The 243,793-nt window shown below is 39.3% G+C and overlaps 3 protein-coding genes and 78 non-coding genes across 83 annotated transcripts in view; 43 read left to right on the forward strand and 38 right to left on the reverse strand.

Annotated features, from left to right (window-relative positions):
- slc8a4a (solute carrier family 8 member 4a) overlaps nt 1-97,673 on the forward strand; it is a 125,052-nt gene extending 27,379 nt beyond the window's left edge. For both annotated transcript variants that reach the window (XM_056447095.1, XM_056447096.1), the window contains 7 exons: nt 18,514-19,891; nt 22,597-23,111; nt 81,039-81,145; nt 83,134-83,258; nt 87,093-87,192; nt 91,094-91,366; nt 96,210-97,673. In XM_056447095.1, the coding sequence (XP_056303070.1) occupies nt 18,572-19,891; nt 22,597-23,111; nt 81,039-81,145; nt 83,134-83,258; nt 87,093-87,192; nt 91,094-91,366; nt 96,210-96,589 (2,820 nt within the window). In that variant the 5' untranslated portion in view covers nt 18,514-18,571 and the 3' untranslated portion in view covers nt 96,590-97,673. The remainder of the gene's footprint in view (nt 1-18,513; nt 19,892-22,596; nt 23,112-81,038; nt 81,146-83,133; nt 83,259-87,092; nt 87,193-91,093; nt 91,367-96,209) is intronic.
- Nucleotides 97,674-121,942: 24,269 nt separating this feature from the next.
- On the reverse strand, nt 121,943-122,015 carry trnaa-agc (transfer RNA alanine (anticodon AGC)). The gene has a single exon. It is a non-coding gene; the product is annotated as a tRNA-Ala (tRNA).
- Nucleotides 122,016-122,808: 793 nt separating this feature from the next.
- On the reverse strand, nt 122,809-122,881 carry trnaa-agc (transfer RNA alanine (anticodon AGC)). Its single transcript has one exon. It is a non-coding gene; the product is annotated as a tRNA-Ala (tRNA).
- A 314-nt stretch (nt 122,882-123,195) lies between these two features.
- trnaq-cug (transfer RNA glutamine (anticodon CUG)) lies at nt 123,196-123,267 on the forward strand. The gene has a single exon. It is a non-coding gene; the product is annotated as a tRNA-Gln (tRNA).
- Nucleotides 123,268-124,379: 1,112 nt separating this feature from the next.
- Nucleotides 124,380-124,452, forward strand: trnaf-gaa (transfer RNA phenylalanine (anticodon GAA)). The gene has a single exon. It is a non-coding gene; the product is annotated as a tRNA-Phe (tRNA).
- A 1,239-nt stretch (nt 124,453-125,691) lies between these two features.
- trnaa-agc (transfer RNA alanine (anticodon AGC)) lies at nt 125,692-125,764 on the reverse strand. Its single transcript has one exon. It is a non-coding gene; the product is annotated as a tRNA-Ala (tRNA).
- Nucleotides 125,765-126,560: 796 nt separating this feature from the next.
- On the reverse strand, nt 126,561-126,633 carry trnaa-ugc (transfer RNA alanine (anticodon UGC)). The gene has a single exon. It is a non-coding gene; the product is annotated as a tRNA-Ala (tRNA).
- Nucleotides 126,634-128,298: 1,665 nt separating this feature from the next.
- Nucleotides 128,299-128,371, reverse strand: trnaa-agc (transfer RNA alanine (anticodon AGC)). The gene has a single exon. It is a non-coding gene; the product is annotated as a tRNA-Ala (tRNA).
- Nucleotides 128,372-128,990: 619 nt separating this feature from the next.
- On the forward strand, nt 128,991-129,063 carry trnaf-gaa (transfer RNA phenylalanine (anticodon GAA)). Its single transcript has one exon. It is a non-coding gene; the product is annotated as a tRNA-Phe (tRNA).
- A 1,239-nt stretch (nt 129,064-130,302) lies between these two features.
- On the reverse strand, nt 130,303-130,375 carry trnaa-agc (transfer RNA alanine (anticodon AGC)). The gene has a single exon. It is a non-coding gene; the product is annotated as a tRNA-Ala (tRNA).
- A 798-nt stretch (nt 130,376-131,173) lies between these two features.
- On the reverse strand, nt 131,174-131,246 carry trnaa-agc (transfer RNA alanine (anticodon AGC)). The gene has a single exon. It is a non-coding gene; the product is annotated as a tRNA-Ala (tRNA).
- Nucleotides 131,247-132,043: 797 nt separating this feature from the next.
- Nucleotides 132,044-132,116, reverse strand: trnaa-ugc (transfer RNA alanine (anticodon UGC)). The gene has a single exon. It is a non-coding gene; the product is annotated as a tRNA-Ala (tRNA).
- A 1,882-nt stretch (nt 132,117-133,998) lies between these two features.
- On the forward strand, nt 133,999-134,071 carry trnaf-gaa (transfer RNA phenylalanine (anticodon GAA)). The gene has a single exon. It is a non-coding gene; the product is annotated as a tRNA-Phe (tRNA).
- Nucleotides 134,072-135,310: 1,239 nt separating this feature from the next.
- Nucleotides 135,311-135,383, reverse strand: trnaa-agc (transfer RNA alanine (anticodon AGC)). Its single transcript has one exon. It is a non-coding gene; the product is annotated as a tRNA-Ala (tRNA).
- Nucleotides 135,384-136,003: 620 nt separating this feature from the next.
- On the forward strand, nt 136,004-136,076 carry trnaf-gaa (transfer RNA phenylalanine (anticodon GAA)). The gene has a single exon. It is a non-coding gene; the product is annotated as a tRNA-Phe (tRNA).
- Nucleotides 136,077-137,315: 1,239 nt separating this feature from the next.
- Nucleotides 137,316-137,388, reverse strand: trnaa-agc (transfer RNA alanine (anticodon AGC)). Its single transcript has one exon. It is a non-coding gene; the product is annotated as a tRNA-Ala (tRNA).
- Nucleotides 137,389-138,185: 797 nt separating this feature from the next.
- Nucleotides 138,186-138,258, reverse strand: trnaa-agc (transfer RNA alanine (anticodon AGC)). Its single transcript has one exon. It is a non-coding gene; the product is annotated as a tRNA-Ala (tRNA).
- Nucleotides 138,259-138,878: 620 nt separating this feature from the next.
- Nucleotides 138,879-138,951, forward strand: trnaf-gaa (transfer RNA phenylalanine (anticodon GAA)). Its single transcript has one exon. It is a non-coding gene; the product is annotated as a tRNA-Phe (tRNA).
- A 1,239-nt stretch (nt 138,952-140,190) lies between these two features.
- On the reverse strand, nt 140,191-140,263 carry trnaa-agc (transfer RNA alanine (anticodon AGC)). Its single transcript has one exon. It is a non-coding gene; the product is annotated as a tRNA-Ala (tRNA).
- A 796-nt stretch (nt 140,264-141,059) lies between these two features.
- trnaa-agc (transfer RNA alanine (anticodon AGC)) lies at nt 141,060-141,132 on the reverse strand. The gene has a single exon. It is a non-coding gene; the product is annotated as a tRNA-Ala (tRNA).
- An 801-nt stretch (nt 141,133-141,933) lies between these two features.
- Nucleotides 141,934-142,006, reverse strand: trnaa-agc (transfer RNA alanine (anticodon AGC)). The gene has a single exon. It is a non-coding gene; the product is annotated as a tRNA-Ala (tRNA).
- A 7,095-nt stretch (nt 142,007-149,101) lies between these two features.
- On the forward strand, nt 149,102-149,174 carry trnaf-gaa (transfer RNA phenylalanine (anticodon GAA)). Its single transcript has one exon. It is a non-coding gene; the product is annotated as a tRNA-Phe (tRNA).
- Nucleotides 149,175-151,283: 2,109 nt separating this feature from the next.
- Nucleotides 151,284-151,356, reverse strand: trnaa-ugc (transfer RNA alanine (anticodon UGC)). The gene has a single exon. It is a non-coding gene; the product is annotated as a tRNA-Ala (tRNA).
- Nucleotides 151,357-151,670: 314 nt separating this feature from the next.
- On the forward strand, nt 151,671-151,742 carry trnaq-cug (transfer RNA glutamine (anticodon CUG)). Its single transcript has one exon. It is a non-coding gene; the product is annotated as a tRNA-Gln (tRNA).
- A 1,669-nt stretch (nt 151,743-153,411) lies between these two features.
- trnaq-cug (transfer RNA glutamine (anticodon CUG)) lies at nt 153,412-153,483 on the forward strand. The gene has a single exon. It is a non-coding gene; the product is annotated as a tRNA-Gln (tRNA).
- Nucleotides 153,484-153,902: 419 nt separating this feature from the next.
- Nucleotides 153,903-153,975, reverse strand: trnaa-agc (transfer RNA alanine (anticodon AGC)). Its single transcript has one exon. It is a non-coding gene; the product is annotated as a tRNA-Ala (tRNA).
- Nucleotides 153,976-154,289: 314 nt separating this feature from the next.
- Nucleotides 154,290-154,361, forward strand: trnaq-cug (transfer RNA glutamine (anticodon CUG)). Its single transcript has one exon. It is a non-coding gene; the product is annotated as a tRNA-Gln (tRNA).
- A 410-nt stretch (nt 154,362-154,771) lies between these two features.
- trnaa-agc (transfer RNA alanine (anticodon AGC)) lies at nt 154,772-154,844 on the reverse strand. Its single transcript has one exon. It is a non-coding gene; the product is annotated as a tRNA-Ala (tRNA).
- Nucleotides 154,845-155,158: 314 nt separating this feature from the next.
- Nucleotides 155,159-155,230, forward strand: trnaq-cug (transfer RNA glutamine (anticodon CUG)). The gene has a single exon. It is a non-coding gene; the product is annotated as a tRNA-Gln (tRNA).
- An 806-nt stretch (nt 155,231-156,036) lies between these two features.
- Nucleotides 156,037-156,108, forward strand: trnaq-cug (transfer RNA glutamine (anticodon CUG)). Its single transcript has one exon. It is a non-coding gene; the product is annotated as a tRNA-Gln (tRNA).
- Nucleotides 156,109-156,760: 652 nt separating this feature from the next.
- On the reverse strand, nt 156,761-156,833 carry trnaa-agc (transfer RNA alanine (anticodon AGC)). Its single transcript has one exon. It is a non-coding gene; the product is annotated as a tRNA-Ala (tRNA).
- A 314-nt stretch (nt 156,834-157,147) lies between these two features.
- On the forward strand, nt 157,148-157,219 carry trnaq-cug (transfer RNA glutamine (anticodon CUG)). The gene has a single exon. It is a non-coding gene; the product is annotated as a tRNA-Gln (tRNA).
- A 410-nt stretch (nt 157,220-157,629) lies between these two features.
- Nucleotides 157,630-157,702, reverse strand: trnaa-agc (transfer RNA alanine (anticodon AGC)). Its single transcript has one exon. It is a non-coding gene; the product is annotated as a tRNA-Ala (tRNA).
- Nucleotides 157,703-158,016: 314 nt separating this feature from the next.
- Nucleotides 158,017-158,088, forward strand: trnaq-cug (transfer RNA glutamine (anticodon CUG)). Its single transcript has one exon. It is a non-coding gene; the product is annotated as a tRNA-Gln (tRNA).
- A 526-nt stretch (nt 158,089-158,614) lies between these two features.
- trnaa-agc (transfer RNA alanine (anticodon AGC)) lies at nt 158,615-158,687 on the reverse strand. Its single transcript has one exon. It is a non-coding gene; the product is annotated as a tRNA-Ala (tRNA).
- A 798-nt stretch (nt 158,688-159,485) lies between these two features.
- trnaa-agc (transfer RNA alanine (anticodon AGC)) lies at nt 159,486-159,558 on the reverse strand. The gene has a single exon. It is a non-coding gene; the product is annotated as a tRNA-Ala (tRNA).
- A 618-nt stretch (nt 159,559-160,176) lies between these two features.
- trnaf-gaa (transfer RNA phenylalanine (anticodon GAA)) lies at nt 160,177-160,249 on the forward strand. The gene has a single exon. It is a non-coding gene; the product is annotated as a tRNA-Phe (tRNA).
- Nucleotides 160,250-161,491: 1,242 nt separating this feature from the next.
- Nucleotides 161,492-161,564, reverse strand: trnaa-agc (transfer RNA alanine (anticodon AGC)). The gene has a single exon. It is a non-coding gene; the product is annotated as a tRNA-Ala (tRNA).
- A 798-nt stretch (nt 161,565-162,362) lies between these two features.
- On the reverse strand, nt 162,363-162,435 carry trnaa-ugc (transfer RNA alanine (anticodon UGC)). The gene has a single exon. It is a non-coding gene; the product is annotated as a tRNA-Ala (tRNA).
- Nucleotides 162,436-164,103: 1,668 nt separating this feature from the next.
- trnaa-ugc (transfer RNA alanine (anticodon UGC)) lies at nt 164,104-164,176 on the reverse strand. The gene has a single exon. It is a non-coding gene; the product is annotated as a tRNA-Ala (tRNA).
- A 619-nt stretch (nt 164,177-164,795) lies between these two features.
- Nucleotides 164,796-164,868, forward strand: trnaf-gaa (transfer RNA phenylalanine (anticodon GAA)). The gene has a single exon. It is a non-coding gene; the product is annotated as a tRNA-Phe (tRNA).
- Nucleotides 164,869-166,108: 1,240 nt separating this feature from the next.
- On the reverse strand, nt 166,109-166,181 carry trnaa-agc (transfer RNA alanine (anticodon AGC)). Its single transcript has one exon. It is a non-coding gene; the product is annotated as a tRNA-Ala (tRNA).
- Nucleotides 166,182-166,472: 291 nt separating this feature from the next.
- On the forward strand, nt 166,473-166,544 carry trnaq-cug (transfer RNA glutamine (anticodon CUG)). The gene has a single exon. It is a non-coding gene; the product is annotated as a tRNA-Gln (tRNA).
- Nucleotides 166,545-168,688: 2,144 nt separating this feature from the next.
- trnaa-agc (transfer RNA alanine (anticodon AGC)) lies at nt 168,689-168,761 on the reverse strand. Its single transcript has one exon. It is a non-coding gene; the product is annotated as a tRNA-Ala (tRNA).
- Nucleotides 168,762-169,156: 395 nt separating this feature from the next.
- Nucleotides 169,157-169,228, forward strand: trnaq-cug (transfer RNA glutamine (anticodon CUG)). Its single transcript has one exon. It is a non-coding gene; the product is annotated as a tRNA-Gln (tRNA).
- Nucleotides 169,229-170,026: 798 nt separating this feature from the next.
- trnaq-cug (transfer RNA glutamine (anticodon CUG)) lies at nt 170,027-170,098 on the forward strand. Its single transcript has one exon. It is a non-coding gene; the product is annotated as a tRNA-Gln (tRNA).
- Nucleotides 170,099-170,894: 796 nt separating this feature from the next.
- On the forward strand, nt 170,895-170,966 carry trnaq-cug (transfer RNA glutamine (anticodon CUG)). Its single transcript has one exon. It is a non-coding gene; the product is annotated as a tRNA-Gln (tRNA).
- Nucleotides 170,967-171,618: 652 nt separating this feature from the next.
- trnaa-agc (transfer RNA alanine (anticodon AGC)) lies at nt 171,619-171,691 on the reverse strand. Its single transcript has one exon. It is a non-coding gene; the product is annotated as a tRNA-Ala (tRNA).
- Nucleotides 171,692-172,005: 314 nt separating this feature from the next.
- On the forward strand, nt 172,006-172,077 carry trnaq-cug (transfer RNA glutamine (anticodon CUG)). The gene has a single exon. It is a non-coding gene; the product is annotated as a tRNA-Gln (tRNA).
- A 411-nt stretch (nt 172,078-172,488) lies between these two features.
- trnaa-agc (transfer RNA alanine (anticodon AGC)) lies at nt 172,489-172,561 on the reverse strand. The gene has a single exon. It is a non-coding gene; the product is annotated as a tRNA-Ala (tRNA).
- A 314-nt stretch (nt 172,562-172,875) lies between these two features.
- trnaq-cug (transfer RNA glutamine (anticodon CUG)) lies at nt 172,876-172,947 on the forward strand. The gene has a single exon. It is a non-coding gene; the product is annotated as a tRNA-Gln (tRNA).
- Nucleotides 172,948-174,232: 1,285 nt separating this feature from the next.
- trnaa-agc (transfer RNA alanine (anticodon AGC)) lies at nt 174,233-174,305 on the reverse strand. The gene has a single exon. It is a non-coding gene; the product is annotated as a tRNA-Ala (tRNA).
- A 314-nt stretch (nt 174,306-174,619) lies between these two features.
- Nucleotides 174,620-174,691, forward strand: trnaq-cug (transfer RNA glutamine (anticodon CUG)). Its single transcript has one exon. It is a non-coding gene; the product is annotated as a tRNA-Gln (tRNA).
- A 410-nt stretch (nt 174,692-175,101) lies between these two features.
- Nucleotides 175,102-175,174, reverse strand: trnaa-agc (transfer RNA alanine (anticodon AGC)). The gene has a single exon. It is a non-coding gene; the product is annotated as a tRNA-Ala (tRNA).
- Nucleotides 175,175-176,358: 1,184 nt separating this feature from the next.
- On the forward strand, nt 176,359-176,430 carry trnaq-cug (transfer RNA glutamine (anticodon CUG)). Its single transcript has one exon. It is a non-coding gene; the product is annotated as a tRNA-Gln (tRNA).
- A 419-nt stretch (nt 176,431-176,849) lies between these two features.
- On the reverse strand, nt 176,850-176,922 carry trnaa-agc (transfer RNA alanine (anticodon AGC)). The gene has a single exon. It is a non-coding gene; the product is annotated as a tRNA-Ala (tRNA).
- Nucleotides 176,923-177,236: 314 nt separating this feature from the next.
- Nucleotides 177,237-177,308, forward strand: trnaq-cug (transfer RNA glutamine (anticodon CUG)). The gene has a single exon. It is a non-coding gene; the product is annotated as a tRNA-Gln (tRNA).
- A 418-nt stretch (nt 177,309-177,726) lies between these two features.
- trnaa-agc (transfer RNA alanine (anticodon AGC)) lies at nt 177,727-177,799 on the reverse strand. The gene has a single exon. It is a non-coding gene; the product is annotated as a tRNA-Ala (tRNA).
- Nucleotides 177,800-178,113: 314 nt separating this feature from the next.
- On the forward strand, nt 178,114-178,185 carry trnaq-cug (transfer RNA glutamine (anticodon CUG)). The gene has a single exon. It is a non-coding gene; the product is annotated as a tRNA-Gln (tRNA).
- A 418-nt stretch (nt 178,186-178,603) lies between these two features.
- Nucleotides 178,604-178,676, reverse strand: trnaa-agc (transfer RNA alanine (anticodon AGC)). Its single transcript has one exon. It is a non-coding gene; the product is annotated as a tRNA-Ala (tRNA).
- A 314-nt stretch (nt 178,677-178,990) lies between these two features.
- trnaq-cug (transfer RNA glutamine (anticodon CUG)) lies at nt 178,991-179,062 on the forward strand. Its single transcript has one exon. It is a non-coding gene; the product is annotated as a tRNA-Gln (tRNA).
- Nucleotides 179,063-180,101: 1,039 nt separating this feature from the next.
- On the forward strand, nt 180,102-180,173 carry trnaq-cug (transfer RNA glutamine (anticodon CUG)). The gene has a single exon. It is a non-coding gene; the product is annotated as a tRNA-Gln (tRNA).
- Nucleotides 180,174-181,213: 1,040 nt separating this feature from the next.
- trnaq-cug (transfer RNA glutamine (anticodon CUG)) lies at nt 181,214-181,285 on the forward strand. The gene has a single exon. It is a non-coding gene; the product is annotated as a tRNA-Gln (tRNA).
- A 653-nt stretch (nt 181,286-181,938) lies between these two features.
- trnaa-agc (transfer RNA alanine (anticodon AGC)) lies at nt 181,939-182,011 on the reverse strand. Its single transcript has one exon. It is a non-coding gene; the product is annotated as a tRNA-Ala (tRNA).
- A 796-nt stretch (nt 182,012-182,807) lies between these two features.
- Nucleotides 182,808-182,880, reverse strand: trnaa-agc (transfer RNA alanine (anticodon AGC)). Its single transcript has one exon. It is a non-coding gene; the product is annotated as a tRNA-Ala (tRNA).
- Nucleotides 182,881-183,194: 314 nt separating this feature from the next.
- On the forward strand, nt 183,195-183,266 carry trnaq-cug (transfer RNA glutamine (anticodon CUG)). Its single transcript has one exon. It is a non-coding gene; the product is annotated as a tRNA-Gln (tRNA).
- Nucleotides 183,267-187,337: 4,071 nt separating this feature from the next.
- trnaq-cug (transfer RNA glutamine (anticodon CUG)) lies at nt 187,338-187,409 on the forward strand. The gene has a single exon. It is a non-coding gene; the product is annotated as a tRNA-Gln (tRNA).
- Nucleotides 187,410-188,185: 776 nt separating this feature from the next.
- Nucleotides 188,186-188,257, forward strand: trnaq-cug (transfer RNA glutamine (anticodon CUG)). The gene has a single exon. It is a non-coding gene; the product is annotated as a tRNA-Gln (tRNA).
- Nucleotides 188,258-189,917: 1,660 nt separating this feature from the next.
- Nucleotides 189,918-189,989, forward strand: trnaq-cug (transfer RNA glutamine (anticodon CUG)). Its single transcript has one exon. It is a non-coding gene; the product is annotated as a tRNA-Gln (tRNA).
- Nucleotides 189,990-192,139: 2,150 nt separating this feature from the next.
- On the reverse strand, nt 192,140-192,212 carry trnaa-agc (transfer RNA alanine (anticodon AGC)). The gene has a single exon. It is a non-coding gene; the product is annotated as a tRNA-Ala (tRNA).
- A 1,363-nt stretch (nt 192,213-193,575) lies between these two features.
- trnai-aau (transfer RNA isoleucine (anticodon AAU)) lies at nt 193,576-193,649 on the forward strand. The gene has a single exon. It is a non-coding gene; the product is annotated as a tRNA-Ile (tRNA).
- A 79-nt stretch (nt 193,650-193,728) lies between these two features.
- Nucleotides 193,729-193,801, forward strand: trnaf-gaa (transfer RNA phenylalanine (anticodon GAA)). The gene has a single exon. It is a non-coding gene; the product is annotated as a tRNA-Phe (tRNA).
- Nucleotides 193,802-195,895: 2,094 nt separating this feature from the next.
- On the reverse strand, nt 195,896-195,968 carry trnaa-agc (transfer RNA alanine (anticodon AGC)). Its single transcript has one exon. It is a non-coding gene; the product is annotated as a tRNA-Ala (tRNA).
- A 1,359-nt stretch (nt 195,969-197,327) lies between these two features.
- Nucleotides 197,328-197,401, forward strand: trnai-aau (transfer RNA isoleucine (anticodon AAU)). Its single transcript has one exon. It is a non-coding gene; the product is annotated as a tRNA-Ile (tRNA).
- Nucleotides 197,402-197,480: 79 nt separating this feature from the next.
- Nucleotides 197,481-197,553, forward strand: trnaf-gaa (transfer RNA phenylalanine (anticodon GAA)). Its single transcript has one exon. It is a non-coding gene; the product is annotated as a tRNA-Phe (tRNA).
- Nucleotides 197,554-202,841: 5,288 nt separating this feature from the next.
- trnaq-cug (transfer RNA glutamine (anticodon CUG)) lies at nt 202,842-202,913 on the forward strand. Its single transcript has one exon. It is a non-coding gene; the product is annotated as a tRNA-Gln (tRNA).
- Nucleotides 202,914-203,022: 109 nt separating this feature from the next.
- trnai-aau (transfer RNA isoleucine (anticodon AAU)) lies at nt 203,023-203,096 on the forward strand. The gene has a single exon. It is a non-coding gene; the product is annotated as a tRNA-Ile (tRNA).
- A 2,396-nt stretch (nt 203,097-205,492) lies between these two features.
- Nucleotides 205,493-205,566, forward strand: trnai-aau (transfer RNA isoleucine (anticodon AAU)). The gene has a single exon. It is a non-coding gene; the product is annotated as a tRNA-Ile (tRNA).
- Nucleotides 205,567-205,654: 88 nt separating this feature from the next.
- trnaf-gaa (transfer RNA phenylalanine (anticodon GAA)) lies at nt 205,655-205,727 on the forward strand. Its single transcript has one exon. It is a non-coding gene; the product is annotated as a tRNA-Phe (tRNA).
- Nucleotides 205,728-224,824: 19,097 nt separating this feature from the next.
- Nucleotides 224,825-238,365, forward strand: ppp1r14ba (protein phosphatase 1, regulatory (inhibitor) subunit 14Ba). Of its 2 annotated transcripts, none has more exons than XM_056446462.1 (5): nt 224,825-224,986; nt 225,109-225,317; nt 231,538-231,621; nt 231,904-231,936; nt 237,746-238,365. In XM_056446462.1, exons 2-5 carry the CDS (start codon nt 225,126-225,128, stop codon nt 237,827-237,829), a joined length of 393 nt encoding a protein of 130 aa, XP_056302437.1. In that variant the 5' UTR covers nt 224,825-224,986; nt 225,109-225,125; the 3' UTR covers nt 237,830-238,365. The 2 variants fall into 2 exon arrangements, with proteins under 2 accessions (XP_056302437.1, XP_056302438.1); XM_056446463.1 differs by having other exon boundaries at nt 225,121-225,317.
- A 313-nt stretch (nt 238,366-238,678) lies between these two features.
- Nucleotides 238,679-242,920, reverse strand: fkbp2 (FKBP prolyl isomerase 2). Its single transcript, XM_056446461.1, has 6 exons — nt 242,845-242,920; nt 242,282-242,444; nt 242,079-242,191; nt 240,221-240,267; nt 240,091-240,126; nt 238,679-239,071 (listed from the first exon to the last, which is right to left on the reverse strand). Exons 2-6 carry the CDS (start codon nt 242,438-242,440, stop codon nt 239,010-239,012), a joined length of 417 nt encoding a protein of 138 aa, XP_056302436.1. The 5' UTR covers nt 242,441-242,444; nt 242,845-242,920; the 3' UTR covers nt 238,679-239,009.
- Between the last annotated feature and the right edge of the window lie 873 nt (nt 242,921-243,793).

The raw sequence follows: 243,793 nt of genomic DNA on the forward strand, positions 1-243,793 counted from the left end.
TTTTTTTTTAAATACATTTCAGTTGAAGAGCACCTATGATGAAAATCATCTTTTGGAAGCTGTTTGGACAGAACTATGTGTAGGTATAGTGTATCCACAGTCATATTAGAGTGATAGAAACACAATAAGTCTCTTTTAAATTACCTGACGTTAAAATAGGATCCAAATCCCTCTTAAGGTATTTGTAGGGCCCACCGCAACGTGACGTAGGAGTGCGGTTTCCCCACCATCCAAATTGCTTGACAGCAGCGTATTAACATGTCTCCGTAGTAATGCGTATAATCATATCAACAAGACAGGACGTGCGCAAACCAACTGGGATAAAAAGATCTGTTCAGCTCTCTGTGATCATCAATCATCATCAAATGTGATCAAGTATGAGTTTTACAGGTTTAAAACGTTTTTAAAACAGTATGTAAGAACAATTATAAAAGAAGACGCGTCAATCCTGGTTTGTGGACGTTAAATCAGGTTTATTTTGTACATTAACATAACGGATATCCATACAGCAGTCAAAAAAGTTAAACGCATGCGCTGTGTGAGTGTGTGCGTGAACTTTGTAACGACATTGTGCGTGACTCATCGTTCTTATCGGCTCATTAACTCCACAACAAATACATCAAATAATCATTGAAAAAGTTATATTTCTCACAAAAGTTACGTGAGATCTGCTTCCTTCATGTCTGTCACTGTGCTGTTTATCTGACGCAGCCAAGTCGGAGATTGGTATATATTTGCTATTCAAATTCAAACTACACTGAAACAAATTATCCATTGGATGATGATGATGGATACTACATTTTTGGGGCTGAATGGGCTGAATGGGCTGAATTTATATGGGCTGAATTTAAACAAACAAATTACATTGGAAATTATGTTAGTTTGTTTGTTTAAATTCAGCCCATATAAATGATTTGCAACCACTTACCTTTATAAAATTGAGTAAATCTAATGAATAGTTGTTTTTCAGTGTATAATTTCTGAACAATGCTAACCTTCAGAAGAATGTATTTTTTCCATTGTTACATAAGTGCACTTAATTATATTCATATTTGCCTCCACATAAATTATATTTTCATGACATCATGATATTGGCTACTTTATTACTGTCCAGAGGAATCCATGTCATCCTTATGCGATAAGAAAGATGGATTGGGAATACAGGATGTCCCTGATCCGCCCTCAACTAGTCAAACAGGCACTCGCTTAACGATGAAATATGACACCAGTGACATTAAAACATCCTTAGAAGAGCCATGCTTAATTTCTCGCCAATTACGGCATGCCCTGTCGAGAGAGCGTGAAAGGGCCTGCAACGTATAAGAGAAGAGGAAAAGATGAAAGAGGAAAGAGCGGAAATGAAAGACTTTCACAGGCCTGATGGTGGAGTCATGGGCAGTAATGATGACGAACAAGCAGTGGTTGTGTTGTTAAACATCGAGCTGACCTGCTGCTTTTCTCAGTTTGTCTCCTAATTGGGTCTGGTGCTCTAGTGAGGCAGAGATTCTCCATGCTGGGCTCTGTGTCTGTGTGTGTGTCGTGCTCTCTCACACCTCTCTGAAGTACAACATGACCGCCTGCCGCCACTGGCCCTAATTGATCATCATTGTTATGTCTTTGTTATGGCTGCACACACTGGCATTTGAGACTTGGCATTTTGAGGAAACACATTATTTCTTTCGTAATTTGGTCCTGCAGCTTTAAATCACACCAGAAAAGACTTCATTCTTGTTGGATGAAGCCTCAAACTGCACTGTAGGCTGTCTTAAAAGGTTTGAATGAGGAGCCTAATGATTCACTGTTGTCTGGTTTGTATAAGCTTAACCCTGCCTCACTTTTGCTAGTGTTACAGTGTTCATTTATGAATTCAAATCAAAGGATTTTTGGAGGGAGATTCCTGTAAGGAGGCTAAATTAAGACGGTGGGATGTCTGGTAAATATTGACTGCAGTGGAATGAAAAGGAGGGGGAAAGAGGGACAAATATTGACCGATCTGTTAATAATCATCTCACACTGAGAAAAATAGTTCAGGTCTTTATGTCTGCGACCTGCCAACATCACGTCCTGCCTAAATAAGCAAGAAGAATAAAAAGGAATTTATAGAATATTGAAGACTGTATTTTTCTTAAAGGGACAGAGAGATTTTTGGGGGTCTTTAATATACTTTGTGGGCGTCACAGTGGCGCAGTGGGTACCACGATCACGTGGGTTTCCTCCGGGTGCTCCGGTTTCCCCCACAGTCCAAAGGCATGTGGTACAGGTGTATTGTATAAACTAAATTGGGTTGTTGGGTTGCGGCTGGGAGGGCATTCCCTGTGTAAGCTGGATAAGTTGGTAGTTCATTCCGCAGTGGCAACCCCTGATTAATCAAGCTAAGCCAAAAAGAAAATGAATGAATGAATGAATGAATAATATACTTTGTATTAAGATGAGCTGATTCTGTGAATTTGTGACACTCTTAATGACTTCTAAACATAAAAAGCAGTTTTTCTTCAATGGTTTACTGCTATGATGGAAAAAAGCACGTTTACATGTAGATCACAGAAAAAGAAAGAAATATTTGAATAATTAATGATGTGGATTTTTCAGATGATCACTTTACAATTATGATTTGTTACTTAAGATTCAAGAAAACTTGTAAGTTTTAATGCTGAAAATAATTGCGAAAATAATAAAATAATAAAAACATGTCTAAAGGTGCCGTCGAAATGAAATTTTCCCCAGATGCTGGTAACACCCAAAGAAATCCATATATGCAAAGAAAACAAACTTAATTAGTTGTGCATAATAAAAAGAAATAATGCAGAGAAAAAGTATTGAACACATGAAGAAAGGGAGGTGTAGAAAGGCAGTGAAAGCCCAGACAGCAGCTGAAATCTCTCAGTAGTTCTTCAGCAACTCTCTGTCCTTCGTCATTGTGAAGTAATATTAACTGCTTCAGTCCAACATCTACATTGTCAGGATGATGAAGATGAAACCAGAGTGGACATTTCAGTAAGACAATGATCCAAAACACAGCCAAGAAAACTCTCAAATGCTGTAGAATGGCCTAGCCAATCACCTGACTTGAATCCAATATAAAATACAAATTAAAGCTCAGATTTGACAGACGAGACTAGGGCTGTGCGATTAATCAAAATTGAATCGCAATTGCAGTTTGAAGCATTGCGATTAGCTAATTGCAAGAGGCTGTAATATGAAATATATATGTATTATTTAATTTCCCCCACCCAAACAAATGTGTGACTGCCATCTGTGTCTTACTAGCCAATGGAGTAAGCACACTTTCGTTCTGTCCAATCAAATGTTCACAAGCAAACTATGCGGAACGCCCCCATTAAAAAAACTAAAATAAAAAACAGGAAAGCACGGACAAATGGGATAATGGCGTCTGCTGCTTCAGAAGCATTATTAGACAAATTAATATAACAAAAAACAGGACATCAGTAATATGGGAATATTTTGATTTCAAAGTCACAGACATCGAACAAAAGCAGGTAGTTATTAAGAGCTGGTGCAGAATTCTTGCCTCGACTTACAGATTATTGAGCTGAAGCTTGACTACAAAGTTAAATTGCAAATCAAATCGCAATCGCAATATCGGTTGGATATTTTGGATATAGATGAGAACCACAGAACCATCAAGATTTTTACACTCTGTTAAAGTCTGTGAAAAACTCACACCTGAGCAATTCATGTGACTTCATCCAACATATGAGAGGTGTCTTTAAGCTGCCATCACCAAAAAAGCCTTTTATGTAAAGTATTAAATATGTTTCAGTAGTTCAGTACTTTCTCCTTGTGTCATTTCATAGTTATTAAACATAAATCATTTTCAGATTTGTTTATTTTGTTTTATTTTTGTTTATATTGTTTAGGTTTTTACCAAAATCTGGTTCAATTTCAACAGCTCCTTTAGAAATATTAATCCCAGGAAAAAAAGATGATGTGTTCAATACTTATTTTCCCCGCTGTATATTTCTACAAACTTCTGAATGGTCGTATTGCCTGGCTTTTTCATGTATTTGATCCTGTCTCTTCATTATTGCTTCTTAGGAGCAGTGCAATAGTAATAAAATGATAGGCTGGAGACAGGTGAAATAAGAAAGGATTAATGGGAAAGCTGTGAGAATCAAAAGCTATGCATTTCTTTGGGGCATACAGAGTGGATGGGGAATCCATCAAAGCTGATGTTTTGACGTTGCTTGATTGGAGACTAAAGACAGTTTTAACATCCTGTTCCATCTTAACTAACATTGCGTTCAAACTTTTTGCATCTGTAATTTCTTTGTTCCAGTTTCAAGCATCTTGTATCTTCTTTCCATTTCGACACTCTTGCCTTGTTACCCGTCAGTCTACCTGCCATTTTCTCCTATTAAAACTAAACCGCCTTTCTCTCCTTTTCTCCTGACATTCTTGTATTCAGGGGGATGAACCTGTCCTCTCCTCCTTTAAAGTAAAACCCGCTTTTACTCTCCGGGCGAAGGGGCTAAAAGCATTCATATTTTACCACCACTAAAAGCCTTAAGTGAGATTAAGGATTTAACAATCTTCTAAGATCACTCAGCATACTTAAAACAATTCTATTGGTTACATAAATTTGATCTTTTATAAATGTGTGCTGTTTTGCCTTAGCGGACGCACTTACCCCAGTCAGGCATTACAGGAGGATTTGTGTTATTGTACAAAACTACTTAGGGCTGACATTGATATGGCTTTTTTAAAGGAAATGTACAACAAAAAACTCTATGCTGAGAAAATTTGTTTAGAAAAGACATAGATGATATGAATGTAATGGTATTTACAAGTATGACAATACAAATAGGCTGCCATAAGCACTTAAAGTACAAATGAAATCAAAACTAACCATATGATTTTGTTAGTGCACATTGCCAGTTTTGTCGTGAACAACTCATCTGTGCATGATATTAAGAAATAATGTCTAATCTTTCATTGAAATCTGAAAAAATGCACTTCCTGTTTTTATTCCAAGTTAAATTGTAAGATTACGATCCGACGCAGTGGCGCAGTAGGTAGTGCTGTCGCCTTTCAGCAAGAAGGTTGCTGGTTCGAACCTTGGCTGGGTCAGTTGGCATTTCTGTGTGGAGTTTGCTTGTTCTCCCCGCATTTGCTTGGGTGCTCTGGTTTCGCCCACAATCCAAAGACATGCGGTACAGGTGAATTGGGTAAGCTAAATTGTCCGTAGTGTATGTGTGTGAATAAGTGTGGATGGATGTTTCCCAGTGATGGGTTGCAGCTGGAAGGGCATCTGCTGTGTAAAGCATATGCTGGATAAGTTGGCAGTTCATTCCGCTGTGGTGACCCCAGTTTAATAAAGGGACTAAGCAGAAAAGAAAATGAAAGGATTACGTAAATCTTAGAAATTGGCGTGGGTAATATATTTAACCATGCTGTTCCAGCATTCAGTTTTGACAACAAACAGAAATGGTGTGGTGTCTGTTAGGTTGTAATAACTTTCCCCAAAGCCCTGTCCTGATCTTTCTGAATAAAAAGCCTACTTTACTACATCCAATCATCTTGCAGTGGGAAAAACAAGCCACGTCCATTGTTTTCTCATTTTATATTCTGTTTATCTAGGAACACAATCAGTGTTGTCACTGATCAATGTAAAAAAATAAGTTGTTGCCTTACTTAGTTCCTTTTTTTCATGGTAAGTAATGTGTTACGTTACTTTGAGTTACTTTTGCGTTCATTTTTCAGACCTGGGTGAGGCTTTCACAAATTGTACGTTTTTTTTTCTTCTTTTTTTTTTAACAGATGAGCTCTGCAATTAACAACACACAGTATTAGCTTCATTTACCTTAAAAAAAAAACACATCAAAAATTAATGTAGGATAATATTATCTTCTCAGAACTCTCTGATCCCAGAACTATACTCGTCATATATACAGATTAATAAAAATTTAAAGCAAAGTGTTTGCTACTTTTGTAGTTAAAAAGTAAGATCACTTTCCAATCATATAATCCTATTTTCCTTTTCTTCAATGTGTTCAAAATAATGAGAATATTTTCATCACAGAAATGTAAGGCTCTGCCATCTTCCTTTCTGTCTGTTCCTGTATTCTCTCATTGTGTGTGGGTTTCAAGGTGACTATGATCATTTTAATACAGCAATTGATTTTTTAAAAGTGAAAAGTAACCTGCATTACATAAAACAAAACAAAAAACAACTCCGATATTATTACTTAATTTTTAAAGTAATATTATTGTGTAACGCGCGTTACTTGTAATACTTTACCCCCAGCACTGGTCACAATAAGGAAAAAAAATGGTTGCAGCTTTCACTTCATGTGAACTTTAGCAACATAGTTTTCTGACTCTTCAGCTTTCTATGAGCAGCACTATCACACACATGATGCTTATACAGTATAGTTTATTAGTTAGAACATACAATACAGTTAATAGATTTCATGACTTAATAATCACCAGCATTTTCTCACTCTATTTACTGATTCAAATCAATGTTTATTTCTAATTATATACTGTGCGTTGCTAATTTCTGAATATTAATAATGCTTTTATTATTTATTCATGCTTAATTTAAAATGTAACTTGAAATGTTAAAAATAACTGCATATTATTTGTGGGGATTTTCAGTAGGTGTGTCAGAAGATTGCGAAAAGTGATTTATTCATTGAATAATCAACACAACCAATTCATTCAAACTAGTGACATAGCCCCAAAATAGCAGAGACACAGAATAATTTTTTAAGCTATAGCCTAGTCTTAATAAAAACTGTTTTTCTAAACTTGATTGACATCTACTTCCATTCAGGGCTTATAAGCCAGATCTGGAGCCAGCACCTCATCTGGCTTGTTCAGGCTAACACGAGCACGTAGGCGCGTTAACTGGAAATCTGCCATCAATTTGGTTTTAGCAGCGACAACAAATCTGAAGACTGCCAGTAATTTTGACGCATTAGATTTTGTAGTAAGCTAGGCCTAATTTTATTAGAGTTATAAAATAATTATTCTAATAACATAGTACACTTGACACAACAGAACATTTTTGAATAGTTTGATATCTCATTAATATTGAAATCATTCAAACAATCAAGTGCACTTTTGGGCTGGAAATTAGCATGATGACATTCTGCTAAGAGGCAGTCTCAAGTTAACACACTTTATAATGTTCATGTGTTTTGGTTTTAAAGATGATCAGACGGCAATGTCAAGTTTGCAGTGCTATAAATGAAATGCTGTTAAAATTCTGATGTTTATTTGTTTATTGAATCTATAACGCATAATGTTTGTTTGTTTATTTGTTTTTTGTGTCAAAAAGCATGTCAGACTCACTGTTGTGCTGGTGGTCTGAATATCAGAGATTAATTGAGGTTGAATCCCAGCTGTGCTGACATTCAGTAGAGCAGTAGTCTTGTGAAAGTTATATTGATAAACCATAAGCTCAGACACCCTGATGAGCTTGTTTAGTCATTTATAACTGTCCGCAAGTGTATGTATATGTGTGTTCAAAGTAAATGTGCAAACAGAGCATCAGGGCAGATGTATTGCTAGAGCTGTGTTGTTGTGATGGAAATTGGCCTAGAGAGAAAGTCACTGGTGGATTCGCCAGTAGAGCAGATCATAGACGCCAGAAAATGAAACACTGCATTTTTAGATCAGACTGAGCCACACACACTCAAAACAACATTCTGACAGATGTCTTTGCGATGGTGCAGACTGTAACATGTACATTTAATGAGATCTTTTTTTGCCAAGAACTATTAGTTGGCTCGAAATTTTTCTGTGATCATCTGATATGTGCCGTTTTATTTGGAAAATCTAAACAGAAACTATTAATTTTCTTTCCTTTGAAAAAAAAAATATCATGCATTTGTTTATTAATATTTCATTTGTTAGTTCTAGCTGCTTGTCCAGTATAGCCAGTATACTCATTTTGACAACTTGTATGAATTCATATGGTGCAATGGAAGGAAATCCCACCACAGCAAACTTAATGCATTTAGGCATGTAGATGTGGTCAAGATGAAGTTCTGTTGAAGTCAAACTGAGCATCAGAATTGGAAAGAACAATGATTTAAAATCCATGTAAACTTGAAGTTGCTGAGACGTTCTTTCAGTGTGTTGATGTACTTCCAACTGAAACGGAATATTGAGAAGGGACAGGGCTTTCATTTTGCGCATCGTTTCCTCATAGCAAACTAATGGTAAGAGAGGGTATTAATATGCAGTTCCTATGGAAGCCCTCAGCTTGATGTTAACAGAAGAACCGCCACTCCAAAAGCGCAGTCAAATGGTTAGACTTTCATTGAAGATTACCAAAACAAACATTTTTTTCAGACTTGCATGGATTAATTATTAATTTTATATATATACTGTATATACATATATATATATATATATATATATATATATATAGAGAGAGAGAGAGAGAGAGAGAGAGAGAGAGAGAGAGAGAGAGAGAGAGAGAGAGAGAGAGAGAGAGAGAGAGAGAGAGAGAGCTAATTAATCAAAGAAACATTGACTTTCGTCGTTTATTTGCCTACTTTCATTTAAAATTTGGGTGGGGTGTATCATAGATGGGTGGTGCCCATCATAGATCAAATATTATGATCATCACTAAACTGTTTAAATGACAATATACGTTCTTACACATATTTGAGATTCGGAATATCAGATATTTCACAATTAGAGTCATACATTAAACTCATGAATTCTAAATAAGTCACATTAAAAAAAACTCACAGGAAGGGTCAGCAAGAGCATATGAAACTTGCGTGTGGAAGGGTTAAACATCTGTGGGCACCAGCATCAAAACAAAACTCGTAACCTTGATTATACATTCATCTCTTGCAGTGTCAGAGTCTCTCTACATTATCATGCTATCATACGTGCTCTCTCCCTCTACATGTGCACAAATCCTCCAGGCCATCAACAGTGGCTCATCCTGGGTTGTGTGTTCCCTTTCCCCAGGCTTGCTCATATAACTGAGGGCTTTGTAGTTCTGCACACCACTCCATTTGCCTTGTGCCCCACCGCCAGCCGTGCTGCTATGCAATAGTTCTCTGCATATGCCAATGAGTACAATGAGCCTCTTGATTGATGTGTCCATCAATCGTAGATCCCCCCCAACACTCTCCCTGCAGGACCGCATCCATGCTGCGCTCAGATCTGCTCTGTCTCTCCAATCGCATGTTCTGCAAAAACTTCATTTGCTTGCTTGCTTGCTCCGTCATGGGAAATTAATAAGACACAGTCCAAATGGTGTGCGCGATAAGCCATCAACCCTTGATGGGCACTATTGGCTGAGAGCTCACTCTGAATGGCTCAGGGAACAGCCTCACTGCTATTTTTAGGCCTGGCATCGTGTGTGGCAATAGTGGGGGAGCGCTCTTGATGCCAAGTGCATGATTTGTGCCCAGGGAAGTGGCAGGATGGGTGAACACGCTAATGTCATCAAAGCGTTAAGAGAGCGATGAGAAGGGTCGCATAATGTTTTGGAGGGCCTGTCTAAATGGATTAATCACATGATATGCAGATGAATGAATCGCAGTTAATCATTTAATGTCAATGTTTGCAGAAAAAAGGCTTTAAGTGGAGAGGATTAGACAATGTTATATTGTTGTGGTAGCATTAATGATACACAGTATACTGATTTATGAACTGGAGGTCTATGAAGATGATTGAGATGCAAGAATTGTTTATTTTATTTTCCAAGGCAATCACACTATGCAAATTCATTTTTTAAAAAGTTGTTGGAAAGTTAATGTGCTCTAGATTAGCGGGTTTGCATATTAAGATGCCTCATTGTCATTCTCGTGCCATAGACTCCCCATCCCAAAATGTAAAAAGGCACTTACTATATATTGTAGGTTATATTAAGAGCTGTCACTGGGAAAATATCTTTTAAAAAGGTGCACGTTTGTACTAAAATGGTCCATATTGGTATCTTAAAGCCATGTATTAGTATCTAAATTTTACATTTTAGTATCTCATAAGTGCAAAAGTATAACTTTTGAAAAGGTACTGCCCCAATGATTGCTCTCATAGCTTCATTTCTGATAGTGTGTGAAAAATCTAAACTGTAAAAAACAGGTTCTTCAGTGGTTCTTTGAGATGGTTGGGGTGCTACATAGCACTTCTACTGCGAAAAGAACCTTTAAAACACCATGATCGTTCTTCAGTGGTTCTTCACTTATTCTTTGGGGGAAATTAAGGTGCTATATAACACCAGCGACAATACAAAGAAATATAGTAATAAAAATTAGAGCCCTTAAGAGCCAATAACCTTTTGGATTTTATATATATATATATATATATATATATATATATATATATATATATATATATATATATATATATATATATATATATATATATATATATATATATATATATATATAGTTGAAGTCAGAATTATTAGCCCCACTTTGATTTTTGATTTTTATTTAAATTAATACCTAAATGATGTTTAACAAAGCAAGGAAATTTTCACAGAAAGTCTTAAAGTCTTATTTGTTTTATTTCGGCGAGAATTAAAGCAGTTAAAAATTAAACATAAACATAAAAACATTTTATGTATATAAATTATGAATCAATGTGCAATTAAAGTTTTTTCATGCAAGTTAGTAAACTGAGACTGATCAGTTCAATGTTTAGATGGTTTAATCCAGTGTTTCCCAACCCTGTTCCAGAAGGCACATCAACAGTACACATTTTCAATGTCTACCTAATCAAACACACCTGAATCACCTAATTAGAACATAAGAAGAGACTCCAAAACCTGAAGGTAATTAGTCAGGTAAGGGAGACATCCAAAATATGTACTGTTGGTGTGCCTCCTGGAAATGGGTTGGGAAACACTGGTTTAATCATTAAAAACAACTAATGGCAAAAATTGGTGGCGTATATGAGTTTTGCCATCTTTGCCTTTCTATTCGTGGACAGGCTATTGCGACAAACCTCGAGTGATGGTTAATTTTTCAAAAGGAGAAGTCCACCATTTGCTAGAAACATATATGTCCCTACATGTATAGCACATGGATGTCCCATATATGTCCGAAGCATATATGTCCCCTACATGGATGGCAGATATATGCCCCATAAATGTCAGAAGCTTATATGTCCCCTACGTGTATAGCACAAATATGTCCCATATATGACAGTAACATAAATGTCCCATATATGTAAGAAACATATATGTCCCATATATGCCAAAAACATATATGTCCCCTACATGTATAGCACATATATGTCCCATATATGTCAGAAACATATATATCCCCTACATGTATAGCTTATGTATGCCCCATATATGTCAGAAGCATATATGTCCCCTACATGAATACAACATATATGTCCACATATATGCCAGAAACATAAATGTCCCATATATGTAAGAAACATACATGTCCCCTAGATTAATAGCACATATATGTCCCATATTTGTCAGAAACATATAAGTCCCATATATGTGAAAACATAAATGTCCTCTACATGTATAGCACATATATGCCCCATATAGGTCAGAAGCATATATGTCCACATACATGCCAGAAACATATATGTCCCATACATGCCAGAAACATATATGTCCCATATATTACAGTACATATATTTATATAGCGCATTTATTGTGTATGGCCATACACCCAAAGCACTTCACAATCATGAGGGGGGTCTCTCCACACCACCACTAGTTTGTAGCATCCACTTGGATGATGGGACGGCAGCCACAGGACAAAATGTCCCATATATATCAGAAACATATATGTCCTCTACATGTTTAGCACATATATGTCCCATATACAGCTGAGGTCTGAATTATGAGCCCCCCTGTTTATTTTTTCCCCAGTTTCTGTTTAACGGAGAGAAGATTTCTAAACATAATAGTTTTAATAACTCATTTCTAATCACTGATTAATTTGATCTTTGCCATGATGACAGTAAATAATATTTACTAGATATTTTTCAAGACACTTCTATACAGCTTAAATTGACATTTAAAGGCGTAACTAGGTTAATTAGGTTAATTAGGCAGGTTAGGGTAATTACACAAGTTTTTGTATAATGATGGTTTGTTCTGTAGACTATCGAAAAAAAATAGCTTAAAGGGGCTAAAAATTTTGACCTTAAAATTGTTTTTAAAAAGATGTAAAACTCCTTTTATTCTAGCTGAAATAAATTAAATAAGACTTTCTCCAGAAGAAAAAAATATTTTCAGACATACTGTGAAAATTTCCTTGCTCTGTTAAACATAATTTGGGAAATATTGAAAAGAGAAAAAAAAATTAAAAGGGGGCTAATAATTTTGACTTCAACTGTATATGTCCCATATATGCCAGTAACATATATGTCCCCTACATGCATAGCACCTAAATGTCCACATATATGTCACAAACATATATGTCCCGTGTATATCAGGAACATGTATGTGCCATATTCCATTCAATTCAATTCAAGTTTATTTGTATAGTGCTTTTTTACAATAATTATTGTATCAAAATAGCTTTACAAAAAGTTATTATATACAAACATTGTTAACCTGCAATCTTCTAGCATATAGAAGATGGCATGCTAAATGAAGTTTATTAAGTGTGTGTGTTGTCCTGGATGTCCTCGATGGTTGGCATCAGGGGCCGCAGTAAAAATCACCAGTGACCCAGTAAATGCTTTGAGATATGATTTACTTTGCAAGTGTGTTTATTAAAAGTGGTAATCTCAGAATAAAGATGTGATTCTCTGTGTGCAGCCAAACCAACACTGGTGAAATCAACATAGTTTAATCAAACTGAACATGTGCGCAGGAAAAACTTATCCGCGCGCCTCACACAGCACTCCTGCTTGACGCTGATGCACCGAAAAAGTAGCCGCTCCGCTCATGTGTTGTGAAATCAGCGTAACAGTCTTTTATATGTGTCAGCATGCAGTGAGTTTTGCAAGTCGACAAAATAAAGTTTAAATAACATGATGGTGATTTAATTTAGACTAAGCATGGCTCCTGATAGATTCTTTGTATGAAGCAGAAAGGAGGGATGATGAGTCAGGGAGGTAAGACTTAAGCCCAATCCCAATTCTAATTTTGTTCCCTTTGGTCTTTAAAACCGAGTGTGAAGGGGAAGGGCTTCAAAATGTACCCCTAAGAAATGGGACTCCACTACAGCACATGCACACGTCATCATATGTCATCGCGATCTCATGCTTCATATGAGATCAGATGATCATGAATGCTGTAGTTATTCCAGTTGTGCTATTTTTTTGGTATTTATCTTTAAGAAATCACTGAAGGCATATATTATGTTATTATAACGATCTAATGTGGAAAAAAGATCGTAACTGTACTGTGCAATTAACACAGTGACCATATTCATCTATGTATACACACAGACAAAGACATAAAGACTTTTCTGACAGGGTATTCGAGTGTCATCGAGTGACAGAATGTTGTGGGACTGCAGTACAGGAGTTATTATTATGAAATATAGGTAGCGAAATTTAGCAGTTTTTATTTTAGCGTTTTTTTTTAAAGCATAATGGTAAAACACGAATTCGGTTATGAATATATTAAAACATATGTTTGTTTGTTGTAATAATGACAAAAATTACAAAATCTCCTGACTTTGGGGTGCAGCTACAGTATACTGCCTTTGTGGCTGGTGTATTCTGGGAAATTTTCCTACTTGGTTTCGAGTGTGGTCCTGCAAAACCTCAGTTCGAAGGGCTACCACTTCCCTTTAGGCCTACGCCTTCAAACTAAAGAGAATTGGGACAAGGGGAAGGGCTAAGGGGTGGAATTGGGATTGGGCCTTAATAAACTTAATTCTCGGCCATGAGTCGACAACACAAAAAACATATTTTTTTTTGTATTCTATAGAATTGTCTGTAGAATTTCATTCGAATTAAATTATTATTCATGCAAAACATTTATTAAATGATCTTAGCATCACTCCATTTGTGTCTTCACATTGTTTTCCAGTTACATTTAGGATGAATATATATATTTTTGGATTGTTTGGATTTTTTTATTGTTATTTGCATATTATTTATTTAAATATTATTTAATGATATCTTTGATTATTTTGTAATTATTCAAATGTTTTGTTATCATGCTCCTTTTATTATTTTTTATTTATTATGTAAAATTTGTATACCCTTTTTTTTTTCTCCAAGCATTTCTATGGACCTCTTGTTCAAGGCTGAGTTTGAAAACCCCCTGCTCTAAATCTATGTTTAAAAGTATGAGCGCAATCTTATAAGCCTTCATAGGTATTTGTACATAGTGTTTATATTTTTGTTTGCTTGAATATGCTTTGAAGCATAAAATAATAATGATGATGGCAATGATGATGTTAACGATAATAATATTAACAACAACAACAACTACCATAACAATAATAATAGCAATAACAAGAAATAATAATAAATTAAAATATGTGTGCATTTCAGAACCATGATAATAATTTAATATATATGTAAATACTCTAAAACTATTAAAATACTCTTTTAAAAAATCAGTGAAAGTTTTAAAAGTTTTGGGAAAAGGGCTTGCATTTGTTTGATCAAAAATGTAAATAATTATTTATTTTTTGTTAATAGCCCTAAACTAACACATTAATTTGACAGCCCTAGTATTATTCATGCATGAATGCGTCATGTGTATCTGCAATGATTCACACTTATTATGACATTCCACGTGTCAAACTGAGGTCTGACCTTCCCTATACACATAAACTAAGAAAGGTTATACCCTATCACATTATTGACCGGCAGTTGACCTATACTTGAAGTGACAGCTCTGCCATCATCACACATCCATGTAGTGGAACATGATCTCATATTTCTTCGCAGATCCACACAGCTAGAGATACCAGTGTGTGTGTGCATGTGTGTGCATGTGTGTTCATGTGTGTGACTTAGTCAACAGGCCAAATGCAGCAGTCACGCATGTGTGATTCCAGCTCTTATATAAACTTGTCTCTACAGGGATTCTTGAAGAGAGGGTGGGATGTGCTCTACTGACTGTCACCATTGCACATTTGTACCATTTGTTTAGAGACAGAGTTAATGTGAAACACTGACGTGAAAAAAAAATGATTTATTGGCAGGGTTTACAATATTGCATAATTGCATTACTGTATGAATAGGCAGAGCGTTAAAAAAAAGAAAGAAAAGGGAGAGAAAATGAAATAAAAGAAAATCAATCTTATATTTTTCTGTCATCTCTTTGTCAAAGCAAAGAGTGTGTGTGCTGATGCCTTTGACAACAATTATTCAGATGATTTATAGATTGTTTTTCAAGGATCTGTGTCATCTTAGTTTGCTTTGTCAGTGTAAAGTTTACTGACCAGAAGGCTCTTTTTGGTTTTGGTTGTTTTGTTTCTTGCATGTTCCATTAAAGTGCGATGTGTCCTTGAATTAGGTGTTTCCTGAAGCTCTTTTATGGAAATAGTTTTTAATTGTGTGTCTGTCCAGTTCTTGTCCATTCGCATATGTTGCAACACAGGCTCATTGTGAATATGTTCCCCCATATACATTTCTGGGGAGCACGAATTATGTAGCCATATGCCATTATGAAGCCACGGAGTGGTATGATGCCGGCTATGGCTCCTGTAAGAAGCCATCGCTAATAAGAAGGTAAAACAAAAACAAAAGGCAAAAAATGAAATAAAATAAAAATAGTAAATAACAGGGTGAGAACGTGGTAAGATCTGAAAACATGGTAAAAATCAGGCGGCTGTTCTTTTTCTGGATTGCTTTTGAAAACACTATCGGTTGGGTTAGGGAAGGGGGTGGATTGGGGGCACCAGTTGGTCGGTCAGTCAGTCAGTCAGTCAGTCAGTCAGTCAGTCAGTCAGTCAGTCAGTCAGTCGATAGTGGCCTCTGGTGAACAGAAGGAGCGAATGTCATTCGCGAGAGAAATTTGACATCTCAAAAAGCGTACACAGCGGCCTCTGATGAATTTGCGCAAACAAAAATGGAAAAAAATGTACCTCTTGGGATGTATTTGGCACTCTCCAGAAATGTATACAGGGGCACGCATCCATTATGAGCCTGGGTTGCATATGCTTGTGTTCACAACTCCAGTGGTCAGCATAAGCCTCTTCCCAAAATAAATGAATATTTGTATTCACAAGGACACTTTACATTGATTAATAATGACAGTAATTACATTTATGCTTCACAAGATTTGCTATTTCAAACAAATGATGTTCCTTTCGATTAATCAAAAGTCTTGAAAAAAAGTGATGTGGTTTACACAAAAATATTAAGTAGCGCAGCAAATTATGATATTGTCAATGGCACACAAAACCAGCATTTTATATTCTATCCATTGATCCATAATTATTGATTATAATAATAATACATACCAACAACACTGGGGCACCAATTCAGCACTTTGAAATAGGGCTGCATGTTATTGGAAATAATAATTTTTTTATTCTGCGATATGTATTGCGATAAAAATACAATTTCACTAGATGGGTCGAATGACTATTTGGAAAGAATTTAGAATTTTAGATTAATTGCGATGATTCTGTAGGGAAGTGTATATGCATAAAATATAAGAAACATTTATCTATAAGCATAGATAAATTCAATAAAGAAAAAGATACAAACTAAATAAACAGAGGTTTATTGTTTTTTGAGAAGTCAAGTATTCAGGTATGTAGTAATTGAATAATCAAATGTAAAATAATACTGCATAGTGTTCGTTTTATAAACAATTCAATAGAATTTATTGTTATTATTTATTGTTTATTTATTGTTATTATTGTTATTTGTCAACGTAACAAACAGTACAATTTCTTAGGCCTGAATTCTTTCAAAACCCTCACAGTCACAGGCCTCAAAAACACTTGCAAAATGATCAATTATAATCCAGACTCAACATTGTGTATACTTGCGATGTGACTATTGCGAATGATCACATTGCGATATCGATGCTGAAACGATGTATTGTCAGCCCTACTTTGAAATGGTTTCTTAAGGATTATCTGATACTGAAATTATAATGAATTTTAAAGGATGCTGAAAATTTAAACAATGTGATCACAATAATAAATTTAGATAGCTAGCTAAATTTAGCTATCTAGCTAAATTTAAATCTAGCTAGTTATGCACTTTCAAATAGACCAAACTTTCAAATAGTTTGCCCAATACTGAAGTGAATACATTTGGCCGGCAACTAGCTCTCTGCAACTCTCACATGGTCACCTGCTAAAGCTAAGCAGGCCTGTGCCTGGTCAGTACCTGAATGGGAGACCACATGGGAAAGCTAGTTTGCTGCTGGAAGTGGTGTTAGTGAGGCCAGCAGGGGCTGCTCAACTTGCAGCCTGTGTGAGTCCTAACGCCCCATTATAGTGAAGGGGACTCTATACTGCTCAGTGAGCACAGTCTTTTGAATGAGACGTTAAACCGAGGTTCTGACTCTCTGTGGTTGTTCAAAATCCCAGAATGTCCTTCGAAAAATTGCTATCCTGGCCAAAGTTTTCCCACTGTCCTCTGTCCATCATGGCCTCCTAACCATCCCCATATCCTAATTGGCTTCATCACTCTGTCTCCTCTCCACCAATCAGCTGGTTTGTGGTCTGGCGCAATATGGCTGCTGTTGTGTCATCCAGGTGGATGCTGCACATTGGTGGTGGATGAGGAGATTCCCCCCAATTTGTAAAGCGCTTTGAGTGTCTAGAAAAGTGCTATATAAATGTAAGGAATTATTACTATTATTATTTATACTGTGGATATACCATTCAAGGATGGTGGTTTAAAAAATATTGGCTTTCTTAACTTCCAGTTTGTTTTCATGTAATATGGTATGTTTATGATACGGTATGTTTGAGTTCATAATAATGATAATAACATAGATCTCTGTAGGACTCTAAACAGCTTATGCAGGATCGAATCTTTGTCTTATTTTCCCTTTGTCAATAAAGCCATCGATTAATTTTTTGCTAGGTGTTAATTAATGTATGGTGGGTCTATATATGATGATCATAGTTACAGTAGCCTTGATCACAGGAAGAGTGCATGTTGATAACTTTACAGCCCTTTCACATTCTCCTTTAATGCTGCATTTCAATATTTAAAATGAACCAAATATTATTTGAATACTGAGACCTTTGAAAATGGCTCCAATATACTATTGTGGATTATTTGATCAAGCAGGCCAGCAACTTTCATTTCACTCTTGCCCTTGAAACAGATCTGACATACAGTATGTGACTAAGCTGTAATGAAAGACTGAATGAAAACATTACAAAATGGAGGAGGTCTCATTACTACATTAGATCAATTGTTGCATTTATCCTTTCTTGTTATGCAGTCATATTGTTTATGAATTGCCCAGCTATTGCACTCTAAGCCCTCTAAGAGTTCACCATGATGCAAGCTGTCAGAAACTCAATTTCGTAACCTCATTCTGTCTAAACTTTACCTGGTGCATTTGTAGCAATGAAGCTTCTTAATATGATTACTGAAATTTCTATTTTATATTACTATCTAATATTTCTATCATCTTTGTGTGTGTTTCAGAGGGTTATTGATCGTCAACTCTGCGACTGGTGGACAAGGTTACCTCCACACAGCCACCATGTTTCATCTGCGCCTTCCGTCATCCTCGTTTTCCTCCTTCACACCATGCCTTTCTTCAATCCTCCTTCTGATCTTCCTCTCAGGCCTCGCTCATCTCTCTCATGCTAGCGGTGACGCGTCCCACAGCAGCCCGGGAAACTGTTCAGGAGAGGACAGCTGCTCTGAAGGAGTCGTCCTGCCCATCTGGAACCCCCAAAACCCCTCGGTGGGCGACAAGGTGGCACGTGCCATCGTCTACTTCGTGGCCCTCATCTACATGTTTCTGGGCATGTCCATCATCGCAGACCGCTTCATGTCATCCATCGAAGTCATTACCTCTCAAGAGAAGGAGATCACAATCAAGAAACCCAATGGCGAGACCACTACAGCCACCGTTCGCATTTGGAACGAGACTGTATCCAACTTGACCCTCATGGCTTTGGGATCATCGGCTCCCGAAATCCTATTATCCGTGATAGAAGTTTGCGGACACAAGTTCGAAGCTGGTCACTTGGGCCCGAGTACAATCGTTGGAAGCGCTGCCTTCAACATGTTCATCATCATCGCCCTCTGTGTTTACGTCGTCCCAGATGGGGAAGTCCGCAAAATCAAGCACCTGAGGGTCTTCTTTGTGACGGCAGCCTGGAGTATCTTTGCCTACATTTGGCTCTACTTGATCCTGTCGGTCTTTTCTCCTGGTGTGGTGGAAGTTTGGGAGGCCGTTCTGACGTTCCTGTTCTTTCCGCTCTGCGTGGTTCAGGCTTGGATCGCCGACCGCCGCTTGCTGTTTTACAAATACGTCCACAAACGTTACCGCACTGACAAGAACCGAGGCATAATCATCGAGACAGAAGGGGACGGGATGTTCACCAAGATGGACATGGAGATGGACGGCCAAGGCGCCAATTCCCACCATAAGGAGGCACTGGATGGGATGCTGGCCGGTGTGGAGGAAGGAGGAGGCGGAGGAGAAGAAGAAGAGGCCAGAAGAGAAATGGCTCGAACTCTGAAGGATCTGAAGCAGAGACACCCGGAGAAAGACATGGAGCAGCTGATCGAGATGGCCAATTATCAAGTGCTGGTGCAGCAGCAGAAGAGTCGAGCTTTCTATCGCATCCAAGCCACTCGGATGATGATCGGAGCTGGGAACATCCTAAAAAAGCATGCAGCAGACCAGGCTAGGAAGGTGGTGAGCTGCCATGAGGCCAATCCCCAGGAGGAGGACCCTCACACCATCTATCTGGAGTTTGAGCCCTCACATTACCAGTGCTTCGAGAACTGCGGCTCCTTGAAGCTCTCCGTGACCCGGCATGGTGGAGATAGTGGCTGCACCGTCAAGGTAATGATTCCTCTATCTTTACACAACAGAGCTGTGATTACACTGCTGTGATTGTACTTTAATTATATGGATATGATATCATTCAGAGGCCAGAAACCTACACATGTCCCAGCGGCGAAGATGTGCTCTTAGAGCTATTTTAAATAATTGCCGTGCTTAGGAGACAAGCAGCTTAATGACAATGTTTTAATAGACTTCAGATTAGCGGATTTTATTATTTGAACCTTTTGGCTGTGAAGTTCACCAGGGGAAATTAGATTATTTAAGCAGTTATTGTATTAATATTTGATAAGAACTTGATAACATCTATTGCGTTTTATCCATAATTATAATAATAAAATATAAATTGGGTCACTTTATTTTATGTTACAATTCTCACTAATAACACACCATTAACTATGACTTTTGTAAACTGCAAATTTTCTGCTTATTAATAGTTATTAATATAGTAGTTGGGTTTAGGTATTAAGCAGATGGCGGATTATACATTGACGATTGGGGGGGTCAAGTTTTTCGATTATGTTCGACAATATGCCTCATTGAACAAAATTTATATATTTGATTCAGTTATATCTGATATATTAATCAAACTGGTTTTCAGTGTTTTGAGGGATATTGAGTGGTTCTCAATGACATTCGAGATTTTAAATAAACGGTGACAGGTTTGCATTTTGGATGACCATGAAAGATTGCATATATTTTTTATTTCACTGTTCAACTTCAATGTGTGAGCCAGTGTATATTAAAATACAAACTATGCGTCTAGTTTTACTGACACCTACAAATGCCTGTTTTACAAGAAACATGTTTTGTGAACACTCACACTTTCTGTTGGTGCTCTTGATTTGCCGCTGAATTAATATTTTTAGGAGTAAACATTCACAATGGTATGAACCATTATAGGGTTGGTCGAATGTATATTTAAGTTATCTATTATTTGAATTATTAATAGTGTTTAAGATACTATTAAAACTATTTCCTATATTAAAGGGCCATACATCTTGTTTTGATATCCTTCAGGGGCAGATCATGCGTTAATTAAGAGGGTTATTCGCACCCTGATATTTCTGTAGGTAGGATTTCGAATGTAGAATATTATCATGCAGAATGTTTTTTTAAGTAATTTATTTAAGTTTTTTTAAGTAAAGGTTACTTGAACTAAATTGTTTAAAGGCATCCTATTTTACCCCTTTTTCAAGATGTAAGATTAGACTTTGGTGTCTCCAGAATATGAGAACGTGTCTGTAAAGTTTTAGCTCAAAATACCCATCAGATAATTTATTAAAGGCTCCAGAATATGCCAATTTTGGTGTCTGAATACATTGTAGCTGTTTTTGTAGCCTGTGGCTTTAAATGCAAATGAGCTGCTTCTGCTCATCCACCGTTCCCATGTGCGTGTCTGCTTCTCATGCATTATATTCGATAAACAGTCATTAGTGATAGACATGGATGAAGCTGAAATACAGCTCATTAGTCAAACATACCAAGTAAGTTTATTCCATGTATTTGTGGTGAAGCTTATTCAAGCCTTTCTGAAATAATGAGTCTCACACAAATGCCATTTGCAGTACACACACACACACGCATCAATTGGTAAATGTATAATTGGTGATTATAGTGGTTAAGAATTACATAGCAATTTTACTGTCTTTATTACAAACATGCTCTGTTTTTAAAACGTTTTAAACTTGTAAAACTTATAAAAACTACAGAGAGTTGGAACAGATATTTTAATCAAAGTTTCTTTGCAAAACAATGTTCTGTGGACATGTGTATACAGTATATCACACCTGCCAACATTTGTCTGTGAAATGGGTGGGTTGGGGGTGTTGTGGCGGCAGTCTTTGTCAACACAGTTGAGAACCGGGTTAGTAACTGTACTGTGGTGTTAGAAACTGTACTATGGACCGGGTTTCGGATGGTCGCTGCGATCTAATACTATACCAAAGTTGGCAACCCGGGTGTGTTACAGAATTTACCATAAAGCTGAGGACTGGGGGCAGGGTGAATTACGTGAGTTTTGTGGGAGAAATAACAAAATGGGAGGGTGCCGGGAGATAGGTCTGAAATACATGTTGGCAGGTATGGTATACATATTACTATAGAACCATGATACCTGTCAATCAATTTGGTGGGCGGGGAAGACCGCACTCCTTCCTCACATTGCGATGGGCCTCAAAATCACTGGGATTTGGGTCTGATTTTAATGCCAGGTAACTAAAAAAAAGAGACCTAATGTGTTTATATCACTCCAATATGATAGTGGCCACGCTATGCATAAACACAGTTCTGTCCAAACAGCTAACAAAAGGTGATTTTCATCACACAGTAGGTGCCCTTTAAGTCAAGTCCAGTTTTGATATAATAAAATAATAAATTTGTTACAATGATCATATTAATAACTCGAATACCTCAGTAATTAGTAATTCGATTTTGCACATAATAATTTTTGTAATAGTACAAGTTTTTATTGTATAAAAATCATAATAATAATATTATTATTATTATAGTTGTTGTTAATAATTATAATAATCAAAATCCCAATAACACTACATGATAAATACAACACATTTAAATTAAATTTTTAGTATTATACAGTATTGGATTTTCCACACATACACTTATTTTACCTTTTCAGAATACATAAACAGCATTGGTTCCTCACATTTGCTCTGTATGACAGCAGACACTGTTCCTGTATGCAGGTTGACTATCGCACAGAGGATGGCACCGCTAACGCCGGATCCGATTACGAATTCGCAGAGGGCACTCTGGTCTTTAAACCGGGAGAGACGGTGAAGGAGCTCACAGTTGGCGTGATTGATGATGACATATTCGAGGAAGATGAGCATTTCTACGTTCACCTCAGCAACCCTCGAGTCGTCCACCGTGCAGAAGTCTCCATCCTCGACCCCAATGCGGTGTCGCCGGGGAACAGCATCATAGGCTCCAGCCACGTTCCTCCAAAAGCCGCCCTGGGAAATGCTCACACTGCCACAGTGACCATTTATGATGACGACCACGCGGGGATCTTCACGTTTGAGAGCAACTCGACAAGAGTGAGCGAGAGCGTGGGAATCATGCAGGTGAAGGTCCATAGGACGTCTGGAGCGAGGGGCAAGGTGGCAGTCCCGTACCACACTACTGAGGGCACTGCCAAAGCTGGAGAAGACTATGATGAGGTGGCCGGCAAACTGGAGTTCCTCAACGATGAGACCATGTGAGTTGAATATTCTTCATTACTTGATTGTATTCTGGTAATGGAGACAATATGCTCTTTGTCACCGCCGGCACTGATGAAAGGAGATGTTTGTAGAGAGCAGATGTTTGTGTGCAAGATTGAATCAAGCTATTAAAAGTTTAGCTGCATCCCAGTTTGCGTACTTCCAAACTCTAAAAGTTGATGAGTTGTTTTAATTCAAATTTGAGTCAAATATGGAAATAACCGTCGGCGCAACAGGCTTGTGGTTAGCGCACTGGCATATGGTGCAGTAGCACTTCAGGGCGTCCCGAGTTCGAATCCTGGCTTGAGGATATTTCCCGTCCCTACCCCCTCTCTCTCTCCCACTTCACTTCTTGTCTGAAATACTGTCCTGTCCACTTAATAAAGACAAAAAAAAAAATAAATGGGCATAACCAACTGATGGGTTTATCCAGAGATGTTAATAGTCAAAACAACACAACACTTTCATTTCATTTTAAAGTGCATACATCAGTAGAGATCACATAAATGCAAGCTTTTAACAATAAAACAAACTATTTGGTCTTCACTGTGGTGTTTTGACATGTACTGAAAAAAAATCAGGTGAAAATTCACATATGGGACGCTGTATATGAACAGTAGGTGCCCATTATATCCACAATTTCAAATCAACCTGGATTGATTGAAATGGTGCAAATGGATGGACTAATTACATAATTAACAACTTCCCCACTTGTACCACCCACTCTCTGCATCCTTTTTAAAATGACTCGAATTTATGATACGTGTGTGAGATGGGTTTTAGCAGCCACTTAGCTCAGTTCAATTAAAATCCAGACACAATTATTTAACATGCCGTTTTCACAGAGCATCTGTTGATTAATGGCTTCAGAAAGTAAATATTAATATTTTCAGTCATTCATTCATTTTCTTTCGTCTTAGTCTCTATTTCAGAGGTTGCCACAGCGGAATGAACCGCCAACTATTCCAGCTTATGTTTTTTTTTTTAAGTAGTGGATGTCCTTCCAGCCAACACACACACACACGCGCACACACACACACACACACACACACACACACACACACACACACACTCACACCCTATAGTGCATGTCTTTGGACTGTGGGGGAAATCGGAGCACCCGGAGGAAACCCACGCCAACACGGGGAGAACATGGAAACTCGAGCCAGCAACCTTCTTGCTGTGAGGCGACAGTGCTAACCACTGAGTCGTCATGTCGTCCTTTAATAATATTTTATTATTCATTAATTTGTAACTATTCAAATCTGTGTAGCATTTTCATAGATTTACTGTAGTTATGATTTATTTATTTATTATTTAATTTAATTAAATTTTTAATTTAATTAAATTTATTATTATTTACTGTATTTGTAAGAAAATACAAAATCTATAAATGCTGTAGATTGGATTTAATAAATATTAGCGTAAATGTCAATATAAAATATCTGAAAATATAAAAAATAATAATATTAGATGCTTTGTGATAGTGTAAGCTAAATTGGGTTTCGTTAAAGGTACTATAAAGGGTGTCAAGGTGGCGCAGTGGGTAGCACAATCACCTCACAGCAAGAAGGTTGCTGGTTCGAGCCCCGGCTGGGTCAGTTGGCATTTCTGTGTGGAGTTTGCATGCTTTTCCCATGTTGGCGTGGGTTTCCTCCGGGTGCTCCGGTTTTGCCCACAAGTGCAGAGACATGTTCAATAGGTTAATTGAATAAGCTAAATTGGTCGTAGTGTATGTGTGTGAATGTAAGATGGTATGGGTGTTTCCCAGTTTTGGGTTGAGACATTTGCTGGATAAGTTGGCAGATCATTCCTCTGTAGACACACTCACACCCACACCCTATAGTGCATGTCTTTGGACTTGTGGAGGAAACCGGAGCTTCCGAAGAAAACCTGTGAGGCGACAGCGCTACCCACTGGGCCACAGTGTCGTCCCTGCGTGTATATCAATTAAGAAAAATGTATATAAGCATTTCAGTATCTGCTTATTAATTTTACTTTTCTCTTTCGTTGAATGAGTTCAGGTAGTGCCTCTGTCCTGCTGCGCTTTAGCAAAATTCAGCATCACAAGCAAAATGACCGCCTTGTGACAAACATACACTCAAAATATATATAGTTTTTGGTCGTTCAAACTACTTATTTAAAATAAGCTGAAACAACACATTTCTTGAGATTTCATTGGGACAACTTAATTTTGTTATGTTCAATCCACATAAATTTGTTAAAAGTTGTGTCAAGTTAACTTAATCAATATGTGTTGGGACAACATGAATTGTGTGGAACCCTGCATTTTTTACAGTGTATATCGACCAATCAGAGAGGTTGTCAAGGCAGAATTTCAAGCGTAACTAATCATTTTAAACAGAGACATAGTGAATCGTTTAAAGAAATTAAAATGTTAGGTTTTGATGCCAAAACTTGGTATTTTAAGTGATGTCAAGTTATATAACTTAAAATCTTTAGTAATGTCAAGAGCTGGGTTTACAGTGCACTTACATGCACTACAGCCAATTTAGTTTATTCAGTTCACCTATAGCGCATGTCTTTGGACTGTGGGGGAAACCGGTGCACCTGGAAATGCAAACACGGGGAGAACAAACGCCACACACAAATGCCAACTGACCCAGCCAGGACTCAAACCAGTGACCTTCTTGCTGTGAGGTGACAGTGCTAATCACTGAGCCACCTTGTCACCTGTTTTTCGCAAACCTGTAACAAAAGTTTTTTCCAAACAACTAAAATTTTTCCCAAACCTGTAATAAAAACCTGCATACTGTCAATGACTAATCTGGATGCGCCCTTATCTCATATTTCAATTGTAGCCTGTATACACCTGCTTCTTTGATTTATTTATTTTTTGATAGTTAAAGTAAGATGATGTTCCCTGATGACCCGTTTTGATCAGAGTTTACCTGGATTACAGGCTCTGGCACTAAAAAAAGTAACACTGGTAGATAAGAGCTAGGCAGAAAGAAATCTATAATTCTCACATGAAAGCAGATTGAACATAGGATAAAGTTGAGGAGACGTGTGAAGTCTGGAAGAAAGCCAGCGAGGGGGAGTTGCAGAACGATAAAGCTGCTGAGTTTTCTCTCAGTCCTGGAAATCGATACTGACCCGCACATCAAGCACATTTCACTGCTGCAGATCTGAGGTGAGCAGGTCAGCTGTAGAAAAGAACATGCTGGCAGCGCAGAGAGAAAGAGAGAAGCAATCGTTGTAAACTGATTGTCAGGTTGTAGGTAAACAAATAGGCGTTGGGGTGAATGTTGCCTTGTGAGTCATGGCTGGACTGCGCTGACATGTGGAGAAAACCAAGTATTAGATGATGGAGAAGTTCCAAATATAAATGGCACGTCCATTCAAACTGACATATTGACGTGCCACTTCAGATCTTTAAGCCAAGTGGATGTCGAATTCGACTTTCTAAAAAAGAAAGAGTTTTTTAGACTGAAATTCCAGACCTAGTTTTTTTCTGAACCAAGAATACCTTTCATTAAATTTCAATAATATAAACTATTTTGGAAATTCTATTTGAATTCACAGATATCCAAAATCTGAAAGAGATCAAATATTTAATAAAGTTTTTGATGATGCTTCATAAATAGTGTACTGAAACTTAAAGTGATGTGCTACTTTATTGTTTATGATTTAGAATTAATTATGTTATTTTGTGTTTTATTTTATTAATGGGTGTAACAGATCACGGTTGATCGTGATTCATATGGATCACAACCCATGATTCCGAACACATGTGACCCGCGGATTAATAATTTTTTTTTTTTACTGGTACATTAATCCTAAATTTGTAACGATCAAAGAGAGATCGCCTCTCGCATCATTCAAATCCCATGTCAGAATCAGAATCAGTTTTATTGCCAAGTGTGCTTCACACACACAAGGAATTAGTTTTGGCTACAGAAGCTTCCAGTGTACATAAAGTGACAAGTGACAACACAAAATAAATATGAAAGAAAATTTTTTTTTATAAACATTAGTTAGTCAAGAAACCGCATCTGTTTAATGTTTATCTTTTTTTTTTCACATTTATTTTGTGTTGTCACTTGTATGAAAGCATTTAGGTTTTCCTGTAAAATATAATGATGACGGAAGAAGTTGTGGTAGGTTATTCGGGATGTGGTGGGTTTTATTAAAGATAAAACTTGTTTATCCTTTATCAGTGCATTCAGTGTAAGCTGCATGATTAATCGTTAAAAGATCGAGATCTTAACACCCACGCAACATAAATTATAAATTATTGTAATTTGCATATGTTTATTAATCCTTCGAATCACTGCATTCAATCTGAAAATGCAAAAATCAAGAAAGAGATTCAGTCTTTAGTCTTTTGAGTTAGTTATGAAGTTACAAACAGTCCAATTACACAGAAGTACTGGGATAATAGTACATAATTTAGATATAATCACTAATGCTTATGGTAAAGATCAAAATCACCATCATATGCGTTTAACAACGCTCAAAAATAAAAGTTGTAGGCAGCAATTGCATTATTTAACCAATAGGTGGCGACAACCAGCCATCAAACATATGCCACTGAATAATTCTTCAATACATCTAGCGATGAATCATGAAGTTTAATGAGTGAATTACATGAATCACTTATTAATAATAAGACTAAAAATAAATATGGGTTGTACAAATTATAATGTTAGATTATAATGTTAGTCTACATTTAGCGTCATGAGCAACAATAGCAGAAACAGTAAATTTTTCACAGTACTGAATATTGTACTGTTTATTCAGCGGATTATTTCTTTATTTTATTTTTAATAACATAACTGGTTCTCAGTTCTGTTTGTTGAAACCAAAAGTTTCTTGCAGGGCTGTTTTGTAATAAATGAAAAGCAATTTATATTTGTCTGATCCGAAAAATGGTTCTATCTGTTACTAAAAACAATTATGTGATGCGAACCAAGAGATTTGTTCTGTTACTCCTAATTTTATATTTATGGTTTGAGTTTGTTGGATGAATTAACCCAGCAGACACACAATGTTATAAGATGTTAATGATAGGTTAGATTTAGGTCACCAGCATGTAAAGATAGTGTTATTTTGATGTCCAATACCGATGTGAAATGACGTTGATATTTTGTTGATTTTAGGTTGTGATGGAAAGTGACCAAAATCTAACTTCAAGCCAACATCTTAAACAAACGTCATATTGACGTCAAATTCAGAAACTTATTCGTCAGGTATGGCAACCAAAATACAACGTCTTATAGACGTCATAGTGGTAACGTCCACACAACTTCAAGCTGAAACATCATTAGACGTTAATATTTGATTGTTTTTAGATTATATTGGTTGCATTATAGTATTGGACGTTAAGCAAAGCACGCTAGGCACGGAATGCTAGGTGAAACATGTCAACAAGTCAATGGTACACAGATTTCCCCATTTATGACTTTTAGCTCCTGGTTTAAGGGAGAATAAGGTATTCATGATTTATTTAATTTGTTTGAGATTATTATATTTTTTTGTTGATTGTTGGTTTAGTGTTTCAACTTTCGAGATTCATTTGCTTTGTTTGTTTGTTTTTTCTCTAGTTCCTACTGTGGTTCATGATACTATATTGTGTAATGGTTCTTAGGAATGTGAGCAATAGATGAATCGTGAATTAATTGCTGACCTTTTTTTTTTTACTAGCATGCTAGATATAGACCATTTTGAGGGATGTAAACAAAAACAATGGTCCCAACGTATTTCCTGTTTTACATTTTTTATTTCTAGAGCTTCCAAGAATCCAAAAAGAATTTATAAATTTTATACATGCCTTTAGTGGAGATTTTCTAATTTCCTAACTGGCTTTGCTGAATAGAAAGTATAAGACTCTTAAGATGTATAGATTTAGGTAGTCAGGTGACATTTTAGAATATAAATGGTTTCTCTGTGTGCAGTTTAAAATGTTTGCATCAAAGGTTTATTTATATATGTACATGTATTGGAATTTAATAGCAAGTCAAGCAAAATAAAAAATAACACTCACTACAACAGTCAGTCTCCCCTCTGCCATGTTTAAAGTTTATGGCCCGTCCAACTCTGTACCTCAAATATCCAAATTATCTCCCAGTTTCCCAGTCGTAAATACTACTTTAGAGGCCGTTCAATAGAATTTAAAGGCAGCAATAAACAGGCTTGAAATGCTCAAGAATGTAAACCAAATGCACTCGTATTTCAGGTAAAAAGTTTTTTTTAAAAACAGGATTACTCGGGTCAAAACACACTCACAGATGTTTTTGAAGGAATAGTAGACCTAAAAATGAAGAATTGCTGTAATGTCAGGCAGTATAATACATTGTAAAAAAACATTCTGGGTTCCACACAATTGATTTGTGTTGAGTCAACATGAAGGAATTAAGTTATTAACTTATGGGTTTACAAATTTAGCTGGATTGAACATAAATTAATGAAGTTTCCCCCTAAACAACTTAAGAATTGCGTAATTTCAGCTCATTTTAAATACATACAGTGCCTATAGAAAATCCTCATTCTAAATAACTTTTCTAGCCTTTGAAATGTTTTTGTAGCTTTCTCCTATATTTTATTTTTGAAAGCAGGCTGTAATGTGAGTAAAGGTATAGTTTTCCACAGGGTGTAAGGATTTTCTATAGGCACTGTAGTTTGAACAAACAGCAAACATCAATTTTTTGAGTGTATGTAGATGAGGAACAAAGATTTTTAATTCCTAAAATGCAAGTGCTTTTGAGATTTCAAAACAAACAAATATCAGCACACATTCATGCAAAACTAAATCAAAGTCCCTTTAAGGCAACTTCACTCGATGGCTATCTTTAAAACACCTCTCGGGCAGTATGCTTGGGCGTTCTGTCTGAATGGGGAAACATGAAATTCTCCAAAATTGTTTGCCAAGCTACATATTTGGAATCATCAATAAAATTAAACAACCGTCTAATAATATTCGTTTCTAAACGTTTGAATCAAACAAAATCTGCATTTTTTCAGGTTGACCAACCTAATGTGCATGCGCACTCTAAAGGAACGAGATCACGACACTAACCTCATTTATGGCCGTGTTACAGGTTATCATCCTTTGAATAATGCTTTGTCAGATCGCGCTGGTCTTCTGCAGTAATTCACAACTTGGTCTTGATGGCGAAGCTCCTCCAGAAATGAAAGTCCCTTCTTGTTTAGAAGTTTGTTGGGTGTTTAAGTAGTTGCTGCTGCCATGTGATTGCGTTTGACAGAACGGACTGCACCTCAGGTTCGTTTCATACAGCAGTGTTTCCCAACCCTGTTCCTGAAGGCACACCAACAGTACACATTTTCAACCTCTCCCTAATCAAACACACCTGAATCAACTCATCAGAACATCAGAAGAGACTCCAAAACCTGAAGTTAATGGGTCAGAAAAGGGAGACATCCAAAATATGTACTGTTGGTGTGCCTCCAGGAACAGGGTTGGGAAACACTGTCATACAGATAACAAAACAAAAAACTTTTGTTTTCATGTGTAGTAAGTTCATGTAAAGATAGAGATTTGAAGCTTTATGTTATATTTCTTATGTCTGTGAAGCAAGTATTCGCTGAGATTCCAGTGTTTGTTGACCACAAAACCTGTCACACGTCTGGTCTTCTTCTTCAGAGAATCGTCAGTCTATAGGGATTGATTGGCTCCTGAACTAGTAGGCTGGGCTGGATTCGCCATATCGACCATTACACTTTTCCCCATTCAAAACTATACGAGTGACACGTCTTGTGTATTCTATAGTCTTTGACTAAATTTAATACTTTTGGCTCCTGATGATACATTAATGTCTTATGAAGCAAAACTATCGATCCGTGCCAGATACTGAGTATTATTTACTACATTAATAATGGTCACGTTCCAGGCTGTCATAAACATGCTCAGGATTGCCTTCTGAGGTTGTGGATGAAATGTAATAACGTTGTAAATAATGTTTAACAGATCAGTCGTTTCGTATTGTAAGACATCAGTATGTCATCAGGAGCCGTGGGTATTCATTTGGTTTTGCGTGTTTATCGACTTTGCCACTGACTTGCATTTTATGAATCACCAAGGGGCACGATTACAGCTAAATATATCCTTTAATGCTCTTCTTTAATGTTTGCGATTGCATGCTAATTTGATTTATTTATATACTTATTTTGAGCTTATCTTCCAGAAGGCAGAAAGTGAGTCAGGACTGCCGCTGGCTTTTCCCCCTCCGAAACAATATAATGCCTCTGATTTGTAAGATTGGACTGGGAACGTTCTGACATGATAGAAGGGGAGCACAATGAATGAAAAATGAGAGCAGGGACGGATGGAGGCATCGATCGATGTTATTAGTTGAAAAGTGAGCAGCCAAATAAAGAGAAGTATAATAGTGAGCAAGGCATCATGGGATGGACAGAATTAAACCATGATGTGATGATAAAGCACAAGCTATATAATTCACAGAGGACAGAGAAAGAGAGAAGAGGTGAGAGGCAGGTGTGTGGGCTGAAAGAAAGGTAGAACGAGGGAGGCATAAAGAGATGAGGGTGATTTGTTTGAACAGTTCACTCATACTGTTTCTGCGTGTTGGGCAACTAGAGAGGATTGCAGAAGTCAAGCATCATGTGGGAGTTTGTGTGTGTGTGTTTGCATGAAATGTGTCATACTGAATGTATTGTCTATGACAGAAAGAGCTGACCTGTGTGAGTGTATGCTGATTTTGAAGGGTGTGTGTAAGTATTTTTGGAGGTGGGTGAATGACTGTGTGCTGCAGATGAGGTTTCTGGTAAGTGTTGGAAACTGAGAACAGGAACTAAAAATAAATGGTATCAAATGATTAGGGAAACACACATTTTAAAACATTTTACAGTGCAATTTTGTAAAAGAAGTCAACTTTGTCTCATGTGTACAAAAACAAGTGCTTATGTGAAAAGCTGACATTAGGTGCATGCATATTACATGTTTAATCTATAGGCATAGCAATCGGCAGAAGGGTGCAAATAATACATTGACGATTATGGCGGGGGGTTTGTTTTACTTTACTTTTAGGCTATATGAAGATACAAACAGCTGTTTTACAAGAGAAGTATCTTGTGAACACTTGCAATGTCTATCGGTCCTCTAGATTTGGAGTGTGTTTCCGAAAACCCTCATTAGCTAACTAAGGTCGCAAGTTAAATGGATTAAATTAATTTCTTTCATCAAAATTCTACACACAATACCCTAATGACAATGTGAAAAAAGATTTTTTGAAATTGTAGCAAATTTATAAAAAAAACAAACGTGAAAACTCACATGTACAGAGGTATTCGCAGCCTTTGCTCAATACTTTGTTGATGCACTTTTGGCAGCAATAACAGCCTCAAGTCTTTTTGAATATGATGCCTCAAGCTTGGCACACCTGTCTTTGGGAATTTTTGCCCATTCCTCTTTGCAGTACCACTCAAGCTCTATCAGGTTGGATGGGAAGCGACGGTGTACAGCCATTTTCAGATCTCTCCGAAGATGGTCAATAAAATTTAGGTCTGGGCTCTGGCTGGGCCGCTCAAGGACATTCACAGAGTTGTTGTGAAGCCACTCCATTGATATTTTGGTGGTGTGCTTTGGGTCATTGTCCTGCTGGAAGATGAACCGTCGCCCTAGTCTGAGGTCAAGAGCACTCTGTAGCAGGTTTTCATTCAGGATGTCTCTGTACATTGCTGCATTCATCTTTCCCTCTATCCTTACTAGTCTTCCAGTTCTTGCTACTGAAAAACATCCCCACAGGATGATGCTGCCACCACCATGCTTCATGGCATTATCCTGGTGATGAGCTGTACCTGGTTTTCTCCAAACGTAACGCCTGGCATTCATGCCATCAGATCAGAGAATTTAGTTTCTTATTGTCTGAGAGTCCTTCAGATGCCTTTTGGAAAATTCCAGGTGGGGAGTGGCTTCCGTCTGGCCACTCTACAATACAGGCCTGATTGGTGGATTGCTGCATTTTCCTTCTGTGGTCTCATGTGGTCAGTAAAAACAGAATGTACCTGAGCTCAATCTAGAGCTATACGTTAATATTTTTGGTGTTCACTTTCTTTAATAAGATTTGATGTATGAAGGATGAAAGGCAACTTGTGCTCTACGTGATTTACATAAATGTTTAATAAATATTTATGAATTTTAACATGTCTTTCACTGTAAATGTAGCAACTGAAACTTAATGTAGTCTGCATCCTGGCCAGTGTTTTAATTTCTGTTGTTCTGCCAACAGATCTATTGTATAAGGGCAACTGTTTTGATGGCGTTTGACAGTTTCATATAGATAATATGAGAATGAGTGCATTTGTCTAACCTAATATGGTCTCCTCACTGCAGTAAACTTTCTGCGTGCTTCTTTTTTTGATTGCCGTCTGTCATTTTTAATTCCACCTTTGATAGAGTGTTGCAGAATATTACTACAAAAAAGCAAACCCACAAAACAAGTAAGCTTGATATGGAATAGCAAACCCCAAACTTAAGCTTCCTTCTTCATTTATCCATTAATTTTTCTTCGGCTTAGTCCCTTTATTCATCAGGGGCCACCATAGCGGAAGGAACCGCCAACTTGTCCAGCATATGTTTTACACAGTGGATGCCCTTCCAGCTGCAACCAAGTACTGGGAAACATTCATACACTCTGATTCACACACACACTTATACACTATGGCCAATTTAGTTTATTCAATTCACCTGTACCGCATGTCTTTGGACTGTGGGGGAAACCGGAGCACCCGGAGGAAACCCACACGAACACGGGAAAAACATGCAAACTCCACACAGAAATGCCAACTGACACAGTAGGGACTCGAACTAGTGACCTTCTTGCTGTGAGGCGAAAGTGCTAACCACTGAGCCACCGTGTCACCCTCTTCATTTTTCATTCAAGCCCAAATGATTTAATTAATGCTGTCAATATAAAAAAAAAGTCCAATGACACAACGCTTATAATAAGTATATCTATAAAACACGCATGATTGCATGATTCACTTAAACCAAGCAGTTAGATTTGTTTGTTTGGACTATGCCTTAATAGATGAGACTTCTTTTCATTATTTACAGATAATTTATGTCATTTCAACAATGCACCTGTAAATGAGTCAAGGAAAATGATTTATATTTATTACACTGGGTTTTAAGCTCTGGGGTGGCCCGGTAGATCTGCCCCTGTGTGTATTGACATGCATAAATTCTAAAACAAGAGTGTTAGGCTACAGGAGTGCATATGCACAGGCATGTAATGTTTTAATAGAGTGACATTAACTACTGGCCTGGCATGCAAAATGCCAGTAGTTTGTAGTTTTTTCTTGTGATGTGTGAACAGGCATCCTTTTTTATAAACATCATTTTCAAGGAAAATCTTTTTCTTTATTCACCTGCTTATTTTTAAATACATTTATAGATCTGAATGATCCATCAATGCATTCTTCATGTTTTTGTTCATTTTTCTTGTAATACTTAATTTAAAAAATCACTGGTGTCAAAATCTTTAGAATCAGAATCAGAATCAGAATCGGTTTTATTGCCAAGTGTGCTTCACACACACAAGGAATTTGTTTTGGCTACAGAAGCTTCCAGTGTACATAAAGTGACATGTGACAACACAAAATAATCTGAAAAAATAAAATAATAATAATAAAAAATGATGAACATTAAACAGATGCGGTTAGTGAAGAAACCTGGATGTTGAGTTGTATGTACAGATTGTTATAAATATGTGGGTTACAAGGTGCTGTGTACAAGTGCGAATGTAGAAAGTATTGCATTGTATATTGATATAAGGTGCTGTGTACAAGTGCGTATGAGAAGGTATTGCACATATTTATTGCACAGTAGGGGAATATTTATTTTATAGTCCAATTATTCAGTCCACGTTTATTTATTTACTTATTTATTTAATTGACATGGACATCCCAATTACACTGGACAACCAAATGCATTTGTTTAAGTGTTTTAGCAGACTTGACTATTCTCAACACCTGTCCACGGGGGGCTTGACATAATATGAAAACAAAATAGATACACAACATTATAATTCTTTACATAAATTTGCTGTAAGTTTGACAAACTAATAATAGACTAATTGGGTAAAAATTGCTGTTTTGTTTTTAACCACTTTTTAAGTACACTAATAAAAACATTTATATAACTTTCTAATTTTAGGCTAACACTTAAATCATTCCACATTTTGGTTCAATTAACAGAGAAAACATATTGACCAAAAGAGGTCTTACACTTTGGTACAAGACAGTCACCTTTAGCAGTTGCTCGTGTAACTCTGTTAAACACTCTTCAACACTCAACAATGTCAACACTCTTTCTTACAATCGTTTGCAAGGCCACACTCAGGTGTACTTCCATCCAAACAACTGCTGCATGGAAAAACAACACATTTTACTATTATCTAAATCTTAATATGGATGGAGAGATCCATCTCAAATGTAGATTATTGTAGCTCAATTGCAACCATTTTAGCTGGAGTTTGTGTAACCCAAAACTAGGGCCGGACAGAATCTGCATTTTTTTGTTATTTCTGCACAGATTTTTGTAAAGCATCGGTGGATTCATGAGAAATGATTTTAGGAGTATCATAACTAAAAACTTAATCTATGAAATAAAATAAAAAATGTTTCATTATTTAATAATTTAATGTTTACAGTGCAAATCCAATTAGATCCAGCTATTTGGTAAACAAAGCAAGTCTCTCATAAAATATATCTACTAAAAGACAGAAAATATTACTTTATAAACTGTATTGTAAATAAATCATATGAACATTTTCATATTAGTCAATAATACTACTGAAATTAATTTAAAAACTGAATAAATATACAGTGCTTAGCATAATTGAGTTATTAAACAGATATATTTATTAGAAAAATATTTTAGTCACCAAACATATTTAGAAATTGAAAGATAATACAATTAAATTCAAGCTAAATATTGCAAAAACAAATTACAACCTACAAAATTTTTTTCAATTTTTTGCTTCTCTTGATTTTTCATAATTTGTATTTAATATTTTTCTATAACATATACATTTGGGTGTACTTGTTTTTGGACCGTTATTGTAAGTTATTTTGTTAGATAAGCTCCAGACTTGGCTTCAGTACTGACTAATCTAATGTATTTGCACAAATATAATATTGTATAGCTTCCTATTAAAAATCTTAAATATGCTGAGCACTATAAATTTACACAAGAAAATAAATAGACTCAATGATGGGCTAAAAATCTGTGGATTTCTGTGTGTGCAGATTCCATGTGGGCCTACACATAACCTTTGGTCATAAATAGTATAAATCTGTACGATTGTATCAATCATTAATGGAATTTTCAAGAAATCCTAATTATTCAGTGGATCAAGAACAAGGGTCGTTAAATTCCTTCCCATCTCTGGCTCAGTGTGAGTGTGATCACTCATGAGAGCGTGTTGGAGGTGGTGTGGAATTGTGTAGAGTGTGTCTGTGGGTGGATGACTGAATCTGACTCCAGATACGAGTCTCTTTGTTGCTACATATATATATTTCACTCGCTTGCTTTCATGTTCAGCGCATCTTTGCTCACTTGTGAGCTCAAATGTATACGAGCGTCAGATTTTAGTGGCATTTCTCATTGCGTTTGCCTGTATGCATTTGCATATGTGCATATAAGTGTGCTTGTCAGTGGATTTCTGCTGACCAAACAGCTGAACCGCCTCTGCCAAACAGCACAACAGAAGCTTAACACTTATTCCCACTGCAGTCACAGTTTCAGAGCTGACAACCGACAACAGCAGACCAGAGGATTCTGGGTGCATGTGTGTGTGTATATGTGTGTGCAAGATTGTGAGATAATAAGGATCTGTGGTTGAAATCTGGGTGTCTATTCATTCTTATTTTAGATAAATGACATATAAACACTTCCAGCAACCTGCGCAGTGATTGCGGGATGATCCGCTCGCCCTCTCCCCCGCACCCACTGTATGTTTATATGACTGCTTGTGTTATTTTCCTGTTTGTTCTTCTATTCTCATATAAAGATGGGAATCCGTGCCAAGGAAAATTGAGTTGAAGCGGTGTGAAGTGGGCTATGAGTGCGCTTATGTAAGCAGCACTGCTCTCAGAACAGGCAGGAAACATGCACACGGCGGAGGCTTACATGATGATCTGTGTGAGTAAAGAAAAGAGCGAATCGATACGAGCGGGATCCGCCGGCTCGGGGAGTTTGTGGGGTGTGACGAATCGATAGTGACCCAGCCTTCTGACACAAACAATCTGCATGCTAAACATCCCTGCTGATTATGATATGAGGGAAAGCTTTCAGATTCGATTTAAACACTGCGATGTGTCACGACAAATCACTTGGTGTGCTGAAATTGAAATTTAATTGAATCTCGTCTATGTAGTAAAATCATTTTGTTGTTGAAGACGAGTGGAGATATTTATTTTAATGTCAATGCTACTCTTTTTCGATGCAACGAACGTGGAAAACAAATAATTCATTCCTTTCCTTCGGCTTAGTCTCTAATTCAGAGGTCGTCACAGCAGAATAAACAGCCAACTATTCCAGCATATGTTTTATGAAGCGGATGCCCTTCCAGCCACAACCCAGTACTGGGAAACACCCATACACACACTCATAAACTACAGGCTTTTTTAGTTTATTCAGTTCACCTGTACCCACATGTCTTTGGACTGTCGGGGAAACCGGAGCACCTGGAAGAAAGTCACGCCAACACTGGGAGAACATGCAAACTCCACACAGAAATGCCAACTGGTCCAGCCGGGACTCAAACCACCAACCTTCTTGCTGTAAGATAACAGTGCTAACCACTGAGCCACCATGACGCCTGTAAAATTCCGAAATTTTGATACGCCAAACGTTTGAAAAAAGCGCATAATCTGTATTTTCTATGAATATTATAATTAATAATAATAATTTATAATAATGTTTCATCAGTTAACTTTAGTTAACTATTTGAATATTTGTTTGCATGATAAAAAACAGCAACAAAAAATCATTAGTTAACGATATTAGTCGGAATGGACCTGTGAAGCGTTTATTAATCTCCCCTAATTTCAACATTTAATAGTTCTTTATTGTAGTCAGAAGTTGTATCTGCTAAATAAGGTATAATGTACTTCTAGCATAAACAATGCCAGACATGACCCACAACCTGACGCGAAGGAGAGGTTATCTGAGAATAACCAGCCTGATCTCACGAGGAAATGTAATTTTTTTTCGTCAGCTAGTGGCTAATTCATACAAACTCATATGAGTTCAATCGTATGAAAATGTACAATTTTAAAAAGGAGGCGGGGCACCCAACGTCATTCCTAAACCCAATGGTCATTATGGGATATGCAAATCATACTAAATTGTACAAATGAGATCTGAATTAGCCACTTAAAAACGCTTTATTGGAGTGAGTTCTGGATCTGTGGGGGCCATTTGAGTACAGTGAACTCATTGTCATGTTCAAGAAACCAGTCGATGATTTGTGCTTTATGAAATGGTGGGTTATCCTGCTGGAAGCAACCATCAGATGATGGGTACACTGTAGTCATGAAATGATGGACATGGCCAGCAACAATACTCAGGTAGGCTGTGGCATTGACACAATGCTCAATTGGTTCTAATGGGCCCAAAGTGAGCCAAGCAAATATCCCCCACACCATTACACCACCAGCAGCAGCCTGAACTGTTGATAGAAGGCAGAACGGCTCCATGCTTTCATGTTGTTGCTGCCAAATTCTAACCCTTCCATCCGAATGTCGTAGCAGAAATAAAGACTCATCAGACCAAGAAAAATTTTTACAATCTTCTATTGTCCAATTTTGGTGAGCCTGTGCAAATTGTAGTCTCAGTTTCCTGTTCTTAACTGACAGGAGTGGCACCCAGTGTGGTCTTCTGCTGTAGCCCATCCGCCACAAGGTTTGAAGTGTTGTGCATTCAGAGATGCTCTTCTGCATATCTCGGTTGTAATTAGAGTGGTTATTTGAGTTACTGTTGCCTTTCAATCAGCTCGAACCAATCTGGCCATACTCCCACAGAAGTGCCGCTCACTGGATGTTTTCTCTTTTTCGTACCATTCTCTGTTAACCGTAGAGATGGTTGTGTGTGAAAATCCCAGTAGATCAGCAGTTTCTGAAATACTCAGACCAGCCTGTCTGGCACCAACAAACAGGCTTCATTCAAAGTCACTTAAATCATCTTTCTTCCCCATTCTGATGCTCGGTTTGAGCTGCAGCAGATCGTCTTGACCATGTCTACATGCCTAAATGCATTGAGTTGCTGCCATGTGGTTGGCTGATTAGAAATTCGCGTTAACAAGCAGTTGGAAAGGTGTACCTAATAAAGTGGCCGGTGAGTCGATAACTCACTAAGATTTAATAACGTATACTGTTTGTTGTTAGTTCATCTTAATGCATCAGCTAACGTTAACTAATGGAACCCTGTAAAGTGTTACCTTATTGCTATAATTAATTATTGTAAAATAAAATTGTATTAAATTAAGAACGCTTAAAGGGATAGTTCACCCAGAAATGAAAAATAGCTCATAATTTACTCTCTCTCTTGTGGTTTAAAACCTTTATGAGTTTCTTTCTCCTGATGAACACAAAAGAAGATATTTAGAAAAATGCTGGTTGCTAGGACACCTTGACTTCCATTGTAGGAAAAAAATGTCTACTGTATATGGAAGTCAATGTGTCCTAGCAACCAGCATTCTTCTAAATATCTTCTTTTGTGTTCAACAGAAGAAAGAAACTCAAATAGATTTTGAACAAGTAAATGTTGAGTAAATATTGATAAAAGTTATAAAATATGGTAAAAATGTATCAAAAGTGATCTATTTCAATTTTTATTTTGCTTTAATCACAAAGAACTGCTGTTTGTAGACTTTCTCATAATCACAGAATCCTTTTAAATAATTTCCTCATAAATAAGCAGCACAGCGATATTTGACAATATTACTTACATTCTCATAATTCTGTAAGGCTACAGTGTCATTTTTGCAATATTATGATAACACTTAACCTCGTGTGAACACAATACTTTGGTCAAAGTAATACGATTAAGCTCTTAATTGCAGTATCCATAATCACATTATACTATGTGGCGTATGGTTTTACTCACAATAAACAGACATGCTAACACTTTAATCCCATTATTACAGCTCTGACCGAAGTACACACAAGCATTGATGTGCAAAGATGCCATGCGTTATAGCCTCATGCATCATGTGGTGTGGAAGACTGAAGCAATGATGCTGAAAGTTCAAGTAATCATGAAGATCTCAAACATTTGAATCGTAATATACTGTACTTCATGCTATCAATTAATATACTTACAGTTGATGTCAGAATTATTAGCCCTCCTGAATTATTAGCCCCCCAGTATACCCCAACCCCCATTTCTGTTTAATGGAGAGAAGATTTTTTCATATTTCTAATCGTAATAGTTTTAATAACTCATTTCTTAATAGCTGATTTATTTTATCTTTGCCATGATGACAGTAAATAATATTTTACTAGATATTTTCCAAGACACTAGTATTCAGCATAAAATAATATTTAAAGGCTTAACTAGGTTAATTAGGCAATTTATGGTAATTGGGCATATCGCTGTATTACTATGGTTTATTCTGTAGACCAGAAGTTCTCAACTTTGGTGGCCTTGAGGGGCAAATATCGACCACATGAGATACAGGGAGCCACTTATACACTCGAATCACGGGTCAGTATGTACCTTGGTTTTGGCATCACGGTTTGGTACTGGTACGATACAACATAATAATAAATCTCCAGTACTTGCCTTTTCTGTTTATTTTGAACAGGCAGAAATGTTTTGTCACATTCAGCTACAGAGCTGTAGAGCTTCTTATAATGCAACAATACAAAATAAACCCACTAATTAAAAATAAAACTATAATCAGGAAACTAATTAGGAATTTATAGTTCAAAAATTAATCTCATTCCTCTCCTACATCAGCAGGAAAACAATAATTATGTATTAAATTTAAGATTCAGTAAACTTCAAAACTGAACATTCAGCACAGTGTCCATCCGTGCAGCAGATCCAGCTGTGCACTATTATGTGTGTGTGTGTGTGTAGAGAACTTACTGACTTATGAGCTCACATGACAATATCTTATATTTCCATTGTTTACGGACGCATGTGACCATTATACACTTGAGTCTTTTGCAGCACTGTATTTTTAAAAGCCATGTGAAGATGAACCGATTTCAACTTAAATCCACAGGCGCACTCATTTGTCACACAATCTGTCAGTTTCAGAGAAGTGGACCAATCAGAAGAACTCGGATGTCAGACTAGTAATACACATTTCTGTTTACACGTAGCTGTCATGATACCGGGAATAAATAGCAGAATCTCTATTGAGCACTGCTGTTTCACGTTTTCTGAAGTTTTCTGATGTTTTCTTTGTGAATGTATTTTGTATTTGTCGAGAGGGCACACTGTAAAAAAAGTCAGTACAACAACAACAACAAAAAAAAAACGTAATCCGTATTTCCTTTCCCTTTTTCTTGTTCACTCAACTTTTGAAAACATCAGCTGCACTGACCTGAAATTATTTGTCAGTAATACAAAAAAACATAAAGTTGGGTTAATATAAGATTATTAGTTTTCTGGAGAGGTGAACTACTCTGTAACAAAACTTTTATAAGTTGTGCCTAGTGAACATTTTTTGTTTGTTGACCTGGAATGTCTGAACTTGAGTGAACAAAAAAAACAAAACATTTATTTTCTTTCGTTTTTTCTCATGTACTCTCATTTTTTTTTTTCACCTTTAATTGACAGGACAGTAGAGAGTATAGACACGAAAGCGTGGGGAGAGGAGAGAGGGAAGGATCGACAAAGGACCTCAAGGCAGGAATCGAACTCTGGTCGTTGTGAACAAGTGCCATGTGTGGACACACTAACCACTACACTATTGGCACCAACGTGTACTCAACTTTTAATAACATCAGTTGCACTGACCTAAAATGTCTGAAGTTGAGTAAACCAAAAAACTTTTGTGGAAATTGGTACTAAGAAATAATACATTATCAGAACAAACAGACATAGTTCAATAGAAAAAAAACAGGAAGACATGCTTCACATGTGAAGCTTTCATTTATTCATTTTCAACCGCTTTTCTGGGACTGGGTCGCGGGGGCAGCGGGCTTAAGAGAGAACCCCAGACTTCCCTCTCCCCAGACACTTCCTCCAGCTCCTCCAAGGGGATCCCGTGGCGTTCCCAGGCCAGCCAAGAGACATAGTCGAGGCCTCCTCCTGGTGGGACATGTCTGGAACACCTCCCTAGGTAGTCGTCCAGGAAGCACCTGAAACAGATGCCTGAGTCACCTCAGCTGACTTCTCTACTCCGAGCTCCTCCTGGGTGACAGAGCTCCTCACTCTATCCATAAGGGTGTGCCCTGCCATCCTGCGAAAGAAACTCATTTCGGCCGCTTGTATCCGAGATCTTGTTCTTTCAGTCATGTCCCAAAGCTCATGACCATAGGTGAGAGTAGATTGACCGGTAAATCAAGAGCTTTGCGTTTCGGCTCATTGCTGCTGCCGCTGCACCAATCCACCTGTCAATCTCACGTTCCATCCTTCCCTCACTCATGAACAAAACCCCAAGATACTTGAGGTGCTGATTCTCATCCCAGCTGTTTCACACTCGGCAGCAAACTGCCCCAGTGCATGCTGAAGGTCCATGTTCGATGAAGCCAACAGAACAACATCGTCTGCGAATAAATATTAATTTATTGTTTTTTGTTCACTGAACTTCAGACATTTATGTCACTGATGTTTTCAAAAGATGAGTACATGTCGGCGCCTATGGTGTAGTGGTTAGTGCGTCAACACATGGCACTCTGATGTTTATGACGACCCGAGTTTGATTCCTACCTTGAGGTCCTGCTGATCCTTCCCCTCTCTCCTCTCCCCACACTTTCCTGTCTATACTCTCTACTGCCCTGTCAATTAAAGAGGAAAAAATAAATAAAAAATTGGAGTACTTGAGAAAAAATGAATGGAAATAAATGTTTTTTTTGTTCACTTAACTTTAGACATTCCAGTTCTGCAGACAAAAATGTTCAGTTGACACAACTTATAAAAGTTTTGTTACAGAGTAGTTAACTCTTCAGAAAACTAATAATCTTATATTAACCCAACTAAATGTTTGTTGTATTACTGACAAATAATTTCAGGTCAGTGCAGCTGATGTTTTCTAAAGTTGAGTGAACAAGAAAAAGTCAAAGAAAATAAAGATTATGTTTTTTTGTTGAACTGACTTACATTTTTTTACAGTGCATGTGAACCAAACCATGACCATCGTATTGTGACGGTTCGGGATGGATACATGTATCGCTACAGCCCTAGTGCTTCACTATATGCTGCACTATATGTAGCAACATGACAGCTGACCACGGAGATGTGGGTCACATTTTAAAGAGCAACGTTCCGCCTGTTGAGAACCTTGGCTGAAGACAATTGAAAAAAACAACATTGCTTGAGGGGCTAATAACATTGTCCTTAAAATGTTTTTTAAAAATTAAAAGCTGGTTTTATTCCAGCCAAAATAAAACAAATAAGACTTTCTGCAGAAGAAAAAGTATTAAATGAAATATTGTGAAAATTTTCCCAGTGATGGGTTGCAGCTGGAAGGACATCCGCTGTGTAAAACATATGTTGGATAAGTTGGCGGTTCATTCCGCTGTGGTGACCCCAGATTAATATAGGGACTAAGCCGAAAAGAAAATTAATGAATACTGTGAAAAAATATCCTTGCTCTGTTAAACATCATTTGGGAAATATTTGAAAAAACAAAAATCACTAATCATTTTGACTTCAACTGTGTATGTCTCAAAAAGCCTAAAAAGACTGGCATACAGCTATTTACTTGTGCAAGAATGAAAGAATGACATTTTTTTGCATGAAATGTTCCTTTATGTTTTCTATATGCAGATGCAGATGCACGCTATCTCACATTCAGGAACATGCATGAGGGTATTCATGCGAACAAACATGTTTGCGGTTCAATAATTGACAATTTCTGTTGCCAACGAATGAAGAATGCATGCTTTTTCTCTGACAGCTCAACTGGAGACAAAGCATTCTTGTCTTTCCCCCACCCCTACATGGGGAAATAGAGATTAAATGGAGCAAATCTGTTCTCCATACAGTGACAGCACCGATTAGCATTTGCTGCTTGTTTTCTTATTGAAAAACAAGTTCTTCCAGCACATCATCAACCTCACTTCTCTTCATAAACACACATGCAAATGGGTGAACACAGAAACCCTGCCAAGCTCATAATGTTTGAACGTTTCTGCTAATGCTGCCACCATAAGCTATGGCTTTAAATTCACTCTAATTCAGAAAGCCTTCAGGCGCAGCGATTCACTATCAGATTAACGCATCTACGTGAAATTATATCCCTTTAATCCAGTAATGCCTTGTTATTCACCTTCAATTTCTCACTTAAAATGTTTAATATGCAATCACAGACAGATTTTTAATGGAAGCTGGCCACCAGCCCAGCGCTGCCAATCAGATAAATGGTTATTTCGAGTCTTCTGTGGCTTTGTGCGGTTTATGGAGGGATATTTGAGCATAATATGTGGCAACAGTGAGAAATAAAACGAATCATCCATTGAATTTAAGTTGTTAATGGTCAGCACATGCACATTCAGAAAAGCCATTAATGTTTCTGGCTAGTTATTATTAGGAATCATTTTTAGTCCTTTCATTAGATCCCCGTTTCAGCTTATTTTATCTTAAAGACATTTCTTCTGTTAATTCAACCTCACTCCTCTCTGTCATGCATCCTGTAGCATACAGTACTTTCATCACTTCATCCATCTCCGTAGGTATCTGAAAGTAAAGGAGAGGCTGGTTTCATTTCACACTGCCTGCACAAATAGATCGGGATATAAATAAAACAGGAAGCTGATCAATGAAATTGGAGGACCGATGTTGTGAATGAATGGCTCCACTGATGTTTTTAGCTTGCAGTTGTTCAGAAACATCACTGCTGACGCTGAACATAATAATCTTTAAAAAAGCTCTCGGTTGCTGTTTTTTAAATTATGAACTTCTTCAATGCTATTGAGGAGATTATTCATTATTTATGACAGTTCTTATTCACCATAAGCTAAAAGCATCATTAAAACATTTACTTTCCGCCATGTTGAGATCACATGACCAACTTTAAAGTCTGAAGTTTCTTTACTGTTGAATAAGGTAGGCTATATGAAGAGCTAGTGTTTCTTCCCTGATAAACTTCCGGTGAACGGTTAATTTGGCTTTTTCCAATTTTATACGGTTCCTTTTACAGCATCGATGCTGTAATGTAGTTAAAATACAATCAGTTAAATAGACTTTGGCATTCATTTAGGTGCTCAAGCGTAAAACGAGATGAAAAGCTGTTTACACGCACATGCCCGTCAGCATTAGCAGGCTAGCGCAGAAGCTCCATTGAATATACTGGGGTAAAATAAATGTTCATATTTAAAAGACATGGTGGGGGGGGGGGGGGGGGGGGGACTCTGAGACCCACTTTATATTGGATACCACTCAGCCAGTGGAGATGGCTGATTTTTAAAGAAAACAGACCTTAAACGCACCTATTTTGTAATCCCTACTGAAAAATCCAGCTTAAACCAGCCTAGGCTGGTTGGCTGGTTTTAGCTGGTTGACCAGCCTGGTTTTAGAGGGGTTTTGGCCATTTCCAGGCTGGTTTCCAGCCATTTCCAGCCTGGTCTTAGCTGGTCAGGCTGGAAAATGACCAGCTAAAACCAGCTTGACCACCTAGCCAGGCTGGGAGCCCAGCTAAAACCAGCTATGTCCAACTTAAACCAGGCTGGTCAAGCTGGTTTTAGCTGGATTTAGCTGGTCATTTTCCAGCCTGACCAGCTAATGGCCAAATGGCCAAAACCCCTCTAAAACCAGGCTGGACTAGCTAAAACCAGCCAACCAGCCTAGGCTGGTTTAAGCTGGATTTTTCAGCAGGCATGGCATACAGTTCACCGGAAGTTTCACAGATAATTACATTTTAAGATGATGTCCCTCATAAATGGTTTGAAAAATGTGTGGTTGGTAAGATTTTGTTAATGTTAATGTAACATCTTTATATTTATGCCTACCAAAGTCTATTTAATTGTCATTCCACATTTCAAATTCTCTTTTAAAGTTTTAACTTTGTGTCTTTCTAAACCCAAATGAAGAATTTTGAGGTATTTTTAAGCAATAAAAGCTATTTTCTTTCTATATCATTGAAGATGAATTGTTACTAAAATGCATTAATCTGATCTGCAGTTCAAAAGAATACATTTCTTTGCACAAAATGTTAGAAAGGTATCAAGCATATTTTTATGCATATACATTTGAAGTCAGAATTATTAGCCCCCCTTAAATTTTTTTTTTCTTTTTTAAATATTTCCCAAATGATGTTTAACAGAGCAAGGAAATTTTCACAGTATGTCTGATAATATTTTTTCTTCTGGAGAAGGTCTTATTTGTTTTATTTCAGCTAGAATAAAAGCAGTTTTTTAATTTTTAAAAAAACATTTTAAGGTCAAAAGGATTAGCCCCTAAGCTATATTGTTTTCGATAGTTTACAGAACAAACCATTATTATACAAAAACTTGCCTAATTACCCTAACCTGCATAGTTAACCTAATTAACCTAGTTAAACCTTTAAATGTCACTTTAAGCTGTATAGAAGTGTCTTGAAAAATATCTAGTCAAATATTATTTACTGTCATAATGGCAAAGATAAATAAATCAGTGATTAGAAATGAGTTATTAAAACTATTATGATTACAAATGTGCTGAAAAATATATTCTCTCTGTTAAACAGAAATTAGGGAAAAAAATAAACAAGGGCTCATAATTCAGGGAAGCTAATTATTCTGACTTCAACTGTATATATTCAAGTTGTTGCTGGAAATCACACTACATTTATAGGAATCTTTTATAAATGAACATTTCAAGAGTTAGAGACAGTTTATCAAACTTTGTTATGGGTGATGAAATGCATGAACCACATAGAAAGATTGGACAGATGCACCAGTCTGATTCAGTTGGTCGATGCGGTGAATTTCTAATCCACTCACATATATTACGAAAATGTTTTTACACATGCATGAGGTGGTTTTTCATACATTTCATGAAATGATTTTTTTTCAACTGCACTCTAAACTATTTTAACACCTAGTGTACGTAATAGTTACATGATCACATGATTTAAAAATATTAGCAGTTATTTGTAGAAACTAACCTCCTTTGATGATAATAGTGCAGGAGCTTTTAGAGGCCCTGCTTTATTTTGCTACTCAAAATCCACAAATACATCATATGCAGCCGCTATCAATGTCTCTCATTGTAATTAATGCTCGGAAACCAAGTATATGTCTCCTTTGAATAAATATATGACTGTGATAATTGGACCAACATCCACCATCAGGATTTTAGCAATAAATTTGCTTTTTAAATAGTGGAAACTATTTTGCATTGATCTGTACCTTAAAAATATTAATGGCAAAAATAATACACATTGACCACCCCTAATGGTTCATTCTGTACAGTACCATCATGAATGCATGATCACGCTCAGCAGACTACTGTATGTTGAAAAATACTCAGTCAACAGTCTGAAATCGACAAATCTACCCCAATCATGTTTGTTGGATACTACAAGTCAGAATCCACTCATTATCCCTCAAACACTGAAAGTTTGATTGCTAAATGAGATGTGATTGAACTAAATACATGAATTTAGTTCACTCAATCACTGAAGCATGCATAATGTATGTTTTGCACAAACTATTGTCAACAAACCACTACTGCCAAACACTACTCGTTTTAAAGGCTTAGTTCAGCCAAAAATGAAAATCACCTCATCATTTACTCTCCATCTTATGATTTTACATCTTTAAGAGTTTCTTTCTTCTGTTGAACACATTAGAAGTTATTTTTTTAAATGCTTAGATACACTCAAAAAATTGTGTTTGCTATCTGTTCAAGTTATTTATTTAAAACGAGCTGAAACAACACACTTTATTTGGGTTTTTATAGTTTTATCCAATCAACTTAAATCTGTGAAAACTAATAAGTTAGCTTAATTTCTTCATGTTGTCCCAACTCAAATTGATTGTGTGGAACCCAGCATTTTTTACAGTGTAGTGAGAAATACTATGGATGTCAATGGGTGCCAGCTATCAGCATTCTTTAATATATCTTGTGTTCAACAGAAGAAAGAAACTCAAACAGGTTTTGAACAAGTATAATGTGAGTAAATGATGGCAGAATTTTCATTTTTGGGTGAACCATCCCTTAAAAACACCTGAAAAATATACACTTTTGTTTGGACACAGGGCTTTACTACATTTTTTCTGCGAAAAACCAACAACATTCTGGGGATCTGCATCCTACAAATCTGTTTGTGTGTGTAACCATAAGTTGACACTGTTAGGAAAGAGCAGCTTGCTCAGAACAACTCCCCGAAACACTTCAGTTTTTAGAAAAGTGAGACCCAGTGATGAAGCCCAGCTGCTCTTGTGCCCCCTCAAAACCCTGCGCTAGAGTCCCACACATATGGAGCCTCCCCCTTCACCTCTCCCAAAATATACCGGCTGTCATTTCCACCCCTCTTCACACCCATGAGACCATCTGATGCTCCGGATGTTTGCTGTGACATTGGTTTAGTTTGAAGACAGTTTATCTGCAACTATGCGTCTCTGTGAACAAAGTGCTCTGATTGGCTGGATGGTCTATTTTGTTGAGTAAAATCACTCGTTTTAAGCGATGACCACAGAAGACCTTCCAGCTGGCAATGACAGCGATGCCATCATGTCTGCCTTTGAACCTTCCTTTTCTTCCTTCCCCCTCCTTTCTCCATCCGTTTTCCCCCTCGTCCCCGGCTCTGAATTATGAATTAACAGCACGGCACTATTATGATATCCTTGCCAGTACTTTGAAGATGGGGCAGAACAATGCAGCGAGAGCTTAGTTTCTATTTTAATTTATCAGGGGCATGGTGTAAGCGTTTCAGATTTAACGGTATCATGCTTCTGTTTTCTTCTTCTCTCTCTTTCTCTTTGTGGAATGAGGATAATCACACACCTTACCTCGATTGGCCTATTACTTCAAAGTCTTATTTTAGATTTGAAACCGAGCAATTTTCCCAGACATAAATATAATTTGATTTCGCAGTGCTTTGACTTCAGAAGCACCATTGTAATTGTATGAAATCAAACTTCTGCGGCTGAGCATGAGTGTTTTTTTTTTCTTATCTAGGGGAAAATCTCTTTTATCATCGGTTCTTATTGTTCTTTTTTTTATTGGCATTATTTAGACTCATGCTGTTCCAAAACTATTTGGCTTCTTTTTGTGAAGAGCAAAAGATAAATATTTGAGGAGAAACTGGCCATTCCTTTATGGAGGTGAATAGGGCTGTAAAGAACAAAAAAGAATTCATCATTTAAAGTGGTTGGGGATGGATGTAACGGTTGTACAATGTTTAAAAAGGCACCGAACAAAGTGTTTTCAGTCCATAATATTGTAGTAATAGTACAGTAAACTACTTAGTAACTTCAGTCATTTCAATAAGTAATGTCTTCAAAAACTGAAAGAGTACTGTTGATGATACAATCTAATTTGCCATATGAATATTGTAGTGATATTACCGTAAACTTAGTAAGTAAATTCATTTTGACTAAGGTATATGTTCAAAAACTGAAAGAGTACTGCTGACGATACTAGCTTTGCCATCTGACTAAACGTAAACAAAGAACATTGATCATACACTGACCAAATATGTAGAGACAGGGCAATCAACACAAATTGGAACTGAGTCATTTTTTAAAAGAAGGTGAGTGGCAAATCTGTATTTCACCATATCCAGATTTGAAAAGGTCTCGGGTAAAAAATGTTACAAACAGATTTTTGTTGCGTGTTAGCAGACCAACTACTTGGTACCACACGCGAGCTGTGCTCTCATCACAGGGAAATGGAAACAACTTTTGTTTCGTCACATTTTAAAACGGAACACTGACGTCCCATGTCTCCTAACAACTCTTCTACTTCTGCTTGTTTTAATTATGGTTGGCAACACAACACGGCATCTCTCTAAACACTGTAACAGGTTAAAAGAGTCTTCAAAGCTATATCATGAATATTACTCAAGTTGCGTCCAATTCTGATGAATGAGATTAATGCAGTCTTTCTCATGAATTAATGCTGCAAAAAAGGATGGCGTCACTTTGTACCGGCCGGTACAGACAGCCAATCTCTACACTGGAATTTACACAAGGATCTCATTGTCGTGACGTTTCTTCAAAACTTCTTTTCAAACTGGAAGAACGAATTTGCTCTAAACAATGCAAAAACAACACATTTTTTACTGTTTAGTGAAATATATGGGTCCTCATAGTGTTTTTAGCAACGTGGGACACTGTCAACATCTTAAAAAATGTGTTTTGGTGTTTCGTAACCCTTTCAATTTTTTGATCCTAAAGTCTGCAAAACAATAATATTGTGAAATATTTTTTACAAGTAGATTAACATATTTTTACTGAATGTTTACTCCAGACTTTAGTCCCATGAAAAAAATATTATAAGTACTATAGTGTTTTTTAAACCATACTATTGACTTTATTATGCAATGTGGAAGTAGGTGTTTTTGCGATTGTTTTAGGACTTCCGATTATTCAGATATTAGTCGCTTCCTATTGGGGAAATGACTAATAAGAATGATTCAGTCATAGCAGGGTAAATCCACCTTCAGCTACTACGCCCCCTGCTGCTGGAATCAGCTTTCAGAAATGATCAGATGTGCTCCAACATTAGGCACATTCAAATCAAGACTTAAAAAACATCTGTGAGCACTGTACTACGTCCGACAGATGGCACTATAATATCTTTCCTTTCTTTTTTCTTTTATAACCCGTTTTAACACTTTTAATCTGTTTTTAATCATTTTATACTTTGTTGTTTTATTGCTTGCCTTGCAATAAATTGTCAAATGACTTGTTTATTACATATAAATATGTATGAGTCTGAGCATCAGTCATTCAAACTTCAGCAAATGTGCAGGTCAAATAAGATCTAAATGATCTGTATATAATCTGTCTGGTGAAAATTCCTGTACTCTCCCTTAGAAATGAATGAATGATTTCTCTCATTTGATGCTGAGGAAAATGAAGCTTTTATCTTCCGCCATCAGCACATCCGTGGCATAGTGAGTCCTAAGTGTCCATGATTTTCATTACATACGCGTGTGATGGTCTGATCATACAGTGCTTGTGTTTATTTATCAGCCATCTGACCTCTTAAGCACCCTGTCTTTCTTCTCAGCTTGTATGTGAGTGTGTACAGTATATTCCTCTGCTGCCAGTATCTCAGTATCAGAACTGATATTTCTATTTTCTAAACTTCAGCGTTGGTGAAATGTTTGGAAGCTAAAACAGTCCCTCTCCTCCAACACACACTTGTCATCCTCTCTCGGTTTCTCCAAATCTTCTGCTTCGTCCTCTTATGTGACATTTTTTTTTGCTCTTCTTTGCCATTCGTCATTGCCAGATTTGTCTCGCAGACATTTTTTAATGCCAGCTCCGAGCTGTACGACCGCATGCATGCGAGTGGAAATTTTAAATTAATCATTTATGAACCAAGCAAACATGCCAGTATCTCTCTCCCTCTCTCTTTCTCTCTCTCTTTCTCCCCCGTTCTTCTTTTTTGGCATGATCCTATTATGTGTGTGAGCAAAGAGAATGACATTCAACCGAGCTGGAAAAGGATTTGTGCCTTTTGTCAGTCAAAGGCTTGCGTGTGTGTGTGTGTGTGTGTGTGTGAGTCCGGATGGAAATAGACATCCACCCACAGGTCATTAGACAGAAAGAGAGAGGGAGAGACAGAACGTGACTACAGGGACAGACTGTAACACTGTAAGCGAGACTTTGAATCCGTAGGGCATCTCTTTGCTTACGTACCTCATCTTTCGCTCTTACCATATTCAACCAAGTGCTTCTTTTCTTTCTGGGTGTGTCCAAACTGCAGCCGTATAGCAGCGTCCCACGCGTTCACATGTTCACTCACACCCCCGTCGCCCACTCGCGCTTCAAAACACATCCTGACACCCACGCATCTATTTAGCGCACAGAAATGCTTTATGTGTCAGTGCGTTGGCTGGACCGCTACGACACAGCAGATACATGCCAACGTGTGAAACAGAGTCATACTGTTGTGTATCCGTCTCTCTTTGGCACAGTTGTTTATCCAGTGTTATTTGTTTTTCCCTAGTGGCAGACCTCCATGTGCACATAAACCTGCGGTGCAGAAATTAAAGTTGGTGCGGTGTGCTGTGATGTGCTTCACAGAAGCTTATAATGAGCGACTGGGGACTAGCGTCCGTCTCAGGCCACTGGTGCTGCTTTAAGACAGACAGGCTCTGACATACACAAACATATGACACAAATCAATTATTTAACTGTGTTAATGCCTCTCGGCTCTCAGCTGGGAGCTATAGGGCTGTTATGAAAGGCATCTGCACACCAATGCATTCAATTTTCTTCTACATGTACGCTTTTAAGCAAGTTTTGTTTACAAAAATTTATTATTGTTTGTACAAAACACATTCTTGCATATATTATGAAACAAATTAAATAAGTGTGTGTGTGAAAGGATGCAATCCTGGAGTAACATCTGTTTTTTCAATTCAGTTCATCTTTATTTTTACAGCGCTTTTACAATGTAGATTGTCAAAGCAGCTTAACATAGAAGTTCTAGTAAACTGAAACAGTCAGTCCAGTTTTTCGGAGTTGAAGTTTAGTTCCATTCAGTGTGCTTTAAATTTCACTGCTGAGAGTCCAAACACTGAGGAGCAAATCCATCGATGTGCAGCTCCACAAGTCCCAAATCAAACAAGCCAGTGGAGACAGTGGTGAGGAACAAACCCAATTTCACCAATTGGCGAAAGTGAAGGAAAATAAACCTTGAGAGAAACCAGGCTCAGTTGGGCATGACCATTTCTCTTTTGGCCAAACTTCTTGTGCAGAGCTGCAGTCTAGGTGCTGGAGGCTGGAGAACAATGGGCCTCACTCATAGGGAAGCTGCAGGCCTGAGTAGATCACCAGCGGGTGTTCAGGCAAGCCAACAGGATCAATGCAAAGACTCGTCTGTTTTGATCCTGGAATCTCATCCTTGATTGAAAATGTAATCCATTTCCAATCTCTACCCCTAACTCTAACTGTACTTTTTTGCCCAAATCAGAGGGGATTAATAGTTGGATAACAGTGATCTAGAACAGGAGTGTCCAAACTCATTCCTGGAGAGCTGGTGTCCTGCAGATTTTAGCTCCAACTTGCCTCAACACACCTGCAAGGATGTTTCTAGAAAGCCTAGTAATAGCTTGATAAGCTAGCATAGTCTGATTGGAGTTGGAAGTAAACTGGACACCAGCCAGTTGAGCTCCTCTGATTTAGAAGCACATAACCCTAACTGTAAGCCTAAATGTAACGTAACATTTAAACTTATCCCTTAAATCTGATTGGCTGATTGGATTGTTGTTCCAGGATCAACATAGATGTTGATTAATGGTTAATAATAGTTTCTAATGGCTCATTTCCACTAAGTGATTCGGTACAGTTCAGTACGGTTATTATTTAAAGTATTTATTTCTGTTTCCATTGTTAAAGGTACCAAATTAGAGAACCATACTGAACTTTTTTGACACCCTTTCCTAAGAGTACCTAGCACAACAGTGCATTGCCAAAAGGGTTGAGCTAGGTTCACTGCTGAACACTATTGATTTACAGAGAATTGTCACTTGTGTATGCAATACCCCAGGGAAGTGACAACACAGGTAGCACCATATTTAATACACTGCCGAAACAAGACACCATAATAACAGCATGCAGCATTGAACCATGGTTGACCCTAAAAAAAATGTTCTTGACATACACCATGCCTACCGAGTAATGGTACTATTTGCAGTGGAAGCTCAAGCCTCATCAGAGTGACTCATACTGAACTGTACATTCATCACAACATTCTTCAGAATACTTCTTTTCTTTTCAACAGAAAAAAATTAGCTAATAGAGTTTTAGAACTACTTGAGGGTGATTAAATAGTGAGTGAATTAAAATTTTTGGGTGAACTGTGTCTTTAATGCCATTTATTAAACATTTAACTTTGATTTGAAACATTTAATTGCAGCAGACATGCAAGAAACAATTTTGTACAATTTTGCGAAAGTGACCTCAGCAGATACCTGGAACAGTGATTTAAACCTCAACATGTGAAGATCAAATCAGATCTGAATTTTTTGTGTATATTTATTCTGTATAAACAAAAACTTCACTGAAACATTACATAAAGTGATATTTGATATGAAAACAACTGTAAGCATAACTCAAATGAAATGACTTCGAGTTCCCAGCATGCTTTGTTTCCAAATTTCAAAGGAAAGTAAATGAACGTTTAAATGAAGTGTTGTTACGTTGTTTTTGCTCAAGATTTTTGTTTGGGGGAAATCTATTAGTGTTCAGTTTTCTGCATTGTGGAAATCTAAAAGGATTCTGGTTGAGTTTGTTTAGGATTACTATTGTGCTGAAAAGTAGAGGCTGTTGTTAGCTTGACAATTGGCCAATGTGTTCCATCAATGTGTCCCTTGGTTAAAGAGCAATATCTGTGCACAATTAAGCACAGTAATAGTCCATTTGCTAATTACTTTAGCAATTAACAGTAAAAGATCTGTTGAAATAAAGATATAATTAAACTGCTTTGATGCTTTTTATTTAAATTTATGCTACAGCTTTCAACAAAGCAAAGTGAGGTCATTTAAAAACATTTTATGCATTTTTACCCCTTGCTTGACTAATCGTGTGTGTGTATATACAGCGTATCTGGAAAGTATTCATAGCGCTTCACTTTTTCTACATTTTTTATGTTCCAGCCTCATTCCAAAATAGATTAAATAAATTTATTTCCTTAAAATTCTACACACAATACCCCATAACAATAGCATTGTCCTGAGGCTGGGCAAGGTTACAGAAAAGTTTCTGGAACCATCAGGACTCTTCCTTGAGCTGACCAGCCATCTAAGCTGAGTGATCGGGGAAGAAGGGCCTTTGTCAGGGAGGTGATCAATAACCCGATGGTCACTCTGTCTGAGCTCCAGCGTTCTTCAGTGGAAAGAAGAGAACCTTACAGAAGGACAACCATCTGTGCAGCAATCCACCAATCAGGCCTGTATGGTAGAGCGGCCAGACGGAAGCCACTCGGTGAATGTCCTTGAGTGGCCCAGCCAGAGCCCAGATCTAAATTGTATTGAAAATCTCTGGAGAGATCTGAAAATGACTGTACACCTTTGCTTCCCATCAAACCTGATAGAGCTTGAGAGGTACTGCAAAGAGGAATGGGCAAAAAATCCCAAAGACAGGTGTGCCAAGCTTGTGGCATCATATTTAAAAAGACTTGAGGCTGTAATGTCTGCCAAAGGTGCATCAACAAAGTATTGAGCAAAGGCTGTGAATTCTTCTGTATATGTAAGTTTTCAGGTTTTTTTATTTTTAATAAATTTGCAACAATTAAAAAAAAATTCACATTGTCATAATGGGGTATTGTGTGTAGAATTTTGAGGTAAGAAATGAATTTAATCCATTTTGGAATAAGGCTGCAACATAAAAAAATGTGGAAAAAGTGAAGCTCTATGAATACTTTCCAGATGTACTGTATGTGTATATGTGCGTATGCATGTGTGAAATGTGTTTTTCAGAAGACTTCCAATGTCTATAGCCCTACTTTTAAATTGATGCCATCATGGTGTTATTTATTTATTATCTCTTATAAATGACAGAAGCAGGCACAAGGATATAACACAGCACCTGAATATAGTCCCCAGCACCAAGCCTTACACTTGTACTACCAGTTAAAATCTGCATGATATCATTGCACTTGATTATTACGCCAGAATGAGAGTATAGTTCCTTGTCAACCTAGAAAATAGTCTTAGTACTCGATATAACTACTAAAGAGTCAAGTTTTAAATAAAAAAGTTTAATTTTTTTTTACATTTTTGAGTGAGATGCTAATGGTCTAATCTGATTCAATGATCTATGCTAAGCTACGCTAAAAGTGATCCCGCCAGACCTGGAGGTCAGCTGAATGGATTCAAAAATTGTAAAACTCGACTGTTTAACACTTGGAGAGAAGTAAAATGAGCATTAGTGTTATTTTAAACAAAAATTTCTTGGTTTCTTCTGAATTTAATTCCTCCTTACTATACTGCTAAACTATAGTATATGCATTATATATATCAAACAATGCACAGCTAGAATTTGAAAGCATAACAAATATAATTTTTTTAAACATTCCTGCACTTTGTTCTATTCTGCATCTTTTAAAATGCAAGAGCGCACCATGTGTCAAATATAGACCATTCCATCGCATATCATCTTTATTTCATCACAGGTTCTTTTGAGCCTGACAGCATGAACTTTGAAGCGTCTGTTTTTCCAGGCCACTCTGATGCAGAAGCATTTTCAGAAGATGAGAATGCAAGTAGGAGATTAAGGCAGATTCATGCCCGAGCCAAAACATAATGAATTTCTAGCTGACGTGCGGCGAGTATTTTGCATACAATACACCAATAAAGGGCAATTTGGTGGTGAATTTGCTGGGTGAAAACAGTTTTCCTCTCATGTGGTTGTTTTTATAGCTTTCCCTATTTCCAGAGTCTTATAGAATCTTAGACACTATAATAAGGCCTCGCTCACATACAGATGCATGTGATTTACATTTTCCTGTAATACTTGGCAAGAAGGAAAACAATGATAGATGGATAGCCATTACCTCCAGCTCCTGCCCAGCCTCCCATTTTTTTTTAATTCATGGTCTTTCTTTGCACCGTCTAGCTTTCGCCCACATGGTTTAAGTTAAACAATTAGGGATTACAGAAGTATATGATTCCAGTGCCAAAGAGAGAACTGTGCTCAAATTAATTACATTCTTCATCTTATCATATCTCAGATCTTCTCTCTCTCACACACCTCCTGTAATTATGAGTCTCTTCTCTGTATCTGAACTGATCCCTAAAGCCCCATGTTGTCTCTCTCTCCTCACTCTTTTACTATATCTCTGTTAGTTCCTAATAAGCCGCATGCAGTATTGTTACATAATACATTCTCAAACTTTCTTTATGCTGATAAAAAGCTAATAATGAAAAAGGATATTTCCTGCAACAGTTTCTTCATTGTCTTTAAAGCAAAAATATAATGCACATCATAAATGAGTACACCCTTTTTGAAAATGAATCTTTTTCAATATTTTTGTATCCATTATTCAATATATTTTGATTTAATTAAACAATAATATTCAGTAAAGAGTGTGTTCACATAACATCATTAGGAATAGAAAAATAATAGATTTAAATTCTTATGAGGTGTTGCCAAAAAAAATCTAAATTCAAAATTTAAATATTGAATATATTTTCAATATTTTAGAAATGTTATATATTTTTTTCAGCATTATTATGATTTTTCCTCTTTATTCAAGTTGTGTTTAAGATTTTGCCCTAACATTGATTAGAATGTACACATTTTTTGCACTGTTGTTTTTGTTAGACACCCCTTGCAGATCTTTTTTTTTACATTAAAGGTGCTGTATGTAAGCTTTTGACTCTTCTAAAGCTTAAAAATACTATAATATTTTTGCAGATATTTAAGAAACATGCCAATTGAACTTTCTTGTTTATCTGAAAAACAATGATGTAGATATTCTGCTTTGAAAATGTGAGTTACTTGCTGAAACGCTGTCTTTGTTTTGGTCAATTAACCCACCCACTGCCAGTTTAGCCAATTATATTTCAGCAAACCCAGGTTGCCTTGGTGTATTTAATTCAGTCAGAAAGGCTCTCAAAGCATGGGTCTGTGACCGAAATGCAACCTTTGGTGGACAGTAGCAGACTCCGAAATGAGACGGAGATTCAGAGTTCCACATTAGGCGGTTATTAATTAGCAAATAACATATGTATTATGAGTGTAAACATTAGGTGAGCAGGTTACATCCATGATGAGATTTGCAGTGATAAGCAATTTGGCTGTTTGCACCAGACAAAATTTAAATACAGCCATTTTGAAGCACAGAATATGCACCCACTCAAGAAATGGCAAGGTTAATAATATAAATAATACATATTAAGCCTCTTTATCATTATTAAATGTAGATGCTGAATCACTGATATGTGTTGGTTTGCACTGAGTCACAGTTCTAGTTAATTTTCAAATTAATTTTTTCAAGATTTATTTTATTTTCAAGATCTGAGGTGAACTATCTGCTGGTGCTTTTAGTAGTATGGTCATATAAGTAGTAAGTCATATAAAATGCCATTCAAACTCACATTATTAGCATTTAACACTGAATAAAGCACATGAGGTGTACCAGAGCTGATCATTGTCAGTTTTCTGTTGTGCAGCTGCAACAAATGGAAGCCGTTTCTAAAATATAAATTTCAGGTGTTGGTAAGGACAAAAACTACTTTTAATATGGAAAATATTCCTTCTATTGTGTGCCGTTGCTTTTAGTTAGAACACAATTCAAATCAGCCCTAAATCAGGCTTTAGGCTCGATTGTCAGGCACACTCCTGTTGAGCCTCAATCTGGCAAACTGTGCTTCCGTTATTTTGATAAAAGAATACAATACCTAATTCAACCACTGGGTGTCAAACTTACATACTACACCTTTAATGCTTTCTATAGGATGCTGTACATCACCTTATTTCTCAAATAATTTTTTTCAAAGATTCATTTTTGCCAAACCTCTCCTTTTTGAAAGTCTACTCTTCTCTGATTGGTCAGATGATCCTTTTATGACTGGTCTGGTACTTCAAGGCCAGCATGAGCAAATTCCTCTGTAGTTAGTAACAAATTACTGTAAAAATTATACAAAACACAGCTGTAATTTTGGCTTATATGTGTTCTGCACTAATTCCGGGTTGCCTTTGTGGAATGATAATGCCAACTGCAATCAGCAAGTATGGAAAAAAATCATTCAATCATGCAGACGTAAAAAATACATTGACCTTTCAGTAGGCTATCATCCATTTGGGTAATGCACAACTTTTTGATCCAAATGGGAACAGAGCAAGCCAAAGCAAAGCGATAAAATGGTTGCTTTATATTGCCCCTAGTTCATTGACATCGGCTTGGTGTGTCCCGACATTAAAGTGCATGCTTAGAAACCAAAAACCATAACTGATATTGCAACATAAATTTGAGATTGAGGTCGATGATAATTGGAAGAACTTGTGGATCAAAATAAACCTCCATCACAAACATAAGTTAAGCAGGATGTACACTACCTGACAAAAGTGTTAACGTCGATCCCAGTTGTAAGAGCAACAAATAATAAAATAACTTGACTTCTGGTTGATCATTTGGAAAAGTGGCAGAAAGTAGATTTTTCCGATGAATCATCTGCTGAACTGCATCCCAATCATCACAAATGCTGCAGAAGACCTATTGGAACCTGCATGGAGCCAAGATTCTCATAGAAATCAGTCAAGTTCGATGAAGGAAAAATCATGGTTTGGGGTTACATTCAGTATGGGGATGTGTAAGAGATCTGCAGAGTGGATGGCAACATCAACAGCCTGAGTTATCAAGACATTTGTGCTGCCCATTACATTACAAACCACAGGAGAGGGCAAATTCCTCAGCAGGATAGCGCTCCTTCTCATACTTAACGCCAAAGTTCCTGAAAGCAAAGAAGGTCAAGGTGCTCCAGAATTGGCCAGCCCAGTCATGGCCAGCCCAGCATGTCTGGGGTAGGGAAGAAGGAGGATGAAGAAGGAGGCATTGAAGATATATCCAAAGAATCTTGATGAACTCTGGGAGTCCTGCAAGAACGCTTTCTTTGCCATTCCAGATTACTTTATTAATAAGTTATTTGAGTTATTTGAGTCCTCCAATCTCATGAGAATCATACACAATATTAATCTTTTTTCCACTATACCATGACTTTATATTCTATACTGTACATTATTTCAGTGACAAGACTTTTTTCTAAGCAAAGTCAGACCTTACTGTCCTAATTAAATAATTATAAAACATAAGCGTAATCCAGAGGCCTTTACCTTTTGTCAGGAAGTGTAGGAATTCAGTTACGGAAATAAAACAATAAAACATTCAATAAATAATTGGCAGCTCAATTTGGCACTTCATTTGTTAAACGGATTGATGTTTAAAACTGCAGCAGTACACACTGTTAGAAGGGAAATATTTGAAAAGGATACTAGGGACACTTTAAAGCCTTTCTCAGTTGAAATGGATAGCGTGAACAGTCGGCAGTTGTGACTACAGTTGAAGCATTTGAAGAAGTTCAGAAACAGTGCTTTCAGATATAAAGAATAACTCTCTTTGGAGGAAAGGGCTTTGTGTTGAAGCTTTGCAGATCTTTTTCATGCTCCAACAACAGTATCACACACATACACAAAACATTAAAAAGTATAATAAGACATCAACAGAGCACGTTTTCTATCTGTTGCCTGATGTGCTGCCAATAAAAGGTTATTAAAGGTGAACATGAACTGAAAAAAGAAAGAAATATTGACACTGTCTAGCACAGAGGCTTATGGCCCTAAGGGACGTCTCTCTATTCATATCCTCTTCTTGCTAGAAGTACTGCCCAAAAAAGTAAATATAGTAGCAAGCAACAAGAGCTTTAACAGGATACATTTTCCTCAAACCTCTCTCTCAAATAAAAAGCTCCCCTCGAAAGCATCCATAGTGTTGTTTAGCTCTGGCGGCGCTACAGCATCTTAGCCTTGAGTCCTAGTCAGAAAAAGCTGAGCCTCACAGCTGTTAGTGCTGCGCCAAGCTGCCTTAACAAAGACACAATCCCACAAGAACCTCCATTTTGTTTCTCAGAGGTAAACTATCCAGACGTATGCTAATCCGCACCAATCACTTATTTCATTAAAACAAGGTCTGCCACTTCAAAAACCAAGGCCAAAAGCGAAGCTATTGTGGTGACGATTAACATCAGGGCTGAATGCAATCAATAATTAATGAATGAGCGGAACAGATGCCCTAATCAGACCTGTGGAGTGAAGGAGAAATATAGAATTAGGACGAAGGATAAAAATACAGTGTCTTGGCCCTCATTTAATGTACGTTTCACAAGAAATGAGGGATGGGAAGAGAGAGAGATAAGCATGCTAATGCATAGCAGCTAGCATCTGGAGCAGTGGCTAATCCAGCTGCGCTTCATTAAATCGCACATCAAAGAAAGCGAACTGTGACGCAGAGGAGAGGGAAACCAGATCTAAGAGAGAGAGAAAAAGACAGAGCGAGAGAGAGAGACTGACAGATTTTCTCAAGAGTCTGATCAAATCATTCAGAGTATTTATGAAAGCAGAAAGCCGTGACATCCTGGCGCCTTTGTTAGGTGCTGACAGACATTTGCTGAATGTGTTTTCTTAGTAAAATCACTCATTTTTAACCTCTCATTAGTGTCTGGCACACTTTCGAAGCAGCTCTCGCTGTGTCGGCCCTGGTGAGAAATGAGTTCATAATGCTTTGTGTTGTAAATTACCAGCAGAAAAAAAAATCAAGGTTGGTGTTTTGTATTTATAATCGCACTAGAAACTTGCCAGGTTTAACAGCCTGACCTGACCAATAAGAAGCCATTTGTCTGGAAACATTATGCAAAGTGACAGTCTCAGCCAATTATGTCCAGTTATGGTGAGGAGGTTTTTGGGCCAAAGATGTTTTGCAGTAGGTGGGGCTTAGTAGCACAGCGGTGCACAGGTCTACCGTGTTTAATGTACTGTAAGTGCAAACATGGGGTGTTTTTTCAATTCCAAGAATGCAGAGAACAGACTCTCGTTCTTGTGAAGCCCGGTCTTGCCAAGTTATTTAATGATTGATTGTTTTTCCCCATTCAATATATATACTATGCATAAAGACCTTACAAATATACATTGCACAATACAAATAAAAAAACGAGCTGCATTTTTCCACAACACAAACATTAATAAAACATGCTGCATTTTTTCACAATGCAAACTTTAATAAAACATGCTGCATTTTCTTACAACACAAAGAGAACAGAACAAAGAGAATGGAAATGTTTCAAGGGAAACGTGACCGACGCCGCTGTGCCGTGACTATTACTCATTAAAGTTGTAGGTCATCTTTGAAAGGTGAGTTTTTTTTGTTTATTTTAATATCCTGATTCCCTGTCTTTGTTATTTATTAGCTTAAATAATCATAACCTTAATAGCCGGGTCCATCACGTTTTAGGGTCTCCTTGAAACATTTCCGTTGTGTTGTGAGTAAATGCAGGGCGTTTTCGTAAATTGTTTTGCATTGTGAGAAAATGCAGCGTGTTTCATTAATTGTTGTAAAAATGCAGTACGTTTTTTTTAAAAATGTGTTTGTGTTGTGAGGATTTGCAGCAAGTATGCTGTGAAACTGATGAAGATCTTTTCTCAGTTTGCTGGGTTTTTTTGTAATTGCACATGTTTTCTTAAATTGCAGCACGTTAAGCTCTCTCGGCCACCTTAAAATCATCAATAAAAGTCACTTTGTTTAACTGTAGAGTTGAATTTTCAACATCAAAAGTCGACAGAGCAGAGATGAAGCTCCCATTTAGAATTACCAACCGTAAATAGACAGAAAATACAGATTTTTTTACAGTGCAAATGGATCACTGAATGATTGAATCAAAACCATTTTTCAAAAACCGCAAAAGCAATCATTCTGCTTCTTTGTTAATTTCATTAATCAAAGCTATTTCAAAAGTAGTTGATCTTTGTTCATTGTTCATTGATAAAATAAAAATCCAAAATGTGTGTGAAATCTTTAGAAATGATTATGTAAAAATGGGTTTTAACCACAGCGGTTGGAACTGTAGTTCTGCAGAGTGACTAAAAACTGTACATTTTTAGTCAAACCATTTTTCTGCAATCTTATACCAAAAACGGAAATAAGAGCAATATTAATGGCTATAAATGTGGGAGAGCGTTGTTATTATGTGATTGTATTGTATCACAATATGGAGCAATTAAGTGTTGATGCTAAATCAAAAGTAATTCACAAATACTTGATAATGAAATGATTTCATCCCAATAACTTGCTATAGTTACAACTGAATTAGTTACAAATAACTGACTAAAAGGATAAAATATGAAATGATAAAAACAAGATAACAATTGTACCCTGCTTAAATGTAAAAATAAAGTTAACAGAGGTAGAAGGAGAGACGGGGAGGGAGAGACAAAGAGTAGGCCTCAAAGAAAGCCTAAGAGCAGAAAAGAGCCAGAGCAAATTTTACCAGCTATTTTGTCTTATTCTTGACCATGTGACCAAAGCCCAAATACTTGAGACATTCAAACTGACCAATCAACATGTGACTACATCAAAAAACCCCCAAAGTCCACTCACCAGGCCCTGATCTTATCAGTATCTGCCTTTGGATTCAGTATTGACCTTCTTTGGTGAAAAAGACATGCTTTGCCATATAAACAAATGCATATGATATTTTAGACTCTTACAAGTGAATATGAATTTTGCAGTAATGCTGATATTTAGGAAAGCTGCACACTTGTATTGCTTAATGAAAAAACTTACAATGGAACATTTTAACCTACATGTATGTCTTGAACCAATGATACTAACACGTTGTAGTAATTATAGTTAAATTTGTTCTTTAGTAATGAGTAAATAGGACTTTTGCAGCAGTAGTGCTGTATGGTTTCTGCTATTCATTCTCTGGCGGGGCGCCACACCAAAATTCATTCCCACCATGGCTACATTACAGATTCTCATTCAAAACCTTCAGTTGTTGGTGTTGTTTTTTTTACAGCAGGTTATAATCGCACCAAAAAGTATTTAAATGTAAGTGAATTATAAAAGAGCAATGTTTTCTGTAATCATAGTAGTGCTGTGCGTCATTTGTTTAACCCTTTGGAATTATTATACTTTATTTATAGATAAAGGTCTATAGTTTTACATACAATGACTTTATCTTGCTGGCGTTTATAGCCATTTCACTTTACTTCAGGATGCAGCAGTGCCGTTCTGTAGGTCTATTGGAGACATTCATAAATATTCCTAGCAGATCTCGACATACTCGTTACATAAACACACAAAATCACACTTCAGCGTGTACATTAAATGGCATGCAAGAAGTTTTGTGCACGAAAGAGATTTGCACGCTCGTATTACATGAATACGATCTCGACGTATACCACGCTTACGACATTCATCATTGAAATAACACCATAGGTAGTTGGAAGATCTGTGTAAAAGACCTGCCACCACAGCTGGAAAAAATACTAGAGGAAACACTGTGCTGAGATTTAGGAATACAGCACACTTGTATTGCTTAATAAAAAATGCACAATGAAACATTTTTAGCTTATGTCTTGAATTTTTTGATGTTTTTTATTTTTTATTTTAATGACCTTTTGCCACAAGTCTGTATTATTTTTACACCCTGCTTTGTGAGCAGTGGGAGCGGGCTCTATTCCAAGTACTTGCAGAATCCTGCTTCAAGTAAAGCAGGTGAAACAAAGGTCACAGCTGGTAACTAATTGGAAGTTGTGCACAATAAGAAACAGCTTAATTCTACATTGAAAAATAAGGTAAATAGAAACCAATGGATTGCCAAATAGTTTTGCTTCTTTCACTTTCTGTGGTACATTAGGACAACTAAATAAAAGAAAGAAAGAATGAAAGAAAGAAAAGCTTTATCGCTTTGTGTCAGACTAGTCTCTCTGTGTGGGCACTGACTGTCCGTACTTTATTTCATCTGTTTGGATCCTAATGGATTTACAGCGCAGTCTACTGTCAGCTTCATCTTCGCTAGCTCCTCTATTTGCATCATAAAGGTGCGCTTCAGTCCAGTTCCAGCCTTTGTCTTTTATACATAGACCAGAAAAATCTTCTCAACAGTGAAGGAGTGAGAAAAAAAGGAGACACATTTATGACGCAAAACTGTTAATCTCCTACAGGCATTTGATGTGATTGAAGTAGTCCAAATGCTGTTTTGTTGTATGAGAAATGGAATTTTTATGTGGAGCATACAAGTAATAATTTTGCTGCAGTCCTCATCAACTAGTTTAACAGAAAGATAATTCTGCTCAGCTTCGTATCGTGTAGATAAACAGCATGGTTATGCAGGTTGACTAGTTAGAGCAGCACTAAGCAGCCTGAAGCAGCAGGAAAACTTGTGTTTGGACGGATGATGTTATGAGTGCGTGTGTTTTATCCTGAAGCTAAGCAGCAGTGTGCTTTCACCCAGCATGTGTTCAATGCAGCTGTCTGCTAGTCCTCTCACTGACCCACAGCAGAAACCACTTCCTCTACAAGCCGTTTAATCACCTCTACCTTATGAAATCTGTCCCTCTGCCTGATTCTCATATTTTTATAACACTTTCTATACTCTAAGCTTTAAAGAAAATAAAATGAGTAATGCAAGTTAACTAATCAAATTTCTTTTTCAAGTAACTAGTAATGTATCGACTTTTGACAATATCTCAGTTAATTCTTGTTTTCCCATTTATTGACAGAGATCTCCTTGCCTCATTTTGAGAGAATTCAGAAGTTACTGTAGATGCAATGTGTGTGTCTTATACATATGAGTATAGGGTTGCACCAGCTAAACATGGGCAGGTATAACATTCTAACAGTGTGATAACTTTGGTTAAAAATATCATGGTTTCACGGTATTGTGATTACTGCTCTAATATACATTCTTTATAAATGTTTTGGTAGAAAACAAAAACTTTTTTGGCTGTGTTCGAAATCACCTACTTCCATACTATATAGTAGGCTAAAACGGTATGCGAGCTAAGTAGTATGTCCAAATTCTTAGATTTAAAAAAAAAAAACGGTATGCAAGAATTACCTGCATGACCTGCTACTTCTGGCGAGATTCTGAAGTACGCATCGGATGGATGAATGGTAGTAAACAATGCCACTGATGCGGGTAGGTCATGTGATGATGTAAAAATTGCATCTGTAGTACATCCAAGCTTCATTCATACTACACACGCTCATACTGTAATGTACTTTTCTAACGGTCAAGTAATTTATTCAAATGCGATACTGTACTGAGTAGTAGGCGATTTCGGATGCAGCCAATATATTTTATTTTGAGAAACATTTAAATTATTTTGGAACGGTAAACATGTCAGGCTAAATAATTCAAATGAATCATTACTTCTGCTGTCTTTATTAGTTTCAAAAACACAGATTTCTTTTCAATTTTAGACTATATCTTTGAATATCTTTTCTGCTGGAGATACTGCTGTTCTAAAACAAACAAACAAACAAACAAACAAACAAACAAACAAACTAAAAAATCTTACATATACCTAACAGTATAACAGAAATTTTGGTGGTTTTAAAACCTTTATTCTTCCTAACCGTGGTATACCTTAAAAACAGTTATCTTCCCATGCCTAGCACCAGCTGTTCATAAGTTCTAGCTTAAACTGAAATGTAAAGTCCACACTAGAGGCTTAGTAACTACTAGCTAGTTTGTTACTAAATTTGTTCTTATTTCAGTTGAATCACATTTTCTTACGGCAAAACGTAGTTAGTTGGTCATAAGCTTTCTGTAACGCAATACATAATCTCATTTAATGATGTAACATCCACTAAGAAGCATTTAAGTCATTAAACTGCTTTTAAAATTCTATTCTGCATTTATTTATATCAAACAAAAATATTAAAAAGAAATGACAAAATAAATTTTTATAATAGGCCTATTTTACATTACAATCAGTCACTAAAAAACAGATGACTCGCATACAGTACCTGTATTGCAAGCTGTGAATGCACACAAAATAAACATAAAGTTATCAAAACATTACACTTGAAATTATTTTAATGGCCTACACATGAAAGAGCAAAAAACAAGAAGAAAAAAACTCAGTCATGAAGAAATTCTTGTTTTAATTGATGGATAACACAAAAACACTCTTAGAAAGAAATTTAAACTCCAAAAACCTAAAACAAAAAAAAAAAAGATGAGATTTGGAAAGAAAAACTGTTAGGCTGTGAGTAGAGGGAGTTCGTTTTTCATTATCATTGCGAGCTCCTCAATGCAAGCTAATCCCACGGTCATCTCTTTTCTATCATTAAATGTGATTAGAGGCTGCGGTAAATATTTAGTTAAACATACACTGTAAGTGTAAAAGTTTTGGTAACTCAAACCATTTGAGGAAACCGATCGCAACAAACCATTTTAGTTCAAAAACTAATCCTAAGTACTGTGAACTTACTCCATTTGAGTAAACGAAGCAATTTGAGCACAGTAAAACCCACTAAATGAAGAAAAGTCAAACCAATTGAGTACTGTAAAACCCAATAGGTTAAGGTAACTCAAACTGTTTGAGGAAACTGATTGCAACAAACAATTTGAGTTAAAAAAACTAATCCAAATGAGTACTGCAAACTTAATACTTTTAATTAACTCATTACCTTCAACACTGAGTTCAAAACTCTTTTCAAATGTGTAGAATTTACTTTCAGTAATTTTTTATTTCATTAAGTTGACTGTTGGGTTTTACAGTTTAGCATTAAAGTTCAGTGGTCTTAGTGTCCCTTACATCAGTGTTTTCCAACCCTGTTCCTGGAGGCACACCAACAGTACATATTTTGGATGTCTCCCTTTTCTGACCCATTAACTTCAGGTTTTGGAGTCTCTTCTGATGTTATGATAAGTTGATTCAGGTGTGTTTGATTAGGGAGAGGTTGAAAATGTGGACTGTTAGTGTGCCCTCAGGAACAGGGTTGGGAAACACTGCCTTACATCATAACTAGACTACATTTTAACTTAAAACTGGCCTATGATGTTTAGTTCATATTAGACTAAATGTGAACAAGCGTTTACTCATGTTATTTGAACAAAATCAGATTCAGTATTTCTCAAAATTTATAAAAACAGTGAAACGCAAATAAAATATTACACAAAACATGCAATAATTAAATAGGTAAAAGTCAGTGTAAAGTGATATTACAATATTTCAAGAGTTCACACACGCTAATGATTGATTATAAAACTTGTTTGGCATGCTGTCCCGGGAGAAAGCCTTGAGCTCACAAGATCCTTGAGCCCGGGACTCCCTCCCGTTTGCAGGGCAAGAGGCGAAGTTTAAGCTCAGGTAGATCTCGAGAACTCCCCTTCTGTAGTAGCTAATGAACAGGTAGTGATTGCTCTTAAGAGATAACTACTTACTAGGAGCATGTCCATGGTGCCGATTTGGCTTAGACAATTAACTTAAGTTGCATGTTTTTGGACGGTGGGAGGAAACCGGGGAACCCAGGGTAAACCCACGTGAGAACGAGGAGAGTGTGTAAACTCCGCACAGAAACGTCGACTGGCTTGGTAAAGACTAGAACCTGTGACGTTCTTGCTGTGAGGCAACAGTGCTAACCACTGGGCCACCATGCCACCCATCTAGGAAAGGAGGAGGAGTAGGGGTGGAAGGGGGGATTCTCAGAAACGAAGATGGCTGTTATATGGAACTTAGGGTATTAATAGTGGCTTAGGAATCATCTGATTGGTGAATCATAAATTGGATAATGCGAGACCAATGGGAAGCAATCAAAAGCATGTGATCCTCTCAAAATTAGTTTATAAATAAACTTCCAGTACTGGGTTGCAGCTGGAAGGGCATCCGCTGTGTAAAACCCAGTCCAGACCAGATTTAAAAAAAGGATAAAGAAAAAGAAAAGTAACATGATGCATTATTTCCTATTAAAAGTAGTTACGTTCTAAGTGACTTTGATCTTCAAAGTCACTTAAATCACATTTCTTTCCTATTATGATCTTCAAAATTAACTTCTTGAACACAAATGAGTATAGACCATTTGTGGTGATAGACTGTATGGCCTACAGGAAGTCAAAAGTTGTGACCCAATCAAACCAGTTGGGTAATCTATGAGGGGATGTCATATCCTTTGTTATAAAGTGGTGTCTCACAGGCAATACTTTGGGTTAAGTTACTTGAAGACCAACTGGTTAACATCAATGCTGAGGAACTGTACTATTAACTTTAATAAAGTTAATCTTCAATAACTAACTAATCTTCAATAAAGTCTTCCACCCATAAGAACTTTGGTCAGTATAATTGTTTCATGTATTTAATACATTGGTGCGTCACCCAAGAATGGTTAAGCCAAATATAGCAAAATCTAACAGTGCTGAACTAATTCAATGCACAGATTTGACCCAGAAGGGTTATTCAATTTCACATTGACCATCACTGCTCTTGTCATGAATAAAGGCTTACAAAATGAACTGCATTTCAGTTTTCTCCTCACACAAATTTTATCAAGTCACCATTTCAGATGACATGAAATGTAGTGCCTGAGTCATAAGGAGCACATATGCGAAGCTGAAAGTCCCTATGCATTGTGGTTGCATTGAAAATAGCATCCAAAATTGCTCCTTTTGTGCTCTGCAGGAAAAAAAGAAAGTCGACATCAAGTGACATGTTTCTCTCTTCCTTTCTTCATCCTCCTCCCATTGCACCATCTATTTCTGAATACATCACTAGAGCTTTTCCTTGTGTTTTCCGTATCTTCTGTCTCTCTCTTCCCCCAGTCTCATGAATTTGTGAAGCGATCCTTCTGTGTATGTGTGTATTTCTCAGAGCGAATGAAAGTGAGATTGATCTTCCTTGTTTATGCTTACAGTGCTTCTTTTGATACTTCAGCTGCTGTATTTACCCCTGGATCTGTAACTTTCAGAACATTTCACGCGTTCATGAAAGCACACCTTTCTATTTCTGTTTCTAAATGCAAGTCCTCCTCTCTTTTTTTCCTTTGCTGCCATCACTCTATTTCTCCCTCCACCTCCTTTCTGACTCCATCTCTGTCTTTCCTTTGCCTAAGGCCTATACTTTTATCAGTCCCTACACTCCAGCTACCTGTTGCCATGCCAACCCCATAATTTAGTGTCCTACACAATGCAGTGTGCGCACCTTTCTCATGTGCATAAATGCTGGAGAGTCTTACCTGCGCCGCCGAAGGTGCTTTTAATGACTCATTGAGAAGCAAGCTTTTAATGTTCCGCCTCCTGCGCTCGCCCTGTCAACTCCACAGCCCACACGCGCTCCATAAAGACCCTCTTCAGCCTGCGTGAGCCCAGTGCATGCAGGGAATATTTTTTATTGCACATGCTGCTAATGTACTCGCTTATTATTGAGTTGACACCGCGTGTGTAAGTTTGTGAATTTTGAACCCAGGCTCATTAAAAATACATGCCTGTGGTGACATTTTTGCAAAAATGGTTTGATGTTGCTTATTGAACATTTCGCAGCAGTTTCAAAGTGAAATGTGCACACTAAAATGTAAAATGCTCAGTTTTCTTAGAAAAACAAACAAACTTCGATTTGATTATGGCAGTATTTTATGTATCGCATCACTTTGTAACCCAAATGGCCAAATGGTGGGGCTAGTTGGTAAATGATTGTGAAAATAACGTCACTGCCACCTAAAGGAATAGTTTACCCCAAAAGTTACATTCTTTCATCATTCATGCACCCTTCACTTGTTCAAAACCTATTTGAGTTTCCTTCTTCTGTATAAAGAAGATATTTTGAAAAATGCTGGTTGCTGGGACTCATTGACATCCATAATATTGTTTTCCTACTATGGAAGTAGTAAGTGTGACGATGTGTCCCACCAGAATTCTGAGACCTATGGCCCTATCATACACCTGGCATACACCATACATAAGGCACAATATGTTGTATGGCACGATTTGTTGCTATTTTCGGACCAGTGCAACCCTAATTTTCATGTTTTGCGCAATGTTGTTTGAAAAGCAAATCCATTTGCACCACTTTGTGGACTCATGGGTGTGCCGGTCTAGAAAAGAGGTGTGTTAAGGCGCATTGTTGGTGCACTGCTAACTGAAATAGACTGCACCATTGACCAACTGAAAGCTGGTCTAAAGTCCAGCGCAGAGTGAGTTAGTTATGTGCCTATGTGGGTCCAAATGCTGTCACATTGCTTAATACACACAAGATGTACAGCAACACACAAATATCTTTACATATATATATATACGGAAAACGGAAATGCTTGAAGTTTCTGCCAACCCGACTCTTCACCATAACTTTTCAATCCAGATGGATGGAGCAACCATCACTGCATCCAAAATGGTAAAAAGCCTTGGAGTAACGATTGATGACCAACTGAACTTCTCTGACCACATTTCTAGAACTGCTCGATCTTGCAGATTCGCTCTCTATAACATCAGAAGGGTCCGACCCTTCCTATCTGAACATACAGCTCAACTCATTGTTCAAGCTCTTGTTCTCTCCAAACTGGACTATTGCAACTCTCTGCTAGCCGGGCTACCAGCTAGTTCTATCAAACCTCTTCAGCTGCTTCAGAACGCAGCAGCACGAGTGGTCTATGATGAACCCAAAAGAGCACGTCACTCCGCTACTCACCCGTTTGCACTGGCTGCCAGTTGCTGCTCGCATCAAATTCAAAGCTCTGATGTTTGCTTACAAAGCGACCTCTGGCTTTGCTCCTTCGTATCTGCTCTCACTTCTGCAGATATATGTGCCCTCCAGAAACTTGCGTTCTGTGAATGAACGTCGCCTCGTTGTTCCATCCCGAAGAGGGAAGAAATCACTTTCCCGAACTCTCACATTCAATCTGCCCAGTTGGTGGAATGAACTCCCTAACTACATCAGAACAGCAGAGTCACTTGCTGTCTTCAAGAAACGACTAAAAACGCAACTGTTTAGTATTCACTTTCCTTCCTAATCTGCAACTGCCTCTCTGGCTATACCACTAACTGTGCCCTCTCTCTCTCTCTCTCTCTCTCAAAAAAAAAAAAAAAAAAATGTACTAATGCTTTGCTTCTTAGACTTTACACACCTGAAACTTGTCTATAGCACTTGTTCACTGCTGCTCTTATAGTTGTGTAAATTGCTTCCTTGTCCTCATTTGTAAGTCGCTTTGGATAAAAGCGTCTGCTAAATGACTAAATGTAAATGTAATGTAAATGTAAATATATATATATATATATATATATATATATATATATATATATATATATATATATATATATATATATATATATATATATATATATATATATATATATATATATATATATATATATATATATATATAAATAAATTAAGGATTAAAATGTTACAAATATTATTTTCTACATAAAAATAAAAACCACTACCTCCATGCCTTCGTCATGTCAAGGGGGCTTTTCAGTTTATGAAAACATGTACATGTATAATGTTAGTATTATTAGCAGTGTTGTTTATTATATGCATATTTATATTTGCTTTAATAAAAACAAGTTAATATTTGTCCTCCTGTAGGGATTTTGAGACATATGCATCACAATACAGGGCATAAGAATAGGATGTGTTTGGATATAACTCAGTTTTTTAACCACACTTTGTGGTTCTATTCCTTGGCAGTTCGCGGGTTCTTTATTGAACCTGTTCCCCTTAGCAAATAAACGTTCCAAAGACGTCTGTTTCTTACTCATTTTGCTGCTTGTGGGTTAAATTTGGGCACTCAAGTGACGGTGATGTAAATGAGAGAATATGGTCATTTTTCAAAATTAAAGATTTTTTTAAAATAAAAGATTGTTCAGATAAATAAAACGGAAATAATTAATCATTGTTCTTTATCCTCTCGCTGGAGATGGTCTATTAAACTGTTTTCTCGATAGTGAAGCTTTCAGTTTTTCCACTTACAAAGTCTGCCATGTAAATAGCAAATGCGCCATGGCGTGACACAGCTGACTTTTAAAGGGAATGGGAGATGAGACTCCCATTGATTTAATGTTGGTTTAATGCACGTTATGCTCAAAACACACCCATAACTCATCAAGAGAATAAGCACAACCCTGTTAGACCATGCACCAGGGCGCAAACTGTATTTTTCATCCTTCAAATAGCAAAAGTGGATTCGGACATGACCTTAATGCTTTTGCGCCATGCGCTTTAGACTTTGCTCCTAGATTGTTAAAATAGGGCCACTAGTCTTAATTTCACTTCAAAGCACTGCAAAACTCTTAGTAGATGCATGTTTATTGACTCCAAAAGAGCCTATAGGTAGGAGTTTCTCCGTAAATAGCATGTGAAGTGTTTCGGTTTGAGCTGCTGTGTGTGTTTTCATGCCTGTTAGCATACATGCAGGTTGTGCATGTTTGTGTAAAATGAATTGAATTGGAAGTGAGCAGCTGTGTGAGTTTCAGACCTCATTAAGGTCTCTTGTTATTCTTTTGTTTATGCACATCTGTCTCTTTCTTTGGTGGGGAGAGTTTGCCTCAATGAGTAATAGCTCTAATTACAGCTGAGAGCTGCCACATGGGGTTAAGCTACCTGGTCACAAAGATGAGGCTAATGTGGACGCTTGGCCTAATGGTTAATCGTTTTCCTTATTTTATTATCCTTGTCTGTCCTTACTCTGCGGTTTTTCAGTCCCTTGTGGCATATGCCAAAATTCAGGTTAAAGCAACCAGCAAAAAACCTTGACCACATTTATAATATCAGTTTTAACCCTTATGTACTATTGGGGATGTTTTTATTTAATCTGTGGTGATTTTGTGTCTTAATGTGGCCATAACTTTTTCTGTGTTTCAGCAGAATGATCTTTGCTGACAAATCTTATTTTGACACATACTTTGAGAAAATGCTTTAATAAAAAAAACAACAACTCAACGATACAGTCTGGGTAAATTTACTACACTTTTGTTATGTGAGGCATGAAAACATCCACTAAAAAAACTGCTATAAAATGCATCAGATAAATAGTTTTCAATTTTTGATTTTTAATTTTTTTGCATAAATCTGCATAAATCAACCTTAGTCCTGATCAAAACTACTAAATTGCTAAGAAAATTACAGGATTTTAACTCTTTAATTGCCAAACTCATAAATGATGTCACTGATTTGGTGAAAAAAACACAAAAAATGACTTATTTTCAATATATAAAGTAATTGTGGACTGGATTTTTTTTAACCTTTTATCCCAGGCTTGAACATGTGAAACAACATTTTTTACTGTTGATCATCAGTTGGCACCATTAACCCTTTAGACAGGCCTGTACAAAAATAGCTTAGTTTCTGGATTTTATATGGAGTATAGCAGCAAATTAAAGTGTGTGTCTGTGAGTGTGAGAGTGACCTTTACGCACTTACCTTGAAGAACATACAAAAATCTAAATATGCATCTCAGCTCTTAGAACTACATGGAGTAAATAAAAACAAAGACTGTGTATTTATGCACCATCAAATGTGGTTATAATAGAAATCAATGGGGCCAAAACTGTCACCAACAGTAAATTAGGGAGAAAAAAATGAAACTCTGACAATGCTTCAATACCAGCATTACTAACATGTTGTTCACATGTCCAAGACTGTGATAAAAGCTAAAAAAAATCGAGTCCACAATAACTTTTTATATTGAAAATACGTCATTTTGTGTGTGTTTTTTCACCAAATCAGTGACATCATTTGTGAACTTGGCTATTAAAGAGTTTCTAAACAATTTAGCTGTTTAATCAAAACTAAGATTGAATAACAGATTTATGCAAAACATGTTTTAAATTATAATTCATAGTATCCATTTTTTAACCCATTTAATCTCGTAAAGTAGTTTTTCATTTAAAAAAGCTCTAAAATGTTATTTTATATTAGTGCATTTCTGCTTAATGGAAAATACAGGATGAATAAATGGTTTCAATTAAAATATGTGCAGTGTCAGATGGTTAGTGTAGATAGCCACATGTCCACAACAGTTTGCTCACTTTTTTCTATTATTTACTAAATTAAGGCAAGGCAAGGCAAGTTTATTTATATAGCACATTTCATACACAGTGGCAATTCAAAGTGCTTTACATAAACAGGAATAAAAGAAACAAGTATAAGAGAAATAAAAACAAATAATAGAAATGGTAAAAATAGAAATAAAATAAAATAAAAGCTGATAAAATGTGTTATAAAATTAAAAAGAAGAGAAAAACATAGTAGTTCGATCTGTCGGACGTAGCACAGTGCTCATTCAGTAAAGGCACAGCTAAACAGATGTGTTTTCAGTCTTGATTTGAACGTGCCTAATGTTGGAGCACATCTGATCATTTCTGGAAGCTGATTCCAGCAGCGAGGGGCGTAGTAGCTGAAAGCCGATTCACCCTGCTTTGACTGAACTCTTGGGATTTCTAATCTATTTGATCCTAAAGATCTGAGTGATCTATTAGGTTTGTATTCAGTGAGCATATCTGTAATGTATTGAGGTCCTAGGCCATTTAGTGATTTATCGACCAGTAATAATACTTTAAAATCACTGATGTTACAGATAAGTTACAATACTCATGTTTTAATATCTATTACACTTATATAGCATATGCATTACAATAAAAGTACATGTGCATGTATTTTTGTATTCTTTCTAGGTATTCTTTGTCTTGCTGTATAAGGAGTTTTAAGTATAATAGTAACCCTATTAGAGCAGAGCATAACATGTGTTCATAGTATTCTCATGACTGCAAAATAAATATTCATTTAGTATACACATTATCTCAGCCGTCACAATTGTGACTGAGCATAAATCTCAATGTTTGTCACACTTTGCATAAAAATGCAAAACAAATATAAAAATGTAAAAACTTGATTAATACTTTTGAGTTTATTGCATTGTAATGTAGTGTAGACAAGATGTTTATGTGGAAAATGAAGATGCAGTCAGGAGAATTGCAGAGACAGAAAAAGAAAGACAGACTGTGAAATCAGAGATTGTTTTTAAGGGGGGGATGGGACTGTACGCATGTGTTGCAATCGTGTAGGATAAGCACGGTGGTCTAATTAATAAAGAACAAGTCCTAATGAATTTAATTACACACACGTCTGGCCAATGAAGGCTGCAAAGCAAAGAGAGGTGGGCAAAAAACGAGATTAGTGCAAACATGTAATAGAGGGATTACAGTACAAAACAGCAGTGGAATTGTGTGTGTTTACACAGCGGTTACAGATGTACCTGCCCAGCCTTAACAAATGTGTGTCTTGTTTAATTTTTAAAACTGCTTTAGTTCTCTTCCCTCTTCATTATTCATGAGTTGTATCCCACACCTCAAGATCATTTCACCTCACTTTATGTAGTCATTTCCAGGATTAGACACTAAACTCTTTATCTTTTTGCATTTTGTAGATTCAGTCAGTTGCACGGTTATGCAAATTCATAAATATAAAATAAAAAACTTTATTGAATACTTGATTTATGCATGTATTTTATTCCTACTTACCTTAAAGTTATTCGCCAAAGTTTTAAATAAAGATTACTGAACTATATTTTCAATTCACTTAAACATGTTGTGTTCAATTTAATGGGCGTTTTTGTAAATGTGAGGTATTTTTAGTATAACCATAACGCTGTGAAATACTTTTCAATCATCACATACTGTATAACAAATCATATTTCTTCACAAATATTTGGTACACTCTCAGAAATAAAGGTATAAGAGCTGTCTATAGGGTGGTACCTTTTCAAAAGGTCACCTTAGAATTTTAAGGTCTATCTGACATTTTTGTCAAAATTGAGTTATTCACAAATTCTTATTAAATGACAAATTGTTTACATTATGTGATGTTTTTTTATAAGTTGTTTACATTTTAAGACTTTTTGTTTAAAAAAACTTAAAAAAGGTTTGAACTCTAGCTTGACTCTATAAGGTTCTTTCGGTGAGCCAATCAGTATTTCGAATGCAGGCATGAGGGCTATTTTTATTTGTGCATATATAGTCAGGGAAACATTTTTCAGTGTTCATCAAACACATTTGATATTAAGTTCATATAAAGCATAAAATTCAATAGGTTTTATCAAATTAATTACATAAAATTAACATCTGCACTGGATAAAATATTTAGCAGAGTAGGTTTAATTTGAACATCTGCACTGGATAAAATATTTAGGTTTAATATGAACAAGAAAAATATTCATTCTAAAACATTAAATAAAAGTCATAGAAAGCAAAAATGTAACTTTCTCAAGCATGACCAAATTGTTACAACACCAATTAATTTTTTGTGATTATATTTCTTGAAAAGTAATGCTTTAATAAATGATCTGCCAGATAGAACCTTATCATTCCAAGCGGAAAAGGATTTTTTAGAATGAAAATTTCTATCTGCACTTGCCCTGTTTTGTTTACCGCTATTTGCAAATTTAAGATAACTTTGATAGTTTACATTTAGAGAACATTTAGGGTCTCTGTCATGCTAATGTATGAAAGAGAACTGTTACACACATATTGTTGGCTATATGGAATGCAAAAACTTTGAAGCTCAATATCTCAAAATCCTTTAGAGTTCAGAACCTTATAATTCCAAAGTGACGGTTTGTACTTAAAGGGTCTATATTGGTATCTCAAAAGTAAATATTAGTACCTAAAACATTAAACAGATACAATTTTGTACTTTTTAGGCACGAATATGTATCACTGAGGTATTATTATCCTTTAGGTACAAATGTGTACCTTTTAAAAAGGTACCACCCCTGTACCTTTATTTCTGAGAGTGTATAAGTATAGAGTATAGATCACTAAATAGTTTTTTGGCTAACTCCAAAAAATGAGCTGGTGTTTCGTGTCCTAATTTTCCCTGTTGTGTGTTTAAAAACATATTATGTCATATATAAAGTCATATTAAATCGCTAGAATTATCCATTTTATAGTAACATTCATAACGTTTAAAAAATGGAATGCAAACTGAAATGAATGTACCACATAATTGCATACACCGTGTTTATTGAGTGGCAGCATATTTTTCACTGAATTAATTAAAATCTCTCTCCCCCCTTGTTGCTGCTGTACAGCTTTTCTGTAGACAGTGTTTATTAACCGTGACCAATGTGTTCTGTGTGTTAATAATGACAAATGGTGATTAGCCATGGCTAACCGCCTGCTCCTGAATCAGAAAAACATCGTACCACAGCCTCGTCACTTAAAATCTGAGCTGCTGCATGTTTCTGCGTATCTCTGCGTATTATTCTGAGGGAATTCTGCTTTTGCTTCTGTTAACTTTAATGAGCTCAAGATAACGGAGAAACTCAGAAAGGCCCACTGCATAAAGATGACAGAAACGAAAGTCGGATGTGCAGAATTAACCCACCTTTTATTCAATAATTGCGTGTTCAATCAATATTTTGGATGATGTGTGTGCTCTTTGAAGCTCATGCATAAAAACAAGCAGAATGAATTTTGCCGTAAATCATTCATAAATACTTTCCTGCATCATTTGTTGCATGGAATTGAAGATGACAATCTACATAATAATGGCTTTATGAATGATTTACTTGCAAATCCACTCTGCTCGTGTTTCATGAATAAGCCTCTGTCTTTCATTGCATTTCCACATCTCTTTTTCTGAATTTTTGTCAATGGTTTCCACCCCTGTGGTGAAAATCTAGCTTTTAGTATTGCTTATACTGTACAGTAAATATCTGGTGTTTTCAATTTGCTTGAAGACAAAGCATGTGCAAATTCACTAGTAATGCTGAAGATTTTCTCCTTAAAACCTCAGTCTACCAAAAACAGACATCAAAAAGGGAACAGAGGAACATTTTTATAGTTCCTACAACTAGCAGCAGGAGTACCCACAGGAACAGGAAGGAGTTTTAGTTATATGAATGCTTTTTAGGGGAATAAATTAGCTCATACTTTAGAGAAGGGTTTAAGACAGCACAAATGGAGCTACCAGTGATGCAAATGTACATTGATTTGGGGAATGCATATGAAATGTCTTAATTTACAGTGCTTAGCATACATAAGCACACCCCTCACAAATCTATCTTTTTTTAATAGGAAGCTATACAATATGATAGTTGTGCAAATACCGTGGATTAGTCAGTACTGAAGCTAAATCTGGAGCTGATCAAACAAAATAACTTACAATAGCAGTCCAAAAACTACAAATGTATATGTTATAGAAAAATATTAAATACAAATGTGAAAATTTGTAAAAACAAAAAATGTGAAAAATTTTGTGGAAATTTTGTTGAATTTTTTTTGGAATATTTTGCTTGAATTTAATTGTATTATCTTTCCATTTCTAAATATGTTTGGTGACTAAAATATAATTTGATAAATATATCTGTTTAATAAATCTGTTTTGTTTAAATGCACCAAAATACATTGCCTATATTCACTGAGAAATGGATACAAATATTCGTTTTTAAAATATGTGCTCAATTATGCTGAGCACTGTATATAAATTATATTAAATAGAATGTATATGAATTAGTTAAAAGACATAAAGCCTTCGGATGGCTTTAGTGGTTTATAGTATGTCACTTCAGAGTTGCTGCTAGCAGTATTAAATACAACACAGAAAATGTAACATTTATATTTCCCTGGTTTAAAAGCCACCTAAAATACGGCTTAAGCCCACTCCAGGTTCCTAAAATCAACTTTCAGATGAATGGGTGTTTCAGATCATGTCAGACAAGTATACATAATTTCCTCTTCTTCTTCTTTGGAATCAGTTTTTGGTTCAAACATTTATCTCTGACTGAATTAAACTAGAATTACCATTGTGTAACATTTAAGTAATATTCCCTTTGCTTCTGTTAACATTAATGAACACAAAGTAATGCAGGAACTCCGTGATCTGCATTACATAAACTTTTAGGAAAGGAAAGTTATATGTGCAGAATTAATCCACCTTTTTTCAATAAAGGTATGTTCAATTATTATTTTTGATGTTATGTATGCTATTTGTGGCTCATGCATAAAAACAAGCTGAATAAATTTAGCTGTAAGTCATTCATAAATACATCAATCATTGCATTGAAATGAACATGACAATATGTTTATTGTTCTTTTTCCAATAGTTGTTCCTATAACTAAAATATTTGCCAGTTCTTGTGGTGTGAACATGTTAAAATGTGGCCACTTCCTCCAATAGTTCTAGAAACTATAAAATTATTATCGTCCTGTGAAAGCACCTTAGGACACACTGCGGTTTTTAAGGGACAGTTCAACCAAAAATTTTAATTCTGTCATCAGTTACTCACCCTTCAATTGTCACAAACCTGTTTGACTCTTTTCTGTTCAACACAAAAGTACTGTAGATATTTTGAAAAATATTGGAAACCGGTTGAGTGGCGCAGTAGGTAGTGCTGGTTCGAGCCTCGGCTGGGTCAGTTGTCATTTCTGTGTGGAGTTTGCATGTTCTCCCTGCGTTCTGGGTTTTCTCCAGGTGCTCCGTTTTCCCCACAGTCCAAAGACATGCTTTACAGGTGAATTGGGTAGGCTAAATTGTCCGTAGTGTATGAGTGTTTCCCAGAGATGGGTTGTAGCTGGAAGGGCATCCGCTGTGTAAAGCATGTGCTGGATACGTTGGTGGTTCATTCTGCTGTGCCGACCCGGGATTAATAAAGGGACTAAGCCGAAAAGAAAATGAATGAATGGAAACCAGTTGCCATTTTCTTTCATAGTATTTGATTCTTCTGCTATGGATGTCAGTGGCTACTTGGGGGTTTCCATTTAATTATTCAAAATATATTTTTGTGTGTGCAAGAAAAAAGATACTCGTAAAGGTTTGGAAGGTGAAAAATACAGGGAGTACATTTGCGAACTATCCCTTTCAGAAGAAAATGCTCTGCAAAGTGAAGCAGGCAATCAGGTGTAATTACATACAGGCATGGCTAATTTACATATTCATATGTCTGTGCATACTGAATGAGGTAAGGTTGTAAAGTTATGTCATTTTGATCATGAATGATGAGTTTTAAGGTACGAGATAAAATTAGTGACTGCAGGGGGAACATTAAAATTTCAGTAGTTTTCCCTTCCACTGTCACATTTGTAACACATTTTTGTAAAACTGCTTTGCTCTCGATGTAAGCAATCTGTCTTTGTCAACCACAGGAAGATCCTGGAGGTGAAGATCATTGACGATGAGGAGTACGAGAAGAACAAGACATTCACCATCCACCTGGGGGAGCCGGTTCTGCTGGAGATTGGGCAGAAACACGGTCAGTGCATCTCTGTTAGACAATCACACTCGCCAGCATTATGGCTTTTGTATTAGATTGGGGTCTCTGTTTAATATTATATTAATAGCTTTCACATCTGTCTCTGAATAATTCAGGAACAGATTTGATGGAGAGGAGTCTTTGTGTGAATGGAGCGAATAATGCGAGAGAGTGGAGGTCTGATAATGGGTCACTTGGTGTAATGGGAGAGGGCGAACCGGCTATGACTGGTCGCTGTGCAAGCGGCCATGTTGAAGCAATATCTCCAGGCCATTTCTGAACATTAATTATGTACTAACTGCTCTAATTTAATGTTCATCCCCATGCTCTTCGAATTGCCATACTGTTACAGGATCCAATTATGTTTGTTGAATCCATTTACATAAGCAATGGTTGATTATTTTGAGCTGTCAATCTTTGCAACCTAGGTTCATTCTGATTACGTACCCCAATATAGATTTCTGGAGAGAGCAAAATACATCCAAGGAGCTACGTTTTTTTGCAGTTTTTGTTCTCACGTAAATCCACCAGAGCACCCTGTCGACTGAGTGACTTACTGACTGACCAACCGACTGATCCCCCCCACCCTCCCCCTTAACTAATCCCAACCAATAGTGTTTTAAAATGCACAGATTGTCTGAACACCCCCTTCCCCAAACACAACCGACAGTGTTTAAAATAGCAATCCAAAAAAAGGAAAGCCCTCGCCTGATTTTTACCACGTTTTCAGATGTTACCACATTCTAACCCTTTTATTTAGTTGTTTATTTTAATTTTTAGCTTTTGTTTTAGTCTTACCTGCTTAATGGAACCGTTCTTCACCGGACTTGAACCCAGCCAATGCGGCCATATGTAGCTCTGGCTACATAATTCGTGATCTCCAGAAATGTATATAGGCGGACGTCTTTAGAATGAGCCTGTGTTGAATCTTTGTCTGCGACACTTCTCTAAATCACACTAAGAAATTGTTTTTATTTCCAGCGAAGCCAATGCATGATGTACAGCTGATTGTAGTGAAAATGAAGTGATGGATTTGCTAAATAGTTGTAATGCATTTGTGTGCAGTGCTTTAGTTCCAAAATCTGCTTCTTGCTCACTAATCATTAAAATTGTAGTTTGAGATTTCACAGTGCAAACTGTGATGCACAGAAATCTTCCAATTTTTAATCATTTATATTCCATAGACTCTATAATCAGATCATCTTCATGCATATGATTCCAACCTCAAAACATAAAAGCTAGCTAGTTATTTCATTTCTTTTTTTGGAAAAATTTATTTTTTTAATAATTCATATTATAACTGTGCCTAAAATATATTCTTGAAAATATTTAGTTTCCATTAAGTTGCATTTAAGGCCTGCAACTCTCACATGGTCACCCACTGAAGCAGGGTTGCGCCTAGTCAGTACCTGGATGGGAGACCACATGGGAAAGCTAGGTTGCTTTCCTAACACTCCAGTATATTGATGGGGACTCTACACTGCTCAGTGAGCACCATCTTTCAGATGAGGCGTTAAACCAAGGTCCCAAAATTATACAGCCCTTAGGTACCTTTATTATACATTTATAATTACACTCATTTATTTAAATACTATTTGTTCCCATTTTAATCTAATTTGGATTCATTTATTTGTTTCAGTCTTTTTTATTTCAGCCAAATTTTAGATCATTTATTTATTTAGATGTTATTTAATCATAATTCTTGACTCATTGAACCTACAGCTCCAAAATGACCTGCAAGATGGAAACAAATTATCATTCTAACTGTCTACAGTGCAGATTTTTGGCTGAATTTGCAGCTCTACCTGATTTGCAAAATGTCTTTAGTGGATTGGGTGCAGACCGTGCATGCAAATAAACAGCTCTACCAGTGGGCACACTTCATTCTTAGGGAATTTCCTGTAAAATCGAGTTCTACATTCTCAGCTCTGTAATTCATGCAAACTCTGCACAGCTAAGTTGATTTTCATTGTGTCTTCCACTGACAGGAGACTCTAATGATAACAAACCAGCGGTGGGTGCTGAGGAAGAAGAGGTGGCCAAGATGGGCTGTCCGAGTCTGGGAGAGCACACTAAACTGGAGGTGGTCATAGAGGAGTCGTATGAGTTTAAGGTCAGTGGTTCTTACTTAATATGCATTTTTAAGTACACTTCAAAGTAGCAATTTTTAAGTATCTGCACTTCAAAAGAGTATATTCACTTTAGAAAACATAGTAAATGTGGCAGAGTAAAAAAGTTATTTTTAAACAGAGACATCTGATTCATGGATAAGATGAATTCTGTCAGTTATCTTGTTAAAACACTGAACAATGGTGTATATGCACGCAGACTTTTAATTTTCAGACAGCCAGCCCAAAGGCTTCCGGTGATCTGTCTTTCCATTACAAAATCACCACTTTTAAGATCTGATTTCTTGAAAGATCAGTGAGCGTCACTGCCTAATAGATATACAATATAAATTAGGTCTTAGACTGGACAAGAAGCACTGCATTACATTTCATTTTGCCTCACCATCTCGTTTAAACATGAAAATTTATTTTATCTCAGGATTTTGAATGGAGCTTCTGCACTCGCCTGCTGCAACTGACGGTGCTAGAGTTTACAAGTTTTTTCATCTCATTTTATGCTTGAACAACTAAAAGAATGCTTTAACTGATTGAATTTTTATTTCATTACGATGTCGATACTGTAAAAGGAACCTTATAAACTTTAAAATATTCACATTAACCTTTCACTGGAAGTTTGCCTTTGGCTGAAAAACACTAGATGTGCATAACCCATTGATTCCTAATTTGACAGATCTGATAACATCTGTTTTCAAGTCAACAAGTCAATGAGTCAAAATCAGACCAAAGTGATTCTACAGTAATTGATTTACAGAATCTTTACAAAATGACTGAAAATAAGTAAAAATGAGAGGTCTCATATTTTTTAGTGGTCATGACTTCAGTTATTTGTCAAGTAAATCCGTTTTTAAAAATTGAGCTGTGTGAACCAATTATGTAAGATGCTTAAATGATGACATCCATATTTGTGTATTACTGAACGAATAGAGTAGGTGTTTTTATACAATTGAACGTATTAATTAAAATAATGCAAATTCATGCTGTAGCACTTAATAGATTTAAAACTTGAATATACTAATAATACTATACTAATAATAGATTAAAAACTTGTATATAGATTTCTCTTTCAATGGTCTACATATTTTTCCATTATGTCTTTTGTTTTTATTGTATGTTTATATTTATACATACAATATACATTTTTGTACTGTACTGTACTGTTTGTTTTTTTTTGTTGTAATTTTTATTTAAATTCAAAGGATAATTCACCCCAAAAATTTTAATTCTGTCATCGTTTATTCTCCCTTCACTTGTTCCAAACCTGTTTGAATTCCTGTCTTCTGTTTAGCACAATAGAAAATATTGTAAAAAATGTAAAAAAGCAGCAGCCATTGATATCCATAGTATGATTTGTTCCTACTATAGATGTCAATGGTTGCTGATATCCTACATTCTTTAAAATATAGTCGTTTGTGTTCAACAGAACAAAGACATTTTAGAATCATTAGAAATAGTTTAGAACCATTTGAGGGTGAGTAATGGATGAGGAAATATTCATTTTTTGGGTCAACTCTTCCTTTAATTATCAGCATGGCTTTTTACTTTATGACAAGTTTTGGCAATGAAACATTTTACTGCTAAAAGAACAAAAATTTAATACTTTTTACTGAATATTTTAGGTACATTAAAAAATAAGTACTTAAAACTTTTGAGTAAAAGAGTTAAAATGGCATTTAAAAATAAAAAAAACTTTATTGCATTTTTTGAAAGGATTTCGATTGTCACTATAAAGCCTAAATTGCGTTATATGCAGCCATTCACACTCACTGGGCATGCACATGTTTAGCCAACATTAGTAATTACAGTCTACCGCTTGTGTAATGGTCATATGGGAGAGACTTGATGAATCAGGGAATGATATGCAGTAGCCCAGAAGACCAGTCAGAGAGCAATTGTGGGTAGCCAAAGCTTTATTTTCAAAAGCTTGTGTTTCAGTCTGTCTATACTGAAACAGACAGTGGTGGAAAGAGTACTGAAAAATCATACTTAAGTAAACATCCCATTACTTGCCTAAAAATGTAGTGCAAATAGAGTATAATTATCTGTTGTAAATATTATTCAAAGAATGAGTAAAAAAGAGCCCTTTCAAAAGTACTCAAGAGTAGTGAGGATTACGCTGTAAAAAGCTGATGCATTTACATGTAATTTGTAAATGTGTGTAAACGTAACATTCTGTAGTGCATTTAGTTATTGCCCAGAAGGCACACAACATCATAAGACGTTAATATTAGGTTCGATTTAGGTTGTGATGTCAGGTGACCAAAATTCAATGTCTAGCCAGCGCCTAAGGACAACGTTATTTTGACGTCCAATAACAACATCAAATGACATTGATATTTGGTTGATTTTAGGTTGTGTTAACTTAAATCCAGCAGCGAGCCAACATCTTAAAATAACATCATATTGACATCAAATACAGATATTTATGCATCAGGTATGGTAACCAAAATCCAACGTCTGATAGACGTCATAGTGGTAACATACACACAACGTCAAGCTGTAACATTATTAGACGTTGATATTTGGTTTATTTTAGATTGGACATTGACGTTAGCCTGACGTTGAGTTCTGAAGTCAACTCGATTTTATTTCCAAACAAAATGTAATGTCCCCACAACGTTGGGGTACAACTTCAATCTGACGTCATGTTGACGTCCTGTACCTGCTGGGTGTTTAAGGCCATTTTGGTCATCATACAGTAAATATCCTTCATCTTCTCATCAGTGACATGCATCTAAACAGTCTCTGGGTCAATGCGTGTAAAGATTTTGGACATCTTCTTGAACACTTATAGTGCTTCCAAACAGTTTGCTGCAATTATAAATCGCCCATGTCTTGAGATAGTTCATTACTATGATCTTTTATGTGAAGCTGCTTGACACAATCTACATTATAAAAGTGCTATACAAATAAAGGTGAATTGAATTGAATTATGATGCGATTTACCTCTTTACTTCTATGTGCGATTCGATTAGACAGAAATCACAGAACTGATTTTTTCTAATCCTTATAGACAACAATAAATAAAGTAGGTAGTGACTGCAGGTTGAAAGTAGTGGAGTAAAAGTACCGATACAGCACTAAAAATGTACTCAAAGGAAAATAAAAGTACACATTTTTAACATTTAAAATAACAATTTTAAAAATACTTAGTAAATTATAATTCCTGAGAGAAACTACTCAATTTCAGTAGTTTGAGTATTTGTAATTTGTTACTTTACACCACTGGAAACAGATCACCTGCATATCCAACCTAAACCAGGGTCTTTAGGGGTTTTAAAAAGCTCAAAATGTTTTTGTGGGACAATGAGTTCAGATGTAACATCAGGCATAATCGCAACAAAAAAAGCATTTTAAAACAAAAATGCATTAGTGTAAACACCACCTTAGATTATCTGTATCTTAACTCACATACTCACATCTTGATTTGCGTATATTTCATCCACCACGAGGATGAACAATACAGCTGATGTTCAGTCTGAATCCTCACCTCCTCATGCTGACAGTCTCAATACCAGAGGTCTCTCAGGTCAGGGAGCTCAGAGACCAAGAAGAGATTTGGGAAAAACTGTGCTACTCTTTCCACAGTCTTTTGAATGCAAACCAGTGAACGGCTAGGACAGGATGACATTGGAGAAAATGAAATTCTGTGCAGAGACGCCCACTGCCTCACTGAAATTAGTTTAGCAGAGACCTCTGAGCGCAATGGGCTACGAGACAGACTAGTATTAAATCTTGTCCAAGATGAGGACACATTTTTGTGAGTTTAGGTTTGATTTATCTGCTTGGTGTTTTATGTATGCTTTTGTGTGTTTTTTTAGAATACCGTGGACAAGCTAATAAAGAAGACTAACCTTGCGCTGGTGGTGGGCAGCAGTAGCTGGAGAGAGCAGTTTGTCAGCGCCGTCACTGTCAGTGCAGGTCAGTGTCTCTCTCTGTCAGGCTGTCTTCATACATGCTCAGACTCAAATCATTTATATGAAATCAAAGGTTCACTTGAATGCAATGATCACATTTTAATGATTGATTCAAATGATTTTTACATGATTTATAACATTTTTATATTCCAAATTCAATAGTGAATTCAAAAGTAATGTTTTGTGCAACTTTATTTTAAAAGGTTTGATAAATCTTTGTTTTTTAAGGTGTTTTTATAGCTGTATTCCCTTTAGTTATTAACAGTTAAAACTATCTTGTAACTCTTAAACATTAATGTAAACAAATTAAACCAAAGCTATTTGCCACTGCCAAGGCATTTAGTGATAGTTAAGAGGTCATTACATCAGTGGTTCTCAGTTCCTGTCCTTGCACCACACTGCTTCCACGAATTGTGAATAGAATTAAAGCATCCCTACAGTGTTCCCCAATCCTTAATAACTTGAGCATGGGAACTCTTTACTTCAAAACATTAATTCACAGGTTTGCTCAACCCCACTGCCTGCAGCATATGTATTATAATATACTGGGTTCGAACATGAGGAACTTGCCTTGATCACATCTTCAAGTTCAAGTAATTCAACTCAAGTGGAAAATTAGCTTTATGTGAAAAACATCACACGAGTAGCTACACCATGCATTTGGTGTGAACACTGCATTATTCTCATTACAAATGTTCTCATTGGTTGAGACACGTGATGATGTTCATCGCAAGCGAGTACTATTCAACATCCCACCTCTCCTGTAACCCATTGTTGGTCTGTGTGTGTTTTGAGAACCAGTGAGCAGACTTAAAATAATACAAATAAAAATAAAAAAGTTTTTAAATGATTGTCTACATTGATTCATTAAAAGGCACCTATTTTACCTCTTTTTAAAGATTTAAGATTTTTTGTCTCCAGAACGTGTCTGTAAAGTTTCAACTCAAAACACCCATCAGATTATTTAATATACATTTTTGAACATGGGGATTTTCAACTCTAAGCACACTGTAGCTGTTTTTGTTGCCTGTGCCTTTAATGCAAATGAGCCGCTTCTCCCCGCCCACCGTTCCCACAGAGCCATATTCCTGCTACGTCTCATGTCAGATAAACAGCACAGTGACAGACAAGAATGAGAAATACTGCAGTAAGAACGTATGGTTATTTGATGTATTTGTTGTGGAGTTAATTAAAGCCTTTCTGAAATCATGAGTCACACACAATGCTGTTACAAAGTTTTTAAAAATGTCTTTTACAAAGTTTTTAAAAAAGCCAACGCACATCACACAGCACATGTGTTTAACTTTGCACTGTTTTTGCATGGCAAATGTGACAGGATCCACATTAATATCCACTGCTGTATGGATATCTGTTATGTTAATGTACAAAATAAACCTGATTTAACGTCCACAAACTGGGATTAAAGTGTCTTCTTTTATAATTGTACTGACACTATTCGGCCGTGGCGATGAATTACAGCGATTTTATGCATTTTATGTTTTAAAAACGTTTTAAACTTGTAAAACTCATTCTTAAGGGGCAGCCGATCACAGAGAACTGAACAGATCTTTTAGTCCCATGTTGCTTTGCTCAAGTCCTGTATTGTGGATATGTATATGTATGTCACAATGGAGACATGTTAATATGCAGCTGTCAATCAAATCGGTGGGAAAACCGCACTCCTACATAACATTGCGGTGGGCCTCAGAATTGCAGGGATTTGAATCCTATTTTAACATTAGGAAATTGAAAAAAAGACGCTTATTGTGTTTATATCACTCCATGACTGTGGACACACTATACCTACACACAGTTCAAAATGATTTTCCTCATAGGTGCCCTTTAATTCGTTAATGATAATATTGCATTAAATTGTTCATGCAATAAATTAGGTCACATAAAACCCTTCAACAACCAGTTTGTCTATATAAACTGAATATGAGCCTTCTGGCAATATTACACAATCTCAGCTATAAGTATAGGAGGTTTGGGGACAGAGATACAAAATAGTGCAAATTGGCACAAGAGCACTTGAGTGAGAACTAACTTTGCAATCAGAATCAACAAGTTTTCCTTTAAAAGTGTAATGTCATCAGATCCTTTTTTCCCTAATTATTTTTCTTGACAGTATAATATGGCTGGCCTAAAATTAAAATTAAAAATGACTATAGTGCAGTTTTGTTTTACATTAATTAATAATTTGTCTTGTGTTAGTCCAGACACATTTAATCCTTTGCATGCATTTATATTTTCCTAACAAATAAAAACATGTAACAGGCAGATATTTATTGTATGAACTCACTAGAAAACAGAATAAAAGTATTACAAAAAAAAAAAACGTGTTGTATTTCTACGTATTCTGAGGCAATATAATATTTTTATGTGACAAACAGAATGAGGTTTTAGTACTGAAAAATGTTTCCACTCTGTTAATGCATTTATTCATTTTATTGGACAAATCTGAGTGTAAAAATGATGCAGGTAATTTCAAGATGGTCACATTAAAGAGATTTCACAATGCTTCTTCAGGTAGAATTTTTTAATGTGTTTATGATTTAAAATCAATTGTTTGTCCTTTGAATATTTGTGATTTTTTTAAATAAATTGTAACTGTAATTGCATCTGCTTGTTATGTCTTATGTTTACATTCTTGTATATTGGCAAATGTTTTGATTTAAGGGTAAGGGCTGGGTTAAACACTCAAATGTCTAAATACTGCAACAAAAAATGAATTATTATTACATATTAGTATAGTTATTGTGGCTGTTTCTCTAGATTTCAGTTTCTCTTGATTAGGGGTGCCCAAACTTTTTCGTATAAATGGCCAAAAACCAAATATCATTGAGAGCCATGGGCCGAAGGTAAATATACCAAACTATATTACATTAAAGTTGTCATGGGTAATTTCCTAATTTATTTCATACGATTTTAAATTAAATAGAGAATATTACTTTAAATCGTATTAATTAATGCAGTATAACTTTTTAAATGGTAACTTAATACAATAAAAACATTAACAACTATAACACAGTGGAGGTTTACATTGAATACACTAGTCAAGAAGAATCTGCCTTTGACTTGATTTGCTCACCAAAGTCTCTGCACTGCCGGGTTACAGTTTGTACATTTGAACAAAATCTGATTAATTTACATAATTTGATTGAAACATTTAATTTTAGTAAGCTTTTAACAATAAAACAAACAAAGGGTTACATTATATTTGAATTGACAATCTCAAAACATCCCTATCTTCTCTGATGGGATGGTGGGCCAAATCAAAGATTACCATGGGTCAACTTTGGCCCGCGGGCCCTAGTTTGGGCATCACTGCTCTAGATTTACTGGTTGATTAGGTATGGGTTTGAAAAAAGTTTAATGTTTATCTTATTCTATAAAGGTCTGATAACATTTCTTGCAAATTTTAAGTAAATATATGGTCATTTAGAGTTTATTTTATTTCATTTTTCATAACAATGACAATTGTTTAAAAAGGAAGGTTATTCCACCAAATATTGATTTCTTAAAGTTAGAACATTGATATTGTGATGTCTAAAAATTATTATTTGCATTACTTCAAACTTTTTTGCATTTTTATTTTAATTTTGGGAAAAAAATGGCACCAGTATTTTACAGAATAAAAAAAAACAAAACAAAAAAAAAAACTGTAAATGATAATACTAAAGAACCTGAGAATTATCAAGTGTTTTTTTTTCATAGCTGGCAAATTGGCAGTATTACACCCCAGTATACAGTTTATTGATGATGCAATTTATGATAAATAAATAACCAAAATTAACAAACGTTCAATAAATTCGACCATTTCAAAAACTTGGATTAATTTTAAATACTCATGACTACAATTTTTACCATAATAAATTTACCCTAATATATGAATATCTCTGCAGGAGATGACGATGAGGAGGAGAGCGGAGAAGAGCGCTTGCCCTCGTGCTTCGATTACATCATGCACTTCCTGACGGTTTTCTGGAAGGTTCTGTTCGCTTTCGTACCCCCTACAGAATACTGGAATGGCTGGGCCTGCTTCATTGTCTCCATCACACTCATCGGGGTCCTGACTGCCGTTACTGGAGATCTGGCATCTCATTTTGGTTGTACAGTAGGCCTGAAGGACACAGTCACAGCCGTGGTATTTGTGGCATTGGGCACTTCTGTACCTGGTGAGTTTTTATTTGTGCTTCTGATGTCCTTTCTATTGCATATAGATGATTAGTAAGGGATATTGCACTAAAAAAAATTATTACATCATTAACCTATCAGAATCAAGCATTCTATTTGTTTTACATTAACTTTTAAGATATTGCTTTTTCCAATTGATTCCAAAAAGGTCAGCTGTTGGGTGAATGGCACAGTTTGTTTAGATGTCATTTAGCCATGTGGACTATATAGAGGAGCATGATTTGCTCTGGAGGCTGGAAGAGATCTGTGTGTTTGTCTTGGTGTTAGCTGCATTAGAGTGGATGGACTGATCCTGCACATGCTCAGACTTTGAATGGCAAATCATGCCCAAGCTCCAACTCACATAATGTAAAGATTCATTTAACAAATCTGTCTTCTGGACCGCAGTGTTATTAAATCGAGAGCAAACCGCTATGTTTTTATTCTGCTCAGTTATTACTAATTCGTATAGATTTTAAAATGCATTTTGTGTTATATAATATTTTGTATAGTGTAATATAATATAAAAATTGTGCAAATCTCAAGTTTTGTGTCAATAAACGTATACAATAAACATATACACTCACCGGCCACTTTATTAGGTACACCTTACTAGTACCGGGTTAGACCCCTTTTGCCTTCAGAACTGCCTTTGGTCCATATTGACATGATAGCATTATGTAGTTTCTGCATATTTGTAGGCTGCACATTCATAATGTGAATCTCTCGTTCCACTACATCCTAAAGGTGATTTATAAGATTGAGATCTGGTGAATGTGGAGGCCATTTGAGTACTGTGAACTCATTTCCGTGTTGACAGAATACTCAATTGGTACTAGTGTGCCCAAAGTGTGCAAAGAAAATTTCCCCTACACCATTACACCACCACCACCAGCCTGATCCGTTGATACAAGGCTGGATGGATCCATGCTTTCATGTTGATGACGGCAAATTCTGACCCTACCATCCAAATGTCGTAGCAGAAATCAAGACTCATCAGACCAGGCAACGTTTTTCAATACTTTAGTTGTCCAATTTTGGTGAGGTGTGAATTGTAGCCTCAATTTCCTGTTCTTAGCTGACAGGAGTGGCACCTGGTGTGGTCTTCTGCTGCTATAACCCATCCGCCTCAAGGTTCGACATGTTGTGCGTTCAGAGATGCTCTTCTGCATACCTCGGTTGTAACTTGTGGTTATTTGAGTTACTGTTGCCATTCTATCAGCTCGAACCAGTCTGGCCATTCTCCTCTGACCTCTGGCATCAACAAGGCATTTGCACCCACAGAACTGCGGCTCACTGGATATTTTCTCTTTTTCGGACCATTCTCTTTAATTCCTACAGATGGTTGCGCGTTAAAATCCCAGTAGATCAGTAGTTTTTGAAATACTCAGACCAGCCCGTCTGGCACCAACAAACATGCTATGTTCAAAGTCACTTAAATCACCTTTCTGCCTCATTCTGATGCTCGCATTGAATTGCAGCAGATCGTCTTGACCATGGCTACATGTCTAAATGCATTGAGTTGCTGCCATGTGAATAGTTGATTAGAATATTGCGTTAACGAGCTGTTGGACAGGTATACCTAATAAAGTGGCCGGTGAGAGTACAACAATATACACATTATGCAAAAGCTATCGAAACTAATATGACATAAACAGAGAGACTTTTATCAGTGTTGTTTTAGATACTTATATATTTTTGGTAAACTTAGGTTTAGTTTCCATTATTTTTTTTTGTTTTGTAAAAGTCTAAAGTAATTGGCAAATGTGGAAATGTACATTTATGTTTTGTCAGACACTTTTGTCCAAAGCAACTTACACTGCACTGAAAGTAGACATTTTACAAGTTCTTGCTTTCCCTTAATTAAATCTATAACCTTGGCATTACAATCACCGTGCCCTGCTGTTTGAGCTAGAGGAATACTTTGACTCATTTATTTTATTGCAAATTTTGTCATTTCAGTACTTCTCTGATGGATTGAGTTAGTTCTTTTTGTAAAGCATTCATCAAACGGATTCATACTGGTAACTCCTTGACTTTTGAGTTCTTAATATTTCAAATAAACAGTTCATATAAAATTAATTTAATGTGATTCAATCTACAATGGTTACACAGATATTTTTGTGTGCAGCTCGAGAGGAAGATGTTTTCCTGCCATAATTTATTTTCTGTGGTCTTTTATCACATCACATTCGATTTAGATGGAGAAGTCAGATTTATAACTCAAGTACAACACTATGGTCTGTTGCCCATTCTTACTGTCAGATACAGTATTTATTTTGGAGAAAAGACTTGAAATCTGATGTTTGCCTCCTCTAGAGAATCATAACAGGTCACAGTATATAAACTCTGGTCAGATTTCCCAAAATACCAAGCACTACAATCACGCTTCAGATGTTTTGAATTGACTTTTTCATTTTATTTTCATTGTATGCTTTCATAGCTGGCTCATTGTTGGGAAACGTGGTGAAATTTCTAACTTTAACTGTTAGTGAAAATGGCAATTATGTGTGGGTCCACAACATAAAAATCTCTCTGCAATATCCTGAACAAGTTTAGGTGAATGTGGTCAAATCTACACAGATTTGCTTTATAATCACCTAACAATGTGGTCTTTCAATCTCTGAAGCAGTCTCTTCATAGTGAGAAGCCATATTAACCTAACAGACCACAAACAAGGTTTTATTGCAATGAATGATATATGGATGAGTTAATATACACATTGCATGAAAAATAGCAGTGTTTGTTTTGCTAATGCCTCTTGAAATGAATTGTGCGCTGACCTGAGTAAAAAAATGAAGCTCAATGCCTAAAGCGAAGGACAGATCACAAGATTTTGTCACGATTTTGAAATGATTTCCTTGACATAGGGTGTCTTGGGAGTCGTAAATGACAAATGGGCGTTGTGACACAAGATTCAATCGTTTCTTCTCGTGTAATGTGGCGTAGTTCATGATAACCGATACCATGTATCCACGCCTCAGGACACCATTGCAGAAAAGTCTATCCTGTTCAATTTTTTACCCAATCTTCATGACAAGTTCCATCACGTGGTTGACACTGGGCAATATGAGCACTATTATTTTATTTATTATTTTATTTAACAAACTAGTTTGTGCTTTGGAGCTGAAGCTAAAACATATTTTTTTCAAGAAAAATATACAAATTATATTTCTGTTTGTGCCCGTCCCCTACTCAGCTGTGCGAGTGGATGATTTGTTAGAATGCATGGAAAAATATTGATTTAATTAATGCTTCACTGTAATTGATGTATCACAAACCTCTGTCATATATTTGCAAATTTTTTAATATGTAACTATTTTCTCTTAAGCATCTGATTTTTTCTTGATGCTGATGTGCTTTCATTTTCTCCTTCTCACTTGTGGCAAGTTCAGGCAAGGGAGTTTTTTATAAGCAACCCATGGCTGGAAAATATACAGTTGAAGTCTGAATTATTAGCCCCCCTATTTATTTTTTTCCCAGTTTCTGATTAACGGAGAGAAGATTTTTTCAGCATTATTTATTTCTATTACTTTTATATACTATATACTATTATGTTTATATATATATTTCTAAACATAATAGTTTTAATAACTAATTTCTAATCACTGATTAATTTTATCTTTGCCATGATGACAGTAAATAATATTTGACTAGATATTTTTCAAGACACTTCTACACTTCACTTTACATTTTAAAGTGACATTTAAAGGCTTAACTAGGTTAATTAGGTTAACTAGGCAGGTTAGGGTAATTAGACAAGTTATTGTATAACAATAGTTTGTTCTGTAGACTATCGAAAAAAATATAGCTTAATGAGGCTAATAATTTTGACCTTAAAATAGTTTTTTTTTAAATTAAAAACTGCTTTTATTCTTGCTGAAATAAAACAAATAAGACTTTGTCCAGAAGAAAAAATATTATCAGACATACTGTGAATAAAGTGAACTTTGCTCTGTTAAACATCATTTGTGAAATATTTAAAAAAGAAAAAAATTCAAAGCGGGGCTAATAATTCTGACTTCGATAGTATATTTAGATTTTAAAGAAAATATCATGCGTTTCCCAGTGTTGGGTTGCAGCTGGAAGGGCATGCTCTGTATAAAACATGCTGGATAAATTGGGGGTTCATTCCGCTGTGGTTACCCCAGATTAATAAAGGGACTAAGCCGAAAAAAAAAACAAATGAATGAATGAGAAAATATCTTCATTTTAAAAAGGAAATATACGTTTGATCCTATCAGTGTCATAACGAATGCCCTTAAACAATGTAGCCTAGTTGTCAGCAAGCATCAGTGTTTATTGAGATTGACATAAGATAAAAAAAAAACATTTAAATTAATTAGAACACTTGTGACTGCTTTGGGAAATAATGCTCGTTGTAGACGTCAGGGGATGACTGATAGTGAGGGAACGTGAAGTTTGCACATTTGTTACCCAGGACAAGTCAAGATTTTATCAAGACAGCATCGGATAATCTGATATAGTGACTTTCGTAACCGACAATAAAAATTGTGTAATCTGACTGGGGCTTAACTGAAACTTTCATTCAGAAGAGAATATTTCAAAACAAATGCTGATAACAAAAATATTATGTCTTTATTATTGCTTAAAATGAGTTTGGTCCATTTTGTTTCTTATTAATATTGCTTTAGTTTCTTCCAATGAGTTAAATCAGGCATGTTCGATTAGGAAGTGTTTGAAACATGTTATACTCTTCCAGAAACACGTATGCCCTAAACTAAAAGTGTAACCTCTTTTATTTAATTTTTCCTGTGGGGCTCCTCCAGTTCTCACCATCTCTCTTTTATCTTTCTCTCTCTGTCTTTTTTTTACTCTATCCAGACACCTTTGCAAGCAAGGTGGCAGCCATCCAGGACCAATACGCCGATGCGTCCATTGGAAATGTGACCGGTAGTAATGCAGTTAATGTCTTCCTGGGTATCGGAGTGGCGTGGACCATCGCTGCAGTGTACTGGCACAGTCAAGGCAAAAAATTCCAGGTCCCGCCAGGGTCATTGGCGTTCTCCGTCACCCTCTTCACCATTCTGGCACTGGTATGTGTTGTGACACTACTGTACCGCCGCCGGCCCTCTGTGTCCGGGGGCGAGCTGGGGGGCCCACGAACCCCCAAGCTGCTCACCGTATTCCTCTTCCTCGTGCTGTGGCTCATCTACATCATGCTGGCCTCGCTGGAGGCCTACTGCCACGTGCCTGGCTTCTGAGAAAGTTTCTAAGACAGATGCACTCTTCGCTGTACAACCCTGTCATTCCTCTCCATTTTTGTGTCTAAAATGAGTGTTTAAAGATAATTATCGTTGTTGAAACTGAACTCGCCTCCTTTCACTTACACTGCTCTGGGTATCTAGGTAGGTGTCAGTGGAGGATGATGGAGGCTCCGTGTTTTCATGCACAGCTTCTCTTTATAAATGGATTTCTCTTACATGCTGTGTTGCCACCACCTGGATATTCAGACGCAGCAACATTTTCCAGAATAGTCTCCAGAGAGCCCCCTCAGCGTTTTTCTTGCTTCAGTGCTGTCTTTTTTTTCCAGGATGGTCCTTTATGCCTCGCTTCAATATTCTTTCAGAAATCCCTCTTATATCATTCTCTCTTCCCTCCCAGTCGCTGTCAATAGATTCATTCCCACTGCAGACATTTGGGCATGCTTCACACCTCTATCTACCCTCAAGACATAAACACTCTGTTTCATCTGTCTGCTCTTGCCTGTTACTGCAGCTCCCTGCAGACTTATGTACCACCCTAGCCATATTCATTTTTTTCATCTGTAATTTCTGCTCAAGTGATCTGGTTAGGGCTGACTCTGCTGTAATTCGATATCTATCAATAACCCTGACTAATTGGACTCAAACGTCTGACCATGCCTCAATGATACCTACACCAAAACTTTAATCTCACTTGCAATAATGATACCTCTTATACGCTATTGACCCAGCGGCTTCTTCATCTCTGAGCCCAAAATTTCATATTCACCTTTTTGATCTCTGATCTGCTCGATAAATATCTAAACCACACCCTCTTAATTTTTGACTCCACCCATTATACTACCTCTGCTACATCTTTATGCGTCACCCCATCCCCAACAATACTGCTCCTTACTTACTTATGACTAGGGCCAGACAGAATCTACGGACAAATTTTTTCTATTTTCATATCTGTGGATTTATGCAGAATGATTTTAGGAGTATCATAACTAAAAACTTAATATATGAAATTAAAAAATAATGCATTTAAACTTTTATTTAATTTTTACAATGCAAATCCAATTAGATCCACTATTTGTAAACAAAGCAAGTTTCTTATATAATATATCCACTAAAAAACAGAAAATCTTACTTTAAAAACTCTATTGTAAATAAATCACATGAACATTTTAATATTACTATTATTATGTCACAATATTATTAGTGAAATTAATTAAAAAATTGAATAAATATAAATTTACACACATTTACATGTAAATACAAATAGTCAGTAAATACATAGACTCAATGATGGGCAAAAAATCTGCAGAAATGTCAATTCTTCTTCTCTTGTTTTAGAACTTCTGATTCTGTTGCCTATTGGAAAATTGACTAGGAATAATAAACGGCAGAAAATGGTCAAACTACTTGCTCTACAAACAAGTTTGTTCATGACTATACAGACAAAGCAGAATAATATAATAAGAAAATATCAGTTTGTATTAGGTTTATTTATTATATAGGTCCATAGGTTTTTTTAGGACCTTTTCATACAGAACTTTTTTCTGTATTCAGCTGCATAACCTACAGTATTTAGAAATATTTTTTTTATTAAAATATGGTATTGACCTCCAACTGAAGTGTGGTTTAAATCTATTGCCATGTCTGATCCCAGCCCTACACCACACCCTTTTCAATGGACTATATGCACAGCTTGTGTATTTCAGCCAATATTGAACTTCCGGTGAAAGGTTTACGTGACTCTTTTTAATTTCATACGGTTTCTTTTACAGCATCAATGTTGTAATGTAATTCAAATATAATCAGTTAAATACACAGGAGCATCCATTTGGTTGTTACAGTGTAAAAAAGACAAAAGGCATCTAGCGTAAACGCTAGTGCTGTCATTAGCCGCAGGATACCGCAGAAACTCAATTGAAAATACTGGGGTAAAATTAATGTCTATATTTTAAAGACATGGTGCGGAAAAATATAATTTAATTCAGTGCTTCTTGTTTGGTCTGATAACAACTTTATAACGTATCTCAGCCAGGCAGTGAAGATCGCTGTTCTTTAAAGAAATCAGATCTTTAACAGGGCCATTTTTTATGGGATGACAATTCACCGGAAGCCCTAGAGCTGGCTGACTAAAATTAAAAGTCTGTGTGCACATACCCCATTCTGTCTCCTCCCAAAATTCTACATCTGCCTCATCTTTTTTAATGTTGTTTTTAACATAATTTTTTTTAAACCTCTGACCCTGCTCCATCAGTTCCTACACCACACCTTCTTAATTTATGACTCCACCTCTATAACTTCCTTTGTCATAATTTCTTTATACTTGACCCAACACCATCTTATTAATATATGACCCTGCCTCTACACAATATATGTCAAATCATTTTTACTTAAGACCCGGTGTTACAATACTTTACAGCTCCTAAAAACCTGTATTATCTATACCACACATTTTCACAGGTCATACAATAGACCACACCCTCTTTACTTAGACTTACATATACCACATCCCTCATCTGTGGCCCCGCCCCAATATTACCTGAACATTCTTTACTTAAGACCTCATTCTTGACACAACATATCACCCTCATCATATCTATTTATTTCATGTCAAGTGCTGGTGTTGTAAATCTTTTGCGCTTGTGTTTTTTAATTCATTCATTTATTTATTTATTTAGTAATTTTGACCTTGCTTCCGAAAGCTAACTATGAAGTAAACAGAGGGAATGTAAGGAGAAAATATTTTTTTCTCCAGGTTTTCTTTGCTGAAAGCAAGAAGAGGCACACATGTTGCATGGCACAACATTAGTGATAGAAGTTGAATGGAGACCAAAAGAAGTAGTTTAATGGTGACAAAAGAACCAAGGTGTTGGTGTTTATACATGTGATATTTATTGATATTTATTATTACCTATGTATTATGTGGGGAACAATATTGTAGACCATATGTGTGTGTGTGTGAAAGCATGTATTTGAATGGGCGAGTGCAAAAAATCAGACAAAATGTTGTGCACCAATCCCTGTACAAAGTCTTTGTATATGAATTTGAGTGTCTTAATGTATGAAAGTGTGCTATACTAAAGCACAGTGAATTTCGTGTGTCACTGCCACGCTCAGGAGATCCAGGCTCCCATTCTGTGGATTTATGGATCTTCTCCTAACATCCATGAATCTATTAATGGCTGCAGATTCTATATACTACATTAATTTCCATGTTGTTGGTCCTAAATCATGCAGAGAGCGAGCGGACTGTCCTGTCACTAAACTTTGTTAATGAAATACAGCTTGACTGTGTCAAAACTCTATTTACATTCGAAGGCATTGCATCATTGAGTCATGTGGTTGTGTGTGAACACAACATGGGTGCCTTGATATTAGCAGTACATCATTCTAGGCTATGAAGTAGGTCTGTCACCAAGTTTACATTGTAATCTGTGAGACAAGATGGTGAGTTTATTTTTCATTCACGCACATCATATGCATTTTACCTGTGAAATGTGAGCCTCTCACCTTCGTCGCATTAATTCAGAGCTGTATCTAATTTTCCAATCGCTTACCTCTCCTGATAGCATCGCCACTACCTAATTTCTGTTTATGTGTGTGGTTTAATGTAAAATGGATTGGATTCCAGTTCAATTTCAGTTTGCTCTCTTTAATCAGTGTCCTCCATCTGCTCCTTAACTAATGAGACTTGGTTCATTTCCAGTTAGCCAAGAGTTATACTAGCTTAGGTAGCCTTTCCATCTATCCATCTTTGCTAAGTGATACAGTGATTCACTTTGCAGATATTACATAATTGTTTACAAGGATTTAAAGTGTCCCCATTTTCCCAGCTATCAGCCATCTGCTTGGTCCAACCTGGGACACACGCTATAAGAAATGAAAAGTTATAGCTGTAGGAAACTCTGGTGTTGTTCACTATTAAGAGCCCCAGCAGAGCAGCGCTTCAAACTTTTTAATGTACTAAAAAAGTCATTTTAAGTGAGCGCGCAGTCCCATTACCTGATTTATAATGATGCCAGTGGCCAAATGCACCATTTTAGAAGGGTTCTATCTGTTAGGATGCTTTAAAGAGGCTGGGATCTACAGCTTTACGTTTTTGTGAATGATTAAACAGAGTCCACCAAATCGAGTCTATCTGACGCAAGTGCTCTGCTCACTTTCTCTCACAGTGTGTGACGCAAAAAAATAGTGGGCGAAACAGATGTACATACGGTCTGCATTTGTACCGGCATATGTGTATTTATACATTCCAATGATACCAGATTTTAAAAAAAGCACAGAGCGATGTATTTTTAGTGCTTCTTGTTGCTAGGCGACGTCTCAAAGAGTCATTGTCTTTCTGTCATTATGTTGTCTGGTGTCAGCGCTTTAGGGTGGGTGGAGGTGGGGGGAGTCTGTTGGTTTGTAATTACTTTTTAAGGTCACTCTCGTCCTTCTTCTTGTATCTGGTTGCACGAGGTTAATGAACTTAAAAGTTCCTCCCAAATTCAAGGCCAGCTCTTAATTAAGAACCTTGGAGTTTTGCTTTATATTAACATGAGCTTTGTGGAGAACAGAGGAGTAACTGATCTCCCCGAGGTAAACATATTCCAACAAAGCACCCACAGTTGCATCAGAATAATGAAGAACTATAGAGGATTGTGGCGGTGAATCTTCAAGTAATGCATTATGGGCACTGCATATGAGACCATATTCTCCTCTACTAGAAAATCAGTTTTATGTGGATCTGAAAATCTTTTGTAGAATAAGTATTTAGATGGATGGATTTATGACCAAATAACAGAATATGTGCATAGAAACACAACTATCACAATTGCAAAGACATTGTTCACTGAAAAATTTACTTTTTTTTTTACAGCTTTTTTTAATGCTTATGTAAATACAATATTAGCGGGACCAAAATAACATTAAAATGATAGTTTTGCCATTTTTTGCCATTATTTGCGCACCTTTCAAGCCATTTTTTAAGTGAATGTGTGCTCCTTTGTTATTTATAAAATGCAAGTCAACATCTGCCAACATTTTGAGAGTTAAAATAACATAGGGAGAAAAAGCTAAACTAAAACCTGTGGCTCCCAGTGATACACCGGTCTGGTGTCTTATGAAAAACAAAATAGTCTGTGAGGGAAACATTAGCATTTGTTTTTGCATCTTTTTGACTGATTATTTTGCTTTATAAGACCTCATTGTATCATGAGGAGTATGGAGTATTGTCATGATTACCAGTTTCAAAGGAAACCACCAAAGTAAATGTTCTGCTGGTTAGTCTTACTGTTTAAAATTTTCATCATCATTTAAATTTGATTGATTATTACGATTTCTTTAAACTCACAGTAAATCCTGTAATATTGCATTTAGCTGCAAAACTAGCAGTGTGATTTATATATTCAGTAAACGTATGCTGTTGTTCATTTCATTTAAACTGTGTGCTGCACATTATTGCAGATGTTATAAATATAAATATTAAATCGCAAATGAAGTTGCAATATCATTTCAAGAGTTCACACTTAGCTGAGGGTTAATTACAAAGCAAGTTTAGTATGCTGTCCCGGGAGAGAGCCCTGAGCTCATAAGTTCCTTGAGCCTGGGGCTCCCTCCTGTGTGAAAGGTGAGAGGGGAGTTTGAGCTCAGGTAGGTCTCAAGAACTCCCCTACTTTTTATTGGTTGAAGGCAATTAGGGATTGCTAATTAAGAACTCATCAATAGTGCCATTTTGGTTTAGTCAATTCACCTATGTCGCATGTCTTTGGACTGTGGGAGGAAACCTGAGAACCTGGGGGAAACTGCAGGTTTGACAAACAATACTTTAAATAAAAAAACAATACTTTAGTATAAGAAATACTTGTAAATAATACAAAACATAAGTAGCAAATTCAAAGTGCAGTGATCCAGGAATCCGTGTTTATGTAGTTTGTCCTAAAATGGCATAAACCTGCAAAATTTGTTCATTTTCAGATCTTTTCAGAATGCCTTAACTATGTCTGATATTTATGTTGGAACGTTATTTACCAAAACCATGATAATACTGATAACCGTGATAATTTTGGTCACTATAATTGTGATTTGAAATTTACATACTTCCCAGCAAGCAGTTTTTTAAAAGATGTCTAATAGACGTCTAAACATCGTCTTGGCTAAAACAAGGCTAAATCTGGGCTGTCAGTGAAAATCTAATAGATATCTGAGAATAGGCCAAAACTAGACTAAACATAAAATAAACAGAAATGAATGACTACACATATTAAGTCTGTCTAATCTGTCTATTTGACGACTAGTCTAGTTTTGGGCTATTTTTAGATGTCTATTAGATTTTCACTGACAGCCCAAGTTTAGCCTTGTTTTAGCCAAGCTGTCTGCGTTTAGATGTCTATTAGACGTCTGTTCAACACAACATTGTTTGCTTAGTTGTATATACTTGTATACGCTTTTTTTGACTCTCAGTGTCAATAACTGTTGACTTGCATTTTGTGCGTCACCAAAAGACCACAATTTTAGCTAAAAAATATCTTTAATTTGCAAAGGAATAAAGAAAGAAACCTCTACGTTTTGAATGGCCTAAAGGCGAGTGTTTCCTTGCTCATTTACTGTTAGGCTTTTTGCTCATAACATCAGTTGCTTTCCCAAAACACCCAGGCCAAAACAAAACCACCTCGACCATCTAATGTTCACAATCTGTCATCATGGCATGCTCGTCCCATTGAACGTCAGAGTGCTCGTGTCATGTGAGAGTCCCTATGTCACGTGTGCTCTCTTGTGATACTTCAATCTTAAAGCATGTCTTTTCTATACATGTGCATTCGTCTTCTAATATTGCATTTCTCTTTAATCACAAACATTGAAATATTTACAAAAGAAATGACTCGTGCTTGGTTTTGTATGTATTGCTATTTGATAAATTACTGTTTTAAACGACTTTGTTTTTGTTTTTAAAGCCAAATGTTCTTTTCTTAGTTATATGACACTATTATTGTCTTGAGATCTGTTCTGTACTGAGACAAATTTATATTTTGGGTATAAAACTTAAGTGCTGCATAAAGTACTTTATTATCATCATCACAACAACAACAAAACAGTTCATGTTCTCAGTGTTGTATCTAATGGTATGTGTGAGGACGAAAGGGTGTGATTTTATGTGAACTCATTAAAACTGTAAGTAATGTGAAGGGAAACTACAGTATTTTGCCAAACGATGGAGAATGAGTCTCTGTTTGTAATGCGTAAAACTTTGTTTCTTATTTTATTTATTACTGTGTACATTAAAGTTGGAATTGTATATTACTAACAGACTTTTAAATTCTTTATTAAAAGGGCTTTTGTTTTCTCTCTGGCAATTGACAAAGAAAACAAAAACACCTATCTTCATTTACTCTCCACTGTTTCTTTATTGAACGGTCTTCAAATATTCTGTATTATTCAAGATAATAAATTAGCTGTTTGCTTGAATATCTAACAGCAATGCAAAGTGGGAAATCACATTCAAAATCAAACAAAAACTGCTCAGTGGTAGCTTAAATAATGTGTTGGTGCTCTTTGGGTAAGGGATTAATCAGATTAAACAGCAAAAACAAGTCCAAGGCACTCGAAAAATGTGAAAAATGCAGTGTGTAAAACAGCTCGAAATGAAGTAAAATATCCAGCTAAGGTCTTAAATCTGAAAGTGCGCCGCGTTTAAAACTATTGATTCATCTATGAAAGAGTCGTCTCAGAGTGGTTCAAACGAATCGTCTTGGTAACGAATATTTAGCTGTGTCGGAGTGATGTCGATAGGTCCACACACAAACACACGCACACACACGCACACAAACACACACGCGTAGGTAGGTATTAACCACGTACAAGTTAATGCCGGATCCATTAAATAAATAATGGAACACAAAACACAAATATCTGACATTTTCCAGAACAGGATCTGGCAAATCAAGCACTGGCATTAACCAATTTTCCAATTTTACGCAAGTACAAAACCACCTCAAGCTAGTTTATAGATTTTTTTTTGCATATTAAAGGAGACTCATATGTAAAAATCACTTTTATAAGGGGTTTAAACACAGTGGTTAGGCAACAGTGTGTGATTATCGCAGCGTCTAATGGTAGAACTTCAACAAATAAAAACAATCTGCAGAAACTCTCCCTTGCTACTTGTAAGCAGACAGAGGCAATAGGGATTATCTCTCCCTCATAGATAGCCCTGAGTGAGAAGCAGATATCCACCATAAAGCCTCATTCACACTACGAGCAACTCACCGTGGCAAAGCAACTATAGTGACCATTCATTTCAGCGGAGAGTGAGCGACTTCCAGCGGGTTGTTGCTAGATCGGATACGTTTGCGGCCGGATGTTAATGAGAATTATTTCTGTTATTTAATAAATTTCTGATTTATTGTATTTTATTAACGTCTACCCCTACCCCAACCCTAAACTCAACCGTCACAGTAACGTAAAAACAGTAGTTGTGCCGAGTATTATTTATGTTATCTATTAAATTATCCAATAAATTGTATTGTTAACGCCTACTCTCACCCCAACCTAAAACCCAACCGTCACAATACTGTTAAAATATTTATTATTGTTATACAGTGTTATAAAAAAATGCTGCTTTATTAATGTACATATTGGTACCCTTTCAGCGACCTCCATCTACGTGTGCGACCGCGACTATTGGTGACCAGGTGGGCATGTCGAGTGACGTGACAAAGTTTAGAATCCTTCAAATTTATGAAAATGAAGAGTGACTTTCTTAAGCGACAGCCAATAGGAGCACCAGTAGAGCTCACGTGATCTTCTGTCAGCTTGCTCAGAGGCCGGTTGTATTCTCCGTGCTGTAGACCTACACAGACCTGCGTTTGCAGCAGGTTGCCACCAAGAGCTACAGGCAGCTACAAAGTCGCTGCTAGTGTGAATGAGGCACAAGAGTTTTCACACCGTACCAAGGCCAGTAGCACAATCGTATAAAGGGGCCAGGAGCACAATCTCATTTGAATTTAAAGCGACAGTTACCAGAATGGACTGTGTTGGAACTGTGCTGGTTTATGTGCATCAAATTAGTTGTTCTGTTAGTGTAAGTAAACGTCTTTTCGCAGTATTTGCACACAGTCTGTGTTTTGTCTGGCGCACTTCACCGCTGTCATTTTACTCTGCCACTCCACCTCTTGCTCGCCGCTGATGTGCAGGTAAAGTGAGTTTGCGCTTGTAAAAACAACCTCTGTTAAATAAGTGTATTGCGATTAATTCAACATTTCTACTGGTTTGAATCGTCACATATTTGAATCGATTTTCAACCGGCTCACAGTGAATCGTTACATCCCTATTTGTGGGGTATTTTGAGCTGAAACATCACATACACACTCTAGGGACATCAGAGATTTATTTTTTATATTGTAAAAAGGCGCATAGGTGCTTTTTAAGGGATTTTTATTTTTAAAAAATGGCCATTTCCATCACTTGTTTCTTATGCAATACTATAAAATGAGCATTAACACGGGGTGATGGAAACCCAGTTGTTGTATTATAAACTGTCTATGTTTATTGAGAAGTTTATATAATATTTAAAAGAACCTATATTTAATATATTTTATTTTTAATTTGAACCTATAATGAAAGTAAATAGGGCACAGAATAAAATGTAGGTAGTATACTTTGTTTTGTTAGCCCTAATTCCACCTGGTATTACCACATGCATTTTAAATGATCCAATCACACATTGTCAGCTTAGACCATCACTGTTTTCGCCTGGTATTAGCTTGCCAAATACTAAATGTACATTTTTAACCTAGTTTACAGATGTAAATTGTATCAAATACTCATTTTAATACAAGCTTGTGTATGTTGGTTTACACACACAGTTGAGCAGATTTTCATATCCCAAATTCTTTTATCTTAAAGGATCGAGGGAAATTAGATTGAAAATCATATGACCCCTTTAAATAATGAACGGTGAACACGCTTGAAGGGTGACACTTCTTTTCAAGCTTTTGCATTCTCCAGAATGTTTGACAGATGGTTCCTGACTCGGTTCTTTCCCCCTGCAGACCGATGAACAGCGCAGAACTACAAAACAGTCATTAGAGGGAAAGAAAGGGAAGGAGGAAGACAGGGGAGAGGAAATGCTGTGGAGTGGAGAATGTAAATTACAACAACAGAACAACACTGCAGAAAGCCTCATAGGGGAAGAACAGGAGGCAGAGACGTGTTTAAAAAAAAAAGCCTGTTCATCTGAAGAGCTAGTAAGAATATGAGATGTAAAATTACCACAACATGCTATCATTTATTATTACTCATAATCTAGATGAAAGAAACATTCTGACATTGTTTCGAGGGGACCAAATGTAACAATGCAGTTTCCTTTAAATCCACACAGCAAGAGGAAAAATGTTTGTAATAAGATTGGTTTCCCTGTGCTCTTGTTTGTAACAAACTTTAGCTGCAAACAGTCACAGTCATCGGGAGAATGCATAATTTATGAATTCATTGATCTGGCTAATTGATTTCCTTTTATAATGTTGTTCTCTGTAACTTTAAAGTCAACATGAACTGAAAATGCACCCTATTTATTTTGTGTTAATACATCCATGCATATTTTATTTGTTTCAAAAGCCATTTTGACGTCTTTTTTGATGAAAATGTCTTAACTTGATCTTCCGGTGAGTTCTCTCTTGTAGCATAAACACTCACCGGCCACTTTATTAGGTACACCTTACCAGTATCGGGTTGGACCCCCTTTTGCCTTCAGAAATGCCTTCGTGACATAGATTCAACAAGCTACTGGAAATATTACTGAGATTTGGTCCATGTTGACATGAGAGCATCACGCAATTGGTACTAATGGGCTCAAAGTGTGCCAAGAAAATACACCCCACACCATTACACCACCAGCAGCCTGAACCGTTAATACATGGCAGGATGGATACATGCTTTCATGTTGTTGATGCCAAATTCTGACCCTATCATCCAAATGTCGCAGCGGCAATTAGCTGTCATCAGACCAGGTAACATTTTTCCATACTTCTGTTGTCCAATTTTGTTGAGCCTGTGTGAATTGTAGCCTCGGTTTCCTGTTCTTGGTTGACAGGAGTGACATCTGGTGTGGTCTTCTGCTGCTGTAGCCCATCTGCCTCAAGGTTGGACGTGTTGTGCATTCAGAGATGCTCTTCTTCATACCTCAGTTGTAACGAGTGGTTATTTAAGTTACTATTGCCATTCTATCAGCTCGAACCAGTCTGGCCATTCTCCTCTGACGTCAACAAGGCATTTGTGCCCACAGAACTGCCGCTCACTGGATATTTTCTCTTTTTCGGATCTTTCTCTGTAAACCCTGGAGATGGTTGAGCATGAAAATCCAAGTAGATCAGCAGTTTCTGAAATACACAGATCAGCCTATCTGGAACCAACAAGCATGCCACGTTCAAAGTCACTTAAATCACTTTTCTTCCCCATTCTGATGCTCGGTTTGAACTGCAGCAGATCGTCTTGACCATGGCTACATGTCTAAATGCATTGAGTTGCTGCCATGTGATTGGCTTATTAGAAATTTGCGTTAACAAGCAGTTGGACAGGTGTCCTAATAAAGTGGCAGGTGAGTGCATATATTTTATCTCCATAATCTTTATTTTAAAAAAATACCATTTTGTAATGTTTCACTGCAAAGTAAATAGTACAAAACATTTACATGAGCCAGAATTCTTTCTATCACTAGTGCAAAACTTCTCAGCGTACAGCATTGTCTCCAGAAAATCTTCTCTTGAGTTTTAATGTCAAAACTCAAGCAGTCAACATATTCCTGTGTATATATATATATTGAGACTTATGACATTCATATTTTCTAGGACATTGCAGAGAGCTAGTGTTTTATGCACTGAGGAAAGTTGAGGAAAAAACCCAATAAAAAGAGAAACCTTGATCTTTATTGGAAACCAGAAATAGCAGGAGAAAGCAAAGGCCGGTGTTCAATAATGCATTTAAAATGAGCCACATTTCCCTTATAATGACGTTGTTGCTCTTCGCTTGAGATCCTTGGAACTCTCTTAAACTCCTTTTCAGCACATTTTGACGGTCAAATGAGAAACTTATTTTCACCCTTTTCTTTTTCCCCTTATCTTTGGCTTCTTTTAAAGGTGCCATATAGTGCATTAATACAATAAGGTCAATTGTTCTCTGATATTATTAGGCCACCATTCACATTATTAGGTCACCAGCCACATTATTAGGTACTGTACACTCTACTACTAGCAGGTTGGACTTGGACCCCCTTTGCCTTCAGAACTGTATTGATCCTTCGTGGCATAGATTCTACAAGGTACTGGAAATATTCAGAGATTTTGGTCTATATTGACATGATAGTATCTCGCAGATGCTGCAGATTTGTCGGCTGCACATCCATGATGCGAATCTCCCGTTCCACCACATCGCAAAGGTGCTCTATTGGATTGACATCTAGTGACTGTGGAGGCCATTTTAGTATAGTGAACTCCTTGTCATGTTCAAGAAACCAGTCTGAGATGATTTGCGGTTTATGACATAAAGCGTTATCATGCTGGAAGTAGCCATCAGAAGACGGGTACACAGTGGTCATAAAGGGATGGACATGGTCAACAACAATACTCAGGTTTGTTGTTGACACGATGCTCAATTGGTACTAATGGGCCCAAAATGTGCCAAGCAAATATCCTCCACACCCTTACACCACCAGCAGCAGCCTGAACCGTTAATACAAGGCAGGATGGATCCATGCTTTCATGTTTTTGACACCAAATTCTGACCCTACCATCTGAATGTCACAGCAGAAATCGAGACTCATCACACCAGGCAACGTTTTTCCAATCTTCAATTGTGCAATTTTGGTGAGCCTGTGCGAATTGTAGCCTCAGTTTTCTGTTCTTAGCTGACAGCAATGGCATCCTGTGTGGTCTTCTGCTGCTGTAACCCATCTGCCTGGGCATTTGCACTCACAGAACTGCCACTCACTGGATATTTTCTCTTTTTTGGACCATTCTCTGTAAACCCTAGAGGTGGTTGAGCATGAAATCCCAGTAGATCAGCAGTTTTTGAAATACTCAGCCTGTCTGGCACCAACAATCATACCACATTCAAAGTCACCTAAATCACCTTTCTTCCTCATTCTGATGCTCGGTTTGAACTGCAGCAGATTGTCTTGACCATGTCTACATGACTAAATGTGTTGAGTTGCTGCCGTGTGATTGGCTGATTAGAAATTTGCATTAACGAGCAGTTGGACAGGTGTACCTAATAAAGTAGCCCGTAAGTGTATGTGGCTTAGATTAGTGCACAAATCATATTTAGCAAGCACATTTACTAGCCCTAATATGCTATGGTTGGTACTTTGAAATACACACGTGCAAAATACTTAATCTGTCAAAAAATAATTGAACAAATTGAGTAGATGCCTTTTGAATAACAATCTTTTCAACTAAAGCGGTGGAGAGGTTTATTTTAGCTAGAAGGAGTGAGTGAGCTATCTTTATGCCACCAGCGTAGGTTTTTTGTACAGACAGCAACATTGACAAAATGCTACTTGTTCACATGAATCAGTTAAAAATGGATCACGCATGCAAGACCATTAGCTGGTGATGGTCTTGTGATCTTATGAAAGTCACAGGTTCGAGTCTCAGGACCAGCAGGTATTTTTTGTGAAAATATACATGGTAAATACCATTGTAATGTAAATGGACAGTCCAAACACATAAAAGTTTTCAGCATTAAGTTGAAAGCAATATCACGTTGATGTCCCCTCAAGTGTTACCTGTCAAGCCTACTATGATATTGATTGGTATTTCAATTTACCTTCACAGAATAATCTTCTTCAATATGCTTCAAAAACAAGAATCTTCCTGATCGATGAGGAATCAGATGTCTGTTGTTTTCAGTGACAGTCTTTCTCACAATCCACATCTCTATTTTCAGATCACTGGGGAGATGAAAAAAAAGACACAGCTGCAGTGACAAACATTACAGTGGCAATTTAGTGTCATCAATCACAGCGGCCGCAGCGAGAGACGGGGATGAAGCGAGGTCAGCTCACATCATGCTTCAGAACTCAACTGCAGTTGTTACTGGAAATGGATTTCACGTGTCCAATTATAGCCGTCATGTTGTATATCTCAGCCAGATTTGACTTTGGCGAGCTTGGTGGGATTGGTGGGAGGGCCAAGTGTGCGACAGATAGGTAAGAACACCTAGGAACGAAACTAAACTACATTTCCTGAAAGCACATGTACATCACAGAGACATCTATTAACATTTTGAATGTTCATACAGCAGACCTTTTAAGCCTTATGTTATGTTGAGGACAGTTCTATCCACTATGGGGTGCCGTTGAATCTTAATTTGGCCACAACTTTCTCTGTTTCAGCCAGTGGTGGAATGAGTACTTAACATTTGTACTCAATTACAAGTATTGTTACATTGCTGAAATTATACTCAATTACAAGTAAAAGTACTTGTGTTAAAAAGTACTTAAGTAAAAGTACAAATTACTCTACATTAAAACTACTCAGAGTGCAAATTCCTTTTGTAGCTGGTGGTATTGGTGGAATTATCTATAACTGCTGAATCAGACAAGCTCCAGGAAATAAAACACATTTTACATAACACATTTAACGATACTATAAACACATTTGAAACCAGCATTAACAGCATTAACTGAACTGTCACGTGTGGTTTATATACGAATCAAAACCGGAGCACTCAGAGGAAACCGACGCCAATATGGGGAGAACTAACTCAGAAATGCCAACTGACACAGCCAGGGCTTGAACCAACAACCTCACAAAAATTAAGTTGCAAGTCTTCTTACCATTGTGTTTTGTAAAAACACGTTTGTAACTTTATAAACTGTATTAACTCATCCCTAATGAATTAATAGTCTGTATTACAACGATGATGGACTTACATGTTAATGCACTGCGATTATTTTACAAAAACAAAGTTTGCTATTGTGAGTATAAAGACAACAGAAATATACACAAATAAAAATAGACTCTTTATTATTTCAAATGATGCCCCTCTTATCTGTACGATCAATAGAAGATTTCATTAGAAAAAACTATTGCAAATTATGGAGAAACTTTGCTAATTACCTAATCGTGCAAACAAACCATCAGAAACCACAGAACAAAACTGCCTAGTGCCGAAACATATTAATAATTAAATTAAATATCACACAATGGTTGGCGGTTCATTCCACTGTAGCGACCCTAGATTAATAAAGGGACTAAGCCGAAAAGAAAATGAATAAATGATTATAAAGTTTTATAACCATTCAAGATTTTTTTTAATCAAACTTTGATGCATAACTCGCTTTTGTTCATAACTTGGACAGTAGGCCTATTTCACAAAATGCCGATCGGGACCGTAAATAGGAAAACCTTTGTTCCGGTATAAGCAAAGTGCAATGGCGGAGACGAGTAATCAATCTTGCAGTGTACCTTTTTGTACTAATTCGAAAAAAAAGAAACATCTGTTGTTGTTGTTTCATGGTTTTCCCAGCTATTAAACTATTAAGAGACGTTGGATTTGGGCTATTCGGAGAGATGAGGGGAATTTACTGTGAGGAAAGGCAGCACTTTTGTGTGTGCTATGCACTTCACGGAGGACGAAGTTCGTGTCCATCCACAGTCCGACTGTAAATTTCTTACACCACAGGCTGTGACTTACAGGTTTTCATGGAAAAAAAGAGGTTAAATCATTCCAGAGGAGGATGGCAAAAAGTACGGTCTGTTATGAGCAGCAGGAGGAGGAACCCGTTGAAATGGAGTGTGTTGATGTGGTGCTGCCAGCGCAACAACCGCCCTCCTCCGGGTGAGTGCAGCATGTTAATACAATAATTTAAAAAAGACCACTGTCAACAATGATATCACAGTTATTAATTGTGAGTTAAAAAGAAAGTATATTGCATTATATTGAAGCTAACGTTATATGAAATTACGAGCATAGTTATGTGTTGTATAAATGTTTCTTATTTTAGCAATCTGGCGCTAAAATGTATACCATTAGTACATTTAAATCCACTTATTACATTTGATTATTGTCGTCAGTTCTGCTTTAAACTTCCTGAACCACCCATTTCTCACATTTTCTCAAAACACTAGCTTATTTTTTACAATTTAACTACCTGAATCATGTATTTTTGATTAAAGGGACAGTTCAGAATTAAAATTGTCAATATTTAATCATGCCGGTTTTTCACAAAGGCATATTTGAAAGAATGCCAGTAATTGATCAATTTTAGTTGTAAATTGTGTTCAGTGTCTTTGTTTACTGTCATTCTTCAAAATACCCAATTCTAATGTAGTGTTCAGACAAATCAATTAATAAATAAATAAATAAATAAATAAATAAATACAGGCTTTGAAAAACCTGAGGGTGAGTGAATTATGACAGAATTGCCAAATTGGGGTGAACAGCTCATTTAAGGAGACAAAATGTGCAATGTTAGGGAATATTCACGTACACTGATATGGAGCAGCAAAGATATTTAAAGTTAAAAACAAATTCAATACAATAATTATGAATTTAGTCATGTTGTATCTTTTATAATTGCACAAAACTGTAATGATAATCTACCAAGCTTTTGACTTTCATGAGAAATGTTCTCCAAGAATACATTTTCATGTTTAATATTATATACACTTTTTTTTTTTTATTAGATGATCTTGATAAGGCACTGGAGATTATAAAGGAGCTGGAGGCACTGGTGGCAAGCTCTGCTAGATGCGTGTCTGATGAAAACTTCAAGTACTTCATGGCCACCAGCACCTCCAACACCTCCTCCTGCCTACCAGCCAGTAACATCAGCCACCAGCACCTCCTCCTGCTCGCCAGCCAGTAACATCAGCGACAAGCACATCTACCTGCTCACCAGCCAGTTACATCAGTGACCAGCACCTCCACCTGCTCACCAGTTACATCAGCGACCAGCACCTCCACCTGCTCACCAGCCAGTAACATCGATCACCAGCACCTCTACCTGCTCACCAGCCAGTAACATTGGTCACCAGCATCTCCACCTGCTCACCAGCCAGTAACATCAGCCACCAGCACCTCCACCTGCTCACCAGCCAGTAACATCAGCGACCAGCACCTCCACCTGCTCACCAGCCAGTAACATCAGCGACCAGCACCTCCACCTGCTCACCAGCCAGTAACATCGATCACCAGCACCTCTACCTGCTCACCAGCCAGTAAAAACAAAAACTGTTTGAGGGATCAGTGGTTTACTTAATTTTAGCTGTGCATGCAAGTGCAGCTGGAACATTTTTGGTGCCGAGAGTACTAAAATGTGCTGTCTGGTAAAAAAATTGCAACCAAATGGTTACACAAACTTCTTCCAGCAGCACAGGAGCATGTATACGCCGCAGTCAGATGAGGTGGAGTGCTGATATAATTTTATCTGCAGATCCTATTTTAACATACTGTTAGCTACAGGTGGTGCTGATTCTGCTAACTACACTATGCTTGTTAATATTGAGATAACGTTAGGTGCATTATAAAGAATTATTTGCTGAATTCTGATTGCTGAAAGCTCAAGTGGTTCCTCACACTTTCTTAAAGACCTAGGGCATTTGCCCCGAATTACCACTTTCCCTAAAGCTCTGTTTAAGTCCAAACACACATAAACACAGTAATAACCAGTTTTAAATTCGCCCATTAGGCCAGCTTATCTAAATATAATACATACCTTGATAATCAAAAATGAATTGCTCAAAAAATTAATTTGTAACCCTTGTCTCTCCCTGGAAACAGTCAACAAAACGGACAACATCTGCGATTTTTAAAGTAGGTAAGTTTATTAATGACTAGGAAAAACCGAGTTCACACTCCATTATGACAATGAATGAATGAGTTTTCCCTACTTCCGCTTTTGATCGCCATTTTGTGAAATAGGCCTGTTCTACCTATTAAATTTAAATATCAATGACAAGAGAAAATGGGTTGCTCTACAATTATATTTTTTATTATGGCAAGAATAAAAGCAAAAATATATATTTATTTATTTTGCCCACTCAACAATTCACACCTTACTTTTTGGCTAGTTTCTGTCTTCTACTTATAAGCTGAAGAAAGGCAATAATTTTCCAGTTTTCAAAGACATAATTTATTACTTAATTTTAGCTAGCAGCTGTTATATATATATATTTTTTTTTTACTTCAAAACCTATAAATAGTGGAAAAACATATTCTGTAATATTAAAACCAGTCTCCACTTTTGCATGGCCTCTTTTTTTTGTTTTAACAAACTTATCCCTCAGGTTTTTCCAAACTTTTTAACAAAACACTTCCCTCCTTTCCACAGCTGTTGCAATTTCTAGCCAAGAATTATTGTTCATCTGGTTATCTCTATGATTATCACGCATGGACGGATCATTAAGATGTGTGTACAGGCGTACCTGTTACAGACAAAATCTCTACAATTCATATTCAACTCAAATCAAACGCGGTGCCGCGTTAACTTTTCACTCATAATCTGTTCACATTCGCCGCGCACACTGACAGAAAGCTGATTGGCTATTGCATGTTGGTCTTATTTGTGGTTGTAATACGGCAAGTTACATTAGGACTAGTGAAATAAAGAACTACAACACCACGAAAACTAAGCAACATCAACAAAAAAAGAATTCAAATGAGCATTAGATGTAGAGTTACATGGACATCGAAAAAATATTTAAGACCTAGAGCAGTGAATTTAAGACTTTTTAATTCCTAAAATTTCGATTTTTAAATTTTAGATGTTATAAGACTTTTTCCGGTTTCATTCACTTATTTTTATGCACTTTATGGATATGCACATAAAAAATGGTTGATGGAAACGCCATGATGCGCACACCAGCATACTGAGCACATTGTAAAACATCTTGTGTTGTTTTGGTCAATCTAAAACGCCTTAACCATTTCAGTATTAGTGTTACTATATTATATTACTATATTATATTATATTATACTATATACAGACCCTGACATGTGTGTATATGTATAGTGTGCATACGTATAGAGTGTGTAAATGTAAAGAGTGTATCATGTGTGCATATGTATAGAGTTTATCATGTGTGCATGTGTGTGGAGTGCATTGTGTGCAAGCAAGTTGCCTTTTGATGTGTTCATTAACTCCCAGTAGCTCAGTGGTAATGTAACTAACCTCTCATGCCAGAGACTTGGGTTCTATCCCAGACCATTACATGAGTTTATATGTATAGTGTGTATCATGTATGTATATTTATGGAGTGTATCATGTCTGGATGTGTGTAAATGTAAAAAATGTATCTTGTGTGCATATGTATAGAGTGTATTGTGTGCAAGCAAGTTGCCTTTCGATGTGTTCATTAACTCCCAGTAGCTCAGTGGTAATGTAAAGCACCTCTTACGCCAGAGAACCACGTTCTATTCCAGACCCTGACATGTGTGTATATGTATAGAGTTTATCATGTGTGGAGTGTATTGTGTGGAAGCAAGTTGCCTTTAGATGTGTTCATTAACTCCCAGTAGCTCAGTGCTAATGTAACTCACCTCTCACACCCAAAACCCAGATCTATCCCAGACCCTGACATGTGTGTATATGTAAAGTGTATCATGTATAGAGTTTATCATATATAAATATGTTTGGAGTGTATTGTGTCTGTATATATATGGAGTGTATCATGTGTGTAAATGTAAAGAGTGTATCACGTGTGCATATGTATAGAGTGTGGAGTGTATTGTGTACAAGCAAGTTGCTATTCGATGTGTTCATTAACTCCCACTAGCTCAGTGGTTACGTAACTCACATCTCAGGCCAGATTCCCGGGTTCTATCCCAGACCCTGACATGTGTGTATCTGTATAGTGTGCATACGTATAGAGTGTATGTATGTAGCGTACTATGTCTGTATATGTATGGAGTGTATCATGTGTGCATATGTATAGAGTGTATTGTGTGCAAGCAAGCTGACTTTTGATGTGTTCGTTAACTCCCTGTAGCTCAGCGGTAACCTAACGCACCTCTCACGCCAGAGACCCGAGTTGTAGATGACCATTAAATTGTTCAATCACTGACACTTCTACCTCCAGCCAGTAGAGGGTGCTTTTGTCTTAAAACAGGTTGATGAGGAAAGGTTGATGAGTTTACACATTGAAGAAGTCTTGGGTGAAGTGTTTAGTGCTACAAAAGGAAAGGACTTTGGAGTGCTCTCTGTAAAAAAGGAACTCAAAGGCAGTCAAAAAGGTTTTTCCCACTTTTAGCTCCTGGCTGATGAAGGGCACAAGGTATTGTTTATATTTTAATCAGTGAAATTTGAAAGACTGTTTATCTTGAAAGTTTATGGTTTGTTGATGGTCTTTTGGTTAGCATTTAACTGTTGTTAGCGCATGTATGGGGATTTTGAGTATCCATGATATCTATATTATTTGTTAATTTTGTACAAAAGGCATGCAATTTAATGTTATTACTATTTCCTTATAACTTGCACTACAAATAGGACATTAACGGCCATTACGGTCTTTATTTTAGTCATTTTTAAAAAATAAGATCACCAATTGTGCTTAAATTAATTCATTGTTAAAACTGTTTATATTGCAGTCTAATAGGACATTGTTGTAATGCATAAGGTCATAAATGCTTTATCTGCATTAAATATTGGCATTGTTAGTGTTAAAACAATTCAAATTATTTAGACTTACCACTATACAGTTAGGCAAGTTTATCATTTATGCCTGTACAGTGAATATAAGACTGTAAATGGGTATTTATCAGTTTATTGGCTTGTTATGAGCATTAGTTTAACACAATTTCAAGGATATGTGTATTGAGTATTGTTTGTTTCTTTTATTCAGCTCTTACGATGATTTATTTTGAAGATTAAACACTATAAACATCAGTCCCTGAGAGTAAAGTGCATCTGTTCAGCTGGGAATGCTACACGGGTTCTATCCCAGACCCTGACATGTGTGTATATGTATAATGTGTGCATATGTTTAGAGTTTATCATGTGTGCATATGTATAGAGTGTATTGTGTGCGTGGAGTGTATTGTGTGCAAGCAAGTTGCCTTTCGATGTGTTATCTCCCAGTAGCTCAGTGGTACGCACCTCTCACGCCAGAGACCAGGGTTCTATCCCAGACCCTTACATGTTTGTATATGTATAGTGTGTATTATGTATGTATATTTATGGAGTGTATCTTGTCTGGATATGTATGGAGTGTATCATGTGTGTAAATGTAAAGAGTGTATCATGTGTGCATATGTATAAAGTGTATCGTGTGCAAGCAAGTTGCCTTTCATTAACTCTCAGTGGTAACGTAACGCACCTCTCACGCCAGAGACCCGGGTTCTATCCCAGACCCTGACATGTGTGCATGTGAGTTTTATAGAGTTTAATGTAAATGTATAGAGTGTGTCATGTATGTATGGAGTGTATCATGTCTGTATGACCCTGACATGTATGGAGTATATCATGTGTGTGTATGTGTATAGAGTGTATCGTTTGCAAGCAAGTTGCCTTTCGATGTGTTCATGTAGCTCAGTGGTAATGTAATAAACCTCTCACACCAGAGACCCGTGTTCTATCCCAGACCCTGACATGTGTGCATATGTGTAGAGTGTATCATGTATGTATATTTGTGGAGTCAATCATGTGTGTAAATGTATTGAGTGTATCGTGTGCAAACAAGTTGCCTTCCGATGTGTGACTGTATGTATATTTATGGAGTGTATCATGTGTGTAAATGTAAAGAGTCTATCATCTGTGTAAATGTGAAGAGTGTAACGTGTATCATGAGTGTAAAGTGTGCATATGTATAAAGTGTATCTTGTATGTGTAAATGGAAAGAGTGTATCATGGGTGTGAATGTAAAGTGTGTATATGTATGGAGTGTATCATTTGTGGTGATGGTGGAGAATGCTTGTATCGATCCCACTACCTCTCGCATGCTAAGCGGGAGCTCTACCATTTGTGTTATTTCCCCTTTGCTCAACCCAAATTGAACATTTTAGACGTGGTCAAAAAAGAAAAAATAAGATCACATCTGTTCTGTGGTGGCTTCTTTGCCCTGCCTGCCATTTAATCGTCAAATTGCCTAGAATAGCGTGCTTTTCTTTTGAAGGCCCTACCTAGTCCTGCTCCAGTAAATGTGTGAGAAGCCCTGCATGCTGAATGACGAGTTACTCAGAAATCAATGCACATTGGCACCGCCTTGGATGGACCTTCTGCTACTTTATTGCAAGGCCAGTTTTTTAATTCATCCTCTTCATCTCGGGCAGCAGCTCTACACCCTCTTGAGGTTCCATGGTTTAATGGATAGCACTCTATATTCAGCGATCTGAGTTCAAATGTAGGTGGGACCTGTTTTTTTTTTTTTTTGCCAGCACCGCACAAAAAAGCTAAAATAGCATTCTATTCCCTTGAAGGCCAGAGAATAACAGTTACTATGATTTTTCTAGGACCCTCAAGTCCAGCTGCTTCACCCTCAAGTCCACCTGCTTCCATTTGACCAAAACGCTATCTTCCTCCCAGGTGGTCACTTCGTTTCTGGTGATGATTCCAATGGTCTAATCGACAGCACTCTGCTATATATTTAGTGATTTGATTTCCCACTGCGGACGCGCCATCGAATAAAAGAGAGCTGTGACTTGATTGGGCTTCTGAAGGATTGCAATGATTAGTACTACACAGAACCGGCAAGGTGACGTAAGGAAATTCGCTCTAAACCCTCCAGGTGCAACCAGCTTTGCAATAAAAGCCACTGTGAAAGGCATGAAAACACAAGTGGAGAATGCGGGCATCGATCCAGCTACCTCTCTCATGCATGCTAAGCGACCGTTCTACCATTTAAGCTAATTCCCCTTTTCACAATCAAAATTGAACATTTTAGACGTGGTCAAAAAAGAAAAAATAAGATCACATCTGTTCTGTGGTGGCTTCTTTGCCCTGCCTGCCATTTAGTCGTCAAATTGCCTAGAATAGCGTGCTTTTCTTTTGAAGGCCCTACCTAATAATGCTCCAGTAAATGTGTGAGGAGCCCTGCATGCCGAATGACGAGTTACTCAGAAATCAATGCACATTGGCCTTGCCTTAGATGGACCTTCTGCTACTTTCCTGCAAGGCCAGTTTTTTCATTCATCATCTTCATCTCGGGCAGCAGCTCTACACCATCTTGAGGTTCCATAGTGTAATGGACAGCACTCTGAATCCAGTGATCCGAGTTCAAATCTCGGTGGGACCTTTTTTTATTTTGCCAGCACCGCACAAAAAAAGTTAAAATAGCATCCTGTTCCCTTGAAGGCCAAAGAATAACAGTTACTATGGGTTTTCTAGGACCCTCAAGTCCAGCTGCTTCACCCTCAAGTCCACCTGCTTCTATTTGACCAAAACGCTATCTTTCTCCCAGGTGGTCACAGGTGATGATTCCTATGGCCTAATCGACAGCACTCTGCTATATATTTAGAGCTTTGATTTCCCACTGCGGATGCGCCATCGAATAAAAGAAAACTGTGACTTGATAGGGCTTCTGAAGGATTGCAATGATTAGTACTACACAGAACCGGCAAAGCTGACGTAAGAAAATTTGCTCTAAACCCTCCAGGTGCAACCAGCTTTGCAATAAAAACCACTGTGAAAGGCATGAAAACACAAGTGGAGAATGCGGGCGTCGATCCCGCTACCTCTCGCATGCGAAGCAAGCGCTCTACCATTTGAGCTAATTCCCCTTTTCACAATCCAAATTGAACATTTTAGACGTGGTCAAAAAAGAAAAATCAAGATCACATCTGTTCTGTGGTGGCTTCTTTGCCCTGCCTGCCAGTTAGTCATCAAATTGCCTAGAATAGAGTGCTTTTCTTTTGAAGGTCCTACCTAGTAATGCTCCAGTAAATGTGTGAGGAGCCCTACATGCCGAATGACGAGTTACTCAGAAATCAATGCACATTGGCTCCGCCTTGGATGGACCTTCTGCTACTTTCCTGCAAGGCCAGTTTTTTAATTCATCATCTTCATGTCGGGCAGCAGCTCTATGTCATCTTAAGGTTCCATGGTGTAATGGTTAGCACTCTGCACTCTGACTCCAGTGATCCTAAGTTCAAATCTCGGTGGGACCTGTTTTTATTTTGCCAGCACCGCACAAAAAAAGCTAAAATAGCATCCTGTTCCCTTGAAGGCCAAGAATAACAGTTACTATGGGTTTTCTAGGACCCTCAAGTCCAGCTGCTTCACCCTCAAGTCCACCTGCTTCCATTTGACCAAAACGCTATCTTTCTCCCAGGTGGTCACAGGTGATGATTCCTATGGCCTAATCGACAGCACTCTGCTATATATTTAGTGCTTTGATTTCCCACTGCGGACGCGCCATCAAATCAAAGAAAACTGTGACTTGATAGGGCTTCTGAAGGATTGCAATAATTAGTACTACACAGAACCGGCCAACTGACGTAAGGAAATTCGCTCTAAACCCTCCAGGTGCAACCAGCTTTGCAATAAAAGCGACTGTAAAAGGCATGAAAGCACAAGTGGAGAATGCAGGCATCGATCCCGCTACCTCTCGCATGCTAAGCGAGCGCTCTACCATTTGAGCTAATTCCCCTTTTCACAATCCAAATTAAACATTTTAGACGTGGTCAAAAAAGAAAAAATAAGATCGCATCTGTTCTGTGGTGGCTTCTTTGCCCTGCCTGCCATTTAGTCGTCAAATTGCCTAGAATAGCGTGCATTTCTTTTGAAGGCCCTACCTAGTAATGCTCCAGTAAATGTGTGAGGAGCCCTGCATGCCGAATGACGAGTTACTCAGAAATCAATGCACATTGGCTCCGCCTTGGATGGACCTTCTGCTACTTTCCTGCAAGACCAGTTTTTTAATTCATCATCTTCATCTCGGGCAGCAGCTCTACACCATCTTAAGGTTCCATAGTGTAATACATAGCACTCTGCATCCAGCGATCTAAGTTCAAATCTAGGTGGGACCTGTTTTTGTTTTGCCAGCACCGCACAAAAAAGCTAAAATAGCATTCTATTCCCTTGAAGGCCAGAGAATAACAGTTACTATGGGTTTTCTAGGACCCTCAAGTCCAGCTGCTTCACCCTCAAGTCCACCTGCTTCCATTTGACCAAAACGCTATCTTTCTCCCAGGTGGTCACATCGCTTCTGGTGATGATTCCTATGGCCTAATCGACAGCACTCTGCTATGTATTTAGTGCTTTGATTTCCCACTGCGGACGCGCCATCGAATAAAAGAAAACTGTGACTTGATAGGGCTTCTGAAGGATTGCAATATTAGTACTACACAGAACCGGCAAAGCTGACGTAAGGAAATTCGCTCTAAACCCTCCAGGTGCAACCAGCTTTGCAATAAAAGCCACTGTGAAAGGCATGAAAACACAAGTGGAGAATGCGGGCATCGATCCCGCTACCTCTCGCATGCTAAGCGAGCGCTCTACCATTTGAGCTAATTCCCCTTTTCACAATCCAAATTGAACATTTTAGACGTGGTCAAAAAAGAAAAAATAAGATCACATCTGTTCTGTGGTGGCTTCTTTGCCCTGCCTGACATTTAGTCGTCAAATTGCCTAGAATAGCGTGCTTTTCTTTTGAAGGCCCTACCTAGTAATGCTCCAGTAAATGTGTGAGGAGCCCTGCATGCCGAATGACGAGTTACTCAGAAATCAATGCACATTGGCTCCGCCTTGGATGGACCTTCTGCTACTTTCCTGCAAGACCAGTTTTTTAATTCCTCATCTTCATGTCGGGCAGCAGCTCTATGTCATCTTAAGGTTCCATGGTGTAATGGTTAGCATTATCCAGTGATCCGAGTTCAAATCTAGGTGGGACCTGTTTTTATTTTGCCAGCACTGCACAAAAAAAGTTAAAATAGCATTCTATTCCCTTGAAGGCCAAAGAATAACAGTTACTATGGGTTTTCTAGGACCCTCAAGTCCAGCTGCTTCACCCTCAAGTCCACCTGCTTCCATTTGACCAAAACGCTATCTTTCTCCCAGGTGGTCACATCGCTTCTGGTGATGATTCCTATGGCCTAATCGACAGCACTCTGCTATATATTTAGTGCTTTGATTTCCCACTGCGGATGCGCCATCGAATAAAAGAAAACTGTGACTTGATAGGGCTTCTGAAGGATTGCAATAATTAGTACTACACAGAACCGGCAAACTGACGTAAGGAAATTCGCTCTAAACCCTCCAGGTGCAACCGGCTTTGCAATAAAAGCCACTGTGAAAGGCATGAAAACACAAGTGGAGAATGCGGGCATCGATCCCGCTACCTCTCGCATGCTAAGCGAGCGCTCTACCATTTGAGCTAATTCCCCTTTTCACAATCCAAATTGAACATTTTAGACGTGGTCAAAAAAGAAAAAATAAGATCACATCTGTTCTGTGGTGGCTTCTTTGCCCTGCCTGCCAGTTAGTCATCAAATTGCCTAGAATAGAGTGCTTTTCTTTTGAAGGTCCTACCTAGTAATGCTCCAGTAAATGTGTGAGGAGCCCTGCATGCCGAATGACGAGTTACTCAGAAATCAATGCACATTGGCTCCGCCTTGGATGGACCTTCTGCTACTTTCCTGCAAGGCCAGTTTTTTAATTCATCATCTTCATGTCGGGCAGCAGCTCTATGTCATCTTAAGGTTCCATGGTGTAATGGTTAGCACTCTGGACTCTGAATCCAGTGATCCGAGTTCAAATCTCGGTGGGACCTGTTTTTATTTTGCCAGCACCGCACAAAAAAAGTTAAAATAGCATCCTGTTCCCTTGAAGGCCAAAGAATAACAGTTACTATGGGTTTTCTAGGACCCGCAAGTCCAGCTGCTTCACCCTCAAGTCCACCTGCTTCCATTTGACCAAAACGCTATCTTTCTCCCAGGTGGTCACATCGCTTCTGGTGATGATTCCTATGGCCTAATCGACAGCACTCTGCTATATATTTAGTGCTTTGATTTCCCACTGCGGACGCGCCATCGAATAAAAGAAAACTGTGACTTGATAGGGCTTCTGAAGGATTGCAATGATTAGTACTACACAGAACCGGCAAAGCTGACGTAAGGAAATTCGCTCTAAACCCTCAAGGTGCAACCAGTTTTGCAATAAAAGCCACTGTGAAAGGCATGAAAACACAAGTGGAGAATGCAGGCATCGATCCAGCTACCTCTCTCATGCATGCTAAGCGAGCGTCCTACCATTTAAGCTATTTCCCCTTTTCACAATCAAAATTGAACATTTTAGACGTGGTCAAAAAAGAAAAAATAAGATCACATCTGTTCTGTGGTGGCTTCTTTGCCCTGCCTGCCAGTTAGTCGTCAAATTGCCTAGAATAGCGTGCTTTTCTTTTGAAGGCCCTACCTAGTAATGCTCCAGTAAATGTGTGAGGAGCCCTGCATGCCGAATGACGAGTTACTCAGAAATCAATGCACATTGGCTCCGCCTTGGATGGACCTTCTGCTACTTTCCTGCAAGGCCAGTTTTTTAATTCATCATCTTCATGTCGGGCAGCAGCTCTGCATCATCTTGAGGTTTCATGGTGTAATGGTTAGCACTCTGGACTCTGAATCCAGCGGTCTAAGTTCAAATGCAGATGGGACCTGTTTTTTTGGCCAGCACAGCACAAAAAAAGCTAAAATACCATCCTGTTCCCTTGAAGGCCATAGAATGACACTAACTCTAGGTTTAGCTCAGTTGGTTAGAGCGTGGTGCTAATAACGCCAAGGTCGCGGGTTTGATCCCCGTACTGGCCCAATTTTTACTCTCAGATGCACTTAAGGGCTCAGCTTGTTCTCACAGACATCCCTGCTGCAGGAAAGCTGTGTTGTGGCAGCCAAAATAGCTCAGTTGGGAGAGCGTTAGACTGAAGATCTAAAGGTCCCTGGTTCGATCCCGGGTTTCGGCAAAGCAATGTTGTTGTTCTGTTTTGGGCATGAATGAAAGTCACCCAAAAAGCCTAGCTGCTTCACCCTTAAGTCCACCTGCTTCCATTTGACCAAAACGCTGTCTTCCTCCCAGGTGGTCACATCGCTTCTGGTGATGATTCCAATGGCCTAATCGACAGCACTCTGCTATATATTTAGTGCTTTGATTTCTCACTGCGGATGCGCCATCGAATAAAAGAAAACTGTGACTTGATAGGGCTTCTGACGGATTGCAATTATTAGTACTACACAGAACTGGCAAAGTTGACGTAAGGAGTTTCGCTCTAAACCCTCAAGGTGCAACCAGCTTTGCAATAAAAGCCAGTGTGAAAGGCATGAAAACAGAAGTGGATAATGCGGGCATCGATCCAGCTACCTCTCTCATGCATGCTAAGCGAGTGTCCTACAGTTTAAGCTATTTCCCCTTTTCACAATCAAAATTGAACATTTTAGACGTGGTCAAAAAAGAAAAAATAAGATCACATCTGTTCTGTGCTGGCTTCTTTGCCCTGCCTGCCAGTTAGTCGTCAAATTGCCTAGAATAGCGTGCTTTTCTTTTGAAGGTCCTACCTAGTAATTCTCCAGTAAATGTGTGAGGAGCCCTGCATGCCGAATGACGAGTTACTCAGAAATCAATGCACATTGGCTCCGCCTTGGATGGACCTTCTGCTACTTTAATGCAAGACCAGTTTTTTAATTCCTCATCTTCATGTCTGGCAGCAGCTCTATATCATCTTAAGGTTCCATGGTGTAATGGATAGCACTCTGCATCCAGCGATCTAAGTTCAAATCTAGGTGGGACCTGTTTTTGTTTTGGCAGCACCGCACAAAAAAGCTAAAATAGCATTCTATTCCCTTGAAGGCCAGAGAATAACAGTTACTATGGGTTTTCTAGGACCCACAGTCCAGCTGCTTCACCCTCAAGTCCACCTGCTTCCATTTGACCAAAACGCTATCTTTCTCCCAGGTGGTCACATCTCTTCTGGTGATGATTCATATGGCCTAATCGACAGCACTCTGCTATATATTTAGTGCTTTGATTTCCCACTGCGGACGCGCCATCGAATAAAAGAAAACTGTGACTTGATAGGGCTTCTGAAGGATTGCAATATTTAGTACTACACAGAACCGGCAAACTGACGTAAGGAAATTCGCTCTAAACCCTCCAGGTGCAACCGGCTTTGCAATAAAAGCCACTGTGAAAGGCATGAAAACACAAGTGGAGAATGCGGGCATCGATCCCGCTACCTCTCGCATGCTAAGCGAGCGCTCTACCATTTGAGCTAATTCCCCTTTTCACAATCCAAATTGAACATTTTAGACATGGTCAAAAAGAAAAAATAAGATCACATCTGTTCTGTGGTGGCTTCTTTGCCCTGCCTGACATTTAGTCGTCAAATTGCCTAGAATAGCGTGCTTTTCTTTTGAAGGCCCTACCTAGTAATGCTCCAGTAAATGTGTGAGGAGCCCTGCATGCCGAATGACGAGTTACTCAGAAATCAATGCACATTGGCTCCGCCTTGGATGGACCTTCTGCTACTTTAATGCAAGACCAGTTTTTTAATTCCTCATCTTCATGTCGGGCAGCAGCTCTATATCATCTTAAGGTTCCATGGTGTAATGGATAGCACTCTTCATCCAGCGATCTAAGTTCAAATCTAGGTGGGACCTGTTTTTGTTTTGCCAGCACCGCACAAAAAAGCTAAAATAGCATTCTATTCCCTTGAAGGCCAGAGAATAACAGTTACTATGGGTTTTCTAGGACCCGCAAGTCCAGCTGCTTCACCCTCAAGTCCACCTGCTTCCATTTGACCAAAACGCTGTCTTTCTCCCAGGTGGTCACATCGCTTCTGGTGATGATTCCTATGGCCTAATCGACAGCACTCTGCTATATATTTAGTGCTTTGATTTCCCACTGCGGACGCGCCATCGAATAAAAGAAAACTGTGACTTGATAGGGCTTCTGAAGGATTGCAATGATTAGTACTACACAGAACCGGCAAAGCTGACGTAAGGAAATTCGCTCTAAACCCTCCAGGTGCAACCAGCTTTGCAATAAAAACCACTGTGAAAGGCATGAAAACACAAGTGGAGAATGCGGGCATCGATCCCGCTACCTCTCGCATGCAAAGCGAGCGCTCTACCATTTGAGCTAATTCCCCTTTTCACAATCCAAATTGAACATTTTAGACGTGGTCAAAAAAGAAAAAATAAGATCACATCTGTTCTGTGGTGGCTTCTTTGCCCTGCCTGCCAGTTAGTCGTCAAATTGCCTAGAATAGCGTGCTTTTCTTTTGAAGGTCCTACCTAGTAATTCTCCAGTAAATGTGTGAGGAGCCCTGCATGCCGAATGACGAGTTACTCAGAAATCAATGCACATTGGCTCCGCCTTGGATGGACCTTCTGCTACTTTCCTGCAAGACCAGTTTTTTAATTCCTCATCTTCATGTCTGGCAGCAGCTCTATATCATCTTAAGGTTCCATGGTGTAATGGATAGCACTCTGCATCCAGCGATCTAAGTTCAAATCTAGGTGGGACCTGTTTTTGTTTTGCCAGCACCGCACAAAAAAGCTAAAATAGCATTCTATTCCCTTGAAGGCCAGAGAATAACAGTTACTATGGGTTTTCTAAGACCCACAGTCCAGCTGCTTCACCCTCAAGTCCACCTGCTTCCATTTGACCAAAACGCTATCTTTCTCCCAGGTGGTCACATCGCTTCTGGTGATGATTCCTATGGCCTAATCGACAGCACTCTGCTATATATTTAGTGCTTTGATTTCCCACTGCGGACGCGCCATCGAATAAAAGAAAACTGTGACTTGATAGGGCTTCTGAAGGATTGCAATAATTAGTACTACACAGAACCGGCAAACTGACGTAAGGAAATTTGCTCTAAACCCTCCAGGTGCAACCAGCTTTGCAATAAAAGCCACTGTGAAAGGCATGAAAACACAAGTGGAGAATGCGGGCATCGATCCCGCTACCTCTCGCATGCAAAGCGAGCGCTCTACCATTTGAGCTAATTACCCTTTCCACAATCCAAATTGAAGATTTTAGACGTGGTCAAAAAAGAAAAAATAAGATCACATCTGTTCTGTGGTGGCTTCTTTGCCCTGCCTGACATTTAGTCGTCAAATTGCCTAGAATAGCGTGCTTTTCTTTTGAAGGCCCTACCTAGTAATGCTCCAGTAAATGTATGAGGAGCCCTGCATGCCGAATGACGAGTTACTCAGAAATCAATGCACATTGGCTCCGCCTTGGATGGACCTTCTGCTACTTTCCTGCAAGACCAGTTTTTTAATTCCTCATCTTCATGTCGGGCAGCAGCTCTATATCATCTTAAGGTTCCATGGTGTAATGGATAGCACTCTTCATCCAGCGATCTAAGTTCAAATCTAGGTGGGACCTGTTTTTGTTTTGCCAGCACCGCACAAAAAAGCTAAAATAGCATTCTATTCCCTTGAAGGCCAGAGAATAACCGTTACTATGGGTTTTCTAGGAATCCCAAGTCCAGCTGCTTCACCCTCAAGTCCACCTGCTTCCATTTGACCAAAACGCTATCTTTCTCCCAGGTGGTCACATCGCTTCTGGTGATGATTCCTATGGCCTAATCGACAGCACTCTGCTATATATTTAGTGCTTTGATTTCCCACTGCGGACGCGCCATCGAATAAAAGAAAACTGTGACTTGATAGGGCTTCTGAAGGATTGCAATGATTAGTACTACACAGAACCGGCAAAGCTGACGTAAGGAAATTCGCTCTACACCCTCCAGGTGCAACCAGCTTTGCAATAAAAGCCACTGTGAAAGGCATGAAAACACAAGTGGAGAATGCGGGCATCGATCCCGCTACCTCTCGCATGCTAAGCGAGCACTCTACCATTTGAGCTAATTCCCCTTTTCACAATCCAAATTGAACATTTTAGACGTGGTCAAAAAAGAAAAATCAAGATCACATCTGTTCTGTGGTGGCTTTATTGCCCTGCCTGCCAGTTAGTCATCAAATTGCCTAGAATAGAGTGCTTTTCTTTTGAAGGTCCTACCTAGTAATGCTCCAGTAAATGTGTGAGGAGCCCTGCATGCCGAATGACGAGTTACTCAGAAATCAATGCACATTGGCTCCACCTTGGATGGACCTTCTGCTACTTTCCTGCAAGGCCAGTTTTTTAATTCATCATCTTCATGTCGGGCAGCAGCTCTGCATCATCTTGAGGTTTCATGGTGTAATGGTTAGCACTCTGGACACTGAATCCAGCGATCTAAGTTCAAATCTAGATGGGACCTGTTTTTTTTTTTGCCAGCACCGCACAAAAAAAGCTAAAATAGCATCCTGTTCCCTTGAAGGCCATAGAATGACACTAACTCTGGGTTTAGCTCAGTTGGTTAGAGCGTGGTGCTAATAACGCCAAGGTCGCGGGTTTGATCCCCGTACTGGCCCAATTTTTACTCTCAGATGCACTTAAGGGCTCAGCTTGTTCTCACAGACATCCCTGCTGCAGGAAAGCTGTGTTGTGGCAGCCAAAATAGCTCAGTTGGGAGAGCGTTAGACTGAAGATCTAAAGGTCCCTGGTTCGATCCCGGGTTTCGGCAAAGCAATGTTGTTGTTCTGTTTTGGGCATGAATGAAAGTCACCCAAAAAGCCTAGCTGCTTCACCCTTAAGTCCACCTGCTTCCATTTGACCAAAACGCTGTCTTCCTCCCAGGTGGTCACATCGCTTCTGGTGATGATTCCAATGGCCTAATCGACAGCACTCTGCTATATATTTAGTGCTTTGATTTCTCACTGCGGATGCGCCATCGAATAAAAGAAAACTGTGACTTGATAGGGCTTCTGACGGATTGCAATGATTAGTACTACACAGAACTGGCAAAGTTGACGTAAGGAGTTTCGCTCTAAACCCTCAAGGTGCAACCAGCTTTGCAATAAATGCCAGTGTGAAAGGCATGAAAACAGAAGTGGATAATGCGGGCATCGATCCAGCTACCTCTCTCATGCATGCTAAGCGAGTGTCCTACAGTTTAAGCTATTTCCCCTTTTCACAATCAAAATTGAACATTTTAGACGTGGTCAAAAAAGAAAAAATGAGATCACATCTGTTCTGTGCTGGCTTCTTTGCCCTGCCTGCCAGTTAGTCGTCAAATTGCCTAGAATAGCGTGCTTTTCTTTTGAAGGCCCTACCTAGTAATTCTCCAGTAAATGTGTGAGGAGCCCTGCATGCCGAATGACGAGTTACTCAGAAATCAATGCACATTGGCTCCGCCTTGGATGGACCTTCTGCTACTTTCCTGCAAGACCAGTTTTTTAATTCCTCATCTTCATGTCTGGCAGCAGCTCTATATCATCTTAAGGTTCCATGGTGTAATGGATAGCACTCTGCATCCAGCGATCTAAGTTCAAATCTAGGTGGGACCTGTTTTTGTTTTGGCAGCACCGCACAAAAAAGCTAAAATAGCATTCTATTCCCTTGAAGGCCAGAGAATAACAGTTACTATGGGTTTTCTAGGACCCACAGTCCAGCTGCTTCACCCTCAAGTCCACCTGCTTCCATTTGACCAAAACGCTATCTTTCTCCCAGGTGGTCACATCGCTTCTGGTGATGATTCCTATGGCCTAATCGACAGCACTCTGCTATATATTTAGTGCTTTGATTTCCCACTGCGGACGCGCCATCGAATAAAAGAAAACTGTGACTTGATAGGGCTTCTGAAGGATTGCAATAATTAGTACTACACAGAACCGGCAAACTGACGTAAGGAAATTCGCTCTAAACCCTCCAGGTGCAACCGGCTTTGCAATAAGAGCCACTGTGAAAGGCATGAAAACACAAGTGGAGAATGCGGGCATCGATCCCGCTACCTCTCGCATGCTAAGCGAGCGCTCTACCATTTGAGCTAATTCCCCTTTTCACAATCCAAATTGAACATTTTAGACGTGGTCAAAAAAGAAAAAATAAGATCACATCTGTTCTGTGGTGGCTTCTTTGCCCTGCCTGACATTTAGTCGTCAAATTGCCTAGAATAGCGTGCTTTTCTTTTGAAGGCCCTACCTAGTAATGCTCCAGTAAATGTGTGAGGAGCCCTGCATGCCGAATGACGAGTTACTCAGAAATCAATGCACATTGGCTCCGCCTTGGATGGACCTTCTGCTACTTTAATGCAAGACCAGTTTTTTAATTCCTCATCTTCATGTCGGGCAGCAGCTCTATATCATCTTAAGGTTCCATGGTGTAATGGATAGCACTCTTCATCCAGCGATCTAAGTTCAAATCTAGGTGGGACCTGTTTTTTGTTTTGCCAGCACCGCACAAAAAAGCTAAAATAGCATTCTATTCCCTTGAAGGCCAGAGAATAACAGTTACTATGGGTTTTCTAGGACCCGCAAGTCCAGCTGCTTCACCCTCAAGTCCACCTGCTTCCATTTGACCAAAACGCTGTCTTTCTCCCAGGTGGTCACATCGCTTCTGGTGATGATTCCTATGGCCTAATCGACAGCACTCTGCTATATATTTAGTGCTTTGATTTCCCACTGCGGACGCGCCATCGAATAAAAGAAAACTGTGACTTGATAGGGCTTCTGAAGGATTGCAATGATTAGTACTACACAGAACCGGCAAAGCTGACGTAAGGAAATTCGCTCTAAACCCTCCAGGTGCAACCAGCTTTGCAATAAAAGCCACTGTGAAAGGCATGAAAACACAAGTGGAGAATGCGGGCATCGATCCCGCTACCTCTCGCATGCTAAGCGAGCGCTCTACCATTTGAGCTAATTCCCCTTTTCACAATCCAAATTGAACATTTTAGACGTGGTCAAAAAAGAAAAAATAAGATCACATCTGTTCTGTGGTGGCTTCTTTGCCCTGCCTGACATTTAGTCGTCAAATTGCCTAGAATAGCGTGCTTTTCTTTTGAAGGCCCTACCTAGTAATGCTCCAGTAAATGTGTGAGGAGCCCTGCATGCCGAATGACGAGTTACTCAGAAATCAATGCACATTGGCTCCGCCTTGGATGGACCTTCTGCTACTTTAATGCAAGACCAGTTTTTTAATTCCTCATCTTCATGTCGGGCAGCAGCTCTATATCATCTTAAGGTTCCATGGTGTAATGGATAGCACTCTTCATCCAGCGATCTAAGTTCAAATCTAGGTGGGACCTGTTTTTGTTTTGCCAGCACCGCACAAAAAAGCTAAAATAGCATTCTATTCCCTTGAAGGCCAGAGAATAACAGTTACTATGGGTTTTCTAGGACCCGCAAGTCCAGCTGCTTCACCCTCAAGTCCACCTGCTTCCATTTGACCAAAACGCTGTCTTTCTCCCAGGTGGTCACATCGCTTCTGGTGATGATTCCTATGGCCTAATCGACAGCACTCTGCTATATATTTAGTGCTTTGATTTCCCACTGCGGACGCGCCATCGAATAAAAGAAAACTGTGACTTGATAGGGCTTCTGAAGGATTGCAATGATTAGTACTACACAGAACCGGCAAAGCTGACGTAAGGAAATTCGCTCTAAACCCTCCAGGTGCAACCAGCTTTGCAATAAAAACCACTGTGAAAGGCATGAAAACACAAGTGGAGAATGCGGGCATCGATCCCGCTACCTCTCGCATGCAAAGCGAGCGCTCTACCATTTGAGCTAATTCCCCTTTTCACAATCCAAATTGAACATTTTAGACGTGGTCAAAAAAGAAAAATCAAGATCACATCTGTTCTGTGGTGGCTTTATTGCCCTGCCTGCCAGTTAGTCATCAAATTGCCTAGAATAGAGTGCTTTTCTTTTGAAGGTCCTACCTAGTAATGCTCCAGTAAATGTGTGAGGAGCCCTGCATGCCGAATGACGAGTTACTCAGAAATCAATGCACATTGGCTCCACCTTGGATGGACCTTCTGCTACTTTCCTGCAAGGCCAGTTTTTTAATTCATCATCTTCATGTCGGGCAGCAGCTCTGCATCATCTTGAGGTTTCATGGTGTAATGGTTAGCACTCTGGACACTGAATCCAGCGATCTAAGTTCAAATCTAGATGGGACCTGTTTTTTTTTTGCCAGCACCGCACAAAAAAAGCTAAAATAGCATCCTGTTCCCTTGAAGGCCATAGAATGACACTAATGGCCCGTTTCCACTGAGTGGTACGGTACGGTTCGGTTTGGTTTGGTACGGGTCACCTTTATCAGGCTTGCGTTTCCACTAACAAGGGTACCCTTTTGGTGGGCGTGGTGTATGACAGACAGTTTCAGTCGACGTCATTCTCGCTCGAGGAAATGTCTACAATAAAGCTGTACAGGTCACTTACATATCATATAAGAAGCACTTCTCACAAAACAGATGCTTCATACACATAAATACTTGTGTAGAAATGTTTATTACTAACTTTTCAATGAACATGAGTTGATTATAACTGCAGATCAATGACAGTGCGGAACAGCCTACTGTAACGTCTGTAATTATATTAAATAACTAAATAAATGAACATATATAGATGCATACAGCCCCTTACAGTCTCCGAAATGTTACCAACTACAGAAGAAATACACACAGCAGACATTTCGCCCGTATTTAGGTTCAAAACAATACAAATTATAGCGTAGTCAGTGAAAACCTCTCATCTGTGTCTGTAATCATCCGCAGCACATGTAGCCTCTGTTAGACAGTAATTCCGTCAATCTGAGTTCATAATAGTCCAAAATGTGAAGATAATAAGTTAGTTATACATGGCATTTTGTTCATGTTTGCTGAGAAATAATGTGCTCCTTTTTTCCGGCTTCTCCTTTGTTTCTTCACGCTTCACTCTCGCATTTGTCAGTGTCTGACAGGATCGGGTTTCAAAAGCACATCAATAATCAAGCGCAGGTTATTATTATCAGCTCAAGAAGTTTGTTATTTCAGATATAATGTTAGACGCGCGCGAGCGCTAGCAAGAAAGCGAAACCGCTCGCGCCTCAGACTGGCTCGTAAAAAACTACGGGGCACAGGGTAAATCTGCTCTTCTTCTTGGCTTTGTGGCTGTTTATCAAGACGACGACAAGGTTTGTTTGAGCCCAGGTCGACCATGGCTCGTTATTATATGTATAAATCATTCCGCTGTAATGTCTCGGCTCGTCGGCTGTGTATTTCAAACATGGCGGGTTTTTTGTTTTCATTCTGGCTTGTTGCGTAAGCGAATGACGTATCTCTGTAAACCAATAGCGTTCAGCTGCGCGTCTAGCTCCGCCTTTTGGTACCCTTTCTCGTCTCTGGTACCCTTTCGAAAGGGTGCCAAAAAAGTGGTACGGTACGGTTCGGTTCGGTACGCTTTTTGACAGTGGAAACGGCCATAAAAGCGTACCAAACCAAACCGAACCGTACCGTACCACTCAGTGGAAACGGGCCATAACTCTGGGTTTAGCTCAGTTGGTTAGAGCGTGGTGCTAATAACGCCAAGGTCGCGGGTTTGATCCCCGTACTGGCCCAATTTTTACTCTCAGATGCACTTAAGGGCTCAGCTTGTTCTCACAGACATCCCTGCTGCAGGAAAGCTGTGTTGTGGCAGCCAAAATAGCTCAGTTGGGAGAGCGTTAGACTGAAGATCTAAAGGTCCCTGGTTCGATCCCGGGTTTCGGCAAAGCAATGTTGTTGTTCTGTTTTGGGCATGAATGAAAGTCACCCAAAAAGCCTAGCTGCTTCACCCTTAAGTCCACCTGCTTCCATTTGACCAAAACGCTGTCTTCCTCCCAGGTGGTCACATCGCTTCTGGTGATGATTCCAATGGCCTAATCGACAGCACTCTGCTATATATTTAGTGCTTTGATTTCTCACTGCGGATGCGCCATCGAATAAAAGAAAACTGTGACTTGATAGGGCTTCTGACGGATTGCAATTATTAGTACTACACAGAACTGGCAAAGTTGACGTAAGGAGTTTCGCTCTAAACCCTCAAGGTGCAACCAGCTTTGCAATAAATGCCAGTGTGAAAGGCATGAAAACAGAAGTGGATAATGCGGGCATCGATCCAGCTACCTCTCTCATGCATGCTAAGCGAGTGTCCTACAGTTTAAGCTATTTCCCCTTTTCACAATCAAAATTGAACATTTTAGACGTGGTCAAAAAAGAAAAAATAAGATCACATCTGTTCTGTGCTGGCCTCTTTGCCCTGCCTGCCAGTTAGTCGTCAAATTGCCTAGAATAGCGTGCTTTTCTTTTGAAGGTCCTACCTAGTAATTCTCCAGTAAATGTGTGAGGAGCCCTGCATGCCGAATGACGAGTTACTCAGAAATCAATGCACATTGGCTCCGCCTTGGATGGACCTTCTGCTACTTTCCTGCAAGACCAGTTTTTTAATTCCTCATCTTCATGTCTGGCAGCAGCTCTATATCATCTTAAGGTTCCATGGTGTAATGGATAGCACTCTGCATCCAGCGATCTAAGTTCAAATCTAGGTGGGACCTGTTTTTGTTTTGGCAGCACCGCACAAAAAAGCTAAAATAGCATTCTATTCCCTTGAAGGCCAGAGAATAACAGTTACTATGGGTTTTCTAGGACCCACAGTCCAGCTGCTTCACCCTCAAGTCCACCTGCTTCCATTTGACCAAAACGCTATCTTTCTCCCAGGTGGTCACATCGCTTCTGGTGATGATTCCTATGGCCTAATCGACAGCACTCTGCTATATATTTAGTGCTTTGATTTCCCACTGCGGACGCGCCATCGAATAAAAGAAAACTGTGACTTGATAGGGCTTCTGAAGGATTGCAATAATTAGTACTACACAGAACCGGCAAACTGACGTAAGGAAATTCGCTCTAAACCCTCCAGGTGCAACCGGCTTTGCAATAAAAGCCACTGTGAAAGGCATGAAAACACAAGTGGAGAATGCGGGCATCGATCCCGCTACCTCTCGCATGCTAAGCGAGCGCTCTACCATTTGAGCTAATTCCCCTTTTCACAATCCAAATTGAACATTTTAGACGTGGTCAAAAAAGAAAAAATAAGATCACATCTGTTCTGTGGTGGCTTCTTTGCCCTGCCTGACATTTAGTCGTCAAATTGCCTAGAATAGCGTGCTTTTCTTTTGAAGGCCCTACCTAGTAATGCTCCAGTAAATGTGTGAGGAGCCCTGCATGCCGAATGACGAGTTACTCAGAAATCAATGCACATTGGCTCCGCCTTGGATGGACCTTCTGCTACTTTAATGCAAGACCAGTTTTTTAATTCCTCATCTTCATGTCGGGCAGCAGCTCTATATCATCTTAAGGTTCCATGGTGTAATGGTTAGCACTCTCTACACTGAATCCAGCGATCTAAGTTCAAATCTAGATGGGACCTGTTTTTTTTTTTTGCCAGCACCGCACAAAAATAGCTAAAATAGCATCCTGTTCCCTTGAAGGCCATAGAATGACACTAACTCTGGGTTTAGCTCAGTTGGTTAGAGCGTGGTGCTAATAACGCCAAGGTCGCGGGTTTGATCCCCGTACTGGCCCAATTTTTACTCTCAGATGCACTTAAGGGCTCAGCTTGTTCTCACAGACATCCCTGCTGCAGGAAAGCTGTGTTGTGGCAGCCAAAATAGCTCAGTTGGGAGAGCGTTAGACTGAAGATCTAAAGGTCCCTGGTTCGATCCCGGGTTTCGGCAAAGCAATGTTGTTGTTCTGTTTTGGGCATGAATGAAAGTCACCCAAAAAGCCTAGCTGCTTCACCCTTAAGTCCACCTGCTTCCATTTGACCAAAACGCTGTCTTCCTCCCAGGTGGTCACATCGCTTCTGGTGATGATTCCAATGGCCTAATCGACAGCACTCTGCTATATATTTAGTGCTTTGATTTCTCACTGCGGATGCGCCATCGAATAAAAGAAAACTGTGACTTGATAGGGCTTCTGACGGATTGCAATTATTAGTACTACACAGAACTGGCAAAGTTGACGTAAGGAGTTTCGCTCTAAACCCTCAAGGTGCAACCAGCTTTGCAATAAATGCCAGTGTGAAAGGCATGAAAACAGAAGTGGATAATGCGGGCATCGATCCAGCTACCTCTCTCATGCATGCTAAGCGAGTGTCCTACAGTTTAAGCTATTTCCCCTTTTCACAATCAAAATTGAACATTTTAGATGTGGTCAAAAAAGAAAAAATAAGATCACATCTGTTCTGTGCTGGCTTCTTTGCCCTGCCTGCCAGTTAGTCGTCAAATTGCCTAGAATAGCGTGCTTTTCTTTTGAAGGTCCTACCTAGTAATTCTCCAGTAAATGTGTGAGGAGCCCTGCATGCCGAATGACGAGTTACTCAGAAATCAATGCACATTGGCTCCGCCTTGGATGGACCTTCTGCTACTTTCCTGCAAGACCAGTTTTTTAATTCCTCATCTTCATGTCTGGCAGCAGCTCTATATCATCTTAAGGTTCCATGGTGTAATGGATAGCACTCTGCATCCAGCGATCTAAGTTCAAATCTAGGTGGGACCTGTTTTTGTTTTGGCAGCACCGCACAAAAAAGCTAAAATAGCATTCTATTCCCTTGAAGGCCAGAGAATAACAGTTACTATGGGTTTTCTAGGACCCACAGTCCAGCTGCTTCACCCTCAAGTCCACCTGCTTCCATTTGACCAAAACGCTATCTTTCTCCCAGGTGGTCACATCGCTTCTGGTGATGATTCCTATGGCCTAATCGACAGCACTCTGCTATATATTTAGTGCTTTGATTTCCCACTGCGGACGCGCCATCGAATAAAAGAAAACTGTGACTTGATAGGGCTTCTGAAGGATTGCAATAATTAGTACTACACAGAACCGGCAAACTGACGTAAGGAAATTCGCTCTAAACCCTCCAGGTGCAACCGGCTTTGCAATAAGAGCCACTGTGAAAGGCATGAAAACACAAGTGGAGAATGCGGGCATCGATCCCGCTACCTCTCGCATGCTAAGCGAGCGCTCTACCATTTGAGCTAATTCCCCTTTTCACAATCCAAATTGAACATTTTAGACGTGGTCAAAAAAGAAAAAATAAGATCACATCTGTTCTGTGGTGGCTTCTTTGCCCTGCCTGACATTTAGTCGTCAAATTGCCTAGAATAGCGTGCTTTTCTTTTGAAGGCCCTACCTAGTAATGCTCCAGTAAATGTGTGAGGAGCCCTGCATGCCGAATGACGAGTTACTCAGAAATCAATGCACATTGGCTCCGCCTTGGATGGACCTTCTGCTACTTTAATGCAAGACCAGTTTTTTAATTCCTCATCTTCATGTCGGGCAGCAGCTCTGCATCATCTTAAGGTTCCATGGTGTAATGGATAGCACTCTTCATCCAGCGATCTAAGTTCAAATCTAGGTGGGACCTGTTTTTGTTTTGCCAGCACCGCACAAAAAAGCTAAAATAGCATTCTATTCCCTTGAAGGCCAGAGAATAACAGTTACTATGGGTTTTCTAGGACCCGCAAGTCCAGCTGCTTCACCCTCAAGTCCACCTGCTTCCATTTGACCAAAACGCTGTCTTTCTCCCAGGTGGTCACATCACTTCTGGTGATGATTCCTATGGCCTAATCGACAGCACTCTGCTATATATTTAGTGCTTTGATTTCCCACTGCGGACGCGCCATCGAATAAAAGAAAACTGTGACTTGATAGGGCTTCTGAAGGATTGCAATGATTAGTACTACACAGAACCGGCAAAGCTGACGTAAGGAAATTCGCTCTAAACCCTCCAGGTGCAACCAGCTTTGCAATAAAAACCACTGTGAAAGGCATGAAAACACAAGTGGAGAATGCGGGCATCGATCCCGCTACCTCTCGCATGCTAAGCGAGCGCTCTACCATTTGAGCTAATTCCCCTTTTCACAATCCAAATTGAACATTTTAGACGTGGTCAAAAAAGAAAAATCAAGATCACATCTGTTCTGTGGTGGCTTTATTGCCCTGCCTGCCAGTTAGTCATCAAATTGCCTAGAATAGAGTGCTTTTCTTTTGAAGGTCCCTACCTAGTAATGCTCCAGTAAATGTGTGAGGAGCCCTGCATGCCGAATGACGAGTTACTCAGAAATCAATGCACATTGGCTCCACCTTGGATGGACCTTCTGCTACTTTCCTGCAAGGCCAGTTTTTTAATTCATCATCTTCATGTCGGGCAGCAGCTCTGCATCATCTTGAGGTTTCATGGTGTAATGGTTAGCACTCTGGACACTGAATCCAGCGATCTAAGTTCAAATCTAGATGGGACCTGTTTTTTTTTTTTGCCAGCACCGCACAAAAAAGCTAAAATAGCATCCTGTTCCCTTGAAGGCCATAGAATGACACTCACTCTGGGTTTAGCTCAGTTGGTTAGAGCGTGGTGCTAATAACGCCAAGGTCGCGGGTTTGATCCCCGTACTGGCCCAATTTTTACTCTCAGATGCACTTAAGGGCTCAGCTTGTTCTCACAGACATCCCTGCTGCAGGAAAGCTGTGTTGTGGCAGCCAAAATAGCTCAGTTGGGAGAGCGTTAGACTGAAGATCTAAAGGTCCCTGGTTCGATCCCGGGTTTCGGCAAAGCAATGTTGTTGTTCTGTTTTGGGCATGAATGAAAGTCACCCAAAAAGCCTAGCTGCTTCACCCTTAAGTCCACCTGCTTCCATTTGACCAAAACGCTGTCTTCCTCCCAGGTGGTCACATCGCTTCTGGTGATGATTCCAATGGCCTAATCGACAGCACTCTGCTATATATTTAGTGCTTTGATTTCTCACTGCGGATGCGCCATCGAATAAAAGAAAACTGTGACTTGATAGGGCTTCTGACGGATTGCAATTATTAGTACTACACAGAACTGGCAAAGTTGACGTAAGGAGTTTCGCTCTAAACCCTCAAGGTGCAACCAGCTTTGCAATAAAAGCCAGTGTGAAAGGCATGAAAACAGAAGTGGATAATGCGGGCATCGATCCAGCTACCTCTCTCATGCATGCTAAGCGAGTGTCCTACCATTTAAGCTATTTCCCCTTTTCACAATCAAAATTGAACATTTTAGACGTGGTCAAAAAAGAAAAAATAAGATCACATCTGTTCTGTGCTGGCTTCTTTGCCCTGCCTGCCAGTTAGTCGTCAAATTGCCTAGAATAGCGTGCTTTTCTTTTGAAGGCCCTACCTAGTAATGCTCCGGTAAATGTGTGAGGAGCCCTGCATGCCGAATGACGAGTTATTCAGAAATCAATGCACATTGGCTCCGCCTTGGATGGACCTTCTGCTACTTTCCTGCAAGACCAGTTTTTTAATTCCTCATCTTCATGTCTGGCAGCAGCTCTATATCATCTTAAGGTTCCATGGTGTAATGGATAGCACTCTGCATCCAGCGATCTAAGTTCAAATCTAGGTGGGACCTGTTTTTGTTTTGGCAGCACCGCACAAAAAAGCTAAAATAGCATTCTATTCCCTTGAAGGCCAGAGAATAACAGTTACTATGGGTTTTCTAGGACCCACAGTCCAGCTGCTTCACCCTCAAGTCCACCTGCTTCCATTTGACCAAAACGCTATCTTTCTCCCAGGTGGTCACATCGCTTCTGGTGATGATTCCTATGGCCTAATCGACAGCACTCTGCTATATATTTAGTGCTTTGATTTCCCACTGCGGACGCGCCATCGAATAAAAGAAAACTGTGACTTGATAGGGCTTCTGAAGGATTGCAATAATTAGTACTACACAGAACCGGCAAACTGACGTAAGGAAATTCGCTCTAAACCCTCCAGGTGCAACCGGCTTTGCAATAAAAGCCACTGTGAAAGGCATGAAAACACAAGTGGAGAATGCGGGCATCGATCCCGCTACCTCTCGCATGCTAAGCGAGCGCTCTACCATTTGAGCTAATTCCCCTTTTCACAATCCAAATTGAACATTTTAGACGTGGTCAAAAAAGAAAAAATAAGATCACATCTGTTCTGTGGTGGCTTCTTTGCCCTGCCTGACATTTAGTCGTCAAATTGCCTAGAATAGCGTGCTTTTCTTTTGAAGGCCCTACCTAGTAATGCTCCAGTAAATGTGTGAGGAGCCCTGCATGCCGAATGACGAGTTACTCAGAAATCAATGCACATTGGCTCCGCCTTGGATGGACCTTCTGCTACTTTAATGCAAGACCAGTTTTTTAATTCCTCATCTTCATGTCTGGCAGCAGCTCTATATCATCTTAAGGTTCCATGGTGTAATGGATAGCACTCTGCATCCAGCGATCTAAGTTCAAATCTAGGTGGGACCTGTTTTTGTTTTGGCAGCACCGCACAAAAAAGCTAAAATAGCATTCTATTCCCTTGAAGGCCAGAGAATAACAGTTACTATGGGTTTTCTAGGACCCACAGTCCAGCTGCTTCACCCTCAAGTCCACCTGCTTCCATTTGACCAAAACGCTATCTTTCTCCCAGGTGGTCACATCGCTTCTGGTGATGATTCCTATGGCCTAATCGACAGCACTCTGCTATATATTTAGTGCTTTGATTTCCCACTGCGGACGCGCCATCGAATAAAAGAAAACTGTGACTTGATAGGGCTTCTGAAGGATTGCAATGATTAGTACTACACAGAACCGGCAAAGCTGACGTAAGGAAATTCGCTCTAAACCCTCCAGGTGCAACCAGCTTTGCAATAAAAGCCACTGTGAAAGGCATGAAAACACAAGTGGAGAATGCGGGCATCGATCCCGCTACCTCTCGCATGCTAAGCGAGCGCTCTACCATTTGAGCTAATTCCCCTTTTCACAATCCAAATTGAACATTTTAGACGTGGTCAAAAAAGAAAAAATAAGATCACATCTGTTCTGTGGTGGCTTCTTTGCCCTGCCTGCCAGTTAGTCGTCAAATTGCCTAGAATAGCGTGCTTTTCTTTTGAAGGTCCTACCTAGTAATGCTCCAGTAAATGTGTGAGGAGCCCTGCATGCCGAATGACGAGTTACTCAGAAATCAATGCACATTGGCTCCGCCTTGGATGGACCTTCTGCTACTTTCCTGCAAGACCAGTTTTTTAATTCCTCATCTTCATGTCTGGCAGCAGCTCTATATCATCTTAAGGTTCCATGGTGTAATGGATAGCACTCTGCACTGATCCAGCGATCTAAGTTCAAATCTAGGTGGGACCTGTTTTTGTTTTGCCAGCACCGCACAAAAAAGCTAAAATAGCATTCTATTCCCTTGAAGGCCAGAGAATAACAGTTACTATGGGTTTTCTAGGACCCGCAAGTCCAGCTGCTTCACCCTCAAGTCCACCTGCTTCCATTTGACCAAAACGCTGTCTTTCTCCCAGGTGGTCACATCGCTTCTGGTGATGATTCCTATGGCCTAATCGACAGCACTCTGCTATATATTTAGTGCTTTGATTTCCCACTGCGGACGCGCCATCGAATAAAAGAAAACTGTGACTTGATAGGGCTTCTGAAGGATTGCAATGATTAGTACTACACAGAACCGGCAAAGCTGACGTAAGGAAATTCGCTCTACACCCTCCAGGTGCAACCAGCTTTGCAATAAAAGCCACTGTGAAAGGCCTGAAAACACAAGTGGAGAATGCGGGCATCGATCCCGCTACCTCTCGCATGCTAAGCGAGCGCTCTACCATTTGAGCTAATTCCCCTTTTCACAATCCAAATTGAACATTTTAGACGTGGTCAAAAAAGAAAAAATAAGATCACATCTGTTCTGTGGTGGCTTCTTTGCCCTGCCTGACATTTAGTCGTCAAATTGCCTAGAATAGCGTGCTTTTCTTTTGAAGGCCCTACCTAGTAATGCTCCAGTAAATGTGTGAGGAGCCCTGCATGCCGAATGACGAGTTACTCAGAAATCAATGCACATTGGCTCCGCCTTGGATGGACCTTCTGCTACTTTACTGCAAGACCAGTTTTTTAATTCCTCATCTTCATGTCGGGCAGCAGCTCTATATCATCTTAAGGTTCCATGGTGTAATGGATAGCACTCTTCATACAGCGATCTAAGTTCAAATCTAGGTGGGACCTGTTTTTGTTTTGCCAGCACCGCACAAAAAAGCTAAAATAGCATCCTATTCCCTTGAAGGCCAGAGAATAACAGTTACTATGGGTTTTCTAGGACCCGCAAGTCCAGCTGCTTCACCCTCAAGTCCACCTGCTTCCATTTGACCAAAACGCTGTCTTTCTCCCAGGTGGTCACATCGCTTCTGGTGATGATTCCTATGGCCTAATCGACAGCACTCTGCTATATATTTAGTGCTTTGATTTCCCACTGCGGACGCGCCATCGAATAAAAGAAAACTGTGACTTGATAGGGCTTCTGAAGGATTGCAATGATTAGTACTACACAGAACCGGCAAAGCTGACGTAAGGAAATTCGCTCTAAACCCTCCAGGTGCAACCAGCTTTGCAATAAAAACCACTGTGAAAGGCATGAAAACACAAGTGGAGAATGCGGGCATCGATCCCGCTACCTCTCGCATGCAAAGCGAGCGCTCTACCATTTTTTTTTTTTTTTTTTTTTTTTTTTTTTTTAAAAATAATTTCAAATACAATAAAACAATACATTGAGTGACTTTTCAAACATCAGAAATAAAAAAAATAATTTTATAAAATATATTCATTTGTATTTGTCCCACATCCAGGTAACACCATTCACATTAAGCTCTAACATTGCATTTTGTTCAACAAACATTTCTATAAATTCATCTTCATTGTCATTTAATAAAAAATATTCCCGTAACAACCTAAATGACGTTTCCATTTTGTTTTTAAATAACATCCATACATCTACTTTCCTTTTTTCAAATTTTGCAATATTCCTTCTTTGCCATATTACATTCTTTGCAATTATTATACATAAATTAAAAACAGTCATATTAAAACCGTTACCCTTGTAACCAAATAAAAACATTTTCTCCCATTCCTTTTGAGTCATGTTCTCATTATATTTATCTTTCAGCATAGATTTAATAATACGTTTGATCCTTTCCATAAACACACTCAATTCTTCACAGTGAAAAAACAAATGTAAAAAACCTTCTTCTTCATTTTTACAGACTTTACACATTGCATCTCTTTCAATCCCAATTTTACATAACCTCATTTCAGTTAAAATACAATTATGTCTCAATAAATAATTAAATTCTTCTAAAATTGGATCCATATATTTCGTTCCCACATTTTGCCATATTTCACTTTCATTTAAATCATCATATCTTTCTTTCCAATAATTGTTTGCAACTGGTTTTACAAAAGCCATTTCTCTAAAACACAAATAAAAATCTTTTACTTTACAGTCAATAAAAATCTTGTTCTCTCCATTTTTCTTTTTAAAATACAAATCAGGCATCTTTCCATTTTCTCCCTTTTCGTTTTGTTCAATTCTTTCAACCCATTCATGTGGTATTGCTCTTTTTAAATCCTCAAACTGTTTTACAAGTGTTCCTTTCCCTACATTCACTTCATTTTCAGATAACATATCTTCAATTGCTTGAAATGGAAGATAGCCTTTTATCACCTCATAGAGAAGATCCTTTACTTGCCTAATTCCAGCTTGCCACCATTTTTTATAATATATTATATTTCCATCTTTCGTGATGTTCAGGTTTAAAAACAAAGGTTGTTCTAACAGTTGGTTTCTTCCTTTAGGTACAATAATCATATTTTCTAAAAAGTTTCCCCAAGCTTCTAAAACCTCTTCATAAAATGTTGGTATCCCTGTCCACATTTCTTTTTTCGTTTTCAAACATAATACACTACATCCCTTTTTTACTCCACCACATTTCTTTAAAAAGTAATCCATGACATTTTTCCACACTTCTTTACTCTTATCATCTACAAAACATTTTACCAATTTCACCCTTAATGTTTTCATCCTTAAAAGTGGGTCTAAAAGCCCAAGTCCCCCATCTTCTTTTCCTCCAATCAACGTGTCATATGATATTTTTGCTCTTCCTTTTCCCCATAAAAAATCTAAAACACATTTTTTAATTCTTTTGTAGTATTCACAAGGCAATGGGGTAACACTCAGCACATACCACATTTTTGAGAGCATTAGAGAATTAATCAATAAAACCTTTCCCTTCAATGTCAGGTTTCTCAATTTCCAATATCTCAATCTAATTTCAACCCCTTTTAAAACTCCCTCCCAATTAAAATGATCCGCTTTATTAAAATCCAAACCAACCCAAATGCCTAAAATCTTAATATGTTCATACTCTTCCTTAAAATGTATGTGCTGAGGTAAAACATCTGCCCTTCCAATCCTCATACACACACTCTTTTCAACATTAATCTTAGCTCCCGTCCCCTTACAATACCTATTTAAAATCCCCATTGCCTTTGTTACACTTTGAATGTCTTCAACCAACAAGGTTGTGTCATCTGCATACTGGTAAACTGGCTCATGTTCAGTTCTTTCTTCTATTTGTATTCCTTTTATTCCATTGACTGCTTTTATTGCTAGTCCCAATGGTTCAGCTACTAATGTGTACAGTAGTGCAGATAGTGGACATCCTTGTCTTATAGACCTTGTTGGTTGAAAACATTCTGTTAAAAAACCATTACATTTAATACATGTTAAAATATTATAATAAAAAATGTTGATCCATTTCCTAAAATTCTCCCCAAATCCAAATTTTTTAATCACTTCAAACAAATAGTCATGTTCCACTCTATCAAATGCTTTCTCTAAATCCAAACTAATTAAATATCCATTCATATTTTTCTCCTTCATATACAATAATGTATCTCTTATATTTTGAACTGTGTCTAATATGTCCTTCCCCTTGACTCCATATGCCTGTGTGGTGCTAATAATTTTAGGTAAAACTTTCCTTAATCTGTTTGCTAAAACCTTTGCTAAAATTTTAAAATCTGTATTTAACATTGTTAAGGGCCTATAATTCTTCAAATCTAAAGGACTTCCTCTTCTTTTGTATATCATTTTAATCATTCCTATCTTCATTCTTTCACTTAATTCTTCTTTTTTAAAAACCTCATCATATACTTCTTTTAAAACAGGTACTATCATTTCTCTAAAATTCTTATAAAACTCATTGGTTAACCCATCTATGCCTGGACTTCTCTCCGTAGTTAACTGTCTTATTGCTTCATCAATTTCTACTTCAGTTATCCCTGCATCACAAAAAACTTTATCTTCATCTGAAACTTTTAGTTTTATTTGATTTAAGAGAAACAGTTGATCGTCTCTTGTAGTTCCTTGACTCTTAAACATATCTTCATAGAAATTTTTAACAGTTATTAAAATTTCCTCAGTTCCTTGTTTCAATTCTCCATTTTTATCCAACACCTCTTTCATTAAGTCTGCTTTCTGTCTATTCTTTTCTAAGTTAAAGAAGAATTTTGTACTTCGATCTCCTTCAACAGTGTACTTTGCTTTGCTTCTAATTATAGCCCCTCTGCATTTTTCATTCTCCATCTCTTTTAGTTGTTCTTGTAAATATATTATTTTCCCAATATCTTCATTTTGATCTGTTTGCAGTCTTTTTATTTCGTCTTCTAATTCCTTTCTTATTTTCATTTCTTTATTATTTTTAACTCTTTTTACAATTTTACAATATTTTATTGAACATTTTTTCATGTCTAACTTCATATTGTCCCACCATATTCTTTTATCTTCTCTATACATTCTGTCCAATTTACTGTTTGCAATTATTTGTGTAATTTTTTCTTTGTATGTCTCATGTTTTAAAATTGTTGCGTTCAAAATCCATACACCTAATCCCCTTTCAACTTTTGCACAATCTAATTTCACACAAAAAAACGAATGATCACTAAAACTGACTTTTTTATAAAATAAACTTTTGATAAAATCCTTCATTTCTACATTACATAACATATAATCAATCCTACTTAACTTCAGCTCATGTAAAACCAGTTGCATTCTTGAAAATTCCCTCTTTGTCTTGTTTTTCTCTCTCCACACATCTATTAAATTGCATTCTGTCATCATTTTCAGTAGCTCCTCCCTCCCCTTGTCTTTTCTATATACCATCTTACTCCCCAGATCTAATTCTGTAAAAACAGTATTAAAATCTCCAATTACAATAACATTCTGCCATTTTTTTACATTTATACTAACGTTTTTAAAGAAGTTCACTTTTTCATTTTCTTCATTTGGTGCATGAATATTATAAATTATGAAATGATCTTCTCCTTTTTCTAATTTCATCGCCATGCTTTTCCCAACTCCATCCTCAAATATGACTTTTTCTTTTTCATATGTACCTCTTTTTATTAAAATCGCTACTCCACTACCCAGTTTATCCTCTCCATTGTTAAAATATATTTGACCATCCCATTTGCTTTGAACCATTTTAACACTTTCATTTTTCCAATTTGTTTCTTGCAAAACAATCACATCAGCTTCTTTACATAACACCAACATTTTTTCAAATTTCTCCACATTCAATAAACCTCTTGCATTCCACGATAAAATGTTAAAAAACATGATAAAAGATATTAAAATATTAAAACCAACCATTATTTTTAGTCTCCTCCTCTACCTCTGCATACTCATTTTTTTCACTCAACCAACAGCCCCTTCCATAAAAAGAAACACACATTAAAATCATGTTAAAATAGATAAAATGGTTAAAAAACATTATTTCTCATCATCTTCTTCCAGTCCTCTTAATACTTCATACCTATTAACGTTTTTTACTCGCACCTTTGTCATCATCTTTTTTCTTGCACTGTCCACATTTGGTTTTACCTTTATTGTTCTTCTTCTTATTAGTCCTCTTTCCACTTTGTTCTTCTCTACATAATCTGTCCTTTGTTCTTCATCACTTTCCATTCCTTCAGCTTGATCAGTCTTACTTTGTTCATCGTTTTCCACCATATTTAAAAAGTTTTTAAAACTGTCAGTTATTTCCATTTGTGTCCACTGTTCTTGTTCTGATGTCTGTTTTTCTTCTTCTTCTTCCCTTATAATGTTTGTTTCCTCCTCCATTACCTTTGTCGTTGATTCTTCTCCTTTCTTGTTTCTTTCATGCACCTGTCCGTCTACTTGTTCTGCTCCCCCTCCTTCCTCTCCTTCCATCCAACATTCACACTTGTTTAAAAATTGTTTACATTCTGGGCATTTGACAGCATTACAATTCCTTGCAAAGTGTCCCTTTTCTTCGCATTTGTAGCACTTAAAATCTGGGCAATCCATTAGCAAGTGTTCAGAACTCATGCACAGCCTACAGGTCTTCACTTGATGGCTGTGCATTACCCTGAAGTACTGCGGCCCTTCTGCTGTTTCCAGCTTTGTGCTATATGGCAATGATGCCACCTCCTTAGGGAATCTCACTTTTAGGAACCTTGTTCCGTCCTCAATGTCAGTGCCAGTGTAAACCCTTCTTTTTATTTTTGATATGGGATAAACTCCCCATCCTTCTAATTTTTCTAAAATTTCTCTATCATCAAGATAGACGGGCAGGTGCATGAAAGAAACAACATAATCCCTGTTTTGCAGCTTTTTGATTTCACAGTTTACTCCCTTAATCAACAGTCCATCAAGCAACTCCTCACATGTTTCTTCCTTCTCCATAGTAAGTTCAAACTCTTTTCCTTGCCTTGGTCTCAAAGCCAAAATTTTCCCTTGACCACACTTGTCTGTCACTGCTTTAATGATGTCCACAGCTCTTACCTCATTGACTTCTTCTGTGTTCACGATTACCGTTGCTTCTTTTAAATACTTTCTTCCACCAAGTTGGTTTTTCCTTTGTCCAGCTCGTTGTTTGTTGTCCAGTCCATTGTCGTTACCCATTCTTGTTCCTCCGTCCTGTCCAGTTTCGTTTGCCATGAGAGTCTCTGCATCCAGTCCAGTTTCGTTTACCAAAAATCCGTCCATTTTTTGCCCAGGAAAGTGCAAAAAGCAAAAACAACAAACCACCCTCCAGTCAGCGGGATGCTGCTGTCAGGTGGTTTAAAAAAACAAAAGCACAAAATCAAACTCTAAATCAGTCCACAAAAACAAACACAAAACAAAAAATCTAAAATGGAGGAGAGCCTTTCTCTCCAAACTGCAGCCGATCACTTCCTGTATTGCTCACTAGTGTCCTCTAGTGTTCCCAGGGTGGACGCGCTCTACCATTTGAGCTAATTCCCCTTTTCACAATCCAAATTGAACATTTTAGACGTGGTCAAAAAAGAAAAATCAAGATCACATCTGTTCTGTGGTGGCTTTATTGCCCTGCCTGCCAGTTAGTCATCAAATTGCCTAGAATAGAGTGCTTTTCTTTTGAAGGTCCTACCTAGTAATGCTCCAGTAAATGTGTGAGGAGCCCTGCATGCCGAATGACGAGTTACTCAGAAATCAATGCACATTGGCTCCACCTTGGATGGACCTTCTGCTACTTTCCTGCAAGGCCAGTTTTTTAATTCATCATCTTCATGTCGGGCAGCAGCTCTGCATCATCTTGAGGTTTCATGGTGTAATGGTTAGCACTCTGGACACTGAATCCAGCGATCTAAGTTCAAATCTAGATGGGACCTGTTTTTTTTTTTTGCCAGCACCGCACAAAAAAGCTAAAATAGCATCCTGTTCCCTTGAAGGCCATAGAATGACACTCACTCTGGGTTTAGCTCAGTTGGTTAGAGCGGGGTGCTAATAACGCCAAGGTCGCGGGTTTGATCCCCGTACTGGCCCAATTTTTACTCTCAGATGCACTTAAGGGCTCAGCTTGTTCTCACAGACATCCCTGCTGCAGGAAAGCTGTGTTGTGGCAGCCAAAATAGCTCAGTTGGGAGAGCGTTAGACTGAAGATCTAAAGGTCCCTGGTTCGATCCCGGGTTTCGGCAAAGCAATGTTGTTGTTCTGTTTTGGGCATGAATGAAAGTCACCCAAAAAGCCTAGCTGCTTCACCCTTAAGTCCACCTGCTTCCATTTGACCAAAACGCTGTCTTCCTCCCAGGTGGTCACATCGCTTCTGGTGATGATTCCAATGGCCTAATCGACAGCACTCTGCTATATATTTAGTGCTTTGATTTCTCACTGCGGATGTGCCATCAAATAAAAGAAAACTGTGACTTAATAGGGCTTCTGACGGATTGCAATTATTAGTACTACACAGAACTGGCAAAGTTGACGTAAGGAGTTTCGCTCTAAACCCTCAAGGTGCAACCAGCTTTGCAATAAATGCCAGTGTGAAAGGCATGAAAACAGAAGTGGATAATGCGGGCATCGATCCAGCTACCTCTCTCATGCATGCTAAGCGAGTGTCCTACAGTTTAAGCTATTTCCCCTTTTCACAATCAAAATTGAACATTTTAGACGTGGTCAAAAAAGAAAAAATAAGATCACATCTGTTCTGTGCTGGCCTCTTTGCCCTGCCTGCCAGTTAGTCGTCAAATTGCCTAGAATAGCGTGCTTTTCTTTTGAAGGTCCTACCTAGTAATTCTCCAGTAAATGTGTGAGGAGCCCTGCATGCCGAATGACGAGTTACTCAGAAATCAATGCACATTGGCTCCGCCTTGGATGGACCTTCTGCTACTTTCCTGCAAGACCAGTTTTTTAATTCCTCATCTTCATGTCTGGCAGCAGCTCTATATCATCTTAAGGTTCCATGGTGTAATGGATAGCACTCTGCATCCAGCGATCTAAGTTCAAATCCAGGTGGGACCTGTTTTTGTTTTGCCAGCACCGCACAAAAAAGCTAAAATAGCATTCTATTCCCTTGAAGGCCAGAGAATAACAGTTACTATGGGTTTTCTAGGACCCACAGTCCAGCTGCTTCACCCTCAAGTCCACCTGCTTCCATTTGACCAAAACGCTATCTTTCTCCCAGGTGGTCACATCGCTTCTGGTGATGATTCCTATGGCCTAATCGACAGCACTCTGCTATATATTTAGTGCTTTGATTTCCCACTGCGGACGCGCCATCGAATAAAAGAAAACTGTGACTTGATAGGGCTTCTGAAGGATTGCAATAATTAGTACTACACAGAACCGGCAAACTGACGTTAGGAAATTCGCTCTAAACCCTCCAGGTGCAACCGGCTTTGCAATAAAAGCCACTGTGAAAGGCATGAAAACAGAAGTGGAGAATCCGGGCATCGATCCCGCTACCTCTCGCAAGCTAAGCGAGCGCTCTACCATTTGAGCTAATTCCCCTTTTCACAATCCAAATTGAACATTTTAGACGTGGTCAAAAAAGAAAAAATAAGATCACATCTGTTCTGTGGTGGCTTCTTTGCCCTGCCTGACATTTAGTCGTCAAATTGCCTAGAATAGCGTGCTTTTCTTTTGAAGGCCCTACCTAGTAATGCTCCAGTAAATGTGTGAGGAGCCCTGCATGCCGAATGACGAGTTACTCAGAAATCAATGCACATTGGCTCCGCCTTGGATGGACCTTCTGCTACTTTAATGCAAGACCAGTTTTTTAATTCCTCATCTTCATGTCGGGCAGCAGCTCTATATCATCTTAAGGTTCCATGGTGTAATGGATAGCACTCTTCATCCAGCGATCTAAGTTCAAATCTAGGTGGGACCTGTTTTTGTTTTGCCAGCACCGCACAAAAAAGCTAAAATAGCATTCTATTCCCTTGAAGGCCAGAGAATAACAGTTACTATGGGTTTTCTAGGACCCGCAAGTCCAGCTGCTTCACCCTCAAGTCCACCTGCTTCCATTTGACCAAAACGCTGTCTTTCTCCCAGGTGGTCACATCGCTTCTGGTGATGATTCCTATGGCCTAATCGACAGCACTCTGCTATATATTTAGTGCTTTGATTTCCCACTGCGGACGCGCCATCGAATAAAAGAAAACTGTGACTTGATAGGGCTTCTGAAGGATTGCAATGATTAGTACTACACAGAACCGGCAAAGCTGACGTAAGGAAATTCGCTCTAAACCCTCCAGGTGTAACCAGCTTTGCAATAAAAGCCACTGTGAAAGGCATGAAAACACAAGTGGAGAATGCGGGCATCGATCCCGCTACCTCTCGCATGCAAAGCGAGCGCTCTACCATTTGAGCTAATTCCCCTTTTCACAATCCAAATTGAACATTTTAGACGTGGTCAAAAAAGAAAAATCAAGATCACATCTGTTCTGTGGTGGCTTCTTTGCCCTGCCTGCCAGTTAGTCATCAAATTGCCTAGAATAGAGTGCTTTTCTTTTGAAGGTCCTACCTAGTAATGCTCCAGTAAATGTGTGAGGAGCCCTGCATGCCGAATGACGAGTTACTCAGAAATCAATGCACATTGGCTCCACCTTGGATGGACCTTCTGCTACTTTTCTGCAAGGCCAGTTTTTTAATTCATCATCTTCATGTAGGGCAGCAGCTCTATGTCATCTTAAGGTTCCATGGTGTAATGGTTAGCACTCTGGACTCTGAATCCAGTGATCCGAGTTCAAATCTCGGTGGGACCTGTTTTTATTTTGCCAGCACCGCACAAAAAAAGTTAAAATAGCATCCTGTTCCCTTGAAGGCCAAAGAATAACAGTTACTATGGGTTTTCTAGGACCCTCAAGTCCAGCTGCTTCACCCTCAAGTCCACCTGCTTCCATTTGACCAAAACGCTATCTTTCTCCCAGGTGGTCACAGGTGATGATTCCTATGGCCTAATCGACAGCACTCTGCTATATATTTAGTGCTTTGATTTCCCACTGCGGACGCGCCATCGAATAAAAGAAAACTGTGACTTGATAGGGCTTCTGAAGGATTGCAATGATTAGTACTACACAGAACCGGCAAAGCTGACGTAAGGAAATTCGCTCTAAACCCTCAAGGTGCAACCAGTTTTGCAATAAAGCCAGCTGTGAAAGGCATGAAAACACAAGTGGAGAATGCGGGCATCGATCCCGCTACCTCTCTCATGCATGCTAAGCGAGCGCTCTACCATTTGAGCTAATTCCCCTTTTCACAATCAAATTGAACATTTTAGACGTGGTCAAAAAGAAAAAATAATATCACATCTGTTCTGTGGTGGCTTCTTTGCCCTGCCTGCCAGTTAGTCGTCAAATTGCCTAGAATAGCGTGCTTTTCTTTTGAAGGCCCTACCTAGTAATGCTCCAGTAAATGTGTGAGGAGCCCTGCATGCCGAATGACGAGTTACTCAGAAATCAATGCACATTGGCTCCGCCTTGGATGGACCTTCTGCTACTTTAATGCAAGACCAGTTTTTTAATTCCTCATCTTCATGTCTGGCAGCAGCTCTATATCATCTTAAGGTTCCATGGTGTAATGGATAGCACTCTGCATCCAGCGATCTAAGTTCAAATCTAGGTGGGACCTGTTTTTGTTTTGCCAGCACCGCACAAAAAAGCTAAAATAGCATTCTATTCCCTTGAAGGCCAGAGAATAACAGTTACTATGGGTTTTCTAGGACCCGCAAGTCCAGCTGCTTCACCCTCAAGTCCACCTGCTTCCATTTGACCAAAACGCTATCTTTCTCCCAGGTGGTCACATCGCTTCTGGTGATGATTCCTATGGCCTAATCGACAGCACTCTGCTATATATTTAGTGCTTTGATTTCCCACTGCGGACGCGCCATCGAATAAAAGAAAACTGTGACTTGATAGGGCTTCTGAAGGATTGCAATGATTAGTACTACACAGAACCGGCAAACTGACGTAAGGAAATTCGCTCTAAACCCTCCAGGTGCAACCAGCTTTGCAATAAAAGCCACTGTGAAAGGCATGAAAACACAAGTGGAGAATGCGGGCATCGATCCCTCTACCTCTCGCATGCTAAGCGAGCGCTCTACCATTTGAGCTAATTCCCCTTTTCACAATCCAAATTGAACATTGTAGACTGGGTCAAAAAAGAAAAAACAAGATCACATCTGTTCTGTGGTGGCTTCTTTGCCCTGCCTGCCAGTTAGTCATCAAATTGCTTAGAATAGAGTGCTTTTCTTTTGAAGGTCCTACCTAGTAATGCTCCAGTAAATGTGTGAGGAGCCCTGCATGCCGAATGACGAGTTACTCAGAAATCAATGCACATTGGCTCCACCTTGGATGGACCTTCTGCTACTTTCCTGCAAGGCCAGTTTTTTAATTCATCATCTTCATGTCGGGCAGCAGCTCTATGTCATCTTAAGGTTCCATGGTGTAATGGTTAGCACTCTGGACTCTGAATCCAGTGATCCGAGTTCAAATCTCGGTGGGACCTGTTTTTATTTTGCCAGCACCGCACAAAAAAAGTTGAAATAGCATCCTGTTCCCTTGAAGGCCAAAGAATAACAGTTACTATGGGTTTTCTAGGACCCGCAAGTCCAGCTGCTTCACCCTCAAGTCCACCTGCTTCCATTTGACCAAAACGCTATCTTTCTCCCAGGTGGTCACATCGCTTCTGGTGATGATTCCTATGGCCTAATCGACAGCACTCTGCTATATATTTAGTGCTTTGATTTCCCACTGCGGACGCGCCATCGAATAAAAGAAAACTGTGACTTGATAGGGCTTCTGAAGGATTGCAATGATTAGTACTACACAGAACCGGCAAAGCTGACGTAAGGAAATTCGCTCTAAACCCTCCAGGTGCAACCAGTTTTGCAATAAAAGCCACTGTGAAAGGCATGAAAACACAAGTGGAGAATGCGGGCATCGATCCCGCTACCTCTCGCATGCTAAGCGAGCGCTCTACCATTTGAGCTAATTCCCCTTTTCACAATACAAATTGAACATTGTAGACTGGGTCAAAAAAGAAAAAACAAGATCACATCTGTTCTGTGGTGGCTTCTTTGCCCTGCCTGCCAGTTAGTCATCAATTTGCTTAGAATAGAGTGCTTTTCTTTTGAAGGTCCTACCTAGTAATGCTCCAGTAAATGTGTGAGGAGCCCTGCATGCCGAATGACCAGTTACTCAGAAATCAATGCACATTGGCTCCACCTTGGATGGACCTTCTGCTACTTTCCTGCAAGGCCAGTTTTTTACTTCATCATCTTCATGTCGGGCAGCAGCTCTATGTCATCTTAAGGTTCCATGGTGTAATGGTTAGCACTCTGGACTCTGAATCCAGTGATCCGAGTTCAAATCTCGGTGGGACCTGTTTTTATTTTGCCAGCACCGCACAAAAAAAGTTAAAATAGCATCCTGTTCCCTTGAAGGCCAAAGAATAACAGTTACTATGGGTTTTCTAGGACCCTCAAGTCCAGCTGCTTCACCCTCAAGTCCACCTGCTTCCATTTGACCAAAACGCTATCTTTCTCCCAGGTGGTCACAGGTGATGATTCCTATGGCCTAATCGACAGCACTCTGCTATATATTTAGTGCTTTGATTTCCCACTGCGGACGCGCCATCGAATAAAAGAAAACTGTGACTTGATAGGGCTTCTGAAGGATTGCAATAATTAGTACTACACAGAACCGGCAAACTGACGTAAGGAAATTCGCTCTAAACCCTCCAGGTGCAACCAGCTTTGCAATAAGAGCCACTGTGAAAGGCACGAAAACACAAGTGGAGAATGCGGGTATCGATCCCGCTACCTCTCGCATGCTAAGCGAGCGCTCTACCATTTGAGCTAATTCCCCTTTTCACAATACAAATTGAACATTTTAGACGGGGTCAAAAAAGAAAAAACAAGATCACATCTGTTCTGTGGTGGCTTCTTTGCCCTGCCTGCCAGTTAGTCATCAAATTGCCTAGAATAGAGTGCTTTTCTTTTGAAGGTCCTACCTAGTAATGCTCCAGTAAATGTGTGAGGAGCCCTGCATGCCGAATGACGAGTTACTCAGAAATCAATGCACATTGACTCCGCCTTGGATGGACCTTCTGCTACTTTCCTGCAAGGCCAGTTTTTTAATTCATCATCTTCATGTCGGACAGCAGCTCTATGTCATCTTAAGGTTCCATGGTGTAATGGTTAGCACTCTGGACTCTGAATCCAGTGATCCGAGTTCAAATCTCGGTGGGACCTGTTTTTATTTTGCCAGCACCGCACAAAAAAAGTTAAAATAGCATCCTGTTCCCTTGAAGGCCAAAGAATAACAGTTACTATGGGTTTTCTAGGACCCGCAAGTCCAGCTGCTTCACCCTCAAGTCCACCTGCTTCCATTTGATCAAAACGCTATCTTTCTCCCAGGTGGTCACATCGCTTCTGGTGATGATTCCTATGGCCTAATCGACAGCACTCTGCTATATATTTAGTGCTTTGATTTCCCACTGCGGACGCGCCATCGAATAAAAGAAAACTGTGACTTGATAGGGCTTCTGAAGGATTGCAATGATTAGTACTACACAGAACCGGCAAAGCTGACGTAAGGAAATTCGCTCTAAACCCTCCAGGTGCAACCAGCTTTGCAATAAAAGCCACTGTGAAAGGCATGAAAACACAAGTGGAGAATGCGGGCATCGATCCCTCTACCTCTCGCATGCTAAGCGAGCGCTCTACCATTTGAGCTAATTCCCCTTTTCACAATACAAATTGAACATTGTAGACTGGGTCAAAAAAGAAAAAACAAGATCACATCTGTTCTGTGGTGGCTTCTTTGCCCTGCCTGCCAGTTAGTCATCAAATTGCCTAGAATAGAGTGCTTTTCTTTTGAAGGTCCTACCTAGTAATGCTCCAGTAAATGTGTGAGGAGCCCTGCATGCCGAATGACGAGTTACTCAGAAATCAATGCACATTGGCTCCACCTTGGATGGACCTTCTGCTACTTTCCTGCAAGGCCAGTTTTTTAATTCATCATCTTCATGTCGGGCAGCAGCTCTATGTCATCTTAAGGTTCCATGGTGTAATGGTTAGCACTCTGGACTCTGAATCCAGTGATCCGAGTTCAAATCTCGGTGGGACCTGTTTTTATTTTGCCAGCACCGCACAAAAAAAGTTGAAATAGCATCCTGTTCCCTTGAAGGCCAAAGAATAACTTACTATGGGTTTTCTAGGACCCGCAAGTCCAGCTGCTTCACCCTCAAGTCCACCTGCTTCCATTTGACCAAAACGCTATCTTTCTCCCAGGTGGTCACATCGCTTCTGGTGATGATTCCTATGGCCTAATCGACAGCACTCTGCTATATATTTAGTGCTTTGATTTCCTGTTTTTATTTTGCCAGCACCGCACAAAAAAAGTTAAAATAGCATCCTGTTCCCTTGAAGGCCAAAGAATAACAGTTACTATGGGTTTTCTAGGACCCTCAAGTCCAGCTGCTTCACCCTCAAGTCCACTTGCTTCCATTTGACCAAAACGCTATCTTTCTCCTAGGTGGTCACAGGTGATGATTCCTATGGCCTAATCGACAGCACTCTGCTATATATTTAGTGCTTTGATTTCCCACTGCGGACGCGCCATCGAATAAAAGAAAACTGTGACTTGATAGGGCTTCTGAAGGATTGCAATAATTAGTACTACACAGAACCGGCAAACTGACGTAAGGAAATTCGCTCTAAACCCTCCAGGTGCAACCAGCTTTGCAATAAGAGCCACTGTGAAAGGCACGAAAACACAAGTGGAGAATGCGGGTATCGATCCCGCTACCTCTCGCATGCTAAGCGAGCGCTCTACCATTTGAGCTAATTCCCCTTTTCACAATACAAATTGAACATTTTAGACGGGGTCAAAAAAGAAAAAACAAGATCACATCTGTTCTGTGGTGGCTTCTTTGCCCTGCCTGCCAGTTAGTCATCAAATTGCCTAGAATAGAGTGCTTTTCTTTTGAAGGTCCTACCTAGTAATGCTCCAGTAAATGTGTGAGGAGCCCTGCATGCCGAATGACGAGTTACTCAGAAATCAATGCACATTGACTCCGCCTTGGATGGACCTTCTGCTACTTTCCTGCAAGGCCAGTTTTTTAATTCATCATCTTCATGTCGGACAGCAGCTCTATGTCATCTTAAGGTTCCATGGTGTAATGGTTAGCACTCTGGACTCTGAATCCAGTGATCCGAGTTCAAATCTCGGTGGGACCTGTTTTTATTTTGCCAGCACCGCACAAAAAAAGTTAAAATAGCATCCTGTTCCCTTGAAGGCCAAAGAATAACAGTTACTATGGGTTTTCTAGGACCCTCAAGTCCAGCTGCTTCACCCTCAAGTCCACCTGCTTCCATTTGACCAAAACGCTATCTTTCTCCCAGGTGGTCACAGGTGATGATTCCTATGGCCTAATCGACAGCACTCTGCTATATATTTAGTGCTTTGATTTCCCACTGCGGACGCGCCATCGAATAAAAGAAAACTGTGACTTGATAGGGCTTCTGAAGGATTGCAATAATTAGTACTACACAGAACCGGCAAACTGACGTAAGGAAATTCGCTCTAAACCCTCCAGGTGCAACCAGCTTTGCAATAAGAGCCACTGTGAAAGGCACGAAAACACAAGTGGAGAATGCGGGTATCGATCCCGCTACCTCTCGCATGCTAAGCGAGCGCTCTACCATTTGAGCTAATTCCCCTTTTCACAATACAAATTGATTATTTTAGACGGGGTCAAAAAAGAAAAAACAAGATCACATCTGTTCTGTGGTGGCTTCTTTGCCCTGCCTGCCAGTTAGTCATCAAATTGCCTAGAATAGAGTGCTTTTCTTTTGAAGGTCCTACCTAGTAATGCTCCAGTAAATGTGTGAGGAGCCCTGCATGCCGAATGACGAGTTACTCAGAAATCAATGCACATTGACTCCGCCTTGGATGGACCTTCTGCTACTTTCCTGCAAGGCCAGTTTTTTAATTCATCATCTTCATGTCGGACAGCAGCTCTATGTCATCTTAAGGTTCCATGGTGTAATGGTTAGCACTCTGGACTCTGAATCCAGTGATCCGAGTTCAAATCTCGGTGGGACCTGTTTTTATTTTGCCAGCACCGCACAAAAAAGCTGAAATAGCTCACATCGCTTCTGGTGATGATTCCTATGGCCTAATCGACAGCACTCTGCTATATATTTAGTGCTTTGATTTCCTGTTTTTATTTTGCCAGCACCGCACAAAAAAAGTTAAAATAGCATCCTGTTCCCTTGAAGGCCAAAGAATAACAGTTACTATGGGTTTTCTAGGACCCTCAAGTCCAGCTGCTTCACCCTCAAGTCCACCTGCTTCCATTTGACCAAAACGCTATCTTTCTCCCAGGTGGTCACAGGTGATGATTCCTATGGCCTAATCGACAGCACTCTGCTATATATTTAGTGCTTTGATTTCCCACTGCGGACGCGCCATCGAATAAAAGAAAACTGTGACTTGATAGGGCTTCTGAAGGATTGCAATGATTAGTACTACACAGAACCGGCAAACTGACGTAAGGAAATTCGCTCTAAACCCTCCAGGTGCAACCGGCTTTGCAATAAGAGCCACTGTGAAAGGCATGAAAACACAAGTGGAGAATGCGGGCATCGATCCCGCTACCTCTCGCATGCTAAGCGAGCGCTCTACCATTTGAGCTAATTCCCCTTTTCACAATCCAAATTGAACATTTTAGACGTGGTCAAAAAAGAAAAAATAAGATCACATCTGTTCTGTGGTGGCTTCTTTGCCCTGCCTGCCAGTTAGTCAGTCAAATTGCCTAGAATAGCGTGCTTTTCTTTTGAAGGCCCTACCTAGTAATGCTCCAGTAAATGTATGAGGAGCCCTGCATGCCGAATGATGAGTTACTCAGAAATCAATGCACATTGGCTCCGCCTTGGATGGACCTTCTGCTACTTTCCTGCAAGACCAGTTTTTTAATTCCTCATCTTCATGTCGGGCAGCAGCTCTATATCATCTTAAGGTTCCATGGTGTAATGGATAGCACTCTGCATCCAGCGATCTAAGTTCAAATCTAGGTGGGACCTGTTTTTGTTTTGCCAGCACCGCACAAAAAAGCTAAAATAGCATTCTATTCCCTTGAAGGCCAGAGAATAACCGTTACTATGGGTTTTCTAGGAATCCCAAGTCCAGCTGCTTCACCCTCAAGTCCACCTGCTTCCATTTGACCAAAACGCTATCTTTCTCCCAGGTGGTCACATCGCTTCTGGTGATGATTCCTATGGCCTAATCGACAGCACTCTGCTATATATTTAGTGCTTTGATTTCCCACTGCGGACGCGCCATCGAATAAAAGAAAACTGTGACTTGATAGGGCTTCTGAAGGATTGCAATGATTAGTACTACACAGAACCGGCAAAGCTGACGTAAGGAAATTCGCTCTAAACCCTCCAGGTGCAACCAGCTTTGCAATAAAAGCCACTGTGAAAGGCATGAAAACACAAGTGGAGAATGCGGGTATCGATCCCGCTACCTCTCGCATGCTAAGCGAGCGCTCTACCATTTGAGCTAATTCCCCTTTTCACAATCCAAATTGAACATTTTAGACGTGGTCAAAAAAGAAAAAATCAAGATCACATCTGTTCTGTGGTGGCTTCTTGCCCTGCCTGCCAGTTAGTCATCAAATTGCCTAGAATAGAGTGCTTTTCTTTTGAAGGTCCTACCTAGTAATGCTCCAGTAAATGTGTGAGGAGCCCTGCATGCCGAATGACGAGTTACTCAGAAATCAATGCACATTGGCTCCACCTTGGATGGACCTTCTGCTACTTTCCTGCAAGGCCAGTTTTTTAATTCATCATCTTCATGTCGGGCAGCAGCTCTGCATCATCTTGAGGTTTCATGGTGTAATGGTTAGCACTCTGGACACTGAATCCAGCGATCTAAGTTCAAATCTAGATGGGACCTGTTTTTTTTTTGCCAGCACCGCACAAAAAAAGCTAAAATAGCATCCTGTTCCCTTGAAGGCCATAGAATGACACTAACTCTGGGTTTAGCTCAGTTGGTTAGAGCGTGGTGCTAATAACGCCAAGGTCGCGGGTTTGATCCCCGTACTGGCCCAATTTTTACTCTCAGATGCACTTAAGGGCTCAGCTTGTTCTCACAGACATCCCTGCTGCAGGAAAGCTGTGTTGTGGCAGCCAAAATAGCTCAGTTGGGAGAGCGTTAGACTGAAGATCTAAAGGTCCCTGGTTCGATCCCGGGTTTCGGCAAAGCAATGTTGTTGTTCTGTTTTGGGCATGAATGAAAGTCACCCAAAAAGCCTAGCTGCTTCACCCTTAAGTCCACCTGCTTCCATTTGACCAAAACGCTGTCTTCCTCCCAGGTGGTCACATCGCTTCTGGTGATGATTCCAATGGCCTAATCGACAGCACTCTGCTATATATTTAGTGCTTTGATTTCTCACTGCGGATGCGCCATCGAATAAAAGAAAACTGTGACTTGATAGGGCTTCTGACGGATTGCAATTATTAGTACTACACAGAACTGGCAAAGTTGACGTAAGGAGTTTCGCTCTAAACCCTCAAGGTGCAACCAGCTTTGCAATAAATGCCAGTGTGAAAGGCATGAAAACAGAAGTGGATAATGCGGGCATCGATCCAGCTACCTCTCTCATGCATGCTAAGCGAGTGTCCTACAGTTTAAGCTATTTCCCCTTTTCACAATCAAAATTGAACATTTTAGACGTGGTCAAAAAAGAAAAAATAAGATCACATCTGTTCTGTGCTGGCCTCTTTGCCCTGCCTGCCAGTTAGTCGTCAAATTGCCTAGAATAGCGTGCTTTTCTTTTGAAGGTCCTACCTAGTAATGCTCCAGTAAATGTGTGAGGAGCCCTGCATGCCGAATGACGAGTTACTCAGAAATCAATGCACATTGGCTCCGCCTTGGATGGACCTTCTGCTACTTTCCTGCAAGACCAGTTTTTTAATTCCTCATCTTCATGTCTGGCAGCAGCTCTATATCATCTTAAGGTTCCATGGTGTAATGGATAGCACTCTGCATCCAGCGATCTAAGTTCAAATCTAGGTGGGACCTGTTTTTGTTTTGGCCAGCACCGCACAAAAAAGCTAAAATAGCATTCTATTCCCTTGAAGGCCAGAGAATAACAGTTACTATGGGTTTTCTAGGACCCGCAAGTCCAGCTGCTTCACCCTCAAGTCCACCTGCTTCCATTTGACCAAAACGCTATCTTTCTCCCAGGTGGTCACATCGCTTCTGGTGATGATTCCTATGGCCTAATCGACAGCACTCTGCTATATATTTAGTGCTTTGATTTCCCACTGCGGACGCGCCATCGAATAAAAGAAAACTGTGACTTGATAGGGCTTCTGAAGGATTGCAATGATTAGTACTACACAGAACCGGCAAAGCTGACGTAAGGAAATTCGCTCTAAACCCTCCAGGTGCAACCAGCTTTGCAATAAAAGCCACTGTGAAAGGCATGAAAACACAAGTGGAGAATGCGGGCATCGATCCCGCTACCTCTCGCATGCTAAGCGAGCGCTCTACCATTTGAGCTAATTCCCCTTTTCACAATCCAAATTGAACATTTTAGACGTGGTCAAAAAAGAAAAAATAAGATCACATCTGTTCTGTGGTGGCTTCTTTGCCCTGCCTGCCAGTTAGTCAGTCAAATTGCCTAGAATAGCGTGCTTTTCTTTTGAAGGCCCTACCTAGTAATGCTCCAGTAAATGTGTGAGGAGCCCTGCATGCCGAATGACGAGTTACTCAGAAATCAATGCACATTGGCTCCGCCTTGGATGGACCTTCTGCTACTTTCATGCAAGACCAGTTTTTTAATTCCTCATCTTCATGTCGGGCAGCAGCTCTATATCATCTTAAGGTTCCATGGTGTAATGGATAGCACTCTTCATCCAGCGATCTAAGTTCAAATCTAGGTGGGACCTGTTTTTGTTTTGCCAGCACCGCACAAAAAAGCTAAAATAGCATTCTATTCCCTTGAAGGCCAGAGAATAACAGTTACTATGGGTTTTCTAGGACCCGCAAGTCCAGCTGCTTCACCCTTAAGTCCACCTGCTTCCATTTGACCAAAACGCTGTCTTTCTCCCAGGTGGTCACATCGCTTCTGGTGATGATTCCTATGGCCTAATCGACAGCACTCTGCTATATATTTAGTGCTTTGATTTCCCACTGCGGACGCGCCATCGAATAAAAGAAAACTGTGACTTGATAGGGCTTCTGAAGGATTGCAATGATTAGTACTACACAGAACCGGCAAAGCTGACGTAAGGAAATTCGCTCTACACCCTCCAGGTGCAACCAGCTTTGCAATAAAAGCCACTGTGAAAGGCATGAAAACACAAGTGGAGAATGCGGGCATCGATCCCGCTACCTCTCGCATGCAAAGCGAGCGCTCTACCATTTGAGCTAATTCCCCTTTTCACAATCCAAATTGAACATTTTAGACGTGGTCAAAAAAGAAAAAATAAGATCACATCTGTTCTGTGGTGGCTTCTTTGCCCTGCCTGACATTTAGTCGTCAAATTGCCTAGAATAGAGTGCTTTTCTTTTGAAGGTCCTACCTAGTAATGCTCCAGTAAATGTGTGAGGAGCCCTGCATGCCGAATGACGAGTTACTCAGAAATCAATGCACATTGGCTCCGCCTTGGATGGACCTTCTGCTACTTTCCTGCAAGACCAGTTTTTTAATTCCTCATCTTCATGTCGGGCAGCAGCTCTATATCATCTTAAGGTTCCATGGTGTAATGGATAGCACTCTTCATCCAGCGATCTAAGTTCAAATCTAGGTGGGACCTGTTTTTGTTTTGCCAGCACCGCACAAAAAAGCTAAAATAGCATTCTATTCCCTTGAAGGCCAGAGAATAACAGTTACTATGGGTTTTCTAGGACCCGCAAGTCCAGCTGCTTCACCCTTAAGTCCACCTGCTTCCATTTGACCAAAACGCTATCTTTCTCCCAGGTGGTCACATCGCTTCTGGTGATGATTCCTATGGCCTAATCGACAGCACTCTGCTATATATTTAGTGCTTTGATTTCCCACTGCGGACGCGCCATCGAATAAAAGAAAACTGTGACTTGATAGGGCTTCTGAAGGATTGCAATGATTAGTACTACACAGAACCGGCAAAGCTGACGTAAGGAAATTCGCTCTAAACCCTCCAGGTGCAACCAGCTTTGCAATAAAAGCCACTGTGAAAGGCATGAAAACACAAGTGGAGAATGGGGGCATCGATCCCGCTACCTCTCGCATGCTAAGCGAGCGCTCTACCATTTGAGCTAATTCCCCTTTTCACAATCCAAATTGAACATTTTAGACGTGGTCAAAAAAGAAAAAATAAGATCACATCTGTTCTGTGGTGGCTTCTTTGCCCTGCCTGACATTTAGTCGTCAAATTGCCTAGAATAGCGTGCTTTTCTTTTGAAGGCCCTACCTAGTAATGCTCCAGTAAATGTGTGAGGAGCCCTGCATGCCGAATGACGAGTTACTCAGAAATCAATGCACATTGGCTCCGCCTTGGATGGACCTTCTGCTACTTTACTGCAAGACCAGTTTTTTAATTCCTCATCTTCATGTCGGGCAGCAGCTCTATATCATCTTAAGGTTCCATGGTGTAATGGATAGCACTCTTCATCCAGCGATCTAAGTTCAAATCTAGGTGGGACCTGTTTTTGTTTTGCCAGCACCGCACAAAAAAGCTAAAATAGCATTCTATTCCCTTGAAGGCCAGAGAATAACAGTTACTATGGGTTTTCTAGGACCCGCAAGTCCAGCTGCTTCACCCTCAAGTCCACCTGCTTCCATTTGACCAAAACGCTAGTCTTTCTCCCAGGTGGTCACATCGCTTCTGGTGATGATTCCTATGGCCTAATCGACAGCACTCTGCTATATATTTAGTGCTTTGATTTCCCACTGCGGACGCGCCATCGAATAAAAGAAAACTGTGACTTGATAGGGCTTCTGAAGGATTGCAATGATTAGTACTACACAGAACCGGCAAAGCTGACGTAAGGAAATTCGCTCTAAACCCTCCAGGTGCAACCAGCTTTGCAATAAAAACCACTGTGAAAGGCATGAAAACACAAGTGGAGAATGCGGGCATCGATCCCGCTACCTCTCGCATGCAAAGCGAGCGCTCTACCATTTGAGCTAATTCCCCTTTTCACAATCCAAATTGAACATTTTAGACGTGGTCAAAAAAGAAAAATCAAGATCACATCTGTTCTGTGGTGGCTTTATTGCCCTGCCTGCCAGTTAGTCATCAAATTGCCTAGAATAGAGTGCTTTTCTTTTGAAGGTCCTACCTAGTAATGCTCCAGTAAATGTGTGAGGAGCCCTGCATGCCGAATGACGAGTTACTCAGAAATCAATGCACATTGGCTCCACCTTGGATGGACCTTCTGCTACTTTCCTGCAAGGCCAGTTTTTTAATTCATCATCTTCATGTCGGGCAGCAGCTCTGCATCATCTTGAGGTTTCATGGTGTAATGGTTAGCACTCTGGACACTGAATCCAGCGATCTAAGTTCAAATCTAGATGGGACCTGTTTTTTTTTTTGCCAGCACCGCACAAAAAAAGCTAAAATAGCATCCTGTTCCCTTGAAGGCCATAGAATGACACTAACTCTGGGTTTAGCTCAGTTGGTTAGAGCGTGGTGCTAATAACGCCAAGGTCGCGGGTTTGATCCCCGTACTGGCCCAATTTTTACTCTCAGATGCACTTAAGGGCTCAGCTTGTTCTCACAGACATCCCTGCTGCAGGAAAGCTGTGTTGTGGCAGCCAAAATAGCTCAGTTGGGAGAGCGTTAGACTGAAGATCTAAAGGTCCCTGGTTCGATCCCGGGTTTCGGCAAAGCAATGTTGTTGTTCTGTTTTGGGCATGAATGAAAGTCACCCAAAAAGCCTAGCTGCTTCACCCTTAAGTCCACCTGCTTCCATTTGACCAAAACGCTGTCTTCCTCCCAGGTGGTCACATCGCTTCTGGTGATGATTCCAATGGCCTAATCGACAGCACTCTGCTATATATTTAGTGCTTTGATTTCTCACTGCGGATGCGCCATCGAATAAAAGAAAACTGTGACTTGATAGGGCTTCTGACGGATTGCAATTATTAGTACTACACAGAACTGGCAAAGTTGACGTAAGGAGTTTCGCTCTAAACCCTCAAGGTGCAACCAGCTTTGCAATAAATGCCAGTGTGAAAGGCATGAAAACAGAAGTGGATAATGCGGGCATCGATCCAGCTACCTCTCTCATGCATGCTAAGCGAGTGTCCTACAGTTTAAGCTATTTCCCATTTTCACAATCAAAATTGAACATTTTAGACGTGGTCAAAAAAGAAAAAATAAGATCACATCTGTTCTGTGCTGGCTTCTTTGCCCTGCCTGCCAGTTAGTCGTCAAATTGCCTAGAATAGCGTGCTTTTCTTTTGAAGGTCCTACCTAGTAATTCTCCAGTAAATGTGTGAGGAGCCCTGCATGCCGAATGACGAGTTACTCAGAAATCAATGCACATTGGCTCCGCCTTGGATGGACCTTCTGCTACTTTCCTGCAAGACCAGTTTTTTAATTCCTCATCTTCATGTCTGGCAGCAGCTCTATATCATCTTAAGGTTCCATGGTGTAATGGATAGCACTCTGCATCCAGCGATCTAAGTTCAAATCTAGGTGGGACCTGTTTTTGTTTTGGCAGCACCGCACAAAAAAGCTAAAATAGCATTCTATTCTCTTGAAGGCCAGAGAATAACAGTTACTATGGGTTTTCTAGGACCCACAGTCCAGCTGCTTCACCCTCAAGTCCACCTGCTTCCATTTGACCAAAACGCTATCTTTCTCCCAGGTGGTCACATCGCTTCTGGTGATGATTCCTATGGCCTAATCGACAGCACTCTGCTATATATTTAGTGCTTTGATTTCCCACTGCGGACGCGCCATCGAATAAAAGAAAACTGTGACTTGATAGGGCTTCTGAAGGATTGCAATGATTAGTACTACACAGAACCGGCAAAGCTGACGTAAGGAAATTCGCTCTAAACCCTCCAGGTGCAACCAGCTTTGCAATAAAAGCCACTGTGAAAGGCATGAAAACACAAGTGGAGAATGCGGGCATCGATCCCGCTACCTCTCGCATGCTAAGCGAGCGCTCTACCATTTGAGCTAATTCCCCTTTTCACAATCCAAATTGAACATTTTAGACGTGGTCAAAAAAGAAAAATCAAGATCACATCTGTTCTGTGGTGGCTTTATTGCCCTGCCTGCCAGTTAGTCATCAAATTGCCTAGAATAGAGTGCTTTTCTTTTGAAGGTCCTACCTAGTAATGCTCCAGTAAATGTGTGAGGAGCCCTGCATGCCGAATGACGAGTTACTCAGAAATCAATGCACATTGGCTCCACCTTGGATGGACCTTCTGCTACTTTCCTGCAAGGCCAGTTTTTTAATTCATCTATGTCATCTTAAGGTTCCATGGTGTAATGGTTAGCACTCTGGACTCTGAATCCAGTGATCCGAGTTCAACTCTCGGTGGGACCTGTTTTTATTTTGCCAGCACCGCACAAAAAAAGTTAAAATAGCATCCTGTTCCCTTGAAGGCCAAAGAATAACAGTTACTATGGGTTTTCTAGGACCCTCAAGTCCAGCTGCTTCACCCTCAAGTCCACCTGCTTCCATTTGACCAAAACGCTATCTTTCTCCCAGGTGGTCACAGGTGATGATTCCTATGGCCTAATCGACAGCACTCTGCTATATATTTAGTGCTTTGATTTCCCACTGCGGACGCGCCATCGAATAAAAGAAAACTGTGACTTGATAGGGCTTCTGAAGGATTGCAATGATTAGTACTACACAGAACCGGCAAAGCTGACGTAAGGAAATTCGCTCTAAACCCTCCAGGTGCAACCAGCTTTGCAATAAAAGCCAGATGTGAAAGGCATGAAAACACAAGTGGAGAATGCAGGGCATCGATCCCGCTACCTCTCGCATGCTAAGCGAGCGCTCTACCATTTGAGCTAATTCCCCTTTTCACAATCCAAATTGAACATTTTAGACGTGGTCAAAAAAGAAAAAATAATATCACATCTGTTCTGTGGTGGCTTCTTTGCCCTGCCTGCCAGTTAGTCAGTCAAATTGCCTAGAATAGCGTGCTTTTCTTTTGAAGGCCCTACCTAGTAATGCTCCAGTAAATGTGTGAGGAGCCCTGCATGCCGAATGACGAGTTACTCAGAAATCAATGCACATTGGCTCCGCCTTGGATGGACCTTCTGCTACTTTAATGCAAGACCAGTTTTTTAATTCCTCATCTTCATGTCGGGCAGCAGCTCTATATCATCTTAAGGTTCCATGGTGTAATGGATAGCACTCTTCATCCAGCGATCTAAGTTCAAATCTAGGTGGGACCTGTTTTTGTTTTGCCAGCACCGCACAAAAAAGCTAAAATAGCATTCTATTCCCTTGAAGGCCAGAGAATAACAGTTACTATGGGTTTTCTAGGACCCGCAAGTCCAGCTGCTTCACCCTCAAGTCCACCTGCTTCCATTTGACCAAAACGCTGTCTTTCTCCCAGGTGGTCACATCGCTTCTGGTGATGATTCCTATGGCCTAATCGACAGCACTCTGCTATATATTTAGTGCTTTGATTTCCCACTGCGGACGCGCCATCGAATAAAAGAAAACTGTGACTTGATAGGGCTTCTGAAGGATTGCAATAATTAGTACTACACAGAACCGGCAAACTGACGTAAGGAAATTCGCTCTAAACCCTCCAGGTGCAACCGGCTTTGCAATAAAAGCCACTGTGAAAGGCATGAAAACAGAAGTGGAGAATGCGGGCATCGATCCCGCTACCTCTCGCAAGCTAAGCGAGCGCTCTACCATTTGAGCTAATTCCCCTTTTCACAATCCAAATTGAACATTTTAGACGTGGTCAAAAAAGAAAAAATAAGATCACATCTGTTCTGTGGTGGCTTCTTTGCCCTGCCTGACATTTAGTCGTCAAATTGCCTAGAATAGCGTGCTTTTCTTTTGAAGGCCCTACCTAGTAATGCTCCAGTAAATGTGTGAGGAGCCCTGCATGCCGAATGACGAGTTACTCAGAAATCAATGCACATTGGCTCCGCCTTGGATGGACCTTCTGCTACTTTCCTGCAAGACCAGTTTTTTAATTCCTCATCTTCATGTCGGGCAGCAGCTCTATATCATCTTAAGGTTCCATGGTGTAATGGATAGCACTCTGCATCCAGCGATCTAAGTTCAAATCTAGGTGGGACCTGTTTTTGTTTTGCCAGCACCGCACAAAAAAGCTAAAATAGCATTCTATTCCCTTGAAGGCCAGAGAATAACAGTTACTATGGGTTTTCTAGGACCCACAGTCCAGCTGCTTCACCCTCAAGTCCACCTGCTTCCATTTGACCAAAACGCTATCCCAGGTGGTCACATCGCTTCTGGTGATGATTTCTATGGCCTAATCGACAGCACTCTGCTATATATTTAGTGCTTTGATTTCCCACTGCGGACGCGCCATCGAATAAAAGAAAACTGTGACTTGATAGGGCTTCTGAAGGATTGCAATAATTAGTACTACACAGAACCGGCAAACTGACGTAAGGAAATTCGCTCTAAACCCTCCAGGTGCAACCAGCTTTGCAATAAGAGCCACTGTGAAAGGCATGAAACACAAGTGGAGAATGCGGGCATCGATCCCGCTACCTCTCGCATGCTAAGCGAGCGCTCTACCATTTGAGCTAATTCCCCTTTTAACAAACCAAATTGAACATTTTAGACGTGGTCAAAAAAAGAAAAAAATAAGATCACATCTGTTCTGTGGTGGCTTCTTTGCCCTGCCTGACATTTAGTCGTCAAATTGCCTAGAATAGCGTGCTTTTCTTTTGAAGGTCCCTACCTAGTAATGCTCCAGTAAATGTGTGAGGAGCCCTGCATGCCGAATGACGAGATCTTGTTTAATACCGCCCCTTTTCGCAGCGCCGCACGACAGAATTTCGCACACACAAAGCCCAGTGTGACCGTAGCTTTACTCAGAAATCAATGCACATTGGCTCCACCTTGGATGGACCTTCTGCTACTTTCCTACAAGGCCAGTTTTTTAATTTATCATCTTCATGTCGGGCAGCAGCTCTATGTCATCTTAAGGTTCCGTGGTGTAATGGTTAGCACTCTGGACTCTGAATCCAATGATCCGAGTTCAAATATCGGTGGGACCTGTTTTTATTTTGCCAGCACCGCACAAAAAAAGTTAAAATAGCATCCTGTTCCCTTGAAGGCCAAAGAATAACAGTTACTATGGGTTTTCTAGGACCCTCAAGTCCAGCTGCTTCACCCTCAAGTCCACCTGCTTCCATTTGACCAAATCGCTATCTTTCTCCCAGGTGGTCACAGGTGATGATTCCTATGGCCTAATCGACAGCACTCTGCTATATATTTAGTGCTTTGATTTCCCACTGCGGATGCGCCATCGAATAAAAGAAAACTGTGACTTGATAGGGCTTCTGAAGGATTGCAATGATTAGTACTACACAGAACCGGCAAAGCTGACGTAAGGAAATTTCGCTCTAAACCCTCCAGGTGTAACCAGCTTTGCAATAAAAGCCACTGTGAAAGGCATGAAAACACAAGCGGAGAAGGCGGGCATCGATTCGCTACCTCTCGCATGCTAAGCGAGCGCTCTACCATTTGAGCTAATTCCCCTTTTCACAATACAAATTGAACATTGTAGACTGGGTCAAAAAAGAAAAAACAAGATCACATCTGTTCTGTGGTGGCTTCTTTGCCCTGCCTGCCAGTTAGTCATCAAATTGCTTAGAATAGAGTGCTTTTCTTTTGAAGGTCCTACCTAGTAATGCTCCAGTAAATGTGTGAGGAGCCCTGCATGCCGAATGACGAGTTACTCAGAAATCAATGCACATTGGCTCCACCTTGGATGGACCTTCTGCTACTTTTCTGCAAGGCCAGTTTTTTAATTCATCATCTTCATGTAGGGCAGCAGCTCTATGTCATCTTAAGGTTCCATGGTGTAATGGTTAGCACTCTGGACTCTGAATCCAGTGATCCGAGTTCAAATCTCGGTGGGACCTGTTTTTATTTTGCCAGCACCGCACAAAAAAAGTTAAAATAGCATCCTGTTCCCTTGAAGGCCAAAGAATAACAGTTACTATGGGTTTTCTAGGACCCTCAAGTCCAGCTGCTTCACCCTCAAGTCCACCTGCTTCCATTTGACCAAAACGCTATCTTTCTCCCAGGTGGTCGCAGGTGATGATTCCTATGGCCTAATCGACAGCACTCTGCTATATATTTAGTGCTTTGATTTCCCACTGCGGACGCGCCATCGAATAAAAGAAAACTGTGACTTGATAGGGCTCTGAATGATTGCAATAATTAGTACTACACAGAACCGGCAAACTGACGTAAGGAAATTCGCTTTAAACCCTCCAGGTGCAACCAGCTTTGCAATAAGAGCCACTGTGAAAGGCATGAAAACACAAGTGGAGAATGCGGGCATCGATCCCTCTACCTCTCGCATGCTAAGCGATCGCTCTACCATTTGAGCTAATTCCCCTTTTCACAATACAAATTGAACATTTTAGACGGGGTCAAAAAAGAAAAAACAAGATCACATCTGTTCTGTGGTGGCTTCTTTGCCCTGCCTGCCAGTTAGTCATCAAATTGCCTAAAATAGAGTGCTTTTCTTTTGAAGGTCCTACCTAGTAATGCTCCAGTAAATGTGTGAGGAGCCCTGCATGCCGAATGACGAGTTACTCAGAAATCAATGCACATTGGCTCCGCCTTGGATGGACCTTCTGCTACTTTCCTGCAAGGCCAGTTTTTTAATTCCTCATCTTCATGTCGGGCAGCAGCTCTATGTCATCTTAAGGTTCCATGGTGTAATGGTTAGCACTCTGGACTCTGAATCCAGTGATCCGAGTTCAAATCTCGGTGGGACCTGTTTTTATTTTGCCAGCACCGCACAAAAAAAGTTAAAATAGCATCCTGTTCCCTTGAAGGCCAAAGAATAACTTACTATGGGTTTTCTAGGACCCGCAAGTCCAGCTGCTTCACCCTCAAGTCCACCTGCTTCCATTTGACCAAAACGCTATCTTTCTCCCAGGTGGTCACATCGCTTCTGGTGATGATTCCTATGGCCTAATCGACAGCACTCTGCTATATATTTAGTGCTTTGATTTCCTGTTTTTATTTTGCCAGCACCGCACAAAAAAAGTTAAAATAGCATCCTGTTCCCTTGAAGGCCAAAGAATAACAGTTACTATGGGTTTTCTAGGACCCTCAAGTCCAGCTGCTTCACCCTCAAGTCCACCTGCTTCCATTTGACCAAAACGCTATCTTTCTCCCAGGTGGTCACAGGTGATGATTCCTATGGCCTAATCGACAGCACTCTGCTATATATTTAGTGCTTTGATTTCCCACTGCGGACGCGCCATCGAATAAAAGAAAACTGTGACTTGATAGGGCTTCTGAAGGATTGCAATAATTAGTACTACACAGAACCGGCAAACTGACGTAAGGAAATTCGCTCTAAACCCTCCAGGTGCAACCAGCTTTGCAATAAGAGCCACTGTGAAAGGCACGAAAACACAAGTGGAGAATGCGGGCATCGATCCCGCTACCTCTCGCATGCTAAGCGAGCGCTCTACCATTTGAGCTAATTCCCCTTTTCACAATACAAATTGAACATTTTAGACGGGGTCAAAAAAGAAAAAACAAGATCACATCTGTTCTGTGGTGGCTTCTTTGCCCTGCCTGCCAGTTAGTCATCAAATTGCCTAGAATAGAGTGCTTTTCTTTTGAAGGTCCTACCTAGTAATGCTCCAGTAAATGTTTGAGGAGCCCTGCATGCCGAATGACGAGTTACTCAGAAATCAATGCACATTGACTCCGCCTTGGATGGACCTTCTGCTACTTTCCTGCAAGGCCAGTTTTTTAATTCATCATCTTCATGTCGGACAGCAGCTCTATGTCATCTTAAGGTTCCATGGTGTAATGGTTAGCACTCTGGACTCTGAATCCAATGATCCGAGTTCAAATCTCGGTGGGACCTGTTTTTATTTTGCCAGCACCGCACAAAAAAAGTTAAAATAGCATCCTGTTCCCTTGAAGGCCAAAGAATAACAGTTACTATGGGTTTTCTAGGACCCGCAAGTCCAGCTGCTTCACCCTCAAGTCCACCTGCTTCCATTTGACCAAAACGCTATCTTTCTCCCAGGTGGTCACAGGTGATGATTCCTATGGCCTAATCGACAGCACTCTGCTATATATTTAGTGCTTTGATTTCCCACTGCGGACGCGCCATCGAATAAAAGAAAACTGTGACTTGATAGGGCTTCTGAAGGATTGCAATAATTAGTACTACACAGAACCGGCAAACTGACGTAAGGAAATTCGCTCTAAACCCTCCAGGTGCAACCAGCTTTGCAATAAAGAGCCACTGTGAAAGGCACGAAAACACAAGTGGAGAATGCGGGTATCGATCCCGCTACCTCTCGCATGCTAAGCGAGCGCTCTACCATTTGAGCTAATTCCCCTTTTCACAATACAAATTGAACATTTTAGACGGGGTCAAAAAAGAAAAAACAAGATCACATCTGTTCTGTGGTGGCTTCTTTGCCCTGCCTGCCAGTTAGTCATCAAATTGCTTAGAATAGAGTGCTTTTCTTTTGAAGGTCCTACCTAGTAATGCTCCAGTAAATGTGTGAGGAGCCCTGCATGCCGAATGACGAGTTACTCAGAAATCAATGCACATTGGCTCCGCCTTGGATGGACCTTCTGCTACTTTCCTGCAAGGCCAGTTTTTTAATTCCTCATCTTCATGTCGGGCAGCAGCTCTATGTCATCTTAAGGTTCCATGGTGTAATGGTTAGCACTCTGGACTCTGAATCCAGTGATCCGAGTTCAAATCTCGGTGGGACCTGTTTTTATTTTGCCAGCACCGCACAAAAAAAGTTAAAATAGCATCCTGTTCCCTTGAAGGCCAAAGAATAACTTACTATGGGTTTTCTAGGACCCGCAAGTCCAGCTGCTTCACCCTCAAGTCCACCTGCTTCCATTTGACCGAAACGCTATCTTTCTCCCAGGTGGTCACATCACTTCTGGTGATGATTCCTATGGCCTAATCGACAGCACTCTGCTATATATTTAGTGCTTTGATTTCCCACTGCGGACGCGCCATCGAATAAAAGAAAACTGTGACTTGATAGGGCTTCTGAAGGATTGCAATGATTAGTACTACACAGAACCGGCAAAGCTGACGTAAGGAAATTCGCTCTAAACCCTCAAGGTGCAACCAGTTTTGCAATAAAAGCCACTGTGAAAGGCATGAAAACACAAGTGGAGAATGCGGGCATCGATCCCTCTACCTCTCGCATGCTAAGCGAGCGCTCTACCATTTGAGCTAATTCCCCTTTTCACAATCCAAATTGAACATTTTAGACGTGGTCAAAAAAGAAAAAATAAGATCACATCTGTTCTGTGGTGGCTTCTTTGCCCTGCCTGACATTTAGTCGTCAAATTGCCTAGAATAGCGTGCTTTTCTTTTGAAGGCCCTACCTAGTAATGCTCCAGTAAATGTGTGAGGAGCCCTGCATGCCGAATGACGAGTTACTCAGAAATCAATGCACATTGGCTCCGCCTTGGATGGACCTTCTGCTACTTTCCTGCAAGACCAGTTTTTTAATTCCTCATCTTCATGTCTGGCAGCAGCTCTATATCATCTTAAGGTTCCATGGTGTAATGGATAGCACTCTGCATCCAGCGATCTAAGTTCAAATCTAGGTGGGACCTGTTTTTGTTTTGCCAGCACCGCACAAAAAAGCTAAAATAGCATTCTATTCCCTTGAAGGCCAGAGAATAACAGTTACTATGGGTTTTCTAGGACCCACAGTCCAGCTGCTTCACCCTCAAGTCCACCTGCTTCCATTTGACCAAAACGCTATCTTTCTCCCAGGTGGTCACATCGCTTCTGGTGATGATTCCTATGGCCTAATCGACAGCACTCTGCTATATATTTAGTGCTTTGATTTCCCACTGCGGATGCGCCATCGAATAAAAGAAAACTGTGACTTGATAGGGCTTCTGAAGGATTGCAATGATTAGTACTACACAGAACCGGCAAACTGACGTAAGGAAATTCGCTCTAAACCCTCCAGGTGCAACCGGCTTTGCAATAAAAGCCACTGTGAAAGGCATGAAAACACAAGTGGAGAATGCGGGCATCGATCCCGCTACCTCTCGCATGCTAAGCGAGCGCTCTACCATTTGAGCTAATTCCCCTTTTCACAATCCAAATTGAACATTGTAGACTGGGTCAAAAAAGAAAAAACAAGATCACATCTGTTCTGTGGTGGCTTCTTTGCCCTGCCTGCCAGTTAGTCATCAAATTGCTTAGAATAGAGTGCTTTTCTTTTGAAGGTCCTACCTAGTAATGCTCCAGTAAATGTGTGAGGAGCCCTGCATGCCGAATGACGAGTTACTCAGAAATCAATGCACATTGGCTCCACCTTGGATGGACCTTCTGCTACTTTCCTGCAAGGCCAGTTTTTTAATTCATCATCTTCATGTCGGGCAGCAGCTCTATGTCATCTTAAGGTTCCATGGTGTAATGGTTAGCACTCTGGACTCTGAATCCAGTGATCCGAGTTCAAATCTCAGTGGGACCTGTTTTTATTTTGCCAGCACCGCACAAAAAAAGTTAAAATAGCATCCTGTTCCCTTGAAGGCCAAAGAATAACAGTTACTATGGGTTTTCTAGGACCCTCAAGTCCAGCTGCTTCACCCTCAAGTCCACCTGCTTCCATTTGACCAAAACGCTATCTTTCTCCCAGGTGGTCACAGGTGATGATTCCTATGGCCTAATCGACAGCACTCTGCTATATATTTAGTGCTTTGATTTCCCACTGCGGACGCGCCATCGAATAAAAGAAAACTGTGACTTGATAGGGCTTCTGAAGGATTGCAATAATTAGTACTACACAGAACCGGCAAACTGACGTAAGGAAATTCGCTCTAAACCCTCCAGGTGCAACCAGCTTTGCAATAAGAGCCACTGTGAAAGGCACGAAAACACAAGTGGAGAATGCGGGCATCGATCCCGCTACCTCTCGCATGCTAAGCGAGCGCTCTACCATTTGAGCTAATTCCCCTTTTCACAATACAAATTGAACATTTTAGACGGGGTCAAAAAAGAAAAAACAAGATCACATCTGTTCTGTGGTGGCTTCTTTGCCCTGCCTGCCAGTTAGTCATCAAATTGCCTAGAATAGAGTGCTTTTCTTTTGAAGGTCCTACCTAGTAATGCTCCAGTAAATGTGTGAGGAGCCCTGCATGCCGAATGACGAGTTACTCAGAAATCAATGCACATTGGCTCCGCCTTGGATGGACCTTCTGCTACTTTCCTGCAAGGCCAGTTTTTTAATTCCTCATCTTCATGTCTGGCAGCAGCTCTATATCATCTTAAGGTTCCATGGTGTAATGGATAGCACTCTGCATCCAGCGATCTAAGTTCAAATCTAGGTGGGACCTGTTTTTGTTTTGCCAGCACCGCACAAAAAAGCTAAAATAGCATTCTATTCCCTTGAAGGCCAGAGAATAACAGTTACTATGGGTTTTCTAGGACCCGCAAGTCCAGCTGCTTCACCCTTAAGTCCACCTGCTTCCATTTGACCAAAACGCTATCTTTCTCCCAGGTGGTCACATCGCTTCTGGTGATGATTCCTATGGCCTAATCGACAGCACTCTGCTATATATTTAGTGCTTTGATTTCCCACTGCGGACGCGCCATCGAATAAAAGAAAACTGTGACTTGATAGGGCTTCTGAAGGATTGCAATGATTAGTACTACACAGAACCGGCAAAGCTGACGTAAGGAAATTCGCTCTAAACCCTCCAGGTGCAACCAGCTTTGCAATAAAAGCCACTGTGAAAGGCATGAAAACACAAGTGGAGAATGCGGGCATCGATCCCTCTACCTCTCGCATGCTAAGCGAGCGCTCTACCATTTGAGCTAATTCCCCTTTTCACAATACAAATTGAACATTGTAGACTGGGTCAAAAAAGAAAAAACAAGATCACATCTGTTCTGTGGTGGCTTCTTTGCCCTGCCTGCCAGTTAGTCATCAAATTGCTTAGAATAGAGTGCTTTTCTTTTGAAGGTCCTACCTAGTAATGCTCCAGTAAATGTGTGAGGAGCCCTGCATGCCGAATGACGAGTTACTCAGAAATCAATGCACATTGGCTCCACCTTGGATGGACCTTCTGCTACTTTCCTGCAAGGCCAGTTTTTTAATTCATCATCTTCATGTCGGGCAGCAGCTCTATGTCATCTTAAGGTTCCATGGTGTAATGGTTAGCACTCTGGACTCTGAATCCAGTGATCCGAGTTCAAATCTCGGTGGGACCTGTTTTTATTTTGCCAGCACCGCACAAAAAAAGTTAAAATAGCATCCTGTTCCCTTGAAGGCCAAAGAATAACAGTTACTATGGGTTTTCTAGGACCCTCAAGTCCAGCTGCTTCACCCTCAAGTCCACCTGCTTCCATTTGACCAAAACGCTATCTTTCTCCCAGGTGGTCACATCGCTTCTGGTGATGATTCCTATGGCCTAATCGACAGCACTCTGCTATATATTTAGTGCTTTGATTTCCCACTGCGGACGCGCCATCGAATAAAAGAAAACTGTGACTTGATAGGGCTTCTGAAGGATTGCAATGATTAGTACTACACAGAACCGGCAAAGCTGACGTAAGGAAATTCGCTCTAAACCCTCAAGGTGCAACCAGTTTTGCAATAAAAGCCACTGTGAAAGGCATGAAAACACAAGTGGAGAATGCGGGCATCGATCCCGCTACCTCTCGCATGCTAAGCGAGCGCTCTACCATTTGAGCTAATTCCCCTTTTCACAATACAAATTGAACATTGTAGACTGGGTCAAAAAAGAAAAAACAAGATCACATCTGTTCTGTGGTGGCTTCTTTGCCCTGCCTGCCAGTTAGTCATCAAATTGCTTAGAATAGAGTGCTTTTCTTTTGAAGGTCCTACCTAGTAATGCTCCAGTAAATGTGTGAGGAGCCCTGCATGCCGAATGACGAGTTACTCAGAAATCAATGCACATTGGCTCCACCTTGGATGGACCTTCTGCTACTTTCCTGCAAGGCCAGTTTTTTAATTCATCATCTTCATGTCGGGCAGCAGCTCTATGTCATCTTAAGGTTCCATGGTGTAATGGTTAGCACTCTGGACTCTGAATCCAGTGATCCGAGTTCAAATCTCGGTGGGACCTGTTTTTATTTTGCCAGCACCGCACAAAAAAAGTTAAAATAGCATCCTGTTCCCTTGAAGGCCAAAGAATAACAGTTACTATGGGTTTTCTAGGACCCTCAAGTCCAGCTGCTTCACCCTCAAGTCCACCTGCTTCCATTTGACCAAAACGCTATCTTTCTCCCAGGTGGTCACATCGCTTCTGGTGATGATTCCTATGGCCTAATCGACAGCACTCTGCTATATATTTAGTGCTTTGATTTCCCACTGCGGACGCGCCATCGAATAAAAGAAAACTGTGACTTGATAGGGCTTCTGAAGGATTGCAATAATTAGTACTACACAGAACCGGCAAACTGACGTAAGGAAATTCGCTCTAAACCCTCCAGGTGCAACCAGCTTTGCAATAAGAGCCACTGTGAAAGGCACGAAAACACAAGTGGAGAATGCGGGTATCGATCCCGCTACCTCTCGCATGCTAAGCGAGCGCTCTACCATTTGAGCTAATTCCCCTTTTCACAATACAAATTGAACATTTTAGACGGGGTCAAAAAAGAAAAAACAAGATCACATCTGTTCTGTGGTGGCTTCTTTGCCCTGCCTGCCAGTTAGTCATCAAATTGCTTAGAATAGAGTGCTTTTCTTTTGAAGGTCCTACCTAGTAATGCTCCAGTAAATGTGTGAGGAGCCCTGCATGCCGAATGACGAGTTACTCAGAAATCAATGCACATTGACTCCGCCTTGGATGGACCTTCTGCTACTTTCCTGCAAGGCCAGTTTTTTAATTCATCATCTTCATGTCGGGCAGCAGCTCTATGTCATCTTAAGGTTCCATGGTGTAATGGTTAGCACTCTGGACTCTGAATCCAGTGATCCGAGTTCAAATCTCAGTGGGACCTGTTTTTATTTTGCCAGCACCGCACAAAAAAAGTTAAAATAGCATCCTGTTCCCTTGAAGGCCAAAGAATAACAGTTACTATGGGTTTTCTAGGACCCGCAAGTCCAGCTGCTTCACCCTCAAGTCCACCTGCTTCCATTTGACCAAAACGCTATCTTTCTCCCAGGTGGTCACATCGCTTCTGGTGATGATTCCTATGGCCTAATCGACAGCACTCTGCTATATATTTAGTGCTTTGATTTCCCACTGCGGACGCGCCATCGAATAAAAGAAAACTGTGACTTGATAGGGCTTCTGAAGGATTGCAATAATTAGTACTACACAGAACCGGCAAACTGACGTAAGGAAATTCGCTCTAAACCCTCCAGGTGCAACCAGCTTTGCAATAAGAGCCACTGTGAAAGGCATGAAAACACAAGTGGAGAATGCGGGCATCGATCCCGCTACCTCTCGCATGCTAAGCGAGCGCTCTACCATTTGAGCTAATTCCCCTTTTCACAATACAAATTGAACATTTTAGACTGGGTCAAAAAAGAAAAAACAAGATCACATCTGTTCTGTGGTGGCTTCTTTGCCCTGCCTGCCAGTTAGTCATCAAATTGCCTAGAATAGAGTGCTTTTCTTTTGAAGGTCCTACCTAGTAATGCTCCAGTAAATGTGTGAGGAGCCCTGCATGCCGAATGACGAGTTACTCAGAAATCAATGCACATTGGCTCCGCCTTGGATGGACCTTCTGCTACTTTCCTGCAAGGCCAGTTTTTTAATTCATCATCTTCATGTCGGGCAGCAGCTCTATGTCATCTTAAGGTTCCATGGTGTAATGGTTAGCACTCTGGACTCTGAATCCAGTGATCCGAGTTCAAATCTCAGTGGGACCTGTTTTTATTTTGCCAGCACCGCACAAAAAAAGTTAAAATAGCATCCTGTTCCCTTGAAGGCCAAAGAATAACTTACTATGGGTTTTCTAGGACCCGCAAGTCCAGCTGCTTCACCCTCAAGTCCACCTGCTTCCATTTGACCAAAACGCTATCTTTCTCCCAGGTGGTCACATCGCTTCTGGTGATGATTCCTATGGCCTAATCGACAGCACTCTGCTATATATTTAGTGCTTTGATTTCCTGTTTTTATTTTGCCAGCACCGCACAAAAAAAGTTAAAATAGCATCCTGTTCCCTTGAAGGCCAAAGAATAACAGTTACTATGGGTTTTCTAGGACCCTCAAGTCCAGCTGCTTCACCCTCAAGTCCACCTGCTTCCATTTGACCAAAACGCTATCTTTCTCCCAGGTGGTCACAGGTGATGATTCCTATGGCCTAATCGACAGCACTCTGCTATATATTTAGTGCTTTGATTTCCCACTGCGGACGCGCCATCGAATAAAAGAAAACTGTGACTTGATAGGGCTTCTGAAGGATTGCAATAATTAGTACTACACAGAACCGGCAAACTGACGTAAGGAAATTCGCTCTAAACCCTCCAGGTGCAACCAGCTTTGCAATAAGAGCCACTGTGAAAGGCATGAAAACACAAGTGGAGAATGCGGGCATCGATCCCTCTACCTCTCGCATGCTAAGCGAGCGCTCTACCATTTGAGCTAATTCCCCTTTTCACAATACAAATTGAACATTTTAGACGGGGTCAAAAAAGAAAAAACAAGATCACATCTGTTCTGTGGTGGCTTCTTTGCCCTGCCTGCCAGTTAGTCATCAAATTGCCTAAAATAGAGTGCTTTTCTTTTGAAGGTCCTACCTAGTAATGCTCCAGTAAATGTGTGAGGAGCCCTGCATGCCGAATGACGAGTTACTCAGAAATCAATGCACATTGGGTCCACCTTGGATGGACCTTCTGCTACTTTCCTGCAAGGCCAGTTTTTTAATTCATCATCTTCATGTCGGGCAGCAGCTCTATGTCATCTTAAGGTTCCATGGTGTAATGGTTAGCACTCTGGACTCTGAATCCAGTGATCCGAGTTCAAATCTCGGTGGGACCTGTTTTTATTTTGCCAGCACCGCACAAAAAAAGTTAAAATAGCATCCTGTTCCCTTGAAGGCCAAAGAATAACTTACTATGGGTTTTCTAGGACCCGCAAGTCCAGCTGCTTCACCCTCAAGTCCACCTGCTTCCATTTGACCAAAACGCTATCTTTCTCCCAGGTGGTCACATCGCTTCTGGTGATGATTCCTATGGCCTAATCGACAGCACTCTGCTATATATTTAGTGCTTTGATTTCCTGTTTTTATTTTGCCAGCACCGCACAAAAAAAGTTAAAATAGCATCCTGTTCCCTTGAAGGCCAAAGAATAACAGTTACTATGGGTTTTCTAGGACCCTCAAGTCCAGCTGCTTCACCCTCAAGTCCACTTGCTTCCATTTGACCAAAACGCTATCTTTCTCCTAGGTGGTCACAGGTGATGATTCCTATGGCCTAATCGACAGCACTCTGCTATATATTTAGTGCTTTGATTTCCCACTGCGGACGCGCCATCGAATAAAAGAAAACTGTGACTTGATAGGGCTTCTGAAGGATTGCAATAATTAGTACTACACAGAACCGGCAAAGCTGACGTAAGGAAATTCGCTCTAAACCCTCCAGGTGCAACCAGCTTTGCAATAAGAGCCACTGTGAAAGGCATGAAAACACAAGTGGAGAATGCGGGCATCGATCCCTCTACCTCTCGCATGCTAAGCGAGCGCTCTACCATTTGAGCTAATTCCCCTTTTCACAATACAAATTGAACATTTTAGACGGGGTCAAAAAAGAAAAAACAAGATCACATCTGTTCTGTGGTGGCTTCTTTGCCCTGCCTGCCAGTTAGTCATCAAATTGCCTAAAATAGAGTGCTTTTCTTTTGAAGGTCCTACCTAGTAATGCTCCAGTAAATGTGTGAGGAGCCCTGCATGCCGAATGACGAGTTACTCAGAAATCAATGCACATTGGGTCCACCTTGGATGGACCTTCTGCTACTTTCCTGCAAGGCCAGTTTTTTAATTCATCATCTTCATGTCGGACAGCAGCTCTATGTCATCTTAAGGTTCCATGGTGTAATGGTTAGCACTCTGGACTCTGAATCCAGTGATCCGAGTTCAAATCTCGGTGGGACCTGTTTTTATTTTGCCAGCACCGCACAAAAAAAGTTAAAATAGCATCCTGTTCCCTTGAAGGCCAAAGAATAACTTACTATGGGTTTTCTAGGACCCGCAAGTCCAGCTGCTTCACCCTCAAGTCCACCTGCTTCCATTTGACCAAAACGCTATCTTTCTCCCAGGTGGTCACATCGCTTCTGGTGATGATTCCTATGGCCTAATCGACAGCACTCTGCTATATATTTAGTGCTTTGATTTCCTGTTTTTATTTTGCCAGCACCGCACAAAAAAAGTTAAAATAGCATCCTGTTCCCTTGAAGGCCAAAGAATAACAGTTACTATGGGTTTTCTAGGACCCTCAAGTCCAGCTGCTTCACCCTCAAGTCCACTTGCTTCCATTTGACCAAAACGCTATCTTTCTCCTAGGTGGTCACAGGTGATGATTCCTATGGCCTAATCGACAGCACTCTGCTATATATTTAGTGCTTTGATTTCCCACTGCGGACGCGCCATCGAATAAAAGAAAACTGTGACTTGATAGGGCTTCTGAAGGATTGCAATGATTAGTACTACACAGAACCGGCAAAGCTGACGTAAGGAAATTCGCTCTAAACCCTCCAGGTGCAACCAGCTTTGCAATAAAAGCCACTGTGAAAGGCATGAAAACACAAGTGGAGAATGCGGGCATCGATCCCGCTACCTCTCGCATGCTAAGCGAGCGCTCTACCATTTGAGCTAATTCCCCTTTTCACAATACAAATTGAATATTTTAGACGTGGTCAAAAAAGAAAAAATAAGATCACATCTGTTCTGTGGTGGCTTCTTTGCCCTGCCTGACATTTAGTCGTCAAATTGCCTAGAATAGCGTGCTTTTCTTTTGAAGGCCCTACCTAGTAATGCTCCAGTAAATGTGTGAGGAGCCCTGCATGCCGAATGACGAGTTACTCAGAAATCAATGCACATTGGCTCCGCCTTGGATGGACCTTCTGCTACTTTCCTGCAAGACCAGTTTTTTAATTCCTCATTTTCATGTCTGGCAGCAGCTCTATATCATCTTAAGGTTCCATGGTGTAATGGATAGCACTCTGCATCCAGCGATCTAAGTTCAAATCTAGGTGGGACCTGTTTTTGTTTTGCCAGCACCGCACAAAAAAAGCTAAAATAGCATTCTATTCCCTTGAAGGCCAGAGAATAACAGTTACTATGGGTTTTCTAGGACCCACAGTCCAGCTGCTTCACCCTCAAGTCCACCTGCTTCCATTTGACCAAAACGCTATCTTTCTCCCAGGTGGTCACATCGCTTCTGGTGATGATTCCTATGGCCTAATCGACAGCACTCTGCTATATATTTAGTGCTTTGATTTCCCACTGCGGACGCGCCATCGAATAAAAGAAAACTGTGACTTGATAGGGCTTCTGAAGGATTGCAATAATTAGTACTACACAGAACCGGCAAACTGACGTAAGGAAATTCGCTCTAAACCCTCCAGGTGCAACCGGCTTTGCAATAAAAGCCACTGTGAAAGGCATGAAAACACAAATGGAGAATGCGGGCATCGATCCCGCTACCTCTCGCATGCTAAGCGAGCGCTCTACCATTTGAGCTAATTCCCCTTTTCACAATACAAATTGAACATTGTAGACTGGGTCAAAAAAGAAAAAACAAGATCACATCTGTTCTGTGGTGGCTTCTTTGCCCTGCCTGCCAGTTAGTCATCAAATTGCTTAGAATAGAGTGCTTTTCTTTTGAAGGTCCTACCTAGTAATGCTCCAGTAAATGTGTGAGGAGCCCTGCATGCCGAATGACGAGTTACTCAGAAATCAATGCACATTGGCTCCACCTTGGATGGACCTTCTGCTACTTTCCTGCAGGGCCAGTTTTTTAATTCATCATCTTCATGTCGGGCAGCAGCTCTATATCATCTTAAAGTTCCATGGTGTAATGCTTAGCACTCTGGACTCTGAATCCAGTGATCCGAGTTCAAATCTCGGTGGGACCTGTTTTTATTTTGCCAGCACCGCACAAAAAAAGTTGAAATAGCATCCTGTTCCCTTGAAGGCCAAAGAATAATTTACTATGGGTTTTCTAGGACCCGCAAGTCCAGCTGCTTCACCCTCAAGTCCACCTGCTTCCATTTGACCAAAACGCTATCTTTCTCCCAGGTGGTCACATCGCTTCTGGTGATGATTCCTATGGCCTAATCGACAGCACTCTGCTATATATTTAGTGCTTTGATTTCCCACTGCGGACGCGCCATCGAATAAAAGAAAACTGTGACTTGATAGGGCTTCTGAAGGATTGCAATGATTAGTACTACACAGAACCGGCAAAGCTGACGTAAGGAAATTCGCTCTAAACCCTCAAGGTCTAACCAGTTTTGCAATAAAAGCCAGTGTGAAAGGCATGAAAACAGAAGTAGATAATGCGGGCATCGATCCCGCTACCTCTCGCATGCTAAGCGAGCGCTCTACCAATTGAGCTAATCCCCCTTTTCACAATCCAAATTGAACATTTTAGACGTGGTCAAAAAGAAAAAATAAGATCTCATCTGTTCTGTGGTGGCTTCTTTGCCCTGCCTGACATTTAGTCGTCAAATTGCCTAGAATAGCGTGCTTTTCTTTTGAAGGCCCTACCTAAAAAATGCTCCAGTAAATGTGTGAGGAGCCCTGCATGCCGAATGACGAGTTACTCAGAAATCAATGCACATTGGCTCCGCCTTGGATGGACCTTCTGCTAAGGTGCTAAGGCATCCATCTGCTAAGGCATCCTTCTGATGGACCTTCTCAACACTGCCTTCGTGTTTGTGTTTTTGTTAGTTTGTCCTGTCTCGAGTCATTTTCCTACAATTAGTTTCACCAGAGACGAATTGTTGGACATTCGGGCACATACACCACCGAATATTTTTCCATACCTGGATTTATCTGATGTTCTGTTGGACATTGTAGTCGGCGGAGCCGCGGTGCTACTCAAACGCTTCCAAGCGCGCAGACGAGGAAAGCGTGCAGGCGCGCTGGTGAAACTCAGACAGCGCGGATTTCGGACCGCGTTGCCTAGCATCCATCTAGCAAATCTCCGCTCTCTACCCAACAAAATAGACGAACTCATTCTGCTCTCTCAGACAAACAGGGATTTTCTGCATTCAGCTGCTCTGTGTTTCACGGAAACCTGGCTGAACGACACCATACCGGACAACGCGCTTCACCTACCGGGCTATCAGCTGTTCAGAGCGGATCGCGACGAAGAATCAACGCGGAAATCGCGCGGTGGCGGGACGTGCTTTTACATCAATGAAAGGTGGTGTACAGATGTAACAGTTTTAAAGAAGATGTGCTGTCCAGATCTCGAAGCACTGTTTATTAACTGTAAGCCTTTTTACTCCCCGCGCGAGTTCTGCTCGTTTATCCTCGTCAGTGTTTACATTCCTCCGCTCGCGCACGCGAGTCTGGCGATACAGAAACTAGCTGATCAGATCACGGTGTTAGAGCAACAACACCCGGACTCTGCTTTAATCATTCTTGGGGATTTTAACAAAGCAAAACTGTCCAGTGAACTGCCAAAATATAGACAGCATGTTACATGTCCCACAAGAGACAGCAATATTCTGGATCACTGTTATACCACGATAAAGGATGCATACCGCTCCGTCCAACGAGCAGCTTTGGGACACTCTGACCATTGTTTGATTCATCTCATTCCAACCTACAGGCAGAAACTGAAAACAGCCAAACCTGTATTAAGATCTGTGAAAAGATGGACTAACGAAACAGAGCGGGATCTACAAGCCTGTTTCGACCTCACTGACTGGAGTGTTTTTGAAGCTGCTGCAAACGATCTGGATGGGCTCACAGAGACTGTAACATCTTATATCAGTTTCTGTGAAGACGTGTGCATTCCTACCAGGACTCAACTCACATACAACAATGACAAACCATGGTTCACTGTAAAACTCAGACAGCTACGTCAGGCCAAGGAGGTTGCTTACAGGAATGGGGCCAGGGCCTTGTATAAGCAGGCCAAATACACACTGGAAAAGGAGATCAGAGTCGCAAAAAGGAACTATTCTGAGAAACTAAGGAGTCAGTTCTCTTCCAGCGACTCAGCATCTGTGTGGAAAAGTTTGAAAAACATCACAAACTACAAGACACCATCCCCCAGCACTGTAGCCAATGAACGACTTGCAAACGACCTGAATGAGTTTTACTGCCGGTTTGAGAAAACCCCCCACACCCTCTCTGAACTGCTCTTCACGCCACCATTAACACCTCCACCACCCCCCGCCTCCCTCATACCTGCCCTACAGTTTAACGAAGACGAGGTGCGCCAGGTCTTCCGGAAACAGAAGAGGAAAAAAGCACCAGGCCCAGATTTTATAACACCAGCCTGTTTAAAATCCTGTGCTGACCAACTGGCCCCCATCTTCACCCTGATCTTCAACAGATCACTGGAGCTGTGTGAAGTGCCCTCCTGTCTCAAACGCTCTACCATCATCCCCATCCCAAAGAAACCCAAACTTACAGGACTAAATGACTACAGACCAGTGGCACTAACATCTGTGTTCATGAAGTCCTTTGAAAAACTGATGCTGGCCCACCTGAAGGACATCACTGAACCCTCACTGGACTCTCTTCAGTTTGCCTACAGAGCAAACAGGTCTGTGGATGATGCAGTAAATATGGGACTGCATTATGCTCTGCAACACCTAGACAGACCAGGGACCTATGTGAGGATCTTGTTTGTTGACTTCAGCTCGGCGTTTAACACTATCATCCCAAAACTTCTCCTGCCCAAATTAACTCAGCTCTCTGTGCCCACCTCTGTCTGTCAGTGGATCAACAGCTTCCTAACGGACAGGCAGCAGCTGGTGAAGCTGGGAAAATTCTCATCTAGCATCCGCACAATCAGCACTGGCGCCCCCCAGGGGTGTGTCCTCTCCCCACTGCTCTTCTCCCTGTACACGAATGACTGCACATCAAAAGACTCCTCTGTGAAGCTCTTGAAGTTTGCAGACGACACCACACTTATCGGCCTCATTCAGGATGGTGACGAGTCTGCTTACAGACAGGAGGTTAAGGAGTTGGCTGTCTGGTGTAGCCACAACAACCTGGAGCTCAACACGCTCAAAACAGTGGAGATGATAGTGGACTTCAGGAGAAACCCTCCTGCTCTCCCCCCACTGAGCATCATGGACAGCATTGTGGCAGCAGTGGAGTCATTCAGGTTCCTGGGCACCACCATCTCTCAGGACCTGAAGTGGGACACTCACATTGACTCCATTGTCAAAAAAGCTCAACAGAGGCTGTACTTTCTTCGTCAGCTGAGGAAGTTTAACCTCCCAAAGGAGCTGCTGAAACAGTTCTACACCTCCATCATTGAATCAGTCATCTGCACATCAATAACTGTCTGGTTTAGCTCAGCTACTAAATACGACCTCCAAAGACTACGTCGAATAGTTCGGACTCACGGAATCACTGGTACAAACCTTCCTACTCCCCAAGAACTGTACTTATCCAGAGCGAGCAGAAGGGCTGCCAAAATCACTCTGGACCCCTCACACCCAGCACACTGCCTCTTTGAACTTTTACCTTCTGGTCGACGCTACAGAGCACTGCGCACCAGAACAGCCCGACACAGAAACAGTTTCTTCCCTCAGGCAATCCATCTCATGAACACTTGATGATAATAATTGTGGAACCAACATCACTACTTGCCATACACTTTTATACACATATACACTTATTTAACAACACACTTTACATGCCAATTTGCACATAACAGCTGCACATATAACGTTGTATATAGTAATAAACAAGTACATACACTTGTCAATCTGTATATTTGCACTCACTACTTCAATTTTTTTAAATATATTTATTATCTGTTTTTTGTTCTGTCTCTGTAATCCTGTTGCACTGTAGAAGCTCTGTCATGAAAACAAATTCCTAGTATGTGTGAACATACCTGGCAATAAAGCTCTTTCTGATTCTGATTCTGATTCTGATTCTACGTTCCTGCAAGGCCAGTTTTTTAATTCATCATCTTCATGTCGGGCAGCAGCTCTATGTCATCTTCAGGTTCCATGGTGTAATGGTTAGCACTCTGGACTCTGAATCCAGTCATCCGAGTTCAAATCTCGGTGGGACCTCTTTTTATTTTGCCAGCACCGCACAAAAAAAGTTAAAATAGCATCCTGTTCCCTTGAAGGCCAAAGAATAACAGTTACTATGGGTTTTCTAGGACACTCAAGTCCACCTGCTTCCATTTGACCAAAACGCTATCTTTCTCCCAGGTGGTCACAGGTGATGATTCCTATGGCCTAATCGACAGCACTCTGCTATATATTTAGTGCTTTAATTTCCCACTGCGGACGCGCCATCGAATAAAAGAAAACTGTGACTTGATAGGGCTTCTGAAGGATTGCAATAATTAGTACTACACAGAACCGGCAAACTGACGTAAGGAAATTCGCTCTAAACCCTCCAGGTGCAACCAGCTTTGCAATAAGAGCCACTGTGAAAGGCATGAAAACACAAGTGGAAAATGCAGGCATCGATCCCGCTACCTCTCGCATGCTGAGCGAGCGCTCTACCATTTGAGCTAATTCCCCTTTTCACAATCCAAATAGAACATTTTAGACGTGGTCAAAAAAGAAAAAATAAGATCACATCTGTTCTGTGGTGGCTTCTTTGCCCTGCCTGCCATTTAGTCGTCAAATTGCCTAGAATAGCGTGCTTTTCTTTTGAAGGCCCTACCTAGTAATGCTCCAGTAAATGTGTGAGGAGCCCTGCATGCCGAATGACGAGTTACTCAGAAATCAATGCACATTGGCTCTGCCTTGGATGGACCTTCTGCTACTTTCCTGCAAGACCAGTTTTTTAATTCATCATCTTCATGTCGGGCAGCAGCTCTATGTCATCTTAAGGTTCCATGGTGTAATGGTTAGCACTCTGGACTCTGAATCCAGTGATCCAAGTTCAAATCTCGGTGGGACCTGTTTTTATTTTGCCAGCACCGCACAAAAAAAGTTAAAATAGCATCCTGTTCCCTTGAAGGCCAAAGAATAACAGTTACTATGGGTTTTCTAGGACACTCAAGTCCAGCTGCTTCACCCTCAAGTCCACCTGCTTCCATTTGACCAAAACGCTATCTTTCTCCCAGGTGGTCACAGGTGATGATTCCTATGGCCTAATCGACAGCACTCTGCTATATATTTAGTGCTTTAATTTCCTACTGCGGACGCGCCATCGAATAAAAGAAAACTGTGACTTGATAGGGCTTCTGAAGGATTGCAATAATTAGTACTACACAGAACCGGCAAACTGACGTAAGGAAATTCGCTCTAAACCCTCCAGGTGCAACCAGCTTTGCAATAAGAGCCACTGTGAAAGGCATGAAAACACAAGTGGAAAATGCAGGCATCGATCCCGCTACCTCTCGCATGCTAAGCGAGCGCTCTACCATTTGAGCTAATTCCCCTTTTCACAATCCAAATTGAACATTTTAGACGTGGTCAAAAAAGAAAAAATAAGATCACATCTGTTCTGTGGTGGCTTCTTTGCCCTGCCTGACATTTAGTCGTCAAATTGCCTAGAATAGCGTGCTTTTCTTTTGAAGGCCCTACCTAGTAATGCTCCAGTAAATGTGTGAGGAGCCCTGCATGCCGAATGACGAGTTACTCAGAAATCAATGCACATTGGCTCTGCCTTGGATGGACCTTCTGCTACTTTCCTGCAAGACCAGTTTTTTAATTCCTCATCTTCATGTCGGGCAGCAGCTCTATATCATCTTAAGGTTCCATGGTGTAATGGATAGCACTCTGCATCCAGCGATCTAAGTTCAAATCTAGGTGGGACCTGTTTTTGTTTTGCCAGCACCGCACAAACAAGCTAAAATAGCATTCTATTCCCTTGAAGGCCAGAGAATAACAGTTACTATGGGTTTTCTAGGACCCTCAAGTCTAGCTGCCTCAACCTCAAGTCCACCTGCTTCCATTTGACCAAAACGCTATCTTTCTCCCAGGTGGTCACAGGTGATGATTCCTATGGCCTAATCGACAGCACTCTGCTATATATTTAGGGCTTTGATTTCCCACTGCGGACGCGCCATCGAATAAAAGAAAAACTGTGACTTGATAGGGCTTCTGAAGGATTGCAATAATTAGTACTACACAGAACCGGCAAAGCTGACGTAAGGAAATTCGCTCTAAACCCTCCAGGTGCAACCAGCTTTGCAATAAGAGCCACTGTGAAAGGCACGAAAACACAAGTGGAGAATGCGGGTATCGATCCAGCTACCTCTCGCATGCTAAGCGAGCGCTCTACCATTTGAGCTAATTCCCCTTTTCACAATACAAATTGAACATTTTAGACGTGGTCAAAAAAGAAAAAACAAGATCACATCTGTTCTGTGGTGGCTTCTTTGCCCTGCCTGCCAGTTAGTCATCAAATTGCCTAGAATAGAGTGCTTTTCTTTTGAAGGTCCTACCTAGTAATGCTCCAGTAAATGTGTGAGGAGCCCTGCATGCCGAATGACGAGTTACTCAGAAATCAATGCACATTGGCTCCGCCTTGGATGGACCTTCTGCTACTTTCCTGCAAGGCCAGTTTTTTAATTCATCATCTTCATGTCGGACAGCAGCTCTATGTCATCTTAAGGTTCCATGGTGTAATGGTTAGCACTCTGGACTCTGAATCCAGTGATCCGAGTTCAAATCTCGGTGGGACCTGTTTTTATTTTGCCAGCACCGCACAAAAAAAGTTGAAATAGCATCCTGTTCCCTTGAAGGCCAAAGAATAACAGTTACTATGGGTTTTCCTAGGACCCGCAAGTCCAGCTGCTTCACCCTCAAGTCCACCTGCTTCCATTTGACCAAAACGCTATCTTTCTCCCAGGTGGTCACATCGCTTCTGGTGATGATTCCTATGGCCTAATCGACAGCACTCTGCTATATATTTAGTGCTTTGATTTCCCACTGCGGACGCGCCATCGAATAAAAGAAAACTGTGACTTGATAGGGCTTCTGAAGGATTGCAATGATTAGTACTACACAGAACCGGCAAAGCTGACGTAAGGAAATTCGCTCTAAACCCTCAAGGTGCAACCAGTTTTGCAATAAAAGCCAGTGTGAAAGGCATGAAAACAGAAGTAGATAATGCGGGCATCGATCCCACTACCTCTCGCATGCTAAGCGAGCGCTCTACCATTTGAGCTAATTCCCCTTTTCACAATCCAAATTGAACATTTTAGACGTGGTCAAAAAAGAAAAAATAAGATCTCATCTGTTCTGTGGTGGCTTCTTTGCCCTGCCTGACATTTAGTCGTCAAATTGCCTAGAATAGCGTGCTTTTCTTTTGAAGGCCCTACCTAGTAATGCTCCAGTAAATGTGTGAGGAGCCCTGCATGCCGAATGACGAGTTACTCAGAAATCAATGCACATTGGCTCCGCCTTGGATGGACCTTCTGCTACTTTCCTGCAAGACCAGTTTTTTAATTCCTCATCTTCATGTCGGGCAGCAGCTCTATATCATCTTAAGGTTCCATGGTGTAATGGATAGCACTCTGCATCCAGCGATCTAAGTTCAAATCTAGAAGGGACCTGTTTTTGTTTTGCCAGCACCGCACAAAAAAGCTAAAATAGCATTCTATTCCCTTGAAGGCCAGAGAATAACAGTTACTATGGGTTTTCTAGGACCCACAGTCCAGCTGCTTCACCCTCAAGTCCACCTGCTTCCATTTGACCAAAACGCTATCTTTCTCCCAGGTGGTCACATCGCTTCTGGTGATGATTCCTATGGCCTAATCGACAGCACTCTGCTATATATTTAGTGCTTTGATTTCCCACTGCGGACGCGCCATCGAATAAAAGAAAACTGTGACTTGATAGGGCTTCTGAAGGATTGCAATGATTAGTACTACACAGAACCGGCAAAGCTGACGTAAGGAAATTCGCTCTAAACCCTCCAGGTGCAACCGGCTTTGCAATAAAAGCCACTGTGAAAGGCATGAAAACACAAGTGGAGAATGCGGACATCGATCCCGCTACCTCTCGCATGCTAAGCGAGCGCTCTACCATTTGAGCTAATTACCCTTTTCACAATCCAAATTGAACATTTTAGACGTGGTCAAAAAAGAAAAAATAAGATCACATCTGTTCTGTGGTGGCTTCTTTGCCCTGCCTGACATTTAGTCGTCAAATTGCCTAGAATAGCGTGCTTTTCTTTTGAAGGCCCTACCTAGTAATGCTCCATTAAATGTGTGAGGAGCCCTGCATGCCGAATGACGAGTTACTCAGAAATCAATGCACATTGGCTCCGCCTTGGATGGACCTTCTGCTACTTTCCTGCAAGACCAGTTTTTTAATTCCTCATCTTCATGTCGGGCAGCAGCTCTATATCATCTTAAGGTTCCATGGTGTAATGGATAGCACTCTGCATCCAGCGATCTAAGTTCAAATCTAGGTGGGACCTGTTTTTGTTTTGCCAGCACCGCACAAAAAATCTAAAATAGCATTCTATTCCCTTGAAGGCCAGAGAATAACAGTTACTATGGGTTTTCTAGGACCCTCAAGTCCAGCTGCTTCACCCTCAAGTCCACCTGCTTCCATTTGACCAAAATGCTATCTTTCTCCCAGGTGGTCACAGGTGATGATTCCTATGGCCTAATCGACAGCACTCTGCTATATATTTAGTGCTTTGATTTCCCACTGCGGACGCGCCTCGAATAAAAGAAAACTGTGACTTGATAGGGCTTCTGAAGGATTGCAATGATTAGTACTACACAGAACCGGCAAAGCTGACGTAAGGAAATTCGCTCTAAACCCTCCAGGTGCAACCAGCTTTGCAATAAAAGCCACTGTGAAAGGCATGAAAACACAAGTGGAGAATGCGGGCATCGATCCCGCTACCTCTCGCATGCTAAGCGAGTGCTCTACCATTTGAGCTAATTCCCCTTTTCACAATCCAAATTGAACATTTTAGACATGGTCAAAAAAGAAAAAATAAGATCACATCTGTTCTGTGGTGGCTTCTTTGCCCTGCCTGACATTTAGTCGTCAAATTGCCTAGAATAGCGTGCTTTTCTTTTGAAGGCCCTACCTAGTAATGCTCCAGTAAATGTGTGAGGAGCCCTGCATGCCGAATGACGAGTTACTCAGAAATCAATGCACATTGGCTCCGCCTTGGATGGACCTTCTGCTACTTTCCTGCAAGACCAGTTTTTTAATTCCTCATCTTCATGTCGGGCAGCAGCTCTATATCATCTTAAGGTTCCATGGTGTAATGGATAGCACTCTGCATCCAGCGATCTAAGTTCAAATCTAGGTGGGACCTGTTTTTATTTTGCCAGCACCGCACAAAAAAAGTTAAAATAGCATCCTGTTCCCTTGAAGGCCAAAGAATAACAGTTACTATGGGTTTTCTAGGACCCTCAAGTCCAGCTGCTTCACCATCAAGTCCACCTGCTTCCATTTGACCAAAACGCTATCTTTCTCCCAGGTGGTCACAGGTGATGATTCCTATGGCCTAATCGACAGCACTCTGCTGTATATTTAGTGCTTTGATTTCCCACTGCGGACGCGCCATCGAATAAAAGAAAACTGTGACTTGATAGGGCTTCTGAAGGATTGCAATGATTAGTACTACACAGAACCGGCAAAGCTGACGTAAGGAGTTTCGCTCTAAACCCTCAAGGTGCAACCAGTTTTGCAATAAAAGCCAGTGTGAAAGGCATGAAAACAGAAGTAGATAATGCAGGCATAGATCCAGCTACCTCTCTCATGCATGCTAAGCGAGCGTCCTACCATTTAAGCTATTTCCCCTTTTCACAATCAAAATTGAACATTTTAGACGTGGTCAAAAAAGAAAAAATAAGATCACATCTCTTCTGTGGTGGCTTCTTTGCCCTGCCTGCCAGTTAGTCGTCAAATTGCCTAGAATAGCGTGCTTTTCTTTTGAAGGCCCTACCTAGTAATGCTCCAGTAAATGTGTGAGGAGCCCTGCATGCCGAATGACGAGTTACTCAGAAATCAATGCACATTGGCTCCGCCTTGGATGGACCTTCTGCTACTTTCCTGCAAGGCCAGTTTTTTACTTCATCATCTTCATGTCGGGCAGCAGCTCTGCATCATCTTGAGGTTCCATGGTGTAATGGTTAGCACTCTGGACTCTGAATCCAGCGATCTAAGTTCAAATCTAGATGGGACCTGTTTTTTTTTTTGCCAGCACCGCACAAAAAAAGCTAAACTAGCATCCTGTTCCCTTGAAGGCCATAGAATGACACTAACTCTGGGTTTTCCAGCACAGTGGTAAGAATAAGGCCGGTCAGCTCAGTTGGTTAGAGCGTGGTGCTAATAACGCCAAGGTCGCGGGTTTGATCCCCGTACTGGCAAAATTTTTACTCTCAGATGCACTTAAGGGCTCAGCTTGTTCTCACAGACATCCCTGCTGCAGGAAAGCTGTGTTGTGGCAGCCAAAATAGCTCAGTTGGGAGAGCGTTAGACTGAAGATCTAAAGGTCCCTGGTTCGATCCCGGGTTTCGGCAAAGCAATGTTGTTGTTCTGTTTTGGGCATGAATGAAAGTCACCCAAAAAGCCTAGCTGCTTCACCCTTAAGTCCACCTGCTTCCATTTGACCAAAACGCTGTCTTCCTCCCAGGTGGTCACATCGCTTGTGGTGATGATTCCAATGGCCTAATCGACAGCACTCTGCTATATATTTAGTGCTTTGATTTCTCACTGCGGATGCGCCATCGAATAAAAGAAAACTGTGACTTGATAGGGCTTCTGACGGATTGCAATGATTAGTACTACACAGAACCGGCAAAGTTGATGTAAGGAGTTTCGCTCTAAACCCTCAAGGTGCAACCAGCTTTGCAATAAAAGCCAGTGTGAAAGGCATGAAAACAGAATTGGATAATGCGGGCATCGATCCAGCTACCGCTCTCATGCATGCTAAGCGAGTGTCCTACCATTTAAGCTATTTCCCCTTTTCACAATCAAAATTGAACATTTTAGATGTGGTCAAAAAAGAAAAAATAAGATCACATCTGTTCTGTGCTGGCTTCTTTGCCCTGCCTGCCAGTTAGTCGTCAAATTGCCTAGAATAGCGTGCTTTTCTTTTGAAGGCCCTACCTAGTAATTCTCCAGTAAATGTGTGAGGAACCCTGCATGCCGAATGACGAGTTACTCAGAAATCAATGCACATTGACTCCGCCTTGGATGGACCTTCTGCTACTTTCCTGCAAGGCCAGTTTTTTCATACATCATCTTCATCTCTGGCAGCAGCTCTACACCATCTTAAGGTTTCATAGTGTATTGGATAGCACTCTGCAACCAGCGATCTAAGTTCAAATCTAGGTGGGACCTGTTTTTTTTTGCCAGCACCGCACAAAAAAGCTAAAATAGCATTCTATTCCCTTGAAGGCCAGAGAATAACAGTTACTATGGGTTTTCTAGGACCCTCAAGTCCAGCTGCTTCACCCTCAAGTCCACCTGCTTCCATTTGACCAAAACGCTATCTTTCTCCCAGGTGGTCACAGGTGATGATTCCTATGGCCTAATCGACAGCACTCTGCTATATATTTAGTGCTTTGATTTCCCACTGCGGATGCGCCATCGAATAAAAAAAAACTGTGACTTGATAGGGCTTCTGAAGGATTGCAATGATTAGTACTACACAGAACCGGCAAAGCTGACGTAAGAAAATTTGCTCTAAACCCTCCAGGTGCAACCAGCTTTGCAATAAAAGCCAGTGTGAAAGGCATGAAAACACAAGTGGAGAATGCGGGCATCGATCCCGCTACCTCGCGCATGCTAAGCGAGCGCTCTAACATTTGAACTAATTCCCCTTTTCACAAACCAAATTGAACATTTTAGACGTGGTCAAAAAAGAAAAAACAAGATCACATCTGTTCTGTGGTGGCTTCTTTGCCCTGCCTGCCAGTTAGTCATCAAATTGCCTAGAATAGAGTGCTTTTCTTTTGAAGGTCCTACCTAGTAATGCTCCAGTAAATGTGTGAGGAGCCCTGCATGCCGAATGACGAGTTACTCAGAAATCAATGCACATTGACTCCGCCTTGGATGGACCTTCTGCTACTTTCCTGCTAGGCCAGTTTTTTCATACATCATCTTCATCTCTGGCAGCAGCTCTACACCATCTTGAGGTTTCATAGTGTATTGGATAGCACTCTGCATCCAGCGATCTAAGTTCAAATCTAGGTGGGACCTGTTTTTGTTTTGCCAGCACCGCACAAAAAAGCTAAAATAGCATTCTATTCCCTTGAAGGCCAGAGAATAACAGTTACTATGGGTTTTCTAGGACCCTCAAGTCCAGCTGCTTCACCCTCAAGTCCACCTGCTTCTATTTGACCAAAACGCTATCTTTCTCCCAGGTGGTCACAGGTGATGATTCCTATGGCCTAATCGACAGCACTCTGCTATATATTTAGTGCTTTGATTTCCCACTGCGGATGCGCCATCGAATAAAAGAAAACTGTGACTTGATAGGGCTTCTGAAGGATTGCAATGATTAGTACTACACAGAACCGGCAAAGCTGACGTAAGAAAATTCGCTCTAAACCCTCCAGGTGCAACCAGCTTTGCAATAAAAACCACTGTGATAGGCATGAAAACACAAGTGGAGAATGCGGGCATCGATCCCGCTACCTCTCGCATGCTAAGCGAGCGCTCTACCATTTGAGCTAATTCCCCTTTTCACAATCCAAATTGAACATTTTAGACGTGGTCAAAAAAGAAAAAACAAGATCACATCTGTTCTGTGGTGGCTTCTTTGCCCTGCCTGACAGTTAGTCATCAAATTGCCTAGAATAGAGTGCTTTTCTTTTGAAGGTCCCACCTAGTAATGCTCCAGTAAATGTGTGAGGAGCCCTGCATGCCGAATGACGAGTTACTCAGAAATCAATGCACATTGGCTCCGCCTTGGATGGACCTTCTGCTACGTTCCTGCAAGGCCAGTTTTTTAATTCATCATCTTCATGTCGGGCAGCAGCTCTATGTCATCTTAAGGTTCCATGGTGTAATGGATAGCACTCTGCATCCAGCGATCTAAGTTCAAATCTAGGTGGGATCTGTTTTTGTTTTGCCAGCACCGCACAAAAAAGCTAAAATAGCATTCTATTCCCTTGAAGGCCAGAGAATAACAGTTACTATGGGTTTTCTAGGACCCTCAAGTCTAGCTGCCTCAACCTCAAGTCCACCTGCTTCCATTTGACCAAAACGCTATCTTTCTCCCAGGTGGTCACAGGTGATGATTCCTATGGCCTAATCGACAGCACTCTGCTATATATTTAGTGCTTTGATTTCCCTACTGCGGATGCGCCATCGAATAAAAGAAAACTGTGACTTGATAGGGCTTCTGAAGGATTGCAATGATTAGTACTACACAGAACCGTCAAAGCTGACGTAAGAAAATTCGCTCTAAACCCTCCAGGTGCAACCAGCTTTGCAATAAAAGCCAGTGTGAAAGGCATGAAAACACAAGTGGAGAATGCGGGCATCGATCCCGCTACCTCTCGCATGCTAAGCGAGCGCTCTACCATTTGAGCTAATTACCCTTTTCACAATCCAAATTGAACATTTTAGACGTGGTCAAAAAAGAAAAAACAAGATCACATCTGTTCTGTGGTGGCTTCTTTGCCCTGCCTGCCATTTAGTCGTCAAATTGCCTAGAATAGCGTGCTTTTCTTTTGAAGGCCCTACCTAGTAATGCTCCAGTAAATGTGTGAGGAGCCCTGCATGCCGAATGACGAGTTACTCAGAAATCAATGCACATTGGCTCCGCCTTGGATGGACCTTCTGCTACTTTCCTGCAAGACCAGTTTTTTAATTCCTCATCTTCATGTCGGGCAGCAGCTCTATATCATCTTGAGGTTTCATGGTGTAATGGTTAGCACTCAGGACTCTGAATCCAGCGATCTAAGTTCAAATCTAGATGGGACCTGTTTTTTTTTTTGCCAGCACCGCACAAAAAAAGCTAAACTAGCATCCTGTTCCCTTGAAGGCAATAGAATGACACTAACTCTGGGTTTTCCAGCACAGTGGTAAGAATAAGGCCGGTTAGTTCAGTTGGTTAGAGCGTGGTGCTAATAACGCCAAGGTCGCGGGTTTGATCCCCGTACTGGCCCAATTTTTACTCTCAGATGCACTTAAGGGCTCAGCTTGTTCTCACAGACATCCCTGCTGCAGGAAAGCTGTGTTGTGGCAGCCAAAATAGCTCAGTTGGGAGAGCGTTAGACTGAAGATCTAAAGGTCCCTGGTTCGATCCCGGGTTTCGGCAAAGCAATGTTGTTGTTCTGTTTTGGGCATGAATGAAAGTCACCCAAAAGCCAAGCTGCTTCACCCTTAAGTCCACCTGCTTCCATTTGACCAAAACGCTGTCTTCCTCCCAGGTGGTCACATCGCTTCTGGTGATGATTCCAATGGCCTAATCGACAGCACTCTGCTATATATTTAGTGCTTTGATTTCTCACTGCGGATGCGCCATCGAATAAAAGAAAACTGTGACTTGATAGGGCTTCTGACGGATTGCAATGATTAGTACTACACAGAACCGGCAAAGTTGACGTAAGGAGTTTCGCTCTAAACCCTCAAGGTGCAACCAGCTTTGCAATAAAAGCCAGTGTGAAAGGCATGAAAACAGAAGTGGATAATGCGGGCATCGATCCAGCTACCGCTCTCATGCATGCTAAGCGAGTGTCCTACCATTTAAGCTATTTCCCCTTTTCACAATCAAAATTGAACATTTTAGATGTGGTCAAAAAAGAAAAAATAAGATCACATCTGTTCTGTGCTGGCTTCTTTGCCCTGCCTGCCAGTTAGTCGTCAAATTGCCTAGAATAGCGTGCTTTTCTTTTGAAGGCCCTACCTAGTAATTCTCCAGTAAATGTGTGAGGAACCCTGCATGCCGAATGACGAGTTACTCAGAAATCAATGCACATTGACTCCGCCTTGGATGGACCTTCTGCTACTTTCCTGCTAGGCCAGTTTTTTCATACATCATCTTCATCTCTGGCAGCAGCTCTACACCATCTTCAGGATTCATAGTGTATTGGATAGCACTCTGCAAACAGCGATCTAAGTTCAAATATAGGTGGGACCTGTTTTTGTTTTGCCAGCACCGCACAAAAAAGCTAAAATAGCATTCTATTCCCTTGAAGGCCAGAGAATAACAGTTACTATGGGTTTTCTAGGACCCTCAAGTCCAGCTGCTTCACCCTCAAGTCCACCTGCTTCCATTTGACCAAAACGCTATCTTTCTCCCAGGTGGTCACAGGTGATGATTCCTATGGCCTAATCGACAGCACTCTGCTATATATTTAGTGCTTTGATTTCCCACTGCGGATGCGCCATCGAATAAAAAAAAAATGTGACTTGATAGGGCTTCTGAAGGATTGCAATGATTATTACTACACAGAACCGGCAAAGCTGACGTAAGAAAATTCGCTCTAAACCCTCCAGGTGCAACCAGCTTTGCAATAAAAGCCAGTGTGAAAGGCATGAAAACACAAGTGGAGAATGCGGGCATCGATCCCGCTACCTCGCGCATGCTAAGCGAGCGCTCTAACATTTGAACTAATTCCCCTTTTCACAAACCAAATTGAACATTTTAGACGTGGTCAAAAAAGAAAAAACAAGATCACATCTGTTCTGTGGTGGCTTCTTTGCCCTGCCTGCCAGTTAGTCATCAAATTGCCTAGAATAGAGTGCTTTTCTTTTGAAGGTCCTACCTAGTAATGCTCCAGTAAATGTGTGAGGAGCCCTGCATGCCGAATGACGAGTTACTCAGAAATCAATGCACATTGACTCCGCCTTGGATGGACCTTCTGCTACTTTCCTGCTAGGCCAGTTTTTTCATACATCATCTTCATCTCTGGCAGCAGCTCTACACCATCTTGAGGTTTCATAGTGTATTGGATAGCACTCTGCATCCAGCGATCTAAGTTCAAATCTAGGTGGGACCTGTTTTTGTTTTGCCATAACCGCACAAAAAAGCTAAAATAGCATTCTATTCCCTTGAAGGCCAGAGAATAACAGTTACTATGGGTTTTCTAGGACCCTCAAGTCCAGCTGCTTCACCCTCAAGTCCACCTGCTTCTATTTGACCAAAACGCTATCTTTCTCCCAGGTGGTCACAGGTGATGATTCCTATGGCCTAATCGACAGCACTCTGCTATATATTTAGTGCTTTGATTTCCCACTGCGGATGCGCCATCGAATAAAAGAAAACTGTGACTTGATAGGGCTTCTGAAGGATTGCAAAGATTAGTACTACACAGAACCGGCAAAGCTGACGTAAGAAAATTCGCTCTAAACCCTCCAGGTGCAACCAGCTTTGCAATAAAAACCACTGTGATAGGCATGAAAACACAAGTGGAGAATGCGGGCATCGATCCCGCTACCTCTCACATGCTAAGCGAGCGCTCTACCATTTGAGCTAATTTCCCTTTTCACAATCCAAATTGAACATTTTAGACGTGGTCAAAAAAGAAAAAACAAGATCACATCTGTTCTGTGGTGGCTTCTTTGCCCTGCCTGACAGTTAGTCATCAAATTGCCTAGAATAGAGTGCTTTTCTTTTGAAGGTCCCACCTAGTAATGCTCCAGTAAATGTGTGAGGAGCCCTGCATGCCGAATGACGAGTTACTCAGAAATCAATGCACATTGGCTCCGCCTTGGATGGACCTTCTGCTACGTTCCTGCAAGGCCAGTTTTTTAATTCATCATCTTCATGTCGGGCAGCAGCTCTATGTCATCTTAAGGTTCCATGGTGTAATGGATAGCACTCTGCATCCAGCGATCTAAGTTCAAATCTAGGTGGGATCTGTTTTTGTTTTGCCAGCACCGCACAAAAAAGCTAAAATAGCATTCTATTCCCTTGAAGGCCAGAGAATAACAGTTACTATGGGTTTTCTAGGACCCTCAAGTCTAGCTGCCTCAACCTCAAGTCCACCTGCTTCCATTTGACCAAAACGCTATCTTTCTCCCAGGTGGTCACAGGTGATGATTCCTATGGCCTAATCGACAGCACTCTGCTATATATTTAGTGCTTTGATTTCCTACTGCGGATGCGCCATTGAATAAAAAAAAAAACGTGACTTGATAGGGCTTCTGAAGGATTGCAATGATTATTACTACACAGAACCGGCAAAGCTGACTTAAGAAAATTCGCTCTAAACCCTCCAGGTGCAACCAGCTTTGCAATAAAAGCCAGTGTGAAAGGCATGAAAACACAAGTGGAGAATGCGGGCATCGATCCCGCTACCTCGCGCATGCTAAGCGAGCGCTCTAACATTTGAGCTAATTCCCTTTTCACAATCCAAATTGAACATTTTAGACGTGGTCAAAAAAGAAAAAACAAGATCACATCTGTTCTGTGGTGGCTTCTTTGTCCTGCCTGCCAGTTAGTCATCCAATTGCCTAGAATAGAGTGCTTTTCTTTTGAAGGCCCTACCTAGTAATGCTCCAGTAAATGTGTGAGGAGCCCTGCATGCCGAATGACGAGTTACTCAGAAATCAATGCACATTGGCTCTGCCTTGGATGGACCTTCTGCTACTTTCCTGCAAGACCAGTTTTTTAATTCCTCATCTTCATGTCGGGCAGCAGCTCTATATCATCTTGAGGTTTCATGGTGTAATGGTTAGCACTCAGGACTCTGAATCCAGCGATCTAAGTTCAAACTATGGGTTTTCTAGGACCCACAGTCCAGCTGCTTCACCCTCAAGTCCACCTGCTTCCATTTGACCAAAACGCTATCTTTCTCCCAGGTGGTCACATCGCTTCTGGTGATGATTCCTATGGCCTAATCGACAGCACTCTGCTATATATTTAGTGCTTTGATTTCCCACTGCGGACGCGCCATCGAATAAAAGAAAACTGTGACTTGATAGGGCTTCTAAAGGATTGCAATAATTAGTACTACACAGAACCGGCAAACTGACGTAAGGAAATTCGCTCTAAACCCTCCAGGTGCAACCGGCTTTGCAATAAAAGCCACTGTGAAAGGCATGAAAACACAAGTGGAGAATGCGGGCATCGATCCCGCTACCTCTCGCATGCTAAGCGAGCGCTCTACCATTTGAGCTAATTACCCTTTTCACAATCCAAATTGAACATTTTAGACATGGTCAAAAAGAAAAAACAAGATCACATCTGTTCTGTGGTGGCTTCTTTGCCCTGCCTGACATTTAGTCGTCAAATTGCCTAGAATAGCGTGCTTTTCTTTTGAAGGCCCTACCTAGTAATGCTCCAGTAAATGTGTGAGGAGCCCTGCATGCCGAATGACGAGTTACTCAGAAATCAATGCACATTGGCTCCGCCTTGGATGGACCTTCTGCTACTTTCCTGCAAGGCCAGTTTTTTAATTCATCATCTTCATGTCGGGCAGCAGCTCTATGTCATCCTAAGGTTCCATGGTGTAATGGTTAGCACTCTGCATCCAGCGATCTAAGTTCAAATCTAGGTGGGACCTGTTTTTGTTTTGCCAGCACCGCACAAAAAAGCTAAAATAGCATTCTATTCCCTTGAAGGCCAGAGAATAACAGTTACTATGGGTTTTCTAGGACCCTCAAGTCCAGCTGCTTCACCCTCAAGTCCACCTGCTTCCATTTGACCAAAACGCTATCTTTCTCCCAGGTGGTCACAGGTGATGATTCCTATGGCCTAATCGACAGCACTCTGCTATATATTTAGTGCTTTGATTTCCCACTGCGGATGCGCCATCGAATAATAAAAAAAACGTGACTTGATAGGGCTTCTGAAGGATTGCAATGATTAGTACTACACAGAACCGGCAAAGCTGACGTAAGAAAATTCGCTCTAAGCCCTCCAGGTGCAACCAGCTTTGCAATAGAAGCCACTGTGAAAGGCATGAAAACACAAGTGGAGAATGCGGGCATCGAACCCGCCACCTCTTGCATGCTAAGCGAGCGATCTACCATTTGAGCTAATTCCCTTTTTCACAGTCCAAATGGAACATTTTAGACGTGGTCAAAAAAGAAAAAATAAGATCACATCTGTTCTGTGGTGGCTTCTTTGCCCTGCCTGCCAGTTAGTCGTCAAATTGCCTAGAATAGCGTAAGAACTTGCAAAGTTGACGTAAGGAGTTTCGCTCTAAACCCTCACGGTGCAACCAGCTTTGCAACAAAAGCCACTGTGAAAGGCATGAAAACAGAAGTGGATAATGCGGGCATCGATCCAGCTACCTCTCGCATGCATGCTAAGCGAGCATTCTACCATTTAAGCTAATTCCCCTTTTCACAATCCAAATTGAACATTTTAGACGTGGTCAAAGAAGAAAAAATAAGATCACATCTGTTCTGTTGTGGCTTCTTTGCCCTGCCTGCCATTTAGTCGTCAAATTGCCTAGAATAGCATCCTTTTCTTTTGAAGGCCCTACCTAGTCCTGCTCCAGTAAATGTGTGAGGAGCCCTGCATGCCGAATGATGAGTTACTCAGAAATCAATGCACATTGGCTCCGCCTTGGATGGACCTTCTGCTACTTTCCTGCAAGACCAGTTTTTTAATTCATCCTCTTCATCTCGGGCATCAGCTCTACACCATCTTGAGGTTCCATGGTGTAATGGTTAGCACTCTGGACTCTGAATTTAGTGATCCGAGTTCAAATCTCGGTGGGACCTGTTTTTATTTTGCCAGCACTGCACAAAAATAGCTAAAATAGCATCCTGTTCCCTTGAAGGCCATAGAATGACACTAACTCTGGGTTTTCCAGCGCACTGGCAAGAAAAAAGCTGGTTAGCTCAATTGGTTAGAGCGTGGTGCTAATAACGCCAAGGTCGCGGGTTCGATCCCTGTACTGGCCTAATTTTTACTCTCTTATGCCTCAGATGCACTTAAGGGCTCAGCTTGGTCTCACAGACATCACTGCTGCGGCAGCCAAAATAGCTTGGTTGGGAGAGCGTTAGACTGAAGATCTAAAGGTCCCTGGTTTGATCTTGGGTTTCGGCAAAGCAATGTTGTTGTTCTGTTTTGTGCACAGGGTCAGTTAAATGAAAGTCACCCAAAAAGCCTAGCCGCTTCACCCTTAAGTCCACCTGCTTCCATTTGACCAAAACGCTATCTTCCTCCCAGATGGTCACATCGCTTCTGGTGATGATTCCTATGGCCTAATCGACAGAACTCTGCTATATATTTAGTGCTTTGATTTCCCACTGCGGACGCGCCATCGAATAAAAGAAAACTGTGACTTGATAGGGCTTCTGAAGGATTGCAATGATTAGTACTACACAGAACTGGCAAAGCTGACGTAAGGAGTTTCGCTCTACACCCTCCAGGTGCAACCAGCTTTGCAATAAAAGCCACTGTAAAAGGCATGAAAACACAAGTGGAGAATGCGGGCATCGATCCTGCCGCCTCTCGCATGCTAAGCGAGCGATCTACCATTTGAGCTAATTCCCTTTTTCACAATGCAAATGGAACTTTTTAGACGTGGTCAAAAAAGAAAAAATAAGATCACATCTGTTCTGTGGTGGCTTCTTTGCCCTGCCTGCCATTTAGTCGTCAAATTGCCTAGAATAGCGTGCATTTCTTTTGAAGGCCCTACCTAGTCCTGCTCCAGTAAATGTGTGAGGAGCCCTGCATGCCGAATGACGAGTTACTCAGAAATCAATGCACATTGGCTACGCCTTGGATGAAACTTCTGCTACTTTCCTGCAAGACCAGTTTTTTAATTCATCCTCTTCATCTCGGGCAGCAGCTCTACACCATCTTGAGGTTCCATAGTGTAATAGATAGTACTCTGTATCCAGCGATCTAAGTTCAAATCTAGGCGGGACCTGTTTTTTTTTTTTGCCAGCACCGCACAAAAAAGCCAAAATAGCATTCTATTCCCTTGAAGGCCAGAGAATAACAGTTACTATGGGTTTTCTAGGACCCTCAAGTCCAGCTGCTTCACCCTCAAGTCCACCTGCTTCCATTTGACCAAAACACTATCTTTCTTCTAGTTGGTCACATCGCTTCTGGTGATGATTCCTATGGCCTTATCGACAGCACTCTGCTATATTTTTAGTGCTTTGATTTCAAACTGCGGACGCGCCATCAAATAAAAGAAAACTGTAACTTGATAGGGCTTCTGAAGGATTGCAATGATTAGTACTACACAGAACTGGCAAAGTTGACGTTAGGAGTTTAGCTCTAAACCCTCAAGGTGCAACCAGTTTTGCAATAAAAGCCAGTGTGAAAGGCATGAAAACAGAAATATATAATGCGGGCATCGATCCAGCTACCTCTCGCATGCATGCTAACCGCTCTACCATTTAAGCTAATTTCCCTTTTTTCACAAACAAAATTGAACATTTTAGACATGGTCAAAAAAAAAAAAATAAGATCACATCTGTTCTGTGGTGGCTTCTTTGCCCTGCCTGCCATTTAGTCGTCAAATTGCCTAGAATAGCGTGCTTTTCTTTTGAAGGCCCTACCTAGTCCTGCTCCAGTAAATGTGTGATATATTTAGTGCTTTGATTTTCCACTGCGGACGCGCCATCGAATAAAAGAAAACTGTGACTTGATAGGGCTTCTGACGGATTGCAATGATTAGTACTACACAGAACTGGCAAAGCTGACAAGGAAATTCGCTCTAAACCCTCCAGGTTCAACCAGCTTTGCAATAAAAGCCACTGTGAAAGGCATGAAAACACAAGTGGAGAATGCGGGCATCGATCCCGTTATCTATCGCATGCTAAGTGAGCGCTCAACCATTTGAGCTAATTCCCCTTTTCACAATCCAAATTGAACATTTTAGACGTGGTCAAAAAAGAAAAAATAAGATCACATCTGTTCTGTGGTGGCTTCTTTGCCCTGCCTGCCATTTAGTCGTCAAATTGCCTAGAATAGCGTGCTTTTCTTTTGAAGGCCCTACCTAGTCCTGCTCCAGTAAATGTGTGAGGAGCCCTGCATGCCGAATGACGAGTTACTCAGAAATCAATGCACATTGGCTCCGCCTTGGATGGACCTTCTGCTACTTTCCTGCACGGCCAGTTTTTTGATTCATCCTCTTCATCTCGGGCAGCAGCTCTATATCATCTTGAGGTTCCATGGTGTAATGGTTAGCACTCTGGACTAGTGATCCGAGTTCAAATCTCGGTGGGAGCTGTTTTTATTTTGCCAGCACAGCACAAAAATAGCTAAAATAGCATCCTGTTCCCTTGAAGGCCATAGAATGACACTAACTCTGAGTTTTCCAGCGCACTGGTAAGAAAACAGCTGGTTAGCTCAATTGGTTAGAGCGTGGTGCTAATAACGCCAAGGTCGCGGGTTCGATCCCTGTACTGGCCTAATTTTTACTCTCATATGCCTCAGATGCACTTAAGGGCTCAGCTTGGTCTCACAGACATCCCTGCTGCAGGAAAGCTGTGTCATGGCAGCCAAAATAGCTTGGTTGGGAGAGCGTTAGACTGAAGATCTAAAGGTCCCTGGTTTGATCCCGGGTTTCGGCAAAGCAATGTTGTTGTTCTGTTTTGTGCAGTTAAATGAAAGTCTCCCAAAAAGCCTAGCCGCTTCACGCTTAAGTCCACCTGCTTCCATTTGACCAAAACGCTATATTCCTCCCAAGTGGTCACATCGCTTTTGGTGATGATTCCTATGGCCTAATCGACAGCACTCTGCTATATATTTAGTGCTTTGATTTCCTACTGCGGACGGGCCATCGAATAAAAGAAAACTGATATTGATAGGGCACTTAGTCTGGGTTTTCTAGCAAACAGGGAAGAAAACGGCCGGTTAGCTCAGTTGGTTAGAGCGTAGTGCTAATAACGCCAAGATCGCGGGTTTAATCCGTACTGGCCAAATAGTTTCTCTCAGATGCACTTAAGGGCTCTTTTTGGTCTCACAGACATCCTTGCTTTAGGAAAGCTGTGTCATGGCAGCCGATATAGCTTAGTTGGGAGAGCGATAGACTGAAGATCTAAAGGTCACTGGTTTGATCTTGGGTTTTGGCAATGTTGTTGTTCTGGCACCGCCTTGGATGGACCTTCTGCTACTTTCCTTCAAGGAAAGTTTTTTAATTCATCCTCTTCAACTCCGGCAGCATCTCTCCATCTTGAGGTTCCATGGTGTAATGGATAGCACTCTGCATGCAGCGATCTGAGTTAAAATCTCAGTTAAAATAAATTGTATTCTATACAAATATATACACACACTCTGTACATATACATAATCCATACACATGCACACATTATACATATGCACATTACACTCTGTACATATACACAATCCATACTTATACACACATGAAACTCCCAATACATACAAAAGATTCATCCTATACATATACACACTCTATCCTGTACATATGATACATTCACTCCATTTTGTAGATATGCACATATGATACATTCTATACATATACACACAGAATACATGCTATACATATACACACACTCTATACATAAACAGACTTCATACATGTGCACACATGATACATTCGACACATATATACACACACACACACATTCTATACATATACAGACTTTATACATATGCCCTAATGATACATTTTACACATATTCACACACGATACACTCCATACATATGCAAACATGATACAATCTATTCCTTACATATAAACGCAGTTGTATAACTTATATGTATTCCTTATATGTATTCCTTACATATAAACGCATAAAGTGCAGTTATAGAAAAACTATGGTAATATTTACAGATGGATGTACTATGAACATTATATACACAGGTTGTATTAGCTATGAACAGATTTAAAATAAATGAATATATGTACAGGATGCTATTAATAATCAGGAGTGGCAGATAGATAAACAATTACAAATGTTCATGTGCAGTGGGTATGTACAGTTCAGATAAGTGAATCAGTGCAATGAATATGTGCAAACTTTAAATGTGCAAATGTTAAATAGTGCAGTGATTGTGAGGAGTATAAGTTAGAGGAGTGTGGGGGGTGTATTGGGGGGGCAAAGAGTCAGTGAGGGGCAGAGTTCAAAGCGGAGAGAGCTCTGGGGAAAAAGCTGTTCCTCAGTCTGCTGGTTTTTGTTCGTGGGAGCCTGAAGCGCCTGCCGGAAGGCAGGAGAGAAAACAGTCTGTGAGCAGGGTGAGAGGTGTCCTTAAGAATACTGCGTGCTCTGCGCAGACAGTGTTTCTTCTGGGTGTCCTCGATGGCTGGCAGTGTAGTCCCTGTGATGTGTTGGGCAGTTTTCACCACCCGCTGCAGTGCCTTACGCTCAGCAACAGAGCAGCTTTCATACCAGACTGTGACGCAGTTGGTCAGGATGCTTTCTATTGTGCAGCGGTAGAAGTTCACCAAGACGGCTGATGAAAGCTGTTTCTTCTTAAGTTGCCTAAAGAAGAATAGGCGCTGGTGAGCCTTCTTGACCAGGCTGGAGGTGTTGGTCGTCCAGGAAAGGTCCTTAGAGATGTGGGTCCCCAGGAACTTGAAGGATGAGACAGGGTCAACGGCCATCCCATTAATGTGGATGGGATCATGTGAGCCTGTTCGTCCCTTCCTGAAGTCCACAATGAGCTCCTTGGTCTTGTTGGTGTTAAGGAGCAGATTATTGTTGGTGCACCAGGTGGCCAGATGCTGTATCTCCTCCCTGTAGGCAGTCTCATCATTATTGCTGATTAGACCAATCACTGTGGTGTCATCTGCAAATTTGATGATGGTGTTGGATCTGTTTACAGGCCTACAGTCGATGGTAAAAAGGGAGCAGAGGAAGGGGCTCAGCACGCAGCCCTGTGGTACACCAGTGTTGAGTGTGACGGTGGTTGAGCAGATGTGGCCTGATCTAACATTCTGAGGTCTGTTAGTCAGAAAGTCCATAAACCAGTTGCAGAGAGACGCGTTGATATCCAGGTCTCTAAGTTTGATCATTAGCTTAGAGGGTATGACAGTGTTGAATGCTGAGCTGAAGTCAACAAACAGCATTCGTGCATAAGTGTTTTTATTGTCCAGGTGTGTGAGGACAGAGTGCAGTGCTATGGAGACGACATCTTCTGTGCTCCTGTTGCCACAGTAGGCAAACTGATGTGGGTCCAGTGTGGATGGCAGAAAGTCTTTCAGATGTGCCAGGACCAACCGCTCGAAGCACCTCATGATAATGGGTGTGAGTGCTACAGGGTGCGGTAGTCATTCAGGCATGTTGGACTGGAATGTTTGGGCACCGGCACAATAGAGGTAGTTTTAAAGCATGTTGGCACAGTTGCTAGGTTGAGCGACAGGTTAAAAATATCTGTGAATACCCCAGCGAGCTGTTCTGCACATGCTTTGAGGACACGCCCAGGGATACCGTCTGGTCCAGCAGCCTTACGCACATTGATCCGACTCAGTGCTGTGTAGACTTCTGAGGAGGTGAGTGTGATAGGTGAGTGGTCGGTTGAGGTAGTGTTCCTGGTGTAGGGTTCTGTATTGTCTCTTTCAAAGCGGGCAAAAAAGTCATTTAGCTCGTTCAGGAAGGAGACATTTGGGGCCGTGGGTGTGGAGTGGCTGGGTTTGTAGTTGCTGATGGCCTGGATGCCCTGCCACATGCGCCGAGGATCAGAGTTGGAAAAGTGCTCCTCTAGCTTTAGCTTGTAACAGGGCTTGACCTTTTTGATGCCCCTCTTCAGATTAGCCCTGGAAGTGCTGTAGGCCTGTGCATCCCCTGATCTGAAGGCAGTGTTGCGTGCCTTCAGCAGGTCAAAATGAGTGTGTATGGATGTTTCCCAGTGATGGGTTGCAGCTGGAAGGGCATTCGCTGCATAAAACATGTATAAGTTGGTGGTTCATTCCGCTGTGGCGAGTACACATTAATAAAGGAACTAAGCAGAAAGCTGAAAATGAATGAATGAATTTAGTGGATGTTTTTATCCTGAACATAATAAAAGGGTAGTAAATTTGAACAATACACAATGGTTAAAGATGTTAAGCAGAGCTTTGACCACAGCAGATGTTTTCCAGAACAAACAATCTGGAGAAAGTCAATTTGATTATTTTTACATTTCGTAATTTAATAACTTTAAAATAAAACCCATATAACTACTTTGACTATTCCTAAATGTCTGTTTTTTTTTTTTTTTTACTAAAATTGGGTTTTACTTTATATTAAGTGGCCTTAACTACTATGTACTTACATCAAAAATATAAATGCAATGCACTTAATGTGTTCATGATGTGTTGAAGAACACTTCAATGCCTGCTACTTTTTCTTTGTATATCTGCTGACTAGCAAAAACATAACTTTCTGATAGTAAAAACATAACTTTACTACAGACATGTCTTTCAAAACAAATTTTTTTACTGCTCTCTTAATTGCCGAGCAATGTAAAATATGCATCTTTCCTTGCGATCTAATAACTTGCTAATAAAAAGATCATACTATTCAGGTAATGACTTCATAAATTATGACAACAGACATTTAAAGCTTTATTCTAAAACCTTAATTGAAGCTTCAAGTGTAAAAATGTCTTGACTAAAATTCTATTTATCATATATGAACTGTCAGAATTTGGCCATTTTAATATACAATACAATTCTAGTAGTTCCAGTGTTAAAATACATTTTTCAGATGTATGTGTGCTATCTGAGTTTGTGTGTCTTCAAAGCAGTGAAACCGCACTCAAAGCACAGGCACAATAACTGCTAATTCACAGCTAACAGTCTCATTTATCCGGGAAAATATGACTAAATTAAGCATTAACTTGGGGTCACAGACCTTGACATCTAATCAACATATAAACACTTTCACTAATTTAGCTTAACATCGCCTTGCGCTTTGTAGAAAACAGAAAAAAACTCATTCTAGTAATAATAAAATAACACCTTCCCTTTTATTCAGAGTCTGTAATTACTTGTACAATGTTCGCTTTCTGTCTGCCAGAGAGCCCAAATGTCACCCAAAGAGGGGCGGAAATGACTTGAATTAAAACGTTGAAGAAAATGGAAGTGAGGTGGGAGGAGAGAGAAAGAGAGATAGGATGCTTGTTTCATGAATCACTAGCTTAGGCAAGTTAGTCATCACATAGTGTCACTTCAGGGTGAGGATGATTCACTCTTAGTGCAAACTAACACTGTAGTCTTGCTGAACGCTAGCTGAGCTTTCTAATATTAGAATACAGTGAGAAGCGGAGCAGCACTTTGCCTGCTTTTCACAGCGACTGCTTCATCTCATTGCAAACAATTTTCTCCCTCCTCGAGTGTATTTGTTTTGGATAGAGTGTGTAAGCATTGGACAAATTGAATACTGATACATCTACATAGCACTTTTGTCACACTCAAAGCACTTCACAGGGAGAGTGGAGAAATCTTTTCCACCTACATGATGGGATGATAGCTACAGCTCACACATTAGCAGAGTGTAGAGAAGCCCATGAGGTTCATCCACATACATGGCTATCATTCAAAAACAAATGCGTGCCAGAAGAGTCAATCCCCTCACTACATGCACACTGTATAAGTTGCATTGGTCACCCAAACCACCAGAGGGCCCCCTTGCTCTCAAAGATTATATAATATTATTGTGCTTTCTCTTTCTCTCTCTCCTGCTCTTTCCTTTATATAGACCTCGCCCTAATTACGCCGACGACTTGCCCTGATATTGGCTGAAGTGACCCAGGGCATCTTTTAAAAAAACTTGAACGGGCGTGGAGCTGGAGAGCGAGTTGGTTGGTGAGTGTTGGGCGTCTGGTGTTGTGAAATTTAATATAGTTGCAAGTGTATTTCTGATTGTGTGTTCCCGTTTTTGTGTATGTGTACATTTTGGCTTTTGTTTGTTGTTTATGCATCCCCATTTTGAGGTTTGTTAGTTGTATTGTAAATATTATACAATATATATACATGGTGAGCAGCAGTAGGGGTTGGAGGGGTCTCCGAGGTACTGGTTTTTGGGTGTTTAAAAAAAAAGGAAATGAAAAAGTAAAGACAAGACAAATAAACCGACCCGACTGCAAGGGTTCACAAAACAAACTTTATTTGTCAAGGGATTTTATGTTACATATTTGACACCCTAGACCAGGGCCGTAAGAATATAGGGCCGGATGTGCAAGATACAGAAAAATTATAATACATGTACATACGCTCTCAGACATGTACTCTCACTCCATTACATCACTGCAATGGATAGGGTTAGGGCTGGGTTTGGTCTAGATATTAAAAGTACATAAAAATGTATCTGAGAGTGCAGGTCTGAAATAGCATGTGCAGTAATTCTGCAGCCAGAGCCTTCTCAAAAATTATGAAAACATTATGCTACAGAGTTTTAAAATTACATTTTATTGTGTTTACTACTGCCAATACAGTGCTTGCATGTTGCTCTGTTAAATCTAATGCTGGGCTCATCAAATGTAAATTTAAGTATTCGTACAAGTAGATTACAACTCTTTTACGAGAAGTGCAATGGGATTTTTTTAAATGACCACAGAGAGTCAGGACCTCAGTTTTACATCTCATCTGAAAGTCGGCGCTCACAGACAGCACATTGTCCCCTTCACTATACTGGGGCGTCAGGACACACAAAGACCACAGGTTGAGCGCTCCCTGCTGACCTCACCACTTCCACCAGCAACCTAGTTTTCCCATGTGGTCTCCCATCCAGGTACAGACAAGACTCAGTTGTCAACCTGTCTTGGGTTGAAGGGTGTGGCTATTGGGAGTGTGTTTGGTTTCTATTCTGAACTTTAAAGATATTGGGACTGTTGCTTTATTGAGGATAAGACAGCACTCAAATATTATTTAAAATATTTTAATTTGTATTCCGAAGATGAACAAATGTCTCAGTGAATTTGAATGACATGAGGGTGAGTGATTAAGAACTGACGCTTTAATTTTCTAACAGGGTCCCCCTCACAATGTTGTGTTTAGGGCCCCTAGAAATTACATACCCAATTCCTTAAAAGAAAAGACTTTGCAATTTAAACACTGGATTTTTATCAGATCCACCTCTTTGATAGATCAGTATTACAAATATCTAATCAGCAAATCATATGGCAGAAACTGCATTTAAGTTATCAGCTAAGATTGGGATCATTAAAATTTGACAATAAAAGACTGGGAAAACATTGCCTGGTATAAAGATTTTCATTTTTTTCATCATTCATACGTCAGTCTACCTTTGTATTTATTTTGTTGAGCATGTCTATCTCTTCATGACCACAATGAACCCATCTTGCCATGTTACAAAGCTCAAATCATCTCTCTCAATTCTCAATTCACTAAACTCTAATGACCTCGACAGTTACCAGAACTCAATCCTCCTTTGAGATGTGCTGGAATGAGAGATTCATATAATAGATGTGCAGTCAATAAACCTGCATTAAATGTGATGCTCTTAAGTCAATATAGTCCAAAATCTCTGAGGAATTGTCCATCATCTTGTTGAATCAATGACATGAATAATTAAGGCAGTTGTGAAGGCAATACAGGGTCAAAATCGGTCCATGCAATGTGTACCTTATAAAGTGGCTGATAAGTGTATAATGACCTCACAGGGTTTCAGGACCTCAGTTTAACACCTCATTTATCACACCTTTCACTATGGACACCAAGCGCCCCCTCCTGGTGTTATCCAGAGCTTTTCCAGCATCAGCATTTAGGCATTGTTTACACCTGGTTGATCTAGACAGTGCTGTTAATGCTAAACAAACAAAACCCAAACCTGCCAATTAAACACAGAGATTAAAAAAGACTTTAGAGGGATAGTTCATTCAAAATTAAAAAGTCTGTCCTCATTTAGTCACCCTTTACTTATTCCAAACATCTTCTAGTTTCTTTTTTGTTGAACATTAAAGAAAATATTTCCAAGAAAGATTGAAACCTGTAACCATCTACTTCCATTTTTGTTTTTTTTCCTACTGTGGATGTCAGTGGTTTCCATTTTCTACAAAATATCCTCTTTGTGTTAAGAAGAAGAAAGAAACTCATAAGGTTGCGGGAGAGTGAATAGTGAGTAAATATAAATTTACTCTATCACTTAAAACTATCGCTTTAAGTTTAGCTGGTTGCATGTGTGTTTGGAGAAGCTGCACATAGATGTACAATGTCTTCCACTTATATTAGTAAATATGAGAAAACTTTTTTTTTAGTTGTGTAACCTTTTTTGTAACTTTTTTCTTGAAACCCATCCAAAAAGATTTGTGATGATGTTGGAGATGTTGGATTGATGCGAAGAACCCAGAGAACTAACTTCTGCAATTCTTCAGCTGTGATTCTTGGAGATTTTTTGGGTACTAAAAGAATCCTTTTAACAGCACATTGGAAACTATTTGTGTTTTTCCTGTTTTCTTAAAGCCACTTCCCATTCTATGAACTTTTTGCTATAAATCACAGCTTTGTTCTTTGGTCTTCCCTGTTATGATAAATGACTGAGTAGTGTTGCCTCATATTTATAATCCTGTTATACAAATGTTATGCTTGAACATTTTCCTGTGCCTAGTCACTAAGGTATTTAAAACAATACAAATTATCAATTAGATTAGACTTTAAAGATATTTAGCTTGAAAGAATTCATATGGGTGCCGATATTGTAGATATTTGATTGATTTTTCATGGTGGCACAGTGGGATGCACAATCACCTCACAGCAAGAAGGTCTCTGGTTCGAGCCTCGGCTGGGTCAGTTGGCAATTCTGTGTGGAGTTTGCATGTTCTCCTCATGTTCGCATGGGTTTCCTCCGGGTGCTCCGGTTTCCCCCACAGTCCAAAGACATGTGGTATAGGTGAATTGGGTAATGAGTGTGAATAAGGATGTTTCCCAGTGATGGGTTGCAGCTGGAAGGGCATCCGCTGCATAAAACATATGCTGGATAAATTGGTGGTTCATTCCGCTGTGACAATCCCAGATTAATAAAGGGACTAAGCTGAAAAGAAAATTAATGAATGAATAAATATTAAACAGTGGAGACCTTTTTCCACAACCTTCTTGGCTCATATTTACCAAGGGTTCAAATATTACACTGAGAAAAATTACTCAGCGGAGTTGTAATTGTAACAAACAATAATGAATATTTTTAACAAATAAATACATGTTTTTTATTTTACTTTAACATTTCAGTAACTTACTATGAATTTGTTACAAATACATATTTTTTACAATTAAATGCTTTATGTATTATCTTGCATAATGTTAACAAGAATTTTTAGATTACTAATATGGCAAATGACTTACTTATAGTGGTGGTTACTTTTCAACCTGAATGTTAATTTCAGGATTAAACACATACAGTTAAAGTCAGAATTATTAGCCCCCCATTTATTTTTTTCCCCAATTTTTGTTTAACGGAGAGAAGACTTTTTCAACACATTTCTAAACATAATAGTTTTAATAACTAATTTCTAATCACTGATTTATTTTATCTTTTCTGTGATGAGAGCAAATAATATTTGACTAGATATTTTTCAAGACCCTTCTATACAGCTTTAGGGGACATTTAAAGGCTTAACTAGGTTAATTAGGCTAACTAGGCAGGTTAGGGTAATTAGGCAAGTTATTTTATAATGATGGTTTGTTCTGTAGACTATTGAAAAATCTATAGTTTAAAGGAGCTGATAATTTTGACCTTAAAATGACTTTTAAAAAAATTAAACTGCTTTTATTCTAGCTGAAATAAAACAAATAAGACTTTCTCCAGAAGACAAAACATTATCAGACTTACTGTAAAAATTTCCTTGCTCTGTTAAACATAAATTTTTTTTTTCGACTTAGTCCCTTTATTAATCCGGGGTCACCACAGCGGAATGAACCGCCAACTTATCCAGCATATGTTTTACGCAGCAGATACCCTTCCAGCTGCAACCCATCTCTGGGAAACATCCATACACACTCATTCACTACAGACAATTTAGCCTACCCATTTCACCTGTACCCAGAGATGTATAAAGTACTAGAGACCCAGACTTAAGTAAAAGTACAAGTACTCTATCAAAAAGTGACTTGAGTAGAAGTAAAAGTGCTCTTTAAGCACCATACTTAAGTGGAAGTACTAAAGTATTCAACATTTTTTGTACTTAAGTATTGCAAGTAGTTTATTTCAAAATTTACTACTCAAGTACTGAAAGTAAAAGTACAAGTATTGTGTAATGTAGTTATTAAAGAATGCAGTCAAAAGACATCATATTGTTTTGTTTATTTTAAATCTCTTTTTTGGGGGCACGTCATTAAGCAGAACGAAAAGAAACATGACTTACAATACTGTTTTTCTCTCACACTTGAACCACAGATCTGACAGATCTATCTATAACAGCTTTAAAACCCATTTTCGGAGCACAAATTACTGGTTGTAAACGCTGTAAACGAACGTTCTAATTCACTTGATTTAGATTTTATTGTAAAAAAAAGAAAACGTGTATATTACTGTGTTAAATGAAAATCTGAAATATTTTATGGCTTATGGCTATGATTTAGTATTCAAAAATGTTTTATTTTGATTATGTTTTAATTAAATTGGTCTTAAACTTCATATTTTTATAGTATATTTATTCATTCTGGTACTTTTACCATAAACCAACATCTTAACCATTTGGTAGAGGCTGATATTTTAGAAATTATGGGATGTGTTGGGGGAAGATGTATTGATTGTGTTAACTAGCGACATTAGGAGTTAAGAAATGCAATAAATAAATAAAAATTCTATTGGTTTTTTTCTTAGTGTGACAGTTAAATGGTTACTTGTAATAAAATTGTGTCCTTTAATACAGCAGTAAGATATATGAACTGTACCCTTAATTTGACCCGCTCAAAGAAAACACTCTTTCTGAATGTATCAAACAAAACTCATGCACAGAAGACAGCATGAGCATTTATAGCAAATAAACTAATGTAAATATTCTCCCGCCTGCTTTTTAAACGCTGACAGGCGAGGTCTTACACCCCTTTGATTGGTTATCGTCTTCACCTTCTCAACAGAAAGGGCTGCTATCGGCTTTAGAAATGAAAGCGTTGTTCACTGATGGCGGGAAGAACAGCCGCGGTTACAGTCTATGTATGTATAATACGCGGTTATCACAGGTAATCATTAAAGTTACCTCACAAACAGGCCAGCGGGTCAAATGTCCAAAGTGAGAGAGGCAGAGATGGAGTCTCACAACATTTCTCTGTAGTAGTGAAGTAGCGGCTCGTGTGCTGTGCCGCCTTCACTCGCCCTCGCGCCTCCGTCCTTCGCCATAGTATTGCGACACCGCACATAGGAGATAAATGACGTCAGAACGTAATAACCCGTTATGATCTATTACTGAACCGATAACGACCATTTTGACACCTCTAGTAACGAGTAACGATGCAGCTCATAAAAAATCTATCGGAGTAAAAGTATTAAACTCATCGAAAATATGTACTTAAGTAAAAGTGGAAGTAGGAGAAAAAAACAATACTCCAGTAAAGTACAGATACTGCCTTTTAGTACTTAAGTACAGTAGTGAAGTAGTTCTACTTCGTTACTATACATCTCTGCCTGTACCACATGTCTTTGGACTGTGGGGGAAACCGGAGCACCCAGAGAAAACCCACACGAATGCAGGGAGAACATGCAAACTCCTCACAGAAACGCCAAGTGACCCAGCCTCGAACTAGCAACCTTCTTGCTGTGAGGCGACAGCACTACCTACTGCGCCACTGCAACACCCTGTTAAACATCACTTGGGATATATTTTAAAAAGAAAAAAAAGTTCAAAGGGGGGCTAATAATTCTGACTTCAACTGTATGTGTCTGACCTGACCAAGTCTTGTGTAGCCAGACCTCAGACTGATGGCTGAAGATCTGGGTACCTTGGCTGCTTTGAATGGTCAAGAACTGCCTACAATGCTATAAGGTTGACAGGTTAACCAACCAAACATGTTTCATTTTGTGCCGCATCATGCTTAGGGGTGTGGAAAAGTCCACACAATAAGCCTTTATTCATTCACAAATATCTTACAACAGAGCATCAATAATTGAAAAGATGTGTCAACAAAAAACATTTAGTCCTTATTTTTGTGTCATTGATGTAAACATCAAAATTGCTTTCATCCAGAACTGGTTAAGATTGCGTCACATTCGACTCTCAGAAATCCTTTATATTTAAACCAAAGGAAATTTTCAAATTTGCTGAAGTTTTTCCAGAAACGTGTCATACAGTATGCATCAGATGTTTAGCCACAAGTTAGTGACATTTGAGACCTCATATTTTCACATTTCAGACTCATGTAAATAACCCAACATTTGAAGAACAGACCATTTTACTTATTAATAAACAAGTGAGATGATAAACAAATCTTTGTTGTGAGGTTGGAAAAGGCTGCAAAATGCTAGTAAATCAGCTGCAAACCAGTTGTTTATAAATCCTTAAATGATCTGGCACCTCCTTATTTATCAGATCTCCTACACGTATACAGTCCCGGTAGGTCATTAAGGTCATCAGATCAGTTTTTTCTGTCTGTACCAAGGACCCGGTGTAAGCAGGAGGGGATCAGGCTTTCACTGTTATCGCTCCAAAATCCTGGAATAAGCTTCCACCTCAAATTAGACACTCTCCAACTTTACTTGTTTTTAAAAACCTTCTAAAATTGCATCTTCGTTCTTTAACATTTTAGCTGTGTGATTTTTTATTTTAATTAGTAGTAATTGTTTTCAGCACTTTGGCAGTGCTGTGTTGTAAAAATGTGCTATATAAATATACTGCTACTACTATTACCACTACTGCTGCTACTGCTACTGCTACCACTACCACCATCACCACCACCAAGTAAGTTTTGTTAAGTGATTTTAGGTCTATTTTTGTCTGTGCTGTATTTAAAAAAAATGAAAGGTACGTATGTGTAACCCCTCTGATATGACCTTCCCGTCTGATCTGCTTTGATCTGAAGATTCTGCGAATACTCTAAGGAAAAGGCTAAAGACAGCAGCATCTAGTCTCTTGAGACCCCTCTGGTCCCGCCTCCCATGCCAGAGTTGCCAGCTCTAGCCCTCCTTAAAGCTTGCAGGTGTTTGTCATATCAGAAGTGTTATATTTGGTGCCGTGACCAGGATGGGAGAGAGATTTACAATGTTGAGTATAATGGAGGCCAGATGGTGAGTACTGAACCCAAAGACTCACATTATTATGAATGGGGAAAATGCAATGCTGAGTATGGCTGCCACAGAGAAGGAAGTCCCGCCTTCCAGTCGAAATATCCAAACATCAGTCTTTATAGCCACACGGCTCTGTGGGGGAGGGGTATGTAGAGATACACTTGTTTGCGCCTACATTGGTTTTGACAGAAGAAAAAACATCACATGTTGTGTCCTTCATGTGTCGTTCTCCGGTCTTTGCTCAGGTTTTGTCTCTGTTATTATGTGCCAATTTTTGCGCATACGCAGCAGCTGAAGCAAACGGGAAATGACATGTTTTTTTTATGTAATTAGTGCTTAAGTATCAACAGTAATGGGGCAGGTCACTTCAGATTTTGTTGCTGATTTGAAATATGTAGTTCAATCAATTGCAAGTTCAGCGGGCAGTTTTCAAGATTTCAGAATTCCTCCGTTTTCATTTTGATAGTGCTTTTCAGAAAAAGTCAGTTATCAGACTGGCTCCCCTGTATGTCAATCAAGCAACAAATTTCTGTGAGCATGGGTGATAGGCTGACATTTAATTTTTTTTCTGTCATGCGATCCACCCATGCTAAATTTGCGATCAACCAGTAGATCGCGATCGATGTATTGGGCACCCCTGATCTAGAGGCTCCAGTCTTTAGCTGCCTCTTTATTAAATTTGTATATAAAGTTAGTCACTTTTATGTTCATACCCAGCAGACAAAGGACATCAACATGATGTCAGATTGACGTTGTATCCCAATGTTGTGGGCACGTTACATTTTGTTTGGAAATGAAAATCGGGTTGACTTCAGAACTTAACTTCAGGCTGACGTCAATGTCTAATGTAAAATCAATCAAATATCAACGTCTACCAAATCAACCAAATATCAACGTTACCACTATGACGTCTATCAGACGGTGGATTTTGGTTGCCATACCTGACAAATAAATGTCAGTATTTGATGTCAATATGATGTTGGTTTAAGATGTTAGCTCGACGTTGGATTTTGGTCACTTTCTCAACCTAAAATCAACCAAATATCAATGTCATTTGATGTTTTCATTGGACGTCAAAATAATTTAAGACGTTGAAATTTGGTCCCCTGACATCATGACCTAAATCTAACCTAATATTAACATCTTATGATGTTGTGTGCCTGCTGGGCAACCTTTGAAAGCATTGAACTTAAGCAAAATTATTTTCTCTAATTTTTACGGAACTTCAAAAATGTAAAGGCTTTTTTCTCTTGATGTGTACAGCACTGGACTTCTGCAGTTATTTCCTGTTTTTTTTGTTTTTATTAATTAACCACAAACTTTCACTTTCAGCTTTAAGGCATTCCTGCAGGGTAGAAGCTGCAGGCTAATTTTAGTCAGACCTTAACACGAATGTCTTGAAAAACTTCACACATAATGCTGTTATAGTGGACTCCATGACCAAAAGATCCTCAAAGGAAGGAAACATGGCTATCGAAACAGATGAGCTGAAGGACAAAAGACACACTGTGGTGGAAGATTTCACATCATTCCCCTCCCAACAGCTCAGACTCGCTGAGGGTAAATATAGAGGGGGAACTGAAGGCTCGATTTGAACGCTATCCAATACTTTAAGCCAACGAGCCAATGGCAAGTGGTTATGCAACATTTCACGTTGCGGTTGGATTGTTTGGAAGGGCTCTTTCATCTCAAACACTAACATTAAGCTCCATTATAATCCCAAGTGGTTTGGAGAAGGCAACATGTTGGTTTTGGTTGGTTTTGTTGTCGCTGTGGCATGTAGAGGAGCGGGTGTGATTGAGGCCCACAGAACCCAGAGCTCATAATCCAGAGTTGCTGTGTGGCCCTCAAGGGCCACTGAACCAATTACATGCTGCATTAAAAAAGAAGGATAACTGCCTCTTTGGCAGCAATTTCATACGGGGTCTGTCCTGGAAGCAGCAAATCAGAGGAAATGTAAAAACTGATTAACAGCATTTGAGTCTACAGAGGATCTAGCCACTACTTTGTGCGTTTGCTTCTTACAGTTGTTAAATATGTTCTGTAAGCAGAGGCTCAAGTGAAATCCAAGCTGATGATTCTGGGTGGATATTTTGTATGACATTCATTGCAAATAAGTTTAAATGCATTTGGAGTTTTTAAATTGATCGTGTTGTTCTTAATCTGCATATGCATGATGGTTTTCTTGTTACATTTATTCATCTGTGAATGACATATTGGTCAAATGGCTTTCTCGTTTGTAAAATAAATAGCTACAATTCCAAACAAAAGATATGCATTACATAATGCTCATTCTCAGCATTGTGAATCGCTCGACACCCTTCACTGAAATAAAGTGATCGCAGGCTGCCATCTAGTGTTACCATTCAAGAACTTGAGCTCAGTATTTATTTGTTTTTTTAAATAAAGTACTTTTGTTGATTAAATTTGAATATCAAGACATTACAAATAATAAATAAATTAATAAATTAAAAAAATAAATAAATTATATATATATATATATATATATATATATATATATGTATATATGTATATATGTATATATAGATAGATAGATAGATAGATAGATAGATAGATAGATAGATAGATAGATAGATAGATAGATAGATAGATAGATAGATAGATAGATAGATAGATAGATAGATAGAATTTCAATAAATGCTCAAATATCATAGTCAAAATTATTAGCCCTCATGTGAATATTGAATCCCCTTTAAAATATTTCCCATGTGCTGTTTAATGGAAAGATTTCTTTCAACACATTTTTGTTTAACATAATAATTTCTAATAACTAATTAGTTTTGCCTTTGCCATGATGACAGAACATAATATATCACTAGTTATTTTGCAAGGTATACTATTGTGCTTAAAGTGCCATTTAAAGGCTTAACGACTTGATTTATTAGTTTAGGCAAGTTGTTAATTAGGCATTTTATTGGACAACAGTGGTTTGTTCTTTTGCCAGTCAAGGGAAAAAAATCTTAAGGGGGCCAATAATATTGACGTTAAAATTTATTTTACTTTTTTAAATTTCCAAACTAAAAGAAATAAGACATACTCCAGAATATAAAAATGAAATACTGTGAAAATGTCCTTGCTCTGTTTAACATTACTCTGTAAATATTTATTTATTCAGTGCTCGCCATTAATGCAAACACCCCATTTTGAAAATAATATTTTTATCCATTTCTTAGTGAATATTGGTAATATATTTCAGTGCATTTGAACAAAACAGATTTAGAGATATATTTGTATAAAAAATTACAAACTACACAATATCAGCTAATTTTGACATATTTTTGTTTCTCTTTATTTTTCCTCTTTTTAAAATTTTATTCGATATTTTCCCCCAACATTTACATTTGGGTGTACACATTTTTGTACTGTTGTTGTAAGTTATTTTGTTAGATTAGCTCCATGATTGGCTTCAGTACTGACTTAACTAATGTATATTCACAAATATAATATTGTATAGCATATTATAGAAAATATTCATTTAAAAGATTGCTGAAAATTTTTATCCTTTTCTCAGTGAATATAGGCAATGTATTGGTGCATTTAAACAAAACAGCCTTATTAAACAGATATATGTATTAAATAATATTTTAGTCATTAAACATATTTAGAAATTGAAAGATAATACAATTAAATTCAAGCAAAATATAAAAAAAATTACTTACAACCTACAAAATTTCAACTACATTGCACTATTTTTTTATTATTTATTTATTTTTGCTTCTCTTGATTTTTCCTCTTTTTAAAATTTGTATTTAATATTTTTCTATAACATATAAATTCTGGTGTACTAGTTTTTGGACCATTATCATAAGTTTTTTTAAGATTTGCTGGCTTCAGTACTGACTAATCTAATGTATATGCACAAATATAATATTGTATAGCTTCCTGTTAAAAATATGAATTTAAAAGATAGATTTGTGAGGGGTGTACTTATATATGTTGAGTGTTTACAAAACATTTGAGCAGCACAACTGTTTTCAATAAGAAATATTGAACAGAAAATCAATATGTTACAATGAAAGTTGGGCTTTACATCACTGGAATGAATTGCATTCAGCTTTATAACAAAACTATTATTTTAATTTGTGATATCTGACAATATTCATTTATATTTAACTGTAATCAAATCAAGTTTTAGTGAGCATAGGTGACTTTCCTTTCACTAAAAAACAGTAAACTCCAATTTGTGGAGGTCTATTTCAGATTTTTGTCATAAGATCATATGACAGTAAAATCATATTAAAATAACTCAAGCTTTGAATAGGGTTAATAGTGTGTACTGATGCATTATTAAATGTATTTAATTTTTTTTAATGTACAACAAAATACACAATAATTATATTGTATCAGATGATTAATTTAAATATAATAGTTAGCAAAGTGGAGCCACATAAAAGTAAATGAAAAAGTTTAACCGCTCTCAAAATCAGCTTATACCATCCTGACACCATTGTGCATTTAGAAAGGATATTTTGCAAATATGTGTTCAGTGTTGAAAATGTAGGACTTTTACTTTTATCTCTTTGCTCAGAAAGCAAGAAGTCATCAGAGGTTGTGTACGGCCTATAATTATTGATTATTATCCAACACAATAGTTGGAATGACACCAGCCACAATTAAAAATATAGAATCGTTTAGAATATTTCATAATTTTACACTTTAAAACATTTACCACTATCTGAAGATAATTTAAACAACAAATAAGCAAAAAGCAGCTAAAAAAAAACATTGATGTAAAATTAAATTACTTCACCAAAAATTTTGCACATTTCAGCTTTAAGAACGATTGTTTATCTTTTAGATTTTCACTATAATGCAAAGGCATACCGAGCCATTGAAATATTGATTGCATTTGATCTAGATGAAAGAGATCACATAAAGAAAAAAAGGAGGGGTCATCAGACAATTTTAGTCCCATTGTTTATCTTCTAGATTTCCACTATAATGAAAAGGTATACTGATATATTGAAATCCTTATAATCATTTTTAAAACTCTCATGTTTAATTTAGACAAAAAAAAAGAGAAAAAAAATGGGGCAAAACACAATCACAGCCTGCTAATTTCACTGCACAGTTCGACCCTTCAAAACATTTATCAAAAAGAAATGATATTGTGATTTACAACGTTAGAAATGTTAGTAATGAAACATTTTACCATGCCCTTAAGTATTTTCAAATTTATAAACATAATTTTATACATTTATAATATTTGGAAGTATCTTTACTTCACTAAACACTGTTACTATGGTACTTAACGTCAAAAAGGAGTAGCCTTGCATGACCATAACAGTAAAATATAACCCAATCAAATAAACATAATAATAAAATAGTTATAAAAGAACATTCTAAATGGACAATCAAATTGCCCGAGGGCTGTTGAACCATTCAAATTCAGCTGATGCAGAAATGATGGCTATTTACTGAAGTGAATGAACCAATTGTGGTTGAATAAATTACATAACGCTGGATGATTTTACGATGAAATGAGACAGTCGGAGGGTCACTTGGTTTGCACAGGCGCAATGCACTGTATGTGAGAGAGCGGAGGATATTTGATTTAGATGGAAGAGTCCACATAAGGGAAAAGGGGGGTCGCAGACAGTATCTATTATTAAGTTATATATATAAAATAATAAAAATAAGACAACTGTGCCTGCTATGATTATATGTGACTTCTTGTAAACCGATATTAATTAATTAATTAATTTATCAACTCTTAGAACCCCAGGCACAGCTACATAAAAACCTAGGCGAAATATCAGTAGTGGTGATGCTACTGATGGAGTCCGACTCTTTCGCGAATCGGTTTGAACAGTTCTTTTCAAAATAGCGATTCAAATGCCGTTCTTTTGTGATATTGACACATCCTCCAATTAAGTCACAATTATAGAAGATTGCTGTTATAGGTTTTAATTCTAATATGTCAATCACTGGTCGTTGGACATCAACTCATGGCTTCATTTTAGTCCAACATTCAAATGATTCTTCATTACTTTAGATCAATAGCAGCGTCCCAAATCGCATACTTATGCACTATTCTCCTCCCTTTTGTAGTATAAATAGTGTAAGTAGTGCGTTCACACTGAAAACACTAAACATAATAAGTGCACTTTAATTACGCGGATGATGCACTCATTCAGCCGGTAAAATGAAGTGTGGAATTATGGGAAAAAAATGATCAGATGTAAGTTTCCTGTTTACATCAAGCAAATTTATGAGTGCTGAGGTTTTTAGAGATGCAATTCTTAGAGATAAAGTCAAAAGTGTGACTTTCATTCATACATTTTCCTCTGGCTTAGACCCTTTATCAAAAGTGTGAAATTTAAACTTGAAAATGTATTTATTTGTTTGTGGCAAAACTTTTTTTTAAAAAGTGAGACCTGTGTGAAAATAAGATCCAGAAACAAGCTTTCATTCGCGAGCTTGCTACACTGAGTCATTTTAGTGAACCCCTTTAACTGATCCACTTAAAAGATCCGACTCGGACGAACAATTCATGCGCGGCATCCCTAGTATTTGAGCACGGACACTTGGCGGCGCCCACAAGCTGTTCTGTGACAATTGATGGAGCGATTTGGGGAAGATGGACTTTGATAAACCGCGGCCACACAATTAGTTTAATGAATTCCTCAGTTTTCTAAGCTCTTTGTATGCCTGATCTCAGTCTACCGTGGCGGACTCCTTGCAAACTAAAGGTCTGTTCCATTTAAGAAAAGGGGCCTTGTACTTTTTTTCTGCAACATGCAATGGATGTGCACATGACCAGCTGTCTTTAGAATTGATGCTCTTATTAATCAAGCCATTAAATCCACCTCAGCTTTTTTATTAGGGACAATGGCAGCGGTAACGAGTCCGGAAACGACACCTCAACCCCGGGTCTATTTTCAAACACCTCCCGGTACCGAAGAAGAAGTGCCACAGAAGCAAGGACGAGTGACCGTAAAATATGACAGAAAAGAGCTGAGGAGGAGGCTGAATTTGGAAGAGTGGATAGTTAGCCAGTTAATGAATCTATACGACTGCGAGGTAGGACACAAAACACTGTCACTGCTTTGAAAACCTGCAATCCTTTGTTGCCAGGAATGACAGCTCTTTCTTTCCAGCAGCACTCGTGCACCGGTATTCCTCACGCTCCATTTGTCTTGTCCGTTTAGCGCTATAGTTGACTAATAAATAGCTTGCCTATTAACACCAGCATGTCATCTTTTATTTATTTGATTTTATTTGTCTTGACTTTTAATCGATGCTGATTTTATGGTTATGCGTTTGCACATGGAAGGGCGTGGCATGACCGAACTAACAGACAAAGCCATAAAACAAAGGTGAGTCTTCTGGACAGGTGCTGCGAGGCCAAAAAATAGACATATATTCATAATGCAGTCTTTAACCATAACGAATCCATTCATATTTCATTGAAACTTGGGCTTGCCTCGTTTATTAATGTGACAGCTTTAAAAGAGGATGGAGCTCTAGTTGCAGGAACAAAGACATGGATTCCAATCCTAATATTTTTAAATCTACACGTGCACAAATCCCAAGATGTCACTGAATGGGGTTGTTATGTCTATTCCATATGCATACATATACAGTAGGTCAGGGTGGATTTTATTATTTCTTAGTTTCAGACCCCTGGGATGTTTGGAATCACCCTTTTAGCCATTGTGATGATGTCATCTGTTCAGACATGCAAAGCATGCTTCACTCTGAGCTTGACTTAACCTCCAGGGCTAATATAACTGACCTAGATTATATGTGGTGTAAAACTAGGCAGCTCTTAAAAATGTGATTTTTCTTTCCCCTGAATGCTCTCTTCAGCCCAGCGGTAGGCCTCATCCTGAGCTAAAATCTCGCTTTGTCTGATTGACATACTGAATCCGTTGGATTTGTTTGAGAGCCTGCTGACTTGTGATAAGTTTTCCACTGACAAATGGTTTCTGATGTCAGATTATAGCCCTACACAGTATGGTGACATTTGAATATTAAGGAGGAAGAAGAAAATAGAAGTATGCATAGTCAAACCTGTGAAATGTCATCTGAATCCCACAGGTTATGCGTACATTAATGTGGCCTGACAGCAGAATTCCTCCATTATATTGCATGTTTGGTCCAATTATGCTGATGCTCAGAATGCAGATCTGAAATCACAACAGCCCTCAGCAAAAAAACAAAACTGAAGATAAATGTTTGTACCTAAGAGGACAACGATGCACTGTGACAAATTACATAACCTAATTTAAATGGTTTACTGTTGTAACTTCTTTTCAGAGTAGTGGACAAAGGTTGGTTAAAACGTGCTTTTGATTAGATCTGTGACTTTTCAATCTTTCTAACAGCACTGAAAATATTGTGTGTTAGAATATATCTAGTTATAGCATAGCTGTAATAGCTTTAATAGCTAGTTATATAGTCAGATTTGTACATTTACTCTTTGAGCATAGAGCAGGGAAAGAAAAACTACATGGTAGGCATGTGCCGGTATAGGTTTCTGATGGTATGATAACCTTGGATAAAAATATAGCGGTTTCACAGTATTGTGATTACTGCTCTAAAATAAGTTATTTTAAAATGTCTGCTTAACAAAACTTTTCCCTCCATTAAACAAAATACATTTTATTTTAGAAAACATTTATAATATTTTGGAACAGTAAACATGGCAGGATAAATAATTCTAATGAATCGCTGACTTCTGCTCTCTTCATTAGTTTCAAAAACCCAGACTTCTTTATAACACGTTTAAAACACACACACACACACACACACACATAAAAAACATATACATCTTAGGAACGTTATAACAGAAAACTTTGTGGGTTTAAAACCTTGACTTTTCTAAACCGTGGTAAACCTTGAAACCGGTTATTGTCCAATGCCTACTACGTGGATCTCTATCACAAAATCAGGTAATCAAGATCCCAATGCATATAACCCATATGCAGTTTTGTATATCTCTATTTATTTATATATATATATATATATATATATATATATATATATATATATATATATATATATATATATATATATATATATAAATGAACTGACTTGAAACATTCAAATGTTAAGGTGTCAGTAGTGTTAATTAATGCTGTCTTTAATAAAGTTTAATTTTTATAAATATAAATACAGCTAAATAGAATAATAATGTGGAATATGTTGATAGAAGTTAAAATGTTGTCATTTAAAATATTTAAAGGTCCCATGAAATTAAAATTAAAAAAAATTAGATGTTAGTTTCAGTCTGTTATTTTTATGGACATCTGTATGTTGGTGTGCTCCAAAACAGTGGCAAAATTCATGTTTAGAAGATATAAAACCAATATAAACATGTAAAGCTTGCAGTTTGTCACTTCCGTCTAAATCAGGGGTGCCCAACATTTTCAGATAAAGGGCCAAATCAAAATATTATGAGCTGTGGACCGAAGGTAAATATACCTGTATTACATTAAAGTTGCCATGGGTAATTTCCTATTTAATTTATTTAATATATAAAAATGACTTAAAATTGTATTAACTAATGCAGTGTAACTTTTAAAATTATAACTTATTGCAATAAAAACATAACAGTGAACAGTGGAGTTCAATACTGATACACTAGTCAAGTAGAATCTGCTATTGCCGTGATTTGCTCTAAGTTTCACTTCTCATTTGCTTTTCATTTGATCAACTTCAGCTCAACCCCACTCACTGTCAGAGCTGTGATTAAAAACAAAATTCTATTAGCTGTTTTTTTTTTTTTAAAGGAGAGGAGCTACTATACGTCCCACCCTCCCATACGTCCCAGTTTCAATAACATCAAACATTGAATAAAAATGCACATTTTTAAGGCACTTCACGGGACCTTTAAGAATCTCGGAAATGTTGGATTTTCAGCATCATCACTCCAGTCTTCAGCTTAACATGATCTTTCAGAAATCATTCTAATATGATATGCTCAAGAAATTAGTCTTGTTGTTATTATTAACAATATTGAAAATGGTTTTGTGTCTTAATATTCGCTTGCTATTTTAAAAATCCTTAAACTCATCTAAAACAATTTACTGCATTATAAAACCCTCACTTTTATCAGTCGTATGCATCCTTGTGTTGTTGTTTTTTTTGGGTCAGTACTTTTACAGCTACAAGACAGAATTTTAATGAACATATATTATATTAATAGTAATTAGTTCTAATATATGTGCATTCAGTGACAGGTCAAGATATGAAACTGATAAGGGTATACTACATGACGTCTGTAAATAAACACTTTCAGCCAATTTAATAGTATAGGCACTAATATGCACCATTTATTGGACATCATTGAGCCTGTAACCAGCCAATCAGAATCCACTATTCCAAAGAGCAAATATCATACATTTCTCAGTCCCATTAAGTTCTCTTTAAGTGCTACACAAGTCTTTAAATGCTAAATGAAGGTAATGCATTGACCTTTCTCATCTCACTGTGCTCAAGTAATAGATGCGAGAGAAAGTGTTTTAATTTTAGGCTTTGGTCAGCTGTGATCAGGCAATATGGGTCAGTGTGAAGGGTTTCGTAACAGACCTGCTTTCTCAGCGACTGCAGTGGCACATATACTTGAAGAAAAACTTGACAATTTCTTTCATGGCAGTTTTCCTCCCCCGTCTTCCCTCTGCACACATAAACCCACTAATGAAGCCTAATAGCACTGCAGGAAACAGCAAAATGAGAGTGAATCTTTGAAAAGAAGCGTGACTGCAAACTAGCCGCAATAAGACATTAAAATCCCTGGTTTTACACAGCAAAAGCGAATGCTGGGGTTCAACATAAAAACTATCAGACTGCATTGTGTGGATAGACACACAATGTTGTCTTTGTAAGCTGACAGGAAGTGAATGGAGATTGCTATTGTTACAAGCGAACGTACACAATAAATTGTGCATGGAGATGAGGATCAGCCCATCCTGTTGTGCAGAGAGGAAACAACATCTTGTCATTGGGGTTGTACCTTTAAAAGGGCAACTTTTTAACTTATGAAATGACCCCTTTAGGGTACTACCACGAACCATTTAACGGTGTGAACTGAGAAACTAAAATTTCCTATGACCTTTTTTACATAAAAGTGGTCATAGGACTAAAAATATCATCCTGTAAAGTTAAGTCCATTAACAGGTTTTATCAAATGCAGTCTGAGAAGCAGTGTTCTGTTGAGGGCCTTAAAAACATTTACCTTTAAATATTTTTTTAATGTAAAAATCTTGATAACAGTAAACATGAACTTCAAATAACAGTACAAAATAAAATCATTCATGACCACTTTTAAAGGGATAGTTCACCTAAAATAATAATTTTGTAATGTATTCCTCTCTCTTCTGTGGAACATCTGTGGGCACCTAAACAGTGTTGGTTCACCTTGACTTCTGCCATTTAGACCAAACTACAATGCAGGTCAATGGGAATCGAACGCAAAGAGTAACCATTATCATTCCTAGAGCTAATATCAATAGTATCTAGCTGCAGACTTCCACATGCACACTGAGACATGAGATTATAGACACTCGTCACGTCACTGTAAGGGGTAGGGTTAGGGGAGAGTTTAGGTGTACGCATTAAAAGCATTGTGAGCAGTCTCAGACACTTCTAGTCAGATTAATATTTTGATAAAAAAAAAAAACATTTAAAAAAAATGTATAGTAATTTATTAAAATAGTAATAACACTAAAAAATAATAATTTATCAGCCATAGCCATACCTGATAAACTGTGGCTCGCTAATAAAAATTGATTATAATACAATTGAGGTAAATACAGATGTTAAAATGGGTTAAAGATATTGTTTAAGGTAAAGCCTTCCTTTGTCGATTTGAAATGTATGCCATTGTCATGTTTTTTTCTTTTTTTTTGGAGAAGTACTTTGAATGCTTACAGTTTTAAAAACATGCTTTAGGAAGCTGCTTTTGCATAGTTTTCGAAAAACAACACGCAATAGACCAGACTCAGAAGTCATTCGTTTTCAGTGTTCAAACACACTTTTAGTAAAATTATAACAATTTAATCAATGTTTCTGTTATGGGTGTGTTTTTAGACATTTAATCCATTTCTTTTGTGTGCATATATTCATTATGTGATTAATATATATAATTAACTACTTGGGTGCAAAATCCAGCAATCCCATTTAGAGGGGAAAAACTTAAGACATGTTTTTTTTTTTTTTCTGTCTCTCCCATATATTTTGTATCCATTAAGCTCCTACAAATGCAGTGTTGGGTAAAGTTACTTTTAAAACTAATCAATTGCAATTGTATGCTTATCTTAATCTTTAAAAAATAAATGTAAAAATAAACCTTCACATTACCTTCCTTAAATAGTAAAACATTCAGTTACTTTTCAAATAAAAAAAGTGACTCAAAATTGTGATATTCATTTTGCTTCAGCTTTGTCTCTGAATTGCCAACTATTTCAGCATATGTTTTACACAGCGGATGCCCTTCTAGCCGCAACCCAGTACTGGGATCACCCATACACACTTCGGCCAATTTAGTTCATCGAATTCACCTTCACTGCATGTCTTTGGACTGTAGTGGAAACCAGGGCATCGGAAACCCATGCGAACACATGGAGAACATGCAAACTCCACACAGAAAGGCCACCTGGCACAGCCAGAACTCAAACCAGTGACCTTCCTGTGAGGTAACAATGCTAACCTCTGAGCCACTGTGTTTCCCAAAATCTTAATATATTACTTTTAAAATGAACTTTACCCAAAACTGTGCACCTGCAGTGCGGTCAGCTGGAAAAGCATGCCCTTATCATGCTATTAATACACTTTATGTATAGACAGGGCTTGTGCTGGCAGATTCATAAATCTGTGCATTAGATTAATTTTCTTTCTTCTGTTGAACACAAAAGAGGATATTTTGAAGAATGTTGGAAATCCTTTTTTCTTACTATGAATGTCACTGGTTTCTGACATTCTTCAAAATATCCTTGCACTTTTTTAAGTGTAAATTGTACAAATAATGGTAAATAATAGTGCAAAGTTGTCTCTTTAAAGGCAATGCCACAGTGACAAGCTGTTATATCTCTAAAAGTACAATTTTCCACATTTTAGCGGAACAAATACTGTAGAACAAATACAGCCAGCTGCCTGAACTATGAGATCAGCCGGGATGTTTGTCTGATTGATTTCACCATCCAGCTCTCTGCATAGTTCACGATCTGATGGCCAGTCTGTGGCTTGTGAATTATTCACACTCACTCACATTAATGTCTCCCTCATCTGTGTTTTACAGGAGGATGAGGTGCCTGAGCTGGAAATAGATGTGGATGAACTTCTGGATTTGCCCAGCGACGTCGAGAGAGCCATTCGAGTGAAGGTCTAATCAGATCTTTAACACATTTACTTGATTCTGCTGGCTTCAGATATCTTCCCTTTAAGAGTATTAACATCTCCCTTCACGCTTCTGAAGTGTGCTGTAGTATCCCTCGTCTGCAGGTGGTTTGACAGTAATCCTTGCTCTTTTTGAAGGCTGAATTTTCACTAGGAGATTTATTTCAGCGTTTTGCGTCAGCTTTCTGCTTTCATTGGTGCACAGCTGGAAAAAAGCACGCAGATTAGTGTGAAAGGCATTCATTTTGCTTCCATTTTTGTTTTTCAGATGCTGCTGGTCGACTGTTATAAGCCTAATGATGTAAGTGGCATTTTGAATATTAATAGCATTAGCAATTACCTTCATTACAGGCAGTGGGGTTATTCTCAGCCGCTCATTACAATGCGATTATGCCTCATTTAATGACACTATTCTGCCATAATTCTTAGGGCTCTAGTAGTACACAAACAGTCACAGTTTGGCGCAAAAAAATAACAAAATGAAACACTCTTTCTCTAGCAAACGAAACAAGCTGTGGAGAATGAAAGAAATGTAATGCTACATTGTAAACTGTTTTACTGATGTCTTTCTGCCACTCAAACAATAGCTGGGTTAATGCACACAAGTGATGGAACCTTAATTAAAACTAGTTATGACCTGTGAGAAGTGATGTCTGCGAGAGACTAGTGATGTCTAGTGTTGGGGTAACGCATTAAAATTAATATTAGTTACGTAATAATATTACTGTTTAAGTAATGGGTAAAGGTTTAGTTTCAGGGTTTCTGCAGGTTTCACCAAGTCAAATTCAAGACTTAAGACCTTTTTTAAGACCATCAGGAATGAAATTTCAGACATACAGTTGAAGTCAGAATTATTAGCCCCCCTTTAAAATTTGTTTTCTTTTTAAAATATTTCCCAAATGATGTTTAACAGAGCAAGGACATTTTTACAGTATGTCTGATAATAATTTTTCTTCTGGAGAAAGACTTTATTTGTTTTATTTCGGCTAGAATAAAAGCAGTTTTAAATTTTTCTGAATCCATTTTAAGGTCAAAATTATTAGCCCCTTAAAGCTAATTTTTTTTCCGATAGTCCACAGAACAAACCATCATTATACAATAACTTGCCTAATTACCCTAACCTGCCTAGGTAACCTAGTTAAGCCTTTAAATGTCACTTTAAGCTGTGTAGAAGTGTCTTGAAAAATATCTAGTAAAATATTATTTACTGCCATCATGGCAAAGATAAAATAAATCAGTGATTAGAAATGAGTTATTAAAATTATTATGTTTAGAAATGTGTTGAAAAAGTCTTCTCTCCGTTAAACAGAAATTGGGGACAAAAATAAACAGGGGGGCTAATAATTATGACTTCAACTGTATATAGGGTTAAACCCTAAGGATTTTTTTAATGGCCCAGCAGAAAATAAAATATTTACTTGCCCCATCAAGAAACAAATTCTAATTAGTAATTTTTTAGTCACCTATTTTAAATAATATGTCAAATCAAGCAGACCCTAGTTGTACACATGCAAACTTTTTTTGCTTTTGCCTTACATCAATTTTGTGTTTATGTACTTATTTGACTTTCATTTTATATCAAGCCTTCCTTGGACAGATGTTGAGCAAGTCTGCTAAAACACAAAACAAATGCATTTGGTTTGTCCAGTGTAATTGTGATGTCCATGTCAAATAAACAATCAATAAAATGATATTAGTATAAACAGAGTTTTTTATAAGTTTAATTGAGATGTATTTGTTGGTGATTGAATGTGTGTTGGAACTATTGGGTAGCTTTATATAAACAAAAGGAAATTAAGGCCTGTTTAAAATTATTTATTTGACCTATGACAATATTACACTCAATTTAATTAATTAGCTTTTTAAAATAATTAAATAAAAAATAAATTGCTGAATTAAAATTAAAGCAGTCACAATAATGTAGTTAATAAGAGAATGTGTTATTTTGAACGCATCAAAGAAAAGGGGATTGTCTCAATGGACTGATTTTATTTAAGACAAATAGTACAAAAGTAGCAAACACATTGCTTTAAACTTTCTGTATTGACCTTATTCTTCAATGCGGAAGTGCGCTCGTTTTTTGCGATTGTTTGGGAACTTTCGATTCAGTCGCCTTTGGCAGAAATTACTAGAAATACTAAACAGCAGAAAATGGTCAAACAACTTGCTATACAAACAAATGTGTTTATGACTATAAAGAAAAAATATAATAATATTATAAGAAAATATCAGTGTGCAACATCAAGCAGCATAACAAGCAGTTTTTAACGTCTAAAAATGAATGGAAGTGAATGAGACCAGAAGTCTCAAGCCAAAAAGATTCCAATGGCTACACCCACTCATACGCGAAGAATAAGGTCAATACATGCCATGTATAACTCTGGGGTCAGGAAGTTCTCAGATAACATTACCCTAAAATATAAACATTTTTTGTGTGTTTTTTAAAGGTAAATGTAGGTATGGGTTATACCGTGTATTGTTTATTGCAGAACTCCTCTACTAAAAAAGAAAAAGTTCTGAAAGAGATCAATCCAGGTAATAAAAAGTAACTTAAAAGTAACATAACGCATTACTTACCATAAAAATTTACTAAGTAACGCAACTAGAGGGAGTAACTCAATATTGTAATGCATTACTTTCAAAAGTAACTTTCCCCAACACTGGTAATGCCTGCGAGAGGCTAGTGATGTCTGGGAGAAGCTAGTGATGCCTGTTAAAGATTTGTGAAGTCTGTGAGAGACTAGTGATAACCAGTAAGACACTAGTGATGTCCTGTGAGACAAGTGATACTGTAACTGTGAAAAACTAGTGATGACAGAGGATGCTTTCACACTAGCACTTTTGGTCTGCACCCAGGTTTGTTTGACATCAGAGTTCAGTACGTTTAGCTTGTGTAAAATTGGTCTTCAAAACTTGTGTGCATCCACAAACTGTACACAAGTCTGTCTGAAAGACATGGTCTGGGGTATGGTTCACTTTTGATATGAATGCAACTGTACCATGTGAAGTTTCACAAACTAATCTCGAGAGGAGTCGATGATATGATTGATCATGGCTGGTCCCCCATCATTAATCATTAGCTAGCCAATTGGATTATTCCAAACTCAACATAAATATCCTGCCTGACTTTACTGCCTTATCTTCGTTTTGGAAGATCCTCCCCTTCTCTTTTCTAGTTTAGTCCAGGATTGGGCGACACGGCAGCTCAGTGGCTATCACTGGTGCCTCACAGCAAGGAGGTCACTGGTTTAGTCCTAGCTGGGCCAGTTGGCATTTCTGTGTGAAATTTACATGTTCTCCCCGTGTTCGAGTGGGTTTCCCCCAGGTACTCCAGTTTCCTCTCACAGTTCAAAGAGATGCAGTATAGGTGAATTAAATAATAGCATCAGTCACAAGTGCTCATTGTCATTGTTAATCAAGGAATAGGTCGAACGAATTGTGGGAGCTTCGAGAACTACCTGATCTCGTACCCCCTTACATGCTCATTGACCAGGCGGGAGCCTTAGACTCATCTATCTCCGAGCTCAGGGTTCTCTCCCCGGACAGCATGCCAAACCTGCTAATATCGTCAAGCATGATCTAAGTGTGAACTCTTAAAATAAGAAATGAGAAATGAACCGCCAACTGTACAACAAAGTTTAGTTTTCATAACATTTATTTGGATGTCTATGCATCACCTACCTTGTACGACTTCTGTGGACATCATGTGACGTTTTCATTTTTAATATTCTTTGCGGCAGATAGATGCAAGTGGCTCTTTGTATTTTGGTAACAAAAAAAAACATTTTGATAACAAAACCAAAAGACTCAGTCAAAGCAGAACGACCGTGATGTACGTGCATCTTTCCATTTTGGCACCTTTGCATTTGCAGCCATCACTAACAACAGCTGTACACACAACAGCAGTTTCATGATGCAAGCTTACCAGGGTTCAGAAAAAAAAAGACCAAGAAGCTGGCAAGGGGGGACAATAGAACTTGGGTTCAGACTAAGCAATCAAAACAAGTGTGAAAGCAACCTGAGCAACTATTGATACGCTGTGAGAGACTAGTGATGACCAAGAGATTATCAATGACCAGAAAGAGACTAGTGATGACTGTTAGAGACTAGAGATGACTGTGAGACTAGCGATGTCCTGTTAGAGACTATTGATGACTGAGAGACTAGTTATGTCTGTGAGAGACTAGCGATGACTGAGAGACTAGTTATGTCTGTGAGAGACTAGCGATGTCCTGTTAGACTAGTGATGACTGAGAGACTAGTGATGACTGTGAGAGACTAGCGATGACTCTGAGAGACTAGCAATGTCCTGTTAGAGACTATTGATGACTGTGAGACTAGTTATGTCTGTGAGAGACTAGCGATGACTGAGAGACTAGTTATGTCTGTGAGAGACTAGCGATGTCCTGTTAGACTAGTGATGACTGAGAGACTAGTGATGACTGTGAGAGACTAGCGATGTCCTGTTAGACTAGTGATGACTGAGAGACTAGTGATGACTGTGAGACTAGTTATGTCTGTGAGAGACTAGCGATGACTGAGAGACTAGTTATGTCTGTGAGAGACTAGTGATGACTGTGAGACTAGCGATGTCCTGTTAGAGACTATTGATGACTGAGAGACTAGTTATGTCTGTGAGAGACTAGCGATGTCCTGTTAGACTAGTGATGACTGAGAGACTAGTGATGACTGTGAGAGACTAGCGATGTCCTGTTAGACTAGTGATTACTGAGAGACTAGTGATGACTGTGAGACTAGCGATGTCCTGTTAGAGACTATTGTTGACTGAGAGACTAGTTATGTCTGTGAGAGACTAGCGATGTCCTGTTAGACTAGTGATGACTGAGAGACTAGTGATGACTGTGAGACGAGCGATGTCCTGTTAGAGACTATTGTTGACAGAGACTAGTTATGTCTGTCAGAGACTACCGATGACTGAGAGACTAGTTGTCTGTAAGAGACTAGCAATGTCCTGTTAGAGACTAGTTATGACTGAGAGACTTGTGATGACTGTGAGAGACTAGTGATGATTGTTAGAGACTAATGAAGACTGTGAGACTAGCGATGTCCTGTTAGAGACTAGTGATGACTGAGAGACTAGTTATGTCTGTGAGAGACTAGCGATGTCCTGTTAGACTAGTGATGACTGAGACTAGTGATGACTGTGAGACTAGTGATGACTGTAAGACTAGCGATGTCCTGTTAGAGACTATTGATGATTGAGAGACTAGTTATGTCTGTGAGAGACTAGTGATGACTGTGTGAGACGAGCTATGACTGTGAGAGACTAGCGATGTCCTGTTAGACTAGATGACTGAGAGACTAGTGATGACTGTGAGAGACTAGTGATGACTCTGAGAGACTAGCAATGTCCTGTTAGAGACTATTGATGATTGAGAGACTAGTTATGTCTGTGAGAGACTAGCGATGACTGAGAGACTAGTTGTCTGTGAGAGACCAGCGATGACTGTAAGAGAGACTAGCAATGTCCAGTGAGAGACAGGTGATGACCGGTATGAGGGTAGTGATGTTTGAGAGACTAGCAATGGCTGTTAGAGACTACTGATGACCAGAAAGAGACCAGTAAAGACTGATGTCTTGCATGTTCTAAACCAGGGGTCAAACTCAGGTCCAGGAGGGTTGTAACCCTGCACATTTACTTTCAACCCTGCTTCAGTACACTTAGCTTTAGGTTTCAAACAAGCCTGAAGGACTTAAGTTTGATCAGGTGTGTTTATTTAGGGTTGGAACAAAACTGTGCACAGCTGCCACACTCCAGGAACTTGAGTTTGACACCTGTGTTGAAAATTCCTGTGTAACCTTCAGGCATTCTAATCATAGTCTTCATTCTCCTCTAATAATTGGTTGTGTTGTAAAACACTCTTCTGTTAGCATGGTAAAGCCACAATTAAAACACTGTACATTTTTTAACAATGAAGATTACATTATCTCTGAAAAAAATCAAGTGTTAGAAATTGTTCACAAATTTTTATTCAAGCTAGATTTACCAAACTGTATTTCTTCAGTATAATTGCATCCCAAACCAAAACATCTAGAACAAACACATGCTTGTTACCCATTAATACTTCACACACAGTGTTCGCTTGCAGGATTTCGTGGCGGCGCTGCTGGAGAAGGTGCGGGGGATGCAGAAGCTCAGCACCCCTCAGAAGAAAGGCGATCTGACACCATGAGTTCACCACAGCTCCTCCAAACACCACCAAACCAACCTGTCACTCCAAACCCAGAGGAGCGAAGCAGGCATGCAGACCCAACCACTAAACCACAGCGTCTGTCAAATGAAGATCAACGATACGAGTCCAGCCAAGCCAATCTCAGCCACAGGTTGACCACCCCAAACTCTTTTTACTTCGTCTTAGTACTGTTTCAGCATATATTACATGTAGAGAGTGTGCTAGTGTCCCCCCCTTTAGTCTAAAACTCCCATTGTGATTTAGGGCAAGGAGTCGAATGGTTGATGTTTCACTGTTCACTAATACACTTCTTATTTTCCAACCACGTGACTTGGCTTGATGTGTCTGTCTGTAATCAAGTAGGAAATTAGAACAAAGCTGATTTCTTTTCACCCTCTTTTATGTTTGGGTCAGTCTCTCACATCAGCTGTCTTAAAGGCGAAATGATTTTTTTTGCAGGCCAGCAAATAGTTGTAGATGTGGGGATTCAGCTTTTGGAGCGTGTTGATGTATTTTGGGTAGGGGAAGGGGGGGGGGGGGTGGGGATTGTGATCTTGTGTTTTGTAAGCCATTTTTAATCTACCATTTTTAGAGAAAAGAAGAAAAAAACGACAGTTCTGTGCTTAGTACTACTGCTTTTAGGAATCATTTGACTGAAGAAAATTAAACTAGATTGAAGTTCTTTCAGGATGAAGAGCAGCAATACTGATAGAGTGGATTTGCCAATTTGTTACATCTGATATTTTTACAATAAAGGAGAGTACGCTGAATTGTGATGAAGGCTATGAATGATGATGCTTTAGCTGTGTAGGCCAAGGTTAATGCGAAATCAAGCTCAAAGCCAGAATATCTTTTGTAAATAAAACATTTATTCAATTTTAAGATTTGAGATATGCGTGTTACTGATCAGAACTTTTTGGAATGGCAGAAAACCTGTACTTTGTGCACTCTCACAACCAAATACATGTAGTAAGGCTCTCAAATAAAGAATGGTGCTACATACATGTTTTAACGTGTGTTTTTTTCTTGAAAGGGAAACAAAATCAAGTAAACTTATTCAGATTGTGTAACACCTGAACTTACTATGCAGGTTCATCCAGTACAGCAGCTGCAGCCGTTGCTCTTGCAGCAAACACACTGATTTTAAGTGTTTAAGACTGACAGGCTCACCGCTCTGTCACTATAAATCAGATCTTCTCTCGATGTTCAGCAGCTCTACTTCAAAGATAAGCGTGGCGCCACCTAGTGGGAAAACACAAATTTGCACGGTGAGTTTGGCACAATCCCAATTCTATTTATGTATCCCTACCCCTTCTCCTTTAAACAGTGTGAACAGGCTTCAAAATTTACCCCTAAAAAAGGGACACCACTACAACACCTGCACATGTCATCACAATCTCTTATTTCATATGAAATTAATGACGGCAACTGCTGTAGTTATCCCAGTTGCAATATTTTTTTGTATTTATGTTCAGGAATCACCGAAGGCAACAATATCATGTTATCATATCGATGTAATGTGGCAATAAGCTCGTAACTGTACTGTGCACTTACACCGTCTCCAGATTCTTTCATGTAAACACAAGAAAACAACATCATGTTATACCAGACACTGTTAAGGGGTAATTCACAGCCATTAGACTTCTTTGAAAAGAAGTGGCACAAGCAGAAGATCTCAAAGTTATTTCGAGAAGGCCAGATTTGTACAATTACAATTGTCAAATCACTGTCCTATTGATGTAAGGCAAGATATTTCTGCAAGTATCGCTGTGATTATTGTGACAAAGCAGTTTTTAATAAAACTAATTAGAATCTTAATCTTGCAAACATTATGCTGGCACTTTAATTTGTCGTTATTTTATTCTTTTATAAATAATATTTTATTTATTAATACTGATAATATTTGAATGAAAGTAATCCTCTAATTCTTCTGCAATATAAAGGGAAGATATTTCTGCAAGCATCTAATTATTTGACAAAACAAAACAGCCTTTTAAATAAAGAGAAGTTATTTGGTGGGGGGGGGATAAAATCATTTATTTTAAAATTAATGATACTTTGTGACATTTTGGTTATAGAACACATTGTTTATAATAGACAGTTATACAATAAATTTATTTACAATTAATAAAAAAACTTTAAGACAAGCTAAATGGTCACCCCATTGTACATCTCAAAGCAGACTTAATTTTTTGGTAAATAGCATGAGCTCATTTTAAAATTAGATTGCATGTTAAAAACAAATAACTGTATTATCATACCTGGAATTTTAGGTGGTGCTCCTCTGTCGCCATAACCTGTGGTTCAGAAAACAGTCACATGCTCAAGATGTGATCTGTAAATCATTCATATTTAACAGTTTTAAAAGCTCAGTTTCTATAACACACTTACCTAGCTCAGAGGGAATAACTAGTTTCCTCTTCTCACCTTCACACATCCTAAGAGACAAGTAGATCACATGCTAAAATATATATATTTTTTTATATATAAATCGAGACGACAATTATATGACAGGACATCACTAATGAGAGAAATAAGATACTAAACTTGAACCCTAAGAAGCACACTGATGCCAAATATATTTACAGACAGGGTGCGAATTACTTCCCCCCCGAAGCATATCAAAACAAGATATATGGGGGTCTGCCCTTCAATAATTAAGAAATAGTTTGCTCTGCATCTTAAATAACATTAATGATTAAAATAATAGATAACTTCAGTATACATTTGACGACTCCTATAATGGTTCATACCATTGTGAGAGCATATTTGCGCCAAAAATATTAATTCATTGGTTTGAAACTGGTGTTGTGCTGGGAGGCGCACCTCTGCCGTAAAATGCACCCCCTCTGAAATGTACATCTATTAACTGAAATTGATTAAAAAATATTTTTAATAAGAGTTATGACACTAATAAGACAGATGAGATTAAGGCCCAATCCCAATTCTATTTTTGTACCCCTACCCCTGCTCCTTGGCCCTTAAAACCAAGTGTGAAGTGAAAGGGCTTCAAAATTTACCCCTAAGAATTGGGACACCACTGCACACGTCATTATATGTCATCGCGACTGCTGTAGTTATTCCAGTTGCTTTTATTTTTTGGGTATTTATCTTCAGGAAATCACTGAAGGCATATATTATGTTATCATAACGATCTAATGTGGCAATAAGATCATAATTCATCTATGTATACACACGAAAACAACATTAACATTATAGCAGACACTGTAAAAAGCCCATTCCCAGAAACTAGACTTTTCTGACAGGGGATTCGAGTGACACCCCTTCCCCTTTACATGAACGCACAAAACGAGAGGCAGGGGTAAGGGGAAGGGCTAAGGCGTAGAATTGGGATTGGGCCTAAGTAAATTGTTTAATGTGTGGTTTAATTTAAAAGAGCAAAAAGAATTTTACGTATTCCATGTAGCCTTAATGTTTCAAATCCATCAAAAAGCCTAATTTTAGGCTACACTACAGTCAATATTATTATTTTACATTTATTTGTTAACTGCGTTTCACGTCTTGTCATTGCTTTATCCATCAAAATAAATATCATTTTACGTTTTAATCAATTATGGCCTTTGATTTTTAAAATAAAATGTAAACTGAGAATGCTAAGCCTTTTTGTGGCAGGGTGTGTTTCTCTGCACAACACCGGCAAATCTAGAGCAAAAACAGACAGTATAAGTCTTTACAAAACATGTTTCTTTAAAAAGGCATTTGTAGGTGTATGTAAAACTAGTTGCATGGTTTGTATTTTATTCACTGTGTATTTTATTCTTTATTCATATGATTTATATCACTGCCACACACATAGAAGTTAAACAGTAAAATAAAAAATATATGCAGTCTTTCGTGGTCATCCATTAACAGGTGCAGGAAAGCAAACCTGTCACCATTTATTCAATATCACAAACGTCATTGAGAACCATTCAATATCCCTCAAAACACTGAAAACATAATTTATTCATCAAGCTTATTATATGTAATCGGATTAATATTTAAATTAGGTTCGATGAGGCATATTATCAAACATAACCAAAAAAAACTTGAGCCCCTGATCGTCAACGTATAATTCGCACCCTGTTTGCAGACCATCAATGAAGGTTAATATATCGGCACACCATCTTAAATCTAATCTGCTAATTCCCCTTCTTAGTCTAGGGTTTACCTCTTTAAATCCTAATCCAGACTAATGTGTGAAAAATAATCTGAGCTCATGTGCGAATGCAGTAATGCTGCTGCTCACCCCAACAAACCCTGATCCCAGCCCTTGATGACTTGTCCTGTGCCGAGAGTAAAGGTAAACGGCTGATTCCTCGGTATACTGCTGTCAAACTCTGTCCCATCCTCCAGTTTACCCTGCAGATATTAAAAAATAAAAATAAAAACAGTAAACATATGACATTTCTGGAATGAATAATACTTGGGTGAGAGCAGTCATACACATACAGTGTAGTGCATGTTCAACACGTCTCCCTTTCGAGACTTAATGGGACAGTTGTCCACTCTTTTCTTGATTCCAATCTGTAGCTTCTTCTTTTCGGCCCCCTGTACAAGTGCCATGGGGATGGACACCAGAGTGACCGCTAATAGCAAATGTAACCTCATGGCTCTGTTAAAGCAAAGAGAAATGACAGAAATTAGTCATGGAAAGCTACTAAATAATGCACATTTATACGCATGGGCAGGCTCTACACACAAGTACACGTTATCATTTAAATTGATGTAATAAATGGTTATTTTACCAGCAAGATGACAATTTACACGCATAAATGAATCTAATGAGCATTTTAAGTGGCAAAACGCGTCTATTAATATTCACAGCTTTGCGGCGGGTTGGATTTATTTAAGAGGAAGTTAATGAAGGCTTCGGCTTTGTGTTAAAGCATGCTTATTAGGATTTTTCGCTTAACGTTACTGCGTCGTGTTTTGTAATTTGGCCGCATTTAAGGAAATGCACATAAAATATTTATCTATTGCAGCGAATAACTGAGAGATTTAAATGCAGTTACCCTTTACAAGAATAATGTCCTCCTGAATCTCAGAATGAGTCGGTCTTTAGGAAGTTACGTCACGTCATTAGCGGCCTGGATGGCTTCTACTAGCTTTCAAAATTTTAGTCAACGTTTAAATTGGTCAAAAAAATTAATTAAAAAACTACATGTATTTTAAAACATGGAAATCTCGAATAAGTATATAATAATGAATAAATCTACACTTATACGAAACGATAACATATTATATGTAGTTTTGAATAAATACTGGCATGGTGGATTGGGACTTTTATTTTGTGTGCTGAGCACCACTGATCTAAAACAGAGACACACGAGGGCGCCATTTACTCATGAATAGCTGACTTAATTTTTCGCATTCGACATCTAAACTGAGGCCATACATTAAGAGGGAAAATGTGGCGTAAAATTTGTAAGGCGAGTAATTTTTGTGTGTGTGTGTATTTTTTTTAAATGTATATTTATTATATACTGGAAAAGTGCTCATATTATATCAATAATAATCAAAAAGTAATGATGGAAACCCTTTGTCCAATTTTCATCAACAATTAGAGCCAGACTATCTTTATACAATGGCAGATAAAACTGATGAAAATATCTTGTTTTACAAAGGAAAAACTCTGAGGAATGCTTTCTTTTACGTCATTCATAATTAATAACTCAGTCATCAATGTATTGTATTACATTACTATAGCCTTTGTTTTCACCTCTACGGAGAAAAATACAGGTTTTATCTCAATGCTAGACATGTAGAAATAATTTTCCTAACATGTTATTATATTGTAATATATATTAAAGTATTATGCAATAACAGCCAATACGATTAATTAACCATTAAAATTGAATATTGCATAATTTGGGTAAATTTGTACATATGAATGCATTTCCCACCCTTTGTTGTTATCTCATTATTATATTGCCAAAATTGTCATAACCTGATGCATTAAAT

This window comes from Danio aesculapii, chromosome 21 (assembly GCF_903798145.1).
Source record: "Danio aesculapii chromosome 21, fDanAes4.1, whole genome shotgun sequence".
NCBI lineage: Eukaryota > Metazoa > Chordata > Actinopteri > Cypriniformes > Danionidae > Danio > Danio aesculapii.

Bases quoted from the DNA above. Each gene is read 5' to 3' on its own strand.
- fkbp2 (XM_056446461.1), bottom strand. From the start codon at position 242,440: ATGAGGTTACATTTGCTATTAGCGGTCACTCTGGTGTCCATCCCCATG. The intron at 240,127-240,220 runs GTAAGTGTGTTA...TCTGAACCACAG, and splicing joins AGTTATTCCCTCTGAGCTAG to GTTATGGCGACAGAGGAGCA. The intron at 239,072-240,090 runs GTATGATAATAC...TTTTCCCACTAG, and splicing joins AGCACCACCTAAAATTCCAG to GTGGCGCCACGCTTATCTTT.
- ppp1r14ba (XM_056446462.1), top strand. From the start codon at position 225,126: ATGGCAGCGGTAACGAGTCCGGAAACGACACCTCAACCCCGGGTCTAT. The intron at 225,318-231,537 runs GTAGGACACAAA...TGTGTTTTACAG, and splicing joins TGAATCTATACGACTGCGAG to GAGGATGAGGTGCCTGAGCT. The intron at 231,937-237,745 runs GTAAGTGGCATT...GTTCGCTTGCAG, and splicing joins ACTGTTATAAGCCTAATGAT to GATTTCGTGGCGGCGCTGCT.